The sequence below is a fragment of the Drosophila kikkawai genome, chromosome 3R, assembly GCF_030179895.1.
Source record: "Drosophila kikkawai strain 14028-0561.14 chromosome 3R, DkikHiC1v2, whole genome shotgun sequence".
Lineage (NCBI taxonomy): Eukaryota > Metazoa > Arthropoda > Insecta > Diptera > Drosophilidae > Drosophila > Drosophila kikkawai.
Genome location: NC_091731.1, coordinates 8,229,521 through 8,459,868, shown reverse-complemented (window position 1 = coordinate 8,459,868; position 230,348 = coordinate 8,229,521). Strand labels below are relative to the sequence as shown.

The window sequence follows — 230,348 nt, the reverse complement described above, 5'->3', positions numbered from 1 at the left end:
CCTAATCTAAATGAAATAGGACATAGTTATGGTTAAAATGGGACATATACTTTAAGAAAAATATCCAAGATCATTGTTTTATCTAACAAAAATTCATCGTCACTCGTACCAAGCTTGATGAAATTTTACAAGAAATATCCCTTTCCAGATTATGTAATATAGCTTTTCTTTTCCTCGACACCATGATAATTTCTCCCTCATTCTGTGGACCTTTTTTTCCAACAGAGCTTTACAGATTCTCAACAATTAGCGAATTAACAATTTACAGTTTTCTAATCATCATGGTAATGGCACTTCTGTTGACGTAATTGCAGCTCCAAGTCATCTCATCTCCATCAGAAAGTTACATACATGCCTCGGCTCTCTCACACTTGCGGGGCGATCAACTTTTACAGCTTCCGTCATTGTATTTTGTAGTTGTGGCATCTGGGATTTGTTTTTGCTTTCTTACAGCGTTGGAGAGGGAGAAAATTTTTGCAACTTAATTTTTATGACTGCATAGCTGGCGGTGGAGAGTGTTTGCCTGTGGTTTCTGTCTGCTGTCAACCGCTTGATGATTGTTTTCCTCGAAACAAAACGGAAAGCCACACTAAAAATAAATAGAAGTTTTGTCTTTAAAACGAAACAAGTATTCTTGGGAAGATAACCTGCGAATGTTGAAAATTAAAACCAGAATGAAATAAGAGAGGAAATAATAATAGTATTATTTTATTGGTATAGTAAATCTCAAAACAAATTAAAAGTTATTATTATTATTATTTTTGGTCTACAAATATTTCTTAGAGTGCATCTTGCAGCGATTTACGATGTGGCCACAGCGTAAAGGGGAAAGGGCGCCATTGGGTTATAAAATCTAGTGAAGAAATGTCAAGTGCAACGCGGGATTCCCATCTTGCAGACGTCACTCGAATCGATGATGCATGTCCGCTATTTTTAATTACGCCCCGACAACATTGTCGCCGCTTCCGTAGGATACACACAGCGCACACCCCTATTTGCATATGACATCACTAAAGTTTATGCATTGTCGGCTGACATTTAAGGCTACCGGGTCACCATTAGAGATATTTTATTTGTATTATGTATGCTCGTGGACTTCTCAGGTTTTTCTCCCCGTTTTTCCCCAGCCCAGCTCTTTGTGTGGCGCCCCATTGTTGGCTGAAGTAGCTGCCTCATGTGTCCATATAAATGTCAAGGAGCCGACTTTTGCTGTGGGAAAACACTGCGCTTTGATCTCGTTTTTGGACGGCCATAAATTTTCATTAGAAGCACTTTGAACTTGAATTGGTGGTCGGGAATCCTGAGAGCCATGGCATTTCTCTATCGCGGATTGACCGCCTAACCCGCCGGGGCTTGGGCAATAGCCCCGCCAACTAATATCGCTTTTAATTACTAGGTGTGCGGTGACATAAAAATGCATTTTTATATTTAATTACTGGAAAGCCAGCAAATGAGCTAGGAGTCAGCCGATGGCTCACACTGAAGGGCTGCCATTCAAGAGCCAAGAGTTGAGAGCTGCGAGCTGGGATCCAGTCGCCTGGCAGTGGCAGGTCATAAATGAGTCAACGACTGGGACTGCTCGGGCGGCAACTCAAAACCAAAGCCAAGACAGTCCGAAAAAAGGAAGAAAGCAGGCGCTGAGGAACGAAGTTGAAATACTCTTTTACTCTTTTCTGGAGGCTTAAATGAGCAACCTGAAAGTCTACAGGTATACCTTATAACTTCTAAGCAAATCCTATTATATTTTTACTGCTATTATTGATTATTAGCGCAATGCGGCATTGAGTTCGTTTGTTTAAGATTCTTATATATTGTCAGGAAAGAGCTTTTCCAGACCTAACTGGAAATTCGAATAACCTTAGCCAGGTAACGTAAAGAGAAGCGCCAAAGCAGAACGCCGTGAAACGAGTTAAGCCAACGGTTGGCGATGCCAAAGATTCTGTGGAAATGTTTATTAAACTTGGGGATTTTATGATTATGCCGCCAAGCCCGCGGAAGAGCCTGCCAGTAGCCGAGGCTGAAGCCTCCTCCTGGCAGTTCCCGCTTTGGCTGAAGCCTCCTGCGTTGGCAATTAAACTGCCCGCTCTGTCGGCCGTCGATGAAATGCCATTCATTTGGCCGGCTCGGCCCGACTGCATTTGGCCAGGTCTTCATGAGACCGCCTGCCTCAGCCGGCCTGCCTGCCTAGTCGCCTGTCTGGTTGGCTATTCAAATTGCAGAGCCGGGCTCATTTGGTAATTATGTGAAAAGTGCATTTGGGTGCTGCCAAAAGCGTTTTTCCGAGACCGTCCAGTGTCATTTGGCACAGTTTGCGGACTACCGCCGAGCTGGCCAGGTTTTGGGCATTTTGTGTTTCTTTGCTATTTTTCCAGCTGTCGATGCATGTCAGCTCATTTCATTTGCGGCCAAGAAGGAGTGTTTCCACCTCCTAGAAACAGGCAAAGGAGAAGGAGAAGGAGTTTTTCCCCGGCATCCATGCAAGTGGCATGTGTGTCAGGCTTTGTTGTCATATTTGTCAATAATCTTGCCTTGCGTCTGCGACCGCCGTTAGAATGTTGCTAAACACGTAGATAAGCCTCGGGCGATTTGTCAAGAGATTTCCCCGGGTGCAAATCGGAGGAGAACCACTGCCATGCATTACCATTCCTGGGGTTAATGGAGTGCACAATTTGAATATTTTTCGAATAATTCGGGGTAATGGGTGTCATGCCTGCGGTAGAGCTGAGCAAGCACCGACGTTACTACGTTTATGTAATATATAATTCAATATAATTAATCAAATCGATATAATATTAGAGAAAGGACAAATGCATCAATTAAAAATGTCACTTAAATTCAAAGAAATTAATTAACAAAAAATAGACATATATAAATGAATAAAATGTACAAAAACTGGCAACCAGACAGGCTAAAGCCACCAACAAGTTATGAACCATATATCTGCGCGCAGTGAAAAGTGTAAAAAAAGAAATTGTAAAGCGAGAAAAGTACACATGGCGAACATGAAAATGCGGAGAAATATTTTCCGCAATTTTTGCATATCTTGCCCAGGACGCGAGCGGCAACCACAAATCAAATAAGGAGAAATGTCGCCAAACTTTTCAATTCAACTGTCAATCAGTTTGAGATAGTGTCCGGTCCAGACTCCCGACTCCTGAAACCGAGTCCGCATCCAACTGCCGCTCAGGCGCAGCGGCAACAATAATGACATTTATGCAAAGTAGCCACCGAGGGGCGACTGCGGGAGCGGATCGGAGTGGAGTGGAGGGAACTGAATTGGATCCATCGACTGGGGGTGACCATCGCAGGAGAATCGACGAACCATCGGCGAAAACTGGTCACCTTTTGCCATAATAATTGCACTTGCATTGCATGCAAATCAAATTGTCATCACGCTGCATCTTCTCAGGGCGCAGGATGGGTCTTTGTTGGCCGTTGCACTGAGCAAAAAGATCAGTACAAGGTGGTGCTAAATATTGGTACATCAATAAAAAGGAAGAAGACTCGTCAGTGCTGTAATTCAGAGCACTTTGCTTTGGTTACCAGGTATTGCATGGTTTTTTACTAGTTTTCTTTCAATACCAAATTCTGAAAATACGTTTCTTGAATGTCATGTGAAATAGAACGCTCAATAATTCAAAATCTTTTCCTAAGTATGCAAGTTGCTTTCACAAACTTATTTTTTTCCAGTGTGATTTTGGACTTGGGGTTGGCCCAGGAGCGGCTTTTGCTTTATTGGCCCCAAAGGATAGACTTCTGTCTGTCTGTCAGTCAGTCAGTCAGCGGATCGGATCCAAAGCAAAACGTTGCCGAATGATCGATGACAGAGTTTGTGTTTGATTGAAAGCAATTGGTGGCACCGTCACTTGGTGGTGGCCAGGTTCCAGGTACATTTTCCACAGCACTCGCCTCGTTGTGGGCGCACATCCGGTTTTCAAATAGCTTTTATCCATTTTTTAAATATTTCTTTGGCCACAAAAATTATGGTCGTTCATAATTTATTGCGCTGGCTTCTGCGTTTGCTTGGACGCCAAGCCGGCTAACAGTGCATTTTGCCATAGTTTTGTTTACGATCTTTTTGGCTTAGTTATGGTGACAATTTTTAATTGTTTCGAGACTTATGCTGGCATGCAAGCAGATGGATTGATGGCCTGCTGTACCTCTCCTTAAGAAGAAGAAAGTATCCTTTACTTAGGGTAATCGTAAGAGTAAGCACCAAGTACAGCAAAATTATAAGTGTAGGCACCAAGAAAGCATGAGGAATTAGCCTGGCCCCGGCTAAGATAGCTTAATGCACCCTATCCATATACAGAGCCTAATGCGCAAAACATAGAGGTGCAAGGCAAATCTGGCTAACAAATTAATTTGTCATATTAACAACCGCATAAAGTCACACGCTCACCACTACCACCTACCGGCCGTCATCATCATCGCCAGCAGCAGGAGAGGATTAGGAGTAGCAGGCAGCGGGATAGGGAGCATTTGGTCTCTAGGGCTCGTTGACTAAACAAGTGAAGGCTTACGGCCACAGACTTGGAATCGGAATCGGGCCGGAGCAACAAGTAATGAGCCTCCAGCGGGTAGAGCTTGTTGGACTGCGGGTATACTGCGAGGCATTTCGTAGATTTTTTAATTGAAAAAACATGTTTTACGAGCGTCGCTAACCACGACAACGAAACGATGACTACAATACTACAACTTTGCCACCAGAAACAACTGAAGGCGCAGCAGATGACGCTGTCGTTTGCCGAGATCTGCGCACTTTTTCATCCTGAGCAGTGCAGTCTCCATTCGCCGGCTAACAAGTTGCATTTAAGTACCTGGTTCTCTGAACATGGCTCAGAACAAACGGCTCACGAAATGAGTGCTCAGGGCAGGGGCAAAGCTCTTCTATTCTCGAATGCGTTATACATTAGTCGCTGCATTAAACGATTGTATTAATAGAACTCTGAATAGGGAGAATGGAATATCTTAATATAATATATTGGGAGTCTCCGATATTTTATATAGTATTATTATTAAACTCTTGTAAAACTGGTAATATTAAAGAAATAAGCATTCTCTTTTGACTTTTGATGATAAGACCCATAAGGCCTTAGCCATAAATATATTCCCCTGTCCCAGGCCTATCGGCAACAGTTTAACCTCAAGCGTAACTTGACTTCCTAAGAGACTTATCAAACCTCCAAGTTAATTGCCAATTCTTAATTAAAGGCCTTTAAGCAGCGACGTTGCATAATCTGCAGAATGTAATTGCAACTAAGTGCAAGGCAACAAGCGGAAAATTGAACTTCGGCGAGAGCATGGTGAAGACAGAGCAAATCCGCCAAAGAATTAAATAAAAGTGCGGCAATTAAACGCAACTCGGACGGCGTTAATCGGCGCGCAGTTGCTGTGAGAAATGCCAGGTGAAAAACGGCACACGCATCTCCATCTCTCTCGAGATGGAGCCACCAGATGGAGACGGAGGCTGCGGCGGTGACACTTGGCTGGCCAGAGAATGGCGGAAGATGAGGCGGCTGGGCTTAGGTTTTGCACGGAGAAAAATCTGCCGAATTTCTCATTACTTACTATAAGATAGGTATTTACTAAACTATGATCTTTGGCTCAGAATAGACTATCGTAAGTCGTTTAAAGTCACTATACGTATATTATATTCTATAGAAGCCTAAGCTACCTCGATTTTTATCACAGTGCAAAGTTAAAGTTGATGGGGAATCAGGAAAGAAAGAAAGTTTGGCTGTGTGACCCGGCTACTGAGCCGTTGAAAAATGCACGCAACGGCGAGAGGAACGCAGAGAGATTTGCGGGGAGAATGTGGCAATGCAAAGTAAGAGCCATAACTGAATGCAAAAATCTGGCAAATGGTAATAAAAATTAAAAATGCCGAGAGTGGAAAGCTGTTTGCGTCTGTGCCCCTGGCTGCCCCTGCCCCTGACTCTGCCTCGGCTTCTGTGCCTGTGCCTGTGTGTGTAACTAACGGATAAGCCTTGCAAAATTGACGCTGACAAGGCTTGGCCAAAGTGGCCAACGTTGCGTATGCTTAATCTGCCTATTTACATCGTTGCCCCCTCGTTCATTTCTCGTGTGCGTGCAACCATTGCCATGCTGTGACTATCATTAATTTTTCATACTCATAATCATCATCTAGTCAGCGCTGAGCCGCGCACTGGGATTTCCTCTTATTTTTTGGTGTCAAAATGTTGTTTCTTCTTTCACATTTTTCACGCGATTTATGCACATTCTGCCGGTCTATCTTTCTCTTTCGCCTCGAAACCCATTTAGTGGCCATCTCCTGGACCCCTGTTATTTACTGTCGAATTTCTTACAAGCGGCCAACATTTGGAATGGCTCCTTTTTTGGTGGGGTGTTGATTTTTTTTATAAAAAAATTTATCGAAACTCCAGGATTCTAAATGGATTCAAATTGGCTTATTTCACGAAAGATTAAAAAACTACTGTGCATGTAATCCATCGATATTTTCCGATCTTGTAAACGATGTAAATTCTTGATCAGCATCAAAAACAGAGTCTATATATTTACCCACTTTTAAAAATAATAGGGCTGTATTTGTATATTTTTAAATTTTAAACTTAATATACTGATTTAATACCCTAAAATAAAAACAACACCAAAATCTCTCCTAATTGAATCGAATGCAATTTCGGCCAAGTCATGATCGATTTTAAGTTTAACCCCATGATCCGACTGCCAACTAAAGGTTAGACAAACTTCGGAGCTAACTTCCTCTCTTGTTTAAAAATATATCAAGCTCAAAACATTTTGTCATATACAACTGGCGGAAAAATCTCTCATGTGCCAATTTCCATTGTGTGTTGACCGGCAGCAAACACTTGGAGTTTTTACACAAGTAAATAAATGGCCAAGAGTGGCGGCAATGGCACCGGCGGAATGGCGCGGAATGTCCTAAAAGTGCGGCAATAAAAGAGCGTAGGTCTGGACCGATTCGACGAGTAGAGTCAAACGAAATCGTTAAATTAGTAGAAAATAGTGTGAAAAGCGACGGAGGGCGGGCGGCGGAATCTGTTAAGTAAGAGAAACTTTAAATGGCAATGGATGGATGGATGGATTGTGGACGGCTGAATGCTTGAGCGCTTGTACTACACAACCGAAGACAGTTTAATTACGGCGTGAAGTTGCGCACCGAGTCCGTTGTTTCGACCCGACCCTCCCTGGGCCCTCGTGCTGCTTCCCTTCCCCGCACCGAGATGGGATTTTAATGCAAGCGTGAATCATAAAACGCTTACTTGATGTGTTGGTGTCACTTCGGGGCGAGTCTTCAAAGCCTTGAAACCGAACCCGAACCCAAACCAGAGCCCGAATGCGAGAATCCGACCTAACCTAGGCCCAAACCAGGTGTACCCGAGTGGGTGCCGGTGCCCATATAATAATCCGTTGCGAATCTGGCCCAAGAACTGTGGGTCACTGAGAAAGAGCTCTCGTGTTGGGCTGCTCATGGGGCTTGGTATCAGCGAGTGGGTTGGGTCGTCTCAGGTGAGCGATTGCATTAGATGAAACCTATTTATTTCAATTGCCAGTTCTTTGTGTCCATTGACAAATGGCTTTTGAGTATAATAGAGATAATTAAATAATTAATTTATTATTTGTATTGTTAAGTGTATGTATAAGTTTTTAAGCAATATAAAAGGAGCTAGAAAACTTGCAAATAACCCCATATTAAAACTCATTGATTAATTACCAAAGGCTTCAGATCGATCCTGTCTTTCTTTTGAAGCACTGCTGTCACAAAATGCGAAAATGTTAACCTTTGGCCGACAGAATCCTGATTAATATGCCATTAATTTGGCAATGACTAATTACTTTGAGCTACGACCTGGCTGGCAAGAGCTTGCTATCGATTAAAATTGGCTCTGAACACAGGACCTCATGCTGTTTACATATCCATTAAAGCCGAGCTCCATCGGGTCGAATGATCAACTGTCCGGCTGCTCATTAAATTAATAGCAGACGCAAACAAAAAAGACTTGGCTCATTAGATAGACTCCCAGCGATAAGGCGGGGGCCCCTCCGTTTGATCGCTTTATTCCAGACATCGGCGCATGCCGGCTGCATTGCTCCTGCGCCATTAGCGAACTCAAGCGGTGGTCCACCAAGCAAGCCATTTAATAAAGTTAGCATTTGTATAATGTCTTGTCAAAAATTTATTGGCATTTTTGCCAATATTTTGTCGGTTCAATCTCCCGATCTTCGCGGTGTCCCACTCTCCGCATTGATCTGTTCCGCGATGGCAATGTTGATTTCGATTGTGATTGCGATCTCAGGCACGCTAACCGAATGCCGCGAATGGAGTGGCCTGTGGTTGCTGGTGTCCACTTGGATCTCTTGTACAGGGTACACTTGTAAAGTATACTTGACCAAGTAACAGGAAGACTTTGGCACTTCCTCCTCATTACTGATACATTCTAGTTATTTCTGTTTGAATACTGAAATTGACTGAAATTGATTCACAGATTTAGAATTTTATTTTATAACCTACTTTTCCTATTTTTCATTATTCTATTATTGACTGGGTATTCTTTTGTTAGGCTATTTTCTTCTTCTGTGAATTTTCCAGGCGATCGTTCGGGTACAATTAAAACACCTTTTTGCCATATCTTTAACTGGTAATATTTGGCAATCGTTCAGGATTTATGAGCTAAAGACTCTGTCCAACTTTCGACTCATTCCGAATTGATTAAATTATGCAAATCTGGCGGTGTGCTCACAAGGCAAAAATTGCAACTGTGACAAAAGGCGTTGCCATGCACGCTCGCCTGCATTTCCCTGTGATTCCCACACCCCCAAATAAACCAAAAAGCCCTGAAAAAGACCCAGACACGGCCAAAAGCAAAGCAAACCAAACCTCAAAAATGAATTTCAGTTCCCTAATTTCCATCAAACGGCGCTTTGGTTTTTGGCTTTTTTGTTTCTTTAGTTTTTGCCATGGCAAAAAAGATTCTCATGTTGTCTTTTAGTGGATGTCGTCTTGGTTGTCGACGTCCTCGTCTCTTAGTCACAGTCATCCAAATCCACATCTACATCGTCATCGTCATAGTCATTGCGATTTCTTGTGAGCTGTTGTTGGCGGCGTCGGTGGATTTTCAATTTCTAATGTAGTGCACGTTACGCCCTGAAGGGATTTTTATTTTATACCATTTTTTTCGTGTCTCTTGCGGTTTTTATTTATTTATGCCAGCGTTGCTGGGGCCGAAAAGGCACAGTGGGTTGCAGATAGCTTATTAAGTGGCTGATCATTGAGTATATTATCCTGGGTCACATTGAAGAGTAGATATAGTGCATTTTTGTGGAATAAAGTTGGAATGGTAAAGAATACTTTGGTGAAAAGTACAAGTCTTTATGAATTAAGCGGTCTTTACAAATAGAACAGCCTACAAATTCACCACTTGTTTTAAAAATAACAGTTTTCTGTTCTCTTATTTGGATTTAAAGTAAATTTCTTCATATTTAGTCTGATGTACAGTCATTAAAATAGTACAAAACAAGAATGCAATACAATAAGTGCTTTATTCATAATAATATTTATTGATATTACTGATAATTTCTCTTTGTTTCTTAGCCGATAGTCTGAAACAGAAAATGATAATACTGGCGAGGTTTAGTTTTCTCCTTTTTTAATATTGCGGAATACATAATTGATCCTTTTTCTATAAAATCTTCTTTTTGTAAGCTAATGTTTACTCCTTCATCATTTAAGCCTTCACCACTGTGCCACATGAAGCTTACCGCGGAGTCCCAAAAACGTCATTTGATGACAAACTTCAAAACTTGTGCATGCAATATGCCATTTTTCGCCCTCTTCTTCTTTCCGATTTCTATTGTTGGTCGCGAGGTGGGTTCGTTGGAGTTTTCATGATTGCTTTGGTCTAGTTGCTGGTGGTGGTGGTGCCTTTGCATTGGGCTTCGTCTGGTGCTCTGGTGGCGCTGGTGCACACTTTTAGTCATCACCATGTCAGCGACAACGGCATCAGGCATCAAGAGTTCAGCCCGAATCCAAACAATCAAAATGATATGCAAATATATGTAAGAGTACCGCTACGAAAAAGGCGTGGGTTAATTGTGACTTTATCATGCGGCAAACGGGGCAGCAAACGGAGGAGAATCGCAATCGAAAGGAAAAAATCAAATTTATTACAAATTTAAGCATAGAGACCGCGAACAGCAATGGCGACGGCGATGGCGATGGTGATGGCGATGCGGCGAGTTATAGATTTCGTCATACCCGTAGTAGTAACTTTTGCCAAGGCGAGACGTGAAAATTTGAAATAAACCTGTCAACGAACACCAACGCCGATCGACATGGTCCCCTGTATGTATGTTGTGTGAACTACGAACCCGGGGACCAGAGACCGCCTAGTCGGTGGGTGGGCGGCGCCAAAACTAAGCCACCAAATCGCTTGGAATCACATAAAACACATTAACACGGGGGCAGCCCTGGGAACGGAACTGTGACGCGACGTTCCTCGCCGCTCATTCCCATAAAGGCGCCTCGCAGTCCCATAGTGGGTTCCCAACTCCGATGCCCTGCAGTTTACCAAACCGTGCGGAATTCAATGCATGTACTGGGAAAAAAATTTTGAAATCGGGCAATGGATCGACCTTCTAATTCCATATTTTATATTATTATATTGTTTTTTCAAAATTGTTACAAGTGCTAATTCCGTCACTTTCTCTTAGGTACTCTTTACACAAACCCAAAATATTGCTAATAAATGATTATTAATAACGGAATAACATTTTATTAGACATTTCTCCACAGTGTACAGTCTAGCGGAACATATGTACTGATGGACCAGTGATCTCCATGTCGATCAGACACACAGTTCCTGTCTGTAGAGCAGCCGAAAGCCGCGACCCACATACTCCGAGTCGGTTCGGAAGGGCAGAATGATGGGTCCTGCGGCGGTGTCCCTCACGGTGGCGTGCACGGTGTAATCGTCGCTTTCCCGGCCATCGTTGAACCGCTCGCCACACAAAGGCACCGAGTTGATGGCTATAAAGTCATCCGGGCAGTTGAAGATCCCAGCGCCCGCCTGGCCATCGGAGATCAGATCGTTCTCGGCTTTAAAATAAACAAAATTCAAGGCAAGTAGCTGTGGCTAATAAAGCTACTAACCTTCGTCTTTATTGACGATTTGAAAATCGGGCTGATCGCCACCCAATTGCTCGGTGTTATAACTCACACTGCACACGTTCTTTAACCTCGCCAGGCAGATGGCATAGTTGAGATTGTTCTTTAAGGGGAATCACCTTTGATAGTATGTTATAATTACTGTTTCAGACAATCTTACGAAATATGTGGCTTCCCGGTTGTCCACAATGGACCCATCTGAGTCGTAATTGAAGGACTTAATGAGTCCCTCTCCCTCCGTGAAATATTGAAGGCAGTTATTTGGGGCCAGGTCGTCGTCCACCTGGGTTACCTTTATGTTGAACGAACGCCCACCGCCGGAGACTTTTAGGAATACCGATAGATACACCTTGCTCTCATTTGAGTCGCCGACATGTATATAAACTGTAAATTCTATATAATATTTTCCGATGTTTAATATCTTTCTTTACTTACTGTGTTGGCCCGTGTTAATGCCACAGAGAACGGGTATCTGGAAGTTCGTGTTGTGGCCCGACACTATAAACTGATCGTCCAGGCAATCCCCATTGGTTGGACGACTTAGCTGTATTCCAGAGAGTTTTAGTGGAGACTTTTGCTATTGCAAAAAGGGCACACCCACCTCAAACATCTGGAAGTCCAGCCGCAGCTGCTGGACCCCCTTCTTCACGTTTATTATCAGCACGCATATCATCATTTCGCGCACTGCATTCGGGTAGTTGGGGCTCTCGAAGTAGAGAATCTGCTGGCTGGTCACATCTCCGCACCCGTTGACGACTGGAAGTGAAAGATGCCGGATGTTAGATCTAATCCGAATCGATCTGATCCTGGACTTTCACTCACACACACAGCATACGCCCACGCCCTCGGCACAGCTCTCGGTGGGAATCCCCCCGAGGCTCTTGCACTCAAACTCGTGATAGCAGACGCCCTCCATGCTCCGGATGTCGCCCATGGACACACTGCACCGCGTGTTGGGGAACTTTATCACCTCGAACAGGCTGAGGAAGCCCTTGCCCTTGGAGCGAGGTGCATTGGGCTTTTTCAGTATCAAATTTGCCTCGATGGGCGAGCCGAAGAGGAGGTTCTTCAGCGTCTGATGGGGCTGCATGATGGACGATTTGGTGCTGGTCGGTGGCAATGGAGGCACTGGCGGTCGCATCGAAGGCTTCGGACTGGGGCGAGGACCAGAACTGGGACTGGGCTTAGTCGGCATGGGCATCATGGAATCCGTTGCTGGAGGTGGAGGGGGTTCCTAGAATAAGTCGAATATTTGATGCTTAAGATTGGTCTATATCCTAACAGGACACTCCGCCTCGTTACATACCTCTGTGGGTGCGGATGTGGGACGCACGGGAATCGTGGGCTCCGGCTCCTCAGCTTCCGTGGGAGCTGGTTGGGGCGGCGGTGTAGCGGGCGTTGGAATGGGCATGGGCAGGGGTGCCTCCGTCGCAGCCGGGGGCTCTTCCTCCTGCTGGGCCAGCTTGAGCAAATGGAAGCCCGGCTGATAGCGCATTGTGTACTGGTAACCAATGCCTTCCATTATCAGGCCCCCAGGGCGGGATAGCGAGTGGCCACGCCTGGTTCTGCGCAGATCGGCCATGGTCACAAAGTCGGACGCGTTTCCAGCGGCCACGCCCACATAATAGAGCGTCAAAACGAAAGCGCTTATCAAGGCATCGGAGTGTTTTAACAACATTATTAACGGAACTTCACGCGGCGACTGTGGCAGATGTTGCAGTGGCAACTGCAAATTGCCGCCATCGCATGTTGCTGCTGCTGCAGCAGCATCTGCAGCACAGAAAGAAAAATTGTATTAATCGTGAATGGAGTGCATCGAATTATTTCCCCTTTTAATACCGTTTACACTCATATTTTGAGATCTATTTATGGAACAAACTGTGTATTTGTGGTCAGAAAACGCGACATATTTGAAATATATATATTTTCAATGGATATAAATTCGGTTTAGTGTACTGCTGCTCGAGTGGCATCTTTCTTTGGCTTTATTAGAGCATTAATTGTCGCCTTTCGAGCATTTTTCAACCTTCACTTTTGCAGCCACAATCAAACGACAAAGTCACGCTACTCTGATTGCACTTGTGATGCTGCTGCTGCTGTTGCTGCTGTGAGTGGAGTTGCCGTGGGTAACAGGGCAACAGGTAAATGTTATGCCAGCTATTTCTGCAAGCTCTTTGGGAATTTGTGTTAATTTTAAATGAGAAATTAAAAGGCCTGAGTGCTGCCGGCCATAGCTAGAGCCATAAAAAACAGGAGGGAATGGAACACACTCCGACGACTTGTGAAAATGTTAGACTTCATTAGCAGGAAGCCACGTTAAATGCTAACGAGAATATCAAACCCATCAGAGTCGGGCTTTACTTTCGTTATTAATAATCCCCAACGACAGCAATCACCCATCGATTATGCAAATGCGGTCGATGATGTCTCATATTTGCCAATACGGATCGCATTTGCAGTACTCGCTCTTTCAAAACAAAATCGTTTTAATTGCAAAATCGGAGAGCACTCGACGTGAGGCTGAAATCGAAATCATTTAGTAACTCTTTATGCACACACGATTAAGTGCATCAGCATCAGCATCGGCGTCAGCGTCATCTCGGCGCAATGATCATCACAGCCACATGCATCATGCACAACAAGGTTAAAATTGTTAATTGCCGGCACCAGAAATTGGTATTATTATGCATCGCAGCGGCAGCAGCAAGTAACTGGCAACTGGCAGCCACAGCCTCCCAGCTGCAGTCACCAGGCGTAGGCGCCTCCAACAGTTGGCTAAAAGTGACTATAAATAATTGCGCACTTGACAAATAAATGTGGAGAATATGATGAGACAGACGGAGAATATAGTAAAGATTCATTTTTTGCGAGGCGACAATGCGGGCGTTTAGTTTTAAAGATTATCATTATGAGTGGTTACTCGTAATGGGCGACTGGGGGCTGGTCGGGGGGCGTATTTGGAATTTCGTGATTGATGCTCAGCGTCTTCCAACCGAATTCGCCAGTGCAATTAATCATGATCGGGTCTAGAGTCTCCATATACTTAGCATACAAGCACAATCAATTATTGCAATGCAGTTGCATTGTCTTGAAATCACAGATTAATTATGCCCCGGTGAACTGGAAAGGTGATTAATGGGAAACCAATGGTAGAAAGAATTAGTTTCTAGACTAAATATTGTGCAGATATTCTTAGGTAGCTCAAGATACCTACATTCCCTTGAATAAAGCTTTAGCTTGAGGTATTACAATAGCACATTTTTTATTGTAAACAAATATTTGCAACGCAGAACCTAGTAGTGGCTCAAGCCTCTTCTGCGAATGGCTCCACTTGCCAACTCGCTTCACCAGTACTTTATATGTTTACAAAGCACTCCAGCTTCTGCTACATCTCCAAGTCCATAAACGCAGCCGCGTCAGGTGAGTCTGCCTCGCAGTCTGCCTGGACCACAAACCAATACCGAATCTATAACCAAACAAAAATCAACCCAACCCAATCCCACCACACGTAGGGACCATTCCCGTCCATTAATTGAATCAAATCGAACGTTACGCATGCGTCACGGCGGAATGATAAAGGGAGCCGCCGCCACCGCATCCACCACATCGCCACGCCATCGGATGGACTGGGAAACCGACTGGGAAAGCCACTGGAGGAGCCGCCGGGCGATCCTCACACATGCAGATGATGATAACAACGATGAGGCAGACAGCATCTCCAAGTTTCCTCCCCAGACCTCGCCCCGGTCCCTGTGTACACAATATTGTTATAGCTATTACTTCACTTTATATGTTATGTTATGCATTTGTTCGGGGCAAAGTGAAAATCGCAGTTGGAGCGCAGGAAACTTCTGAGTAAGGGGAGCGGGAAGGGTCAAGAGGAGGCGGAGTGGCGACCAAATCAAACTGCCTGACCATCGCGAGTAGTGGCTAAAGCCCACTTAATTGACGTTTAGTGGACACTCGAATGCAAATGCCACAGCGGCTAAAAAGTTCCAAGCCGTACACTAAAAAAAATTCACTACTAAGAAAACCCAGAAATTGAAATCAGACAACGAAACCTAACTTCGGAAAACCAATTTTTATATACCCTTAAATAATAAAAATTAAGCATAACTTAGGCAAAACATTAAATTTAATTTGGAAAACTAGGGAAAACATTTTTGTGCCTGAAATGGATTGGTTGATAATCATAACGTCTAGTAAACTGACCTTGAGAAATATTTAGTTTTCCTAGAGTGACCTTTGACATTGACATTTTTCGTTTTAGTATATCAAACCAAATGAAGACCAAATATGCTTCTATGTGCTTACGTAAAGTTTAACTGGTCTTCATTTTTTTGGGACGGACAGCTATATCTGTCTGCATTAACCGATCACATTTTTTTTCTGAGTGCACCAAGCGAGTGTCGGCGTGGTGGAAGCTGCGTGGATTTGGCAAACGCGATTCTCATCAGCGCTACAAGTAGTCTTCCTTTCCGAATCCGAATGCTCTGGGACTGGGACGTTTGGCCACATTCTAATGCCCCTCGTCCTCCTTCCAATGGCTGGCCAACGATGACGTTGATAATGAGCACGTTGCCCAGTTGCCATTCCTGCCCATGATTTCTGAAGATGCGACTGCAGCAGCTGAAGCAGCGGCAGCCAGACATCATTACAATATAATTGATGGGTTATAGCCGACTAACGGTAAAGCCAAAATGTTTCCTTTTTTACTCATTGGACTTGGAGAGCCGTGGAAGCCAGTTTTCGGCTTGGAAATAATCATTGTTCCGCTTGACAGCTGGGAAGTATGCGTATGGTCTTAGCGTATGAATATGGAAAATGGTTATAATGCTACCAAATCGGGTGGTTAATGTGACATAGAAAACTACTTGGGATTGGACGGCGCTGCTTGTGTCTGAGAAGGACTTCTTAGTCTTACTTGGTGAATAATTTAATGGTAAATAACATTTTCAATTGATGAAGATTTGTCAATATTTTATAGTTTTTAGAAAATAAAAATCCAAACCCCAAAAATCTCAATATTGTTGTCTGTCTATCAACCATTCCCATGGCAAGTTAAGGTCGAAAAACGTAGCAAAAACTTTCCAGAACAGCCTCCTATAAGCCAACTCAACCGATACGGCAACCGTTTTTTTCAATAATCACGAAAAACCCTATTCATTTCAATGTCATTGAGCGCTCGAACAAAAAAAAAGCAAAAGGCCAAGAGCACTGAAATGGTATCTCAAAATTATATCTGAGTCGGAGTCTGCATCTGTAGCATATCGAATGCAAATTGAAGCGTTTAAGCAAAAACACCAGAAATTACACCAAAACATTTGCGGTAACCGCATTTTTTGTGTTTATATTTTTTTGCGGCCTTAGCCATAATGCCGCCTAAACCGCAGCTGTGTCGGTTTTTTTACCCTTCTTGTCTTCCGATAGGCTGCACGCACCACAATGGAGATATGAATGAGGATGTGGATTCGCGGGGACACGGAAGGAGCGAGTGGAGGCCAAAAAGGCTGCATTCGTTTTGCCATAAATGGTGCGTTAATTAAATGTTTTATTAAATAACATAAAGCATCAAGGTTCAGCTTAGAAGGTACATCAAAATCCTTTAATATATAACAACTATATTATATCATAACTTTTATAAATATTTTATATTCAGTTTTAGTATATTTTTAACATTTGCAGAGTTTTGTAGAGTATTTTGGATTTATTAACCCAGATATAATTAAAGAGTTCTATTAAATGAGACTTAAAATAATTATTTTAATTAAACTCTATCTATCAAACGATTTACTTAAATATTACCATATGTCCATGAATAACTACTTTACCATACTGCTCAAAGAATGCATTTTTTAAGTTATAAAATAAACTGATTAATGCAAAAATTAAGGGAGAAAAGATTAATCAATTTAAGGCTATTATTCGGCTATTAAATTTTATTAAAGACAATTTCCCCAAATTGTAGAGCAGAGTTCCCAAACATAAGTTTTGAAACTTAAAGTAGGGCCTTACGCAGTGCTTCTTGGCCACTACCGATATTTTGGGCTAATCTTCAACGGTTATTTAGCCTTGGGTCTTTGATTTTTTCGCCTGTGCTGAGTTTTTCGGAGCCAGGCATGCAAAATTAGGACCGAAAAAGGGTGCCAGGCGGAAGCCGTTGCAGCTCTTGGCCAGATTGTTACCGTTCCGCTGTGGCCGTTGGCCGTTGCCTTATTGGCCATTTCTTTTAGCCGCATTTCGTACACTTGTTGGCCTGACCTGGAGCCTTTGTTTCGGGGACTCCAGAGTGCGTTTATCTTGCGGCTGGACTCCTTTTTTCGGGGGTCTCACACACTCCGGCCATTGATCAAGCCCCATAATGAGCGATAGCTGCAGTGGGGCCTTTTTTCGGCTTGGGCTTTTGTTTGGTCCTGAGATTGAGAGCGGTATTTTATGCAGTAATCTATTTTTTCGGGTTTCTATGTTACGTATCTGGCGGAGGCATTAAGCATCCGCGTATCGCTCGCTGGCTGCAGCTTGTAGCGGCATTTTTTGTTTGTCTCCTGGTAAATTAAACTGTTAACTTGCCATGTTTAGCTGCCATTGTTCGACTGCAGGCTGCAGCGGCGGGCAGACATTGTTTTGGCCGCCGCGGCGCTCGTGGGTTACATATGTCGAGCGAGGATCGAGCGAGTATCCGTATCTGTATCTGCATCTATATCGCTATCTAATCGCTTTCTAATGGTCTCCGTCGACCATGGCGATCTATGTTAGCTGTCAAGCGGCTCGCTTGTTGGCTAAATAGATTTTTTTTCCCCCTGAAACATATTAATAAATTAGAAAATGTTTTTCCCGCTCCGCTTGCGTTTTTTATATTTTTTTTTCAGCTGGCCTTTAAACTTTAATGCATGGAGAATTGCATGTTGATCGCTCGATTCGGCCAACCTTCAAAATTAAGTTGTCTTGGCCGTTTGTGTTTAATTACTAGCTTCTGGCTTCTATCTGCGGGTGAGTTTTTAGCCAGCTTAAGTAATTAATTGCCCTCAGAAGTGTGATGAACTTTAAGCGCACTTTGATAGCGAACGGATCGATTTACGGATTGGAATTATGCAGACGAATTTCCACTCGATGGACGCGCCATAAATCACCTGATCGTGAGAAAATCGTAAATTTCCCGATAATTGAATGTTTCCTTCTGGGAGTCCAGAAAACTCATGCATGGCTAATAAACTCATCTGCATCTGGCTGTTTTACCCTCGAACTTGCTCCGTCTCCGGCGGAGAAATATTACCTCCAATATGTTAGAGTCGTACATCAAGTATTTAGCAACTTTCTAACCATCCGCATAATAAATTGAATACATCAAAAACTATAAATAATGACCAACAACTGCGAGAGCCGAAAGTTCGTTCGCCGAAATGAAGAAATTTTGCCAGAATTTCGGCATTTGTGCGTGCGGCTAACCCGAAAACGAAGCCTCAGCCGAAGGCGAAGGCTAATGGCCCCCAAACGACCGCAACGACAGGCATTTACAAACTTGGCCAACTGCGTGCGACAAGTGCAGGTAAATGGCGATGGCTCCACCCAGGCAATCCCCTACAGCCTGCCTTAATCCTGTGAATAGGAACTGTTCCCTATTCAGATTTTTGGCTTATATTATTAACTAAAATTTATAATTTGTATTATTCTAGACAGAGAGAAACCTAAAAGCTTGTTTAGTAATTCTTAAAAAAATAAATGTTCTCAAACTTTTATCCAATTCTCCTTTAGCTGCAGGTGTAGAGCATCCAGTCGACTTACCAGACCGCATCAGTCAGTGGATGAGCCACAACCCAGGAGATGACCGCGACCAAGACGATGGCGACGCATGACAACAACAACAACAACAACAACAGCCACGGCAGCAGCTACATCAGCAGCAACATGAGCAAGCTCAAGAGCAATATCAAGGCAGCAGGGACATCAGGGACACGAGGAGGAGGTGGGATGGGGATGGGAGTCGGGACAGGGCAATCGGCCAAACTGTTAGACATGGTGCGTTGTGTGCCAAGAGCTACAGCTACAGCAACAGACAGCCAACAGACATCGGACAGGCAGCAGGCAACAGGCAACAGGCAGCAGGCAACAGGCGCAAGTCAAGTGAATGGCCAATGACCACCAAATTGGCAGTAAAGCATACAAAAATAACTTGAAATGGTCAAAAGGTTAACAAAATCAGGCAGAGAACAAGAGGAGACGGCAGACAGTGAGCCAGCCAGGATGCTGCAGCTGCAAGCTCAACATGTTGCCAGCATTCCGTCAGGGGCAGCAACTGTTGCCAATGCGCCACTACATACAGCGATGCCAATGGCAGCGGCAACGGCAACATAATCCCCCAGCCAGTGCGCAACGAAAAAATGATTAATGAGTTGCCTCATTACTTGGCGAAAATCAATGTCTGCGCATATTCTGTGAGCCAAGAACCCGAAGCTGGGGCCAAAACCTGTCGCAGCCACTTGGCCATGTTTCTGTTGCCGTTGCCGCTGCCGCTTGTGTTGCCGTCGTTCGTTGTCGCATAATAAATCGATCATAATTCTCAGCCGAGGCTCAAATATCGCATGTGTCGACGCTGATTTCGATGCCGCTGTTGATTCTGATCTGCGACCAGCGACAATCAGCTCCTGTCGCACACGACGACAGCGGAGACGGAATCAGCAGCATCGTAGCCCCTGGCGCACAGAGAGAAATAATCATAGACTTTTTGTCTTTGTAAATAAATATAATAAGAAAATGAACAGAAATAGAGATATAATAATATCCCGCTTTAATAACCTCAAACTAAGAACATTTTAGTGTTTTTAAAATTCTATTTAAATTCGAATCCAAGAAGCAGGAATCTGATTTTAACAATTTTTAAAAGCTTAGAATAATAGCTGTAAGGTTAAGTACAATCTAAATTCACTATTTATTAACTGTTCTATGGTAGTCTAGTTACTTTTTTTTTAGACTTTTTCCCAAAAACCCCCTCAAGAATTCTCGCTGTGCATCTGGGAATGATCCCCGTCGATCTAAGCTTCGACGTGCCCCTTTGCAATGCCTTTTTTGCTTTTAATTGCAGTCGCGCGCCTGGGCAACTGGCATCGCATCTGGCTCTGGCAAGCCGACTGATTTTATTTATTAAACTGTTGACATTCTGGTTGGCCGACGCTGGCGCCTTTGATAGCCATCAGTCGATATCTGGCCGATATCCAGCGAGAGAGGAGTGGCGCCTGCGACAGTTCCGATTTATGGAGACCTGCATGTTTAACGGACTCCACGGCCATGTTGTGTCTTATTGGTGGAAGATTCTCTGGCCCAAGGACCCCGTACAAGTAATGTACATCTATCTCAGGTTCGTTGAAAAGTGAAAGTGAGAAATCGTAAAACTATTTAAACAATGATAGCACACACACAGAGCACACTCAACCCCGCTCAGGCCTGGATTATTATTATCATTACACAATACTATTTGTTCACAGGCGGAGAGACAAACGTGGTGCCTGGCCAATAAACCGATGCGATTGAACTCTTTATCGCTGAGCTATCAGTTATCTGCGGCAACTATGTAAATATTGTAAATCTATAAAACCGAACGGCAGTGCCAAATTGAACTTGTGGAAGGGAGAGCTCTAGAATTTATGGCTCCTTTATCGGATTCCCCCGAGTGACTGGTTAAGGTTTACCTTTCCCACATAGAACGCGTATTTCCCGGTATCTATGACGTTTTTCCTAAGGGGGGGATTGTAATAAACGGAGACCGAAATATTAAAGTCAACAGCAGGGAATTGTTTGCGGTTGCCCTTGCACATTGCTCTTGCTGTTGCTGTTGGTGTTGCGTGCTGCTATTGTTGGTAAACAAGTTGAATGGCATTGCAAATGCGCGACAAGAGATGAAAGAGTCTACTACACGGAAAATGAACTGACTTAAAAACTCAATTTTAACTGGTATCCAAAATATAGTAAGTCAATTTTAAAGTCAATTACCAAGACACTATATCCAAGCCTTTATCAGCAAGCGACTTAAAAAATATAAAAACAATTATAGTAAATTTCAATTTGGTTTGTTTTTGTTGCACCAATCTGGACTAAAACCCACAAACGTCTGAGTCGAGTGCACGCGAGATAGTTCGTTGATTTCCTCTTAACTTCCTTGCTGATCGATCATTCAATAGTACTTAAACTTTATATAATCTAGCTTGGATCGGAGATGCTTACAACTATTTGTTACAATTTCGATTTAAATACATGGTTACAAGATAAACAACAGTTTAACAACTTCAAACTAGCTAAATAGATTACTTTAAATAAGAAGACATTTACAGCATCAAAATTTAATTCACTTAATCTTCATAATGCACATTTTTATGTTCTGTGTACTGCTACTGCCAACGGCAGTTTGATTGTTATTACCAATGAATGAATGCAGTGGCCCCGAAGATTTGTCTGCCAGACCGACTTATGAGTTTCCCTCGGCAGCTCCCGACTCCGGCTCCAACTCGAGCTGCAGTCGCAGACCCTGCTGCTCCTGCTCCAGCTTCAGCTCCTGATTCACTGCCCCGAGGGTTGTGGCAACACATTTTGCGGCTGGAGCTGCAGCTTCTGCTGATTCCGCCGATGCCATTGTTCCCACTGCCCCACCACCATTCTGTGAGTGTGTGTGCCTACAGGGGGTGTTTATGTTGTGTGTTGGCCATGAATTGGCTGCGAACAACATTTCCGTTTTGGCCATTATGTGGCGCCCACCCCGCAGATGGGCGAGAATAATGACTGGCGGAGACAACTCCCCGTTGACGTTAACAATTTCACACTTTTCGAAGGAGTGAGGGTGGAGCAGCTGTTGGCTGGCAAAAGGATTGCCCTTGCAATATCCTTGTTCATTTCCCTTATGGTTTTATTGTTGATGATTTATTGATGTTCCTTTGTAATCCGCGCGAGGGAGACTTTCCATAAGCTTTTTCCGAAACACCAGAGGGGAACAGGAGGTAGAATTTAAAGGGGTCTGATGACAGTATTACATTACAACTTTAACAAGGAATTTTTTGATACATTTTTAAAAACAATGTATGATGAGAAATTTAAGAAGCAATATCGACAATCGATGTCTAAACATCTATGTATCTGCACTTAGGAGGACTAACTAAGCTTTTAAAAACCTCCTCGAACCTTTCGGAATACGTTTCACATATGTACATATATGTACGTTACCTGTATATAGTTCTCTGAAAAATAAAAGTCGAAATTTTTAACTTTTGACTCGAAGTATGGTTGCTCTTGAGTTTAGCACTCTGTACTCTTCACAATTTCAACACCTTCAACACCGGACAAAGCTGCTGCAGTGCTGCTACTGCTCCAGCAATTGTGCATTGTTTCGGGTATCCTGGCAACGGGCAATACATAACTACATAAATTAACGGACCACTGTGCTCGGGAATGGGATGGCGCAGTGTCGACAGCAGGAATCGCTACCAGTTCCTCAATTGATTTTCAAAACCACTTTGTTGGTGGGCCCCGAGCTCAGAGGCAAACGGACTGCCGCACTACTGGACAACCGACAACGGATATCGAACATTTGAAACAATGGACAGCAGGCAGCATAACAAGGGGTATTGTGTTGTGTGCACATATTGAATGAATTGCCTTTGGCTTCAGCTTTTTCAGTTTTTTCTGGGACTGCAGCAGGCTTCGATTGGCTTTGTCCTGACCGAGGAAGCAGTTTGAGTGCAGGGACAGGGGGAGGGAGCTCTGGAGCAGGCGGGAGCCAGTGAAATCAGAATCGTATCAATTGAAACCTGTTTCGATGTCGCTGTTAACACATGTTAACAGAACGTCGCCAAATTGCCACACACAACTTACACACAGAAAGAGATGCACACACGGTTCAGTTTATTAAAAACAGAAAATAAAACGCGTATTGAAATCAAAATTAGAAAGAAAGATTGAAATACATATAAGAGATGCAATCAAAGATCGAGATCTGATCGCCTGTAGTAGGCTATGGTTTTACCCGCCACAGCATTTTATAACTCGGCTAAACATCAAAGGCATATTATATAATATTCAAAATTTAGTTTGAAAGATCCAAACACATTTATGTGGGCATAGTAAAGGAACATGCCCAATCTGCAGAATACAGCACTTGCCCAACTGCAGGGTGTACCAGTGGAAACTCAGCGGAATGAATCGCATCTCACCAATTCGTCGGCCGAGTCCAGGCTTAGTTTTCTGAAGCGCTTCTTTAAGATCGGCAAAAAGCCGCTTATGCTTCCCTACAAGAAAAAAGGGAGCGCAGTTTCCTTCGATGGCGAGAATGAGGCCAACACATTACCTAATATATTTTCACGAAAGAAAGCGCCTGCGCCTCTCACGGGTAAGAGATTCTTCGGTTGACCGGATTCGGGTGACCGCTTTAATCCTAAACCATGGGGCATTCTTGGAACTACTAAGTGTTGATCATTGAACATTTGACTTTTACAGATAGAACATTGTCCTTTATAAATAATCGCGATCAGTCAACCTCCATGGCAAATCCGGTCCCGCAGAACATGCCGTTGCGCATCACAAAGACCAAAATGAGCTTCTGGAAACGGTTGTTCCCCCGTCAGAAGAGCCAGCCCAATGACGAAACCCCTAACAAGGAGACGTGTGCCGGAAACGAGCCTGAGGAACTGCAGCAGGTGCAAATCGATCCGGAGAACCAGTCGGCAAAGGACTTAGAAGAACCACCTCTTGGTGAAAGCCAGGAGCAAAACCTGCCTGAGCCAGAGCGTGTGACTGCTAACACGTCCATGAAAAGTGGATATCTTTCGTTTGGGGCTAAGCCGGAGGATCCAGAACCCAATCCGCAAACATCCGAAGAAGTTAATCTGCCAATCGACCTGAAGCCAGAGCGTTTGAAGCCCAAGACGCCCATGAAGAGTGCCTATCTTTCGTTTGCGACTGAGCCGGAGGATTCGGAACCCAGTCAGCCAGCAACCGATGAAGTCATTCTGCCAATTGACACGGAACCAGACCGCTCGAAGCCCAAGACGCCCAAGAAGAAAAACGCCAGGGATATGTCCGAGGAACAGATTCTAAGCACATACAAACGTGACATTCATCCCGCTGCGGCTGAGCCACAGGATGCGACACCCAATCAGCCAGTTTCCGATAAAATCGATCCATAGGACATTGAAGGACTTGTTTTAGCATATGCAGTTCACTGCCTAAAAACCGAAAAAAAAGCTTTTAAGAATTTCGGACGACAATTGACGACCAAATCACATGAGTCCCTTAAATTTTAGTGGCAAGCCTTAATTCATTTATCCTGATAAGTAAACCAATCCTTTTTTGCCGTCTGTGGGTTCACAGAGTTCAGTTAAATCGGTTGTTAAAATATGGACACCGGGGGCTTCGAGTTCCAGAACGAGTTTTGTGTCCTCAGTTACAAGCAGTGGGGTTAAAGGGTTCCGCATAAGCCAGACAAGCACAGGACAACCCCAAGCAATCCTCGAGGTTTTCACTTTCCAGGGAAGCCCTATAGTGAGACACCCCAAATCTGCTAAATGCTGTAATGAGAATTTTATTGTGGGTAGGTTTACCTTGAAAGGGTGATAATTATTTATTTTATTTTTGGGTTTTTAGCTTCTTAAATCGTAATCGTAAGAATTCCTTTTGCTTAAATTCCAAAGCTTCATCAGTACTCATTGGCTGACAATCTATCTCAAAATTTAAGCTCTTATAAATGGTTTCCAGATCTTGAGACTCGGCATTTTAAGTATAGTATTTTGTCTACACTATTGGCACGGTTCTACTTTACAGTAACACAATAGAATATTACTTTACATTAACAAAACAAAAAACATTTAACTTTATTAAAAAAAGGAAGACTATATAAGAGCAAAGATCTTTAATATACACTTTAACTTTCCTTGGGTATGAAAACATTTTATCAAGTGGTGGTTTCTATATACATGTTTATGTACCTCTGAAACCGGGAAATATTATTCAACAGATATTCAACAGTTGCTTGCGAGTAACCGGGATAAACAGCTGTGGTCTGTTTACAAACACCGAGCACAATCTGCGCATACTCCGGAACAGGCTTCAGATGGTAAATATTTACGTCGGTCAGACGAAAACAAACACTTGTTGGAAACCGCCCGGTAAGTGCGGAAAATTTGAGATAAACACGCGATATGCGCATGTCCTACTTCGAAGCAGCTGTTCTCCGAAGCTGCTGCCCAGGGTGGGTGGCAAAAGTGGGTCAAGTGCCCAACCCCCCACTTTAATTTTCGCAGATTCCCATACATTTATCAAAAATTTCGATACACCACCACTAAATTGAACTAAAATAATATACTTAAAACATTGTGTGCACATAACCGCTCTATAAAGTTCGGTAAATACTTAATAAATAATTGTATTTGCGGTGGTTTGGTCCAAATGCAGCCAACAGATAGCTGAACTTTTGCACAGATACACACCATAAACTCAGTTTAGTTATAGAGATTTTTCTTCGTGGACGTGGCTTGCTGTATAACCCGTAAAAAATTGCAAATCTTTTGAAAAAACTAACAAATTTCGAGGTAAATTCATTACGAATACTATTTATAGTTGCCTAAGCATCCATGGTATATGAAACTTCTCAGTTACCTATGAAGTAGCACTTGTTTTCAAGTGTTTAAGTTGGGATGGCACACCCAAGGGAATGTGTTACGTCATTCTTAGTGTAAATTTTTACAAATTTGCTAAAAATATTTAATTGCAGAATGCGAAGTCCCTCGGCAGCAGTTTGGGCAATGCGAAGGATTTGTCTGATATAATGACTGGCAGCTTCAAGGTGCAACTCATCAACATGGGCACTCGTGCTGCCGCCTGTGAGTGGTCCCCAGAAGTCTCAACTTGTCAGCGAGCCTGATTCGATTTTTCTCCCTTACAGTTCAGGCAAAATTGAGAGCCCTTCATGAATACCATGTACGTCTATTGCACAACGTCTTACCCGCGCCCTCTGGCGTAGATATTGCTAACAATATCAAATACTTTTCTCAAACTCTACTAAGTAAGTATATAGTCGAGTTAAAGTATATATAGTCGATTTTAACCATAATCGTCCTATATTTTCACAGCTGTCCTCAAAGATGTGCGCACCTCGCCGCACGAGCTTATACGCGATCCCCTCGAAGATCCCACTCGCATGTCTGCCTATCCCAATCTCGAATATGGCAACCTATACAACGCTCTTACCATGCTCATAGATGTGGCACCTTGCATCCAGTACGGGCAAATCGGTGAGATTACAATACCCTACACCAGTTAGCCCTTTGCTATATTTAATCGGCACGTTTGTATAGTTTTCGGAAAAGCTCTCTTGCAATGCCTAAGCTGCATCCTCCCATTTCTCGACAAGGATCTCATCGATAATCTACCCTACCTGGTCAGCTCTACTATATCTGTTCTACCGCCAGCTTTGCACCAAGATATTGTCAACGCTCTTTGCTACTATATCCTGCCCTTTACTATAAGTAAGTTGTCTTATCGGGAAAGGAATTAAGTGTTTTTATTTTGAACGTGTATCTAAATTTATCGAGACTTTCGTATACACTTATCGATAAACATCGATTTATACGATTTTAATTCTAAACCTAAACAGCCCGTCGCAGCTCCGATGAGCAGGAATGTCAAGCCTGCCAGTCCGTGTCCTCGGTGATCATGATGGTGCTGCAGTACTCCAACAACCCGGCCCACCACTGCCAGTTGCTGGAGTGCCTGATGACCCTCAAGCACAACGTGGTCAAGGACATCCTCTGCGTGGTGGCCTACGGCACCGCTGTCTCCCGATCCTCGGCCGCCAAACTGCTCTTCTACTACTGGCCCGCCTTCGACGCCAATCTCTTTGACCGGAAAGTCCTGCTTTCGAAACTAACTAGTGAGTAGATACCTCTAATAAGTCTTTTGATATAACGATAAATTAAAAGACATTTTCCAGGGAACATTTCCCTTTAGATTTCACTTTAAAATTTCCATTATATATATATGTACATAAAAATGTTATCTTTATATTGATTTTTCAACCTTATACTCTATAAAATTAATTCTCAGACGACCTGGTGCCCTTCACCTGTCAGCGGGAGCACTGTCCGAACGCCGGGAACGCGGAGGCAGCCAAGGTGTGCTACGACCACAGCATCAGCATCACCTATGCACCGGACTGCCCGCCGCCTCTCTACCTGTGCATCGAGTGCGCCAACGAGATCCACCGCGAGCACGGCAGCCTCGAGTTCGGCGACATTCTCCATCCCATGCAGCAAGTGTCCATGGTCTGTGAGAACAAGAATTGTCGCTCCAACGAGAAGTCCGCCTTCTCCATTTGCTTCTCCACGGAATGCGCCAGCTTCAACGGCAACCATCCCATCCGCTACTGCAGCCAGTGCCACAGCAACAGGCACAACTCCCGCCGTGGCGGGGACCACGTGGTGCACCGCAGCCTACAGCCCGCGTGGCAGATGGACCCCGAGATGCAGATGCACATGGTCGAGTCGGTGGTGAGTCTGCTGCGCGAGGCTAAGCCGCTGAACTTCGAGCCGGGCAAGGAGTCCTCGTCGTCCGATGCCAAGAAGAACGGCTCCGCGCTCACCGCCGACAACATTTCTCTCGAGGAACGGCAGCGGTTGGGCCGCTATGGCATCTGGCTGCTGGTGGGCCGTTGCACTCCCACCGCCGACACTCCCGTCGAGGTGCTGGGCAGGATCCTGAGCATGCTCTTCCACTGGTTCCATGTCACCGCCTATTCGTACGACGGTAAGTACCAGGCCGAGCCCAATTGGCCTTTACTAATGATTTCTTTCAGCTGCCGGTCAGGTGGAGAGTACTATTGAGAAGCTGAAGGTCGATCACGTGTGCAACTGGCTGAAGGAGATCTGTCGCATCCACTACAACGTCTTCATCTCCTGCCTCCTGCCCCATCCGCCCGAGTACGCTCGCGTCGGTGGCCACTGGGAGACCTTGGCGTCGCGTACCAGCCACCTGAAGGAGGGACTTCAGCGGCTGATCTGCCTGGTGCCGTACGAGGTGATCACCTCCGAGATCTGGGACTACGTCATGCCGCACTGGATGGAGGCCATCACCAACGACGTAGCCGAGAAGGAGCTCAACGAGCTGAAGATTGTGCTGAGCAAGATCCTCGATCCGGAGATGTCGCCGCTGGGCTTTGACGCGAAGACCATGTACAACTTTGTGGCCATACGATTCGAGAAGACCACGGCCAAGGTGCAGCAGCAGGCCCTCCACTGGCTGCAGATCCTCACGAAGCTGGAGATTCTCATCCCCCTGGTGCAGCTCTTCGCCATGTTCGGGGACGGAGTGCGCATCATGAAGTACGGCATCCAGCACGAGTTGATGCGCGAGAAGGACGCCCAGTCTCAGGCCAAGGCCCCCAAGACTCCATGCAAGGAGAGCAAAGAGACCAAGGCGGACATGGCCAATCCCCCCAGGCGCAGTTCCATTTGTGAGCCAGTCAAGGGCGATGTGGGGCCTCCAGTCAACTAATAGATTTTCTTCTTTCACAGCTCCTGTCGTGGAGGATGACTCCGGCAACACATCTGCCATTTCGGATGACGAGGCGCCCACTAATCGCCACACGGAATTCTCCACGGACGCCGAGCACAACCTCACCTGCTGCATCCTCATGCTGGACATTCTGCTGAAGCAGATGGAGCTGCAGGACGTGGAGCAGCACATGGGCATCCACACGAGCGTCTGCGAGAACGTCTCGCGGCTGATCAAGTGCATGGTTACAGCTGCTCGTGTGGGCCTCAGCAGCCATGTCTGCGCCCTGAAGGTTTTTTGGAATTTAAATTATGAATAATATGAATATATTAAATGCGTAAATCTTTCTAAAACAATTTGCAGGTCGCGGAGTGTGCCTACTGCGAGGCCTCGATCATGTGGCACCAGCTCTCCACTAAGTTGGTCCAGTTCATGGCTCCCCTGAACCCTGTCAGGCCACCAGATGTACGTCAAAGCTCTAGACTTCTGGATTTGTCTTCATATTAACGTTGTTATAGGTTCCCATCGAGGACATCATCGAGGAGGAGAAGTCTTCCCGCAAGTCTCCGCCCGAATCCGACAAGGAAAAGACCCGTGATCGAGATGTTTCCCTCTCGATGGCACCGCTTCCGATCCCACTGGGACCCCTCGGAGGATTTGCAGGTAAATCCAAGACTTTCTGAAGCCCACTGTCTTATCTAAAGCCCCCGATACGAATCCCGGTTGTAACATATAAACCGTCTGCAAAGACCCGCCAAAGTTTCTATCCCAAAACCCACAAAAATCCACCTATAAATAAAGTTCCCACCGTAACAGTAAAGCAGTGAAACGTCACAAAAAGTAGCTAATTGTAGACAGTACTTCAGAATGGAGCATACATTTATAAAATATAATACATAATTCGGGCGGATGGTATGGAGTGACGGCTCGCCCCGTCGAGCCGTCCAGCGTCCTGTCCCTATAAACAGCCCGATTTAGCCTAAAACCCACGTTAAGGTGCAAACCGAACTTTGTTACAACCTACAACTAGTAACCTGCACTGCTATGCCTTGTAAACTTCTTACTTGACCCAGCTAAACAATCCCCAGACTAAAACGAACCCAGAAGTATGAATTAACAACCATCTAAAAGATCATCATCGTGAGGCAACCATCAAACCCACCATCCCATCACCTGTATTTATCTGTTTCAACCATAACTATTTGTCTATCTTGCTATCTCTCTCTACATAAATATGTATATCTGTTTCTCTCTCTCTATCTCTAACATATTCTACTGCGCGTCTGCCTGTACTGTACAAAAATAACATAACTAACGCTGTCTCTCTCTTTCGCTCGCTCGCTCGCACCCTATTCCGCGCGTACGAAACTGTCTGTCTCTGTCACACTATCGAAAACTTCTCGTCTATGCCCAATATATAATGCCTACAAACCAATGTCGACTCATGAAAAACTGCAAAACTAATACCAAACTAAATTTAAACTCTATCAATCATTATCAGATATCTTTAAGCTAGATCAATTCTTTTCAGACGATGGAAAAATTATTATAATGGCAGGTGATGCACCAACAGCAAATTTTTCATTCGTTACAAAACCAAAACAAAAAAATAAAAAAACCAAAAATCAAGAATACAATTACAAATTAACATTACATTATGAAGCATTTGTTGCAACATTTCGATTTCGTTACTCAACTCAAACCAACAATCTTTTATTAACCTAACATTACGACACAAACAGAAACGTCACACAGAAAAAGACAACAATAGTTTCGCTCGATCACTCAACTCTATCTCACACACACAACTCTCCAGGAGCTGTTCATATATTACGTAATCGCTAGCCCTATGTAATAAAGTATCATAGTGAACAATATAATAACCCAACGACAAGGATTCTTTAGTATTACCTAAAAGATCGCGTAACAAATGAACAGCTCTCTCTATCACTGTTTAGCATTCCTAGATTATTTGATTTAGAATAACCAAGCTTATATCCAGTAGACCTCTGTAGCTTGACCGTACCGTCCCTAGTGAGTTAAGTTCCGTTTTGCCAAAGATCGATCTTCCCTCGGCTCGGTTGAACTCCCTTCCCGACACACAGAACTGCGAGTTTAAGTCGTAACACTAAAAGCACAGAATACAACATTACACTGTCTGATTTCTTTAAGCGAAGTATGATTTCTCGGTAGGCGGTACTTAGTTCAAATTGTTGAAAATCCTTAACGTTAATATACGATCCGCGTAGATCCCCCCATTGGCAGTAAATGAAACCACTTGTTGGAAAGTTGTGCATGAGATACTTTCGGAGAAATTCGTTTGTTCCACACAGGATTTCTATGTGTATGTACTTGGATGCATGACCTATTTGTGAATGCCAATCAGTTCTATGTTGACCACTAAGCCAACTTCATTTTTAGCTGGACTCGCCTCCCGATCAGCCCGGTTCCGACTCTAATCCCGTTCTCTACTTTTCTTTACAAAGGTCCTGTGCCGGTGGCCGTTCCGCAGCCAGAACCCCACTCCGTAGGCGGAGTGCTCGTCCACATGCCCCACGTCTGTTCAGTATGTATTTCGCTCATAAGTAATCCTTAGACACATTATGTTCTTTAGTTGTCACTCTTTTATTGACGACCATAATCGAATTTAAAAGTTCTTTACACACAACATACAAAAATATAAGAAAAAAAAAAGAAATTTAACTCAAATATTATGCGTTGACTGTAGGTATATTGAAACACTCTACACCTAAACATATCTACTCTATATATTTGCTATAAATATTCAAATTAATTGCAGCAACAAAGCAATACTAAGTTGAAGTGAGCATTCCAGTTGTTTTATTTCCTCGACACACAGTCTGTTTCATTTGATCTTGTGTTGTTCCGTAACACAAATTCCAATTCAGCGTTTTCATTTCCCAACAATTGACCATCGATAATTGTCCAACGATTTTACAAACGTTTTCATTTCTTCACATATTTTTTATAGAATAACGAATATGGGCATTCAGTTGATAGTAATGAATTGAGAAAAGTTCACGCCACAGACGAGGTACTTTGTGCATTCTTAAAAAGAAATACCCAACAAAAAGACAAACAATTCAACCAACAAAAGCTATACAACTTTGTTTTGATCTTGAGTTTCCTCATTTGCCCAATTATGAACCCTCCTCCGATTCGATAATTGTATAATTCTTTTTTCAATATATATACTTGTTTATGTCCAGTCAAAATTGTAATCTTCGTGTTAAGTGTAAATAAATGTACAGAGTATTTTCCTGCTATTGATTAAGTTTTATTTATCGTTTAACTTGATAGCCATGATATTTTTATTGAAGTTTATTTTAAATGCAGCCTTAGCGGAATCGTTAAAGCACTCTAGTGGAGTTTCTAAATTTTAGTTAGCCTTAGAGGCATTTAGCTGAAATCTAGGCCAAGGAATTACCAATCTAGAAAGCAGTAAAGTGTCCTTGATTTCTGAACGTATAATCTTTTATTTTTGTGGCTACGTGTAATCGTTAGTAGAGGAGAAGACTAGGCCGAAAGACATCTTACATGGCATCGGAAAGGCATTTTCTTTTGAGAAAGCCTCCACTGACGAGCTTTTTACCAGAATAATAGATTCTTTACTCATCGTTTTTATTACTAGTTTTGTTAATTCAACTACTGTGTCTCAAAGTATCTTGTATGTGTGTGAAAATAAATTACAAGTTATCGCAAAGCGAACAAAATCGAAAAACTAATTTCTTAAATGTACCTTTTATTTGTCAGTCTCAATTTGACATCCCTTTGTTAACATGTAAATATTGCGTTCCGTGCTAATTTGTTCACATACTTCTCCTAATTTGTTCATTGTTGGAAAGCATGCTCAATGTACAGCACTGTCACCCCTGCCCCAGCCACCACCAGAGACATAAAAGATATTATAAATATTATTCACAGCAATGCACCGAAAATGTATCGAGTTTTTTGCAATTTTAAGTGTGTTCTGTACAAATTTTGATGTAAACCTTTTTGTTACCTAACCGAGACTCGTCTTGAGACGGCCCGAGGAGTGTAAATGAAATGTCGAAGCTCCCCGAACATTGCATTTATCTTAATGTGTTGTTTATAAGGAATGTAACGTACCGCACACACCACGTATACCCGTGTATATATACGATGTAAACCTGTGTAGAGCCACGGCCCGAGTCCCCGAGAGCTAATCCCGTGCCCCTTGTCTCGTGCAGATCATGACGGCCACGGTAGAGACAGTTTCAGAGCAGCTCGACCTGGCCTCCATCCTGCCCACCGACCGGGCCATAGCCCGCATCCTCTCGGACGCGGACGTGGTCAGCGCCAATGTCAGCGTGACCCGGGCCTCGGTCATGGGCGAAAACGGTGCCAATGGCGGCGCAGCATGCGGCGGTGGCGAAAATGGCAGCGGCTCTGAGGAGGACGAGGAGGAGGAGGACAGCGACGACTTCTGGCACACCTCCGTCGGCAAGTTCAAGTTCACGCTGGACACGCTGCCCCAGCCCTTGCAGTATATTCATCAGCTCCTGACGGTATGGACATTATTGTTTGATATTGTTATAAACCCTTAATCGTTATGAGATATACCTCAATCGGGAGATCAAGAAAGAGTTTCGCCCTTACTGGAACCAATAGCGAGATCTCTCCTTACATGGCTCTCATCCACAGGAAATCCCTACCATCAAGAAGCCGGAGATCCTGTACTACGTGCTGCAGTGCCTCAACACGATGGCCCTTCATGGCGATGCCCTGGCCAAGGCTGCTCGGGAGCAGCGAGGCTTCTTCATCTGGTGCCAGGAGAATCTGCTGATCAAGAAGTGAGTGAAAACCCGACCCCAAGGAAAACTATTTACTGAGAAATTCCCCCAGCCTGTGGGAGCTGTGCAACGCGGAGCACTCGCACATCTGTCAGGTGGGCGTGCCCCTGCTGCTGCACTGCATCACGCTGCCACTGGGCTCCGATGTCTTCTGGCGCGTGGTGCAGGAGGCCTTCCACGACACGGACTGGCGTGTCCGATTCACGGCAGTGGAACGCGTTACCGTGATTACCCGGTTCATGGACTCGACGCCCCTGCGCTCCGAGGTGGGTCTGCAGACGGCGCTGGCCACCGCCTTCTGCCACCTGATCGCCAGCATGGACGACATCAATGTGTATGTGGCGCAGCGGGCGACCCTGTACATCGGGACCATCCATGACACGGCAATACGGTCGCTGCTCTTCTGCCTGGAGTCGCAGTTCGATCTCTTCATCGTGGACCGGCCGGTGGTACTCCAGTCGGTCTACCAGCTACACAACTCGCTTTCCGACCGCAAGATGCTCGGCTGGGAGTTCTTCCTCAACCGCTTCGACACGCTCTTCGTGGAGGCGCAGATCAGCCTGGAGAAATGCGGCGACATCTCGTACCTGCGGGACCTGCGCAACTCGGACAATGGCAGCGAGGCGCTCTCGGCCAAGATCCAGAAGGCCCGGGAGGCGCTGAACCAGTCGGACACCAGCGGCAGCATGGCCAAGACGCTGAGCGCCTCCTTCGGCACAAAGTGGCCCTACAAGCGGACCATGTCCGCTCCCGCTAGCATGGCGCCTCGTCAGGACAGCAAGTTTGGTAAGCTCATCTTAGCGGATGGAAGGGAATCCAACAATAATAGAGATACTCCCTCTCACCTTGCAGTGCCCGAGAAAGAGAAGATCTACAGCCGGCAGGTGTCTGCGCCGATCCTCAAGCGGAAGACCTCGCGCTTCGGACTGGGTCAGTTCCTGGGCAGTAGTAGTGGGGGTGCCTCTGGCAGCAGCCAGGCGGCGAATCCAGCAGCAACGGCAGCGGGCGCCACACGACCCAAACCGCCGCCTTGTCCCGTCCACCACACGGCCTTTCCCTACCACCATCACCACCCGCACCCTCACGCCCACCCACACCCACACCACTCCTACCCTCAGAACCACCACCACCTGTCTCATCATCATGCCGGTAGTAATGCACACGTAGCCACCAGTTCCTCCTCCGCCGGCATGGTCTCGGCGCACAGCCAGAGCCACCAGTACCTAGTCCACTGCGTGCCGCCCAGTCACCACAGTCCGATGCCCACGCTGCAGGAGGCGGAGACGCTGCTGCGCTCCCAGGCGGCCGCCGATGCAGCCGCAGCCAGCGGATCATCCGCCCAGGAGGCAGCGGAAGCGGCAGGAACGGGAGCAGCTGCGGGAGTCAGCAGCAGCACTGGGAATCCCAATACCCCCCACTCCTTCCACTCCCACTTCCAAAAGCATCCGTCGGCCCCCAATTTGCTGCCCCCGCAGCCAGCCATCGTGCCGGCCCCCAGTCCCAGCCCCTCGACTCTGGCCTTCCCCCTGCACTGCACCTGCGATGCCGCACCCCACTCGCATCCCCAGCTCTCGGGTGCGGCGGCCACCGGCGGCACGGCGAACCCAGGTAGGTGCTAGAGCATGTGTGTCCACCGTGTCTCTGTGTTTGCTCTGTGTGACCCCTTCCCTCAGTGATGTCTGATGATCGGTGTCTTAGCGGAGAAAATAATGTGTGGTGTGCCACTCACAAGGGATCTGGGATCTTGACTGGAGTTTGTAAAAGATATTTTATATAGAAAGTAGTGTTTGTGAGGTCCTAATAGTCAAAGAATCGAACCTTTTCAATTGTACAATTTATTCATTCTTTGATTTGTAGTTTTTATTTGTATAATGGAACTTTAGGACTCGTTACAAAAAAAAAATTTTAAATATTATATTGAAACGGAATTTATCTTAGAGGTTTCCTAAATTTATCTTATTGCAATATATGTAGTTTTCATTAAATGTTCCTTGTGGGTGGCATATCCTCTAATTGTCGGTGTTCATTTGGCTTGTTCAGTGTATAAAAATCAATCGAATTCTTATAACGATCAAATCAGAATGAGAGATTTAGTTAAAATAAATTTATTTACCAACAAATTCATTATTTTTTTCGTTTGCCTTTTGAAATTAACATTATTTTGCACTATTATATTATAATATATTGAGCTTGACATTAGTATTAAACATTATAACACTTTTACGTGGTTACAGAATTCAGACTTGAGAATTTCTAGCTCTCGAGTTATCATTATTCTTTTGAACTAATTATACTATATAAAACTACTTATTTGATTATTTCTATAAGACAATCTTACTTATTTTTAAATGCAGACTGAAGTGCATGAAAAACAAACATACAAAATACTAGTATATATTATATAAACATACCAACAGGACATTATTAACCATCTAATTGCTGATCTATACCATATATATTTATTATCTGTGTATAATATGTATTCGTTCACATATAGTTGTGTGTGTAACTCTGCTTTTATCCAAAATGTCATTTTAAGTGTGTTCCCCCCTCGAACTGGTACGTATGCTCAACATCTCTATCGCGGACCTCTCTCTCTACCAAAGAACAATGTGTTTCTTCCATCCTCCACCTCTCTTTCTGTCTCCTCTCTCTCCCCACCAAAATTTTAAATTAATTCCTATTGGCCTTTGCTCAACAGAGACTTCACTGTACATTATACAAGACTCGTACAAATTTTTGAATCTACAAATAAGAAAATCAATCTAATTGTGAAATTGGCATGTGGCTGTAAATGAAAACCAAAAAAAAAAGAAAAAACAAAAAGATATTGGTGTTTTTCCCTTCTCCTTCCTAAGCAGATGTACATTTTTCGCAATATAATTTCGATTCTAACAAGATCATATTCTTCAAATTCCAAATAGATGGTCACATCCACTCGCTGGGCGGCTTAAACGATGACAACCTCATCGGCTTGCTGTCGAGGATCACGGAGCTGGAGGAGTCCGACCGGGAAACCATTCATCTTCTGGTCTTTATGCTCATGCAGTTTATGTCTCGCACGGATCAGGCATTCCCTTCGGAGGATAAGCCCGTGACCAAGACCCAAAATATTGTCCTGAAGCATCTTTTTCTGTTGCTCGGCCACAACCAGATCGACAAGTCCTTCCACACAACACCGGAGTCTTTAAGGTGGGAGTCGGAAGAAGTTAAACTATGAAACTAACATTTCATTTCTCAGGGTCTCGGCCGTGTTCAACGCCTTTTTGGCCAACCTGCCGCAGGTTCTGGACCAGAACCACCTGATTGGTGGCCTCATCCTTCCCTCGGTTATGCAGATCATTCTCTATGCCCCCAATCCGACCAGCACCACTGGAGAGTACCAGAACATCGTCTTCAACTATTCGCTGTGGCACCTGGAGCAGTACCCGCGCCGCAACTGGCTCTTCACCTTGTTGGTGGTGCTCTACAAGTACTCCTACACCCAGCCGCCTCTCAGTGGCTACGTTATCTCGGCCATCCGCATGATCATGAACAGCCTGCGCGGCCACTTCCACCAGTGCCGCCGGATCCCCACTACCACAATCCTGGACATACAGGGCGTGGGCGGAGCCGCTCGCTCACGGGACGTCAGCCAGCCCTCGCTGGGCACCGATCCGGACGACAAGGAGGCCAGTCCGCCGGCCAGCCCCATGTTCCCCTCGGAGGGCACTAGTGCCGCCTCCAAGAGCAAAGGCCAGAACGTGGCATTCACACCCAAGCTGCAGCACGCTTTCCGAAAGTACAATGACTCCAGCCTGGATGCGGACGAGACGGAGTCGGAGCTAGTGGCCATACCCGAGAGCGATCTCTCCGACAGCACTCTACATGGCAGCAGTGCCCCGGTAGCTGTCCAGTTCTCATAACTAAAAATTTTAAAATTTTATGATCAATTTCCTTACATTTCAGGGATCCTTTGACGACACCATTCATTTCGAGGATGTAATGCCGCGCAATCGCCGAACCCTTGAGTACACCGAGGAGGTAAGCCCGAAGTCTGACTCTATGTATACTATATATAAACACAATTGCAATCCTTTCAGAAATCCACCAAGTCTCACAAGTCGATGATCACCACCAAGGTGGGCGATACGTATACAACCAAGATCAAGGCCACCACCACCAGCGAGACCCTGGTTACGACCCACACGAGGCACAGCCTGCAGGAGGGCGTACGCATGATCGTGACCCCTCTGGTGGGAGCAGAGACCACGGAGACGGCCATTGTGAGTCCTCCGGTTGACGTCCATCGGGCGGTGACCGTGCGCAACAAATCACTCGAGAACGCCGCCGCCTCCACCTCTAAGATGTTCGCCGCCATTGCCACAAATCATCTCAAGGCCCTGGGCGCCCTTCAAGATGTGCCGACAGCGGCGACGGTAGACAGGAAGGCAGGATCCAGTAGCGGCAGTGGCAGCCGTTCGGCCAACGGCAATGGCAGTGGAGGCAGTGCTCCGGCTGCCGTCCAGGCATCATCCTCGGCCACAGCTCCTACTGTGACTGCCAAACCAATTGGACGGCACAAGACAATAGTGGAGTGCAGTGCCGGGAACTCGAGCTCCTCGGCGGATGACTCGCGGCAAAAGAAGTCGCAAACCAAGTCGCTAAAGCGCACAGACAAGAACTACGGCTCGCCGGAGTCGCCGCTGTCCAAGATGAGCGTGATGCCGAACCCAAGGGACGAGGTGGACGAGGGAATGCAGAGCCTGCCCCCACCCAAGAGCATTGCCGCCCTGGAGATACCCACTCCGGAGCGTTTGCTGCCCATTGGTACCCAGGACTCGGTGGCAACGCTGGTGGAGCGGGTAAGGGATGGCCTCAACATCCCGGATATCAGTCATCTCAAACAGGACAGTCTGGATGTGTCGGAGAGCACCAAGGACGACGTGACGCCCAGCAGCCGTACAAACTCCCCCCGACGCCTCATCAAGCAGGTGGCCCTGGAGTCACCACCAAACCCGAATGCCCAGCTGCCCTCTCAGCCCTCGGCAGATCTGCACACCTCCATCTTGAAGAACGTTCAGCAGGAGCTCAAGCAGAATGCGGGAGCCAACGGCGGCGGAGGCCTGACCACCAGCAACAGTATCAAGCGACCCCGCCAGAAGCTGGCGCCCTTCAATGTGGACACCAACGCCATTCCGGACATACGTTCTCGCTACGCGGGCTCCTGGCCTCCGCCACCCTTTCAACCCGTGGACCCCGAGCCCGATGACGATGGGGATGAGATCGGGGCCGAAACCACAAATGGGCATGGAGCGCAGTCCACTTCGCATGCCGCACGTGGGGTAAGTCTCTCCCACATTGGAATTCTGATATAACTAGAAATAACCAAGAAACGTATTCCGTAAATCCGCCAACCAGCAAAGTTCCCGCCGGGTGGGCGACTACACCATCGTAGAGCGCTGCTCGGACTGTGGTGCCCACATTGAGGAGTACACGGACGAGGAGATCGGCATTTTCATCGTGATCCTGGGCACATTTATCCACCGTGAACCCGCTATGGCAGCACCGTTCCTGCCCGAAATTCTGACCATGACTTCGCGGTAAGTGGAGGCCACATCAGATTTTGACTTCCTTCTTAAACTTGGAACTCCACCCTACCGTCCAGCATCTGTCTGAGCTGCACGCATGCCTGGCAGGGCGAGAATGGCCCACCCTTGGCCAGCAGTGCCCAAGCGGTGGCCCTCCAATTCTTCCGTTGCATTCTCCACCAGCTGGCCCCCAACGGCATCTTCCTGCAGGTGTTCCAGACCCAAATGAAGAGTGAGTAATAACCGAGAGCCTAGTGCATGGTTTGAACCTCTCCTACTTCCTAATTCCAGTGAAAATACGCCACAATCACTTCCGGAGCATTGCCAAGGCGCTGCAGGATTTCCAGGATCTGAATGCCACCAGCCCCATTTACATGGTGTGCGAATCACTGACCTCCAAGAAGGCGCTGCCCGTCGACCAGCTGCCCGTGATCTTCCGCAACATGGCCGAGTACCTCAACCTGCAGTGCGTGCCGGCCGAGGCAGGCGTGGGCTTGGCGGTCTGGTCGCAAGCAATGCAGGCAATGGAGTCGCTGCTGCGCCAAGTGATCGTGATCATGCCCAGCCTGAGCAATGCCGAGTACATGCTGGACATAATCGCGGCCACGTTGAGGCTAAACTGTGTGCCGAAGACGCTGCTAGATCCGTACTCCAAGATCATGGCCTACTGCGTCCAGCACACGAACCTCGAGTACCAGACCCTCTACGAGCTGTGCACCCTGAACACCCGCTCCTTCAGCAAGGACCGCGACAAGAACCTCCTGTGCCGCCAGATGATCTTCGAGTTTGTCCAGGCCCTCAAGTTCAAGTCGAACATCCCGGACCATAATCTCCTCACGATCGTCGGGTTCGTGCTGCTCGATGCCGGCGGCACGTTACCACCGGGATCTGCTCCTGGCCTGCCCGATGCGGCTCCCATGCTGACCACCAATGCAGCCGATTGCTTGAGGCAGTACATCAACGACGTGATTGACTTTCTGGCCGACTTCCACACGCTGAGCAAGATCAAGGTTAGAGCCCTCTGGCAACTAAATTCCAATTGTCGAAAATCTATCGCCACAATTTCAGAACTTTAAGAATGGCCAGGCGAGCAATGGACTCGGTGAGGACACCCTGGGTGGGGTCCTTAAGGGAGCGGTGGCCCAATACCTGGCCCTAGAGATGTCGCGGGGCAACTCCCGGGACAACAAGGCGGTCTCCCGTTATCTGCCCTGGCTGAACAATGCTCCGTCCTCCCTGCAGCAGGGGTAAGTCCACACTCAGGGTGCCACCTTCGGAATTATCCTTGATTTGATCCTCTCTCAGGCCCAAGGAGTTCACCGAGTGCGTGGGCCACATGCGCCTGCTATCTTGGCTCTTACTCGGCTCCCTTACCCACATGGCACTGATGCAGCGTCGCCAAGAGACACACACCATACCCACGCCCCTGCCCCCCAACTTGGCGCCCGGCCAGGGATCGGCTGGTGTCCACTATCAGCACCAAGGAGTAACATACTCGCAGCCAGTGCCGCAGGAGGCCTCCTGCCACATCGCAGATCACATTCAGGTGATCTTCGCCGGATTCGCGGAGCAGTCGAAGACCTCGGTGCTGCACATGTCCTCGCTTTTCCATGCCTTCACCCTGTGCCAGCTGTGGACGGTCTACCTGGAGCAGATGGCCCATAACACCAACAGCAATGCGGAGGGCAGCACGCTGGGAGTGCTTTTCGAGTTCTGGGCAAAGGTTACGCCCTGCATCCTGCAGCTGGTTTCCCACGCCAAGCCGACCGTCAACAAGGATCAGCAGCCTACCACCATGGACTTCCAGACGCAGAGCGCCAACTCCAAGTTGTCCGAGATGGTCAACCTGCACTTCCTCAGCCTGCTGGAGGCCCTGAAGGACACCAACTCAACGGTGCTGGGCAAGCTGCTGCCCATGTGGAGTCCCGTGCTCTCCTCGCAGACCCAACTCTCGGACACGCTGCACGTCCGTCTGCAGAACGTGCGGGACTATGCTCCGGACTACGAGGAGCAGCAGGCCCTCAAGTCAGAGGCACTGCTGAAGTGGCTGCAGCGCCTCCAGTTTAAGATGGGGCAAATCGAGCTACAGGCCTCCACGGCCACCCAGTTCTATTCGATTTAAAGAGCACATGCACCTAGTGAGTTTTGCTGGTAGTTTTAGTCTTAATTAGTAATTGTTGCCTACGCCAAATAAATAGTTCACAACGTTTGTTTAATGGAAAAAACACAGAACGCGCTTACTCGAAAACTGTGTAGTGAATGCCGCCGCCAGTGGCTGTTGCCTTATCCTGGATCGTCGGATCCTGCACTTCATGGGACTCGTTGGCCCCTGGCCTGCCCTCGATGAGAAAGTGTGGCTGGGGGTTGCGATAGTGGCGGAAGGATTCCTTTGTCTTGATGACGCCTTCATCGGGATAGTTCCTTGACTCAGTCTGTTTGGCCAGCCGCTGCTCGGCCTGCTGCATGCGAAACTCCTGCGAATTAGTGTTTAATAAAGGTATTTCGAGGAAAATTGCCTACAAGCCCACCTTGATCTTTTGCATAAAGTCCAGCTGGAGCGCGGCAGACTCCGCCAAGGGCACCAGCTGCACCTCCTTGTGCTGAATTAGCGGGGGAGTGGCCGCCGTCACCTCCCAGTGCTTGCCCTTCTTGCGCACCCGCTCCTTGTCGGGATCGTGGACATTGGATGTCGTGGTGCGAAAGGGTCTAAACTTCTCCCTGGCCGGCGGATTGGCGCTCCCCTCTGTTTTGTCGATAAGATAAAGGGCGTGCTGGTCGACGCGCTGCTCCTTGGGCAGTCCTTGCTCTATGATCTCAGCCGGCTGTGAACTAGTGTCGCTGTGACCGGCAAGGGCGGAATCCGGGGAGTGTGCAGGCTTCTTGAGCTCCTCGATGTCTGCCAGATCCGCAGCCGTAATGAGGCTCTCGGGCGGGGGCAGCACTTTCACTCGCTTTTCATGCATGGTGCCTTGGGCGATGATTCGCAGGGGATCCATCTCTTCCTCGTCGTCGCTGTCCAGTATGTCGTCCACATGGGCACCCTCATCCAGGGTCCTGCCGTTCCACTCCAGATTGTTTAGGGCCACTTTTCCCTTCGCCGCAATGTTGAGACCGCTGAGGAGCCGGGTGGCCTCCTCCACTTCATCCCGACGCCTGATCTCGTCCAGGAGGCCGGCGTACGAGTCCAGCAGACGCTTGCCCTTGTCCGGCAACTGCTGGAGGCGCTTACTGGCTCGGAAAAAGCGGGAAAGTAAGTGTAAGCTCCACAGGTGGACAGGGAACTCACGTGGACGAGATGTAGTGCCCCTGCCTGTCCCTCATCTCCAGCAACTGCACGCGGGTGAGGCTCTTCAAGTCCTTGCAGTGCTGCTCCTTCACCTGGCTGGTGCCCGGGATGCGGTTCAGCGGGGCCGCAATGTGGTGTTCGTTCATATTCGCTGTATTTTGTTTGTTTTTGTTTACGGTTGTCGATAACATATCGAAGTATCGGTTTATCGATATTTATTCTAAAAACGATAGAATTTTTATTGCTCACGACGATCTGGTACTTTTGGTCGCTCGTTCACGCGAAGTCTGGTAACGCTGAACGAGCGACCAAAAATACCAGACTTTTCGAACCAGGGCTACTCGAACTTATATATTGATTTCTCGATAATATTTTAGCGCCTTTTATCAAATTTGAACACGTCTTGGAAAAGTTTCATTCTTCTTTTATAATATCAGCTACTTTAATATCGACAAAAAATCGAACCCAGCAGGTTTTTCTACAAACCTCTAGCTTCCCATATATACATTCTCAGCACACACACATGCCGAATTCAGCCGTAGTGTACTCTGGTGTCTACGAGGTTGATCGCCTTCGACGCCGTCGCGATCGGCGGGTGCAGGAGTACATTCAGCGCCGTTCCCGTCGATTCTACCGGCCGCCGCCTCCAATTACCATGTGTCGCATCACAAAATTCGTGGTCTACCTCATAATCTTTGTTGGGCTGCTGGCAGTGGTTACGGGTATAATGGTGGTTTTGGTGATGCACTTCCGCATTCCGCCTGACAGGCCGGCAGTGACCAAGGTACCCGGACTCTGCACAGTGCCCGGAACGCTCGTGGGCGGCGAGAAACGTATTGAGTGGGGCGTCAGCCTCCTCAAGGAGATTGGCGCTTTTCGACGGGAGATAGAGCGTCATTTGGACCCATTCGGTGTCATCGGAGAAATCCGTATGACGGGCTGTAACACGGACCTCTTCTGGGGCTATGCCACCGGTAGGCCTTGCATTTTACTGAAACTCACCAATACGCTGGGCTTCAAACCAATAACCTACGACTCTGCTTTGGAACTGCCGGAACATGCCCCGGATGATCTGTTTTACTACGTGATATCGCGGCCTAGAGATCTGCGAACTAACCGCATCTGGGTGTCTTGCAGTGTTCGTGATAGCGATATAAAAGTCAACATCAACTATATTCCGCACCGTTTCTTCAAAATAAATGAATTGTCCACGCAAACAGCCTCCTTCAGCAACCACGATCATGGTGAGGAAGACCATCCTGCCCTAAGCCGCTTCATCGGTGTCCAAGTCTCTGAGATTCCGCCCAACCACGACGTATTTTTCCATTGTCAAGTTTGGGCAAAGAACATCCCCCTGGACATGGCGTCCGCCAAGTTCAGAATGCGCTTAATGGCGCCTGTTTCGAAGAAAGTTCAAATATTAGATGAGTGGGAAGGTTAAGGGGCTTTCGCATTGAAGTTCAAGATATTACTACATAACTCTTATCCTTGACCTGAATAAAGGGGACGAACATTTGTGAGGAGAAATGCTGTTTGCCGTTTTTAGAATCAATTGAGTTTAAATAAATGAAAAAAATGTTTCTTTGATAATACTAATCTCATACGGCCTTTAAGAAATGTGTACATACATACAGCTGCGGCAAAAAAAATAGCACTATGACATATATTTTTCTTCATTGATTATTTGTTTTATAACTATTCATATATTTAACTTGTTTAAGGCTTTTATTTTTACTTTAGGCTCTAATTTATCGAAATACACTGCAAGTGTCGTCGATAATAACATGAAATTGAAATATTTACATTAAGAATGTGAACGTTGAACATTTTAGGCGGCAACAAAAATAGCACTATTTCAAAAATAACTTAAGAAAACGAAAAAAAACGAAAAAAAATACTGGAAGTTCTGGAATATTTGTATTCATTTGTATTCCTTATCGATATAGTGTATTAATATTTCGTTGTAAAAGCTTTGGCAGCAATGACAGCAGCACAACGTCTCGGCATAGAATTGACCAAGTTTTGACACCTTTCCCGTGGAATACTGCTCCATGATTCTTGAATGGTGGCCCAGAGCTCCTGATTAATCCTTGGTTTTGCATTGGAAACATATTTTTTTACATCAGACCAAAGATTCTCTATCGGGTTTAAGTCTGGAGACTGAGCAGGCCAATCCATTAGGTGAAGGGATCTGTCTTGAAACCACTTAGGAGCTTTCTTGCTGGTATGTTTAGGGTCGTTATCCTGTTGGAAGACCCACAACAACGGTATTTCGTATTCTGCATAAGACAGCATCACTGTTAGCAAAATATCGCAATAGACATGTTGATCCATAATACCTTTTATCCAATGTATTGGACCCACTCCGTAATAAGAAAAGCATGCCCAAACCATGATACTCGTTCCACCGTGTTTTATGGTCTTGCAGGTGAAACTTGGGCGGTATTCCGAATTGGGGGGTCGCCGTACATAGGATCGAGATCCTCTTCCTCCAAATAGCACGATTTTGCTTTCATCCGACCATAGGATGTTTGGGCATGCTTTTCTTATTACGGAGTGGGTCCAATACATTGGATAAAAGGTATTATGGATCAACATGTCTATTGCGATATTTTGCTAACAGTGATGCTGTCTTATGCAGAATACGAAATACCGTTGTTGTGGGTCTTCCAACAGGATAACGACCCTAAACATACCAGCAAGAAAGCTCCTAAGTGGTTTCAAGACAGATCCCTTCACCTAATGGATTGGCCTGCTCAGTCTCCAGACTTAAACCCGATAGAGAATCTTTGGTCTGATGTAAAAAAATATGTTTCCAATGCAAAACCAAGGATTAATCAGGAGCTCTGGGCCACCATTCAAGAATCATGGAGCAGTATTCCACGGGAAAGGTGTCAAAACTTGGTCAATTCTATGCCGAGACGTTGTGCTGCTGTCATTGCTGCCAAAGCTTTTACAACGAAATATTAATACACTATATCGATAAGGAATACAAATGAATACAAATATTCCAGAACTTCCCGTATTTTTTTTCGTTTTTTTTCGTTTTCTTAAGTTATTTTTGAAATAGTGCTATTTTTGTTGCCGCCTAAAATGTTCAACGTTCACATTCTTAATGTAAATATTTCAATTTCATGTTATTATCGACGACACTTGCAGTGTATTTCGATAAATTAGAGCCTAAAGTAAAAATAAAAGCCTTAAACAAGTTAAATATATGAATAGTTATAAAACAATTAATCAATAATGAAAAATATATGTCATGGTGCTATTTTTTTTGCCGCAACTGTACATATATAACTTAATTTAAGCTTGTCCTGCAAAAATGGTGACAAATAAATTTAGGGACTTCCCCTAATAAGCCAAATTTAGTGTACCCAAAAGCCGAGAAAGTGGGAATTTCTTCGGAAATTTAAACTATTTGAGATTTTTAAGGGGAAGGCCCCTGGCCACACCAATTTTACATAGTTTTACTTACCGATTGGGAATTCGACCCCTTTTTACGTACCGATTGCGAATTCGACCTCGTTTTACATGCCTTCTACCCCATTGCTACATTTGACACCGCTTGTGACATTTGACACGCCAAGTTAACCGCATAGCCGAATTGCGCCTGGCCACACTGTTTGCACTAACAAAACAAAAAACTTAACAAAAGTCATTTACTAATATTACTGCCGTCGATTTAGTTAGCGCGAACCGACACCGAGCTCAGGCAAACAGCGCTACCGTTGTACGTCAGCATTTCAGTAATAACCATATCAAATAGTGGCGATTCCGCTTGGAAGTGTGTGAGTGGGTGTGTGTGTGTGTGCGTGCGTATGACTCGTGTTTTTTAGCCGACAATTGGAGAAAAAAGCAAGAGAACTAAAGTTTCCAACTAAAAGCCGCTACAAAAAGGTAGCGCGAAAAGTTATAAACATAAACAACGGTGCGAGCAGAGTTCTGGCACTTGGCATCGGATCGAACGGGTCTTGCAGATATATGAATTAAATATAGCAAGTGCGTGCGAAGGTTACGCGTCGAGTGCATTTGCATATGTTTGGAACTCGTAGAGAAAAGTTAAAACCCAAAATATAAAGGTGCTACTAATTTAAATAAAGTCTAATTCTCGCTCTTGCCCTTTCTGTCTCCGTATCACCCCCTACATCATCCGCCCGCAGCGATTCAAGGGAAAGAACAACTTGTAATACTTGGAAAAGATGCAGATCAAAGAATTGTGAGTATTGATATCTTATCTGGTTTACCTGTGATTATTAAATTTCCCTAAAAACCGTTCAAGCCGCCAACGGCTTGTGACAAATCGATTTTCCGCTCTCTTCGAGACTCCCGCCCTCTCTTAGCTTGCGTCTCTGGCGTGAGTCGCCTCTCTCTTAAGAACTCTGGCGTCGTGTTGGCTGTTTGTTGCTTTTGTTTCTTTTGCAATTAAGCTTGCGGGCATTTTCCACAAAAACACCAACAAAATAATGTTTTCTTATCAGCCCGCTCACTTTCCCTCCGCCCCCCCGTTCGCGTTCGATTTCGCTCTCGCACTCACACTCTCTTTATCGCCCGTTGCAGCTGTTTGTGATGACGTAATGAGTTTCAAGTTGGAATTAAAGCTACGTAAGCCAGTTCTACGTAAGCCGTCGTAAGAATCTCATCAGTTACTTGATTCACAATGGCTTTCATGACTTTCCTTTTTTTTTTTTTAGCGGCGCCACGTTGTCGCTTTTGTGTGACTCACATCGCTCTCTTTTGCGCCTCTCTTTGGGTTTCGGCCTAGCTTTCGGCGAAATTTAATCAAACAAGTTGTTAAAGTGCGATAAGGTCGTTGCGTAAACGAGTCCGATAACCCCCACCCCGTTAGTCACTCTTGTCTAAGATCCTTTACTATATCCAAATAGTGCTTCCACCTATCAAAAAACTCAATCCAATAAAATGAGGTTCTTTAATTTAACAATTGAAATGATAAATTTGTTGTGTTTGTGTTTATTTTTCTGTTTATCTGGGTTGTACAGAAAACCAAATAATTTAGTAAACTGGTATTCAATGAGACCCTTACCCTTTGCCCGCATTGAAGTTTATCTTTTTTATTTACATTTTATTGACTCTTATTTGCAAAAAGCTCACACACGTTCCTAAGTATGTATGTATTGCCTTTTAAGGGGGAGTGCTTTCGTATTCATATCCATCCTCACACTACGGAAACGTTACTTTTTATTCATTAACAAAAATGAAAAAAAATATATATGTATTCATACATACATATGTATGTATATGGCAAAACTAAATTGCTTGGTTTATAATTGATTTTGACTTTGGCAGCTGCTGGAAAAGCAAGGTCAAACAAAACAGATTCCACATGGAAAAGTCGTACTGTAATCTCACAATTCTTATCGCTTTTTATAGCCGGCGTTTCCCTTATCGTACAAATCAATCTGTTTATAAGCTATGATCGACTATTTAAAGAGTTTGTTGCAGATATTTTATTGACATGTCCAGTTTTTTTTTTTTTTTTCTAAAGACACAGGTGGCAAAGAGCGGGATACCTTCTCGTAAAAGTAAATCGTTATTGTTTTTGCGCCTGTAATTTATCTGGACGAGAAAGAGTCACTTAGTGCTGTCAAATTCGTCAAATTCAGAAATGTATTGCAAGGCGCAGGCATAAAACCGTTGATGCTTTTTTTTTGAAATTAAATGGGATTTTGCGGAGCCGAAATAGACTTGACAGGCATACTCATACAGTGACGCGTGAGAAAATTAAATTAAATTAATTTATTTTATTATTTATTAAGAATTTGGGTTTTAAAATCGCATAATATAACTATGTACATACATACATATTTCTTAGGTTAAAATAGTTTATTTCCGAAAAATCCCCACGGATTCGTATTTCCCTCTGCTAAATCTCTGTTAACTTCCAGCCATTTTACTGGCGGATTCAGATCCGCAAGATCAAAGATTAGTTATTTTAAAATACCAGGGATCGTAACAGTTATAATTTTTATAATAAAAATTATGAAATAAGAGTTATTTTACAATTATATAGAAAAAATAGGAAATTAATTCTTATTATTCAAGTTTTATAAAAAAGTTGTAGAATAATTATTATTTTTCAATTTCTATATAAAAATTGAGTTATAACAATTATTTTCAATTTTTAAAATAATAATTGAAAATTAAAATTATTCTCCAATTTTTTATTTTAAAAATTGAAAATAATAATTATTTTCCAATTTTTATTTTAAAAATTGAAAATAAAAATTGAATCGCAATAACTTTCCAACGGAGCGGTATATCTTAAAGATTGGCATATATAATGATTCTACGCTTCAATACCTTTCGTTTGATGTATATATTGTGGTTATTGCATGTACACAAATATGTACATGAACATAAGTGCATATAATAAAAAATTCACCGTTTCACAAACAAACGTGAATACTGAGATAATTACCCAGCTACAGGTAATAATATTTAAATATAAAGGTGACAATTTATTATATATATTTTTGTTATCTGCATTTTGGACTTTCCATTTGTAAAAGGTATTTTAGTATCCTTGTTTGTTTGGGGAATGTAATAAGCAGTACGTATACGCATATTTTTATGCATAAGCAATAACCACAATATATACATCAAACGAAAGGTATTGAAGCGTAGATTAATTACATATATAAATCTTTAAGATATACCGCTCCGTTGGAAAGTTATTGCGATTCAATTTTTATTTTCAATTTTTAAAATAAAAATTGACACGTAACTGTTATTTTCAATTTTTAAAATAAAAAATTGGAGAATAATTTTAATTTTCAATTATTATTTTAAAAATTGCAAATAATTGTTATAACTCAATTTTTATATAGAAATTGAAAAATAATAATTATTCTACAACTTTTTTATTAAAATTTAAAAATAAGAGTTAAAGCGCAATTAAAAAATAAAAATTGGTTATAAAAGTTTATTTTATTTTTGAACTCTCCTTAAAAAATTATGGGATACCTAAATTTTTTATCTTTCCAGCTCAATTTTTTGGTAGTAACTTTTATTTTACTCATAACTCTTATTTGCAATCCCTGTAAAATACAATGCGATTATGTAAAATGCAAATGATAATTTTATTTCATTCTTTGATGGTTTAGAAACAATATTGCATAGCTAAAGCTAACATACTTGATTTATAAATACTTATTTGGTTGTTGCAACCAACATTATTGCAAATCCGAAGGCCCTGTACTAGATTCTGAATTAGCCTTTATACCCTACTTAGAAATCCATTTTCAAAAGAGAGTTTATATAAATAAATATGTGACAAATATCGCAGAGATGCACTTATTTCGAAAAACGTTTTATATCATCTTGTATCGAAAAACAAACAATCACATAAAAAGGCTGTTTAGTATTAGATCGTAATCAAATGATCACTACAATTAATTATTACAATAATTTAACACTCCACAGTGGTGTAAGTGAGTCCGAAACTTGTCTCTAAGTCACCGATTACATCAAGTGCTAATTAGAGTAGTTACAAAATTCTCCGTGTACGCCGGAGATGTGTGTACTTAGCTTTAAGTGCCATTACGTGCCCATCTGACTGGAGGTATAATCCAGCCTTGTGAAAGCCTTTATTGAAATTCCTGGTACTATAGTCCCCATAAGTTGACAGAAGTAATCTTCGTGTGTGCCATCAATGTTTAATTGTTATTGATGTCGTAATTTCCATGCCGAGAGCCTTTTGCCTTTGCATTTTAAAATGCTTTTCCCTGCCAGATTTTGCATTTCCCCTCGGTCTGCTGTGGGAGTATGAACCATTTGGCACTGAGCATTTCAACGCTTTCATTAAATAAAAAGAAAAAAAAAATGTGGGAATAAAAGCAACGTGTGCCGGGGTGGTGATGGCACATCGCCTCAGGCGGATAAACAATTTTAAATGGCCACGGGGCAGTGTGGGAGCATGAATCAAAGCGATAGGCTGCACTTTGTGTGTTTCATCTGATACTGTGTGCGGTCGGTCAACACTTTATTGTTTACTATGAAAAACGTTCTGAGTGTCGTACTCCATTTGTTTTCATAGTAATGTGAGCATCAGTTCATGAATGCCAACAAAATAAGTGGAATTGGAATCATAAGGCATTGACCACATTTTGAAGGCTCTAACAGGAGCAGTTGTATTTAAACTCTTTAACCAGCTAATGTTGTCCATCCTTTATCATAAAACATTCAATTTGCCCACCTCTTCATTTTGAAGTATAACTTTTTTAACATTCAACCCCCTCAACTTTGATCTGTGAAAGGAAAAGCTTGTTTTCAATGTCAGTTCCCTCGGCACGGCACTCGTCATAAAGTAGCTCTAGCGTGACTTTTACTGACCCAACTGATTGGCGCACTTTGTATCCCCTACACATATCTGTCGGATACCCTCCCCTCTGGTCTTCTCGTCCATTCCGCAATCAATTCGAAAATGGCACGAGCTCCAATTTAGTTCCGCCATTTGTGTTTTTTTATGTTCCGCGATAAGATAACAGACAGCGTTTGGTTTTCGGTTTGTGTCTGTGGTGAGAGAGTGTGTGTTTAGTTTCAGTTATTTCGTTTCGAAATTTTCTGACGGTTTACTGTTGGTTAGCGCCAGCCGAAATGTGCTTAAAAAGGGGTCTGGAAAGAGTTGGCCAATACATATCATATTATTATTTACTAGTTAATGGCTCTGAAATTTTAAAATAATTACAACAAATTACTGGATTGCTGATGGGTTTTTTTTCACAACCTACACCGTTTTTTTTCCAGTGTTTAAATTAATGATAAGCGACTTTGAGTTGCTATAAAACTCAATAGGGTCTAGGTACAACCTAAGAGTCTGTCTACAACGAACCAAATGAAATGGGGTGGCTCTATTGTAAAACAGCTGTCTACTGATTGTTTTTGACCTTGATCCCTATTCCATAAGGGATATTGTGTAGTTGTCTTACATATACGTATAATAACCCGAAATATTACGCAAAAGACTTGCGTTAAAAGCTGTAGTTTTATGTGGATTTGCTTGAATGAGTCACTGCCAAGGCATTATTAAGCACACTGGCAATCTCTTTGTGACATCTTTATTGCGGGGTAAATCAATTATTACTGGCCTTTCTGTTTTGGCAGTGGTCGGTCTGCAATGGTGGCCGACCGCCGCCACAAGAGCCTTGGCCGAGAGCTTTCTACTTGACCGCCACGACAGCCCACACACACAGGGTCCCTGAACACAATCACTTTCCATTTTCAATTATGCCAACAAAAACCCAAACAATTTCCCTTGCTTACGGCCGCCAGAAAGGGGGCCGAAAGTGGTCAGTGGGGGACCCTTGAGTGTGTTTCTTTCGGCCACATAGGTCTCATTAAGGGTTCTTCAATATTCCGCCGCTGCTGCTGTTATTGTTTTGCGCCAAGCCAACCTTCCCTCTTAACCTCTCCATCATATGTGGCAATTTCTTTTATGTTTCTGTTTTTCTTTTTGCATAATTTTTGTATTGCTCCCATTGTGCTCTGGTTCATGAAAACCCTCGCCACAAAACACACGATTATATCGTTTGATCTTTCGAAATTTGGGATATTTTGACCCAGTTTGATGTTGTTATTTCCATCCAACCCTTTGATGGGAACTTATTTTCTTGCTTATTTGTTTTTTGCGAATGACTTTTTTTTTTTTTTGTCAGAAACTCATTTTGTGTCGCCTCTGTTCTTAGGTGTCTGTGTAATTCATTTTCATTTTATGAGTTTCCTTAAGGGGGTCTTCTCATTGGGCAACTTTTTTTATTCGATTTTTTTTTTGCATTTATTTATAGCTTGGGATGTTGTGTATATGTACCCAAAAGAATATTTAGAAATTCGAAATACTTTAGAAGATACAGCCATTTTTGGGAAGCATGGTCTATGCAAAATGGGCTTTTTTCAAACTTTAAACGCGTTTATCTCGAAACCACGTTTTTCGAACTGGCGGCCATGATATCTCCAGTTCAACTGAACCGATTTTCATGAAACAAAGTGGAATCGACGCAGAATTGTCACCATTCTCGGGCGACGGAACAGATTTTTTTTTATATTTTTTTTTTACACTAAACTACAAAAAAAAGCCCGAAATCGAAATTTTTTTTTTGAATGGCCGCCATTTTGTTTAAAAAAAATTTAAAAAAAAATCTGTTCCGTCACCCGAAAATGACATCTATTCTGATTATAACTCCGTTTTTTTTTTTCATTTCGGACGCTCTGGAGACCCTGAATCGTGGCCGCCAGGACGACACCTTTTTTTTCGACCACCAAGTTTGAAATCTCATTACTCTTTGAACAACCCTCGTATCGAGGCAAGAACAACTTTTTTAGTTACTTTGAACATTTTTGAATACAATAAATAAAAAAAGTTTTCAATTATTCTTTGCGTTTTCAAATAAGAATTTTTTTAAAAAGGGTCCAAAAAACGGCTTTTGAATGAGAAGACCCCCTTAACATTTTCTTTAAAAAATTTTCACTTATAATGAACTTTTACAATTTTAAAAATGTAATAATTTTGATGAGATAGTTATAAGCAAGCTGGGATACTTAACTAAATTTATTTTATCCAAAATGGACTGTAAAATGTTTTACTATCCAATGATGACAGATATCTGAATTCTTACATTCTTACATTTAATTCATGCATTAAATTAAACAAAAGTATTACTTACGCTCGCTTGAACTTAAAATGCATGAAGCATATGATTAAGTAAAGTTTCACATAACTTCATTAATAATTAAACCCCGCAACACAGTGTTTAAGCTTGCCCCGAGCCCCTTTATAGTTCCAACTTTGCGGCTCCCCTTCCCCACCCAGCTGAAACATTCATCTTGTTTTCGGGGAAATTCCCCGATGAACTCGGGGCGAAAGTTAAATCCCCCCTCATCTCCAGCGTTGCTCACCGAACTTTAACCTTTTTAAGGGCGTTGCACAGTTGGCCAACTTGGCAGAAGTCGCAGTACTTTAAAGCCACGCCTACCAGTTGCTCGAGTCGGCTGGCAATTAGGAAGCACATCATTATTAGTGTCAACAGAGGGCCAAAAGGTTAATTGCGCCTGCAAGACGCGTTGCTAACAAAAGCAGGAAGGAGACCCCTTTTCAGGATCCGTTCCCTCACCTACGACACGTTTTCAACTGCTGTGTCGCATTGTTTTGGTGTTTGTGTATATATTATATATGGTGTAAAGGGTATACGGATTGCATCTCATAAAGCCCAACCAGCACGGGGCTTGCCTGTTTTATGGCCAAGGAGTTTCCGTTCGCACCTTGCGAATGTCGTGGGGCCATCTCCAAATGCATGCCAAGAATCTCCGCCCCATAGGGACAATTTATCCTTTAACTCGCAGGGAAATATTTTATTTGTAAACCCGTCGACTTTTGGCTTTGCTTGGATTACAGTTTGTCGTTTATATTCTTTAGAAGAAGATTAGTTTCTCAGTTGCAAATCGTTTTAATCAACCTTTTTTTTAGGACTCTGCTGGGAGTCGTTATAAAGTGAACATTCACAAGGAGTGTTGTGAGAATAAGTGACCCGAATCAGAATACTCTTTAGTAGTATTTGAATTAATTTGCATACTACTTAAAACATTTTGTTAGTTGGTTAGTTTTCGATTCTAGATATTGCATTATCGGGGTAGGTTAACTGCTTAACAGGAAGAATAAAGTTGATACACGGGAAAAGTAAATACTCTTTAACTAACAATTTAAAACGGCCTTATTTTAACAAGTTTAAAGAGCACTCTCTTAACTTGACTGCTACAATTTTAGCAAATAAAATGTCGCTACCAAAACAGCGACAAATGTCAAGCGATGTGAACGCGTTTCAAGGCTGTCATAATTATATGGGGGCTCCCAAAACATTTCCTACAGCTTCCGTTGCTTGCGACCATTTTTATTTTGGTAATAAGAGGATGAGTGTTTTTGGGCCGGAAGTGGGTGGCTAGCGCAGGTTGAAGGCCGTGTATATTTATGCATGCAAATAAAATTAGAAACGACTGGCAAAACTTTTATTTGCAGCATTTCAGGAATGCCTATTCGCAGCTTTCTGCAAGGCAACGTCCTCTTATGTTGGCTTTAAATTAAAAATAAATCATTTAAATGGTTCAGGAGTATTGCTTGCACACAATCAGGTATATTCTTTTTCATACGTTTTGCCATCGAGGAAGTCCACTAATTCTAATCTAATTTCACAAGTATCAATCGACTTCAATTGGTTGTGGTTAGACAGATGGTCATTCTGGCAGGTGGCCGAGGATAGTTTGTTTCATTTAGCGCTGCATACTTTGGGGCTCGAGTTGAGTGCACAGAATGTGTACAATTAGTGTAGTGCTTGTAATTATGCAAATTTTGAAGGCAAAGGTGTTCATGACACAATTAGGCTTTGTATGTTTAGCTGATTTATCTTTGAACATGAAAGCATTGAAATAATAACATAACAGGTGAGTCAACTACGATGTTGAAAGAACAAAGCACGCGAGTTGGAAATCTTAAGTCAAAAGCGGTTTAAATGGCAAGAGATTTTAATTGTTATTAAGCAAATATTTAAGACTCAACGCCATTTTTCATTTTCATATTTAATGCTCTGGCTGAAGCCCACATACCCCCATACTATCACGGGAAACCGCTGGTTTTTGTACACAGGCCTGATATTTAATTAAAACTGTTATATTAAACTTTATTAAAAACGTGTATCGCTTCCACTGACACTGTCGTTCTTTGTCCTTTTTCTCGTTGCAGCCGTGTGACCTTGCCATTAACTGTGGAAGAGGTGAGTTCTGGTGGAAATTGCTGATGAAAGCCCAGAGAATAACTTTCCACTTATTGTTTCTTTTGTCTTATCCCCATCCACAGTATCAAGTAGCACAATTATTCTCGGTGGCCGAGGCATCAAAAGAGAATACGGGCGGCGGTGAGGGCATCGAGGTGTTAAAGAACGAACCTTTCAACGATGTTCCCCTGCTGGGTAAACCATTACGCAAATTCATAATTGAGGACCTACAACTGACACACACTTTTCCTTGTTTCCTGCAGGCGGAAAATACAATTCCGGACAATACACATATAAGATCTACCATCTGCAATCAAAAGTTCCAGCTTATATAAGACTCTTGGCGCCCAAGGGCTCGCTGGAGATCCACGAGGAGGCATGGAATGCATATCCCTATTGTCGAACGATTATTACGGTAATTATGGGGTTTAATGGGAAAACTGGGGGCTACTTTTTTTGTAAGCTAGCGGCAAGGTTGCGTCGTGGATGAGTGCACGCCAATCTGATTACACTCTGATTACATTGCATTTCTAGAACCCCAAATTTATGAAAGATGCGTTCAAAATAATCATCGACACGCTGCACGTCGGCGATGGGGGCGACTCGGAAAATGTAAGTCAAGGATCCATTGCCAGACGTTACTAACCCCGTGTTCTTTTCTTTTCTCTCCACAAAACGTCACCTCATCTCGTCATGCATTGTGAATACTAATCACGACTAACTAACCACTAACAACATTTGATCGCCATTTGAGTTCGTTTTCCTTTGGTTTGGCTTGTTTTGGTTTCGGTTTCCGTTCTTGGACACTTTCTGTTATCGATTATCGGTTAAGAATCCCGGTTATATGAATAAAAACTTTAGAGTAGATGTCTATTCGCAACACATTGATAATGACACTGGCGAAGTCGAGAACGTGAGTGTCGTTGAGTTATCATTTGATTTGCTGTCTGCTCTGTTCGGCTTTGTAGCTCTTAAACGCCATAAATCGATCCCTGTGCATGCCTGTCTGTAGAAAATCGCTTTGAATGTTACCTGTAGTCATAAGTCTGAGTAGTTTTAAAATGGTTTTCGCCCGGAATCCGCCTTTGCAGGTGCACGAGCTGACGCCGGATAAGCTGAAAATACGCGAGGTGGTGTACATTGACATTGCTAATGATCCGGTCCTGCCAGCGGACTACAAGCCCGATGAGGATCCAACCACGTAGGTGAAAGTCAGAAGATGCCCCCAAACGGGTTAATATATGGAATGTTTTCCCTTTCAGCTACCAGTCAAAGAAGACGGGCCGCGGTCCCCTGGTGGGAGCCGATTGGAAAAAGCACGTGAAACCCGTAATGACCTGCTACAAGCTGGTGACGTGCGAGTTCAAATGGTTCGGCCTGCAAACTAGAGTAGAAAATTTCATACAAAAGTCGGAGCGACGCCTCTTCACAAACTTCCATCGGTAAATGGCGTGGAAAAACAGACCCAAATCTAAACACTTACGAGACCACAAATGTCATAAATATATCTTTCTTCTCTTCCATTGCAGCCAAGTTTTCTGTTCAACTGATCGCTGGTACGGTCTGACAATGGACGACATCCGCGCCATCGAGGAACAGACCAAAGAGGACCTGGACAAGGCGCGGCAGGTGGGCGAGGTGCGGGGCATGCGCGCGGACGCCGACTAAGTCTAGTTACAAAATTCTAAACCAACAATATATGTGTATGTAAAGATCAGGCGAAACAAAACTGAAACTAGATGCGATGGGAAGGAAAGCGAGCGATAATGAAATTGAGATAAAATTGCATAAATAAATTTACAATACCAAACAAACACCAAGCAAGCAAAACTGAAACGAAATGAAAGCAATTCAAAGCAAACAGTAGCAGCAGAAACTAAAACAAAGCAAAACACCAAGTGTACTGTAACCGCAGCAACCGGGCTGAGTTCTAGTGTAGCCCCCAAAACACCAACAAATTAGAGAGAGCCCGAGAAGCCGAGTTGCAACCACAGTAAGTTAGTTAAGTTCCTGCTCCTTCCCCTGCACTGTATGTTACAGGAGCGAACACACACAGGACGGGACAGGACAGCCTGTGCCCGTGAAATCCAATTGTTTAAGTTGCAGTTTTAAAAAGTGTGAAATAAACCAGATAAAAGTTAATGTAAAAAGTTAAACGCAAACATCCTGCACGGTAACCAAATTGAGAATCGAGAAAGAGCGGCGGGCGGCGGGTGGCGAGTTCAGAGCATTTTGAATATGTGATGTGCGGAGACATCTGAGGATATGTACATAGAAGCCTATACAAAGGCACGTCTATTTGCATTCATTGGTTATGCAGCTGTGGCCTGCATTTGATTTGCATTTCAAAAAGTCAGCAGTCAGTCAATACAACAAACGCAATCCCAAGATGCCGCTAGTGCGGGAACGGAGTCTGGGATTGACTGGGCAAACAGTTTCCTTTCATGGGCTTGAGTTTGAATGATTTGCATATGTATGTATGACGAACCGCCTGCGAGTGGAGTTAGCCTCTGGCTATGTAAGTTTGCGCAGACGGGCATTATAGTGTATCTGTATCATTTTAGGATTGAAAGAAATGTACAATTTCATTCTCACAACTTTTCAAGCAGGAGTCGTCACTAGGAAACTGCCAATATCTGATGAAATCTTTAAAGTAAACCACCTTAGACACATCTCACCCTTTCAAGATCGCCTCGAGCACTTTTCCAATTACCGCTAACTTCTGCTCAGACCTAGAAGTAACACTTGAGAGATACCCCAATATGTATAACTTAATCTATATCTATGAAACGTCCATTTTAACTCTAAATAACACCTGTCAAACCAAAAAGTATGAAAGCTTTTAACAGAATCATTACAAATTTACACGCATATATTTCCATGACCCTGAAACACACACACACGCGGCGACACCTAGAGACCCAAAGGATAATGGAGGAATTCAAAGGCAAATGAATTTAATTAAACCTCATAGGCTTAAAGCACCCAACTAGCGGCAAACGGAAGGGGAGAATGGAATGGTCAAGAGAAAGTTCAAGGGGATTTTTAGTATACTGCCTGCACAAAATGGGGGACAAGCTGCTTTTATTTTTATAGCCAATCGGTTCGAACACACAGACATCCACTTGACACGCAGAGAATGCATCAGCTTAGAAGGATACTATACATTTGTACATACATACATACAGAGAGGACACTTGGAAGTACTTTTAAAAAACATACCATGTAATAATTATAAAAGGCGAAATGCTGCGTTGCGACATATTCCATAATGTATAAACTGCGCCAAGTTGTTAATAGCTGTGTGCGTTCTTGTTTGTTCACGTTCGTTGGTTGATTGAAAATTGGTTGGTTCGATTGTTTATTTACTTAGCTATCGTATACTAAACATATGTGTGTGTGTGTGAAATCTACCTTAATGTGTACCAGAAATCTAAATTTTGGCCAAGCGTCATCGCTCTAAATGCTTACTTTAGCTAATTCAAAGAATGCGCAAGACGAAGAGATAAAACCGTGGGTTCCCTACCCTGGAACATGACCCTACATTTTCTAGATTTCAATTCGATTTCCCAATTGCTGCATTTCATGGCGATTCAGAGTGTACAAATGCCCTATACTTGTAGGGGGCGCAAGCCAAGGCCTCGGTCTGCTCCGAGGATAATTTTCTCCATTTTTATTTGTAGCAAACTGTCGAGGGACTCAAACTTCAACAATAACTCCTTATAGGTCCTATCAATCCGCAAAATAACCTAATTTTATGGCGCACATCTAGAGGAAATACCAGAATTTAGGCATTAAAATAAAATATACACAAACTAATAAGATACAAGCCAGCGGCAGTCTCAATTAACGAAAGGAAAACGAAGGAGATCAGTAGATCGACATAAAATTACATTTCAATATTTGAAATAAATTCGCGTTCAATTTTTCTCGTAATAAAATAAAAGCAAGAAAAACCAACTACTTAATTAATGCTGTTGATTAACGTATAATTTGATAACGTAATACAAATGATAATAATAATTATATATATATACACCATAAACGATTTTTACAGTAAGCTGAATACAATTGATATATGAGTAACACGTTACGAGCTGTTAAAAATAAATCGAAACCAAATGAAAACAAACACTAATTGTATTGTAGTAATTATTTTAATTGAAGAAATAAAGCATTATTAATGATATATAATATACGAGCGGCCTCGAAAAGTCCCTTTATTTGTGTGTGTGCAGAAAGGGTATTAAGGGGACAAGGTCTGCTCCGCCCTACACCGTCTGGTCGGCCAGCCAGAAGAACTGACGCACTTCCTCCTCGTTGGAGGGCCGGCAATGCGGTGGCGGCGTTATCAGCGAGTTGCGGAGCGCCGTCATGGCCAGCATGTTGCGCTTTACTGCCTTGGAGAGATCGATGATGCGCTCCGGATAGTGGACGCCGATCAGGCACTCGTACTGTTCCTGCTGCTCCGCAGTCATTCGCCACGGTTCGTGCCTACGGAAGAGGGTTTTGAGACTGGGTTTTTGCGAAGAAAACTTAAGATCTATCCACTCCCAAGACTTACACAAATTCCTTGGGCACGCCCAGCAACTCAGGCACGTACTGCTTGATGTAGGCCCCCTCCGGGTCAAGACGCTTGGCCAGGGCCACGGGACAGGTGACCAGCGAGGAATCCAGTAGCCTCTCAAAGGCCGAGCTGGACACCCACATCCAGTTGCCGGCACAGACCGACCAGTCGGCGTCCAGCAGATACTTGAGGAAGTGCTGCAGGCCGTGCTCCCAGCTCTGCCACAAGCCGCCGCGGGTCAGGAAGGTGGCCACCGTGTTGCGTAGCGTGTGATGCAGCCATCCCTCCGCCAAGAGCTGCCGCATTGCGGCATCGATCAGCGGGAAGCCAGTCTGGCCCAGGCGCCAGCGCTGGAGGAGATCCTCGTCCGGCTTGGCCCACGGGATGCTCAGGCAGATCTCGTTGCCCTCCATGCGGTCGTAGTTCGGGTTGTTCACCGACATCGTGTAGAAGTACTCCCGCCAGATCAGTTGTCCCGTAATGTGAGCCCCGCCGGTCATTTGCACGCCGCGCACACAGGCTCGCAACTGGACGTTCTTGAAGAGATCATGAACGCTCCAATAGAAGCGACGCACAGACAGACAGCCGAAGCGCAAGTGGGCGCTCATCGACTTTGGTGTGTCATGGATGTTAGGCAGAGCCTGGTTGGGCAGGTAAAAGCCACGCTCGAACGCGTGCTGCTCCACCTTTAGCCGCTCCTCCAGCAGCAGGAGGGCCTGTGTTTCGCCGCCGCGCCAGTTGATTTTGGCCAGGAAACCCATGTTATCGCCGTAAACGTTAAAGTGCTCCGGATTGGGCATCTGCTCGAAGTAGCCCAGATTGCGGCGCATTTCTGGGGCCAGCTCGACGAAGCTGACATCTTCGAGGTGGACATCGGCAGCAGGACGCGGCGGTAGGCCAATTATCTGGACCGTGTGCTGGTAGAAAAAAATGTTATTGCTTTAATTTGACTTGGAAAACTCTGCCAATATATTTTATGATTACAAATTGGAATGTCTTCGAGTACTTACAAGGAACATTTGGTACGTAAGGGGTGGAATACCTCCATTCGTGTCAATCACCGTGCGCGGATCCCACAGGGTGTGCGAAACCTTCTCCACGAAGTCAATGCCCAGCTCACGGCACAGCGACCGGACGGAGTCGTCTCTATCGCTCCATATCGGCTCGCAGTCCTGCTCAATGCAAATCCTGTGCAGACGCACCTGTTCGTTCAGCCGACGGAATATATTCACCGGTTCGCCCTCGAAGACATGGAGGCGTCCCCTTCCCTCGGTTGCTGCCTGAATCTGATCATCAATGTCCTGCAGGGAGTCCAGCAGGAAGCGCATACGGTTGTAGCCAACGCACTTTGTGCCTGAAATTAAATGGTGAGTAACATTATCTACTTGTAGAATTAAAAGGATAACTAAAAACAAAAATAAAACTAAAAACTATTCGATACAATAATTCGGTTTTGATTCAAAACATAAACAAACAAGAAAGGAAGTTAACTTCGGCACGCCGAAGTTTGTATACCCTTGCAGATATTATTTCATTGCATTTTACCTATACTTATTATGTTGACAGTGTGACAGTTACAGTTTTACATTCCCCGTTTTACATTTTCCCTACACCTACCGATCGGTATATATGGCAGCTATATGATATAGTTGTCCGATTTTCATAAAATTTATACCAAAATTCTAAACTAATAAAATAAGCTTATATCTCAGAGTAGATGAAAATAGTTTGAAAAACAACGAAGTTATAATTTTATTCTATAAATTTCCTGATCCTTCCTATGGCAGCTATATGATATAGCCGTCCGATTTTCATAAAATTTTTACCAAAATTCAGAAATAATATAAAATGGTCATATGTAAAAAATAGTGCACATATGTTGAAAAACAGCCAAGTTACAATTATTTTTTCTAAAAATTTATCGAACATTTGTATGGCAGCTATATGATACAGTCGTCCGATCCGGCCCGTTCCGACATATATAGCAGTGAGAGTATATAGAAGACTATATGCAAAGTTTCATTCAGATAGCTTTAAAACTGAGGGACTAGTTTGCGTAGAAACAGACAGACGGACAGACGGACAGACGGACAGATGGACAGACGGACATGGCTAGATCGACTCGGCTGATCAAGAATATATATACTTTATAGGGTCGGAAACGTCTCCTTCACTGCGTTGCAAACTTCTGACTGAAATTATAATACCCTGCAAGGGTATAATATTACGATTGTAATGAATGGAATGAAGAATATTAAAATATGTTTAAAAACGGCTAAGTTATAATTTATTTTGGTTAATTTCTAATTGCTTCTATGGCAGCTTTATGATATAGTCGTAATATTTAAAATTTAAACCAAACTAAATTATAAAAAAGGAAGAAAGCTAACTTCGGTTCGCCGGAGATTGTATATCCTTGCAATCGATTCATTTTAATCATTTTAAAGAAAAAACAACCAGAGATGCAAAAATATTAAACCAATTTCAAACAAATTTATAGAAGCATATAACAATTTGTTTTTGAACAAAAACAAAGTAATAGCAACTTTCATACATTTACCCTAAACATTATGGTATATCATATTTACAGATTTAGAGTTACAGATTTACATTCTCAGCTTTTCAGTTTTCCCTACATTTACTGAACGCCCATATTGGATATATGATATAATCGTCCAATTTTCATAAAATAGAAACCAAAATTCTAAAATAATACAAAATTCTGTCACATCAGAGAAAGATGTTAAAAAAAGGCGATAATATACTTTTTATATTAATTTCCGGATCGTTCCTAAGGCAGATATATGAAATAGTCGTCCGATTTTCATAAAACTAAAACCAAAATTCTCAAATAATATATAATAATTAATAAATAAATAATATAGTCGTCCGATCCTGCATCTTCTTGTTATATAGCAATGAGAGTAGTCAGAAGACTATCTGCAATGTTTCATTCAAAATTTGAATTTCTTAAAACTTCTTTAAAACTGAGGTGCTAGGTTGCGTAGAAACGGAAAGACGGACATGGCTAAATCGACTCCTCTGTTAATGTTGATCAAAAATTTACATATATACTTTATAGGGTCGGAAATGTCTTTTTTTATAAGACCATGAAAGGGTATAAAAGAATAACATGTGTCAGAGTATTAAATCAGCGAAATTTGATTTCTTTTTCTTTTGCTTTTCTTATTTAGCTATATGATACAGTGTTTGGCCGGACTTATATAATATATTAGTTGAAAACTATCTGAAAAGTTTTATTCAGATATCTCTAAACCTAAGAGAATAAATTGCCAAGAAAACGGACAGATGGATAAACGGACATGATTAAATTAACCGGTTGTCCGATGCTGATCGCAAATATATACTATATATGGTCAGAATTGACTCGTTCACTGCATTGCCAACTCCTGACTATAATTATTATACTCTTCTCGGGTAAATAGTATGAAAATATATAAAAGTTCAATATATTTGAATTACTTATTTATTAGACATTATGCATGCAAGCTCCCAGTTCTTGGCATTACAAAAGGAACCCAGTTTTTATAAATTCAATCTAGTTAGCATGTTTGTCAGCTTTCAGTTATCGCTAAGCTTTTGCTCAGACAGAGCATTGAGTTTAGCTGGCGTTCCGCTTTTAGCCGCAAAACGACGCTTATCGGTCAAGTTATGGGTTGCATTTGAATTCTCTCTTAACATAGAAGACATTATACTCGCATTCAGGTTTGTTCTCAGTGTCCCTCCCCTCCCCTCCCCAATTTTGCATTGTCTTTCTGTACTCTATGGCGCACTCGTGCATTCATACAACCGCCAGCCGCAAATCGCATTATAGCGCATCGTTTGTTTTGCTCCGCCAAACTAAAGTGCATTAGGTTTTTCCTCCCCCCTTTCCTACAGCTTTTCGCGGCCATCCGATTTCCCCGAGCCCCTCTGGAGTGCACAGCTGCGAAAACGCTGAATTTGCGGAGGTCGGGGAAAGGGAAAATATTTGATAACACTGGCAAGTCGCAAAAAAAATGATATTAGCTCATACGTAAACAGAGTGTGTAATTGCAATCGAGCTTTTTGCATTTTCATTTATTCTTTGGCCCACTACTTTACATTGTTCGGAATAATTACTAAACATTTAAGTGGAAAATTTAAATTGAAAACTAAAGGCTGTTGTGAAAATTAATTTAATTTAATTAAGTTTGTTTGCCTGGAAGGATAAAAATGGACCAGGGGAAAGAAACTCGTTCGAATCACATTTATTTAAGCTATTCGAAAGTTCGATTTTAAGTCGTAAAAAGCGACTATATTCCGAGACACAAGCAACTATCTTTTATAAAAAACAAAGAAATTCGGATATCCTTTGATTATTCCAATGACAGCTGCACATTAGATTCCATATGAATATAGTTTCATTGAACTCAATTTCAAATGCAAGTGTGAGAAATGAGAATTGTTCAGAAATCCAAAGACACGTGCTGCGCTCACCTGCGCTCTCCCCATCAAAGATGAAGACGGGAATCAGGGCTATGCCCTGATCCTTGTCCCCGAGGGCGGCCACCAAGGCGGGATTGTCGTGCAGGCGCAGTCCGTGCCGGAACCAGATCACATTCGCTCCGCGCGTAGCCATCTTGGAAGGACGAAGAAGTAAGCTTGGAATTCAATAATCAAGTGAGCGCGATCACTTCGATCTGTGAGAATGTTTTTCCCGCTCGGAAAAATACCGGAATCTCGAATTTATTCTCCGTACACGCGACACGCTCGCGCCGGCCACTAATTGGCGAATGGGAATGCGAAATGCTAGAGCTGAGAGTGGCTTCGCTGACGGCAGCAGCTCAGCATTTCCCACCCGACGCTGAACCGAACGGGTAGCGGGTGGCACAGCCAGTGGCAGAGCGAGAGAGCCAGAGACCTGTGGGAACTGCACAGAGAAATAAATTACACACAATAAATTTATTTTTCAGAAGCAGGTTTAAGATTATATACAATTTTGTAAGATGCTCAAGAGTTGAGCAAAATTTGCAAGAAAAGTTTAAATTTATAAATGTAAAACTTAAAGTGCTGATAACTTTAAATAATACAAACTAGCACAGAGTACCTTTGAGAGTTACATAGTAGTGATTAGCTTAATAGTGATATTTTAAAAATATTTCTTGTTAAAAAAATTATAATAAAAATTATAATATATAAAAAATTGATTCAAAGTCTTTATTATGCATCAATAATATGTATATAAATATAAAAAAAAATATATAATATAATATATACTATACAAATATATACTATACAAATAATATAAATTGTTTTAATTGTTCTCTGGTTTATTAATCCTATGAAAACCAACACTGAAAACCTTTACGAACCCGTATCCAATGATTGGTTTTTAAATTCTATAGTTATATTAAATTTCTAAGAGGTTTCGTTCAGTGTTGAAGCGGGAACTGTGCACCCTGAACCGGTAACTCGAACCCTCCCGTTCGTTCTAGTGCGTCAACACAAAAGCTGGGGACGTGCATCTGTGTGTGTGCGAGAGCGAGAATGTGTGCGAGCATAAGTGAGGCTCTCAGCCCACGGTTGCTTGCACTTGGAGTACTTGGAGCACTGCCCCGCTGGGCCCCCAAACCCTCTCCCACCAACAGCCCCGATATCTAGCTTTTGGGAAAAAGTTCCCTTGTCTTTCGCTCTCGTAGACTTAGGAAGAGTTTGGCAAAACACAACTGTTGCTACTTTTTAGTTAGCGAGCTTTTTGTAACCGGTACACCTAAAGGGTATTACATAGTGCCAACGAGCAGAGAAAGGTATTAATAGGAGGAGATATACATATATAACTATATATACTAAGCCTTAACAGGCGAGCCTACATAAACAGAATTGCAGAATTATCTTTAAAGTAAAATATTCAATTTCAACCATCCTTCTATTTTGATTCGTAGCTTTCTTAGTTTAAGTTGTGGGTTGAATATGCTTAGAATATACCCTTTGTCTGGACACTCAGTTACTAGATTCCTTCTGTTGTTATTGTTTAGTTTTCGAACTACAACACACTATTCCCTTCTAGGGAAAACGATTACAAATTTTAACTATTAACCCCTTGTCATAGCTTTGAATTGTCTTAGGTTGACCCCCCCCTTTTCAGACCCCTGGGCGACCTCGGTAACCCAGGCAAACTACGCAGTTGCATCAGAAAACTTTAGCGTTGCATGTTGCGCAGACAACGACAGCAGCCACATTCACAGCAGAAGGAGAAGCAGGAGCAGTAGCTAGGACGAAGAGCAGCAACGTGCGTAACGGAATGTCAACTGCAAAGCTCGGCCATGCACGTGTCCTGGCAACAACAGGAACAACAACAAAAATGTAAGCAAGTCGAAGTTTGAATATCCTTGCAACTAAACCCAGGCGCTGTATAAACGATATTTGTAAGGCTGATGCTAACACTCGAAGATATGTTCTACAGTCTGAGAGAATAATCCTGCTAATTGCCGCGTTGCAAACTGCTTATCAAAACTGAAATACCCATAAAGGGTATTAATGGGGCAGCAGCAACAACATTAGCAGGATGAGCTTCTAGTTGCAACAACCAGGCGGGAATTCAAATGATGACGATGATGAGCGTTCAGTGGTGGTACCCTGGCCAAATCCAGGATACCGGGGGAGAGTGGAAGGGCAGGCAAGGATGGAATGAATCAGGGGAAAAATGAACAATAGAGCGAAGCCCCAAACCAGAGCACAAAAGAATTTTAGCTTGCCTTGTTAGCTTTTACGAAACTAATTTACGTTCGTTGGTATAGCTTGAAAAAAGTACTAAAAAGGCGAAAAATTGCTGATTGCATCGGAAATTACTCATACGCCAGGTGATCCCAATTTCTTCTTGCGTTGCCATGGGTTTCCTTTATTCCCAAAGGGCTTTTATTTATTCTCAGGGTTATTATCCCTAGATCGAAATATCTGGTAACAGTATTTTAAGTTAACTTTTGTAATCTGAGGCTCTATTTTCCTGGAATAAACTTTTCTCATTTGCCGAGTACATTTACGAAGGAACATGTGGAAAAGTACTGAAATGCTGACTGAGAAATTGAAATTGTTGCGAAATATCCTTTTTTGTCATACGCCAGCTGGGGACAGGACAAGACCATCAATGGGACTTCTTTTAACATGTGCAGCTGCCCTGGTATGGCTTCATCCTCCCCGACGGATAAACTGTTCATTGTCGGTACGGGCAGGTTACCTCGCACCACAATTTATCATCCACCATTTGCAGGCTCCCAGGTCGGTTGCAGTGGCTCTTTCACCGAACTGCCGGGCGCAGGTTTCATTCTTTCGTTCAACACGTCACCAAGGACTTGAGGGGCATCCTTTGTGCAATCAGCAGCAGTTCCACCACCCCCACTATCTCTCGCCGTTGTGTTTGTGTTGATGCCTCGCTACATTACACGATTGCCGGGCCGTGAATTGCAGCTTGTTAGGGAAGATTGCGAAAAGAATGTTATTCTGTATGATTTTCCCTTGGAGTATTTTTAGACAAGTTACATGGACGCCAGACAACATGTAACAGCTCAATTTTCCAGAGAAAGGCATCCCTTCGGCCCCTCTGCATGATGACAATTGGAGCAATCCATCAGACTCCTATTTCTGACAACTGGCTATGAAATCGATTTACTTGGCGAGTGATTCAGACAGGCCGACAGAGGTCGGACTGGAGCTGCTGATGGCTGCATGTGTATACATTTAAATGAATAATCATTGCACACATTAAGCTTGACATAAATCTGATAAATACCAAAATGCTCACATACATACACTCGAGGCTAGAGACAGACCCTCTTTTGCATTCATAGAATGTGCAACAACTGAGCTTTTTCCCCGGCTCCTGTAAGGAGATTACGCTGCCCAAGCCACAGTCAGCCCACAAAGCAAATCTCTGGCGAATAGAGTGTGTCACAGATTTCCCAGTCCTCTGCCCAATCACCAAGATCATACGATGCAATCACAGACATTTAGTTGTGCAAATAGATGGACATTTTTCGAAATAATTAAACTAATGAAGGAGTTTGATACTCCCAAATTTGATTTTCCATTTTCTCGGCAAACGTAAGTATAAATGTTTCTTGATTTATTATTAGATATAGTTAAAATAATTTAATTACCAACGGCTGCCGACGAATATCATAGAATATTTACTTTAAAGCTTTGCTTACCCTTTTTACCCACTCCATATAATGCCCAACTCGAAGGGTTAACGTCCAGTATATGTACATTAAGTGTGTTGCTTTAGGATAGCCTGCGTGTGCCCCTTACATCCGACCCCTTCACCCTATTTTCTTTCCCTTTGTGATTTGATTGCCCCTGTTCGTGGACTTTACTGACTTTACTAATACAAGTTAAACAAATATGTCAATCACACGGACCGTTGGATCCTTTTGGCCGCCAATCCCAAACACACACTCAACGAATTGCATGACCGTTAAGGAAATAATATTTAATATAATTTAAAGTGCATTCAATACACAGGCAGGGGCTTAAGTACTCTTAGAGGAAAATGTACAAATACTATTGATTGATTTGAGAATGCCAAGGTCTTTTTACTTGGAGTGTGAATTATTTAGTGTTTTTATAGTTTTGTTTATATATTATATGAATGAAAATTATATAAATATTACAAAATTTCAGCTATATCATTCGTCTGCATTTCCCTATGACCATTGTAAGAGTACTAGAGCCCCGTTGTATCCAGACCAGACAGAAACTTACTTACTTACTTTTATGTCCACTTGCTATACCCTTGCAGGTTATTATTATTTTAAAGTTTATATATTCTTCTCGGGATTAACAGCCGCGTCGATATATTCCATCATCTGGATGAAACTATTAAAATAGACTGGTAATAATAGACTGGTTACAGATAGTAGGGGAGAGTTGGGATAGGTGAACCACTTTTTTTATTAACATTATTATGTCTAAACAATTCGACGTAAGGGTCTGCTGTATATAGAAATCTAAAAGAGCCCACATTCCTTGGAATATTAAGTATTATGCAAAAATACTATCTTTTGTTTTGTAAAGTTTATTTGCTTTCCAAATTTAGTGTAGTGGTTAATCTATCCCCTATCCCCACTCTCCCCTATATATGTCGGAAAGGTTTCGATCGAACCACTATATTAGGAAAATGAATACGAAAATAGTGATATAAATCTTATTTTTGAAAACTCCTTCAAAGAATATGATATAACATAGTTCTTTATACACATACACCACTTTTCTGCAAAGGTATACAAACTTCGGCTTAGCCAAACTTCCTTTATTGTTTTTTGTAATTTGTTGCTGCTTTTGACTATTGTTTATTTTTAGTCAGAATGGCGGGCACACGCATACTTATGCCGACATGTAAGTGACGGGTTTCGTGCCTATCAGAGCGTCCGAGTGAGTGAGTGTGTATACGGCGGCTGTCAACGACAGGACGGAATGGTGCCAAGAGGGGGGAGAACGACAGCAGTTCGAAGGACCTCGTCCTTATTTGTTTGTTTACCTGCGGGTATCACGGACAGACGCGGGGACCCCTCAGCTGCACAGCCTGACGTCAACCGAGTCGTATTAATTCCTTTCATACGTAGCTTTCAAATTGTAAATATTGCCTTTTGTCTGATTGATTGCACCCAACTGACCTCTTGCCTCCCGTCCCGTCTGCCCCTTAACCAGGGCCCTTCGACCACCCCTGGCATATATGCCGACAAATTAACTCGCATAAATATTTATGTAAAGCAGGAGGAACCTTTGAAGTCAACCGGCGGGAGAATCGGCTGTGAAAGTGCTGGCCTCAGCACACGGACCCTCCCCAACGCAACAGGGCGGGCAGTTCAGGTAGAGGGCCAGAATACACAATGAGAACGATTATTTTTAATATGTATAGAAAAATGTTTATGACAATATCGATATTGTAGAGAATATTTATATTATTATACATTTTGGGACTATATTTTAAGGAGCCAAATTTATTTCATTTTATTATCATTTACACAGAAATAACCATCCCTTTAAAGGTGTCCACAAATATGCCTCACAATGTAATCGAAATTGATCCGAGTTCAAACCTTCTAGTGAACGGCTAAATTTGTATTTGTTTTTCTGAACTAGCCACAGAGTAACAGAGCTCCATGACGATTAAGAAATACCCATTAAACTGCAAAATTTCTTAAGTGTACTCGGGAACTGTTCCGCTTTATCGAACCGTGGGGCGGGCACTGCAGCTGTAGGCTTAATTAAATGGGGACTGGCGTTGGCGCAGGCAGGCAAAGAGCGAGTGCTTTGAGCAACCTGATTCCAGGACTCCAGGATCTCACCCAATATGCCGTCATAAACAAGTTGAACCACTCCATACGATGGCGGAGCCTTAGCCACATTTATGGCTGCCATAACATTCACCTCGTTAGGGCCAGGAATTAAGCTCCGGTCGGGACTCATTTGTCCGGCGACTTAGGAGCAAAAACCCCTTTTGGCTTGGCAGCAAAAATTGACTAATATTCCTGATATATTTCAAGCCGTAAATCCCCAAGAAGAGAGCTAGCGGCGAATGTCACATTCGAGATAGAGATTCTCTTTTGGGAAACCATTTAATTTATGTTCCTTTCGCCGCAGCAAGAGCTGCTGGCGGAGGGGAAATGGCAAACAGAGTAACGTAAACAAATATTAATCACTCTTAATGAATTTGATGTCAGGCATGAATATTATTATACAACTTTAGCGCGCAAAGTACGAACGCTGACAGATAGCGGGCGCAATCCGCTCTGATTAAAACTGCCGCCAGTCTCAGTCGCTGACTCAGTCCGGGACACAATAATGAGAATATATATATATAAATGGATCCTGGCGCAAAGTCGGCTTCACTGGCTCCCTCGGCATTCATAAAAGTAAATTGTAAATTATGTAAGCGAAACTTTCTTTCTCCGGTTTTTACGCCGCGCTCCGCAATAAAAGTTCCACTTTCATCAGGCTTCATTTACGTCTTTCAGAGTCTCCTAGAATTCCAATTCGCAAAGTTGGAATAATTGTTTTGAACTGAACTTAAGTGAACTGGACTAATTTTCAAGCGAGAAATTAAACTTTTTCTTTCGCCATTCTCCTTTTTTTCCTCGGCTCTGCCGTGAAGTGCTGCAATTTGTGCCAGGTGAATCTGACCAGGTGCAAGAGCAGACTGGACAATGGGATAGAACAGAAATCGATAAACAGTTCATTGGTAGTATAGAAATTCATTTGTTTCAAGCCGAATATAGTAGGAAATATAATACATGAGTTTATCAGTGGGCTAATTATTACGTAAATGACATCGAAAAGTGCCTTCTTGGTATTTTGGTACCTCGTTTAATATATTGCATTCTTTTAGACGCCTGTTTTAGGGTCCTTAAATTAGGAGTGACTTTTATTTAAAGCCCCAGACCCCTAACTTATAACATTCAATGCAATCTTGCAAAGAGTGCACATTATTACATAGAGGAACAGGAAATTAGTGTGATTTATTCCCGAACCGCTGTCCCATTGTCCACAGTCCTTGCCACTAGCCCGACTAAAGGACTCCGGCTGTGTTACGACTTAGAGACAACTTAATCTTTGCGCCCAGATCGGGATTGAAAAATGGCTTGATGCGGCGTTAAAAAGATTTGGTCGCATTAAGCATGGTCGTTTATCTGCCACTTGCCTCACACCGACAGGAGGAGTCACTCGCACCCTCACACACACACCACACACTCCACACACTCAAGCATTCTGAAAGCCAACACGTGTGTGTTAGTGTGTTTGTGCCAGTGCCTGAGGCTTGTGTTTGCCTAATACGCTTCAACTTCTTTGCCCGAAAGCCAAAACACTGGCAAACACTGCCAGTCGGCGCACAGAGGAGACCAGGAGCCATAAATAGGCACGGGGACCAGGCAGGGATCGGCATGTCAAAGGCACGTGCAACGCAACATAAACAATTCCACACATGCACGCACAGAAAAATGTCAATACAAATTGAATTTTCAAATCAAAAGTATCACAACCTTGGGAACCCTACTCTGTATTACAAATCAAATAATAATAGCAGTAAAAAGAATCATTTCTATTGTAGTAAATATAAATATTTGTATATATAAATATATTATTGAAAATTATAAATTGCTCCTAACATCTGTGATTCTCCTGAATACGTTCTTTTTCGTTGTATCAAAATCCTTATCAGAATGACCTCTAATTTTCCCATGTGCATCCCCCACACATATACCGTTGCGAATGGCTCTGTTGAACTAACCGGCGGCTTTCCATTTTTTTTCCCAACCGCTCACCAACACACAGAAATTTCTTTGCCATTGGCCAGGTTCAGCTCCTTGTGGTGCTCACCAATGTGGCCATGTTCGCAATATTTTCCCACTTTTATCCTTCGAATTTTTTCGCTTTTAACGTTGTTCCGTCGTGGTCTGGCCCATTTTGCCCCGCTGCCACCGAGTAGAGCCGCAGGGGGTGCCACAGTGGCAGTAACACACGACCCTCGCTGCGTATACGTAATGTCAAAACTATCGATGGCGAATTTACACCACGTTGTGAACACATTTTTTGCCGCAGTCCCAGTCGCGTTCGCAATTGCTGTTCTTGTTGTCCCGTTAGTTGTTGCATCTGTTGGTCATATTTGTAGATAGGTCCCACTGCATACCCTGTAATGTGTCACTAGTCGTTGGTAAAGGCAATAATAGTAAAACTGTTAAATATTGAATTTAAAAGTAAAAAGTTTTAAGACGTTATTCGCTGAGAATATCAAAAGGATGTTTAAAAAATATATGAATTTGGGTAATAAACCTCAACAACTCTTACCTTAATATATTCTTTTAATAAGGACACTGAAGAATAAATTCGCTTTCTTAGTTTAAAAACAGTTTCCCTAGAATGAGAAAATTAAATTTTAACATTTAATTTAAAATTTATAAATATCAAAGGAAATTCTTATAAATATTTCTTATAATAATAATATGTAGCTTATTCACTTAGATATTACAAATTGTAATATTAGGTCTATAGGGAATTTCTATCGTCCATTAAGTCTTCATTCTAGAAGCGAGGAGACCTCTTTCCTTCCATCGCATATTTCACTATATTTTCATTTTAGCGCTTTCACACATTCTCACACAGAGCGTAAGTATGCACACACACATACAATAACAAATACACTCGCGCCCGAACAATGGTCGCACTTCCTGTTTCCGCTTTGTTGGCGGAGGGCTATGGACGGGGCGCGTAAAGTGAGGGCACGGACGACACTGTGGGGGTCAAGGGATAAATTTGCATAAATTTTCCGTACATTTCGCACAGAAGGCAAATTGCATTTTCAGCATAACACGTACTCCATTCTACTTACACCAACACTCGCACGCACAACCTCGAACTGAACCCCATTTCCTCACACTCACCTCCCCCCTTGAACCAAGAGGTAGGCCGTGTTTTCCCAGCGCCATCGCCATCGTCATCGCCATCCTCCTCGCATCGTCAGGAGCTTCATCCTTATCCTGGCGGCGCTCTATTCGCCTGTGTTAGTTTAAGGCATGCAAATGTTACGAAAATTGCTTTTTACTTCCCATCATGCAGGTGAATGAGTTCACCTTCCCCCGATTCCCTTCCCCTCCGCAGCCGCAGGTAAGTTAAGTGTTTGCCTCGAAGTTGTTACTGCAAAATTACCTTTTGTTGTAATTTCTGGGCTCGGCCGCACTATGGACACAGCTTTTCAAAAACTTACAATCAATGATGGATTTATTCATATTCACAAAGAACCAATGTCCAGATATGTAACAGCTTTTGTGCTGCAAATCAAGTTTGTTTATTACTGGAATTTTTCTAGGCTTTATTTTATTTTCAATCGCTAAAAATTAATAATAATTGAGAGAAAAATAGCTGCTCTGGGATATACATAATTAATTACTCATCAATTTTGCAATTCAAAGACTTGCTTAATTAATGGTAATTGTAGTTAAGTGGTTAGCTCAATAAACTATAAAGCCAATTAAATGTTAAATAATTATTCAATGATCCAATATGCTGAAATAAATTCCTCCCCCTCTGGTTGGAAATATTTCTTTTTTGAAAGCTAACTAATAAAATATTGACCAACGTTTTTAATATACCACTGTGTAGTTATTTATTTGTAAGGAATCCACCTCAAGTAAGAATTTACTATCAACTGAAATGCCTTTCCTTTATGCTTTCGGAATCGTTTTCAGCAATAACAAATTGAGGCTCGAAAAGCAAGTATTTTTGCCATTGTCCTGAGGTGGTCTTTTCGGCTCGAAGGGAGAGTGCTGTTAAATGATGTGTTGTGGACCAATTTAAGACCAACTCTGTGTCTCCGAAATTTTCTCTCGGTTGCAGGACATGCTCTTATTTGGTTTATTTGCTCTAAAACATTTAAAACAGATTTATGCAGCAAATTGAAGGAAAAACATTTAATTCCTCGGACCTCAGACCTCAGACCACTCTTGCCACTGTCCTTTTACAAAGTGTTTTCGGGTTGTGCTGCCAAAAAATATTAAATGCAATGTCAAGCAAAACACGAGAAGAAAAAACAAGAAACGAGTTGCGAGAACTCGAATAATATTATGCATACAAAATAACTTGGTTTCTCTAATGGCTGAATTTTAAAATGCATGGGCGACCCAACCCCTTCCCTGTTGCGACTGGCGGCTCCTGCGAGCATGTTTGTGTTATGGGCGGTGCTTTGTGAACTGTTGAAGTTTATTTTGCCAGATTTAAATATGTATGAGTTGAAGATGAAGCATTTATGGCAACACAACGCAACACAACACGGCACACAGTGGCAGATAGAATGCTCGGTATGTGTCTGGAATATTTATGCGGGTTCCGGGCGGGCAAGCCGGCCCTTTGCCTTTCTCTATAAACAATTTCCTCCGAAGCCTGCAAGTATTTTCGGCACTCTCAGCAATTTTCCCACTGGCAAGTGACTGACTAATGTAACTTACGTGTACCCTCCTCCTCTCGTTTCCAGACCTTTCGGCCCTCCCATGCGTTCGCCAAGATGCCCCAATAATGCAAAGCATTTGTACCAGACAAGGCCGTTCCATTAGCTGGCCGGGATTCGTGGCGGCGTTGCCGGGTATCTCCGCCATCAAGTGGGGAGGAAGGTGGCATTTTTTGCGGCTCGCTGAGTTAGCCTAGCTCTGTGCCATTTGTTTTATGTTGCTAACTCAATTTATGAATACCACTCATGAATCATGGGGATTTTGAACCGTTCTTGTGGGCTTCTCCAAGAGCGGGTAAATGTGAAAGAAAGGTTATTAAGATAAAAGAGAATTTTGTAAATGCCTTTTTGGGCTTATAGCACTGCAGAGTTATGGCCCATTTCGAGTTGGTTGAGTCGAATTAAATCATAAAGTACCTATGCTTTTTTGGAAAGGAAAAAAAATCATATTATTTATAAAATTAAATATATATAAACATATCCTTTTCAACGTTAAAAGTGTATTATATTAAATCTCATCCGTCAATTTGTCTTTTCAACAGGAGAGCTAATCTTAAACCCAGTTTGATCGATCTAAGCCATATCCAGTTCCATGCCCACTTCGCACCGAACTCAAATATTCGAAAAGGAGCACGCTTACCCAGGTCTGTCCCGACCTCATCTCGTATGCATCGTCCTGTTGGCTTGTCCTTCGCATGTATCTTATTAACAGAATTGATGTGTTTGCTTATTTACTTAATGTCGGAGGGTATATGTTTCTCCTCCAGGCCCCCATTCAGCCAGTTGATTTTCCCTGCAAGGACTCACTTGCCGGCAACGTGTCCTTGCCATTTTACGTGCTCATTATCTGCGCTTCCGAACAATTAGATTCAATTACCCACCACCGCCCGCTTATTGTTGGGTTCGGGTAGAGCAAGCCCCTTGATTCTTCTATCCGCAGTGTCTGGCGTGTCTGCCTTTGATTAGATACGACTTGGACTGGGGATTATCATGCCCCTAACGCTATCCACCCTGGCTTCCTTGCCTGCACACACACATGTCACGTAGCTAAGTACATCCTGCCTCGGCTCCTGCTCCTCTGTATCGTGTACACAACAAATCCATCACTATTTACCGTACTTTTTAAATGATTTTCTTAGCTAACAGACTGGAAGATACTCCTTAACACCCCTCATACAGTCAATTACTTGTAAAATGCCCTACCAAGAGATTCCCTAAGTTTCGTCAGGATGGAAAAAACGGAGAGATATGTATAATGTATTTTGGAATAAAAAGAGCGCAAAAGCATCTTAGGGGTTTAGTAACTTAAGCTAGCTCCAGGGAAGAGAAAGATCGATCAGCGGCTAATCCATATCCGAATCCCTTACAAGTAATTAACATCGTAGTTGCGCATCTTCCAATTGAGCCGCCAGTACTTTTTCCAGAAGCCCACGTCGATAACGCGCTCGTGGAAGTTGAGGAAGCCCACCTTGGTGTATTCACAGATGGCCGGATATGTGCAGTCGTCCTCGTCAAACAGATCCACCCAGAGCAGCGTACAGATGCCCAGTGAGAGCAGACGGAGCTTCTTCTGGTTGATGGCTCGCTCCAACATGAGCAGATATTCCGCGGAAACGGGATTCTGCTGATCAGGCGCCACCGTGATCATAAGGTTGGTGTTCCGCCGCAGCTGCGTCATAAAGTACTCCTCGCCGGGATTGTTGACCACGGTCTGGTAGAGCAGAGCCAGTCCAGTGCCATAGGCCAGCGCCCACTTGGGATGGGCGTAGGACTCGCGCACTGCTCCAACCGCCACCTCAGTGTAGTCGCGCACCAGGCCGCTCCAGCACTTTATCCACTTCTCCACGAGCGTGTCCTTCAGCCGCTCCGGCATCACCAGCTTGTCAGCCAGACGCTGGCGAAGCGCCATGATGCGTACCAGTCGCATCTCGCTCCGTGTTTTCTGTGACAAAAGTCAATTTTGAGCAGTTTCGTCGATTCCTGGGAAATTATTGCAAGTGACACTTATTTATCATTCGTGCCGTGCCTTATTTATCATTGTGTTTCGTTTACCGGGGCAGAGACGGCAAGGGACACACAAATTGAACAAGGACTTAGCCTTAATGTGCAGTGATTTGTCAGCTCGGCGGGAGGATGTCCTTAGGGAGATTTCGAGGGCGGCTACAATTTAATTTCATACTTTGTTAAGGGGCAAATCATTTGTAATCTGAGATAAGCGAGGCCAGATGAGTTCAGATGAGTTGGGAAATGAATGGCGAATGGCGACATGTCTGCCCTGTCGCGCCCAAAAAAAGACACAATTAGGGTTACATAAAATTACGTATATTTAGTTGGTGTATGTGTGTGCCAATTTATGCTTGCTTAGCATGCTTACGATTAGTTATTGAAAGATCACACGAGAAATGATTTCCTTTCATGGTTACATCTGATCCTACTTGTTCTAGAGTACAAAGGTGAACACAAAATGCCTTTCGTCTAACTAAATTGTAGTTTTAGGTGCACAAACTTACAAATTAATATCACTATAAATGCTCAAAGGGGAAGGTGTGGTAAAGGCAACGCAACCAATAATTAGAATTCTGTGTGAAAACTGTTTGCCGTGTCTATCATCTTGGATTGCAGAAAGATCTCGGCATTGTCAGTCATCTGCAAGGATAGAAATCAAGTTGTATTTAATTAGTAACTTATACAAACACAGGAATATCCTTTAACTATTAATGAGCTTGATATCTACAGCTCTCCTGGCAATCTCACCTCTTTAAGGGTCAGCAGCTCGTCCTTGTTCTCATCGCACAGACTGAACAAGGTGGCCGCCTCCTGAAGGGCGTATCGCGGTGTCTTCGGGTTCACGTAGTTTAAGAGCTCGCCACGATCGGCTTTGCCGTCGTGGTTCTTGTCGATGATCCGCTTGAACTCCTCGCGACGCTCCACCAACGTCTTGGAGATCAACGACTTCCGCAGCAGGTCATCATCGTCGTCCACGTTCAGGTCGGAGAACTCCTCCAGCGTCAGCTGGTCGTCGCCATCCTGGTCGAACTGGCGCAGCAGGTCGTCCACCAGCTCTAGTAGATTGGACACGCTGGACTCGGGGTGCCGGAAGCTCAAGTACTCGTCGATGGTCAACGTGAACAGATCGGTGCGAGCGGCCTCCGACCAGCGGGCCTTGTCCCGCATCATGTCCTCCCTGGCCCGTCGATTCAGCGCCGTGTGCCGAATCTCATCGTGCTCATCGATGTCTGCCTCCGTCATGCCGTGCTCTCGCAGGAAGAAGCGATGGTATTCATCCCAGGTGATCAGCCCGTCCGCTGGTCCAATATCCACGCGCCGGAACTCGCGGGCATTGTTTAGGATCGCCTCGTCGATGTGCTCCACGATCCGACGGTTGATGTACTGGCCCATCTCCTGGATGGACAGTTTTCCATCGCGATTTCGATCGGCACTGAAACGAATTAATAGTTAAGGGTTAACATAATGTGAAAAATCAAAGGTTTAAAGTGCACAGTAATAATGTTATCCCAACCTCATAAATATTTTAAGTTACCCAGCAATTATGTTTAACTCTTTGAAAGTTAATGAACGCTATGTGTTTTAATGGCAATAATAAATCGTTTCTTCTTTTCAGATTTAATATATTTGGTGCATTATGAAAAAGGCTGATAATATTAAACTTGATGTATTACGGCAGCCTAATCAAATGTTTATTATACAATATAACCTACTGTCTGACTGGATCCACTGTCAGATGTTGCCTACTTCTCTGTTAGTGGTCCTTGCAGGCACTCCTTCCTCGTGCTTCCCAACTGCCTACCTCACCACAGAGAAGCGGTGACACCGAATGCTGCATATGACAGCTGTCTAATGATTTCTTAAGTCCTTGGGATTTGCACTTGGAAAAATTTATTAGTAAATATATATGAATTGGAAACAAAATACAGACAGGCAAAGCGTTAGGGTGTGGTCTGGTCAAGGTAAATACATAGTTTTGAAACAAGTAGGGCCACCAGCAGACAATCAAAAATATAATATTTATTAATAACATGTTGCTTATGCTTTAAAGAAAATATAAACATTATTTCAGTGGACCCTCGACTTTCCTTTCTCCAAGTGAGCCTGTGGGCGGTATACCGCCCCCGGCAATGAAGTGCGAATGCCCAAAACAGGTGTCAGACATTAAAGCTCCTTACTGGGGACTAGGAAACCACTGGAATAATCAGCGGATGCCAGCCGAGACCAATTGTTTGTGCCAGCGATTGTGTCTGTTTGTGTGTTTGTATATGGATGAGGTCTGTCGGTGTGTGCGAGAGTGTGGGAACCGGCAGGAACGGAACTCGCATCCGCAGGAGAAGCCGGGACACTGGCAGGAGACGGAAGCCCCGCCGCACTGTGGTTTCATTAGCATATAGTTGATAAATAAATAAAGTTGCAGCTAAAACGGTTTCAAGTTGCGCTTCCTTTGGCGAGAGAAAGTTTGCGCTTCGCCCGGCCCACCTAATTCCTCGCTTCGGTCACGTCCCTGCTCCAGCTCCAGCTGAAATGTATATGAGAAACGTTTGCGGTCTTTTCGAGTGGGATCAAAACGGAAAGGAGGGTAAATCCTCGAATATAAAAAGAAAGTTTTTGCTCTTTGCGTTTCTTCCTTTGGCATCTTTGGTACGTGCAAGAAGTGACTCGCAAAAATGTGAATGGGAACAACTTTTGCATTCGTTTTCAGGGGGAGAGACCCCCTGCAATTGAGGCTTTCGCAAAAGGGTTGGGGATAGAGTCGCCCCTTGGCCTAAGTTTCGGGGATTTGTTACAAAGCGCCAAGTGCATTTTGCATAAGCCTGCGGTTCCACCGAAGTTGGCCAATTGCTTCTGCCACAGACGATGCTCCTGCACGGCTCCTCGCTTTCTGCTTGTTTTATTTTTTGTGGCTCTGTCTAAGGATTTGTTAGACAGGATGCAATGCATAGAAGGGCTTTTGAGTGGTGCATAAAACTATTATTTGATTGCATATACACAGGGCTCCAGTGAACTTGTGTTCGCATTCATCTGCTCAACTCTTCTAGTCCCTCTACCTATCTCGCTCTGCGTCTCTCCGTCCTGCTCTGCCTCTCTCTTTTAGGACCGATGGCAGAGTTAGGTTCAACTGCTGAAAATTTAATGGGATTACCGAAACTTTATTTCGACTGTTTGGCCTAGGCCTCTCGACTTAAATTTCAAGTCTTCTTACTTTGGACAGTTGGTAAATTAGCTTTGCTTTTCGATCAAAAGTGTGTAAATAAAACATTTGTTAGCCGTAATTTTAAATTCAAAAGAAAAATCATATTCAAAAAGAAGCATCTTTGGCACTTAAAGAAGTAATTTTCCGTATGCAGTTGATAGAATGTTGTTAGAGTAAAGAGTAGCTAATAATAATCACTCACACAATTATATTTTACTTATGTACTTATATTTTGCTTACCTTTTTAGAAATTTATTTTCATTGTATTGTTACATTTAATATTCAATTTAACATAATTTAAGCCATAAGTAAAACAGCAAGTAGCTTCTGTAAGTAAGCATAAGTCTTTGGGTGTTAACTTCTCAAAAAATACATAAATCACATTAGCAACGCCGAACCATACACCACCACACACAGTTGGTAAGTGCACTAAAAACAATAGCAAAAATAGCGGCGAAAAACTTTTCCACGTTTTGCGCTCAAACTTGCCACCAAAGTTTATAGCATACTTTCGTGCGCTGCTGGAGGGAGACACCTTCTGCAGAAGGAAGTGTGCAATTTTAGCACAACGCCCAATCAAAGCAGAGCCGGCGGGGCGGACGGTGTTGGATGGGCGGGTGTCACGGCCGCCGCAGGCAGGACTAATTGGATGCAAAAGTCACCCTGGACACGGGCCCGGGACATTGTACATTGGACGGGGGACACGGAACAGTGGACATTAGCCCGCCTCACCGGTCGCGTCGGTCATGCATGGGGAATGAGATTGGAACTGCAAAACACAACTGTCGATGCCATGTGGCTGCCCATAAGAGGGGAACGGAGGAGGCTGGCGCCCAATTAAAATGTATGACAATGTCCCTATCAGCGGGCAGCGGAGACAGTGGCAGATACCATTTAATTGTTCCTAAAAATTGGACACCCACGCCCATGCCTAGCGATGACCGCATTATTAAAATGAAATTTAAATTCAGAAAGGGAGGGCTCGGCCGGGAATTGGGTTCACCAAATGACGGCTATTAATTTCAGCCACGCAATTATCACAACATTTTCTGGTCGGTTTAATTGCAGTTTAATTCGAAGGAGACAAGTGGAAATCTCCACATAACTCACACAACCCCCGAGGGGCCTTAAATATCCGAAAATTCGCAAAACAATGGGCATTTAAAGCGTTTGGTGCCCCCTTTACGCTTTAATTGCTTTCCAGTGTTTTAATTTGATTTGAATTTCGATTGCCCGAGAATTTCAAATTTAATAAATGTAACATTTTTTCCCCAACCGGGCTGGCATAAATTTTCAAATATATTGGGGCAATAAATGCTATGCAAATAATTTTAATTTCGTCAGAATAGAAATTCGACTGAACTCGGTCTCGGGTCCTTTGGGCTTCAATGGTTTTAAATGTTATCCTTCATCAAATATTAATAAAGCCTCTGCAAATGTGTGCCCCGAACACATGCACGCAGCAATGAATGTATATATTTGCAAACAAATACGGACACCAAATGCTTTCCCGGTATCCCCGCCAAAGCGAGATCCTCTGGAGTTGGCTGGACTTTGGTGGCGGGCATTCATAGTCGTATTTACTTAAAGCCCTCCCGTGTTTATATTTACAGAAAACTACAGCCATAGCTCCGCTGACGGACAGCTTCCTGGGGGGCTACCTTCGGGGGTTTGAACTGGTTATCAAAAGTGGCGAAAATCGGGTAAGAAAGAGCTAAAAAGGACTATGGAGGTGAACGAAGCCAATGAAAATGGCCAGGGTTGAGGCTGACCATGAAATTAGGTGACATTCATGTTAAAAAAAAAAAGGTTAGGAAACAAATGGAATGAGGTTAATTTAAGGGGGGGGTAAGGTATTTAATTTTTTTTTTCGTAAATTTTTTTTATTTTTTATTTTAAAAGTTCAATATCTTAAGAATATTGTGTCCAAGTTTTACATCAATCAAAGTAAAATTGACGAAGTTATGCGGAGTTGAACGAAGGTCGTCTGGTGTTCAATGCATGAGAATCACAAAGTTTAAAGCGCTCTCCTGAAAAATGCCATTTTGAAAATCGGTGTACACGATAACTAAAAATATACTGAACCAATCGGTTTGAAATTTGGAACATAACTTCTTTAGATAATTCTACAGGTATTCTCGTCGAGCTTTTTTTAATTTTTAATTTTCTTATATTTTTTATTTAACAAATTAACTTAATTTTTTAGTCAAAAATCGGGGTTTTGACTTCAAATTTTGATAAAAAATAGGGAAAAAATTTTAAAAATAAAAACGCTTCGAGAATACCTCGGGACACTTATCCTTTAACGAATGAGGTATAATTTTTGTAGATCGGATGATTCTGTGGACAGTTAGGATGTACACCGCAAACCAACTTTTTTTGGAGGCGACTCGGGAGATTCCCTATAACTCCTCTACCTCTAAATATTTTTCAATACAAAATTTATCACAAACTGTTCAAATGTTGTGTTATTATATGGTATTTAATTCGTTAAGCTAGCTTTAGCCGTTTCGCCACAACATTTTTTTGAAAAGTGGGCATTTTTGCACCGAATTAACCTTACCCCCCCCTTAAGTAACGCATCTGCAAATGATTAATATATATTTACTCTTTATAAAACTGAAGATTTAATTAATTTACAACAAATAAAGCCACAAGTCAGAGAGTTATTTTCTCACTGCTCAATTTGTATAAAATCTGTCATTTAATATGCATCTTTCCTAATGAAAATGACACAAATTCTTATGCACACCAAAGAAAATATCAAATCTCTACTGGTAATTAAAATCCTGACTGGTTTAATCGCCTGAAGCGAACGTAATTTATCTTAATATTAGTGGGAAACCCAACAAGTAGACGGAAGCCTTTCCACTCTATTGTTTATTGAATCGAAATGAGTTTTAGCAAAAAGTTTCAAGTTTAGCAACCACAACTTTGACTGCTTTTAACGGATAAGAGATGGGAAAACTTTTGGTTAAGGGCAAGGAAGCAAGTCGAATAAATATGAAAATGCTGTGACAGTTTGATTTCCCTCTCTCTTATTTATTTGGCCCAAAATTTATTTCCTTGCAAATCCTTTTCGACACCTCAAGTTTTATTTTCCTGTTGCCATCTCGGTTTTTGGTTAAGAAATTCCTGGCATTTTGACTGCTTGATTACCCCGAAGCCCTACAGCATCGGATGCACTTTCCCCCTAGGAACATGACTGAAACTTTTCAGTTTACGTCTGACCACCTCGGTGCTCTCCCCACTACTAATCCATTACGGACTTTAGTAGATTCAAGCATTTGGCCAATTGCCTAATCGCTTGTGCAGAAACTGAGAAGGTATTATGAAGCTACTTAAAATAATTAGGGGGTCTACATGCTTTTCGTTTATAGTAAATAAGTATGAGTCTTTAAATGATATTACATATACATTTAACTATGTAAATAAAAAAATTCCAATATATATATTTATATTTTTAAAGACTTTCTTAAGCCTTATCTAACATTCTTCCCTGGCAGCCCTAATTTAATATGTCTTTTTTCAACAACAAAACTGTTCAATCAAAGTTTATTATCTTCGCATGGCGGCCAGCTTGTAATTCGATTATCCTGATTGCTCGGAACGAGTCAAGAGCGTAGTAGAAAACAAATCTCGGTCCGTGTCCCTATTGATCCGATTTTGCCCCCTGACGTTGCTCACCCTCCTTGCTGCTACAGGACATCCATCAATTTTAGCTGCCTTGGCTGCATTGCCACTAATTTTTACAATTTGTCGTACACAGAGTTATGGCGGTCACTTTCAGAGCTCCACTGAGTGGGGAAACGGGAACGGGAACGGATGAGTGTTGGGGCGATGAAAGCCGCAGCAACATCGTTATCCGCAACAATAAAGAAGCCACCGAACTAGTGCCAAATTATCAACAGAACAAACCGAGGAGGGCCCGGGCTCAAGGCCATAACTCAGGCACCCTTACAGGCGCAACTTACCGTTTGAATGCTTTTGCCAGTATTTGCTTCTCGTTCACATTGCTGGCCGCCAAAATAACTGTTTCGGGCTGGTTAGGGGATTGGCTGGCATTGCCCGCCTTCTCCTGTCCCTTTCGGCGGTGGGGATTCTGATGCTCACTCCCCAGATCAAAACTGTTCGCCACGGGCTGGGTCTTTAGTCTGTTCTGGTGTTTTTGTTGCTGCTGCTCTAGTTCCTGCAGCGCATTCAGCTGGCTTCGGCCGACTGTCCCACGTTGGGCGCCACTCTGGCCCGCATTGGGCGCCATTTTCGGCTCGGCCTGAGTGCTGCTGCTGCTGCTACTACTGCTGCTCTGCTCCTTGAGCTGCTGCTGCAGCTTGTGGCTAGTGCTGTGCAGGATCAGGCCAATGAAAAACATATAAAACAAAATTGCACACAATGTCGAGCAGCGCAGCCAGCGAAAGCTTTTGCTCAGCTTGTTAACGAAAGTCATTTTGTTGCCGCCGCCTTCGTCGACGTCCTCGTCGTCGTCGTCCTTTTGGCTCTCGCTTCCGTCGTTCTTGGTGCTGCCCCTGCCACCGCTGGACAATGGATGGCAGTGGTGTGGCTGATGGTGATGCCGATGATGCTGATGGCGACGGGGAGGCGCTGGTGGCGATGATGGGACCAGCTCTAGGTTCTGGTACACCGACTCCTCCTCCTCGGTCCACTCCGTTTCCGGGTCCTGCTCCAACTTGGACCGCAGCTTTTAGGACTCGTTGCGTGTAATTTGCTGTAATTTCGCTCCTCTCTCTTGCCTTGCCTTTTGGAGCCAGAAGCACCTTTGGTTGTTGGCGCTGCTCCTGTTGCCGTCGTTGTTGTAATTGTACATTAATTGACTTTTATGTTGCAACCAGCGACAGGCAGACAACGAAGTCGTTCTCGTTCTTGTTCCAATTTGCTTCACAGCGGCCACGCCCGGCTTCCGCCCCTTCTTTTATATAGTTAGGACGGGGCGCCAAAGTAACAAGTTCTAATACCAATTTGATGTGTTATTGCCTTTCGCACGATTCCCATTTCCTTTATGCCGGGGCTCCATCTTGTCTGCATTTTACACCAATTTCACATGATTGTTCGGGGCGCCATTTCCATTACGCGCGCTGATAATGTTGATGATGGTGGGGCCTGTCGAGCACAGGAGAAGAAGAAGGAAATGGATTTTGCATGAGTAAAATAAAGTTAAGGAAATCGTTCTACATTGCGAATTCGGTTCAGTGGATAACGATGACAAAAGCGGGATGCAAATTCCAGATGCTGCACTGTCATCTTGTTTAAATGTAAAAATGGATAAGATATATAAATTTGGGATGACTTCGCCTCAGAAATGCAAAGTTTATGTTAATGTTTATAATTAAAAGTTTGTATACTGTGTTTGTATATTATATTTAGCATGTTCTCCTACTGGTTGCTTATACTTAATATATGATACGTATACGTAATATGTATATAATACCTGGTAATACTGAGCATGTAAATATTCGCCTGGTAATGCTGATTTAACATATTTTAAGGCATTTCAAGCTTTCGATATAAATATGAATAAGGAATTGAAAACGAAGGAAATAATAAAAAATAAAAAGTTTATACTCAACATTTTGCTCCTTTAAGAGCTCGTACTTCACTTAAGCATTTCTCTCCCTTTCCAGCAACCAAACTTTTACCACAAAGTTATTAATTAGCCATTGCTGAATCTCTTTGCTTCTCAATGAGGGCGAAATCAAATAAATAAGGTCAAAAGGTGGAAGGGAATGCAGTCATTAAGCAGCCAACGAGCGCATTAAAAACACCCATAAATTTCACTTCTGTGTTATTATGGAGGAAGAGCGCTTCAGGTAGGGATGGGTACCAACGTTCTGCTATAAAAGGGGGCCATCCTAATGACTTGCATAATAAAAAGTACTAAGACAGAAGTCGTAAATGAGACAAGATTAGATGAGAGCTCAGATGAGATGAGCTTGTGGCACCCTATGTCAGGGTATTGACATTTATAGGCTTCCATGCACGGATCCAGGTTGTTCGCCATTAAACAGATATAAATTGTAAGAGCAGTAATATAATCTGCACTAGTGCCGGATTTCATGACCTATTGAGTTTCCTATGAAACGATTTCTCCACTGCGTACATTGATATAATTATATTTATTCAGACTGTTGAGTTATTGGAAATTTCTGTTGAACTGTAAACAGTTGGATGCGGAATTGCTTTTCCAACATTTGCCTACCGATTTCCCGTTTAAAGTCCAAATAATTATGTTTATACCCCTTTGAGTAAATATTTTATGCAATCTGGCTCTTATTCAGCGATGCTCACTTGTGTATCGCGAGCAGTTTCCAAACTCGTCGATGGCAACTCGCACGGTTCCGCGATTCATGTTCAATTCGATTTGACTTACTGACTCAATTTGCTCTTCTGAATATGCTGCACATGTGTCCATATGTGCTCATACGTACGCGTATCTGTTCGTTTTATGATCTCACTGGCTGTTGCCGGTGCCTGGGATGTGTTGGTCTGTTGCCACACTTTTTAACGCCATTGTCTCGCGTGGCTTGCTTTTGCTTTCGTTTCGCTGGCTGCGCTTGTCGTTGGTGTGCTCTTGTTTTTGTCTTTTATTGGCCAACAGAAAACCAGTTGAGCGTCTTTTTAAATCCATCGTACACTGGGGAAAAGGTTTGTTGGCCAAGTCACTCGGAAATATAGGTCTACTACTGCTACTATACTTGCTACCCTTAACCTGTCAAAATTTTATTATTATCCTTAAATAGCAACCTAAATTATTTTAACAAGTCAAACTAAACTTCTTTGTAAGCTTTTAAGATTAAACTGGTTTGTGGCTTTCTTAGTTTACATTTCTATGTGTCGAAGGGAGCATCTAAAGTCTTTCCTATTGTAAGTCTACTGGGGAGCTATTCAGACACTCAGAAACTCATAAGCGAGTCGCAGATGTTTCATTCATAGTCGGTCGGGTATTGTGTTTTGTTGGCCAACAACATTTACCCATTTCCATTCGTTGTTGCCACTTATACTGTTTGTCAGTTTTTTCGCTTTCTGCTTTTATGCCCTGGTTGGTTATACTCACATTTATCAGAAATTTGTAACGCCTTAGAGTCTAAACTACTGAACTTATACCAGTTGGCGAGCTAATAATCCTCAGACCAAAGGGTACATTTTTAGTTGATTATAATGTACTCCTATTTGTACATTACACTCCATTATCTTTAAATGCTAAATCACTTTAGGGTATCCCAACTTCGAATTGGGAGTGTAAGCTGCCTTTTCTAGTTATTAACTGCTTCTCTTTCGCATTGGCTCTTTGTTTCTCTCCCTTTTGGCTGCAACCTTGTTTTATGTCTCTGTGAACTCTTGTTGGTTATTAGCTTGTCCGCACTCCCAAACAGATGGCATCGGAGCAGTCCGGTGTGGGAATTGGGTGGCAGGGAGCGGACCCAGAAGGGAGGAACAAAAAAAAAGTTGGTAATAAATTTTTAATGAAATTTCTGTGCAACCTTAATGAAAATCGGGCGAATCGTTGGCAGGGACAAAGACAAATGGAGGAGCAGCAGAACCGGAGATAGAAGATTTTTTAATCAAATTTATTTCATATCGGGAAATCAAATCCAATTAGCAACTTTTTAAGAACTTTCCTCTTGACTGCCTGTTTTCCATTTCGCATTTCCCATTTTCCTCTTGCATTTGCCAGCCCGCCAGAAGAGCCAAAGTGGATGTGCTCCAGTAACTGCTCATTAAAAGTGTCCCTCGCAATGAGATTGTTATAGGGATCCATGTTGGACGCCCACTTAAAGGCGTCCCTCAGATAGTGTCAATTTCAATAAAAATCGATGACGTGGCAAAAAGTGCAGGGGCATAAAGGGAAGGGAAGCGCAATGAGGGAAGGAGGTTAAAAAAAATGCGTTAAACTTTATTGCACAACTATTGCCAGACAAGTGGAGTGGTGGTGGGGAATGGGAGCTGCCTGCCTGGAACAGCGATAATCTCTGGATGGTTGCACAAGTTTAAAGATTTGATTTGGCAAGCGCCGTGATGGGGGAATTCTCCGCTTCCGCCCCGAGCATTACAAATCGATGATAACGATGACGATGATGAAATGTTGGTTCAGTCACTGACGGATCTATCCTGTATGAAGGATGTGCGGGGCAGCACTGGGGGGTGGGTAAGGAGCGGATGATTGGCCAGTTGAGATGAGAAATATCGCACAGTTGAGGGATAACAGTTTGATTGTTTGCTCCCAGAGAAATTCACTTCAGAGCGGCACAGAGACAAGCTAAATACTGGCAGTTCAAGAATGTTTGTGCGGTATAGAAATGCGGAGAAACTATGTGGGGGAGAGGCTAATCGGAGATGGAAAATGCTACGATTAAAGGCTCCCAATGCAGTTCAAATCCTTAAAGACTTTTAACTATTTGCCAAAAGTTGTTTATGCTTATAATGGAAATTCATTTTTGAATAAGACTTGTCCTGTATTAAATCCAATTTTAATAACTGTTCAATATTTGATTTTGGTAAAGTTAATAAGTGCCAAGAAATTAAGTTAACTTACTTTATCTCGCCCTCTTTACTGCCTTCAGAATCTAGACTAATAATTAAATTTGTATGGCATCACCTGCAGCAATCGCATAACTTAATTTGTATTTAAACAAGAAATTAATACAAATTGTACAACTCTTCTATCACTGATTTTAATACGAGCCAAAGAATTTCAATATGCTTACAGGAGCACAAAGCTCTTGGATATTCATTCATTGTATAAACGCATTCATAAATTTGTACATTTCCCCCCTTTATTCATTTTCAATTTGTGCAGAAATAAGTAATCCAAAACGGAGACAAATCAATAGTATTAATTATGAAAAACTCGCACACAACTAGCCAACTATTTCTGTCCAACTATCTGACCATTCATCGTCTCGTTTCTATCTCTATTCCTAATTGAACATCAACAAAATCACCAAAAACCACGCAAAAACCCCGCTGGGCACTATATAGCAGCTACCATGGAAACGGAAAGAACAACAACGCAACATGCCAACATTCCATTAAATATGCATAGGAAAATCCATTTCAATTTTTTGCTCATAACAATTTTCGAGACTCTGACATTTCAATTAAAACGAAAAACGATTTGTTGAGCTTTTGAGCAGCACCACCGATGGTCATGGCGATGACGATGGTAATGATGTTGATGTTGAGAAGGATTATCATAAACAAACACCCAAGGGGGTGGATAGCTAAGTGGGCGATTATAGATTTAATTTAACTTTTTAATGAACCAAAGTTCATGCAGCAGGCACCCATTTGAGCCCATCATTTAGCCCAATTAGCAAATGTTTTTCCTTGGGATAATCCTGTGCTTAAAACCCAGTTCATGAATGTGGGTTTAAACTTAAATCTCCGAGGCTCGCAATACTGGCTACATCTCCTTTCTTGGTTGAAATATATATGTATTTTTTTTTTTGCGGCCATAATCAACTCTTCTTCTGGGCAAAGTCAAAGCTGGCCCATCTGCGTGTGTGCATGTGCGAAAACTGCACTCAATCAGTGCCAAGCAAACAACCTGCAACACCAACAACCAACAGCCAAATGGGAAGCGAATGGAAAAGAGCAGGAAACAGACAAATAAGTTGATTTGTTTGTTGTTTGTAGAGAATGAAAATGCCGAAAAAGCGCACTGCAAATGCAAATATCCACTGGAGAGAACGGAGGTTAATGAAAGAAAACCACGTTGCACCCTGAATACCCTTTATAGAAATTTCATCGGAAATTACTTCAGATATTACTATATAATTTAACTTAAAAATGTCTTAATTTTATTTTGACACAAATTTCCCATATTAAATCATTTTCACATAAGCTTGCCCGCTTACGTGTCGTATACGCAATGTGGTCGCTGCTGGAACATTGCTAGCAGAGCATTGCTCTGACACTACATCAGGTGGCAGGCATGGAGAAGGAGGTCGCAATTCTGGGAGAAGTCCCCACACCCGGTAAAGTGAACAACAAAACTTGGGATGCACTTTAATGCAAAAGCCCCGACCCCGAGCACAAACAGATGCACACGCGCACAGCTGCCTTCGGGGCCACGACATTGGCACTCATCGTCCTGCAGTCAGATGCCAGGTGATGGGTTCGCCACCAGTCTCAGTGTCAGCCGCGCGACCCGAGCTGAGTTCATTTCGCATTTTTGAACAATTTACACATTGGATTCCGACAAGGCATTCATATGCAAATGATCTTTTATTAGGTGTTCCATGACCGGAGAACGGATGAAACTTGGAATCGATTGGGGGGAGAATCGACTCCCAGTGAACCGGAGCGAATGGCAACAGACTTGAGGGCAATACGAAATGGAAATTGGAGTCTCGACTTGGGAGTGGATTGCTGTTTGGATTATTGAATTGATTGTCCCTTTCTTTCCTTTTCTCTGTTCGGTTACTTGCTTACTATTTTGCATTTTGTGGCAGTAGTTGGAAATGGTAGTTGGGCTTGTCAGCTCTTTTTAGATTAACAACCAGAAAGTACCTTAGTTTCGCTAAAATATATATCTTTTATAATTAACCAAAATAAAATACACTCCTTCATTCCGTGTTATCAGAAGCCCCGAAAAAGTACTGACATTGATGGATGGACCCCGCTGCATAGCTCAGAAGATAAGTTTCCCCAGCTCAGCCAAATCAATCAACCCGGACACTTGGCGGAAAATATAGGGAGGACATTGGAGAACAGATTGCCTTAGTTCCGAGATAATTACTGCAAAGTGGATTAACTAAGCTAATCTAGGCTAGCCACCGCCACGTGCCTGCCTCACTGAGCAAACCAACAAGATTATCGTCCAACAATTTATTATTTTATTTTTGTTTAATTGCAATTTGATTAGGCTTAATTTGGGTTGCCACAAAACCGACAATGGGGCATGAATAACACGTTGTTCCCCAGGCTTAGACAGAACTCATAAAGGTCTAACTTGGTACACCACGACGTATGTGTAATATGGTTGGCTTTGTCATATTCCAAACCGTATTAATCGTAACCAAATACGTTTCTAATTATAATGTATTTAGGTGCCAAATTGCCGGTTGGGTGATTGTGTTACGTTACCAGGAATTGGAATGGAAGCTGGGCTTTGTATAAATTTACATTACGGTTACATTAAGCTAAGCAAAAGACTTGAAGAGTCAGGGATATATATTAAGGAAAAAACATTTAATATCTGAATATGAATAATAACATGTCTAGATTACTCTTTCACTGCGTTGCAAACTGCTAATTAAAATTATTATACCCTATATAATTCATCAATAAATATTGATTATAAAACTTTAAAATGTATCCATAAATAAACGTAATGCAAGAAAAAGACTGACAGATATAGAAAGAAAACAAAGACAAAACTCAGGGGGGGTCACGACTGTCGTTTTGCCAGTTTTTGTCTTTGGTCGTATAAAAGTGAAAGTTTGCTTTAAGCCAACAAACCCGCACCCACACACACAGACCCGCTAATGCATATATATACACCAAATGCCACTTGTTAGCACACACGTGTGCGTTTGTAATTTTAACTGCAACTGTAGCTGTGACTGTGAGCCGACATTTAAACGTAACAGACACTTGAGTCGAGCATAGAAATGTCAGGCGTCGGACGCGTGGCGAAAAAGGGGCTCGCAGTGGAAGGGTTGGGGAAACCCCTTACGAACGAATATGCACCAGTGTGGGTGTGGGTGTGCAGGGTGTTGGGTGGTGTTGGGGCAACAATAAACCGTTGGGGAGTGCAACAAATGCATGAATAAACAACAACTCAATTTGAATAAAGCAACAGCAGCGCGGTCGACGTCGCTGGCTGATGACGGGAGGTGTGAAGTGTAAACTGTGAAGCTCAGCTTTAAAGTCAACTAAGCTTCTGGTAGCTGCTTTGGAGAAAAACCTTATTGCAGAAAAATGTAAGCCAACGCTCGCCTTTCCGGGTTAAACTTTAAGATTAAACCGATGTATGTACATATGTCAGAGTATATAGCAAAGTGCATATATTTTTTACCACCCTTGAGTATAAACACAAAAATTTCATTAGATTCTTTTGTTTTTAATTTCTGAAATCTAGAAAATTTTAATTTTTATTACCCAATAACACGATATTTTGAAGCGTCAGTTACTTAATTAAATACATACAAATGGTTTAAATCAAATATATTTAATTACTTTATAAATTATACACAAAGTTGACCACAAAGTGACAAACGGGCATAATAAAAACAGTTTCCAGAATATTTTCAATTATTAATTACAAAATAAAGGGGAAAAACAAACTGAAATTATTTGTATAAAATTTGATAAACTTGTTTTTCATCCAACAAACACTCGGGTGTTTATGTAAGCCGACAAAAAAAAACATTTTGGCTCCGCTACAAAAACTGGTTCGCAGCGCTTGGCTTGTCTTGCGTTTATTGCATATAACAATTGATTTTCGCTGCGAGACGGGGAAAATGCAAATGAAAATGGAAAAGGGTCTTGCGCCAGAGCGGGACAGGAGGAGCGGAAAATGTAGTTTCAAACAAACTTCCAATTGGCGAACACACAAAAGCAACTCTCAGCCAAACACGCACACACACTGGCACACTCAGTACATAGCCCGACGAGTGAAGGGGTGGCAGGGGTTGGCGCCACCTGCTAGCTGGGGCCACTGCAACAAAAATGACAAACGTGCTTTTGATAGACTTGTTGACGACAAGCTCCTGGCTGGCACTTGGCAGCTGTCAGCTACAGCCACATACGCCTCACACACGTATGCACTGCGAGAAACGAGGTGAGAGCTGTTAAAAGGGCTTCGCGAGAGTAAAGGCCTTGCGACTAATGCCTAATAGCCAAAAATAAATATATGTATATTAAAGGTTACTCTTAAGGCTTTTTTTATTTATTTTTATTACAGCGATATAATTTCTTGGCTTGACAAGATATTTATCTCTTATATGAACGTTTAGTTAAGTCGGCAGTTTTTAGTCCCAAAAAGACTTTTGTCAGAAGACAAGTGCAGTAGGTTTAACTTTCACGACAAAAACTCGATCTATGTATGATCTGGCATGTAGTCGAATATGTTGATTGTCTCAAGCCGAATATAAATTTTTTTATTATTTAATTATTTATAATATTAAAGGAAGTAATGTAAATTGAGTTATGCTGTTGAAACTATTTAAAATGTCAACAAAATCATATTTTATTTACTAATTATCGTTTTAGCGATTCGGAAAAGTTGTCTCTGTGTACTTTTGGGTTATTTTGGGTGTCTGGGCGTGCTGGTTAGCACAAGCGTAAGCGTGGTAGTGGCTGGTTAGCTGGTTGGCTGACGAAGGAGTTGCGAATTTTGTAAGCAGTTTTATTGTCGGGGTCCATTAATAAATAATGCCGAAAATCAATAGAATGACCCCTTGCGATTGCCATTTTTACGGCTGCCACCGCGCATTTCATACTGCAGTCGGCTGGAACTGTGCTTGTGTGCGTTTAATACATTTAAACGTATTTTGTGGTCCAATCCTGGTAATTTCAATTACAATCCACTTTGGCCAGTCGCGCTCATTGCAATCAATTTTCTGTGTTTATTACGGCCCGTTCACGGTTACTGCAGCAACAGTACCCGACTTGGCCAAAACTATCCCCCACTGCACTCACTTTTGCTTTTGGCTGGCTGCTTGTTTTGTTTCTCTGTTGACTTGGTTTACGCGCGCGGGCCAGAACGAGATGACGACGATGGCGTCGTGAGTTTCGTAAACGTGTTTTTGTTACGGCCCAGACGACGGATGACGCGAACTGGGTTAGCCGAACACGTCCGATTCGCAGCAGCAGCGATTACGTACTGACTTGGTCTTTTGGTCAGCTCAGAGCCAATCGGAGCCGAAGTAACAACAAGCCCGAAGTAGAAAGCGGAGCCGACGGTTAGTTGTGTGCGGTGGGTCAGTTACTTTTTAATATAGGCTATGATATATGCACTTTTATTTTTTATTAAAATTACTTCACGAACAACAAAGAATAATTAAATACGTTTCTTTTACAAACCAAACCGGAAACGAGTTTTCGGTAGGAAAAGCAAATCAATTTTGAATGTCGATGAATTAAATACAAGTACAATCAGTGTTGGTAAGTGTTATCGATAGACAGATAATAACGGTATCGACTTGAAAATCGTTGTTGTCGTTTCGGTTGCACATTAAGCATATTCACCAACCTTTTTGCTTGGCTGCTAAGGCTTGTAATTTTAATGAGTAATATTCAAATCGTGTTTTCTTAAAATTGTAGGAAAGGGAAAACACCTTAAGAATCTGAGGAATACTTTCTTAATCCTATTTTTATATTGAAACAACACTCCCATATTTAGATTAAGATTTTAAAGTACTTTACTACCTGCAACTGCCGAAAATTAAAGAATCTCGTATTCCAAAAGGTATACATTTATTGTGTCTAAATTCTTGGGTATTAGGTAATTCTCTAGAGGAAGGCTCTGTCCACGCTGCATAAGTCATCGCCACTGTCGTGAGTCGGGGTCTCCGTGACCTGTTCCCGAGGCCTCCGTCCGGACCGCTTGCTCCTTTGCGATTGTCTCGAGCAAGACTTCTCAGAGCCATAGATCTTGCGGAGTTGATCCAGCTTGGTCTCTCCATCAGCCACAGCGCATTCGGACTTCTTCTTCCTCCGCTGCCTATTACCCTCGCAGGAGTGACGCATACCCTCACTCCGGCAGCTGTGGCTGAGCTTTCCCACCTCCGGACCCCAAAATGTGGGTCCTTCGAGGAGCAGGGGAGCGGACTTCACCCGGTTCCGCATCATCTCCATATGGAGTTCATATTGTCGCTCCTGCAGTGCCTGCTCCGCTTTTCGAGTGGCCAAGCGGATGGATAAGAGAGCCTTGTGGGATTCGCTGAAAGGAGAGAATCAAGCGGAAATGTTATGAAGTTAGAATCTGGCTAGTGTTACTGTACTCACTTCAAGGACAACGACTTCCAGGCCGGCGTCTTTCGCACCTCCCAATCGAATTGCGGGCGTGGATCGTGAAAAGTGCAATTGTTCTTCAATTCCTTTACCTTCTTCCGCGAGACTTCAGCCCTCAAGGTGGCCGCCAGATTGGGACGCGCTACCGGATGTAAAGGAGATACACTGGGCGATCGTCTTTGGAGCGGCTCCTCGATCAAATCAAACATGCTCATCGCTGGCAGTGGTTTCTGCTCCACTTTTGTTGATACTGTGTTGGGCTTCCTACCCCGACCGCGTCTTCCTCTGCTCCTACCCACTGTGGATGCACTACTGCTCCTCTTCGAGGAGGCGGTGGGTGATTGTATTTGAATCTTGGGCACATGCTCCTCCTTGCTCGCAGGAAAGTAGTTGCTGAGTTTGGGCTTAGAGGATTTTAGAACCGAATTCAGAGGTTGCGATTCCGTGACAGTTCCTCCGATATCATTGACACTGAAGCACCTACGCAGCATCTCCCTGCGGCACTTGGCCCGTTCCGCCGTGTGTTGACCCGGATTAGCAGGGATCTGACAACGGGCAGGGGGCTGGCTATGAGTCTGCGTCTGAGTCGCATTACTGCAGATGGGCTTGGATCTTCGAAACTCCGCCTCAAAGCTCTTGAGAGATCTCTTGAAGTCGGCCACTTCCACAGCATAATCCTCTTTAAAACTCTTCAGCCGGCTCAAATCCCTTAGGCATTTGTCGTACTCCTCGCTCAGACAACTGGAACTAGGGGTATGCAATATGGCAGGTGTCACACAGCGATCTTGGGGGTCTGGGGTCTCGGCGATTACAGGTGGTGGAAGGACTGGACCCAGCACCAGCGGAGGCTTTTTCGTCTTCTTGCCCTTGGCTGATCGCTTTTTCGACTTCCCATGTCCTAAGATGCTGCTGCTGGCACTGGAACATCGATCTCGAGTGGGAGCGGGAGCTGATCCTGAATTAGTTGGTCGTGATGCTGAAGCTGCAGCTGGCTGAGATCGCAGCTCACGACTGGTGCTGCGCAAACTCTCCAACGTGGAGTAGAACTCGGCCTGGTGCAGGTGCCTTACATCACAGTAGTCTGAAAGGAATGAATTTATTGTGAGTTCCTTGAAACATTTGTGTTGTCATTAGGAAGATACATATCTATTCTTAAAACTTGTTAGTCCAATTACTATTTTTTGTGTTTAAAGATTTGTAAAGAGGTAAAAAGAACCCATACAAAGGTTAAACCAAAAATTCTAAGCTGTGTACTTCGAACATTTATATTCCCTATCATATTTTTCTTTTCCTTTAGAAAAGTTATCCACATCTGACCAGTTTTCCCATAATGGAAACTCACCAGGTATACTGTCGTAAAACTTGGCCAGAGATCTAATACCCATCTGGCTGCTCCAGGCAGGCGTCTCCGGTGGCACAGTGGGGGCGATATCTGAAGGCTTCTTTCCCCCCAGTGAACAGAGCTTGGGACGATTGTAGGTGGGAGCTGGACAGTTGTTGCACGGATCGATGGGCACCTTCACACAGGAGTTGAGATAGTGCGAGCTCATACTGCCACAGGCGGAAGTGCGGAAAACCCGAATACTGGCCTGTTGGAAAATTGTTGCAAACGAGCGCTTTATCAATACCGAGCACTATTTTGAGTTGTTGCCAGCGGTTACCTGGCACTGTTTGTTTTTGTACACTTCCGTTTTGGGCACACCATTCGTCAGGTCACACACCGATTAGCAAACTAGATGTCCTGGTTTCGGATGAACCTCGTCCGCGCAGCCGCAGGGTTCGGTCTGGATGAGAGTGTATTTGATTATGTTTACCTTTCCAAGCATGAGCTACTACTTATAATAAAGGAAACTGTTTCGAACTAAAGATAGCATAAAGTTAAATAAAATGTTGTAAAAGATCATTAAGTACTAATTTCGTTTTCATATGTTTACTTACATTTATTTCATATTTATTGGGCATGAGAGTGAACATAAAATAACTCACAAAGTAGCTGTAGCTTTGAAATAACTCACAACGTAGCTGTAGCTTTGAATTTATCTATTTAAATGATTTATTTTACAAAGTACATTTTTGTACTTCATGTCTCTATATACAGATTTTTTGAATCTGTAGCCGTTAGGCACAATCACAGACACTCTCATATACAAAAACAACCCCTATACATCAATGCTCTCAGTTTCCCACCTGTAAGCAAAAATGGGTCATTGTAAATTAGGTGAGCTTTCCACCAATGTAAACTCTAAACATATAAAAGGTTTATAACATGGTTAAGACAAAAAATAATAAGAGGTATGTAAATCCATAGACCGTTAGAACCAGGAAATGTAAAAATCCAAACTAAGACCAAACTCAAAATTTATTGAATTAAACTAATTTCATTTTTAACAAGAAAGGAAGCTAACTTCGGCACGCCGAAGTTTGTATATCCTTGCAGATTGCAATTGGATCATTAAGAATCGGGCCATTCTGGTTAAATAATTACAAAAAAATTAAACGAAAATACATAAAAGTTGTATATAGCATAAATAAAATGCTGAAAACACACACAATAAAAAGTTTCATAACATTTTACCTATACTTATAATGTTTACAGTTTGACAATTACAGTTTCACATTCCTAGCTTTATATTTTCTCTACATTTACCGATCGCTTCTATGGCAGCTAAATGATATAGTTGTCCGATTTTCATAAAATGTATACCAAAATTCTGAAATAATACCAAAAGCTCATGTCTCAAAGTAGATGAAAATACGTTGAAAAACAACGAAGTTATAATTTCTATTAATTTCCCGATCGTTCCTATGGCAGCTGTAAGATATAGTCGTCCGATTTTCATAAAATGTATACCAAAATTCTAAAATAATAACATAAGCTCATATCTCAAAGTAGATTAAAATACGTTGAAAAACAACGAAGTTATAATTTTTTCTATTAATTTCCCGATCGCCCCTATGGCAGCTATAAGATATAGTCGTCCGATTTTCATGAAATTTTTATTGAAAATCTGAAATAATATAGAATGGCCATATCTAAAATATGCAAAAATGTTGAAAAACAGCCAAGTTATAATTTTTTTCTTAAAATTTATGGCAGCTATATGATATAGGCGTCCGATCCGACATATATACCAGTGAGAGTATATAGAAGAATATATGCAAAGTTTCATTCAGATAGCTTTTAAACTGAGGGACTAGTTTGCGTAGAAACGGACAGACGGACGGACATACGGACATGGCTAGATCGACTCGGCTGTTGATGCTGATCAAGAATATATTTACTTTATAGGGTCGGAAACGTCTCATTCACTGCGTTACAAACTTCTGACTGAAATTATAATTCCCTGCAAGGGTATAAAAATTGGTAAACAACAGAAGTTTATAGTTAGTTAAATATTTTAATGTAGGCAGCGAGAAAACCGCGGAAGACGCAGACGCTGTTTGTGGGTTAAATTCCATATTATGGGCTTCGTCTTGACAGCCCCTATCAATGCCACTTTTTTCCTCCAACTTTCCCTCCATTGGAGGTATCTAAATAAATCAAATGAATTATTTAGACAGCGCGATATCAGCTGTTTACTATCTTGATCTGGCAACGCCATTCAATTTTCTCAGGCTTCATTTTAATCGTCAGAGTACCGAAAAAAACGACGTGTCTAAAAGTTCTTCTTTTTTTTCGACACCGTCTAAATTTATACAGCGGTTTTTTCTCGTCAGAGTACTAGGCTTAAAAGTTCTTCTTCTTCCTTTTTAGACACCGTTTTTTATACCCTTGCAGGGTATTATAAGCAGTGATGCCAATTTGTCCTTTTTTAACGCTTCATCCGGAAAAAATTGAAAATCATCCGCATACCGGAAATCTGTCCTTTTTTTAGATTTTTCATCTGGAAATCTGTCATTTTTTTGTAAATCTAATATTAATTCTTTTTTTCTAAAATACTTGCTTCGCGATCCAATTTTAATGTATTATTAGCTGCAAAATATAAAACAGGTGGCAGCTTCCATACTTATATCGATAGTTTGGTAAAAAAAATCATCGAAAAGAAACTCTATTTACGGTTTACTTGCACTCTCTATTTCTCAATATTCCAATATTCACCTAATAAATTGGGAAAATATTGAAAATACTTCAACATTTTGGTCAGAAGTGAAGAGGTATCGGGATTCTGCAGGCAACAACCCCTTTGAAGACCTGGTGAATTTTGCTCTCAGCCTGCTTTCATTGCCATGGTCAAATGCTGACGTAGAGAGAGTTTTTAGCCAAGTAAACTTGGTGAAAACCAAAATTAGGAACCGATTAGAGGTGGATACATTAAATGCCATTTTGGCAATCAGGTAAATATATATACATTTTCAAAAATTTACCACTTATAAATTCATGTATGTACATGTATTCTTTCTTCGGATTGCGTCGCCATAAGTTATGCTGTCATAATTATAACTTACCTAAGAAGTACCTCCAATTAATTGGCTCCATAGCTGCATATGAGGACAGCCAATGATGATGACGGGAAAATAATAGAAGATGCCTTTAAACTATTATCTTAATAATAAAAAATAATAATAGTGAAAACAAACTTTTTTTCTATCCTTTTTAAAATATTTTCATCCTTTTTTTCCTGTTTTTTTTTTCTCAATCTGTCCTTTTTTTCGAAAACATTTTGGCATCACTGATTATAAGTTCAGTCAGAAGTTTGCAACGCAGTGAAGGAGACGTTTCCGACCCTATAAAGTATATATATTCTTGATCAGCATCAACAGCCGAGTCGATCTAGCCATGTCCGTCTGTCCGTCTGTCCGTTTCTACGCAAACTAGTCCCTCAGTTTAAAAGCTATCTGAATGAAACTTTGCATATAGTCTTCTATATACTCTCACTGCTATATATGTCGGAACGGGCCGGATCGGACGACTATATCATATAGCTGCCAATAAAATGTTCGATACATTTTTAGAAAAAAAAATTATAACTTGGCAGTTTTTCAATATTTTTGCATTATTTTTTAGATATAGCCATTTTATATTATTCTAAAATTTTGGTAAAAAATATATAATAATCGGTCCACTATATCTTATAGCTGCCATAGGAACGATCGGGAAATTAATCGAAAAATATTCAGGCCTGCTCCGGTCATAGAAAACGGCAAGATTTTTTCGTTTTGAAAAACGGGCACCTTTTTCTGGCCGGAATGAAAACTAAATGGCTTTTCTTATATGAAATCAGATCTTATTTACAAAAGGAAAAAAATAGTTTACTCAGTGGTCTATTGATGTTTATTCCACACCACCATAAGATCATTCTTTCAGGTAGTTATTTTATAAATAATTTATTCCTAACCCCACCTCAGATTTGACAACAAAATTTTTGCCGTGTTCAGCCAGTTTTCTCGTTTTGGCGGTAGGTCGATGAGTTCACCGCAAAAAGTTATCGCCAAGGTTGCCATACTATTGGTAGAACGAAACAGCCAACTAAAAATACTTATAAAATATAAATGAATAATTAATAACTTTAAAGGACAGCCAAAATGGTTGTTTATAAATAATGCTATTTAATGTGATTACTTAAATGGTCCAAATTAACCAAATAATTATTTGAGACCACCGGAATTAAAACTTTGAAAAGTGTGGCAGCATCTTTGATGCCTAGATTTGGTTAACTCTAGCTTATTTTCTGGCTTAGAAAAAGGGCAATTGTAAATATAAAAGGCAGTACTTTACTTTGTTTGCTTATTACCAAAAACACAAGTTAGCTGTTTGAGCAGTGAGAAACGATGAGAAAAAGAAACATTCCGATAGCAGAAATTTGCCGAAAACCGGAGCAGCTAAAAACGAAAACGGTTCGTTTTCGCCCAAAACGAAATCGAAAAAATTTTACGATTACCGGAGCAGGCCTGATTATAACTTCGTTGTTTTTCAACGTATTTTAATCTACTTTGAGACATGAGCTTTTAGCATTATTTCAGAATTTTGGTAACAATATTATGAAAATCGGACAACTACATCATATAGCTGCCATACAAGCGATCCGCAGATGTAGAGAAAATGTAAACCTGGGAATGTATAACCAAAGACAATAGAGCTATAAGATAAGTAACGCCATACGATTTTTTAAATCTATTGTCTTTGGTATAACTCTAACTGTCAAACTGTAAACATAATAACTAAAGGTAAAAGGTTATGAAACTCTGTTTAGTGTCTGTTTTCGGCATTATAATTTATGATATAAATATGAAAACCAATCTGTAAGGGTATACAAACTTCGGCGTGCCGAAGTTAGCTTCCTTTCTTGTTTTTATTACCACTATTATGTCTGAACAATTCGACGTAAAGGTATGCTGTATATAGAAATCTAAAAGCCCACATTCCTTGGAATATTAAGTATTATGCAAAAATTTATTTATTTATTTATTTAATGCTAACTAATAGTTATAAACTAAAAAGTTAACAAAGGTTAAAGAGCAATGGCTACCGAGGCCTTCCGCTCTACAGTGTATTAACAAAGATATGTGTGTGGAATATGTTATAATTAGATTTTATGTATGAGATTCATTTTGTGTAGAAAGTATATAATTTTATTTGAGTTTGCTGCTGTTGGATTCGCAAGGAGATGGATTGGGTTATCATTGGAAAAGCAAATTGTTCTAACATGTGAAAGTGCAGTGCAGTCTGTTAAAATGTGTTGGATGTCTATCGCTGAGGTGTTGCAAAAGGGACAGATACTTGTTAGGGATCTATTCATATAATGGGCGTTTGTGAGTTGTGTGTGTCCTAGTCGTAGTCTATTTATTATAATTTGTTGTTGTCGGTTGAGGTTTGTGGTTTTGAAAGAGAAGTTTGCTGGGGTGTTTAGTAAGATCTGTTTGTACCATTGGGTAGTTTGTGCTTGAAGACTGTTCAGTTTATCGGTATAGTGTTTTTTAAGGAGTTTTGTGATGTCTTTGGTGTTGAAGTTGTCTGTAAATATTAGAGGGTATTTGTGTGTTTATTTAGCTGCTGTGTCTGCTCTCTCATTGCCTTGTATACCTATGTTTCTAGGGATCCAAATTAGTCTGATTTTGGGAAAGAGTTTGGTAATAAGTGATCTTATTGTATTAGGCTAGTAAGAGTAATTGTTTATGTTTGAAATGGATTTGATTGAGGAAAGGGAGTCCGAGCATATAGCATATTTGCCGGGTGAACCAGAGCAAATTTTTATAGCTTCATGGATTGCAATTAACTCACTAGAGATTACAGAGGAGTATTGGGGAAGGAGGCCATATTTGATTATGTCAGTATTGTTGGTTACACTGTAGCTTACAGTGTCATTTGTTTTTGAGCCGTCTGTGTAAATGAATTTGTGATCGTGTAGGGAGTTTTTAATAGAGTGGAAGAGCTGGTGGTATGTTATAGGTGAAGTTGTGTTTTTGTTGTATAGGGAAAGGGAGGTGTTTGTGGCTTTAAGAATTATTCCCGGATTGTATTTTTTTGACGTGTAGAATTTGGCGGGAGAGAATGGAAGGGAAAATGATTTGCAGGAGTCGATGATTCTGTCTAATGTGCTAGGGTATCTGTAGTTTCTTTTTGTTTTGGCTATGGATTTGGATAGTTTGCCTATTGGGGAGTTATGAGAGAGAATAAGTTTTGTTCCGAGCTTGCTTGTTAAAAGTTTACATCTGTTTTCTAGTGTATTAATTTTAGCTTCAATTAGCAGGTTATAAATAGGAGTTGTTCTAAAGGCCCCGAGGGCTGCTCTTATAGCAGAGTTTTGGGTCGATTTAAGGCAGTTTAAGATGGTGGTGGGAGCTTTCCCGTATATAGGTAGGCAGTAATCAATTTTTGAGATGAGGATAGAGTTTACAATTTGTATGAGGGAGGTTGTGTTGCAGTTGTATTTTCTTGAGGAGAGGTGTTTTATGATATTTAGGGGACGGGAGAGGGATGTTTTCAGGTTAGTAATGTGATGATTCCAACTGTATCGTTTGTTTATCGTGAGCCCTAGGATTTTTGTATGATCAGTGGTTGGGATGTTGATGGAACCAGTGATGATGTTTGCACTGCAACTTCTTTTCCGGCATATGTGGAGTAGTTGACATTTATCAATTGAAAGTGAAGAACCTGAGTAAGAACACCATTCTCCGATTTGATGGAAAAGAGTTGAAAGGTTGCAAAAATACTATCTTTTGTTTTGTAAAGTTATTTGCTTTCCAAATTTAGTCTAGTGGTTCATCTATCCCCGTGGTTCACCTATCCCCACTCTCCCCTACTTTTCTGAAAAAGTGAGAGGTAACTCTAATTTTGTTAAAAAATCCAATTGAATCAGTCAATATATGCAAAATATATAAGCTTAGTCAATATATTGATGATAAATAGTTCCATTATACTGTCTTCCACTCAGCGCATCTATGAGGAACGGTTGGTATTTTTCGCAGATGCGAAACTCGAGTTCCCACAGAGCTGCGTCAAAGTGCATCTGCATCCGATTACAGATCGATCAGCTGTGGCTCATAAAAACGTAAACAAAGATGGCTGAAGCGCCCGATGTGGGAGTAAAATAAATAGTTTGTCAACTTTGTTTAACAACAGCCAAAGGCGAATGGAAGATTTGTGGAAGAGGTCACAACTGTTAAAAATGCGCGACAATGCTCGGTCTGTGGCTTTAATGTAAAGTGATACGTCCAATTCGAAGGACACAAATGCTCAGAGGAAATTTATAAATGCGATTTCAACCTCTGCAATTTTAAAGCACCCATCCATCGTGGTCTTCAAATCCACAAAAACTCGCCTCATCAGAACCCAAATAAACTTCCGGACATAACCCGTAAGTTATTTTAAATTGTAAATGTTTTCATATTTTTGTATTAATTTATGTATTTCTTCATTTAATTTCAGACACATATAACTTTGGCGCCTACATGAGTGGAAAATCCCCACTCCGGAAGAAGACTTTGGAGATGCAAGGCAAGGACAACTGTCGTTGACGACTTTGTGCATCTTCTAGGAGCAAGAAAAAGGTGCTTTATTATGGTATCGCCTAAACGTCGATAAATACACAAAGCCTCCCAGCACCCGCGATCATTCCTATGCCTGCAAGCTTCCAAACGTCGATATGAACCTCGAAGACATTTTGGAGGAAGCCTTGGGGAAAGAGTGCCCAAATAGCCACGCAAGCTACACATCAGAGAGAGTTTACTCCGTATTATTTGATTGTAGATGATGCTTTTCCGCTACACAAGCGGATCATGAAGCCATACTACTCCCGCCACCTTACTAGAGAGGATTTTTTAATTACCGTTTAAGCCATGCGCGACGATGCATTGAAAATGCTTTTGGAATTTTATGTGCGAGATGGGCTGGTGTGCAAAGCACTTTACTATGCCATACTGAGAGAGCCCAAAAAATTATTTGTGCAACTTGTGTGCTGCATAATTATTGTATGACCATCCGGGCCAACTACGAGTTGCCTGTGATTTCGGTGGAGACTACAAATTCAGAAACAAACCGTGGGCGGCCTCACGATTATCCGAAATTTGTGCGAAATAATATTAAAAATTATGTTAATTCGGATATGGGATTTGTACAATGGGAGACGATTATGCAGGCATGTTAAATAATTAAGAAAAATACAGAAATTTTGGCAGATCTTTTATTATATCGCCCCAACGTTTGTGGGTAGGGGCGTGACAGAGGCGGTTCTGAGAACAAATAGTTTGAGTTTTTATAGTCATGCGAATCTGATCACTTATGCTAGTGCTAATAACCCGGACCACACTGCATCTCCTGGTCGACTGTCGATTATTATTATTAACATCCCCGCCTGCCACACCTTCCGCCGGGATTTTTTCCACTCAAATTCAAATTATTTGGCCGCGCCCGCCTATAATTACACTTGCGCTGGCCACTGTCACACCATTATGGTATAATCTAGCACAAAAGTGGCGGTCACACTAAGGCCGCTCTCAATTTCGGAAAATATGTTAATGAGCAGAATGTACGCTCTATTCTGTTAACAAACAGTTCTCTCTCTACATTTTAACATTCTACATGAGAATTCTACCCCAAAAACGAGAATTCGACCCCAAAAAAATGTTAACTAACAAATTTGACACTGTTATTCTGTTAGCGTGTAGGATTGATTTCGACATTTTAACAGGAACGTTTCCTCTTGCTGAATATTAATTAAATAAATACTAATTATAAATAGAAACTAAAAAATATAAAAAAATGTAAGAATTTAAAGAAAATGAATATTGATTTTTTAAAATTAAATGAAATAGTATTTCTTTGTCGATTTTCCCGAAATAAAGAGGAATAGCTTAAGCATTTGAAAAATAGATATTTCAATTTCGAGTCTAGAAAAACTTACTAATCTCTTTCAATTTTTTAACCAGATTACTTAGCAGCCGACTGCGATTGGGTCGAGTTAAACCCCAGTAGTTAGCCCGGGAACCCAGGTTCCTATTAATAAATCGTAGTTAGATTCCCTTTGCTGACTTTCGAGTCCAAATAATGATTCAGTTTTCGGCCAGCGATCGGCCAAGACCTCTAACAGGAGAATGCGCGGCATTCAAGCTATCAAAGAAAAGTGCTGCCTGAAAAGGTAAGAAATGGAAAATTAGATAATTTAAATTAAATTTAAATTAAGTACTACTTACATTTCTGTTATCCATTTTTCAGCTTTCTTCTGTATTCTATCCTTCCGCGTGGTCAGCGTTGCCAGATGAAAATTTGGCTCTCCCCCTAAGAAATTGCAAGAAGTTTAAATTTTCCCCATAAAAAATCCAGTTTTCACCCCAAATTTAAGAAATCAGTTAATTTCATAAATATAAGGAAGAAACATATATGTCGGAGATAAACGTTATTTAAACAGTAATTTTCATTTATTTTTCTCTCTTGTTTCTTTCTTTTGTCTCAACTTAACATTTCATTTTAATTGTTTTATTCATGTCAAATAAGCTTTACTTTTATTTCTTCGCCACTTCATTCTCTTCTCGTACCAAATCTGTATCTTCTTTCTCTACTCGTACCACAACTCTTACTCAACATCTCTTCATCAATTTATACAGGCTCTTGCTGCACACTTTGCAACGCTCACACGCACATCTTGCGTCACGGTCTCTCTGGACCCTCATAGCCTTATAAATGATTCCACCAACGAGTGCCTCAGTCGGCGATCTCTCGCTTACACTTCTAGTGTCTTCAAATGTTAGTTTGGCGGGATAACCTTTCGAAACCATAGAGTACAAGCTCTCTTCCGCACAAACCCAACATCTTCAAATGTTCGTTTTGCAGGATAATCTTTCGAACCTATAGAGTACAAGCTCTCTTCACATTTCAAAAGGCTCCGCTTCACATATTCTGACCATAGGAATAAAGTAGGCCCTGTTTCATGTGATCCGACACGGCCTTCCTGACATATCACACATATTCTCAAATTTCGGTACTCGTTACATGTTATTGTTAACAAACATTTCATCATTTCATTAATTTTCTAAACATAAGTATTGAGACATTTAGACAAAATAAGCATCTTGGTTTCATGATAACATAACAAATTACATCTTCATTTTAATCATAATTTACAATTCAGACTTCTCTAATTACATAGCTTTATCAACTGGTGTATTTCCTTTTACACCCACATACTGACCCCCGCCATAACAATTCCTTCTGTTATGGTGCGGTCATTATATCCCCTCTTGGGATTCCAAGGCATCAACCGTGCCATCCATATCATCATTCCCCACATGGAAATCAGACGCATCTCCACTTGAGTCGTCTAAATCTTTATCAACGTCAATGCTTATTTGTCCATTATGCCCTCAAAAACTCATGCGCTTACTTATAAGTTATTTTGCTTGTTAAGGATTTTAACATGTACCGATCTCCATCTTCATTTCTTTATCTCTTTCTTTCTCTTCTCTCTCATTCGTAACAATTTCAATTTCCAATTTATCCATTTTAAGTTAATCTTGCCTTAACAAAATTTGTGCTCTTCCTTGCATAATTTTACCAAACCGGCAAAACGTAACTTTAAATTTTTCTTTCTCTATACTTTTCTCTGTGTCATATGGTGGTATCAAGCCCAAAGGGTGGGTCCGATTGGCATCTCTTTAGGGCTTGCATTGGTTGCACTACTAACTGTGCAGTTCGCCGCAAGTTGCACCCCGCCAAGAGCATCTTGCCATCACCTCTGCGGTCCTAGTATCCAGCCAGATGACTACTTTAAAACTTTACACATGATACAACCTTCAACAATCTTTAAACTTAGTCATTTCCAACAATATTGATAAATCTTGCTGAGTCTATTTTTTTTTTTCCACCCAAATACATAACGGATTTATAACCTTGATTAATAATCAACCAAATTTAAGGGACACTACTGGCAGATAACATTGCCTCACACCTCTCTGTATACTTCAATACTCCTCTTCGTAACTCAATTTAATTTCAATTATCTTGTTGTTTAAAAAGTTGTTTAAAAACTATATCAATAAATTCTAAATCCTGATGTTGATCAGTCATTCATTTGAGATTTCTATTCTAAGTTCACACGTTTTTCCGTCACACAAAAAGAATTCTACATTTGCCTTGCGCTTTCTCTTCCTCTACTCTATTTTAAAATCATACGATTTCAAGTATGTCCATCAATGTTCAGATAATTTTTTTTTTTAATTATTACATTTGCAATAAGTATAGACTAAAAACTCTCATCTGAATGAAATAATGCCAAAAATATCAGAATAATTGCACGCCAACCAATATTTCCAATTCATATAGAGATAGATATCAAGACACATAATTCTACCAATATATCCACAAGAGCTTATATCTGTTTCAAATTTTATCGGATGTTGCGAACCAACAAATAACGATTACAGGCTCACTTGTAATAATATTAAAAACGTTCGTTCCAATTTCTGAATATCGTCATTTCACTTAAAGATACTTGAAGCCGAAGAATATGTCTCATGATCTGAGAAAATCGAGGCACACGTTTTTGAAAATAAGGCACCAATTCAATAAATGGTCTTACGACGGAATCTTAATTGCTCCGATTAAAAGGACGGACCTTTAACGTAAGGATTTTCTAGGAACTGGGTCTGATTTCTCCACCGCACACCTCATAGCTCAGATACTGCGTAGTAGGTTCAAGAAACCCACATTTGGTAATGTTAAATGACAACCCTGGTACCGTCAACACATTTAATACAACCTTCAGCCTTCGGACAGCCTTTTCTTCCGAGTTTGCCATGATTAACACGTCATCTATGTAAACTATCGCAAATAATCATGATAAATTCCAAACGCCTTAACAATTGCATGATGAAGGTAGAAGATGCACGCTTCAAACCAAACGGCACGGCAGACCAAACAGACGGCAACTCGTAATGGCCCTCCAAGATAGCACAAATTATTATTTTTTAACAGAAACATTTTCCTTCACAGGGTCTGACATAAGCGGCAAAGGCCACTGTCCGAAACCATTTTCGAATATTGCTCCCGATAGTCTAAGCACAACCTATCGTAGCACAGGGCTCGCCAATGGGAAGGCAGATGGGCAAACAACATTGCAATCAAACACATCTCTATTCCCATCTTTAACCAACAACTTTACGTCCACACCATGTGTGTAGGGACACCTCTGCACCATTCATGTCCACTAGGCGAACTTCCAAAGCACCAGTATATTAGCACGCTAAATTTTGGAATTCGACACATGAAGCCATCCACAAAACTGTTTAAGGGGTTATATACAGTTGTGATAGTCGAAAAAATCGATTTTTTTTTTATTGCATATTCTTAAAGTATATACTGTTGAGAATACTCTCACAAAAATGCATAACGATCGGCCGCGTTATTCTTATTCTGCGAACTGCGAACTGTGAAAAACGTCATGGATAAAGGAGATTTATTCGAATTGCAAGCTGGCGAGGATATCAAGATCCGCATGGATGAGGACCAAAACTTGCCGATCTACGCCAAGCGCGAGGAGATAATGGCGGCCATCAATGCTAATCCGGTGGTCATTCTGACGGGCGAGACGGGCTGCGGTAAGACGACGCAGGTAAGTTAATGGGAACCCCATTTATGTGTGTACTTGAAGTTGTACTGGAAGTCCTGCAGTACCATTCATCAACATTTCATCAACGTTTCATCAGTAGCCGAAGCGTGTTGTTGATGAATTGCCATACAAACTGTTGATGAATTTAAAATGGGCATGTCATAGGCATTCATCATCAACAATTCATCAACTATTCATCATCATTTTATCAATTTGATGAATTGTTGATGAATCATTAATAGAAACGAAGCCCATGCAAATGAAATGAAATGTTGATGAAAAGGCCTATTGATGAAATGTGATACTTATTTATATTGACATACATATGTTCATATGTACATATGAACGGCTCCCGATGAAGATCTACAAAAATAGACACGATACATTTAATTAAAAATTATTTTTTAAATGCGCCCCTACCCTACCTATTTATGTACATATGTATTTATGAATGTTCTAATGCCGATAAATCGAAAAGAAAAGCAGATGTACTATCTAAGTATTTGTTTTGTCAAAGGCTAAGAAGTATTCGGCTGATCGGTATTGGCAAATTTTGATTTAATTTATCTTTTTTGATTTTAGGTCCCGCAATACATTCTTGACGAGAGCTTCAGGACCGGCGAGTACTGCAAAATTGCGGTGACCCAGCCGCGTCGCATAGCCGCCATCTCCATTGCAAACAGGGTTTGCGAGGAGCGCCAATGGCAACCGGGCACCGTGACTCAGTATACCCACATCGTGCTGGATGAGGTGCACGAACGCGATCAGGATATGGATTTCCTGCTCATTGTGGTGCGTCGCCTGCTGGCACACGGTATAATTATAGTTACGGCATATTCCTTGGCGTTCTACTCTGGGACCGCCATCTCTTTCAGCAACCACCTCAGACAACAAATAAATTTCTGAGACGAACCCTGGCCATCTTTGAGCCATAGGAATGACTAACCGTCACAATCTCTAAAAAAAAAAAGGGAAAAAGTTTCCATTTCCGCACCAATTGGCGGGGAAACTAAAGCACCTGGCCGACCGCTGTCGATCTATGTGTGCCCGACACTTTTGTACGAGATTGTAAGGATGCTATGGCCAGGATTATAACTCAGTCGGCCCAGGAGTCCTCTACAGAAATATTTATAATTTTACGGAGACAGGCAGGAGAAAGGACGGGCCCGAAGGCCGGTATGTTTATTAGGGTGCGAAAAGGGGCAGGCGATGGTCAGGAAAACTCCCGAAATCCGGGCAACCGGCTCCGCAAGCCGTAGTCCGATTGCCAGATCCGGGACGAGGGCGCATCTTCCGAAGTCGGACCGATCCCGCAAAGCCGGGGTACCGGTGTTCCCTGATCTTCGAATGAGCGGCCCGAAATGAGAGCTGCCGGCCACGCATGCCATGTGCCGGCCGCCCTGGGTCTTCGAGAAGGGATACCGAAACGGCGAGTCGATCCCGCAGGCCGAGTACCGTCCCGCCGCCTCTGGGTGAGATGGGGCCGCCCGGAATCGGAGGAGACCGGTCCCGCAAGCCGAGATCCAGTTTCCCCGATATGTCCGAACAAACGGGGTCCTAGTGGGGTGGGGAATCGTCCGGGAATCGGAGGAGACTGGTCCCGCAAGCCGAGATCCAGTTCCCCGATATGCCCGAACGAACGGGATCCGGGTGAGGGCCACCAGCCATGCAAAACCATGTGCCAGTCGCCCTGGGTGTCGGGGAAAAGGGCTCCAAAACGGAGAGGCGGTCCCGCAGGCCGAGTACCGCTTCGCCGCCTTGGCAGAGAGAATGTGGATGCCTAACCAGGAAGAAAACCGATCCCGCATGCCGGGGTACCGGCCCCTCCTCTAAGAGAAGGAGAAGCGAAGGGTTGCCGGCCACGCTGGCCATGTGCCGGTGGCCCTTGCTCTCCAGAAGTAATGGGGCGCCGAGAGGGTAAATAATTTTCCGCGATTGAGTTCTATTATATGTCCAGAGTTTATTTTTACAAATGTCGGTAAACCTAGCTGTTCCCTACATCTAGCTGTTCCCTAGCGCACTCCGAGTTTTTCCCCCCGCGGGGGTGGCCCTTGGCCAGCTCACCGATAATTTACTCCAACTCCATTTTTGGGGCACGTTGCCGGCGGCGTGGTTTTATTCCGATGTAATCCTGTAGCTCCGTGGCACGTCTGGTCCGTTGCTGGTGTTCTGAGAGAAGAGGCCGGGCTCGGCTTGCCGAGGCCCTTTTATAGGCCTCCGGCGATCGGTAGCGTCGTTTTACTTCGGGAAACTTCGGGTGAGCTTCGGGTGAACTTCGGCTGGCGTCATGGTCGCCGATCTGCTACTCGGGCCCTGTCGTGTCTGCCGACGCCATGCTTCGGCTGATCGGGCTTTGTCGTATGCGCCGACGGCATGCTTCGGCTGATCGGGCCTTGTCGTCGGGTGTTTGCCGAAGACGGTTCGGCTGGCCGTCCTTCGGCTCGGTCGGCTGCCGGCTGCTCGTAAGTTCGGCCGCTCTCGGCCGCTCGTTTCCTTCGGCTGTTCGTGGCCGCTCGTGTGTGTGTTCGGCTGCTCTCGGCCGCTCGTTGTCTCGTCGTTGTTTTTCTCTTAGATCTCGAGCGCGTTTTTTTCTTAACGCTAGTCCCTACCACTAAATCCCTAACTAGTGTGCCCTTCGTGGGTCTTAGTATTTAACACTTATGTCCTAATGCTTAATACTAAGTATAGATGTTCTTACGTACTAGGAAAAATGGACTTAAATACTAAGAAAATGAGCTTAAATATTATAAAAATGGAAATGATCTTACATACTACATAACATGGTTGTGAGGCTTCCTCACAAGATTATTCCGTCTTGGGGTGACCATCTCCAGCTTGAGCAAGTAAGATCGTAGCCGGGCGCGCCAAAATCAAAAAATCTGTAGGATAGAATTCAATAATAAGATTTAATTCGAAAAATTTGACATTTTTTTTTTAAGTTGGCGCCGAATTTAGATGGTTTTAGTTACCAGGGGTGCATAGTAATACCGTCGAGGTAATTACAACAATAATTAAAAATGCGAGAAATAGCTAATTTCTCCCAAAAGACTGGACGGATTCTGATGAATACCTTCCAAATTTAGTTAATTATTTTAATTTTAAGTTCCATAAATTGCTAATGTTTTTAAATCTAGTATTTCTTTAACATGGTTCCGTTGTCTGGCTTGGCAACTGGTTCTCTGCAGGTTCACAGCTGGTTCCATTTTCAAAGTTAGCGCCTCTGTTATTAGCCCACCTACACCACCCACTGCTACGCGATTTTCTAAAAAACTGACGGATACAAACTTATGAAATTTTAACCAAATATTCTTTAAATTTCCCTTAGTAAGCCAGTACTATGTATGTAGCAGAACCCGTGGTTAGTTTATTGTTATGCAATTTTCTCAAAAAAACGGACGGACAGAATTTAATGAAACATTGCATTAAACTACAATAAATGTCCTTTATCCTGGCATATCTGCACAAATTCGTTGAGCCGAGATATACAGGCCTGTTCTAGTTTCCACTTCCGAAAAATTCTTACGGATTCGTATTTCCCTTTGTTAAGTCTCTGTTAAATTGCAGGCGAAACGTTCAGAAACTATCCGTGTGCCATTGGGCTGGCGGATTCAAATCCGCAAAATCAGAAATTAATTATTTTAAAATAATGAAAATTACAAATGTTAATTGTATTTTATTCCTTGAAGTTTTGGGAACATTATTGCATAATTGAATTAATTAATACTAACATACTTGATTTATAAATAATTATCTTGTGGGTGCACCTTAAAATCGGTTCGATTCTAACCTTCAACAATATTGCAAATCCGCCGCCGCTGTTTCGTATTTGAGAGGGACTATTTAAGGGTTGTCAGCGTACAAAAAAATAAGCGGTGAAATATGTTTCATGTTAATTTTAAACAATCGTTGTACTATTTGATCTTTTATTATAAGAACTATTATTAACCTATGCTAAAAAAATAGTTTTGTTCAAAATATCTCCAAAGTTATTGTACAAACTGTGCGTAATGTGAAGGGTATTTTTTTCCTTGACCTCTTTTATGAGCTGCATTTCACAGCACTATTTGTAAAAAATTTTACAACACTGCCTAAGAACACCTGACTAACACACGCAATTTAATTTCAATCATTTAAGTAAAAATAACGCTCTAAAGTTTATTTAATTGACAATTTCTATTAGGAGAATGTATAAAAATCAAGCGCAGGTTGAGATTTTCATCTTATTTATGGAAAAAATGATATTGCCAGAGGCAACACAAAGGCTGAATTGGGACGGGCAAAACAGCTGACAGCCGCATAAGTTTTTCAATACTTCTTATCGAACTTTTCCAGTACTACGCCGAAAACAGATGACTGAAATTTGAAATATTTCAAATTAACATTTTACGGCCAAGAATGCTTGTACCTTTAATTTTATGTAATGAACTAGTAACCCACTAACGTACTTAGGTTGGCCGCCAGTGCGGGCCAAAATCTTATTAGCCCCATATTGACAAAACTCAGGCAAAATAAACGCGTTTGTCTATACCGGCCAGCTGATATTCCTTGGGAACAAAAGGCACCAAGGGGAAATTTTACAAAAGGTTCCTAAATCATCAAGGGAAATTCGCTTATGTTAAAGGGAAATCCTCAAATAAAGAAAATTGCGGAAGCTTTGTTGCTTTGTTTTGACCCAAAGGTAAATTCCCTGAAACCCAGTAAAAATCAATAGTAAATTATTTTTTTAGCATTTATAAACTTTATTTTGTTCAAATTAGTGCCTTATTTACGAAATAAATTAAAAATAAAAAATCCCTCAGTGTTCCATTTCGACGCTAACTCACCGACGCTAATTTGACGGACATAAAATAATAAGCCTTCTCCATATTCCTTTTCCCACCGTTCCATTTCGACGCTTATACTGTCTTCCCACACAGCGCATCTGTGAGAGGAAAGGATGGGGTTTTTCGCAGATGCGAAACTCGTGTTCCCACAGAGCTGCGTCAAAGTGCATCTGCATCCGAACAGCTGATCCAAAACGTAAACAAAGGCTGTCGAATCGGCTTCTGCAAAACTGAAATGGAGCATTTACCAACTATTTTGGCTGTTGTACAACAGTAAAAGCACAGATTGCGTCAGATTTTATCAGCACTAACTTAAAATGAATTAGATGACGAGGAACTTGAGTTTCTCTAATGATTTTTCTCTAACAAAGAACAAATTCCCCGATGAGTGTGTGTGTATAGGTGGTATAGGCTTCCCAAATCTATAAAATAAAGTAGAGATAGGCGTTTTATATTATATATTAGCAATTGGGGACACTTTAGGGCAAGAATATACAAAAAAAAAAAAAAACTCCAACAACTATTTTGGGCATGCTTGCAGCTTTGGGGCCCCATTTTTAATTCCATATTTCATTTGTTCCTCGCCAAGTTTGTTTACATTTTCGTAGTGTTGGTCAAATTTTCACTGTTAAGAAGAAGAAATCAGAGTTGCACCGAACAACTATCGCCAAACAAACGGTCGTTCGATTACAATGCGCTTTGATGCCGGTCCATTTGAGAAAATTCGAAACGGCAAACCTTCTAAACCGTTTGTTCAACTGACGGTGGATGCGCTTTGACGGTGTGTGAGAACCCTTATTAAGCAGTCATATGAAGCAATTATGGAAAATTTTAAAATTTACAAAAAAAAGCGATGTTTTCAGCGATATATCGATGTTGAAAACATCGATGTACTCTATGTTTTTGGATCACGGCATCCCGTTGCTTACACCATCAGTTTAATAAGTAAAAACTTTAAATACAATTATTAATTCAGCTTATAAATATATTTAATTGATGTGTCGAAAATATCGATAGTCACGAACCAAAATCGATGTGTCTCCACCTCTAGCCCCATTGTGAAGTTTGCCATCTCCAACTCGCCAAAGACCAACAAACATTCGGGCGGCGTAATTCGTCAGCGCACCGAAAATTTTAAGAAAAAAGAAACAATCGAGTTTCACCTGTGCGCGACTTGTGCAAACGTCATTGCGAGCCGTTGAAAAGTCGGGGAACAGTACGTCGGCGGAGAAGAGCAGAGGAAACAGATAGTAACTGGCAAACATGAGGCTGTTCGCGGCAGCAACAGTTGCGCTTGTACTGCTTTTGGGGGGCCAAGCAGCTGGCGAGGAGCTGACGGAGGAGCGAGAGGTGAGTGCGCTGTTTTGTTTTGTTATGATTCAGCAACGACACTTTCGACATCTAACGCTTGTGCGGAAGCTAACGAAATCCCCTTGAAGTCACTAAAGCTTGATAGGAGGGATGTGCGGTTGGGATAACGGCTCACCATTAGGCGATAAATATGCAATTTTACAGTTAACTATCTCCTCACCCTGCTTGCCACACACACGAACACTCATGTACTTACACGGATGATTACACCCACAGCTACACCTTCCCATATCACCTATACTCACACACGTACGCCATATTGGCTGGCGGGCCATTGTTTGTTCTCGTTTTTAGTAGCTTTGATTAGGTTTATTGTGCCTGTCTCTGGAGCTGGCGATGGCGCCTTTGTTTATTCAGTTGCTTGCGTATCGCCGTGACCGAGGGAACCCATTGATGATATGATCCTCCTCGTACCCTAATGCTATTTTTGCAACTGTTTCTTATCTGCGTTTTTAATGGGTTCTCACTTGCTCGCCAGGCGGTTTACAGTTCCTTTGTGTGCGCTGAAATTGCGTTTCAATTTGCGACTTTCATGTGCTGCCTTTTCATAACACACCGGACCTGGAAATTTCAATTTGTCGTGAGAGAATTTTTCGCTGCTTCTGTCGCGGGTTGTTTAACCCTATAGAATCCCCTGCACTTGGACTTTAAATCAATTTTATTTAACCAGGTTGATACGGAGAAATAATGTAGCGATACAAAGAAATTCCTCGCCGAGGGTGGCTTCATCCCCTTCGTGGAAATACCACCCTCAATATTAACTTTAACTCCTCCTGATTCAAGCAATAATTCTTGGCAAAATCAGCAAAATTGCTTATAAAGTATTTCCAATTTGGGTTACTTTATGGCTCTTTTCTTTTAACCATATTACGATGGCCATAAATTTCGTAAAGATATTTTAATTGTCAGTTTGCATTTGAATTTATTATTTTTAGGTCAGGTTTTGTTCAAGTGCTGATTTTTAGGAAATTGCCTTACGAATTCATCTGTAAAACTTATTGTTCTTATATGGCAGTCTTAAGTGATTCTTTACTATATTATACTGTTGCTCACAGCTTATTTCGTGCAGACGTAAACATGAAATTCTAACTTGTATAGCTGACGAACTATACGAGATATGAAAAAATTTGAATGCAGTTATGAAAGGTAGGATTTAAATCATTTTATTAATTTTTGATTCCCCAAGATAAAAAACTATAAATATTTGTTATTTTCATGCCACAGCTTATTTCGAGCAAGGACGTCTTAAATATTTATGTTTTTTTAAACTTATATACTGTTGACGGGTATAAAGAGTATATGCATATGGGCAGATTAAAATTAAGTTTTCTGACAGCTTTTGTTATCTTTCTTCATTGTAATCTGTTTCCTATTCGTTTAAATATATCTTGCCATATGGAATTTATCATAGATAATTACTTATTTAATTTACTTATATAACAGATGAAAAGAGATTTATCATTTATATATACTAATTCAACGAAATCTCCACGATAAATATGACAAAATCGGTCAGCGAAGAGGAGGGCCAATAATTGATGATATCAACATAAATAAATAATTCCGAGAAATCGTCGCTAATTTATGAGCACACACTACGGCGAGAACCTGAACACAGATTCCAAATTGTGATTAACTGTTCAATAATTCAGAAGGGGAACAGATTTCAATTTAAATAAATTAAACTTTCTGTTTGTGATGCTCCTCTAGTACCCTGTCACCCCTTGGACCGACCACCGAAACCCCTGCATGCCACAAAGTAATGTGCCAGATTAATGACTGAAGAGCACCGCCTGCTGCCCCCCGTTACTCCCATTAAGAGAACTCGGCTAGCCTTTGGGCTGATGCCATTTGGAGCAGCGTCATCAATATCAATTAAATTGCCAGCAGAGGCGGCAGAAGGGCAAAAACGAAACAAGAAAAAAATCGCACCGTATTCATCATACTCCCGCAAACAAAAATATTTGTATATGCAAATAATTAAATATTACGTAAAAAGGGTTCAACGAGTTGAAGCCACAGCCACAGCCGCGTTTCTGTGTGAGGGGGCTAAAGTGCAGGGCATTTTGAATTATTTACCGACTCGCATTCCAAATGTTGAATTTTAATTTGACGCATGCCGCGTGCCATCGAAATGAAAATAACTTTAAATAAATCGAGCTAAAATGAAAACTTTGCACGCTTTGTATGAAGGATACCCAAAGATTAGCCACCGAAGAGAATACTACTTACTACTACATAGTTACTTAAGGTGATCCCAAAAAGTCTTCAGAGATACTAAATATTGAAAAGGGGCGTTGAATGAGCAACATACTTAAGAACTTTATCTTTAATTTCTATAATATTTACTATTTACTTTACTTTTTTAAAACCGTACAACTTAATGAGTAAACCATGAGTGTTAAATATTTGCTGGAATATATGTATATAGCACACAAAATTATTTCAATTGAGAGTTGCACAAAAAGGGGAAAAGCAACGTCGAAACACACATAAAGACTAGGAAGAACACATGGGAAAAAAATTTGCATAAATGAATATTATTGCGGAACTATGTATGTGCGCGGATATAGCCACACACCCTCGAATAAATTCTCGAAAATATTTATGTGTACATACTTAGCAGTATAATATTCGTATTCATTCAGTCAAGTCGGCGGCTAGATTGGCAGAAAACTTGCTGCCAGATTATGGCCACTATTGTCCCACAAGTATCTGTCAGCGCGATGGCTGTAGTAGAGTGGTTTGAGGGGTTTTTGCTGTCATTTAGGAAATCAAATCGGATGATTCACAACTCACATAAACAAAAGGAGAGAAAAAACAAGGGGAGAGGGTTGGCACAAATGTGAATCTGTCGATGTCTCCGCAAGCCAATAGCGTGGGGCTGTCTCAAACGAAATCTCCTTTCTCGTATTTAGCTTTTGACTTTATGCAAATCAGCCACTGAATTTGCTGAGTCTGCCAGCCCATCGATCCATTCATTTGTCTGCCGCGTCCTTTGTATAATTTTGAGCATGATTTGCCGTCTATTAGAAATGCCAAAGGAAATTACGCCATTGAACCCACTAAATAGTTTGGCCAGCCCAAGACAACGAGATCCAATCACTCCCACTCCCACTTCACGCCCCCAATCTGAGTTCAAATCCCGATCCCAATACCCCTATTCGACGACGAAGAAGGCGCAAATTAGCACCCAGGGGAGCTGTGAAGGCAAAGTTTATAATGAGCTTGGCCAAATGGGTGGCCAATCTGAGGATAGATGCGACGTGAGGGACGTGTGTGTCGTTGCTATTGTCTGATTGGAAATTTAAGCAGGCAGGCCTAGTGCTGTCATGTTAGCTACTTATGTCCATGTATTAGTAAAAACCATATAAAATAACAACTATTCTGTTGAAATTATCTAAAAATGTTTTCTATTTTGTGGAAATTGAGTCACCTTTTATAGCTTTCGTTTCATAATTTAATAAATTTTTATATTATAAATAATTTAGTACATATATATTGTTAAATAATTCATTAATTATTAAAAATAATACACGGTCAAGCACATGTGACACATTGCTGAAAATCGATGAAAATTACACATTATCATAATATTTTGGAGTCCCAAATTTCGTTGACAAATGTCCTTACCCTTTGACGAAATAATTATTCAACAAGTTTAAGATCTCAACACTCGGTTAAAGTCGTTAAATATGAGCTTGCCTAAGTTTTTAGCTAATGTAGTCAGCTTAGAGTCCGCATCCAAATCCCACTGAAAATCTATGTATGTGTTCTGCTAAAGAAACAGCTAGTAAAGTGCTATGGGTCAGGGTACAAACGGAGTGATAAGAAATATTCTATAAGAAATGATGTAGAATTTAATTGATAATATGCCTAGACGCACTAAAATCATTATTAAAGCTAAGGGAATTTGGACCAAAGTAAAAAAAAAAAAAAATTGAAATTAAGGCGATTATTAAATTGTGCTCGCCTTTTGAAGATTTGATCCACATTATTTAAAACACGCCTGCAAAATTAAAGAAAAGTTCTTGTCCGAAAAGAAACAGGCTTTTTAGTATTAATATCTAATGTAATACTTTTTTTTACATATTTTGTTTAGAAGTTTGTTTTTAAAAACTTTAAGAGTTCTATGCATAATCCCAGTACTTGTGGAAACGTATTTTTGATATTATCTCATTTCACTGTGTAATTTACTCGTTTCCAATATTACATAATATTTCCACATAAAACTTGTTTTCCTTTTTTTTTTTTTTTTTTTTTTTTTTTTTTTTTTTCTTGTGAATATTTATGTTAATTCCGGTTATATTTAAAAGGCCAAATTTTCATCAATTCTTTATTTTATAATAAAAATGTTCGCAAAATGTTTACATGCTATATTTCGTTTGATTTAAAACATATTTCTGCTAATTTTGTTCACCTCTCTTTTTTTTTAAAAACTTCTGCCAACACTGAGCAATTGTGCGGGTGTGAGGCAACTCGGATTGCGATGGTTAATGCATAAGCTTAAAACTATGAGTAGTCTGGTTGGGGGTCGAAGGTTAGGGGACTATCTATTGACTGCGTGGGTTGGAACTTCATGCCAGCATCACGTCGAGTTTGCTGACACGCAGGGGCGAGAGCTGCAGGTGTATTGATAGCAGATACCACTGAACAAATCTAATATCATTCCAAAGGTTCTTGCAAGAATCGTGGTCGGAATTTAAAATTTAAGCGTCGATTATTAGTTAGTGCAAGTTGTGGAGTTTTGCTTATATTGCAAACGATTGAAGCCGCAGACATATTTTGAAACATGGCGGTTATCGGGGCAGACCAATGGAATTTAAACCACAAGGAATAGATAAATTGAAGAAGAACCTTTTGTAACATTTGGAAGTCACAAATCAATCGATTTATTTTTAATTTTTTGTACACAGAACTTTAAAAAACACACATATGCAAATATGATATTGTTCACTCTTTATTGGTGTTACATATCTGACGATGAATAAATGAAAACAAAATACCACAACAAAAGTTTGTAAAGCATCACAAAACAAAGTAAATATTAGAAAAAATGGTTATATTGTTACAAACAAAAATACGAAAAACTTTAGCTAGGTGGAATCGGGATTGTCTGTTATTGTTTTATTGTATTTTCGTTTTTTACATCCTCAATTTTACGTCATAGTCTAAACTAGAAAAGGGGTGATAAGTGTTATACTTTAGTAAATGTCTTTTAATATGTGCTAACCCAGAAAGCGTCTTCAAATGAGATTCAGTTGGCACAGCAGGCGTCTGTGGAAAGCCCCCTGCCAAGGTTAATGTCTTTATTAACACAAAAACACGCGCAAAACGTGCGCATCTTAAAGCTCAAAAGTACGGCGACTTGACATTGGAGACAAGTGTGTTACACAACACTGAGAGCGACTTAAACTTAGATTCGGATCCAAGAAACTATATCCGAACGGTTTTCAACAATACCGGTTTGCGGATTTTAGGGTGGGGACGGGATCATCGACGGTTTCACCGAGAGCAGGTCGTGCGTAAGTGGATTTCAAAATGCTAATGGGCTGCGTGGAAAAATTAAGTTGCCAATGACAAAATCGGGCCGCAGCGCCGCTGTGGCTGTCGTTGCATTTATTTGTACGCCTAGCGAGCCAATCACTTTAATTAAACTTTAATTAAAAACAACACAAGCCAAATTGGCAATTTGCAGCGACTGCACTGCTACTGCGACGTCACGCTTGCTCGTTGATGTTTCCGATGAACCAATTAAAATTTTTTAACACTGCTTAATGCGCAACACGCGACTCTTTTCAAAAGCGCTCTGCTTTTAATATTTCCCCAACTGTTTACACTGGCAAATTTTGTGTTTACCCAAGAGTTCAGTAAGCCACGGACTGCAACACGAGGGCTTATGGTGTTGCAGTGTTGTGTTTACGCTGATCAGAGTATTACGTGATTGATAGGAAGTGTGCCGGCAAATACACTTACTTAAATACACACATTAAGAGTTTGGTCCAATTTAATTAATGCTCCCTTGGTCCACTGAAACTAATCCTATTATGTGATTACCGCAACCAAGACAATTTTCAATTAAGAACTTTGAATGTTATATGATGCCTTCTAACGGTGGTAAGCTCCTCCATCTTGGTTAATACCGGAAAATGCCGAAAGGCAGTGTCGGTTACTAATAACCTCTCCAATGCGCTCAGTGCAAGCAAGTGTATTAAGAGATGGCAACAGGCTTACGAACAACTGAGTATTGCATAAATTGGATGCTCTTTTGCCAAGGAGTTGCCAGGACAACCACTGGAATGGCGGAGCAGAACAACTTGCCAGGCAGGGATGATGGGGGACGCGAAGAACTTAAAAACCCATCATCGTGTTTTGGTATGGCTTGCGATGTTGTTTAAAATGCCATAAAGTTTAATTGAAAAACAAGCCCCGGCTGCTCCGAGTTCTGGTGCCTCCTCCAATCTCCTAGACTCCTCGCCAAACCACCCACTCAACATAATCAGCTTGAGCATCAACGTCCCCTGCAGTGACGCAACCGCTGTCAAAAGTTTTTATGCATTTTTCGGCTTTTTGTCACGACGTCAGCGGCAATGAGGATGAACGACCAAAACGTCAACAAGACGCTAAGTATTCCATTCCGTCAAGGCCCGCCATTCTCCCCGTTTTCCCCGCCTACTCTGGCAGCCATCTGCTGTCTGCTGTTGCTGTCAACTGCAATGCATCAGCGGCAATACCAGTAATACACTCGAAAAAGATAACCCACTTCTGCTCGGATCAAATGGAACTTAAAATTCAAAAATCAATTATAAAGCAAATTAAGTCTATGAAGTGGAATTAAACCTGATTAAATGAGATTTTTAAAACACTAAAAAATGTATATAAAAATAACCTATATTTTTTGCTAAAAAATTAATGTTAATGTCTAATCTATTTTATAGGTTTAAATCTTTTAGCATCTAAGTTCTGTTTTTTTATAAAACAATATAAGCATTCGGACTTTAGCACTAGGGAACAATACTCCTACCAAAGTTAATAAAACAATATGCCCAAGCTCATTTGAAACCAAAGAATCGTATGACGTTCCGCATGTTATTATTATATTGTCTTTGCTTTTACCCGTTGAGCACCAAGTATAACAGCACTTGTTTGCAGTGTATCGCCAGAAGCAGCGCTGGATGCAACCAGAGCTAGCTTTGGCTGTCTTTTTGTGATTTCAATTTTTTAAATTATTCAGCCAAATCTGTCTGTGGTCATCTGTCGATTCATCGCTCCGTTCGACCCAACTGACTGCCTGCCCGACTGTCATCGGTTTTTTGCTAGTGTCTGGGTCTGGAGTGTCATCATTTATCGATGGATTTGGCTGCAATGCTCCACACTCGTAAACCGGTTTGCATCGTGTCGCTTCAGTTTCGTTACGGCGGTTAATTAGTTTTTGCGGCCTGGAAAAGCCCAGCGATACGTTGGCCAGTGATTGACTTGGTTGGTCATGTGATGTCCCGTTCCGCTGCCACAGTTTCACCGCAATCACAGTTGCAATTATGCCGGGGTCATTAGGCTTAAGGCGGGGTCAGCTGGTGGCAGGTGACTGCAGGGTCACAGGGTGGCAGGATGGCAGGGTTTGGCCTTTGAGGGATATAATGCCCAGGCAATGCAGTGCGGTGCATTCATTTATAATTAACCCCAAATCCCCTCTACCGTTATGCTTTTCTGAAGCAAATCATGGGGATTTGCTTCCATGGTTTTACACCCCCACCCCCCCATTATGGGGCACTTAATTACACATCAAGTAAACAAGGGACTATGCTTGAATTGAAAAATACAAAATATTTGTTATAAATTGTTTAAGCATTTAATGTTGAATATTAATCCGTGGGTTTGAGTCCTGACACATTTAACCATGGCCTTCATACTTAGTTTTAATTAAATTACTCATTTAGTTATGATGGATTTATTTATTTTCGTGCTTTAATTACCGAAAGCTTAATATAAAAATCTGACCTAGAATCCTTTGAGTGATTAACCATATTGGTCAACTGGCTTAATATAATATATTGTAGGTCGCTGTACATCGCACAATCACCACCACAAGGACTTGCTTGGCCCACTGAAACACATCGCACATTGCCATTTCAATATGCTTTAACCATTACCCTCTATCCATGATCACCACAATTCAGACCAAAAAATCTATGTGTGTATCCTTATATGTGTTTTGCTTTCTGTTTTGTCTTTCCCACAATACACGAATCCCCAAACACCAAACAAACCCTTCAACATAAAAAAACTCCCCGAATCCCCGATAAATAGAGCTTGGAGACGGCTGAGACAACTACGGAGCAGCAGGCGGTGAGCGAGCCACCGATCAAGCTGGTCCATGTCCTCAATCCTGGAGAGCGAGAGTATCTGTCGCCCAATCTGATTGGGGTTCAGAACATCGCCATGACCTTCCTGCCCCTCTCGATGAACTTTGTAAATATTATTGACGCCTTTCGGGAGATCACCAGCGGCGTGCGCTACGAAATCCTGCTTAATGCAGAGAACACGAAAGTGAAGCCACCCGCGGAAGCGGACACCATCTGCCGGCTGGTCATTCTGGAGAAGCCCTGGTTGCGCACCCAATGGGGTGACAAGCACCGTGAGCTGGTCACTTCCAACTGCACTGATTCAGCGGAGAATTCGGTTGGTGGAGAACCGGAGGATAAGGCACGGCTGCTCAACGAGAAATACGTGAGTAACAGCATTTTCAATGGCGGTCAACGAAACGAGCTGACCGATGCGGAAATGGCTAATCTAGAATCCCAGATTCTGACTAACCTGGGCCCCATGAAACGGAAGGTCAGCCTGACTAAATCCGCTCCTGCTGCTCCTTCTGCTGCTGCTGGGGCTTCTCCTTCCGCTGATTCCGACGCTCCTATATCAACGTCCATAACAGTCACCAAATGGACTCCGCCAGCACCTGAATCGACTAATGAGGCCACCACGGTATTAAGCATTGATGAGGCGGAAAAAAATGAGGAGAAGGCAAAGGCCGAGCAAAGGTCCGAAGAAGAGGAGGGTGTTACCTCCACTACAATTGCCACAGAGCTCAACGATAATGAGAAGCGGTGGCTCGATGATTTCCTATCGGTGGGTGCGTATAATTTCGAAAAGAACCATCAGGGGCCGAAGGAGAAGCTGCAGCGGGAGGTGGAGGAGGAGGCGGAGGAGCAGCGGCGGCAGGAGGAGACCACTCCGGAGGAAAATGACCCAGAGGTGGAGGCTACTACTACTACTACACCAACAGCATCGTCATGAATATCGTTATTATCATCCTCATCACACACACACATACCAACACCCTCACCAACCCTTATCCACCGTTGAGTCTGTCTTACACACACATAAATACTCTTTATACATACTCTCCTAAATGCGAACAATAAAAAAGGAAAATGTTATTTAATTGAATTTATTTAAGCTTGCCTTTTCACCTGCTGCTGATGATGACGACGATAAGGGGTGGCTGAAGGGGCAGATAGGGCTGGGGGATTCCTCGTTATGGCGCCCCGTCAAACACTTATTTCACCTTAATAATCAAATGAGTTTCCGCTCTCAAATTACGGCCGCAATCTGTTTAACCCGGCCGTATCTTAGGCCGAGCACGGACCCACCCGAGGAGGGGCCATCTGCACCTGTCTATACGTCTTGAGGGGCTGCCTTCCCCTAGCGTTAAGTGTATGTGTGAGAGGTTAAGTGGGTGGGTGTGGTGAGGTGTGGATTCCCCTACTGCTACTACCCTGCGTGGTGTCGACAGAGCAGAGCGGCAGCAGCACACAAAGTGCGAACGAAGTGTTCTCATTATCCTTGTGCTCTACTTTTTACAGCGGTTGACTCTGGTGGGTTGACTCACACACAGTGGGTCCAAACTGATTTGTCATTGGGGGGACTGGGCACTTTCCACTTGAGTTGCTCCACAGAACGTAAGGGGTTAAATAAATAAATAATAAAGTACAGAATCTACAACTTTAATGGCTTGGCTGGGAGACTACTTAAGAGATTTGTGTTTTAGTATGCAAGTCGCACAAGCTATTTAAATTAGTTTATAGTTTATAATGAATTGAAACTTCTGCCATTTATCATAAAAGGCGGCTTCAGAAGGTTTTACTGGAATCGTGTTATACTTGAATTGCTATTGAAAACCATGTTAAACTCGCAGTTATTGGTCCAAGAAAAAGTAAACCCCAAGCGAATCGTTACAGCAAATCGGGTTTCTAGACACCTATGTATAATTCATTCCAACGAGAAAGAATAACAGCGTGCTGTTAGGCACCAAATTAACTTTGCCATTTTTCGAGGCGACAGGGACTGGGAGTTCGAGTCCGTATAAGCGTTAGCCCCCACATTGACGCTTGTATCTTTTCAGCATAGAGTTTATCTGTCCGAGAAAGTTTAAAAGTTAGGCAAAAAACCGGTCAGGAGAAAAGTAATAGTAATATTATATTATCAGGAATTCACTATGATAACCATTTTCTTATGCGAACTACTGTTCTCATACCCTTTCTTCGCAGAAAATGTTTAAACACGTTTTAGTTCAATTCCAAAGCTCATATGCTTCGAACAGATAATGAAAAATATAATTCTGTAACTCATTACGGTAAAAGCTCTTCAATTCGCAATCTGTTCAGCACCTATTGAACTATGTGAAATCTCTATCCTAACGATTCCAATACACATGATTCTCCTAATGAGCTTTTCGAAAAATCATCGCAGAAATCGCAGAATAAATTAATTAAGTTCTTTGAAAATGAGAGCCATTCAGATGCACTGCTGATTTACGAAAACTGTCAGCATTCAACGAGCTCGCGTTCAGCACTTAACTGTCAATATATCCGAATGGATTTCACGGACCATTGCGCACCACACACACACACCTCACACCCATTAAGCCCGACCACCTTGGCTTCAGTACCACTGTGCCCCTAGGGTCGTTGAAACATCATTTACGTTATAATTCTTATTGAAATACACATTTGAATTAACAGCTCTCGGTTGGGTATTGTGGGATTGGATGGATGCAGGGTGGAGCCAGGACACGGAAAATGGAAGTCGGGGGAGGCAGCTGGCTTAATGAATTCATGTTTGGACACAGGCTGCACACACATCGAAAAGGATGGCCTGGGAATCGCATCGGAGCACGGCTCGCTTGCTCTTTCCTTTTTTTCGGTTTTTTGTTCCTGTACTTTTAATTATACACACGTCGTAACCATTACATTTCATTCGGTATTGTTGTCGCAGCTAGATGACCTGCACTCAAACAGATTTTTGACCGCGGCATTTTCTGATGGACTAAGCCTCGCTTTCCAAATAAAATATAGTAAATATATATACCTTTTATTTATTTTTTGTTTAATTAATTGGTTGATGTATATATATGTATGTATGTAAAACAGGATCATTTGCAGATCGTGAAATATATTCTTGTTTTTTGAAGACAGAATTGGAATAAATACACGTTTCTTGTCCTTTAATGCAAAGATCGATTTTAAATCGATTTATATCGATATTTCTCCTAATGTAGTTTCTGGTATTGCTTCAGTTGGACTGTTTTAAGGGTTCGTTTCTCTCTTTAAGTTACAACTTCTGTTGTTCACTTTTTAAATAAAAACCTTAAAGTAAATCTAAATTAATATAAAAATAGGGAATATATGTAAAGTAATGAATCGCAACAGCAAATTGTGTCCGTTATAGGTTAAATTCTACATATTCCGAAATTGCCACATTCTGGGGACATTTTATTAAAATTGATTTGCTTCCTTTGTGGGCCATAAAATATTTTGAGTGTGACTCCACCTGCAGTCCGCATTCGCAACCACTCTGCTGTCAGACTTGCGACATCGTCAGCCTGCGCAGACATTTGACATTCCGGGTCCCAGTGGCGGCATGTCCGGATGCGGCTCCAAAGAAACCAAGTTCCACCAATGGCATCAACATATCGCCCATCATCGATGCCAGCCGGCAAACGAATTTCAAGACAGAATGTTTGGTTTAATTGGTTTTGTGTTGTTGAATGGGTCGCATGTGACTGCCGGTGCTATTGTTGGCCTATTCCTATGTCACAACTGCCAGGAGGCTGCCTTGTGGGGCTTTATGTTTCCTTACCGCAACTCTTCGATCCACCTTTCCTCTGGCGTTCTGGTATGTGTCGTTCCGTCAATTTTGGTAATGTAAATTCAGACCTGTCCTTGTTTCATTTGCATGTGAATTCGGCTGAAATTTATGTGTGACTTTCGCAGCATCCGCTCATGTCACTACTCTTTCTGGTGACATCTGGGGTGTCTGTCTGTTTGTAATGGATGAGTATAATCGTGTTGCATAATTATAACAATATTCGAGAAGTCTTCGATGGAAGACAAAGCCGGATTTTCCTAAAATTAATTGCTCATGGCAAGGTAAACAGCAGAGCAAAAGAGTTCTACTGAAACGAGAAACCTTTTTAAGCTATTAGACAATTAAAAAAATTTGTCATATAGGGGATTTGTATCCGACAAGCACTCAGGGAAATGAGCATTTTTTTTTAAGATTAGAAAATATATTCTCTTTCACTTCTTGCAGGTCCTTCGTAGCCGCCGCAGTTTTAATGACATACCCGTGGGTGAAGCTAAGCCTTACGATGAAGAGTCGGCAAAGGCGCAACTACAGGGCTCCCTGGACAAACTGACTGAAGGCGAGGGTCCCCACTACAAGTAAGACAAACATTTTATTTTTTGTCGCACATTTTAAATAATTTAGGTTTCAACAAGAAATGAAGCTAACTTCGGCACTCTGAATGTTATACACCCTTGCAGTCTGCTATTGGATCATTGTTAATCGATTTCAATTCTAAACAAAACAAGAAAGGAAGCTAACTTCGGCACGCCGAAGTTTGTATACCCTTGCAGATTGGTTTTCATATTTATATTATAAATTATAATGCCGAAAACAGACACTAAACAGAGTTTCATTACATTTTACCTATACTTATTATGTTTACAGTTTGACAGTTACAGTTTTACATTCCCAGCTTTACATTTTCTCTACATTTACCGATCGTTTATATGACAGCTGTATGATATAGTTGTCCGATTTTCATAAAATTTTTTACCAAAATTCTGGAATAATATAAAATATATACCAAAAATGATGCAAAAATTTTGAAAAACAGCCAAGTTATAAAAAATGTATCGAACATTTGTATGGCAGCTATATGATATAGTCGTCCGATCCGGCCCGTTCCGACATATAGCATATAGCATATAGAAGACTATATGCAAGGTTTCATTCAGATAGCTTTAAAACTGAGGGACTAGTTTGCGTAGAAACGGACAGACGGACGGACGGACGGACGGACAGACGGACATGGCTAGATCGACTCGGCTGTTGATGCTGATCAAGAATATATATACTTTATAGGGTCGGAAAGCTCTCCTTCACTGCGTTGCAAACTTCTGACTGAAATTATAATACCCTGCAAGGCTATAAAACTAAAATGAGATGTATAAAAACTCAAGTGGTTTTTGAGATTAATTTTCATTCAATTTGTAGTAGATTTCCACGGTACATAAAAGAAAGCGGCAAAATATTACCGCCATAGGTAATCGAGTTTCTTTAGCATTTATTTTCGAGTCGTTGCATCTTTTGAGTAATGTTAGAAAGGCAAAGTGAAAGCGTAATACTTTTGGTTTAAAAGCTGTTATCAAAACATAACATGTCCTTTTGTTGAGATGTTTTTCATTAAAATAATAGTCCTTGAGTAGTAATTTTAAACGGAAACAATTTTTTTAACTTAAGGGGGGACATCTGAGTAACTTTTTTTAAAAATCGAAAATTTTTTTTTTGCTTAAAAAATACTTTAGGGTCTTCAAAATAACATATCAAAAGATAGAGTCCTAAAAAAGTTTCTAAGTGTCGAAATTTTCTATTCTGCGGCGATGCCTCACATGTAATCATATACGATTTTAAAACTTTAAACGCGTTTTTCTCAAAAACACTTTTTTGAGTTGGCCGAAAACATAACTCGAGCAAATCTTAACCGATCGATCTGAAATTTTGACAGTATATTTAGGTAGGCTATCGACACACGTAGGATTTTTTTTTTTTTTTGCTTACTTTTTTTTATCAACAATTTTGTGACGTTTTTTTTTTCATGAAAATTTAATATTTTTTTTAACCACTCACCAATTTGCAAAAAAATCAAAATATCGAAAAAATCCTACGTACGTCGATAGCGGTTGAGATATAGAAACTAACAAAATTTGATTTTTTGTTCTAAATCAAAAATTAAGGACATTAGGGTTTCGGCCATGAACCCCCTTTAAAAAAAAGGGCCAACGAAGAAATGCTGCACAGCCGCCATTTTGTTTTCGATTTATTCAAAAAAAATATATTTTGTACTTCACATATAACATTATAAAACCTACTTTAAAATTTTTCGATTGGGATTTTTCATTTGGCCAAAAAAAATTGCAGAAGAACGGCTTTTTTTCAGTTTTTTTCAGTTACTCAGATGTCCCCCCTTAAAACCAAACCTATTTTTATTTTGAAATTTGTCGTACCTTTGTATGTACAATATATTCCAGAATCGTGAAAGTTTACTCAGCCTCACGTCAGGTGGTGTCGGGCACCTTGACTCGCATTGACGCGGACCTAATCGACGGTTCTGGAGCTCAGCACCGGTGCATCGTGGAGATCTGGTCGCAAGTATGGACAAAAACCCCCACCCACGAAATCACTTTCAAGTGCCGAAACCAGCCCGTGGTCCAGGCCCGTCACAGTCGATCCGTGGAGTGGGCCGAGAAGAAAACTCACAAGAAGCACAGCCACCGGGCGTTGGACAAGGTGGAGCACCTGTTCCACAAGTTCCAGGTGCGATTCGGCCGGCGCTACGTGAGCACTGCCGAGCGCCAGATGCGACTGCGTATCTTCCGCCAGAATCTGAAGACAATTGAGGAACTAAACGCCAACGAAATGGGCAGTGCTAAGTACGGCATCACCGAGTTTGCGGACATGACTAGCTCGGAGTACAAGGAGCGCACGGGATTGTGGCAGCGGGATGAGGCGAAAGCCACTGGCGGAGCGCAGGCTACAGTGCCTTCCTACTCCGGCGAACTGCCCAAAGAGTTCGATTGGCGCCAAAAGAACGCCGTCACCCAGGTCAAGAACCAAGGATCCTGCGGTTCTTGCTGGGCCTTTAGTGTAACGGGCAACATCGAGGGCCTTTACGCCCTAAAATACGGCGAGCTGAAGGAATTCTCAGAGCAGGAGCTCCTCGACTGTGATACCACCGATAGTGCCTGCAACGGTGGTCTTATGGATAATGCCTACAAGTAAGTAGAGCACAGCTAGGATCTCCCTCCCAGTTTCAAATACATGTATCGATTTTCCGCCCTCAGAGCCATTAAGGATATCGGCGGACTGGAGTACGAGGCCGAGTATCCCTACAAGGCCAAAAAGAATCAGTGCCACTTCAACAAGACCCTGTCCCATGTTCAGGTCTCTGGCTTTGTGGACTTGCCCGCGGGCAACGAAACCGCCATGCAGGAATGGCTGGTGACCAACGGACCCATTTCGATTGGTAAGTGGATTCAAGTGGACTCACCTTCTAGAAACTTAGGATCATTATTTTCCCTGCACAGGTCTCAACGCCAATGCAATGCAGTTCTATCGCGGCGGTGTCTCTCACCCCTGGAAAGCCCTCTGCTCTAAGAAAAACCTGGACCACGGTGTGCTGATTGTCGGCTACGGCGTCTCCGACTATCCCAACTTCCACAAGACCCTGCCCTACTGGATCATCAAGAACTCCTGGGGTCCGCGCTGGGGAGAGCAGGGATATTATCGCGTCTATCGCGGCGACAACACCTGCGGCGTCGCCGAGATGGCCACATCGGCTGTGCTTGCCTAGACTTGATTTGCCACCATCTTATATATATATATATACACACTTGCGACTATATCTAGGTTAATGTTTGAGTAACAAGTAACTTTGTGTACAATCTCCCTTCCAAGGTTCTCCAAACGACGCAACGAGGAAATCGTTAAGTTCTACAGATTCGCATAAACAGTATAATCATTTTGGCCATCTGTAATCTCACACAATAAATCTGCATCCCTCATACTCCGCTAATAAATTTAATGAAAATAAATTGTACAAGAATTAAATAATAACTGATTCGTACATATATCGGATGTGTGTTTTTGTCGTTGACCACAAGGTCATGAATCAGGGGACAGAAACTGATTTCACTGCACAACTTACTGTATTTAAATATTTTCCAAGTCAAAAATTTTAAATTATTTAAATTTCTAAGTATTTTACAGTAGTATCATCTACAAAATTTAAAACGAAAAAGGGATATCTCAAAATTTGTATATATGTTTTGATATTTTTACGATTTTCGATATTTAAAATGTCAATAACGATATATCAAACATTTTCGATATTACTGAGCGCGATATTTTTGTCGATATATTATCTTAATTTTCCCATTTCCTTTTTATATACGGTAAATTCTTAACTAGAACTTTTTTTTACGGAACTATAAAAGATCTATCCATAAATGATGTTCACTTGCCTTTATTTTCTTTGATATATGTACATTTGTTTCCATGTTATAGTCACTCTCAATGCACAGAATTGCAATATGCTAATTAGATTTAGACCAGGGACGTCGCCCTATTGGAAGCCAAACAACGTATGGTTTCTGGCGCGGAACAAACTAAGCTCAGTAGCAGCTTGATTCGCTTCGGGGACGGTGAACGGAGCAATGGCTATGGACGACTACGATGATGACAGTAAGTAGGACTCCCAGGGCGAAAGGACTACCTCCGTAAACTTTATATCCAATCACCATATACCAGTGAGCAGCGTGGGAGTGACTACGGCACGGATCGAAAACCAGCACCACCAACAGGGTCAGCATGGGCAGCAACACCATCACCAGCAGGGTCACGGTGGCCAGAGCCAGTACAGCGCCGGGGCGGTCAAGGTGGGCGGATGGCGCTACGAGGACGCTAGTCGGTACATCGGCGAGTGGAACCAGCGGGGCCAGAAGCATGGCATTGGACACTTGCAGTTCGCCGATGGCACCCGCTACGATGGCCAGTTCCAGGAGGGTCTCAGCCAGGGAGTGGGTTGCCTCTGGTTCCCGGATGGAGCAAAGTCAGTGCCCACCAGAAAAACGGGAACACAGACCGATCGAAAAATAAGAATTAAGATACAATTAATGTTATTCATTCGATCGGAGTTGCATTCCCTTATTGTACAATCTGTATATGGCTTTACAGTCCATCTTTTTTGATGCAGATATGAAGGCGAGTTTCATCAGGGCTGGTTTCATGGCAATGGAATCTTTTGGCGCGCCGATGGCATGAAGTACGAGGGTGAGTTTCGCGGCGGAAAGATCTGGGGGCTCGGCCTGCTGACGTTCCAGGACCTTACGCACGGATTCCCCAGAAACGAGGGCTTCTTCCAAGACTGCCGCTTCATGCGAAGACGTCGCTGTCCGGAGGTTGTGCAGCGAGCCCAGAAATGTGCCCTGATGGCCCGATCCCAATGCGATCATCCCTACTGAAAAAAAGCGTTCCCACTCCCTGATATCCAAAATAAAATAGAAAAGGAAGACAAATGTTGTGTCTTGTTCCGAAATATATGGAAAAACTTAAAGATTATACAAAGGTTTATTTGTGTAGACCTTTGATTTTGTGCGTTCGTTTATCGACTTTAAAATAATAACAAAAATTTACTTGTTCAGTGGCTAATTCCCGCTAGCCGCCCCGACCATGAACCATGCATTCCTGGCCTTCACCGCCGTGTTACGCACCAGGCGCTTGGGGTCGTCCAAGGCGGCGGCCAGGGCCAGCGTCACATCCACTTTGTGGGGCAGCAGTACGAAGGTGGGGTACTTTGTAATGTCGTAGAGCAGCTCCAACGCCGCAATGCGAACTTGCTGTGGGGATTTTGGTTTAAATGGGAATCGCCAGACCTCTATAAAACCACTCACCATAGTGTGTTGGGCCTTGTACTTGGACAGCTCCAAACAGCTGGGTATGAGATGAGCCAAGTGCCCCTGGAAGTAGGGGTCCTGTTGCTGCACAAACCTCTCGCAGATGCCTAGGGCAATGCACAGCGACTGCGCCTCGTTGTGCTCCTCCAGACTCCTAAAAAGCAGCGGGCCAAGTTGCTCGATATTCAGCTTAATTACCGCCTGCGGCGTGGCCTTCAGAACATAAACGAAGGCCTTCAGGTGGTGGACACAGTAGTTTGCCAGCTTGCTGCCCATCTTGCCCATGATGGTGTGGAAGAGCTTCTGCTTGTATAGGAACTTGACCACGGGCAGGTCTAGTTCGGGATACTCGGCCGCAATAATGTCGAAGCCCAAGGCGGCCGCCGTGCTTAAGCTGGGATGCTTCAACAGGTCTGATAGCTAAAAGCAAAGGATGGATTGTCTTCAAGTGTTGACTTAGTCAGCATAATTTAATGATTACTTACATCGCCCACGATATCGGCCGCTTCATCAAATCCAGCCACCACCAGTCCCTTTGCCACCCACGCCAGAATCTCCACCGCCCGCACATCGCCCTTTTTTATAGCCACCTTCAGCTCGTCCGTGATCTTCTTGACCTTGCCCCGATTGGCCGGATTGCTCTCCATCTTGTTGACCAAGCTGCAGAGCAAGTGGTGAGCGATCACGCGCAGCTGCTCGTTGTCGGTGCTGAGCGAGAGCTGGGTGAGATCGCTCAGCAGTCGCTCAAAGTGATCGTCCAGGCTGATGTCCTTGTGAAGATAGCCAAGAAGGCCCTTGGTAATGTACAGATCAGCGGATAGGTTTAGCCTCAGCCCCGGTAGGTACTCGCTGACGATGGCACTCTGCTCGGAGAGGGGCAGTTGCTGGGTTATGCGACTTAGGGCGCCGGCAATTTGCTCTAGTGACTGCAGGGACAGGTTCTCCGTGCTCTGGCCCAGTTCTATGAGCTTGTGCAGCAAATTAGATTCCTGCTGCAGATCCACGATGAAGCGCTGGTCCTCCTGGGCCAGCACTTGGTTCAGCGCTTCCAGAGCCAGAAGACGCACTGGATCCGGTGTCGTCTCCTTAAACGATTGCGTCATAATCAGGTCCAAAATGCGTTGGGTAAATGCCATCTGGGGTAAGAGAGGCAACAAGTTGGCGTAAATCTTCCGCTTGACAAAGTTGGAAAAGATCTCGAAGTTGCGCACGGAGACGTCGATGAAGTTCGACTGCAGCTCCACGGGCTGCAGGGCGCCCAAGCTGGCTGTGAGTGTGGTAAAATCCAGATCGATGGACGGATGGCTGACCAGCTGAACCAGGGCTTTATAGACCAGGGCACGCTGCTTCTCGCTGAGAATCGGAGCGCTCTCGTTGAGCACTGAAATCGCTGCCCTTTGCAGCTCCAGAGTCTCCTGCTTGGCATCGAAGTCCTCCCTTTCGATCAGCCGCAACGAGGCGATCACATCGTCCTGCAGCGACTCACGTATCGTGGCGTCCAGCTTCTGCAGCGCGTCCCGCAGTCCACACAGCTTATATACCTGGCTAATGATGCCATAAATCTTTATCCGCTGCTCGGAGCTCACATCTCCGACCTGCTGCAGCTTAAGCAGGAAGCTATTGAGAATCTTATCCGCTGCATAGGGGGCATCGCCCGCGACACAAACCAAGGCTATGCCAGTGGCCGGATGGAAAAGGCGCTGGTTGACGTCGCTCAGGTGGGGCAGAACGACGCCCAGGATTGAGCTCTGGTAGCTGTGGCTGATATCGGGCAGATGGGAAGCGCGCTCTAGGAGCGCGGACAAGGCCTTCAGAGAGGCCTTCAGGATCTCCTCGTTGTCGTTGCCGGGAAACGTCTCCGCCTTCAGCGCCTGCCAAATCTGGTCGAAGTGCGGCTCCAAAACGGAGGGAGGAAACTTCACAGCTGCTTGGTGCTACATAAAAAGAAACTCTGTTACTTCAGGATCTGATTTTGTGATCAAAGCGTTCTTGCCAGCAACATTATAGAGTCCAGCTTGGCCACCAGCAGCTCGCTCTCCAGCTTCTCCACGGCCAGAACCACCGTTGCCTCGGCGAACTCATTGTTCGCCACCAGGCAATTGGTCAACTTCGAGGCCAATTCATCTCGCGTTATGGCTGTCGGATCCTGTTTGCTCGGATTAAAGTCGATGGGAAAGTAGCAGGCGAAGATCTCAAACATCTCCTCGGCCAAATGCAGCAACGGATACGTCGACAGGAACTCGGGCATGAAGCTGAATATAATGTCCAGGTTGCGAGGGTCTCGCTCGCCGTCAATAGAGTTGATCAGACCGTAGACAAAGTCACCGGCCATCGACTGCAGCTCTGTTAAAAGGGAATATTACTATTTCACGATATTTTTCAATTTTAATTTGTTTATAATTTATGACCGTTCTTGAGAACGTTTAATGGCTTTCAAGGTGGTTGACAGAAGCTCACCCGTTTTGAAGTTGAGCGTCAGGTACTTGAAGATATCGAACAGCTTGGCGCGGTCGCCACGGGTCTGCGACTGGCAGGTGGTGTGCTCGAAGAAGGCCTGTAGGATCAGGGGAACGTGAGAAGGCGGCAGAGCCTTCATGTGGACCAAAGCATCTATACCGTCGATGATGGCCGGCATCACGTTGTGGTGATCGCGCAGCCTGTCCATATAGAAGGTGCTCAGGAACTCCAGCTGCCGCGCCTCGAGCAGGTCCTCCGGCAGGGCGACGAGCACTGCGGACAGTAGATTTGTGCCGGCCACCCGCTGCTCCATGTCAGGTGAGGACAGTGCAAAGCCCAGCTCCTCGGCCAGCACGGATATGTCGTAGACCTTGGCCGTCAGATCTGGAGGAAACAGGGGAAGTGTTAGCAGCCGAGATTTGTACAAAACAAAACTTGCCCTTGGCGATCTGGATGGAAGCCTTAAGGAGCTTCGCGTCGCTCTTCAGAGCCTTCTCGAGGGTGGCACGCGTGGGCGTTGTCATTTCGGTCGCCGTCGCTGGGGAGTTGTCTAAATTTAATAAATGTTTTAATGCACGTTAAGCCGAAATGTTAAGAACCGATACCGATGACTGGCCGTGCGGCCTTATCTATAGCTTAGGGTTGCCTTCGTTGTCTCTAGAACCGAGCGGAGCTGTGCTGCCAGCCTGGACTTGGCTGGTTAATTTGAAATCTAGCTAGCTTTTAATTACGTTTTGCTGTTTCAAAAGTAGTTTATTTTTGATAATTTTGTTGTAATCCTAATGAAATATAATGCGAAATGCTATGCCCAACCCAGTGGAAACGTGCATTTTGAAGCGATAGTTGAATCAGTCATCGATTGACCCGCGCAACTCCCATCACTTGCCCACGTACATCACTATTATTACAAACAGGCAGCAGCAGTTTTTTTTAGCTTGCGCAGCGCCCAAAACTTTAAACTAAATAAGTTTCGCATTAACTTTGAGCTTGGAACGCCGCGTAACACAGCTAGTACACTAATGTCCATAACCGTAAGTGCATCGTCGCGATACGTGCCGAATTTTTCGCATCAGCCTCGGCTGCAGCGAATGACTGCTTTGTTGTTGTCGTTCTGCAGACGCCCCCACGTAGCTTCGAATAAATTGGAATGAAAATGGTTAAAAAGTGAAGCTTCCAAAGGCTCGCAGATAACTCGAAATCTATTTAAATCGCTCTATTCCGCCAGTGTTTGTGTATGTTCTGTGCCGCTGAAACCTGAGCTCTACATGTGTGTGTGTTTGCGTGAGTGTGTGCAAGCGGTAATTTTGTCGTATTTTTTCTTTTTCTTTTTTGCATACGACGTTTCGAGTTGAAAGAATTGTTGAAAGCCAACAAGGTCAGGCGAGCGCCTTATTTGGACGACTGCTTGTCTGTGAGCTTCCAATGCGGGCTCATAATAATTTTATTACATTTTCCAATCGGCATTTTGGCCACGGCCCGCGCCTTGGATGTGATGTGGGAAATGGGAACTCGTTGCGTTTAAAGTTGGTGTGTGTGCTTTATAATTAGCACCGCACATCGGTCGTTGCCACTGCTATCTTCTATTATTTGCAATTGTCGCCTTATTTTCCGCTTTTATTGCTCCGGCGAGGCTCACTTTCCATTTTTACCTGCGAGGCGCACTCTCGCGACAGTGCCTTGTGTGAGTGAGCAAGCGACGCAGTCGCTTCCGTTCTATTGTTCCCGTCCCACTTGCCGCACACACACACTCACACCAAGCGACAACGAACAGAGAAACTTACGCACTTCAAACGCTTAAATTGGAACTAATCTTTGTTTCGTTTTTGGTTACAATCACAACAACCTGTTCCGATCCGCGATCTGCGTTCTCCGATCTCCGGTCCGATTCTCCCCATCGATCAGTTACTGCGAGGTGGCAAGCAAAAGACAACCACTTGCGTAGGAATGACCGTAATGGCCAAGACTACGATCGAAGAAATATGCGAGAATGCCAAATTAGCGAGGGACATGGCTCTGACGGGCAACTACGACTCTGCCTGCATCTACTACGAGGGTCTCCAGGGACTGCTTGCCCGCCAGCTCAAGGCCACCGCGGATCCCATGCGAAAGGGCAAGTGGAACATGGTAAAGAAATCCCCATATTGTCCCCTCCTGAATGCAACGTCTTAGTCTCGTACTACACCCATCACATCTTTCCAGATCAACCAGCAGATCAGTCAGGAGCACGCCAAAATCAAGGCCATCCAGCGAACTCTGCAGGATATCTCGCTCGACCTGCAGACCACCAAGTTCGCCCACAAGCTGCGACACCAGCTCAGCGAGGAGAGCACCAGCAACAAAGATCCCTCCTCTTGGTTTAAGCCAGACCCCGACATATGGACGCCACCGCCCAAGGATCCCGACGTGTGGGGTCCCCCGAAACCACCTGCACCCGCCGCCACCACACAGGCCGTGGGCCGACGAGCAGCACCGAACAATCGCCGCACCACCACGGCAGCGCAGAGCAGCCGGCCCAGCAGCACAACCCCTCAGACCACGACCCGGAATGGTGTCTCCGCGGGCCGGAACTCACGCCACTCTACGGCAACGGCAACAGCACCGACCAGTGGAGCTCGCTCGGTTAACGGGCGGGCTGGCGGACGCAAGCTGTCGACATCGAACAACAACAACAACAACAACGAAGCCAAGGACGAAGAAGCCACTGCTGCCGGCAGCAATGGTGGTGCAGGCGGCGAGGGAGAGAACGGTGATCACCAGGCCAGCGGCCAGGAAGAAGAGCGCAAGTTCCAGCCCAACAATCACATCGAAGCTGAGCTGGTCGACATTCTAGGTAAGTGGCCCCGATAATCTAGATTTAATAAGACATAATGATCGCTATCAGCATAACCAGTATATGTACATATATTCCACCGTAATTGTTTTAAGTATATGAGCTAATTGGTTTACTTTCCTAATTGTTTCCAGAACGTGATATTTTGCAAAAGGATCCCAAAGTAAGATGGAGCGACATTGCCGACCTCCATGACGCTAAGCGGCTACTGGAGGAGGCCGTTGTGCTGCCCATGCTCATGCCGGACTACTTTAAGGTGAGTGAGTTGCCGTCAGAGTCGTCGGCGTGAATCACGCATGTATCATAGGGCTTATCTACGCTTGGTGTTGGTCAACAAACGATCTCTGTTTGCCAAGGCCCAAAACTATATGTATATAACAACAATCACTGTTTGACTAGCCCAACAAGATGCAATAATTTAAAAGTTTGTAGAACTTCTGTTGATGTGTTTATTAAGTGTTTGTATAATCTACATATTTAAATATAACTTTATTATTATTATCAGTCAGCCATTCTTATGGTGTATACCGATGGGAAGTAAATTAAGTTTGCCATGTTGCTCGAACAGTTCATGCAAAATGTTCGATTTGTATTACTACTACTCAGAATGTTGGGTTTGAATCCATTTCTATGTTTACTTATCTTATCTGCCAGTCTTACCATTTTCTACTGCGATCTATAAAAGACTGTCACAAACATATACAACCGTGTATATTTGAATTGATTGATTATGTTTCTTGTAAGAGACCAAGGAAAGCTGATTAAGTATTTTTCCTTTAACTATTTAATAATAACATACGGTTTTGTATTCATTAACTTTAAATGGTAAACAACGTAAATTACCATATACGTTAGCTACAACTTCATTAATTTCTCACTAAAAGTTCATCAAAGTAACTTTTCTCTTTTCCCATCTTTACCAAAACAGGGCATCCGGCGACCCTGGAAGGGAGTGTTGATGGTGGGCCCTCCTGGCACCGGCAAAACCATGCTCGCCAAGGCGGTGGCCACCGAATGTGGAACGACCTTCTTCAACGTGAGCTCCGCCACACTGACCTCCAAATACCGCGGCGAATCGGAAAAAATGGTGCGCCTGCTCTTCGAGATGGCGCGTTTCTATGCGCCCAGCACAATTTTCATCGACGAGATCGACTCGCTGTGCTCGCGCCGTGGTTCGGAGTCGGAACACGAGGCCTCGCGCCGCGTCAAGTCAGAGCTATTAGTCCAGATGGACGGCGTGGGCGGTGGCGAGGAGCAGGCGAAGGTGGTAATGGTGCTGGCCGCCACTAACTTCCCCTGGGACATCGACGAGGCACTGCGTCGCCGATTGGAGAAGCGCATATATATCCCACTGCCGTCGGACGAAGGCCGCGAGGCGCTGCTTAAGATCAATCTGCGCGAAGTGAAAGTAGACGAGACCGTCGATCTCACCTATGTGGCTAACGAGCTGAAGGGCTATTCTGGCGCGGACATCACTAATGTGTGCAGGTGGGTCGGCTGATCATAAAGAATGGGAAACTAGTCGCGGAAACTTAAAAGTCAGTCGGTAAATAATTTCCTTTGTGTTGCAGAGAGGCCAGCATGATGTCGATGCGGCGGAAGATTGCTGGCCTCACCCCCGAGCAGATCCGACAACTGGCCACTGAGGAGGTGGACCTGCCCGTCTCCAACAAGGACTTTAACGAGGCCATGAGCCGCTGCAACAAGAGCGTGTCCCGGGCGGACCTGGACAAATACGAGAAGTGGATGAAGGAGTTCGGCTCCTCATGATGCCACTGCGCCCGCAAGTCTGGCTAGCAATCGTAGGAATATATATTTTTGAATACCCTTAAATACGCGTTTAAGTCTCTAGGCTTTTAAAGTGGAAACCGTAACCGATCTAAACTGGCCGGAAGAAGAGTTGAACATATTTTATATATAACATTTTGCATATACACACGGTACAATCTATATATTTACATATATAAATTGGGGCGCGGACGCCTTTGGAATAATAAAAGACTAACCGTTCTCTAAGAGGAAAAACAAATGCGAAACTGAAATTGAGTAGAAGTCGAGACACTCCACGAAGCACAATCCTTCCTTCCAACTAATAGTTAACCAACAATCGCACCCTATAAGCAATAAGGAATCGCTTTAAACGCCGCCAAGCCTTGGCCATGGCCCCCACACACCCACGATACACACACGCACTCCACATCATTTCATTTTATGCAAATATGTATTTTTAACCAGCACTTTTCACTGTCTTATTATATTAATGTTAATTTTCGCTTAACTTATAGACACACAATATATATCATAGTTTAAAGCAGGCAACGATATGCCTCCGAGCAACGCAAATGTTAATTTTAAAACAGGGCAGAAAGTTCCATCCGATTTGCAATAAACCATTGTCTTCAGTAGGAGAACCTGAAGCAATATGTACTTAAAGTGAAGATTCTGTAATTTTAAACAATAAACACAGTTTTTAACTCGATTTGGATTTTGGTTTGACGGGTGTGGGTGCATTCTGATGGTGGGATCCCTGCTACTTTATCTGACTGTCTGAACTCAGGGGCTATCAAAGCAAGTATGATGGCTTTGAATGTTTTAAATGATTCATTTATTATATATGTTTGTTATTTGTACATAAATATGTGTATGTATAATATTTAAACTTTGGACACCATAAGAATTTTTATTCATTTCTCGTTAGATTACGTTTTTACAGAACAAGAAAACAGTACACTAATCCTATTGAAATGACTATGTTGCGTATGTAAGAAATTCTGAATTCACTTCATAATACTTCGCAAATTTTATTATGACATAATCGTCTGCTTTTGACTTTGAACTTGAATGATCTTATTAAATAAGATCACAATTTTCAATTAAAAAAACAAAAGATAACTGTCATAAGCTATAAGAAGTGATGGTCCATTTCGTAGCGTTATCATAGTAAACTATTAATATTTTACTTATTTATTATTTTGACCAAAAAGTGCTGGCATAAAAACAAGGCGACACTTCAGAAAGTTCTTATAAATAATGCAAAGAAAAGAACAAAGAAATGGGCCTAGATCGACTTGTCTGCTGATCTATAATATAAACTTTACTGTATCATCATTAATTAAGAATTTTACTGTGTAATATTTGATAATACCCTCCTCCAAGGGTATAACAAAGGGAGATCCCAGATTATGACTCATTTCAAAGGTTTTACTTGTTTTATTTTTCTTTTTGTTTACTCGTAGGTTTCTATATGTGCATATGTATGTATGTACTAATACGCTCTGCAGTAGCATTTAGAAATTATACATACATATGTACATACATACATGTTGCGTTTATTTAATACAACAAAATATTGTTTAAAGTCATGCAAAATAACATTATCTCAAGATAAAAACTTCTTGTCTTTAAAGTTAAACAAATAACGTTAATTTGAAATGTATAATTTGCGGGAATCCCCTAAATCAGACAGCGAATGCACCCATTTTTTTTACTCGCCTGCAGCAGGTCCGAACACCGGGGCAGTTGCTAAAGCTCACTTCTCAATAGGGTCTGGAGGGTGGCGGCATGGGCATTAGGGGACCCATCATGGGGTACGGAGCGGAGCCACCGGCAGAGGGATAGAATCCGCCGGAAGCCACGTTTCCATACGCGGGCAGTGATGCAGCTGGCAGCGGACCCTGTCGCTGCTTCCTCATGAGATCCTGCATCTTCTCCGCCTTCAGGCGGCGCAAATGCATTGTGCGACGGATGGCGAGGAACTCCTCGAGGAAGGCCTCCACCCCGAGATCGCTGTCGTTGAACTTCTTGACCATCTCCTCGGTCTGCTCCTCGCTCTCGGAGGCGGCAGTTTGCAGCAGTGCGAGCGCCGTCTCGGGACCCGTTCCGCCCGTTTTCTCCTTGAGCTGGGACAGCTTCTCCTGGACAGATGAGCACCTGGTGCGTCCCTCCTCCGAAATTTCGGCCACCCGGCCCCGGAGCTCGATGATCTGCGGCTCCTTTTCAATATTACGCTCTGCGCGACTCCGATTGTCCTCAAAAACGCTGGTCTTCTGCGTTCGCAGCACTTGCAAAACTTCGTCCACTTTCTCGTCCAGTTTGGTGTCGTCGTTCAGCAGCGCCTTCAGCTCATCTGAGCCCATGGGGGCAATGGTAGCCTGCAGTTGGTTCAGGTATTCCTGATACATTTTCGTTTCGTGAATTTTGCGACTCAAATATTTCAATGACTCTATTTTATAAAGATGGGAAAAACCTCAATGCTATCGATTACACCGATTACTTTTTATGTTATCAAGCATCGACACCAACTGTCATCTCTAGAACCTGAAAGGAAAACCGTTCTCAAAATTGTATAAAAGGTAATACTAATTTTGTCTGATTTTATTTGTTAAACAACAATTAAATAATAAATTATTAATAAAATAGCTATGTACGATATGCTATTTCCATTTATTTTCTGTAATTTATACACTGTACTGTTCAACTGTCCAGGACGAATAGGAGATTGACAAGCCTTATAATTTCTAAATTGCAACTGGAATGTGCTTGGCAATCACTTGATGAGAAGACTGAACGTCTGGTTGGGCGCGTATATCTGCAGAGGATTGGCCGCATAGATGGTAACAGGAAGATTCCAAACCATGGTCTCCACGGGCAACTCTGATGGGGCCTTTAGCTCGCCGGACTCCGGATTGGGGCTGCCAAAGTCCATCAACGTGGTAGTGACGAACTCAAAGTGCAACCGCCACCGCACGTCCACGAGATCCGTGCGGAAAGTGGGTGTCACGTGGAGTGGGATGGGCACCACTACCTGGGTTTGGAGCGTGGCATAGCACACTTGGTGGGTTGTTGAGATGGTCATCAGTTTGCCCGTTGGCGCCGACGCCTCCTTATCCCGAGCGCTACCCGATGTGGCCGACTTGTGCAGATTATCAGCTACCACTCCGCTGGCTATGCTGGCCATGTCAAAGGAGTTAATCGAGGAGACATCGTCGCCGACAGATGATTGGGAATGCAGCTGGTGGCTCTGACTCTGAACTGGCTGCGGTCGTAGGGGCAGTTCCTGCTGCTGCAGCTTGACCGAGAACTGGACGCAGCGCACCTGGCACTGGCTGAAGTCCAGACTGCCCACAATGTCCTCTCCCAGTTTGTAGGCTTGCTTAAATAAACAGAAACGGCCCACGAATCCGCGCTTGTTGGAAATGCGATAGAACTTGGGCGCCCGCCGGGCGGTTACATTCTGAAAATGTTTGAGTGATCAGCGTTAAGGCGTTGAAGCCAGAAGATAATCAACTCACCTTCAGATGGTGCCAGGAGATCTCCAGCTCGCTGATTTCCCGTTTGTCCAGGAAGGGATTTGTGGGTGCCAGCTCTTCATTAGTTTCGACCGTCACGGGCAGCTCATCCGGCCGGGCGATGACTGGAATCGGCAGGACTCGTATGGGCACAGTCAGCGTCTGCACCTTGGACTTGACACGCTGTGTAGCTATGGTGATCTTGTAGAAATAGCGAATGTCGTGACCTCTGTAAGTTGGTGGACCATCGCGGGGCACAAATTCGTTGAAAAAATCTGAAATTCTGCATTTAATCAGAAGAATCAGAAAATAAAACGTATGCTACTAACAAATTTTTGTCTCTCTGGGCTGTAGGCGTAAATCGCAGAAGAGGATCTTCGGCTTCGTGGCCACTATGACTTCCCCGGGCGCTTGGGTTACTGCATCCAAGGCGGTGCGCCCGATCATCTCCGTAAGTTCGGCGGTTCTGTCCGTCGAGGAGTTGGAGTAGCTTGTCTTCCGGTAGCAATGCAGCTGCGCCGAGGCCCAAGCCAGATTTTCCTGGCTTTTAGAAGAGATTGTTTTTAATGATTTGCCAATTAAAAAATTTGTTTTGATTACCTTGCTTCGTTGGCATTTCTGTTTTTTGTTGATCCCTGCTCATCCGGAAATACCTTGTGGGTAAACTCGATCAGGCATTCAACTCTTTCCCCGGTTGCATAAATGGCCGAGTCGGCACGCAACAATTTGGCTTTGATTTCAATCATTTATTTACTTTTAAGTCTATAAAATGTTTCCATAACTCCTATCGACTGTTCGATAACCCAGCTATAAAATATAGAACACTCGATTACAAGAGCCGTAATCGATAAGTGTGACCGTACCCAGGGCGCCAGTACCCGAGGGTTTAAAAATAATGTTGGGCGATGATAAGTTATTACCTGAAGACAATTTGCTTTGTTATACCCTTGCAGGGTATTATAATTTCAGTCAGAAGTTTGCAACGCAGTGAAGGAGACCTTTCCGACCCTATAAAGTATATATATTCTTGATCAGCATCAACAGCCGAGTCGATCTAGCCATGTCCGTCTGTCTGTCTGTTCGTCTGTCTGTTTCTACGCAAACTAGTCCCTCAGTTTTAAAGCTATCTGAATGAAACTTTGCATATAGTCTTCTATATACTCTCACTGCCATATATGTCGGAACAAAATTTATGAAAATCGGACGACTGATATAGCTGTCATAGGAACAGTCGGGAAATTAATAGGAAAAAATTATAGCTTCGTTGTTTTTCAACGTATTTTTATCTACTTTGAGATAAAAGCTTATTTTGTTATTCTAGAATTTTGGTATAAATTTTATAAAAATCGGACAATTATATCATATAGCAGCCATAGAAGCGATCGGTAGATGTAGAGAAAATGTAAATGTGTGAATGTAAAACTGTAACTGTCAAACTGTTAACATAATAAGTATAGGTAATATGTAATGAAACTCTGTTTTATGAGTGTTTTCAGCATTTAAATCTATAATATAAACATCAAAACCAATCTGCAAGGATATACAAACTTCGGCGTGGCAAAGTTAGCTTCCTTTTTTGTTTTTATTTAACAAATTAACTAATTTTTTGAGTCAAAAATCGGGGTTTTGACTTCAAATTTTGATAAAAAATCGGGAAAAATTTTTTTAAATAAAAACGCTTCGTGAATACCTCGGGACACTTATCCTTTACTGAATGAGGTATAATTTTTTTTGGAGGCGACTCGGGAGGTTCCCTATAACTCCTATACTTCTAAATATTTTTCAATACAAAATTTATCAAAAACTTTTCAAATGTTGTGTTATTATGTGGTTTTTTAATTCATTAACCAAACTTTAGCCGTTTCGCCATAATACCACCGAATTAACCTTACCCCCACACCCCCCAACCCCCCAGAAGATCCAGGAAACAATAATAGCCCTAGTAAATAGATTTTCATTTTCTGTTTATTTAATTTTTGTTAATAAAATATTTTGTATAACTTTGATCGTGCACCCAAAGAAAAAGGGCACGCATCCTAGCGCTATCATCTAGCCTTACTCCATAGATTTTATAAGCGTTATCAACGATAAAGCAGTCCTGCAAATCTGTAAATAAAAAACATTTAAATATTAAATAATTATTGAACGTCGCCAACATTACAGCAACAAAATTTGCCAAGTTCGCATCATAGAATCCGGCTCTAATTAGTACTTCCCGCTGGGACCGCATTATGATCATGGATAAAGATCTTCGTAAGTTCGGAGAAGCTAAATACCAGTTTGAGACCCTGACAGCGACATCAACCTGCAGACTCTGCAATAAACTAAATATAATATAACGGATATTTACTTTCAATTTCACAGACCTACCTCAACTTTAATGATTTCACCACCGTAACAATAAATAAATAATTGCAACATGATAGAAGCGAAAAAGGTGACGTACAATAACAGATCCATAACTGAGTCCATATGCTAAAAATATATATAATTTAATTATATTAAAAATGACTCTGAGTGTATGTTCATATACCAACCGTCACGAGTTGATAGATTATCACTCCCACTTGCAAGGATGTTATGACAAACTGTCCGAATACTGTGGGCATGTAGATCGAGCGTAATTTCCTGGACAGGGAGAGCAGTTCCTCGTGATAATCCACCATTGATTTCAGACCAGCGTTAGTCTCCCTTTCGGATAACGCCAAGTCGAAGTGCTCGATTTCCTGCTGCAAGGTTTGAAAATGTCCTCGCAGATTAATGGCAAACGAAATGAACAGACCGTCGACAGCCGATGCGTAGGCCACAACGACGACAGTAACGAGTACGGTATAGAGAAACCCAAATTCGTAGCCGGGACTGTCCACGTCGTTGAAGGGGAACCTGAAAGAAAGAAGCAAATCCGCAAATCGTACCCTGATCAGGGGACTGGTCTAGCTTACTTCATGGGCATTGGTAGTTCCCTGACATATATTGTGCCTCGCCAGTTGCTAGTGATAATTTGTACTATGGGTCCCAGCATAAAATATACTCCCGTTAGACCGCAGGAGATGCAATACGCTCTTCCCAGTAGGGAAGCCTGCTTGTTGGCATCCTCCACATAGCTGTATCCATCTCCTCCGCCTGCTCTCTGTCCCGCTGTGAAAAGTTTCAATAGGAGTCAGTTTATGCGTACATTATCAGAAGATCACTTACATTGCCGATGCATTTGTCTGAAGCGGTGAATCATTTCCCAAAAGTTCTGCTTAAACACAAGAAAGGTTGTAATCTTGATGACTGTTAGCAGGTTGGTGAACACGACACTCAGACAGGCTGTGATTTCCTCCATGTCATTTCGCTTATAGAAGATATAGGAGATAAGAGGATACTGCGCCGATACAACGAATAACAGTGAGATAACGTGATTCAAGCTCAGAGACCCCTTTTCGGTACTATCAGTGCCGGGGGGACTGTGTCCCATCGCTCGCAGGCAGTTTTCCTGCAGTTTAAAAAGTCGACCCATGACTTTGCCTTCACTAAGTGGAATATCAGAGGGTTCCGCTAGCAATGCCTGTTATATAAGCCTTCCAATGTTCTAATTATCCTATTGATTAATTAATTATTTGTTTTGCCAACGTCTCTTGACAAACATACTACTAATTACTGTGCTGATGTGTTTAGAAGGCTCTGACATGATAATGGCGGCATTATTTGTTTTAATTGATAATTGTTATTACCGTCTTACCGTGACATTTGATGAAAACTGCATTTATAACCCCCATATGATTATATGGGGGTGTCGTCTATATACCTAAAAAAATTACTTGAAATTGTTGTTTTATCTATCTCGATTTTTTGACTACGTTTCAAAATGTTTATATTTATCGTATAACTATTTTTTTGGGGTTTTTAATCTCTTTATTTGTTTTGGGCTATGACTTTGGATAACTATCATAGAAGACTTGTATTACTTATGAAACGAGTGAAATTGGTAGAGGCAGGGCTATTTTTACGAAAAACAGCTGTATATATTTTTACAGGGTCGTTGTCTAGTTAATCGTTTTAAGACCAAGTGCATCGCCCAGATTCTTGAGCCGATTTGTAATCTGTTATTCGTATGCAAAAATCAAATCAATTTATTAAAAAATCCAGAGGCATTCTTATCAATAAAGCTAAAGTTCGGCAAGACTTCAATCGCTGAATGCATACTTACATAAGTATGTATGTGCAGTCAATGCAATCTGATTAAGCGGTTCCGAAGCAGCTGCTCGTTCAGAGCCAACAATTAAGGCTCAACCAGCAAGGAAGTATTTAAAAATGAGCAACAGTAAGTCGACAAATATCACTTGAACGCGTAAATATTTATAGATTAGTTTCAAATTCATTAATTTTAATTTTAATTACCTAATTAAAAATTAATCCCAGAGTTGACGCTGGCAATGCTGCAGCTGCCCGTGGGCAGGGATGTGTCCGCGAACGTTCTACGGGCTGTTCGGAGCGTTAAGAAGCTGAAGGCGGATAACCCCAAACTGCAACTGGCCATCCTGCCGGAAAGCTTTAACGCTCCCTATTCGCAGGAGGACTTTCCAAAATTCGCCGAACCCGTTCCCGAAGGTCCCACGTGCCAGGCTCTGTCCAAGCTGGCCCGCGAACTGAAGATCTATATAATAGGAGGCAGCATCGTGGAGCGCGAGGGCGATAAGTTGTACAACACTTGCACCGTGTGGGCGGCCGACGGAAGTCTTATTGGTCGGCATCGGAAGGTAAGGTGTCGCAGCTGCCGGTCATTAATAACCCTACTTCTGGCAGATTCATCTCTTCACCATGAGCATTGACCCAGAAAATGCTGGTGGCGTGGAGTTCGATGAAGCGGCGGTGCTGACAGCGGGTTCGGAGGTGACGGTTGTCCAGATTGGACAGCAGAAGGTAGGCATTGGCATCTGCCATGACAAGCGATTCGATGAACTGGCGCGCATCTACCGTACTATGGGTGAGAAACTCAGCCGCCGGCTGTCAGTTAGTTTCTGATAAATAAATAAACCTTCAACAGGCTGCTCCATGCTGGTTTACCCGTCCGCCTTCTGCATTTGCCAGGGACCCATGCACTGGGAGCTCCTGCAAAGAGCTCGCGCCACTGACAACCAGCTTTTCGTAGTCACCTGCTCGCCTGCCAGAGACAACATGTCGGGCTATGTGGCATACGGACACTCGATGATCGTGAATCCCTGGGCTCAGGTGCAGCGTGAGGCAGGCGAGGGATGCGAGTTCATTGTTGAGGAGATTGGTAAGTTGGCCACTGCCGTTGTAGTAAAAGTTGTTCCACAGACTATACTGCTTCCCCTCGCACAGATTTCAATATGGTCGAGGAAGTACGGCGGCAAATTCCCATCTACAAGCAGAGGCGCACCGACGTCTACTCTAAGGTCAGGTCTGATTTGTAAAGCTGGGGGGAAGGGGCTTGGAAGAAACCTTCGTATCAAGCGAATAAAGCATTATTAAGAACAGCGGGAGAGAAATTTACTGATACTGCTTGACATGCTTATCGCAAAGGAAGTATACAAACAAGCTAAGCAAAGCCGACCCTCGAGAGAATGAGCTTGAGTTGAGCAATGGCAGCGGATGTCGATAGGGCTGGAGGAGCCGGAGCTCGGCTCTCAGTGTTGTAGAGCAAGCCGAATCAATGGCAGGCACAAATCTCGCGCTCGGCGCATCGCTCGCCCTGGTCCTCTGCGTGTGGGCAGGTGCAGCGCAGGGTCAGGTGGCATACATACGGAACCTCTCGGAGCTGCGGATCAAGGAGTTGGAAAGCCTGGCAGTGCGCTTACAGCAGACCATCAACCATGAGAAGTATGCCTGCGAGAGTTACTTTGACTACGTCTGCAGTAGCAACCGAACGCTCTTCTCTATTATGGGTAGATTTATATGACATGGGGCTTTATTGAAACACTAACTCAGGTATATAATAAATCGCAGGCCACATGCCGAAGCTGAGCGAGCTCATCCAACTCTTGACGGAGCTCCAGAACGACCCAGAGCAGTTCCAGGCAAAGCAGAAGCTAATAGACTTCTTCATCTCCTGCAACACACATCACGGCGTGGAGGATTGCTATAGGCAGACCTTCGAGTACTTCAAGCCCCTTTTCGGTTACATTATAACCAAAAACCAACTGGAGCCCAGTTCCCACGAGCTTTCCGATTTCCTGTACATTCTGAACAACTTCGTTCTGAAGACAAAGGAAGAATTCGGCTCTCATCCCATCTACAGCAAGCTGGCCACGTACAAGGAGAAGTTTCGAACGCCGCGCATATACTTTCACTCCGGAGACCTCAATCGTGAGTACCAGGACCTGCGGATCTACCGGGAGAGCTACGAGCACAACGTCAGAAACCTAGAGCTCCACCGCAAGCGGAATTCCACCTACGAGCTGGGCGTTCAACGGACCATGCTGGACTGGAGCCTGTACCTCTTCCAAAGCCAGAACAAGCCCATGTCCTACTACTACTCCACGTTCGCCGTGCACCTGTATATGACGCTCTACAACAGTACGGAGCGTCAGAGGGACTTTACGCGTTTCCGGGAGGACGTCGAGTGCCTGAAGCTGCCGCAATTCGTCAACGTTTTGGATGAAGCCCGAATGCTGGCCGTGATCTACCTTAAGAGCTTTCGCGCCGTGTGGGAAGATTATAGAACCTGGATCGCTATAAAGCCGCAGAACCAAGAAATATACGACCAGGAAGACGGTATACTCCACAAATATCATCTCAACAATAAGCGCATCTTCTTCACGCTATACGCCCAGAACTTCTGTGAGTTCGGCAAGGATCTGGCCGAACACGTGTTCTACCTGGGCCTCAAGCAGAATCCTGATTTCGTCAACATTTACTCGTGTGGCTTTCAGACGGAAAACTCTATAAGGTGTATTTAAATCTGAAAAACTGTATTGCAAATCGCCTAACTTAGAACTTAAGGAATCACATAATCAGTCAATCTATAAAAGAATCACAGTAACCCACAACCAAAAGTATTTATTTTAGTTTTGCAATAATTTTAAGATTTATAATTATTTGAGAATTTTTATTGTTGAACTTCAGCTTCAGCCCCGTTAGCGGGAATCACGCTTTTACTTGACCTACACTTGAGCACATTTTCAAAGTAGTCCGCCACCTGCTGCCTTCGATAAAGCTTTGCCAATTCGCTGCAGGATTTCCCAACGCCATCCACAGCCGTCAGGTCTGCCCCGTGGGTAACCAGTATTTTTATAATCTCCAGGCTTGAGTCCATAACCACTGAAAGCAAAACACCTATAACCGCCTCCTGGTTCACTCTTCCGAGTCTTACCTCCGTGCATGAGAACGGTCCAGCCACAGGCATCCCTGGCCTCCAGATTGGCGCCCGACTCCAGGGCGAACTTCACCATTTCGAGCTGATTTGCGTCGACGGCGCAGTGCGTGGGCGTCATTCCATTGCAGTCCGTCGCCTCCAGCTGAGCCTTCTTATTCAGTAGGATACGCGCCGATGGCAGGTGGCCGAAGTAGAAAGCCAACTAAATACATATACATACATATATGTATATGTATAATCAACGACGGCCTCTCTTACCCACATGTAATGGTGTCCTCCCGCTGCCAGAATTTCCCAGGTGGACGCTGCAGCCAGCCGATAGCAAGACGTCTATAATGCACATTTCGCCCTGAATAATCGCATTGGCCAGTGGCATGTATCCATTGGGATCTGGGTATTCTATGAGGCTCGGTCGCCGGCGCAGCATACGTTTCACCAAAAATTGCTGACCTTTTCTAATGGCTCGGTTAAGGCAATTGGTTGTTGGCAGTGCAGCCTCCGTGCAAGCCTGAAAAGTAAGTCAAAAAGGAAATTTGTGATGTTTAAGTTCACTCAATTACAATCAGAAATGCCAAAAGTTTTTTTTTCAATTAGAGATAACTCTCTCGGTCTTTAAGTGTTATACATATTTACTATTATGTCCGGAGAAATGGCCAAAGCCACGTAACGACTGCCGTTTTCAGCAATCTGAAGCGCTTTGATGCGCAACCGATACCCGAAGTTCTCCTCCAGATTGGTGACATCTACGGGAGAGCTGCTGGTCCACTCCGCCTGCTGCCAGCCATGTCGATTATGGTATTGCTCCACGCTGTAGACCAGTGCATCATCCAGCAATGAAAACTCAAGGCTGACGCTGTTAACGGTTGGATTGAAAATTCGTGCCTTAAAGTCCGGCCATGCTGGTCCAGGTGACTCCAGTTCTTGGTTGCACTGACTCTCTTCGGACATGCTGCTACAGTTTAATCACACTTTACTCCCAAATACCAACATTCTCAACAGAGACCATGGCAACAGAGGTCCATTTCGCTTTTCTGTTAAATCAATAACGAACAAGAAAGGAAAGCAAATGGATTACGGTTGAAGTTGGTAAAAGAAACGCAGGCTTGGCATGTTGAAAATTGTGAGTCTAACTGAAGAAGTTCCCCTACTTCGGGCCCATTCATGTAAACGGATCATTACACAAACCGCAAGGGCTCAAGGGGCATTTAGCGCAGCAGATACACCGCCAGTGCACAAATGTTAACAAAACGTTTCAAACATAATCGAAATGTTATTTATTCCCCAGAAAAGATTTTACCAACCAACCAGCAACCAGACATGATAAATGAACTGCATTGCGAACGGTGGAGAAACGATCGGTTTGCGAAGCTCGGCCAACTATTGCGCTCGACGGGTCATTAATTAAGCCTGACAACGCACATCAGCGGTGGCCGAGGTTGTGCGCTTCTACGGGCTCCAAGCTGCAGACTAGGTGCGACACGACTTGATCATCCAGAGTCCGGGCAGACTTCAGACTCCAATTGACTCATCGCAAAGTGAACGCTTCAATTCCTAGCCCCATGGCACTGTGGGTCACACTGCGTGATCGATGATAGAAAACTTTTTTATGAAGTGGTCTTTAAGATCATTGACAACCCAAAGCGCAAGTAACAGGCAGAAAAAAGCATCCGGACCCTACAGGGTTAAACTTTTGACCAACGTCCCCAACAGAAAACGGAATTTATAAATTGTAGAATATCAGGTCTCTCTCTTTAATGCTGTGATATCTCTCAATTCCTTTATATGAGCGGCATGATTTGTTCTATATAAATAGAAATTCAATTATGTGACAGATCACGAACAAATTGTTTATCAGTAAAGAGCAGTTGTTGTTCATAGAAGGGTTTCGCTTTCATCACAAAAAATTTTAAGTAATCTTTCCTAGGCATCGAACTTTAAAAATAGTTAGGTTATGTGTCTAGTACTTGGGAATTTCTAGTAATAGGCGAGGGACTCCCTCACGTATTTCCTTTCTCTGGATTTCCATGCCTTTTTAAGGATACAGTTATCAGACGTTCAGCTGGGATCTGTTTCCATCGCTGCAAGGATATATAGCACCCTAGGTTAGGTGTACTCCCTTTTTCAACAATCCCACTTATTAATTTTGGACAAGAAATGTAGTCGCTAGCTCCATAGTACATAGTATTGGGTCCACACTGAACTAAAATTGATTAAACTCTTATGCAATTTCACTTTTAATAACATTTAATCGACTCGCCGTGTAGCAGTAGCCACCGGCTAGAGGGCAAAAGCAGACTCGCAACGTAATGACAGCACCGGGGTGTCGCTGACTCGGTGTATCGAGGCATCGGAGGGAACAATTAAGCGGTACCACAAAGACCTGGCCGGGGGAACCACGCTAATTGACCATGTATTGCCAGCAACTACGAGCAAGTCTCGCCATTTAATGAGGGATGCGAAGAGCCGCAAAGGTAAATGGCGAAGAAGAGCTGCGCTACGCAGAAGACGAGCTAAAACAAATACAATGAACATGCAACAAATGGAGGCTGTGCGCTCTTTTTTGGCAGTTTTGCCTGGGACCGTGACTCTTTCTGGGGCTCCGTCGCGGATCATTGTTGAACTTCACCTATTAACTTTCGAGTATCGTTGGCGTTGGAGTTGGGAGTTTAGGCTATGTATAAAAGCGATCCGAGCAGCCGAACAATCATACAGTTCACTGCGAACCACTAAGAAAGCCAAATCACCGGTCCTACCCCGTCCAACCAACTCAACCAAGCCTTGAAATGCGTGGATTCATTGTAAGGACAACAGGCGACAGCCAGCAGGGAAGGCGGCTTGTTAAAGGACTAACCCCCAACTCTATTTCTCTTAATCTTTAGGTATTGTGCCTTTCCGCCGTGGCGCTGGCTGCGCCCCAGGGCTACAACTACAATCCTGGCCCGTCCGGCTTTGGTGCCATTACTACGGCCACTGGTGGAGCCACTTTCTTCCAGGGCGGCGCCCAAACGGCTCCAGCCCAACAGCAGGCCTTCTACCAGCAGCCGGCGGTGCAGTCTCACCAACACCACCAGCACGTCCAGCAGGTTCAGCAGGTGCAGCAGCAGCAGCAGCAGGCCATCGTGTCAAAGCGCTTCTTCATCCACTCCGCCCCGGAGGAGGCCGAGGACTACAAAGAGCGTCATATCACCGTCGGCGTGCCCAAGAGGAACTACAACGTGGTCTTCATCAAGTCTCCCCAGCGCAACAACAAGAAGACCATCAAGATCAGCCCCGCCGCCAACGAGGAGAAGACCGTCATCTACGTCCTGAGCAAGAAGGGCGAGAGCGATGTGCAGGCCGAGGTCGTTGAGCAGGCCAGCTCCACCAGCAAGCCCGAGGTCTTCTTCATCAAGTACAAGACCAGCGAAGAGGCCGCCCACGCCCAACAACAGATCCAGGCTCAGTACGACGCCCTTGGAGGCAGCAGCCAGCTTACCGACGAGGGTGTGGCCCCAGTTACCTCCGTGATCGGAGCTCTGGGAAATACCGACGGACATGCCGATGCTGGATCAGCGGTGGGCGTTTCTGGAGCTAACCAGATCATTTCCACTGGCTCCGCCGGTTCGCACACGGGCAATGCATACCTTCCACCCAATTTCTAAGCCTTTGAGTTGTTAAAAATGGATCGCTTAATCCAACGTCACTGTGACGAATGTTAATAATAAACTTTACTTGTTGAATTTAATACACTACGATATGTCCTTCTTTTGGGGAAGGGATAACTGGATATACATACATATTTTTATTGTTGCAGGACAATTGGTCTTGTACAAAATTCCTTCACCTTCTAAATATCTGCAACACTTTTAGAAACACAGAAAAACAACAAACAAAACAACAACCAAATTTTGGGTACCTTAGCAGTTTGGCCTTAATATGTACTTTTTCTACTGAACATGGCTAGATTGGCTAGGCTGGCGATGCTAAATATGAAGATATGGTATGTATGTGTATGGTATGATCTATTGGGTCTGAAACTTGCACACTAAAATTAAAATTCCTTGCAAGGGTATCATAATAAGCATTAAGGAAGGACAACAAAACATGGAAATTAAAAAAGCTAATTAAACAAATTTAAATTTACAGTTACAAATTAAATGCACCATTTGACTATATTTGACTAATATATAATTTTCAATTAAGAATCATTATTACAAGGTTTAAATTTAATAATTTATAATTTTTGCTCTTTTTGTATAAATATTATTCCTCGCCAAATTTGAGTTTTAGGTGGGGTTGTTCCCCCATAAGAGGAGTTTTAAATTAATTTTTGTATTCCCATCTTAAAGTTATCGCTACTAAATAAAAAAAGTTCCCATTTATATATATACTTATTTATTTTTTTTTAGGACAAGTGGTTTTAGTATTGCATAGTAAAACTAATTGTTTCATAACAACCAAGAAAGGAAGCAAACTTTGGCCGAAGAAACCAGTTTGTAATTTGGATTTCAAATGAAAAGAAAAACTAACTGGATATATAGTTAGCATTTAGCATTTAACAATTAGTTTTTGATAAAGTTCAAAAACAGTATTTTTATTTGTATACCCTTGCAGGGTATAATAATTTCAGTCAGAAGTTTGGAACGCAGTGAAGGAGACGTTTCCGACCCTATAAAGTATGTATATTCTTTATCAGGAACAACAGCCGAGTCGATCTCGCCATGTCCGTCTGACCGTTTCTACACAAACTAGTCCTTCAGTTTTAAAGCTATCTGAATAAAACTTTGCAAAAAGTCTTTTATATCCCTCACTGCTATATATGTCGGAACGGGTCGGATCGGACGACTACATCATATAGGTAATTTTTAGAAAAAAATTAGAACTTGACAGTTTTGCAACATATTTTCATTATTTTTCACATATGGCCATTTTTTTATTATTTCATAATTTCTGTTTTAATTTTATGAGAATCGGAAGACTATATCATATAGCTACCATAGAAACGATCGGAATATGAACAGAAAAATGTAATGTAAATGTATCAAAATCAAATTATTATTTGCTATGTATAACATACAACTTTTATATATTTTCTTGTATTTCTTTTTATTAATGTGACCAGAATGAATTGAATTGATTCTTAATGATCCAATTGCAAACTTCAAGTAAAGTATATATTCTTGATCAGCATCAACAGCCGAGTCGATCTAGCCATGTCCGTCTGTCCGTCTGTCCGTCCGTCCGTCTGTCCGTTTCTACGCAAACTATTCCCTCAGTTTTAAAGCTATCTGAATGAAACTTTGCATATAGTCTTCTATATACTCTCACTGCTATATATGTCGGAACGGGCCGGATCGGACGACTATATCATATAGCTGCCATACAAATGTTCGATAAATTTTTAGAAAAAAAATTATAACTTGTCTGTTTTTCAAAATATTTGCATAATTTTTGGGATATGACCATTTTATATTATTCCAAAATTTTGGTAAAAATTTTATGAAAATCGGAGAACTATATATTATAGCTGCCATAGGAACGATCGGAAAATGAATAGGAAAAAAATTATAACTTCGTTATTTTTCAACATATTCTTATCTACTTTTAGATATGAGCTTCTTTTATTATTTCAGAATTTTGGTATAAATTTTATAAAAATCGGACAACTATATCATACAGCTTCCATATAAACGATCGGTAAATGTAGGGAAATATAAAGCTGGGAATGTAAAACTGTAACTGCTAAACTGTAAACATAATAAGAATAGATAAAATGTAATGAAAATCTGTTTTGTGTGTGTTTTCAGCATTTAAATCTATAACATAAACATCAAAACCAATCTATAAGGGTATACAAACATTTTGCTTCCTCTCGGAAAAAGGATATGTATGACTATCTTTGCATCATTAAACCGTCCACTTCTTATTTCCGTATTTTTTCTCCTTTCGGACACCAACGACACTAGTAAAATAATGATTCAATACTATATAGTTTTCAATTGAAACCATCGTGAGTTTGTTTGTTGATGTTTCTCATAATATTTTTTTTCTAGGAATCGCATTAGCCAGAGTTTTTTTCTGTAAGCCTACCTTTATTTTGGTGGCATATCCTTATAGCAACTGCAGATCCAAATTCAAGTCGAGAGGCAGAGACATCATCGTCATAGGCTCCCCGTAAAATTACGATAATCGATGTAAATCGAAAAATGAACATTAAAACTTCATGTTGTTTAAGAAATCAATTAAGAGTATGAAATGTACAATATTTATTTGAATTTAGGCTGCTGTCGCTATGAACTTTTGGCTATAAAGCCATATAAAATTCCTAAACACAAATTAGTGATTATAAAAAACGGATTGGCATATCGACTGGATACCCTCTCTCCAGCCTCTTTCTAGCTGTAATTCCTAGTTCTCTGCAGCCTTTGCGCCAAATGGTTCGGGTGACCTGCGGGCTAAATGCTTTTTAACGCGTTTTTTGGAAAATATGTAACATACGAAATAAACAAGAAAGGAAGCTAACTTCGGCACGCCGAAGTTTGTATACCCTTGCAGATATTATTTCATTACATTTTACCTATACTTATTACGTTTACAGTTTGACAGTTACAGTTTTACATTCACACCTTTACATTTTCTCTACATCTACCGATCGCTCCTATGGCAGCTATATGATATAGTTGTCCGATTTTCATGAAATTTATACCAAAATTCTAGAATAATAAAATAAGCTATATCTCAGAGTAGATGAAAATACGTTGAAAAACAACGATGTTATACTTTGTTTTCTATTAATTTCCCGATCGTTTCTATGGCAGCTATACGATATAGTCGTCCGATTTTCATAAAATTTTCACCAAAATTCAGAAGTAATATAAAATGGCCATATCTAAAAAATTGTGCAAAAATGTAAAAAAACAGCAAAGTTATAATTTTTTTTCTAAAAATTTTTCGAACATTTGTATGGCAGCTATATGATATAGTCGTCCGATCCGGCTTGTTCCGACATATATAGCAGTGAGAGTATATAAAAGACTATATGCAAAGTTTCATTCAGATAGCTTTAAGACTGAGGGACTAGTTTTCGTAGAAACGGACAGACGGACGGACAGACGGACATGGCTATATCGACTCGGCTGTTGATGCTGATCAAGAATATATATATTTTATAGGGTCGGAAACGTCTCCTTCACTGCGTTGCAAACTTCTGACTGAAATTATAATACCCTGCAAGGGTATAAAAATATCTGAAAATTAGTAATCCTTTGGGATGATTCCATTAATTGGCCATAGATATTATAATCGGGAAGAATGGTTTCATGTGGAATTGCAGTCTTTATCGAGGAACCTATAATTAATGACATACTCAATTCCCCTGTCAGGTATCAACTCAAAATAATTGTAATATTATATTATGCACTCGAAAACAGCAAAGTAAAGGAAAAATGTGTAAAACTGCGGTGATATTAAAAGGTAGCATTGAATATATTACATTATATTTTTATAAACAACATTTCAAAAAGAGCGCACTTATGGTGGCGAAGAGCCTCGATCTTTGGGTTTTCGGTTATGGAGAGAACTAAGCTCGTAACTTTATTTGAATCTGAAAACAGCAAATGAAATGCAGCAAAAGAATTAAATACAGTTTTGACCAAAAAATTTAATTTTCATCAATTATAGTTTTAGATTCACTCCTATGTGTTGTATAATTTGTTGTAACATAAATAAAAACGCAATAATTAAAAGTGGAAAACTATTAGTTAAAGTTAGTTAAACTTATATACCGCGTTTAATGCTGGGACACTTATCCTTAAACAAATGCAATCTAATATTTTGATATCGGATGTTTTTGTAGACAGTTAGGAAAACTAAATTTTTGTTGAGGGAACCAGGAGATTCCCTATTACTCGGAGACCCGTACATTTTTATTATTACAAAAATTAAAAAAAATATATAAATATATAAATACTATATAAATTACTTAACCCTCTGGGCCCCAAAGAGACTTGAGCCACTTATTACATTATTCACAATTCCAGAAATAATAAATGCTCTTTCTACGTTTAACTATTTTTTAGCAGTTAAGAATAGATGGATAGATAGATATGCAGGTGCCTATCACTACTTCACTGCTACAACGCATGCCTATTACATTTTTGCATATCTCTCATTTTGTTTTAATTCTAAATTAACTTACATTTCAGTACAAACCAAATCATGTTTAGTTTTGTTTAATTATTTATCACAGTACAAGTAATCGAAAGGTTCTACGTTCTTTTTAATATCATATTTGAGTTTAGAAGGCACAAATCACTGTAGAAAAATGATTTCAATTAATTTCCTCCATTATTGTGGAAGGTGCCAATAGAGGGTTAAGCTACGGAAACTTGCCATTTTTATTTTATTTTAAGCCGATATTCTGTATTTTTATATGGAAAATGTGCTAAATAAAATGTTCATTTGCCCAATTTTCTGAGTACAATTTTTTTTTTACACATATTATTCTCTCCGTGTAGGCTAAAGTTTCGTTGACCAATATATCACACCGCTGGAAACCAATTATTAAAAAATCGACTGTCATTTTCAATAAAATTGCTATGCAAATGTATTTCTATTTTACTTTGAAATTTTTGAATTCATTTAATTATTTAATTTAATTTGTTGATGTTTATGTTAGCGCCGTATGCCTTGACCATGTTAATTTTCCGCGCACGAAGGTGCGTGAAAGAGAAATTGGAAATGTGGTGTCTGGTAAAAAAGTCACTGGCATACTATATACTATGATGCTTTAACGCGATTACCTAACTCAGAAAGACAATGACGCGCATGCATATCTATAGGGAACTAATTTGGATAAGAGTAAAGCGCCAGGAGACGGGGATTCCCGCCGTCGCGACGGCGTACTACGTATTGCGTATACGCCCCCACAGCTCGCACACGAACGGATGAGAGGTTGCATAAGCCGCATGTCATAAATGTGATTCCGCACTATTGGCGTACTTGTAACACATCCATCGGCAAGCAACGCACGCCACGCTGTCATTTGAAGGGATTGCGTTTCATCTTGACCCCCGAGATAGCATTTGTGTTTTGATAAATCTTCAATAAGGCATAAAATCATCATCATCATCATTCATCTCTCGTGGGGCACTACTGGCAATGATGGACATTAATACAAAGTTGTCTGACTTTAGAGGCTGCTCGCCAAAAAATACCTTAATTAATCTGCCAAAAAAGGCCCCGAGCCCATATCATAATCCATATAAATAATACAACCAAGCTTGGAACAACATACATAGAGCCCCGCAAAATGATCCAAACTCTTCGACAATAAGGTCATCGGAAATCAATGCAATTTATACATTTTTTAAAATCATCGTTAAACAAAACACAGCTTTTCAAGTTGACGCAATTGCTAATGCGATTATTATGTGATTTATGCAAGTTACGATTAGGGGCTGTTAATCCCAACGGTTCGTCAATTAGGCCGGGCCATCATAAATATACATATATGTACATATTCGTCTGGAAGTCAGGAACTGAATGAAAGCAAGCGAAATGGTCGGCAGAGACAAAGCTTGCGATGTGTGTATATTATGTGCATATACAATATACCCATACAGCCATCACATAGGTCTTCCAGCCAAATGGCTTTTTCTTCAACTTGAGGTCCACAATATGACGCAGGGCTTTGCGAAGTGGCCAGAGCCGGAGAGCGTTAGGGTTTTTCGGTAACTGGACACAATAGTCACCGCTACCTCAAGGTTTCTTCAAAACGCAAGCTAGTTTTTGTAAAAAGCAGTGGCTCTTTGGCCGCTCTTCGTTCACCTCTTCGTGCGGTTTAAGCCGTGGTCTCGGTTTCAGTTTCATTTAAACTTTTCGTCTCATCACCACGGGTTTTTCGTGAGCGACATTTTGGTGGCAGCAGCGCCTTATAAGTCTGGGCGGCCAGTGATTAGCATTTAGTTGAATAGTGATTGCCAAAGCTCCAGGTATCTTCATCTGAGACGGAAATGCGTGTCTTCATTGTAAGCTCTCGGATTGCTACGCCCCCAGTCGCTGCATACCTTAGTAATGTCACTGGTTTTATTAGGTTTCGTGCCTCCTAGGCCTGGCCGTGGCCGCGCCCCAAGGATACAACTACCAAGCCCAGCTGCAGCAGCAGTTACCGGCGCTGCAGGCTCCCGCTGTGCAGCAGATTTTGCCTGGAGGAGGCCTTTCCTTCTCCACGTCGTCGTCACAGCAAAGCCAGGTCTATCAACAGCAGGTGCCACTTGGCGGAAACATTGCCTACAATGTGCAGCCTCAGATATATCAGCAGCAGCCGCAGCCCCAGCACCAGCGGCAGCAGCAGCAACACCTAGTCTCAAAGGATATCTATGTCCATGTCCCACCCGTCGATGTGGCAGAGGAAGCGTATCCCCAGCCTGCCCTTCCGCCGCCACCGCCCCGCAAGCATTACCGCATCGTGTTCATTAAGGCGCCCACTCCTAGTGTCAGCAAGGCGGCGCTGCGCGTCAAGCAAGCACCTGTGGAGGAAAAGACCATCATTTACGTGCTGACCAAGAAGCCAGATCCCCTGGACCTGCAGGCGGCCTTTGAGGAAGCCGCACCAAAGCAGCCCAGCAAGCCGGAGGTCTTCTTCATCAAGTATAAGACCCAAGAGGAAGCTGCGCATGCACAGCGCACCATTCAAGGTAAGCAGCACCCACCACAAAGACCTCATGGTCTGAGCCACTCTTGAATACCTAATCTGATGGATATGCAAAAATCATAGCATTGGGGAACTTTTATTGCTGGTTTTCTGCCAGTTGACAAACATGGCTTTCATGACTGTTACTAACATAACTGCGTCTTCGTTTCCCTGCAGCTCAATACGACCAGCTTGGCGGCACCTCACAGGTTTCGGATGAGGGCGTCGCACCAGTCACCTCGGTTATCGGGGTTCTGGACAACCAGCAGCAGACACAGGGAGGTGCTCTAACGAGAGCCGTGCCAAATAATTACCTACCCGCCCTGACAGGTTAATTATTGCCAATTGCAAAGAACTGTTGTACCTTTAAGTATCCAACTATTGTATATATTCTTAGCTAAATAAACAAGACCACTTGCCAAAACCTCAGACTATTATTATCCCAATCAGTGGCAGTTTTATGCATTAGATGATGCCGAAACTGGTTTTGCTCCAAAGACTCCCAAAAATGTGTCAAACTGTATTTTCTATGGCCCATATTACCACATCCACATCCATTAGTGGTCCAGTGATCAATAAGCAAAAGCCAAGAGTTTCGGGGAAACCGGTCGCATTAATTAGCATATGATTCGTCTTACGTAACTATGATTAGACAACACGAAAACTTGATTTCAAAGGGAGCTGATAATTGATCCTACGGCCGACGAAATTTTCGTAGCATAGCATATTGCACAAGCCCAGTAGTAACATTTAAATCAAAGTAAAACCGCAATAATTAAAGCTCTAAAAATATACGTTTAAGAATTCTGATTAAAGCATTTCTTTATTTTGCCTCGACTTTTTCATTTACAATAAATTAAAATAGGCTACAATGGGGCGATTGACATAAGTAGAATGGAAGCGATAGTGCGGACACAGTCCCGTACTTATTTGAAGGTCTTGGCTGGCACATAGTTCCTGGACGGCACAAAGGAGGAGGTGGCCTGCTGCACAAAGGAGCTCTGCTGCTGGCTCACAACTGGCGACTGGACAATGGTCTGCACCTGAGGCTGCTGGACGATTGTCTGGATGTGCGGCTGCTGTTGGATAATAGCTGGGCCCTGAGTCTTCTGGGACACGAAGCTACCCAGGTTCAGGGATCCACCCGAAACGCTGGTAATGGGGGCAACGCCCTCGTCCGAGATGTGAGTGGCGCCTCCCAGGGCATCGTATTGGGCCTGGATCTCCTGCTGGGCACGCTGAGCCTCCTCCTGTGTCTTGTACTTGATGAAGTACACCTCGGGCTTGTGCACCTTGGCCTCGGTCTGAGTGACTTGCAGCTGCTGCTGAATCTCCGTGAGGTCGGGCTTCTTGGACAGCACGTAGATGACGGTCTTCTCCTCGTTGCTGGACTGAGCCCGCTTCAGTGCGGCGGCGGTGTACTTCAGGTTCTGGGACGGCGCCTTGATGAACACGATGCGGTAGTTCTTGCGGATGGGCAAGTTCTCCAGTTGAGGCTCGTCCTGGCGCACCTCCTCAGTATCCTCGGGCGCAGAGTGGATGTAGATATCCTTGGTGACTATGGCTGGCCGTTGCACATACTGAGTCTGAACGATCTGCTGGGGCTGCTGCTGCTGCTGCTGGTAGACGATCTGTTGTTGCTGAGGCTGCTGCACGGTGCTGATAAAGTTCTGCTGAGGCTGAGCGATGGGCAGAGGTGCGGAAACGGGAATGGAAACGGGAGCAGGAGCGGGAATTGACTGGACTGTCTGAATGGCTGGCTGTTGTGCCTGAACACTGATCTGAGTCAGGGCTGGGGCTGAGTAGATTCCGCTGGGCGAGACGGGCGTCTGCGGGCGAAGGTTGCCAATGGGCAGGGCGGGACCCTGGGCCTGGTACTTGTATCCCTGGGGAGCGGCTGCGGCGATAGCTGCCAGACACTGTAAGGACAACAACAGCCGGAATTAGATGCTGCAAGATGAATGCTGGAGGAGTGATCCAATCGCTTACCACTAGAACGACAACCTGCTTCATTTTCACTTCGTACTCTCTGAGCTGCAAAGGTCGACTGATGCCCTGGCCATCCGATATCAGTGTTTTTATAATGCAGCCACTTTTGCTGGTTGGTGCTACCAACGCATTAGAAATGATATTTAATTTCCAAGAGAAAGAAAGAAATATTTAGGCGCAGCCATAAAATGGCCGAATCTATTGTCGCCCGAACCACTCCGTATATGTAACTGGCTTCGTTAGGCGATTACCAAATCACGGATCCATCCGTATTCCCAGACTCAATGTGTTGAAAGGCACGGGCTGGCTGTTATCTAACGCAGAGTCTGGCTCTGGCTCGGACACCAACGTCGAGCTCACATTTGAATAATTGTCTAATATTCCCCCATTGTCATCTCTGAATCTATATAAATGCAAAATATTAATCGTTAGGGCGCCACTTCGATTGACAAAACGGGGCTGAAAGAAAGAAAGTAATTTCCAACCCACCTACCCAAAGGCACGCTCATTGGCAGTGTGGGGAACGATCTGCATTCATTATCGGAAGATGCGAGCAGTGGCCACCAGATGTGGCTGGCGGTGCGACAGCGGCGTCTATAAACAGGTATGAGGCATAAATTAACCTATAGTTCATTTCGTCCAACCGGAAAACAAACCATGAATTTGTAATATTCTCTTTGACACTTGCCAAGAGTTTAATTGAATGCCAAGCTTGTTGGTGGGAATAATATAAAGTCCACACATGGAGGGAAAATTAAAATATCTCTGGATCAGAAATATCTTGTTTGTTTCATGCAATTTGATGGAGTACAATAAAGTTAATGCGATTGAAGACAGAAAGATAAAAAGGATGTATTTGCGATTAAAAATCAATAATAATAATTCTTAGATAAAAACTACTTAGTGATTATTTGCTTACTGCTTGCTATCGTCCTCCCTGTTTATTACTATATTTTATACCTTTACTCGATTATTAGTTGGGCCATATTTGGGTATATGAAAGAAATATCTGCATAGAAATACTTAAATTACTTAAATTACATATATTCGACACTTAGATATCCAAAATCCCAAGGCGTTGTTTGCTAAATAAATAGTATTTATTTAATAATGACAAATATCCGCCAATTAAAGCCAACCCTTACCTCCAACCAAATACGTAAAGTTTTTTATTGAAATGTCTGATAGTCCTCTAACCTTGAAAGAAATGTTACATTACAGAACATAAAGGAAAAAAATATATAAGAACAGATTGCTAGGCAAATGTAGGAAAGGACTTGTTGTGAAACATCCTTTGCCTTGCTGAGTTTTAAGAGGTTCAACAGTCAAAAAAGCTTCATTGTTTGACAGCAGTGGACAATAACGCACGATCCTGCTGGGAACTGTGTCGTATACGTAATGTGGCTGTCAATGTGCAGCTAAACAAAAACTAGTTAATGTTTTAAATTGAAGTTTTATTCATGAAGAATGTATGAACACCCCGAACATTTTACTTTCGACAATAGTAGGAACATTGGGAAGCCAATTAGAACAAAATCAAGAATGAAGCTAAATGAATTCTGCTTAAAATCTGATTTCCTTTAAATAGAGGTAGAACAAGCACAAAAGCCTGATTTTTGGCATGCCAAAAACTGTATCAAAACTATACGACACATGTCAATTTGTTCGATTCACTTAAAATTTTATTCTTGTAATATAATGGAAAAGTATATACAAAATATAGAAGTATATACAATTATATACAAATTTGATTAATGATTAATGTATCCACGTTGAGCTTTTGAAACCTTAAAAAGTACCTTAGGCAGTCTCTTAGTCTTTTAAAAAGGCTCTTAAAATTGTAGATAAATATTTAAATACTTTCTTGTATTCTCCTCCACTGTTCATATGGGAGCTATGAAGCACATATCAAGCGTTCTAGACTGAAAAGCTCCCCAAAACATTGCGTATACGCCTCCAACACTGCGTTTTGGCTCCCGATAGAGCCAAACACATCTTAGCCGTCAATATTAAAGATTTTTTATCGTAAAAAATATGCAATTGAAAAATATTAAGAAAAGCTGTATTATCAAAATAAAGGTAAAATTTCAGACCCAGGTTCTCCCCAAGTTTTTTCTTAAAATTTAAGTCGTTCTGTTTTGTGGCGTGGCTTTAAGAACGGAGCCTTCTTTAATTCTGTTCTTACAATGCACTTCGTTGATTTTAGTGCTATTAGACGTTTACAGCGGTCAGTAAAATTGGGTTTCTACCAGAGCTATCCTTTACACCATATTCATCTTGGCATCGTTTTAATCCTTTATTCTTCACTCCTTTCCTTCAGATAACAAACATCGTGGCAATTTATTTCAAATTATTTATATTTTTACCAGAAATATAAAAAAATTATTGAAACCAAATCTTGCTATAGCCGCAATAATTGAAACATGTCATATACCAAAGTAGTTTTGATACAGTTTTTGGCATGGCAAAAAACAGAGTTTTGTGATTTTTATCGCTACTTAAAAACGCGAGATCCAATCAGAGATAAGCAAATCAGATTTTAAACAGAGTTGTAACGGGGCTCCCGATTTTTTACGAGGGTCGAAAGTTAAATTATCGGGGTCTCGAATAATTGTGGGCAGGAGTGTATATTTTACTAATATTTAATTTAGTTTAATTCAATATAGTTTAGGAGGTTGGTAGCAGGAAAGTATTTACTGACCAGATGATAAGTTGGAAAATCATTGAAACGCAGTGCCTGGGCAATTCCTGCTGATGGTATATAAAATCCAATCGACCAAACCTTGAGTTTGCTGAAGCTTTTTACAATATTTGTTACAAATACTTTATCTGTTTAAATGGATTTCAATATATTATTTTAAAATCATCTGTATGATGTATTTTATTATTTTGTTAAACCATAAAAACAAGTCAAAATATTTTTCGTCCTAGTCGTCGCTCCACGTGGTCTGCTCTATCCAATCCAAGTAGGACGACACTCGTGTGTAAACGGATGGATAATTACTGCGGCAAAAAACGCCGTAGGAGGTGATGCCGATTAGGTGATAGTGGATTCTTTCCCGTCGTCGGCGACCGGGAAGATTAAGCTGCAAGGGGCCGCCAGAATCGCCCTGGCAGGTGTCCCTGTTGAGGTTGTAGTCCTGACCGCAGATCTGGCTATCAAGGACACCATTGGGAGTCTCCGCGAGGGCCGGCAGCTCCTGGTTGCACTCTGCATTCGGCACAATGGTCAGGTTGAGGTTCGTGAGACGGTTGGTCATGGGCTTGGCGAAGGCCGTTGCTCCATATCCCATTGCAAACGCAATCGTCGTTGGCAGTTCCGAGAAGATCCAAAGACGTATGGGCCTGACGTACACCGTCAATCTTTCAAAAACAACCAAATAAACATGTACATATAGAGGGGCAAAACCAGACTGCTTTTGGGATTACTCACTTAACCTTGTTTTCAAGCTTCAGCAGGGCTATATCGTCGTAGTAGAAGTCTTTGTTGTAAGCGGGATGCGTGATGATTTCCTGTATCCTCATAAGTTGGGGCTCCACCGTCCGCTCTTCGGCGACCAAATTTAGGTCCCCGATGCGCACCCACTTGGGGGCCAGGCTTAAGGAAAAATAGTGGTACTCACGGAAGATTGGATTGGATTGGATTTTTTAAATGCTCACTCGTATATGGAAGTACAATGGGCGGCGGTGAGCACAAAATTTTCGCTTATCAGGCTCCCACCGCACTTGTACTCGATTTTGCCTCCGTCAGCCTCGAAGCCCACGGCTGCCTGTGAAATCAGATTTGACGGGCTTAGGTTAAGCAGTACAGCGGCACCAGCAGCTCGGTCCTCTTTACCATATGGGGGTATTCACCAGGCCTGACCAGTATACGCCCATCAAAGTCCGCGTCATTTGCGTCGGCCGCCACAGCCGTGTCGTTGGGGAAGATGCGCTCTACGTACTGTGAGTATTCTTGGGATGTGACCAAGCATATGACTCTGGAGCCGAACAGAGCGAAACTTGAAACTACTTACTCTCCTCACATATGCGGCGGCGCTGGTTCTTCTTCTTTTTGAAGCCCCCGGGTGGCGGGGGAAAGGGCTGCCCCGGCTTCGGTGGCGGTGGGTGGTGCTTGCGCTTGGGCTTGGGCCGATTCTCCTCTCCACCGTACCTAAAGTCATTTATGTGGTACCACATCTTCTCCGCCGACTCGTTAGACCCACCATCGGAGTCGGGAAAGAGTATGTCACTCTCCACCGGAAAGTGGATCGCCGATCTTTCGGGGGGCCCCGGTTGACCCCTAGGCGGTGGTGGGTGTGCAGCTTCAAAAACGGTCAGATAGCATAGCCCGAAAAATATAAGCAACGGCAAAGGCAGAGCCATCTCGGAGGCTCTGCGAACGCGACGAGAGTCGGGAGCAGACTAAATCCCCTACTGGTCGGTAAATCCCCAGCAGCCGAAGACGCACAGCCTTATCAACACAGGGCTTTAAATGTTTTAAAACACACAAAATTTATAACATTTATTTCCAGCAGGCGCATTACAAGTTGACTCTAAAATTTGATGGGTTTATAACGTTAGCCTTGAGCGGAGCGTGCACTTGAGTGGTTCCTCCGATCTGGTTGTACTGCGCAATGATAGCTTGCTGAATGGCCTCCAGATCCTGGTCATTACGATACCGCAGCACGGATACGGTGGGAGCGTTATCTGCGGGCTTACAGACAACTAAGGAAGCCATCACGGCGAGCACGGCACACAATAGGATAATCTGCAGGTGGGTCAATTAGGAACACTTCCGACCATGTAACATTTTAAAGCTTACACTTATCGCCTTCATTCTGTCGCAAATCTCAGTCTAGACTAAAAAGCGCTCCCAGAGCCTCTGGCGTTTTTATACCAAAAATTAAATCTCGACTTATTCATAATTTGCAGCGATGAACTCGAACAACTTGTACTAAACCCGTTTTCGAATTTATTCGCTACTAACTGGTAGCTAGGTTCGGCTGGCGTTTGATCAAAGAGCTGTGAATACATGTATGTATTCGTGGTTATATTAAGTTCAAAACTAGATGGGCATATTTTCCTTCGTCAGGTCACTTTGCACAGAATGTGAGAGATGACTTTATTTAATAATATTATTTCATTTGCTTGTTTTTCAGTTATACATATTACTTGAGTATCCACCAAAGCTTTTTTCTGACTGATCACCCCGTAAATCACATCTTTAAGTACCTCGAGCCGAAAGATGAATTTGAGAACTTCAAGCTATCAACTATAAGATACTCTGTACAAAAAGCCCTGTTCTTTAAATTAAAAGAAATTTGCCTTTTCAGCAATGTAATAAGCTTCAATGTTCATACAAGCGTACATGGCTAGATCGACTCGGCTTTTGGAGCCGATGTCTTCGTCACTATTTCTTCAAGGGCATATATTAAATACTCAGTCGTGTTTATTGAGATAGGCCTCTCCAGAAAGCTTTAAATTGTAAAGAAAAGTGACTCTCAAATAAAAACTTGAATCACAGTAATTACATTGCAAAGTTGTTTGCTTTATTATAAACGTATATTATATGGATTTTAGTAAGGCAAAAACAAACAATTTTTTGGTAGATTTTGCTGAGAATTAAAGTGGTACACCTAGACCTCATTGTTGGCATCCAAAACCTTCTGTTTGACGTCTTCGTAGGATTGCAGTGTCTGTAGATGGTCGAAAAAGATGGTCAAAGTTAAAGCAATTTTAAACATTTGTTTTTGCAGAACGATTTGACGTAATAAAGCATGATGCAAATGTATTAGTAGTCTACTTACGTATCGGAATGTCGATAGTTCTAAACATGCATAGTGACGTTACTGAGTTCTGATAATGTTAAGTACTTGGACGAACACCAACGAGTATTTAAGAATGGGAAAAATGGGTTAAGGCAATCCTCCGCACACTAACCTGCCAGTATGTGTCGTCCCATTCGGGGAACATGCGCTTGAAGACTCGCGGCTCTTGTCCCTGAGGAACACGGATTATGCTCACAGTGGCCATGGAGCGATCAGTAGGCTCCAATCTGATGTAACGCTGTGGGAAAAATAATCGTATATGTTTATAAATATTAATAGAACAAGTTGAAGATCGCACTGTATTCACCTTAGCCATGTCCAGAATCTTGGCGTTTTCCTCCTCTGAGGCGCCAGAGCCAACCCACAGGTAGATCTCGTCACCGGCATCCAGCAACATGACGTCATCGGAGTCCAAATCCTCTTGTTCGTACTTAGCCACTTCCTCGACCTTAACCAGTCCATTCGGTGTCAGGCGGCAGTGGAAGAGGCGCGGCTCCAGAAGCGGGCGACCGTGATCGACCAAGCTGCGATCATACTGACCCTCGCCGTTCAACTCCTCCCAGAAGTCATCGGGCTCGGCTCCCTCCTCCACCTGCTCCACCTCGGCATCATCCCAGTAGTGAGCGAAGCGCTCCAGTGCTGCATTTTTCTCGAAAGTGGATGCACCCAAACCATTCCAAACGTAGATCTTGTGCGACTTTGCGGACACCAGGGCAAAGGCATCTCCAGAGGCCAAAGAAGAACTGTCGGCGGGCACCTCGCTTGCGTGAATGTCGCTCTCAACGGTTCCGCGGATGCGGAACAGCTGTGCCGTCACAGGCAGAGCGGTGTAAGAGGCTAGGAGCTTTCCCTTGAAGATCTTATAGAAGTGACGCGGCTCGTGGCCCTGAGTAGTCAACACAAGAAGAGCGTTCTTCTCCACGGCAAGGGCCAGTCCGTCCTGGAAAGCACGGTCCTTGACACCGGCAGTGGTTTTCGCTCCCTGCCACACGTAGACAATGGAACCCTGCTCCCCGTTGTTGGCCTCGTAGTTGTAAGTAAGAACGTAGGAGCCGAAGCCCAGAAGAGGAAGGTTATCCTCGAAGGGAACGGTGTTGACCAGGATCTCACTGGAGCCTGGCTTCGCCACGTACTGCGTGATGGAATCAATGGCGTTTTGGCCATGATCCGGCATAAATCCAATGGCGCGACCGCCGCTCTTCTTCAGCTGCGTAACCACAGCATCAATCTCGTCGACATCAATGGAGTCATCGGATCCCATGGCCAAGGCCGACCGGATAAGACGAGTGTGCGCCATGCCAGCATCACGCCAGGTGGCAAAGTACTGCTTGAACGGAGCTGACTCGGCGCCCTCAACAATTCTGTGGATTTGGGTCCAGGCCGGATACTTCTTGGTGCGCAAGAACTCCTGGGCCTTAGCCATGGCGTCGGTCTTCTCCTTCTGCGTAGCACCCTTTCCAACCCACACAAAGATGCCGGAGCCGGTGTCCAGGATGAAACAGTCGCGCGTGTCGAGCATGGCCTGGGTCAGCGGCTTCTGGCCAATAGTGTCGACCACCAGTTTGCCACTAGCGTCGCTGATCTTGTAGAGAGTGACGGCGGCAGCGTCGGTCCTCTCAAAGGCTCCGTCCTCCTCGGCCGTCGACTCCTCGGGCACCTGGTCGGCAGAGCCGGATCCGAGCACGTCAAAGAACTGCTGCTTGTCGGCGTCAGTGCTGAAGTCATCGATGATCTGGACACGAGCACGGCCGTTGTGATCCTGGTCCCTGATCTGGTTAGCAGCACTGATCGCCTTCAGCTTCTCAACGCGCTTGGCCTGGGCACCCACGTAGACATAGATATCGTTGCCAGCATCCAAAATGAAGCAGTCACCCTTGTTCATGGAGGATACGGACAGATTCACCTGTCGCACGCGGACGTTGCGCTTGCCCTTGACCTGGAAGAGACGCTTCTGTCCCTGGGCGTTGATTTCCACGTGCTTGAACCCAGTTCCAACACCGCCCTGCTCGTAGCGAACGCCTGAGGGGATGAACAGATGTCTTGGTTAATTATTTGTCTGAAGAGTCTACGACAGGTCTTACCATTCTTAAAGTAGCCAAGGAACAACTGCGATTCGTGGTCTTGCACTTCTCGATGCTGAACAGGAGCTCCGTTCAACAAGTCATCCAACTGAACGGTGAGGATAGCGGCAGCTCCAGCCTCATCCGTAGAGGTCTCTGAGCCCAGCCAGAAATGTACGTCCCAGGAAAGTTTCTTGTCCTTTTTGTTTTCAATTGTCTGAAAAAATGTATAATTTATTTTAGGTTTTCTTCATGTATACGAAAAATATATTAGAATCGATTAGATGAAAGTTAGGAATCTTTTTATTTAAAATTTGAGTAAATTTAATCGTAGGTCTTTAGTACTTTGGTAAAATATGTATAAGAAGAAAGGAAGCTAACTTCGGAAGAATTAAGAATCGATCCTTTCCTGGTCAAATTAATAGGAAAAACAACAGGAATTATATTAAAAAATAATACCATGCAAGGGTATAAAAAGTATTGTAGTGTCAAAGTATAAAGAATTGATCACAGAAAATCCTATTCTCAGATAAAGGCATTGAAGTCACAGTTATTTAGACAACTGGATGAAACCTTTGTTAATCAGAACAATTACTCTTTCGTCTTGGTTAACACGTATCACATTTTAATGTCATTTTATAATGACTAGCTCTTGTGTGATTAATGTGTATTTCCGTTGAAATAAGCAGATATTATCTCAGATTAACAGGCTGTTGACATTGTATTCGTAAAACAGCATATCCGACCCTACAGAGTATTTGTGTGTCGCTAAAGTGTCAACAACCTCCGTTGGGACAATTCAAACTTCTAGCCCAATTTAGCTTGCTCTCCAGCGTTAAACAATTACACACGTGAATATATGTATCAAAATTTACTTACATTTAGAATTATAAACGAGTCTCCAGTGTAGAACTTGCCATAATTATTTTTCGGATAGGCAACGGGTTCGAAGTTCTGGAAAAAGTCAAATAAATTATGTGAGAAATATAGGAATGAATGTTTATGAAATGAGTGTTTGGAAATTCTGTAAAACTCGTTGTTCTATTAATATGCACAGTCAAAATATTTATTCTAGGAAGCGCCTCATGCGCCTCGCATTTAAAAGTGAAAGCATCCGATTCCGTGAGGTTCATAAATTTCGATAATGTCCGAGTTAATTAACCCGAGATGCGATATATACATGACGATATATGTATATAGTACACTTTCCAATTACGAACATGTGGCAGCCACCCTGCGTGAATTTAGCATAGAAAATGGGAAATCAGCAACTCTGATGGCACGAGCCACGAATAGGGAGCATGCTCCACCCGCTTTTTGCGCCGCTGGACGACTGCATGAGCTCCCCTGCAGAAGCAACGCATTCGTGCGTGGGCGATGAAGTCTAGCGAAGCGATGTAAACAAGCGCCAGCTATTTATAAACACTCTTCTTTGAACTCGCACCAAAGTGAAATTAAAGCCGAAAATACACTTAATTTACCTCGATCCGCCAGATCTCCATGCCGGGAGTGCGGCCAGCATTGGCGAAAGCCGGATGCATGATGCGTCTGCCGGGCTGCTTGCTGTTCTGACCGGAGGGCTGGATCTGGCCGGTTTGAACGGGGAACGCGGGACGAGCGTTGAGGGTGCCGGCTGAGGAAAGACTGGCCGATAGGGCAACCAGTACCAGCAGGCTGAAAGTAGGAAAGCAGATAGATAAGCCTTATCCGAGTACCATTATTTGTTTTCGTAATTCGCCAATCGAACTTTACACAGTTGTAACCGGTTCCGATACCGGGGTGAAGGTTTTTTCGCTATAACTCAACCTTGCATCCTTTGAGCTTTCGAGATAAAATATCATTTATGGGGTCAGAAATAACCATAGAACCCTATGGCTTCAAGCATTGATTTGGATAACAACCGATTTATTAAACATATAGACTTTCATCTCGATTTCTCAAGCGACAAGCACATCCATATATCTGTGCAGTTGAAATACGACCAAAAAAGGTCATAAAAAATAGACACACCAAAAATGTCACATGCTTTGAAGGAGAGCCCCGACAATGAGTAACAATTGTACAGTATGTGCAAACACATGTCTGAATACGATGTCTATTCTGGAGCTCTCCAAATTATTCCGCTTCCAACACGCCTTTTGACAGACTCATTAGCGGTTTTAATTGCCCTCCGCAGGGTAACTCCTACCAACGCACTTACATTTCAAACGAGATATTTTACTGACGGTTGGCGTGCGTCAGCTCTACTATTGTTTACACTTTTGAAACCGACTCGGAGCAGGTCTTGGGAACTCTAATGAAGCTTCTGGACAGCGAACTGCTCGCTTGCATTACCTTATGATGACTGCCATGGTGGCGTCGCCTGGCGCTGCCTTTTCGCGATTCTCTTTCTCGTGTCGTCGGCGGCGGCGCGGTGGTGTCGGAGGCGGGGAGATCCCCGAGAGCTTTGTTTATTGTTGCGATAAATATAAATGTGCGTATATAGTGCGCGCTTTCATATACACTATATGAATGTAGGTTTGTATTCAGCTTTGTTTTTATCGCAGTGTTTGCTGTTCAGGCCAAACAGAGATGATTGTTCCCAGCGTCGAGTGTTTGAACTGTAATTTTTAGTTAGTTTTATTAGTTAAATAGTTTAAATAAGGTTATAAAATTTTATAGATACCTACAAAAAGAAACACTATTTATGATCTTGTGGCTAACGGAAAAAACGAAGTACAAAAGATACCTGACAGTGTGCTTGACTATGAGAAACCCGGAACATAAAGCATTGTACATTTATTAAAAAAGAAAACAAACACTTACATATTTAGTAACAAGGTTTAAGACGCAGCTAACCGTTTGAGCCATGTGTGAGCGAGATAGAAAGATGGTTACAGCTTGGTTATCTTATATTTCCCATGCTAACCATACAATTGTGATTAAATTTGTAAGAAAACGATCATTAGAGTATTTATTATCCACATAAACTCGATGATCAATAATAAATACTCTATGGAGTCTGAGGTTCCATTTTCAGCCTATAGGCTGTATGTTATAATGCCCTTGTGCACGGTGGCTACTGAATAAAAAACTTGTGTGAGTTACATGCTTATGTAAAATCAGTAAGTATAAACTTATGTACCTTGTAACATTAGAATATTCTAAATCATTGCAAGCTAAAACATATATTTGAGTTTACGAACGCTTTTACATTTGATACAACACAACTTAATAAAAAAAGACAGTTTCCTTTGTTTTATTACCAATAAAAAAAATACATTTTCATATTGTTAAAACAATGCATGTTAAGAAGTTGTCATCCTATCAGATATGATATCATTGTTATATCTACAATGTACATCTGATTTTGGGATAGAGTAAGGCCAGCTGCCGAAGCTGTGAACCAAATGTCAGCACGCATGCTTTTACAAACTGCTTTTCAGATAATTAGTTTTGCGACATTGCGGCTTGACTCATCTGGGATGATATCATGATTGCCAAGGCCAAATGGAAAGTTCGTGCAGGCCTTTCTTGCAACAGGGTAACATATAACCCAAAAAATATAGGCCTTGTTCCCGTTACCTTAGCACTATAAAAAAAACTTGTATTCCTCAAAAGAGCAACTGGGTTTAAATTTGGAAGTATGTTCACAATCCAAATTTAATTATTTTTAAAAATAAGGAAAGCTATTCCCAACATATCAAAACTTGATCGTTTAAAAAGAATAGTTCTCTAGATGTACATATCTGAAGACGAGAGTTCTAAGTTAATAGCTTGTAAACTTTTCGAGAAAATCTCTTAGAAAGTGTGTCATGCTGAAGTCGATACATTATCTACATATAGTGCGTTACAAAACTTTGATTGAAATTTGAATACCCTGCAACCATGTAGAAAGTATTTGCAAACGGGAACAGGGCTGTTTATTTTATTTCAGCCGAACGTGTACATATGTTCAGTGTTCGTATTTGCCTTTTTTAAGATCACGATTCTCCCGAGGCAGCACTCATAAATATTATCAACGGGTTTCGAATATCAATTATGCTTATTTATGTGTACCTTTGTATGCTTTTGTGTATTTATGCCCAAACAAATATTGTAGTTTACTCAAACCAGCTCATCAGGCTCATCAATCACAATTAATAGGAAGTTAGACGTGTCACAAAAAGTTAAGTCGTTTAGAACCACATTTTTTCAAAAGGTAAAAATTAGAGAAGAATTGCCTACAAATTCCGTATATTTAATTTATTTTCTTGTTCAAAATAACGAAAAAATATATAATTTAAAGGCTCTAGCTGTGACTGGAAAGCAGCCAGAAAGTACGCAATGATTTGAGAATCTGTTTTTATATATTTCCTTTACATACACAAGTCATTCCTAATCATACGTTTTAACCTTAGTTCAGTGATTACTTAAGCATCAGCTCCTGATAAGATGAGCTCAATAATCTGTGTATGTTTCGGCTGACAATCAACAGTAGCGATTTGTAAATACTTGCATTTTCATTATGGCAATCAGCCTAATTCTGTACATAGTCTGCTTTGTTTTTTTAAATCCCCTTTACTCGACCATTTGCCCCAACATACATCAACTTTAGCTAACCTGATCGGAGACAATTAAACAAATTAGCCCCTCGGGGAAGACAATTGAACACTTACCGTAGAATAGATAAATACGATCGGCGCAGTATCAAACAATCGGAATGGGAACTGAGAGCGAGGTGTGAACCACTGGTATCGACTCGAGACACTGAAGGAAAGGCAAAGCTCGTCTTCGCTTTTATAAAAGTCCGCTCAGAGGCAAGCCGCGCTCACGGCGTAAGACGGCCCGCTCTCCGGGGTCGTATGTAGATGATTGATAAGCCAAAAGCTCGGGGTGATAAGCAACACAACCTCAAACCGTAAACAAAGTGAAAACAATTTTTTAGAAAATTCCCAGAATTCAGGTTGAAAGTCTCCTTTTGTTTTACTTATGTATGTAAACATATATGTAAGAAATCTATTTAATCCCTTTGTCAACTAATGTACAATTTTCTTATAATTATGCAATCGGTGGCCACAGATTAGTAATCCGCCGCAGTGTTCGACAGATAGTCCCGGCGTCCGATGTTCGAAGCCTGTTTGTTTTGCACGGCCTCCAGCTTGGGGCACTCTGTGATCCGATGGCCCAGGCCGCCGCAGTAGGTGCAGCCATGTGAGTCGCCCAGGTCCAGGTGCTGGTGCTCCGCCTCTGGCGCCAATTCGTCCAAGAAGTCGGGCACTTGCTGTTTGGCCTCGATAAGCAAGTGCTTTAGGTCCAGAAGAACGGACTGTTCGGTGATCTTGTTAATCAGCGTGGTAGCCAATCCCTTAGTGTTGGACCGACCTGTGCGACCAATTCGATGCACATAGTTTTCGATATCGTCCGGCATGTCGTAGTTGATAACGTGCTGCACGTTGGGAAAGTCCAGGCCCTTTGAGGCCACATCCGTGGCCACCAGAACGTCCTTTTTGCCCACGCGATAAGCGTCAACGGCTCGCGACCGTTCCTCCTGGTCCTTTCCGCCGTGAATGGCGACCGCTTCCACGCCCTTCAGAAGGAGGTATTCATGTATGCAGTCCACGTCCTGCTTTTTCTCGGCAAATATCAGCACGGGCGGCGCAGTCTTCTGTAGACAGTCCAGCAGATATACCACTTTAGCCTCCTGTTTCACGTACTCAACCTCCTGGGTGACGTTCATAGACGCTGCTCCGGCGCGACCAACATTTATGGTAACTGGCTTCACGAGCGCCGAACGAGCAAAGTTTTGGATCTTCTTTGGCATAGTCGCAGAGAAGAGAAGCGTCTGGCGTTGGCCCTTGAAAAATGAGAATATCGTGCGCACGTCCTCCTCGAACCCCATGTCAATCATCCTGTCAGCCTCATCCATGCACAGGTAGCGGCACATGTCCAGCGTCAGAATCTTCTTGTCTAACATGTCCATAAGACGTCCTGGCGTCGCCACAATAATGTGCACTCCTTTGGATATCACGTCCAAGGCCTCGCTTACTGGTAATCCGCCCATGGCCAAACAGGAGCGCACCTCAGGCATGCCGCAGGCCTGCAAGTGCTTGCTGTAGTGCTGAATAATCTCGTGCGTCTGCTTGGCAAGCTCCCGAGACGGGCAAATAATTAGTCCGTAGGGGCCCTCGTTGCGTTCAAAGGGCAAGCTGTACTCTTGCTCCAGAGCAAACATCACCACAGGCAGCACAAAGACTAGTGTTTTTCCGGAGCCGGTAAAGGCAATGCCAATTAGATCGCGACCCGCCAGTACAGTGGGCAATCCTTGAATCTGAATAGGTGTTGGAGTCTTGATTCCCTTGGCCGCGAGGCCGTTTAGAATGCCTTTGGGAAACTTCATCTCTCGGAAACTGCGGATTGGTGGACTAGGATTCTCTCCCTCGACAAGGATTCTCAGCTGCTGGCGGATCTGTTGCCGCTCCTCTTCTGGCATGGCTTCAATGTATCTGGGCGGTCGCCAGGAAGTCTTAATGGGTTCCTCGTACTGAATACCTTTCGCTAACTCTGCCACGCCCATCAGGGCCTTTTGTTGGGCAATGCTTTCCATGATCTTCTCTTCCTCGCGGAGCTGCTTTTCCACGGCGCTCAGTTTCTTGGCCTCGGCAATTTTCTTGAGCTCTGTATGTTGATCCAGCAGACTGATGTTATATTTCCGGCCATAGGTCTCCGCGTCGTGGGCTCCCTGGTAGTCATCATCGTTTTCATTTTCGCTGGATGACTTGGGCTGCGCCGTCTCTGAAGCTAGTTGTACGATACGGCCCAGTTTTACCATGTGCTGCTTTTTTCGTTCCTTCACCGGAACGTACGGCACGTAGTCCTCGTTGTCCTGCTCCCCGTCATCGGAGGACTTTGAGGATCTGCGGTATCGCTTTACTTGGGACATATCAGCGAATTGATTCTATGGTTTTTAATTTCATGCGATTGTAAACAAAACATATGAATATAAATTTGACATTCGCGTTGCAACGGCTTTATTAGTGTTACCAGGTTTATCAGAGTATCCATTTCAGGAGGATTAATATAGGTGTTTCCACTAGACAGGATTTCGAACATTGTTTGGTGATTTTAAAAATGTATTCAGAAATTTCGTATGGGTACAAATTATTTGTGTATTTGTTCTTAAAAAATATTCCTTCTCCATGCAAGAATATTAACTGTTTTATTGAAACTGATAATTAGATAACGATGACCCTGGAAGGAAAGAGTGAAACTTGTTACAATGTTATGAACCATTTTTGTTTTATAGATTGCATAATGTAATAATTTTCAAGAAATAACTACTTTAGTCAGTAATTAGGTTTAGAATCTCTATAGTAAGATCATTAAATTTATATGTGATTGTAAAAACGGTATTAAAATTGTATTTCTTGAAACTAGTATTCAATTTTAGACCGTATGGTATTTTAAGGCGATTTCGGCGCGGTCACACTCCTTTTCACTTTAGCGAGGCGAAATCTGTCACATTTTTGACAAAATTGTAAGTTTTAATAAATTCTTGTGCCAAATTCGCCCGTAACAACGCTTTACTCCCTCTCCAGTCGGTGATTAACTGTTTAATACTGCACTTGAGCATCGGTGAAACCCCGCAGACAGCAGACAGCTAAAACAACAGCACCAAGATGCCCAAGAATAAAGGAAAAGGTGGCAAGAACCGTCGTCGTGGTAAGAACGAGAACGAGTTCGAGAAGCGTGAGCTGATCTTCAAGGAGGACCAACAGGAGTACGCACAGGTGACCAAGATGCTGGGCAACGGTCGGCTGGAGGCAATGTGCTTTGATGGCGTCAAACGCCTGTGTCACATTCGGGGGAAACTTCGCAAGAAGGTGAGTGTGTGGAGCTCTGCTCTCTTTACATTTCGCCACTCTCTCTTTTAGCTCGCGTTCTCTTCGGCGGCTCTCTTGGGGTGTTTGCTCTGGCATTGATTGCCACCGAATGCGACGTATTTATATTTATTTATTTGTTGTGAACAAAATGCAAGTACATACAATGACAGGCTGTGGCTGTGTGTACCTTTGTTTTTGGGGGTCTTTTGCCAGTGCTCAACTAATTCGCAATTTTGTTGCTTCAACTTTTAGTAGTGCCTCGTCATTCGATTTACCTTCCCATCGTTGGCTTTCCATTGGTCCATTGTGCGTAGGAGTCACCGTCCTTGCTCCAGTAGATAAACAAAGGAGCGCTCGGGTCGTTATTCCCCTCTTAATACATAATACACATGTGCTTATGCATGTAAATGCCCTTCAAATAACGAGCATTGCGAATCAAACAATTTATTCATGGCAAATTTAATTTTCCTTAAATGTGTGATTTTTGTAATAGTATTAAAGATCTATAAGCGATTCCCTGGGGTTACTGAAAACTGATTTCATTCACACGGTTTTATTTACCTCGGAATTCCTTAAAACAGAATGACCACCATTATTTTGTTTATTACAGTTTACAATTTATAATTTTAGATTGAATACTTCCATTGTATCATACCGATTCCCGATGATAACTTTCAAATTATAAATTCATTTATAGTAAACACTAATGCTAAGCATGTAGTTATATATAATATGTTTTAAGTGAAACTCATTAGTATTCAAGGACAATGTTTATTTGATCACTTTTCTACGAAAGAATATGTTCATGTAGCCCATGTCTTCTCTGCATACACACTATTTATTGTATGTATTCGCCTGCATTTTAATGGCAACTTCAGTTACCTGATAACTACTGCGAAAATCCCCTGGGCAAGTTAATAAAAGTAGGTCTGCAGTTGCAGTTCTGTCCCCTTATCGCGCCTACCTGCGTCGGCCTTGTTCGTGGTCGAGGTAATGGTTCTATCCGAATAGCGATTAGATCGTGCTTCCTTTGAAAGGCATGAGCGCACGTCAGATTTTGGATGGTGCTTCACCACCCCGCAGGAGACGCGCGTCATAAATGCGATTTTCGATCGGCAACGTCAAGATTCCTAGCGTAACTAGTGACGTCTTCAGCGGCTGGCTGTCAAGTAAATGTACAAGACCAGAAGTGGAGTCCAATCAAAGATAAAGGAAATTAAAACAAGATGCTATAAATAAGGGAACGTAACCGAAAACTGAACGGGGAAGAACATGTTTCAGGTTAATTGGTAGACGCAGTCGAGCCGTAAATGCAAATAAGCGAATCGAAATCATTAATGGAGATAGCAATCATTGTTTGCCCTTCAAATTCCAATGATACTGGAGTTCTGTTTGCAACTTCCAACAATCACAACGATGAAATTCTCTTGGAACTCACTTTTAAAAAAGATTACCTTTTGAAATTTGTACTTCGAACAAATCCAGGTGAAAGAGTTTTAGTGCCACGTGAGTTGGAATAAAAAGAAAGAAAAACTCATTCAACATTCTGACTTGACAAATAATTCTTGGATCGAATTTCGGACATAGGGCTGAGTATCAGCATTTATCTAATCTCTTGCTGAAAGTCAAGCCGAAGACATTGCTACGAACATGTTTTATACCGCGACGCAATTTTTCGATTTCTAATTTGCGATTTAAATCTCCATGAAAGGGAATGTTAATCCTGCTTGATACCACCACCTCGGCCGAGAATTGGCTTATGTAAAATTTCGTTGTTGTTAGGAAGGTAGGGGATGCGCTCTGTGCAGGTGCCGTAATTAACATTCAATTAGCCCCCTTATCTCTCAAGTAGTTGGCGTCAGGAATTTATTACTAGATTTATGGGAGGTTCTTCAGTAGATGTACGACAGCTAAAACTTTTTCAGTTCGAATTTCCCCGAAAATAAGTGTTCTTTACCTTGAATTTATCTGTAGAATTTAATACACTTGCTAGTATAGCTAGGAAACCAGGAAACAAAAGTAAATTCCATACAGTTTAATAAATAATATTACATAAATATAAATAATGTTGACATAATACGCATTAAACAGTGGTTATTGATTATTCTCTGTTCCTGTGTATATATTTTTTATTTAATTTCTTTTATTCGTTATCTTTAGCCAAGAAAATCCATAATAATTGATGTGATCATTGCACACTATTTGAATACCTCATGGCCTCCTTGTGTGGGGCTTCACCTGCGCTATCTTCGGGTCATCTGTCAAATTGAATAATTAATAATTCCGAGAATCGCGGAATTACAACTTTCTGCCAGCCCAATTACTCAGTCTTTCCGAGGGCTCAAAGTGCAACAGTTGGACGACTCCAAGGTTCAACGAGCTCGCCGCGAGATGTCTAGACCCAATTTTCGGTGGCAGTAAACAATAGAAGTGCCATACTTTCCCCTCGAATGTCAGTCAATCATCCAGAAGCCAGCTGATGGCCCCAATTTAGCGCGCTTTACGAGCTTCCTGCTAATCTACTAACAGATCCTAATCTTCTGACATGCTCTGCATGCGCTCTCTCCATTCCCTTTTTCGGCCCGACGTGCTGCTCGTCGGGAGCATGACTAATGCATGGCGAGGCGCTAGCGGATTGTGTATGCTTGCCACCCCTCTGAACTCCGCCAGTTCCGCCCTCAGCAACAGGCAACCAACTGGAATCTTATCTTCGTTGGCTTATTTCACAATTAGCTCCCACTTGGGCCAGAAGGAATGCCTTCTCCGCCTTCTCCTTTCAATTAAATCTGCGCAATTTGCTTAGGTCCGCACTGTAAGTGGAGCATTCCCCAATGGAGCGATTATAATTAGATAAAAAGAAAAGGTTGACTTTCTTTTTTCGTGATCCCTTTGCTATTGCTCTATTTTCGTACATATTTGCTTAGCTAGATAGCTAAAAATAAGAAGGGGTTTTCTCTTTAAGTATTCACAATTTTATTCATGTTTTTGTTTGCTTAAACTACAACTTAAGTTACTAGAATCAGAGGCAGTATACAATTCTATATTTGTTCGTCTTAATCGCCTAGTGAGATTAGCTAGAGAATCTACATATTTTTCTTTGGGATTTTTGCATCTTTTGTATTTTTTTTTCAGTTTTCAGTTTTACTTTTTCGATATCTTCACATTCGAGCTCATTTTCGTGGGTTCATCCATCCCTCCTTCCGCCCATCACCTTACATGATCTGGGTGGCTGTGCTGATGACTTGGTTGATCCAGTCCGTAAAGGCGGAGACTCGGACAAAGACCGAGGGAGCGTTCTTCTGGCCGCAGGGCATCTTGCCCCAGGACACGATGCCGATGACAATGTTGGCCTGCTCGAAGCGCTCCTCGCAGCACTGCTGTATGAGCGGTCCACCGGAGTCGGCGGTGCAGATACTAACGCCGCCGGTCAGGGGACCAGTGCACAGGTTCGTCTCGTGCAGTTGGAGTCCGGAGCGGGCGAGGATCTGCTCGCACAGCTCCATGTCTAGGATGGGCATGTTGGCCTCCTGCAGTCGGTGCGGATAATTGGGAACGGCCGTCATGGAGACATTGCCCCAGCCGTACAGGGTTCCGTAGCCATCGGGCTGGGCATCCTGCTCCGGCAGTGTCGCTGGCTGGACGTAGTTGTCGAAGACGAGCGGCTCCTTGGTGTAGATCAGGGCGATGTCGTAGGGATTCACTCCGCCCAGGTAGAGCTCGTGGCGCACGTAGTAGTCGATGTGTCGCATTTGGATGTTGGCTGCCTCTCCCCTCTGGTCGTGGATATCGTGGCTGCCCGCCACAATCACCGAGTTCTCCACGGTCTGGGGTGAACTGAGGCAGTGGGCCGCCGTCAGGATCCAGTGCTCATTGATGACAGTGCCGGCACAGTAGTGAACCAAGCCCTGGTCGGGTGTCATCATCTGGATGCTGACCACGTAGGGCGCCGAGTGGGGAGTCGCCTCCCGCTTGGCCAGGAACTTCTTGCTCCAGTGCGTCTGTCGCGGTGCTTCCAGAGTGCTAATCCGGTTCTCCAGCAGCCCGTAGGCAGCTAGGTTCATGGCCATGGTGTGGGCTGCTCCAGTGCCGCTGCCGCCGCACTTGCGGACGGTGGGCAGCTGCATGGAGCCGGATGAGGCTGAGCTGAGCACCACCATAATGCTGGCTATGGTGGTCAGCAGGACCGAGTAGATGCATCGGTAGGATAAGAGCATGATGTCCTCGCTCTGGTAGCACGCGCCGCACGAACCAGTTGAGTAGTAGTAAGTAATTTTGACGGATTTGGGGTTTGGTGGGCGCGATTCGTTGGGGATTCGATCGCGACTGTGTTTAGCTTTTCGCCCTTGCTTTGGCGTGTCGATAGCACTTCACTTGTATTCCGCTTCGCTTTGGCATGGAATTCACTTTTTGCGGCCCGATTTTGCCGTTTTTCTTGTTTGAGGTGTCTCTTGCTTGGTGCCGGTTTTCAATTTGCCCGACGCCAACGAGTGGGCCTGTATTTATAGGGAGGTCTCTCCGCAGAGAGGTCCCCACCATTGGTGGCTCCTTATCGCCAAGAAAGCGGTAGGGAGGTGGGTTCTCTCTCGCCCATTATCGTTCGCTATCAGTGACGAGCGGCAAGATAGCGAAAATTCGGCGAGTGCCAATCGTTTTTCTGAGGTTCTGCCTTGCCCGCGAATTGTCCTACCTCTGTGAGAGATGGCCCTCTAATCGGTCGTAATCTCCACTAGCTTGGCTCTCGATTATGTAAGACCAGTGCGTACCCTTAGATAAGAAAAGCGTGGCAAGCAAACACTAACTTTGTCCTGCATTGGAAATTCATGCTGGACACAATAACATAATTATGCGAAATCATATTAAAACATTTTATAAAATTCTCCATTTCTGGAACATATGACCGTTATAGAACCGTTTATGACGCACTGAATTCCAACCGAATTGGGCCGAATTATGGTTTAGCCCACTGAAAACAATATCTGTTGTGAATCAGCGTATAAATGTTTATAGCTTTACAACTTGAAGGCTCAGAGTGAATCGGATTTAATGGAATGTTTCGATATATTCATGAGCGATTAGGGAACGGCGTTCAAATTGCCTTTTCCTTACCCTAATGCCAAGGCCAAGATTTCTCAAAAAAAAACCAGTGCAAACCTGTGCACAGACTGGCCGATAAGAATCGGAAGTTCAATGATGTCTATGGCTATATATAGTATAATATCGAGACCTGCTGCCTCGAATACCAAACCCCTGACGGGGCAAACACACACTCGATCACTTACTCATTGGCACACCACATTGCAATCAATCGAGGAACTGGGGCTTCCCGGCCAGCTGCCTTCGCTGGGGATTGTGTGTGCCCATCTAGCCAATTGCTTCGCTTATCTCCTGGGGATCGTAATAGGGCAATTTCGATTCAATTTAGTCACGCCTTTCGCATTGGCATGATCTATCGTGTTTGGTTTTCCGCGACCAAGGGAATACTCTGGGAAACAGATAGTGATGGCGCGACGCCATCTACTTGGTTATAGTGGATGATAAATACTCCAAAGTTCGTTTATTGGTTTATTTCTAGCGGGCGTACGTAATGAGGGAATTATTCGCGCGCGGCTACTGTCGTCGCTCCGATTCCGTTTAATTTATTTTAAAGCCCACCCTTCTCGGGCTCGTATCGTCGCTTATCGATCCATACGTGGTCAGAGGAGCCTATCTATGTGTCATCCTTGGCTTTTGGAATTTATATTGCAGTATTGGCGGTAGAACTCACTACCGACAGGAAGTATTAGAGGAGAGGAAGTGAATTTATGAATGAATTGGAATGTATTGAATCACTCCACGAATGCAGCTTGTCGCAGGTCGTTGACTTCGTCGACGTTTGCGTTGAGTTCACCAGTCCGTAGGATCTTCCCTTGACGTCACAAATGGGAAAATCTCAATCCTCCTGCGTAATTCGCATCTGATTAGGGGAATGTTTGCTCAAGAGGCTTTTGCTGCTTGTGATCTAGGCTGAGATATAACGCAGCACCGAATTTCGGTCAGCTCGTGATTGGCTTTGAGATATGTCAGGGAACGGGTTATCTCTTCGGTAGCGAAATTCTCCGTCTTTCGTGGAATTAGCCACTGCCATTCAAGTCACAAGCTATCTGTGCTATGTGACTCCTAACGCATTTTGGGGCGTGTTCTGGTCTAATCTGAGTTCCTGCACCGCACCCTCTTGTTTTATCACTGATCGAGTTCCACTTGAAGCGTGCTGATTGCGATCCACGAGGAGTTAATTATTTCAAAAGTCTCGTGAGCTCCTCCCTCTCAGCCTTGTGAAATTGCCCCCAAAACAATGTCCACCGATTCGCTCTTTTTATTGAATATTTATTTTCGTATTGAGTAGAACCTTCTTCTTTGCCAAGGTCAGTTTGCGAGCATGCCACAATCGTTGCGCACGTTTGTGAAATTCCCAAGAACCGAGGGGTCTTTGCTCTACGCCATAGATCAGTTATCTTTTATCTACTATCTGTGTTACACGGAATTCGAGCTGCAGAATTGTTGTTTGCTTTTCCCCAAGAGGAATTACTCACAACGCAAAAATACGTGGTCTTTCCCAAAAAAAAAAGTTCAAGATAACAGTGTTTTTAAGAAGCATTCCCTCTTTACTCTCGTTTCAGGTGTGGATTAACCAGGGCGACATTATATTGGTCGGATTACGAGACTACCAGGACTCGAAGGCGGACGTCATCCTGAAGTACACTCCGGACGAGGCCAGGAACTTAAAGACGTACGGCGAGTTCCCCGAGTCGGTGCGCATCAACGAGACAGTCACATTCGTGGAGGACGGCTTCGACGAGGACATTGAGTTCGGCGACGAAATCAGCTCGGAGGACGATGCCGATTCCGTTGACAACATCTGATTAACAAGAAACAAGGTGACGTCGGCAGGGACGGCGGCAGGGGCAGCACCAGTAGCAGAGTCACTTCGAGAATAGGGAATTTAACAAATTGTAAAAAGCAGAAGCAGCGAGTAGACCGAATCCTGTTCGAGAGATCCAAGCAGACCATCCAACCAATCAATCCAATATCCACAGTGGCGGCGGCGGAGAGAGAAGCAACAGAAACCAAAACGGACGGCGATCAAACTTTCTTTATTCAGTTAGTTAGTGTAAAGCCAAGGTCGATATTCTATAAAATTTCTCGAAGCTTTTATTATTCAAGTAAAGTAAGTTCAAAAATTCAAACGATTCAAATTATTTACGGCCGCCGTTAAGCAACAAAGAAGAACAACAAAGTGTGTAAAACAAATAGTGAAACTGTTAAGCAGAGCAAAACAATGCAGCTTTCCCTTAACATTATTTGAATTAAAAAAAAGGAAAAACAAACGGATATAGTTATTATTTTACCCAAATGAAAAAATTAATCAACAATGAAAAATGCAGTAATTAAGTAAACTTACAACTCATACAAATATGTATAGGAGTTTAGAGCAAACAATAACACTAATGTCTAAGGCAGGAAGGTGATCGTGCGTATGAACAAGAAGGAGCAGGTTAGGGAGTTTCAATTGTAGCTAGCGAGTAAGCAAAATCAATCCATGAGTTCTCTCCAGATGAATCTGGTCTCCATCCACCACCCCTGAAGTGTTCCTTCCCAGCATTTCGTCTCACGTTTTGTTTACCCTTAAACATAAACTTTTTTTATATTTGAATGGTTGGTTCTTTATAGCGACATCTCATATTCCGAAACCCCCTTTTGTTTTTGCTGTCCGTGCATTCAGTGTCCTCTCTATTTTAGTTGTAATCGAATTCGAAACGAGCGGGATGAATGTGTAAGGAGTACCCAGACTATTATTGATTTTTGTAATGAGTTGAACTCCAAATAAATGGCGTTGATTAACCCGAATGCAAAACAGCAAAGAGCCCCAGTCGTTTTCACTTCTGCTCAAGTTCAAAGGGCGCTTAGTTACAATTCAAGCTACAGTTTATTTGTTAAATGCAGGTTAATTCGAACATTTCAAGTGATAAACCTATCCCGACTCATTTGGCACTGCCGCGACACACCTCTTACAGCTCCTCGTGCCGCGAGGGGAACTTCTTGAGGATTGCATGGTAAAGGTTGTAGAAGGCGTACACTGAGACCGTGATGATCACCAGCAGAGCTCCCCCAAAGGCAATGCTCAGGAAGTTGCCATCGATGATGCCCGCCGATCTGTGCCGCTTGGTGGAAAATATCTCCTCCGTGGTGGCGGGATTGTTCTGCTGCTGGGCCGTCCGCTCCGCCATTAGCCGCTTCATGGTGCTCAGGCGTTCCCGCAGCACCTCCACGGATTCCGAGTCCAGGTCTGATGTTCCTGCGGAAAGTTGCAGAGTCGTGTGGCATGGTCAAGGAAATAGAATAACAATAAAGGTGTGTGGTTACCAGTTGACTGGGAGGCGGAAGCACTGGGATATGCAGACATTATCAACTCCTTATTAACTATTCTATTTTATTTGTGCAAATGTTGCAGATGAAGCTGGTCAGAGTCTTTTCTGAGGTTTTGGGGTGGGTTCTCATACTTGCTAAGAACTATAAATGCGACGCAGGCGCGATACGAAAGCAAGATATTAGGGGTATTCACTCAAGAAATCAATTATTTTTCAAGATAAACTTTTGTTCGCCAACCTTTAAACTGAAAAATAAAAAAAAAATATTTTATTTTAATACTTAGTAATGGATTGCACTCAACCAAAAATATGACCGAGGTTTCTTTTATTTTATAGTAATTCCAAAATTTAAAAAAAAAATTAAAATTATTGCTTAAACGGGGTTTAATCTTCTCAAACTTTATTATCCGTTTTAACAACTTTTTATTGAGAAACAAAAGTTGAAGCGCTATCCTAGCCTCCAACAGCCGATGGCCATACATTTCAAAGGATATTCGGGGATATTCCTATGCCTGGTGAATTTGCTAACCGAATCACGTCCGTAAATACTCTTCTATCGTATCAATTCAGAATTGAATGATCGGTCACCCTGCCATGGCGCCGCACTGGCTGTCCATCCAAGACTGCCGACAATGACCACCAGGCAGCTGGGGAGAAAGGGCTTCTGGATGGGACATTCGACTATAAAATCTTCCTAGCTTACCTCAAGTATGCAGGGGGATTCATCTTGTTACTGAAGTTCTAGATTTGATTAAAAGTCAAGACTGATGGCTGATCCAACAAATGGTCCTGTTTTATAGGACCTCTTATCTTTCAAAAGAGATGTAATACCACACACTTTAATATTAATTAAAATTAAAAGTCGAATTCCATGTAAGAATTCTTGGAACACTTCATTTGTACATTACTTTTTATATTTATTTACTTATTTATTACCTTGAAACTGTACCTGCAACTGGCGTTTTTAAATTGCATTTTTTTATAATGTAATATATTAGGTGCTAATAATGAAAACAATTACAAACAAAATAATGAGATGGTAAGGGGCTCTGGCTCGTATATTACTACAGGGGTCAGAGGTAATTCAACGCAGTTAAATATTTTTCCAGACTTTCCAAAGAAATCAACTCAATGGAATGCAAGAATTCTAGGAACTAAAACTTGGCCATATTAGCCAAAAAATAAGAATACATCAAAGTTTTAAAGTTTAAAATTTAAACTCTTTTAAAAGGAAAGCTACCTTCGGCAAGCTAAAAACTTGCAGTTTGCACCTGAATCAGGGTGCCACGTTTTAAATCGACCATAACTAAGCAAAAAAAACATTATTTTTAAGACAGTAAGGTTTTTTGTTTGTCTACATTACGTTAATAAATCTAAACCGTGATGCCATACACTTAATAAATGTTGACTGCCAAAAGTCAAGTTTGTGAAAGTGCGCCTATCTACAAATACATATAATATAATAAATAGATTTTAATCAAAATTAAGAATATGTTAAAAACAATGAATTTATATTAATATTCATTGCATTTGCATCATTACAGTCATACATAAACAAATCGTTCCTATGACAGCTTTATGATATAGTTGTCCAGCTAAAATAATTACTATATATATATATATATAGTTGTCCGATTTTTAGAATAGTAAAAGCAAAATTCTTAAACTAAAAAAAGTAACAATATCTTTGAGCGAGCAAATAACAATAAATGAGAATCGGCGAAACTAAATTTTTCCTTGTTCAATTTCGAGCGATTGCTTGGCATGTATTTGATACATATATTACAATAGTAATTTGATTTGAATCTTCTGTACCCCTGACTAAAATTATAATAATCTGCAATGGTATAAAGACAAAAACATGTAATACAAATTTTACGAAAAGGTTGACATTTGTATGACACTTTATATTCTTTGATTCGCACAATTTCGTCATCTATTTTGGCGGTTTTGAGTTTGGGTAACACTCAGTGATGCGACTTAAGCCGTTTTTAGCTACTTTTCTGTCCGAAAATGATGGCAGCACTGCTGAAGTGGGGCGGTCACACTACGTAAACACGTGAAACGCGCTCTGTTTATTTCGGTTTGATTTGTTATTTAGATGCTGCAAAATGGGCTTAACTAAACAATATTTGGCGTACAGAGCTATAGATAGCTTTAATATCATCTCATCCGGACGCGCCAATGTGAACTTTGCCGTTGTCGACAAGACGGAGGGTCGGTATGTGGCCGCTCCAGCCGCCGAGAATGTAATTCTGTGGGACCTGCGGTGAGTTTTGAGCACTTGTCCTTTAAAAACCAATTCCTATTAAGCAGTGACTTATTCGTAGAATGGGGGACCGCAAGCTGACGCTGCGCCGCGAGAAGGTTGAGGTCACCTGCCTGCGTGTGTCGCCGGATCATCTGCACATTGCCGTGGGCTATGCGGACGGCATGGTTCAGATCTTCGACATTAGTTCGGAGCGTTACTTCGATCCCATCTGCTCGCTGGCGCTGCACAAGAACGCGGTAAGCGTCCTGCGGTACGATATGCAGGGCATGCGATTAGTTAGCGGTGGGCTGGACACCGAACTTCTGGTCGTTGACGTCGTGGAGCAGGCGGGCAGGGCGAGACTAAGCGGCCACAATGCCGCCATTACGGACGCTCACTTCCTGCAGCGCCTGGTGGAGGAGAGCGTCGTGGTGAGCTGCTCGAAGGACACACAGATTAAGTTTTGGAATTTGGAGACGCAGTTTTGCTTCAAGACCATCGTGGATAACCGCACGGAGGTATGGGCTCTGGCCTTTATCGGCGATTTAATGGTGGCGGGAGCCGGCGAGAGCGGCATGAACGTGTACCGCCTGAGGAAGCAGGAGGGAGCAACAATAGCCGAGACCCTGGAATCGGCCGTAGAGGGCCTGTCTATAGACGACGAGGACACGATAAGTCCCATCAGCGTGAGCAACTGCGGTACCATTCAGCGGGCAGGCAAGGGACGCACCGTTAACTTGGTGACCGACCCCAGCGAGCGGGTGCTAAGCTGCCACGGCACCAACGACCTAATCGAAAACTTCTACATCTGCACGCCGGAAGAGGTAAAAAAGCGGCTCAGCAAGCGCCTGAAAAAGGAGAAGAAGGCCGCCGAGGAGGACGCATCTGGTGATGGTGCCAAACTCTGCACTGAGCAGTCGCTGAGCGACGAGATCAAGCGGTTGGAAAGCGTGCGAGCCAAGCAGAAGATCAAGTCCATCGATGTGGTCTTGGGACAGAACCAAGAGCTTCGTGTTCTGGTCAGTCTGGCCAACAACAGTCTGGTGCTATACTCCCTGGAAGCTTCTATTAAGACGCGCAAGGCAGCCGATCCCAGCGTGAAACTGCTGCGGTCACTCACCCGTCTTGGCCACCAGTCCGAGGTGCGAACCGTGTGCTTTAGCAACGATTCCCTGGCCATTGGCTCGGGAGCCGGGGAATCCTTCAAGTTCTGGGACCGCGATGCCATGCAGTGTCTGCGCACAGTACCGACGGACTACATCCTCTGCTCAAGGTTCGTGCCGGGCGACCACTACGTGCTGCTGGGCATGAAAAGCGGCAAACTGCTCATTGTTGATGTGGCAGCAGCCGATGTCGTGGAGGAGATCCCAGCGCACGACAGCGAGTTGTGGTCCATTGCCCTGCTACCCGATCAAAAGGGATGCGTCACCGGAAGCGGAGATACCACAGTGAAGATCTGGACATTCGAACTGATCGACTCGGGCGAGGACGCCGCGCAGACCAAGGTGCTGTCCCTTCTGCACAAGAACACACTCAAGCTAGAGGAGACCGTGCTCTGTGTGGGCGTCAGTCCGGATATGAAGTATCTGGCCGTGGGCCTGCTCGATGCCACCGTCAAGGTGTTCTTCCTGGACACCTTCAAATTTTACCTGTCTCTGTACGGCCACAAGCTGCCCGTTCTCTGCCTGGACATATCCTATGACTCTAATCTAATCGTGACCGGATCGGCGGACCGCAACGTGAAGGTGTGGGGCCTCAACTTCGGCGACTGTCATCGCTCCATCTTCGCCCATGATGACTCCGTGATGAGCGTGCAGTTTATACCGAGGACCCATATGTTCTTCACCTGCGGCAAGGACGGCAAAGTAAAGCAGTGGGATGGCGACTCCTTTGAGAAGATTCTCACCCTGCCCGGCCACATAGGTGAGGCGTATTGCCTGTCTGTGTCGCCCAACGGCCGGTACCTAGTCACCTGCGGCTCCGATCGGACACTCCGGATGTACGAGCGCACGGACGAGACGATTGTGTTGAAGGATGTTCAGGAGGAGGAGCGCGAGCAGCTGGAGAACGAGCAACTGGCCACGGGCGAGGACAATGCCGTGCCCTTGCTTCCTGGTCTCAAGATGCCATCCCGCAAGACGGTGGGCTCGGAGCAGTCCGCCGAGTCCGTTCTAGAGTGCCTGGAAATTTGCAAGCAGTTCGAGCTTGAGTCTGAAGAGAAGCCGGAACTGCATCCCCTCATGCAAGCTCTGCAGGCGAAGAACCCCGTCGACTTCCTGGTCAGCACACTCGTGCGGATACGAGCCTCCGATCTGGAGGAGGCGCTCTTGTTGCTCCCCTTTTCCAACGTGTGCGAGGTGCTGGAGCGCCTGCCCACCCTGCTGGCCCAGCGACCCGATCAACTGGAGCTGCTCTGTCGCGTCACCATCTTCCTGTTCAAGGTGCATATGAAGCCCATTGCGGCGGCCAAGACCATGAAGCCGCTGCTGGTCAAGCTGCTCTCCATGCTGAAGCGAGATGTCGGTCAACTTAGGGACATCTTGGGCTGGAACTTGCACGGCCTGGCCCTGCTCCAGACCGAGGTGGAGCAGCGCGAGGGCGTCCAGCTCTTCCGAGAGGCGACGCAGGCGCGCAAGAAGCGCGACAAAAGGCGCAGGGAAGCCGGCAAGCGGCGCCTGCAGATCCAAATGCTCTGAGGCAGAATCCTCTTGTATATTGTATTTGTAATAACGTAATAAAAAGGCTAGTTAGTGTATGGTACAAGATAATTTGTGGATTTACTGGATCTACATATATATTCTGTGAACATCATCAATTTTTTGGGAGTACTGCGCCACAATTCGTTAGCGAATCGATCGCTGGAAGACTTTCAATTTTCTATGGACACAGAGACATGGCAATCGGGTGGCGGTAGTAATTCAGGTGCAAAGAGTTCAGATTGCCAAGCGAGGAGCGCCGATCCCCAGATATTTAAAAGCAACACAAACGTCGACTGGAAGATTTTGGACTAAACACGTAACATAAAACGAGGGATTCGCCTGCCACTCCGAGTGAACTGCGAGCTTAACAAATGCCTGCTTTGGGGAAACCATCGCCGCCGCCAGTTCCACAAGGACCTGTGTGCGATCATTAAAGGTTACTGGAAAAACGGAAAAAGTTTAAGTATGAAAGGTTACCGCCACAACGTTGGAAGGCACCGGGCGGCCCGTAGCTGAGCTTCTGAATCGTGCACTTCTCAATGGGACCAGATGGCCGGCAGTAGGAGGTGTATCTGGCCCAGGGCAGCGGCTCCTTGGGCGGAATGCAGTTGGGCAAGTAGCTGAGCTTGTACGTGGTGCACTTCTCCATCGGGCCCTCGTTGCGGCAGAAGCCCTGGCGCGGCCGGACGGACTCGGCCCGTGGGAAGCAGGTGACATCCACCGGCATGTACGACAGCTTGTTCACAGTGCACCGCTCCATGGCACCGGTGGGTCGACAGAAGGCGGTGCGCGGCATGATCGGTGCCCGTCGCACATGAGGCTTGGCTACAAAGTCGTGCTTCTGGGTGGTCATCGCATACATGGGTCCGTCGAAGCGCAGCCCGTTCTCCATCGGGCGGATGGGCGGAGTCCGCTCTGTACAATTTGGCTGGTAGGAGAGCTGACAAGCAAAGGTATTCGGTTAGTTTTCCTGTCTAATGAAGCTATAGCTATGGGTGTGCACTACCTTCTGAATGGTGCACTTCTCCAGCGGGCCTGTGGGCCGGCAGAAGGTGTCTCTGGGCAGCACGGGCTCCGGCTTGGTTCGCGAAGCATCCACCGGCATGTAGCTCAGCTTATAAACCGTACTGGCGGTACCGGAATCGTTGCCGCAGAAGCGGAGCGTCGTCAGCGGCATCACCGGAGCAGTGCGCGCCTCATTGCAGTTGGGCATGTAGCTCAGGTTGTAGGTGGTGCACACATTCGAGTAGCGCGGCGGCACACATCGGATCTTGTCGGCCCAGGGAGTGGGCTCCTTGGCCGGCAGACAGACCGGCATGTAGGACAGCTTCTGGATGGTGCAGCGCTCCATGGGTCCCGCTGGCTTGCAGTAGTGGGAGCCCTGGGTCATGGGCTTGGGCGGCGGATTCTGGCACACGTCAATTGGCATGTAGCTCAGCTTCTGGATGGTGCAGCGCTCCATGGGGGCGTTTGAAGTGCAGATGGCCACCCGCGGCATTATAGGATCCCGCTTGACTATTCCCTTGGGCACGTAGTCGTGCTTCTGCGAGGTCATCGCATAGATGGGACCCTCAAAGCGTAGCCCACTCTCCATGGGAATGATGGGCGGTGTCCGCTTCACCGGACAAGGCGGCATGTATGACAGCTTCTGGATGGTGCACTTCTCCAGCGGCGCGGTGGAGGCGCGGATCTGGGAACACGGCATCACGGGACGGGCCCTGAAGTTGTCGCCACAGTTGGCGTAGTAAGAACGCCGGTAAATCGTGTCCGTGTCCAGTGGCGCCGTGGAGCGCATAAAGTGCGACTTGGGCACAATGGGCATCGTGCGAGCCGGCTGCTGATAGCAGCAGCCTGCGTAGTCACCGCAATCGCACGGCGGACATGTCGACCCCGGCGGGCACGGGGAGAAGTCGGTCGGAGCCTGGCAGGGATCGCCAGCATTGGCGCAGTCGCCCGACATGGCAATAAACAGTGGTAACTTACGGTCGGGGGAAGGGAACAGAACGCCGAATGGTTGTGGAACTCAACGGAAACTGCGCAACTGCCGAGGAAAATAATTTTGGCTTTGCTCGGATGGAATCGGAGAACGGAGACACTTCCAACACGACGAAAGGTAATTTGGCTTGGACAGACAGAACGGTGACGACGAAAGGTTTCCCGATGTGTTCTATGTATTTAGAGAATATCCAATGAGTTGGGAACATGCTCCTCCCTCCAATGAGTGAAGTTGAAAGCCCAGCCCACCCAGGCAAACTGGATACGAAACATTTAGTTATTTGTTTATCATCTTCATATATTTCTGGCTTGCATTCTCCATTTCTAGGCGGATATCCTGATACTCTGATAGGTTTCGACAAGATGGGTCCTACAAGGGCTTGTGGGGCACATGGAACACGCGGGAACTTCAACAAATAATATAAATACACTGAATATTCATCAAACGGGTTTGCATAATTAATTGGAATCTGGTAAATGTGCCTAACTAGCGCGTCTAACTAACTCGATTTTAATAATTAAACATTTATAGAAATCACGTAAAATATAACTTATTTACAATGGTTTTGCCTGCTGCTCGCCTATACATATATGTATATTGGGGGCTTAGGCGAATACTTAAGGGATCAGCAAACAATATCGAATAAATACAAACAGTTCCTTTTGCGGCTTCAACATAAAATCATCCAATTGAATCCCGTGTATAAGCGGGGTGGGTATAGGAAGGGGGAAGGACATCTATCAATTGGCTTACAAATTATTTTGGTATAGGGCGAGTCTTAGACTACATATTCTCGTGATATTTCGTCGCACAGGATATAGCAAAAATACAATATTATGTGTGGTGTATATAAGTTTCAGTTCGCTTGACATCTCTTCTCGCTTTTCGACACTAACTATCGCTAATCGCTAATGATCGCAGACTGCGCTCGCGGTTGTGGGTGGCTACAACGTGGGCAGAGTGCTAGGCACCTGGTCGATGAAATTGGCCGGAAACTGGCCCTGACGACCCGCCACCTCGCCATACAGCCAGTCCTCGTTTATTCTATAAAGCACGGTAACCCTTTCATTTTCCTGCAGGCAGACAAATGTTTCGTTAAGTTTTCAGAAAAGAACTGGGCTCAGAAGAAATGTATTACCTGCAGGGCTAGATCTCCTTCGACACCGCCGGGAAAGTGGTACAAACAAATGGCTGTGGATGAAGACGAGGTTGCAGCAGGAGCAGGAGCAGCAGCTCCACCACCACCAACGTTACCAGTGGCTCCCAATGGCACTTTTATGTCCACATAGTTGATCGGAAAGATACCCACGCAACCGGAACGCGTGCGTCCCCGCATCCACTCCGCCGTTGGCTGGTCCAGCAAATAGATCTTTTCGCTTTCCTGCAAGCAGACAACAGAGTTAGGAGACACTTATTTGGAAACTCCCTTCGTATGCGTTACGACTTACCCTGAAGCTGAGGTCCCCCTCCTCAACGCCATCGAAATCGTACAGAGCGATGGCGTAGGGAATGACCTCCTCCTCGATGTAGCCCTGGCATCCGTTGCTTAGCGCAATGGCATCTACTTTGCCTGCGATCACGTCCAGCATCGATATGCCACCGGTGGCCGACGACGTTGGCGGCGGCGGTGGTGGTCCCTTGGGCATGGGTGGCGATGGTGGGGTCTCCGAGCCACCGTAGCCTGACGGCAACACATAGCCTGGTGGAATGCCTCCAACGAACGGTGGTGGCTTTGGTGCCTTTGGTTTCTGAGATATTTTCGGCTTGATGATGGTGGGCATGGTCAGAGACTGTGTCGGCGGCAACAGGCTCTTGCCATTGCACAGCGGGTTGTCCGAGCTGCGGCTCTGCAGCTGGTACGTCTGGCGCACTGGGGCAGAGCCGAAACTGTCCACTGCGCCGTGCCCAGCACTGTCTACCGCCTCCCAAGGATCCAACGGGCTCTGTGTGGATGGCCGCGAGCGGTGGTAGTCGTCCTCGAACCCGCTCTCTGGCTGCGAAACGCTTCCGTTGTTGGGAGAACTGAAGTTGCTGTCGGAGCTGAAGCTATCCACGCTCACGCAGTCGCTGTTGGACTTCTGGGTGAAGGTCGGCGACGAGGGAGGCGAGTCGAAGCTGATAAGTTGCCCCTCACTCACGCTCGCACCGATGGTCTGCTGGGAGGAGTAATGAGCGCTGCTACTGTGGCTGCTCGCGGTGGTGGTGGTAGTGTTCCAGGCGTCATTCCAATCTACATTGCTAAACGCCGCGCTGGCTGCCGCTGAGGAGGCACTGGTGGTGGTGTTACTGCTGGATGTCCGGGCATGACCGCTGCTCAGGCCGTAGACGCGACTCTGCGCTGCGGCCTTAGAAGCAGCGGTGGGTGCCGTGGACATGGACTTCTTCCGATGAAAGATGTTCGAGATTAGACTGCTCCCGCCGGCGGCCGCCGCTGGCTGCGAGGAGGTGGATGTTTTCTGTCCGTTAACAAGTACCCTCGGCGGCGGCGGTCGCGGCGGGGGCATCTTCTTGAATCGATCATTCCCGTTGGTCCCGAATGGATCGTCATCCCAGTTGGTGGCCGGCGTGTAGCGCGCCTGCGGAAACTTTCTTGTGATGCTCGATCCTCCCGTTCCAGTCTGCTCATCGAACAGGCTGCTATTGTTGTTGTTGTGGGTGGGGCGCTTGTGGAGGGAGTTCTGCGTCTGCAGTGGCCCCTTTGGTGGCGGCGGCAGCTTGATGGTCAACTTCTGGAGTCCACCGCCACCCGCCTGCTGTTGCTGCAAGTGCTGCTGCTGGAGCTGGAGGCGCAGCTGCTCCAAGCCGGCGTTAGCTCCAGCCGCGGCCGTCTGGCCACGAGAACCGGGCGGAGCTGGCGCTGGTCTCGATGGAATGGTCATGCTGCCTGCGAGTAAGAAATAGCAAAAACGAGTTAATTAGCTGCAGAGCATGGCAGACTGATAAGTAGCGTCTCTAATTAAACATGCAAAAATGGTTTTCTTATCGCGGACATTCGGGTTTGATAAGGCCGCTGTCGTGCAGGGCCCAGAGAAGAACTGCTGATGACTCACATTTGTGTCAATAATATTTTTGTAAGACTTTTCTACTCGAAATTTCAAAGACCCATGAATTTTTGAAACTTCAAAGAGTTTACTGAGCTTCTGTGCCCCAACAATCACATTTACCTGGAAAGCAGAAACTTGCTATCTTATCGCAAGTCGTGTGGCAAACCAAAAACAGAGATTGGGGGACAATAAGTTAACTGTCGATGGGAAATTCTATACAACAAAATAACGTTACCAATGTCCAAAAAATAGATTAGAAGCTCTTTTTTAGTCACAGTAAAATTTTCAATATCAACCTACACATTTTTTATCTGTTATAAGTTTATCTTTTAAGTAGTAAAAGGTTTAAGATACTTTAACCGAATCAAGGGAACAACAAGAAAATATATTTAAAATTCCGATTAGATTTTGGCAAAAGACACTAGAATTTTATTAAAGTAAAAAATAAAATAATTGTGAAAGGCCTCAGGACTCTTGCCTACTAATTTTATTGATAACTAAAGTGGCTTTTCCGACAGGGAATACAATCGGGGACTCATGTAAGGCAACTACTTAGAAGACCTTACTTAGATAACACGAACGAAGAGATTTTCAACTCCCAACACCTTCTCATTATGTCCATAATCACATAATAAAAAGCCTGCAAAGCAAAATAATCAATCGACAGATCAGAAAAATACTCTTTTATTGTTTTGTGTTTACGATGCAATTGGCAAATACAAAAACTAAATAAAAGACTTGTTGTTTTTCTTGGGGTTTTTTGAACCATTTACGTCACCTTCCCATGGGCGCTGGTCCCGCCCACAAAAGGCTCTTCTGCTAATTACGGAGGTCGTTCTATTTCTGTTTTACTCATTTTTTACACAGCACACACCCTGCGAATAGTGAAAGCATGATTATGATGATATCAGCAAAAGCGGCGTAGTTTCCAAATTAATGCCGAACCACAAAACAAGTAGGTGGAATCTGGAGTGTGCACCAGTTACGACGACTGGGTTGCAGCTGCCCCAGTTGCCGGACAGTCGGTGCCCGGCACATGGCGGAACCAATCCCAGCCGATCAACAGATGAACAGAACTGCAAGTGGCACAAGCGGGAGATTCCCGACACCGAAACAGACGTAGTTTTGCAATGGGCAATGATAAGAGAGCTAAGCCAATGTCGTATGCTCGCGAGAACAACAAAATGGTTTGCGTATCAAGTAAACAAAACAAAAAAAGAATTTTAAGTCGCAAAAAAATTATTGGGAAGCGGCAGCGGGGACATAGGGATTTAGGGGGATCCGTTGAAGCAGGGGCTATTCATTAGAATTGTGTTTTAATTAACGACATCATAATTCAGCGAACTGCTATGATGAAGGGGGAGTACTTTACGTTTTAGTATATAAATATTATCAGCTGCCGTCTGGTCTGGTCTTGGATATTAAAGTGCGTCACAGCGTAAATTCCCCAAAGGTCATTTTGCGGGAAAATAATATTGACTCTATAGAAAGGTGGGTGGAGGAGATGGCGTAGCCAACAGCTCTACGCCTCTTTTAGTGGTCAAAACAAGATAGCATATGGCAGGCAGAACGCAATGTTTGCTTACATAAACCACTAACAAATACTTGAACCTACTTCCGTTTATCTGGATTCAATTAATAAGGGAATTCCAAGCATTAATACTTAATTAAGCTTCAAAGGAGCCTATTTAAATATACTTAAATATACTTTTATTTTATAGAAAAAATATTCCATGTGAAGAATATCTTTTTCCTTTCTTAAAAGGCTTAATACAATAGGAAAGCTTCAAAGATACTTTCTAAAATATTGATATTCATTGGCAGTTTTGAATGGAAACTTCCCGCACAATCTTCTTTAAACAGATTCGCTTCCAATTTAAATTTAAATTAAACATAATTCCATTCAAAGAAACTCAATGGTCAATCTATGATTGATCAAATGAGCACAACAATCGTATATTTAGCGGATCGTTTGCACAATTGTGAATCAGCTAGGTTAATCATAGAACAAAGATGGGTATTGAATGCCAACTTTCAAAGGTTTCAGCTGGATCCACAAATAAATAATGTATGCATGCGAATTTCATGTAAATATCCCATTCCTTTTATAAGAGACCTCCTCTGCAAACGATAAATAAACAACAAAGGCACGAGAACGAATATCAAGCTAAATTTGTAAATTTGTTTGACTGTTTATTTTGCCCCTTATTGGGTAACTGGCTGACTGAATGACTGGCGGTGACGCTAATCGCGGACACGTTTTCCCTGGTTAAAGCCACAACAGACTAGAGCGCACATTGCAGTTTCAATCTAATTAAAATCACCTTCAGAAGGTGATGATGGGAGCAAGAGAAAGGGAGGACCACCCACCACAGCAATGGACATTGGAATCGTCGGGCTTCTGAATGCCAATTTAATCATTTTCAGCCTCTGCCGGCTCGCTTTTACTATTCGCTTGGTGTGGGGGTCTGTGTGCAGATATTCAAGAGCAAGAGCAGTATCTAGATAAGCATTCAGATAGATGGGTATATAACACAATTACCCACATGCTTTCCTTTTTCCACATTCCCCCTTTTTGCGTCCAAAGAGCTGATAATATAATCACTCTAATCGGCGTGTGTAGCAAAATCAGAATAATGAGAGGAAATTAGATTGAACAAGTAACATATTCACATACTGGCGTCATTATTAGACTATTAAAATAAATCTAACCTAAATTAACAGATGATGTGGATCTCGATTATTGAGTGCCAACTAAATCGGGCTAAAAGCGGGCACCATTTGTGGACTTAATATAAATATTACGAGGCAAACGCTAAATGAATTTGACGTTGGCTTCCCATACCGATTTTTATAAAAATACTTTTAGCTTTTTTGCTGCTATTAGATGTATGAAGGAGAGGTAGGAAAGCCTCAAATATATATATAGTATTTATTTATTAAATTACATATTTGACACAAACATACTATTTATTAAAGGTATAAATGAATAATCGATGTTATTTGAAGGTTTTCAAGTGTCTGCTCATTCTTAAAACGTGTTTCCCTCTGACAATTCTTAGTTTGTAGCCAAAACTCTTCTTTACAACTCACAACGAATACACTCAAACATATCTTGAAATCTGTTGTTAAGGCCTTGCTAGGGCTACCTGTATTTTCAATGGTTTAAGCTTAAGTGATAACGTTTGACTCAATGCTAACTAACCGGTTTTCACATGAGGCTCCCTTGAGTTGAACACAACGGAGAGAATTAGGGCTGTGAAAATATCAGCTAATTGTTTGTTATTTACAAATGTTTACGTGTAACTGTCTGATTTCTGTTAGAAAGGTCTTAAAACCTCGCGAGATGGAACACCGGTGACTCACAACGTTGACAGAGTATTGTGTGGGCCCAGCCAAACTGCTCGTGAGGCGGGGCACTTGGGTTTGGGACAACTTTTACTTTGGACCAACCATCGTGGTATGGCCCATGCTCAAGCTTGACCGCACGTTCCGAGTAAGCTCTCACGAACAATGGAAGCCGGAGGAAAGCAGAACAAAAGAAAGTGACAAACAACACAGATCGATCTCGTCTGTTTGTTCGAGGAGGAGCCAAAGCAAGAGCCGCAGCTTAAAAGCAAAGTGAGAGCGAACGATATTACTAATCGAATGGACTCGCTGTTAGCTAGGATTGCATTTAAAAGAGCAATTTCCATGCTCCGTATTTAATAGATTGTGCCCGCCAAACGTGCGATCTTTCTCTTTCCCCGGTCTCATTTGCTTTGGCACGGCAAGCAGCCGCCGCCGCTACCGTCGCTGATACTTCAACATTTTCATACAAAACAGCCACAAAGCGGGCCTGATGACCTTGAAGGCTTCTATATTTTTTCCATATTCACTGGCAAAATAAAAAACTAGACCACAATTATATTACAAAGGTCTATGAGTGTCCATCAGTCTTTAACTTTAACGATTCTTCAGCAGAGCATTGACTTGCGCATGAAACTACACCGGAAACAAACTAACAAACATAAATAAATACTTTTATGTTCAATAGATAGATGTTGACTTTGTAATTATAAGACTGAAAAAAAACATTTGATTTCCTTTAAATTTCAGAAAGGTTGAAGTATCTTTTAAATCCAATCTACTAAGAATCCCCTATTTGTTTATTGTCTGTTATGGTTTATTTACTTTCAGTATATCACTTTTGACAAATAATTTAAATAAAAAGATAGATAACTTCTAAATTTGCGTAACCTTAACTAACTTAACTCTACTTTACAAGTTGTTGAATGACTAAAAAGTAACATTACCAACGAAAAATTTAAAAACAAATTTGGACTCAAATCAACAAGAATGTATTATGAAATACCATTTTTGTTTTGTGTGTAGCGTAAAAATAGCAAACGGGAGCAGCAGCAACAAAAGCGTCCATATCACATCAATACGAAACGAAGGCGACGCACTGCGTAGCGCCGAAGTCAATTGAATTTAATGCCAGGCATGAAAAGTTAAATGAACCTAAATAAAAACACGCCTCAATTTTTCGTTTTTGTATTGTTTTTCCTTATAAAAAAAAACTTTTCTTTTTTAACCTGCCCAATACAACGTAACGTAATGTGGACAAGAATCGTGGAAAACGTGCCCGCAATGCGTTCATGCAATTAAAGCAAATTACAAAGAGAACAAAGCCCAAAAGTCATTCATTTTACATCAAGACAGTGGACTGAAGCGAGATAAAGAGTGATGGAGATGAGAACGGAACAGAGCCACGCTTTGTGCGAGTCTTTGAGGTTAAGGTTTAATCGAAATGGAAGAGCTTCGGCTTCGGCAAATAAGAGCTCTTTATCATCAGAGGGTTAAAGATTAATGTGATTCTCCGGCGGTTAATGAGCGTTTATGGACACAGCTTGAATGTGGTGCGACAACAATCTAGATTCTAGTCAAATAAACATACGTACATACATGAGCAGACCCACACATGTGGAGGAGAATGAGCAAAAAACAGCTTCCCAACGATTAAACAGCCGAAACTCTACCAAATCAACGCACAGGGGAGACGGGACAAAGACAGAGATAAGAATATAATTAAATTGGAAACGTTCAAAACTGGTTTTTGGTTTTTTTTCTTTGATTTTAAGTAGTTTTATCCAGCTTTTGAATTGTCTGACTACAGGGTTTTCTTTCCGTTTTCTGTAAAACGAAAAACAAGAAGTGTACTGGGGATAGGTGAAATAAAAATTGGCAAAATCAACCGTATATTCCACGATGTCAGCACGTTTTCCTGTTTTGTTTTTCCACACACCCAACACATCTCTATATTGTATTCCAGAGCGCGTGCAGCTCATTTTAAAAGCGTATTTGCACACACTCAGCGATTCATAGAGACGGGACTTCGCATATATGTAAGTACATACATACTTATGTACATATATACATTAAAAATGTACATGCAATGTACTTTTGTTGCGCCGACATATTCTAGCCAAACAATGCTGGCTAAAAATTGCACGTTCGAACATAAAATAACATAAACACATACATAGATATGCAGCGCGGCCTGCACTGTTGACAGCCATCACGGGGATGCCTCCCCCTCCTCCTCCATCCTATCCAATCCACTCAAGCGTTCCATTGCGAGACGACACTTGCCAAATGTGGGTCAAAGTTGAATACAATCTGAGCTGGAATGGTACACACCCACACGTTTAAGTGCACTCAGATGTGTGTATCGAGTGCGTGCGGCACTTCGAAATTCTCGCAGTGCATAACCATGTTCTTTTTGAATGTGTTCATTTATATGCCTCAAAAAAGCACCTTTTGTTCCTGCAGAAAGTGGCACAGAACGTACCACTTTGCGCTAGGATAGATTTGCTATTTTTGTAGGTCCTAAAAATGGTTCTGATAACAGATTCACCAAAATAAGTACTGATGAGGTTTATACATTTTTCATTTAGTTGATTTTAATTGAAATTAATTTACTTTTATGGGAGAACTGATCTATATTTTATGCAAATTAATGTATGAGTTAAATTTTTATTACGGCTTAGTTCATTCTTCTCCTTGTGTTTCAGCGATAAATACTTCCTGTTTTCCAAGCCCTGATGATTATTCTGAGAAGTCTTATCAAATGTGAGCGAGGGATGATGAGAGGAGCGAATGGAAAATGGATGCTTGCTGCCGCTCTGCCAAATGGCGCCAGGAGAGAGCCATGTGAGGATCGGCTGGAAGTCAGTCAGCTGGAAAGTGAGGTAAGCGCAAATGCAACTGCCACTGCAACTGCTACACCTGCTGCACCCGAAAGTGACAAAACGAAAACGAAATGCCCCGAGTTTGAATTATATTTTGCGGGAAAAGAAGCTTAAGTAATGCATTTTCGGGGTATGTTATTGGACATGTAACCCAATTTCTACGCTGTGGAAAAGGGTGCAAATTAAATACTGTGGGTTCTGCCTTCTCATCCATAAATGTCACAGAGCTCCCCTTATCGCTATAAGCTGCATAACATAAGTAAACCGTCGGAACTAACGTAGCATGTCGCGTTTATGCAATATTTTCGTGTTGTACAATAACTTCAATGTTTTTTCTCTGGCAATACTAACAAACCGCACAGACAAACAGTTAATTAATTAACAAATACGACCTTGAGGCGAATTTCAATCGAGTAAATATGTATGAGCTTGTGCAAACTTCAATGAAAACGAAAAATAATAATAATGCAAAAAGTCGGCACGGGCGAACTGATGGGTGTAGCAAACGGGCAAATACAAATAAATGTCAATTGCGGGTAACTAACCTTTTCGATCCGATCCGATCTCCGTCTCTCTTGTTACTTTTTAAGACCCTCTTTGGCGATGCGCTCCAAAAGCGGACAAAAAGTTAAAAGCCAAGACCAAAAGTGACTAATGCCGCCACACACACAAGCACACTCGCAGTTAATTCGTATTTGTTGTTGTCGACACTATCGAACGCTTAGTTGAACGGCATCAACTTTGCACTCTTTGCCTTGCTCTCGCCTCCCTCTTTCTCTCCTCTTTCAAGGTAGTAGTTAACGAGCGGTGAAACAACAACACGAAACACACACACACAGGCACTGAACGGCAGGCAGCTGCTGCGAATATATGAAATCCGTGTCCGAAACAAAAACAAGAGGAAGTGCCTGCAACGCAGCAGCTGCGACACTTATCACACTCTTTTTACTTTCGCAGCGAGCGTATTTCAAAATATACGACTTTGCTAATACTTTTGTTTAATTATACGCACGCACACTCACACAGTGCCAGTCAAGGCACTTTTCCGTAACGAAGGCAACAAATTAATTTTTCCTTCAACGACGTTCTGCCAGAGGCACCACCTTGCCTTTTACATACGTTGCACGTTGCTTTCTGGGCTTAGATTATTTTTTGTTAGACGGAAACGTACGGAATTTAATTTTATTATAATTATTGCGCCGCAAACGCGTCGTTACGAGTGTTGCCAATTCAGCTACTTTCCCACTATATCTGGCGTGTTTCAAAACCTAAATATAACGATATTTTTTGCCCAAATATCGCCATATTTTTGTTTGATATTTTTCGGTATTTTCCCCTTGGTCACTCTTGATTACAGAATTTGGCTCGTTAACAGACTTTGCTTATAGACTTCCCAAATTGAGCGGGCGTTTAACAGAATTTGCTTATGGAATTCCCAAATTGAGAGCGGCTCTCTGGCTAGCGACAGCGTTGCCAATTTAGCTATTTCCCATTATATCTGTTTTAAAACCTAAATGCGGGATATTTTGTGAACTAGCGGCTAGCGGGAATTATAGCTATTTTCCAAGCAACATTGGCGTAATTTTAGCTTTTTCTATTATTATCTTTCAAGTATTATTATGTTTTATGATGCCTCCATTCAGCTGCAGAAAAGGTGATGATAGAGGAACTTGACCATTTTTCAAAAATTCTTCAACAATAATACAAAAAAAAATAATGTTTTCTTACCCCTAGCGTTATTTTTTAGCTATCATCAAAATTTGCTGGCTATTTCTAGCTTTTTTCGAAGTTGGGTTTAGCTTTTTCAAGCCCTGAAGAGTTGCCAACACTGGTCGTTACTTTGACAGTTTAGGACCAGTGATGTCACTCCCGCTTTTTTCCCATCAAATTCAGCTTTTTGAAAGTGTGATGGCGTGAAAAATTTCAAGACAGCGGGCAGCGGGAATTCCAGCTGTTTTTAAAAAATTAAAGCCGACTTCTTTTAATTTTAAGTTTACTACATTTTAAGTGCTATTTTAATTGTGTTTCACGGGTAAAATGTTAAACGTGTATTTAGATCAGAACAGTATAGATTTTTACGTATAGCGAATAACTCCCTTACATAGTCCACACCTAAATGTGTGGCATCTTCCGTCGCTTATATTAGTTTGTTTGTCAAGTTCGGTTGTGAATTCGATTAGAATAAATGGTAATAAATGGTAATGGTAATATCTTAATCATTTTTAGCAAATATGCAAATTCAAAGAAGCTATGTACATTTAACGACAGGTATTGAAAAATAGATTTATTATATATGCCAATCTTTAAAATAAGCCGCTCAATTTATAAGTTATTTGTCTATTTTTATTTTACTCATAACTCTTTATTTGTGATTCCTGCCCAGTCATTGCAAATGCAGCATAACTGCTTAGATTTAATATTTCATATTTAAAATTTAAAAATAAACAAACCACAAATTTATTTCTAAAAATCAGCTTTATTTTTTGCTTTTTTCCATTTTGGCTAAAACAAAATGGCATCACTGACGTTATGTTGTACTTTGACAGTTTTCGATACTATCGAAACCTTATTATTATATCGAGATTGGTTCAAAATAATAACATCGAAGCAAAAAAATCATCGACGATACATAGATTTTTTACTTTAAAACATCGATGTTTCTCAATCTCTACAAAATTCAATGAAAATCAAATTTCCAATAAACGGATAATTTATATTTTTTGGATTTTGTGAATAATAATATTATTTAAATGTGATTCCCGAGAAACAGACGATCTTAACATTTTAATTATTTTCTAATCAATAATATTATTTGATTGTATTTTCCGAGAAACTGAATGTCTCACAAAAATTACTGTTTTATTTTGACTCCTAAAGTTAATAAACGTTTATGAGAGCTTTCAGAGCTTCTATAAGTATCTATTCCTACCGAATAAAAAATATTTAAACATAGAAAGACCATTTATTATTTTTGGAATTGTGAATAATGTGCCTGAACTTATTTTCGGGGCCTACAGGGTTAACTGTTATAAAATACCATAAAAAGGTGGGAAACATTGGAAGGTGGTGGACTCTGCTAGTTTAAGCCAAGATTCAAATAAATTTCTGTTAATAATACAAAAAGCAATTTAAAAATTGAACATTTCCATTCTTCTAAATACAACACATTTCCGGAAGAGAGTTCAGCAGGTACTGACGCTACTTCCTAAGTACGAAGAATTGATATAAAGGCCACCGTTCGGGCCGTTGCAGACGATCATGGCCCTGATCTTGACCCAAATTTATTTTTTTAAACGCCTACCAACACTTGTGGCTTTCACCTTTCTCTCCCCCAATCATAATTTCTCCGTAGCCAAATAGTCAATTCGGCCATTAAGATGAAAAATAAGACAAAGAATGGAAACCTTCGCTGCATTGTTCCGAATTGTGCCGAAAGTGGCCACCAGGACAAGCGCTCCATGTACAAGTTTCCGGTTAATCCGGTTATCCGAACCAAGTGGACGGAGAACATTGGCCTCGCGAAGCATCAGAACCTCTACAATCAGCGGGTGTGCCGTCGTCACTTCGAGACGCAGTGCTTCGGCAAGGCCAAGGTGTTCTCCTGGGCAGTTCCCACACTGTTTTTGGGTGAGCCACCAACCGAAGGATCCTCTTGAACTTTTGTCTCACCTTCCCCGCCTTCCAGGTAAAAACGAGGTGCGGCATCACAGCGTTCCCACGACAAGGAAGTCCTTTGTGCGCAAGTGCAGCGTCAAGAACTGTCCGTCTCGCTCCCCGCCAGACAGGTTGCACTTCTTTCCCTCGGATCCGCGGCTCAGGCAGGAGTGGCTCGACACATGTCGTCTCACGGGCGACAACAAGTGGCTGTTTATTTGCGGCCGGCACTTCCGCCGGAGCTTGCTGCCCAACAGAAATAGCAACCTGCCTAAGGACTGCAAGCCCGAGTTCTTTTTGGGCCTGGAAGAAGAAGATCCTCTGGAAGAGCACGTCAAAAGTGAGTTTGAACCCTTAAAGAAGCTGAACTTTAAGAGCGAGGACGAGGGCATCGACGAGGAATACTCCAAGGAGAGTAACCCACCCAAATCTTGTGGAAACTGCAGTGATCTGGAACAGCAGCTGGCAGCTGCCCTCCTTCGTATCAAGGAGCTGGAGAAACAGCAAAAGGATCTCCCTCACAGTGAGGAGGAAGAGGAAGACGAGTACATCATAGTGCTAATGAAATGAGCGGCCACCGGGGTTCTTTTCAGAGCTTAAGAGACCTTTATTCAGTACATTACTAGTTCCAGCTGCATCAGCCGCCGATTAATGTCGTAGGGCAGGCGATACGGCATGGTTGCAGCCATGTTGGACAGCGCCTTTGCCCGCTCCCTCAGTGAGTGCATCTGGCTCTGGTCCAGCGCGCCGGCGTTACCGTCTGCTTTCAGTTTCTTGTACTGGTTGTGGGTAATCTCCATAGCTGCCACAATTACGTCGGGCACCACCTTGATCACCTCCCCGCTGAGCCTCTTCACATTGGCCAGACAGAACTCCACATCGTCGGTTGTACTAGGCATCAGTCGCGTGTGCTGCAGCTGCTCCAGGGCAGCACTGAGTTTACCATCGTGAAAATAGTTAAAGAACAAGAGCAGGTCGTGCAGCAGCACGAAGCTGCACCTCATCTTGGGCTCCACTTCGATGCTATCGCTGGCCAGAAGCCGGCTAAAGCGCTGCGCCTCCGGTCCCAGGCGGGCCCGTAACGAGCCCTCAAGCGTGGGCAACTGCACCACTTGGGCCAGCAAAATGGACAAGTGCTTCAGGGCAAGATTGTACCTGCCAGCCATTTCGTAGAGACGCACCGCCATCTCAAAGTTTCCGCGCGAAGCCAGCTCATCGGCAACCAGGCCGGCCATGGTTCGGGTGTCGAACTCCGGACAATTGAACTGATGGAAGAGGCCACTGAAAACAAATTACAGATGATTAGAATAAATATATACAAATCAGTCGTTGTTTCTAACAACAAGAAAGGAAGCTAGCTTCGGCACGCCGAAGTTTGTTTACCCTTGCATCTGAAATTATAATACCCTGCAATGGTAAAATCTTCTACAATCAACATCATGACTCTCTATAAGCGACAAGAACTAGAAAAAAAAACAAAGCGCTTTGTTCATATACGTTTTTTTAGCCCTAATAAACCAAGAGTCTAAACTATGCTTTATATAAGTCTACTGAACTTACCCTGTAACCTCATCCTGGTCACCCCCAACCTGGCGCGAGCCGAATATCAAGTCGAATCTGGAGGTGTCCAGGACACCACTGTCCACCACCAGATCGCAAACGCAAGAGAGGAACATGTTGCGGCCTTTGGGATCTCTCAGGCAACGCAGCGTGTAGTAATAGTGCAGGGCCTCCGTGGTATCCGTGCGCTCGAATCGCTGCACATAATGCCGGATGAGACGGGCCAGGTTCAGGCGTCGCAGTGGCTGGGGATCGACGATGTCGATGGAGAGCAGTGGCTGCGAAACGCTGCGAGCTCCGCCCAGCAGGCCCAACTCGTGCAAGGCAATGGCCATGTGTACAGCATGGACACGAGTGGAGTCCCGCCGAGCCATGAACTCGATGGAGGCCTCGAACTGCCCCGTGAGGGCCAAGGTTTGGAAGTAGAGGTATGGCTGCTGGCTGGCATTAAAGTACTTCTCGCCATATTTCTCCAGAATCAGCGCCTGCAGATGGCCGTAGCCGACGGCGTCACCCGGACGGAGCATTGACAGTCGGATCCACAGGAAGTCGTCAATAGTCTTGGCCACCTCGCCGTGCACCTCGTTGACGTCGCAGCCCAAGAGAATGCAGTAAACGGCCTTCTTGTAGGCGTCCGTGGAGTTGCGAATCTTGTTGGCGTATTGCAGCCTCAGCTGGCTCTCGATTCGGGAATTACTCTCACCCGCATTCCTGTCCTCAATCAGCTGCGCAAAGTCGTCGTGACTGGCTCCCGCCTCCCGCAGGAACTTAACCGCCGTCTCGGTGGATCCGCATCGCAGGCCGTAGTAGACTAGCGGCCACAGGGGCTTGCCGCCTACCGTATCCACGAGGCCAATGGTTTGCTGTGTACTGAAGCGGTGGCTTACGTAGGCAAGCGCCAGTTGGGAGCTGGAGGAGCAGCCACCCGCCTGCGACGACATGTATAGCTTGTAGCGGCGCTCCAAGTAGGATTTGGCATAGGCCACGAACTCCGGTCGTTGTTGACGGCTCTTGACGGGATCGGAATTCAGCGGCTCACCCACTTGCGTCACGCAGGCCAGAAGAGTCCACATGTCTGTGAGCTGCGGATCCCGGAAACTGCTGGCCAACTGGGCGAACTTTTGCACGAGATTTGGACGGTTGCTGCCCTTCAGCAACAACTCGTTGTACTGCCGAATCTCCTGGGCGTACAGTAGTTCCATGCTGTCGAGGCAGGATCGTGGCTGGCAGTACTGATTCAAGATGGTGGGCTCGGGCAGGCGCTGGAGGTCGATAAAGTTCTGGGAGGGGGCCACCAAGGCGTCCAGCAGCCGGGTTTTCTCCTCATTCCACACACTGTTCATCGTGGCCCACTTCTGCTTGCTCACAGAGTCGCTGATCTGCGAAAGCGGCGGAAAAGTGTGTCAGCGAAGAAAAACCACCGCGAAACCTTACCCACATTCTTGTTGGTATCCTCGATCACCGAAAGAATGGCATTCTCGCGCTCGCTCTTCAGGAAGGTGCACACATCCGTGTCGGCCTTAACAACGTCCAGTGGCTCAAAGGTTTTGCGTGCACTCAGGGCCTCCAACTTCTGGTTCAACTTGGGCAGGTCCACGCCCTTGGAGCCCAGCAAGATGTGCCTGTTCCAGAGACATCGCGGTATTAGCCGATATTGGCAGACATTGGTTTGTTTACTCACGCCTGGATCTCTTTCCCGCCGGTCTGTGTGACGCGCGCGTGCAGCTCATTGGTGGCCTGGAGGACCTGTTGGAGCGTCCTCTCCACCGGCGGCAGTTCGCAATCTGCCCTCGCCTCATTGGTAAGGTTCTGGGCACGTTGCAGGAGCGTGTGTAGGTCCATTTAAGCAAATAAATAAATTAATCCGGGCCAAAATGCAATATTACAAAAAATCAATGTGACCGGTTTCAGTTTATTTTTTAAACACAAACCACTAGAGTGGTTTGGTTTAATAATCGATTCTGTAGTAGATTAATCGAATTTTTTAATTATGCGATACATCGATATGCATTTTCAGAATCGACTTTATACTGTCACATCTGTGAGGAACGGTTGGGATTTTTCGCAGATGCGAGACTCGTGTTCCCACAGAGCTGCGTCAAAGTGCATCTGCATCCGAACAGCTGATCGATCAGCTGTGGCTCATGAAAACGTAAACAAAGGCTGTCGAATCGGCTTTTGCCGATGGAGCATTTACCAACTATTTTGGCTGTTGTACAACAGCAAAAGCACAGATTGCGTAAGATTTTATCCGCACTAACTTCAAATGAATTAGATGACGAGGAATTTGAGTTTCTCTAATGATTTTTCTCTAACAAAGAGAAAAATCCCCGAAGAGTGTGTGTAGGTAGTATAGGCTTCCCAAATCTATAAAATAAGTAGAGGTAGGCGTTTTATATTGAATAATAGCAATTGGGAACACTTTGGGGCAAGAATATACAAAAACAACGCGAACAACTATTTTGGGCATGCTTGTAGCTGTAACATTTTAAATTCCATATTTCATTTGTTCCTCGCCAACTTTGATTACATTTTCGTAGTGTTGGTCAAATTTGCGTTGCACCGAAAAACTATCGCCTAACTATCGCCAAACAAACGGTCGTTAGATTTAGATGCGCTTTGATGCCGGTCCATTTGAGAAAATTCGGAACGGCAAAACCTTTGACGGCGTGTGGGAAGACCCTATTAAGCGCCAAACCTACCTTATATTATATATATATCATGATTTTGTGTTTGTATTATGGCTCCAACTGTCACATGTTTGCAGTAAGGTATTAAAAAATCCCGCACATTTCTCGTTGCTTCGCGTTAGTACTTCAGCTATGTCATTGGGCAACGCAGGGCGAATTGCTGCTTGTTGGTTCGTATTAAAAAACAGTAAAGCCGGCGAACCTGTGAAAATAAATTGACCTATTTGACCAGGACTGTTCTGACTGTTGGTGGCGTCTACGCTTTTGTGTTGTCGAAGCGATCCGTTGAGAGTCGGCGATACGAAAGCCTGAAAGTACGCGAGCGCATGCGAAAGGCTAACCACGGCGATTACGACTCATCTGCAGCGGACAGGCGGTTTGACTATTAGGAGGAGCAGCACATTGTCGGTATCCCCCACATAGTATCCACAGAAGCATCCCCAACAACACCATGGCAATGCCCCAGATCAGTAACGCCGACCAGGCCAAGCTGCAGCTGATGCAGGAGATGGAGATCGAGATGATGTCCGATTTATATAACCGCATGACGAACGCTTGCCACAAGAAGTGTATACCTCCCCGCTACTTCGAAGCGGAGTTAGGTAAGAGATTCATAAATTGTTAGCTTAATGGGGATGTATGTACATGTAAACCAAAATTTGATGATAATTGTTTAGTCTTTCTTTCCGGAGATAGGAAAGGATGTGGTTCATCAACACGGTTATGGGAACCAAGAACCAGTCGTCTAGTTGCACAGCATATCCACAGCGTGACAAAGCCTTCTCAATGGTTTACTTTTTGACCCTTTTGTGGCCTTTGTGCTTTAAAAATAATATAAAGACTTTGTTTTTGACGAGTTGTATTTGTTCATAAGTCACCTCTCCAAAACTTGTTCTGCTTTTAAACTTATTGGCCTTTGGAATCATTGGCTCTTAGTGTCTGAAGGTCCTGTTCCCTTATTCGACGACGGACTCTGCTCCCACTTAGTGTTTTTCACGCACTTTTAGAATCATATGCGGTGTGGTTCCACTAATTTGCAGCGGAATTAGACTTTCTTTAATTCCCGTAGAGAAATTCTGTCTTCATTGAGCGTTGTTTTCAAGTTCTTTACGTCATTATGTTTTTTGAGCTTGTTTATAAGATAATGAACAGTTTGACGCAACTCATTGAAAACGTTTGTAAGTTCTTAACTTAATAACCAAACTGATTTCGCCGTTTCTACACATCATTTAGATAAAATTTAGCTAATCTTAATTTTTTTTAAATTTATTTTTTAATTGAATGTAATATTTAAATAAATTAGATGACTTTTTTTTAATAATTTTTTTTTTCTGGTTTAGCAGCCAATTAAATTTTTGTTTTAATTTTGTACACATTGTTAGAGTTCAAAGTACTTGAGTCCTCGGAGTTAAATAGAAACTATTTCGAAAAAAGCACTTAAATTATTTATTTATTTTTTTTGTTAAATAAATGTAAGCATGTTTTTTGGAAAGGCCTGTCACCAGGACACCTCAGGATGCAGTGGAAAATATGTTTTGCTTCTATTAGAGTTACAAACAGTTAAATGATTTATTAAAGGAAAATATCGTATAAAGTTATTGGTGGCAAAAAGAGGTAAAAAATCATGTAGGTAAAATAATTTATTTAATTTAAAAAAACGAAAAAAGGGATATATCTTGTAAATATATCCTCGATTTTTGCTTTCCAAAACTTTTTTTTTTTTAATTTGGGAGACTATAAGAGCCGACATATTTAATTTAAAAAACGAAAAAAGAGATTTATCTTGTAAATATATCCTCGATTTTTGCTTTCCAAAATTTTTTTTTTTATTTTGGGAGACTAAGAGTCAACATATTTAATAACCATTTCATGCCTATTTACTGTACTCTTATTATTTGATTTAGTTGATATTCAATCGCTAATCGTTTTCCCGATTTTCAGGCAAGGGCGAGATGGTCTGCATCGATCGATGCGTCGCCAAGTACCTGGACATTCACGAGAAGATCGGCAAAAAGCTCACGGCTATGTCCATGCAAGATGAGGAGCTAATGAAGAAGATGTCCAGTTAACCAGGCACCCAATAGTCAGCCATCAGTGCATTTTCAAAGCTTTGATTGTTAGAGATACATGTACAAATCATCCAGTTGTAGAGAATAAACCACGGACGTATGAGTGCCACATAACAATTTTTGATTTTAAATCCAAATGCTGTCATCGCTGAGATTATTCCTCCGGTTGATCACAACCAGAATGATGTTCCTTAAGTATCAATAAAGATACAATTTCGCTAGTAGGCAATTTGTAAACTAAACAAACTAATCAGGTTAATAAGGTGCCACATTAAACTTGTTCGTGAAGGGTGAATCCCTTACATTGAATTTTATGTGCAATATAATCACATATATGTCGATGCTAGGGCCCAGTTTATTAGAGGTCCCAGACGCGCCACATCCTCTTCGATCTCCGTGTCTTTTAGAATTAGAGGATTGTAGAAGAGTTGATCTTTAGATGGCTCAATCGCTAATTCAGTTTCACGTTTTATAGCCAAAGGGAAGATTGCTAGACTCTCAGTATGACATCCTTATTGAAACGTTCGAACGTAACTATATGTATACAAAAATTTGAACAGGAATAAAAAATACACAGTCCCTCTTCGGGACCGTTCGACTACGTTATATGTTTGATTGTTTATGCTGAACACATTTCGATCCTTCGAAACCGGATCTTCCAAACTACCCAGTCTACAACTTGGAAAAGAGATAATTTGCTTTATTTTTAAGTGATCGTTGGAGATCGAAGGTGTAGGCTTCGTAGATCCAGATATTGAAAAAGCCAGACGTGTTTTTTCGACTCTGTGATCCCTATAGCAGGCACGGGACAACAACAAAGCACGCTATTTTTAAATTATGTTATTTTGAAATAAATAAACATTTAAAACGAAAATACGTTATATACGAACACTGATTTAAGCCATGGAAGCGATCTGTATTCACTATATGATTTGATTTTGATTTTAAGCTAAATCTGGATTAAACTGCCTTTTGAGTTATGTTTACCCGCATCAATTGGCATCTAGTTTGGACCTCAATGCTTTGTTGTTTGGAACTAAAAGGTGAAGACTGAAACACTAACAAGGAACCTAAAGATGAACAAATCGAGACACCAGATCATGAATTTGAAGAATCTTTTCAAGGAGCTCAAAAACGCGAATTTATGCTTGGATAGGATAAACCATCCACAACTCGGCTTTTCCATTTCAGATAAACGCATTTAAGATAAATCAAAACCATATAGTGGTCTTTAATAAAAATGGCATCCATCAACAGCTCTACCATTTCTACCGTCCCGTAGTCCTCTTCCCAAGCGTCCTTTACAGAATAATTGCAAAAAGCTTACAACTAATTAAGGACAATTAATGCGTTTTTAAAAGCGGCAATTCAGTACAATACGTAACCCACCAACTGCCAGAATTCGCAGAAAAATCGACCTATTAATAAATAATAGGGGAGAATGGGGATAGGTGAACCACGGGAATAGATGAACCACTACACTAAATTTGGAAAGCAAATAAACTTTACAAAACAAAAGTATTTTTGCATAATACTTAATATTCCAAGGAATGTGGGCTCTTTTAGATTTCTATATACAGCAGACCCTTACGTCGAATTGTTCAGACATAATAATGTTAATAGAAAAAATTGGTTCACCTATCCCCACTCTCCCCTATACGACGATTCCTCTAATTCTTTACATCTTCCTAACACACGTGTCAGCTCTCACACATATGCCAATAAAGGAGTTTTAGGGCAAACATAATAACCACTCCAGTTACTGGCAGAACTTAAATTATGGGTTTCAGCATAAAATATACAAAAGGAACTCCCACATCAACAACCTACCTGTCTCTATGGACCTTTTAGAATCTACTTGCGGTAATATAACTGCTATACAAATTCTTGCATACATATAGTAAAAACTCCATTTTAATGTCGAAAATACCCTGGCCCAATAGAAGTCAGTGGGATTTCTAGATTTCTTTAAATTTAACACTATGGCTAGTCTTAAGTGACAGAAAAACTGCGCAAGGCAACTACTATCGATATACTGAGCTGCATAGAAACTATTTGTAGTTTACTTCTGTTTTGGTTATTGTTTAAAAATGTTAGGACTTTTATGTTGTTAGCTAACTAGCTTTTGCATAAACAAATCGTATTTTTCATAGATTAAATTGGCCATTGATGATTACTATACTCTGTGGTTTATCATTGTGTAAATTCCAGTTCGCAGGCAACCAAATCAGACACCCTCCAAGACGAAGTTTGTTTTTTAAACTAGATGTTGTTTTATTCTCTTTTAAAAAACTGCTGCTACGCATCTGAACGTATGTAATAGTGTCCATCTTGTTTGTTGTCCTTAAACCTCGTAGCCGTAGGATTTGATGATCTTGTTGAAGGGCTCGGCAGCCTTGGCGATGTTCTCACGCGCCTTGACAGTCAGCTTCTTCAGCTCGCGGTTGTGCTTAAGGGTGACGCGCAGCTTGGCCTTGCGCTTGCGCTCCAAGCTCTTAATCACATCCTGGTAGTGCCATCCCACTTCGTGCGACAGGCGGCCGACCTGGCAGTACTTGCGGTCGGAGCGCAGGGTCAGCACACGCATAGCGATGGGCACAACGACGCGACGGCGCTTGTCGTAGGGCGACGGAATGCCATCAAAGACACGCAGACGAGCGAGGGCAGCCTGGCCACGCTTGGTCTTGTGTGGGATCATGCCTGGAAAACAGATGAGACAGCACGTAAATAAAGGCACATAAGTTCTCATAAATTTAAGGGGGTAAGGTGATTCAGTTTCGAGTTGGTTACACGGTTTCTCGTTCAAATAATGTAGGTAAGATTGAAATAATCATCACGATGTATAGGGGAGGCTGGCTATACCAAAATCCAGATGCTTACCTGAAAGAAAGAAAAGCGGATATTAATAGGGTCTTAGGTTAGTAAATTACAAAATATAATCCTCTAAGAGCATCAGTCTAGAGTTGGTTACACGGTTTCTCTTTCAAATAATGTAGGTAAGATAAGATAATCATCATTGCTGTAGTGGATTTCGCCCAGGAAAGTATGCTTACCTAAAAGAAGGGAATACGAAATAAGTAAGCATTGGTAATAATGGAAATTTCAAGGAAAGGAAAGTTTATTATAAAAACTACATACCTCGGACAGCCTTGTAGAAGATCCTGGATGGGGCACGGAAGTGGAAGGGACCACGAGCCGGGTTGACGTTGCACCGCTTGCGCAGATACGCCAGGAACTTGATCTTGTTCCTGTAAAAGTGTCCGGAGAGGTTCAGCTCCTCGCAGCGCACCACCGCGACCTTGCCGCCCTGCAACAGGTACTTGGCCACAACAGAGGCCAGGCGACCCAGCAAATGGCCGCGACCATCAATAACAACGGTCTGGAAACAGAAAAAGTAGAAATCACAGTCAATACAAAAAATAACAATCTAAGCGCGACCTGTGTGAGGTTATGTATGTTTGGCGGTAGGCGAATAAACAAATGTGTTTAGCACTTTTTCTCACAAGCACGTTGTGTCGTTGGGATTAATGGATCAATTCCACAGTTCTTCGGTTCTTTAATTTGCACCCACTCCATATTTTTACAAATGCTGCTTGCATTGTTGCCGTTTTTCGGCACGTGTAAGCGAAACAACTATTGAACACTCCAAACACGACTTTCCCTTGCTTTCATCGCACATATTTTTGCACGCACTGCTGGGGCATGTCGTACAGCACACTATCCACACATTTGCCAGCAGCTTGGGCCGCTGTTTTGCCATTTTACGACACTTACCCTGTTCGTTAAACCAGTCATGTTTAAGAACCGCACGAAAAGAAGGCGGAAGTTGCGATGACAGCAGACAGTTGACAAGGCAGGGTTGCTCTGAGCCGGAACCAGTTCAGAGCTGGGTGGCCATGCTTGCCAGACCGGACGGAAAAGTTGGCAACGCGAACTCGCAAGAGTTAAATAGCGTTGTTTTTACAGATTTTAAGAGCTCTTTTGTGTCCTTACCATGGATTCATAGTTAAATCAGGTGTTTTCCACCATGAAAACGACTGCAGGCTCAGGAAAAGCGGCAATTTTAAGCTAAATACTACCATTATCGTTGCCAGACCGAGCATTCATTAGGGTTTCGGGGTCTTAGTGTGCCCAGAAGTGGCGAAGCCGACATTTTCTGGTGTTTTTAGATTTTTGACCGGAAAGCCAAACTTTCATCTGGCAACACTGAATCAAACACTAAATGATAAGGTGATTCGAATGCCAATTAAAAGGCGCTTTTCATGACGACTGCGAACTTCGGGCAAGTGCTATACGCGTGTTTCGTTCACAAAAATGTGCTGACACGAGAAAAGTGATGAGACAAGTTCGACAAATCAAGTTCTGAAAAGTGTGTGGGTACTCTCCCGAGAATTAAGCCAATTGGTAAACAAATTACCGCTGCTCGCAGTTCCTTCATACGTGAATAAAAGGCAAGTTTTTGCATGTGGCCCGTTAATGAAATTGGTTTCATCCAAAGGATACGTTTAAAACCCTTGAGTTCCTGCCAATGGGGATGTAGTTTTCCCCTTTTCTTTTTCGCTAATTTCGAAATTGGGTCAATGTGTGTGCGAGGCCTGTTTTTGTATGTGTTTGTGCATATAGTATATATTTTCGGCTGCTGGCGAACCAGTTTGTTGACCTTGTTTTTCGGCTCTCCAAGTGCAAATGGGGCATGACTTTTTGACAATGTGTGGTGTGTACCGCTTTTCTTTTTATGGGGATCAAACGAACGGGAGTTACAATTAGTGGACATGCAATACATGATTCCAGCGAACACTGGTATTTATCACCACCTAGCAACGCAATACACACACTCCTCCTTCTTGGGGACGTTTCCGCTTTTCACAATAACAAAAACAGAGGTTCGTCTGTCAACTACGTGACTGTGCGGGTGTGTTTGTGTGTATGTATTTTATTTTATTTATTAACTGTTATTTATTCCTCTTTGTAAACAACAATCAGCTGATTTCTTGCATTAGAACGTTAAGTGTTGGGAAACGGTTCTCCTTAGAACGAAGATCACACGCACATTTTCGGTAAAATAAAGCAAATTAAACTATTTTCACGGTTTTAAGTTACGTTTTTGCAACGAACTGCTTCGTATCATGGAGTTTGTCATTAATTTATGGCAAATTGAATCTAAATAAGCATAAAGTCGAACTACCAATGCACTAAATTGTAAACTTTTTTCGAAAATCTTGGAAAAGTGTATCATACTACGTCAAATATACATATATTATTTTATTAAAACTAATTAACTGTGTACAGTGATGATTCTTCGCTGAAAATAGTAATATAAAGCAAAAAGTGATATTTTAAAATCAGTCAGTCCTTAAAATTAAAAGTAAGTAAAGTAGAAATTTGTAATTTCCCTAAATGTGCATCACTGATTTCCCTCCTTGCAGATGCCCGACGACTTCTATGAGCTTTTGAATGTGAGTTCCACCGCCAGCTTTGAGGAGATCAAGTGCAGCTACAAACAATTGATTCTACAATGTCATCCCGACAAATTACGACAGCTCCATGACCCAAATCTGGGATCGATATCGGAGCCCAAGAACAGCAGCGACTTTAATGCGATAAACGCTGCGTGGAACACACTGAAAGATCCCATCAAGCGTAAGCACTACGATGCCGAATTGCTGCAGTCCAAATTTCAAGCGCACAGCAATATATACGCCAGCATTACGCTCCCCGAAATGCAGCGGATACAAGTGGAAATCGATGAAGATGGCGATGATGATGAGGGGGTTTCTCCCTCCCAAGAACCACAGGCAGACAAAGGGCCAGCGGCGACAATGTGGAGCTACGCATACGATTGCCGCTGCGGCGGTCAGTATCTGTTCGACGGTGGACCCGGAGACGATGAATCATCATCCGAAGTGATTGTGGAGTGCAGCGAGTGTTCCTTAGTGATTATTGTGAAACAGCCCGCAAAGTAATATTGAAATAAAGAGAACGGGGCAATAATAATGGAAATGCTGCCCAGAACAATGCTTGTGATTTAAACAATTCGATTTAAATGAACTTGAACACTCTGTTTATTGGTTTCTTGAACCCCGACTGCGTGCCGGACCATCTCTTCTTATGCAAAGCATGTTGTCGTCATCGTCGTTGTTGTTGCCGTCGTCACCGTCGTCGTGCATTCAACGACATCCAATCCAGGGGCCATGCCCAGCCCCTTCTTTGTCGCTCGCTGTGCCCAAAAAGTGATGTAACCAGACGGTACATCATTTCGTTTCGGGCTCTCCACTACGGCAGTTTGTGAATTCACTTTGCATACACTTCATTTCCGCTGTGCGAAAAGAAATATCAACGGGCTTTTAATGTCTTTTTGGCGCGTGTGAATTGTCGGAGATTTGGCAAATTACGAGCACTCTGGCTGTTTATTTACTTATTTTGGGGAGTTTTTGGGTCAAGTTTTGGAGAGACGCAGACAGCTTTAATGGCTTTGGTAATCCGCGATTACGAGACAATATCCGATGGAATTGCCTAATATGAGACTTGGATAAAATATTATCATATGGCTAAATTTAATATATGCGCATTTCTATTGTCGAACTTGGCATTTGTACGCATTAAAAGCAAAAAAAAAAAAATGTTACACTTCTTTTTTTAAAATGCTGACTAATAGCACTTGCCTAGGTCCATAATAGGTGCAAGTGTTGATTTTTAACATTTGTTCGGATTCAAGAAATTTAAAAAAAAGTACAGCGAGCTGATTAAACACTGATTTCAGAGGAATCATTTTAGAGAGGAATTATTTTAATTACCCAAATTTTGAATTTTCATGCGTTAATTTCCCATTTGTGTGCTTTTAATTTCAATCAGAAAATAAAATAGCTTATTTCATATTTAATTTTAATCAGAACCACCATACTTTACATATTGTTTTTTTTTACTTATTAAGTTAACTTGAAGAGCATACACACATATTTCCGTTTTCTTTCGACTGTTTGCATTTTCCTAGTTATGTTAGGAACAAAAGTCGAAGCATAATGCCTCTGGTTTAGAAGTTGTTATCAAAACTAACGAGATTTCTATGATGTTTCTCCCAAAAATAATGAAAAATCGCGTTTTTCGAATTCTTATTTGTTGTTGTTGTTGAAAATCGGTAGTTGCCTTTAGAATCTTTCTATATTTTTCTGCTCCAGAATTCAAATCCTGTAACTGTTGAAAATTAAAGTATATTTTTTTTCGAGATCGTTGTATGCCGTTAGGTTTTCACAAAAACAACGTCTTTAAGCGGTTTAAATGGAATTATAATTACTCGAGCTCTCGCCCATTTTTCGCTTTTTGTTATAATTCAATAACCCCGCCCGATCGACGACGATGATGTCAGCAGCCCAAAGAGCTGAAAATGTTTATAAGTGACTCGGCGAGCGAAAACGAAGAAACTCGAGTACGCACTGCGAATCCATTTGTTTATGATTATTGCAAAGTAATTTGCAGTCGACTCGGTAAATTACGCGCATCGAACGCGAGAGCCTTGTGTGCTTTATTTTTTTATTTTATCAATCTCCCCCCGAAACATCTCTAGCTCCGCCGGATAAGTACGTCACTCGATTGATAATTAACGGTTGTCTAGCTTTCGTTTTCTAAACATGCACATACTATAAATGTGTGTATGTATGTAGGTGTTTAAATGTTTTTTCTTTTGTCTGTTTGTCTTCGCATAAATGTTATTTACATAAACCGGCAGACAAGCTAGAAATACATAAACACTTGATTTCCAGCCCCAGTTCGAGTTAAATGAGAAAACAAAAGTCGGTGGAAAACGTGCGTACCTTTCGAATGAATATACAGCTATGTACATACATAAAAAAAAAAGATTGCACTGAAAGAAACCTAATATTTTTATATTAAGAAAATGTGATATTACAAGAGTCGCAGAGGAATCTATGGACTCCAAACAATACAAACTGTGTATTCAAACGAAACGGACATGTTAAATTTTAATTATTAATACAATACAACTTATTGTGTTACAATTTTCCGAATGCTTGTAGATTTTGTAAATACATTCAAGGTACACTAGTGAAATGGAAAGCGATCTTCTTAAATGAGATCCAGGTTCCGAGAAAATTTCACAGTTTTCTCAGTGTATACACATTTCCCTGCTGGGCATCTCTCACTTTAATAACCTTTTGACACACAAAATTGAAACGCTTTAGCGCATTTGCCGCTAGGCAGTCGTTCATTTCATTCGTTCAGTTTCTCAGTCTGTCAATTACTCTTGGCTTGGCTTGTATGCGTTGTAGTTGCTATTGTTGCTAAAGTTGTTGGTAGCATGACACGCGTCGCAGCGCGATTTCGAGATAAAAACGTTAACGTTAACGTTCGCTCTCGGAAAGTGCAGATACTGCTGGCAAAACAATAAGCCGGCTCGGCTCGCACAGCTCCCGCTCAGCAACGTCAACCGTCATCTCCATGTTCCAACCAGCAGCCCGTGCTCCTCATCCACATCTCTGCCCTGCCGCCTGGCACTTTCATTTTGTTTTCACTGGCGCATTAAAGACGCTTGAGCAGCTTTAATTGCCCAATGGCCAGGTCAGGCTCTGACTTGGCACTTGTAGAAAGCTCAAGAATACAATACTTCATTCTGACAACGGCGGGAACTGAGCTTAAGATGTTTTATTGCCATGATAGTCGTTTCGATCTAATGAAAATGGTGACACATATTAGTGTTGCATTTCTTTAAGAAAATGGATAAGAACGGAACATACCTTCCAAGTAAAAATCTTCGCATTATAAAATAATTCAATAGTTTGGTTTATTAAATAAGTGATTCTCTTTCAGTGTGCGTCCACTCAGTGACGCAAAGAACAACTGAAGACACTTACAGAAATCCATGCAGAATTGGAAATCATGATGATCGTTAAAACAAAAATACTAATCAAAATATATCGGTTTGTGAAAAGATTTTATTATATATACAACTGCTATTCCTGTTATTTTTGGAGCAAGATGCCATCATCTTTTCTATCTTTCATGGTTAAGAGGTGTTTTCGTTTGATTTCCTCTACAAGGGCACTTTAATTACTATTCAAGTCTGCAAATACCAAGTAATTAATAATTAGTTTGACTTTGTTTTTGTAAGCTATGGATCCAGGCGTTTTGGTTCAGTTGCTAATATATCTCTGAAATGAATTGGCTTATGGTTTACCATTGTTCCCCCAAAACAGCTGATCGATAACTTGAGTACATTTCCGAATAGATGTTTTGCCAGACAAATGTAAGGTAGAAGATATTGCTCAGAACTAGTCGGAGCTGCGAACCACGAAGATCACGAGTGATAGCTTCGCTACGAATACTGGTAGTACCGCTGTTGCTTCTTCGTTCTGGTGCTTTCGTTAGTGTCTTTCGTGTTTTTCTCTCAATCTTAATTACTCAAAAGTGCCAATTAATTGTTGATTTTTTTTATTCTGTCTCACAACTCTGCGGCTCCCCAAGCAACACCTCGAGCCACATACATACATACTTCTGTTTTTGTTCTGTTCCGTTCCTCTTTCGGATCTGTGGATGCTCTCGTCCCCCAAGGTGTCCGCATCTGTATCTTCATTTGTATCCGCATCTGTAAATCTGCGTGTGTGTAGCCAAGTGAGAAGCAAGGTAACAGCAAGTGGGGCAGCAACTAGAGCAGACAAACAGCAGGCAGATATGTGCACATACTATATGTTCGAATGAATGTCCTCCCACACAAATTGACCAAATTCAAGCTTGAAAAGTGTAGAGTATTAAAGCTATCATTCGGCGGTCTAAAGCATACTTTAATCCATTATGACCATTATTAGTATACGAAAATTGCCTAATCAAAGCAAATCCCTCTCCCTAGATCATTCCAGTTTCCTCAGGCGCGTAATTAACGCTGCAGAGAGAGTCGTCAACCTGGCTAGGAGCAACAGCAGCCTCACGATTGATCACCAGCATAGTCGCCACAACCAACAGACTGAAACGCCGTCCAGAAAGCGAACTGAGGGGAAGATGGCCAGCACCGGCGAAATCTGGCTGCAGTGGTTCTCGTGCTGCTTCCAGCAGCAACGCTCCCCGTCACGCCGCCCACACCAACGCCTGCGCATCGACCGGTCCATGATCGGCAATCCCACGAACTTTGTCCACACGGGCCACATCGGTTCGGCAGACGTGGAATTGTCGGCTAACCGCCTGAACGCGATCTCTGCCTCGATGCAGAGCAAGGGCGGCTACGAGACGAGTTCGATTCATGTGAGTTGTCGGACTTTCCTTCCATTCGATCTATTACAATTTCAGGCTTGAATCATTAATCCGGACTTGGCTCTATTCCATTGGCTCAAAAAAACTGTATAGATAGGATTTAGGTACCGAGGTTTCACTGAGTACCCTAGGAATGGTTAAAAATGTCGAGGCCAATATTTGACGGAAATAATATAGAATTTAGAAATCAATATCTATTAATTTATAATTGAAAAAAATGATCAATCTATGCATAATGTACTAAAACTAATTGTACTAAAATCTTGCATCACCTTTTACTAATATCAGTGCTTGAACTGATTTTTCGAAAAAAAGATTTCTGAACGTTCGAGTACGAATTTTTGTAATTAATTATCTTGAAAGCCTTCGATCTTTGCACCAAATAACCAAGACCTATAAGTTTTAAATGTTCTGAAATAGAGATGTTTTTCTGCAGTTTGAATATCTACAAATGTCGCATTCGACATCAGAGAATTACCCACATTCAATAATATAATATTCGAACCTTTTAAATATAATCAATTTTAATATATCTAACATACAAACGTTCTAACGTACACGATATTTTGTCAATATATCCTGTCAAACATTTCCTTTCGATTGCAAATTGCTGAAGTTAACTTTCTTTCTGGTTATACCCTTGCACAGTATTATAATTTTAGTCAGTGAAGGAAACGTTTCCGACCTTATAAAGTTTACGTATTTTTTATCAACATCAACAGCCGAGTCGATCTAGCCATGTCCGTCTGTCCGTTTCTACGCAAACTGGTCTCTCAGTTTTGCAGCTTTCTGAATGAAACTTTGCAGATGGTCTGACTACTCTCACTGCTATATATAAGTCAGAAAAGCCCGGATCAGACGACTATATAGCTGCCATAGAAACGGTTGGAAAATATCGCAACCGAGAGTTACGCAAAACTTAAATGTGTAACGACTGTCGTTTGCGATCAACAAACAATTCAAAAATAATCACCTGTCGCACATTACTAATAACTGTAATTAAATTATAAATAATAAAGTATCACGAAAGGTCTTAAAGCTTGACATAAAGGAAATATATTTAAGTATATGTTTTTGACCACTTAATGCTCTTTTCCGATTCCGTTTGTGTGCTTTTAGCTAAATATCAATCATAGCCAGCGACTTAATTTTAATTCGAAGTGTTTTTATTTTTAATATTTTGCAAAGTCTCGTAATACCTTCGTTTTTTGGTCCATTTGAATGGCTGATAACGCCGTCCACTTGTATCGCCCCTGTCGCCGATATCCATGTACTTATTCATACAGTAGTTAATTGAAACAACGGAGCTGCCGAGCAGCAGTGCAGTGCTGGCCACGGTCTAGTACTAGACATATACGCCGCCGCGCCACGCCGCCGCCGCCGCCGATTTTTGCCTTATTTGACGCGCCGCCGCCGAATTATGAAAAAAACGGCGCGCCGCGGCGCGCCGCTGGTGCGGCACCGGCGTAGCACCGGCGCGGCCTTCGGTGATATTATTCTTAATATAACTTAAAAACAAAAATAAATAAATCATACAAATGGCCAAATACTCGATATAAATAATCGATTAATCGTTAGGATTGTCTCATCTCCCATCTCCCTATGTCCCATCTCTAGAACAGCTATTTGGTGTGGTTTACTTTCTAAAGCTGTGTTTTTTGTGCGTAAATATGCAAAGTAAGTTTTAAAATACTATTACTAGTGTTAGGAACATATGTATTAATTAAATATTCTCTAAACAAATAGATGGATCAGCCATTGAGTATGTACTCAATTAAACACAACCATTACTCAAATCGAAAGAGCAAAGTGTGGGAGTTTTTCGGCGCATTGCAATTAGAGAACAACTGCATTGAAGTGGACAAGGTGTTCTGCCGATTATGTTTGGATGTTCAGAAAAAAGACGACGAAAGAACAATCTTTTCATGGTAATAATTAAGTTCCTTTTTTTAAGATTCAAGTAAGATTTTGTAAATTGTTTCAGTGCTAAAATTCAGTCGTATTCCACGAACTGTTCCACAGGGAATTTAAGTCGACACCTCAAAAATGAACACAACATTCGAGATATCGACAGTCCGAGTACTTCATTGGCTACACGTGGATCAATATCAAATTTTTTCAAAAAATCGACGCCAATTATATCTCCAAAAGATAGTAAGTGGGCGCTGGGACGAGAGCTAGCTTTGTGGATGGCTAGAGATTTGCTACCATTTCATATAATTTGTCACAGTGGACTTAAAGACTTTTTAAAAAAATATAGAGTTGTGGCAACTGATGCTGACATTCCACACTACAAAACGCTGTCAACAACTGCACTAGACGATGTGTATGAATGCATTTTACGAGCAGTTACACGGATAGTATCTGGACAAAAACATTTTGCCTTAACTTTCGACTTGTGGACAGATAACTATAGAAGAAGAAGTTATATAACGTTCACCTTCCATTTTCTGTCAGCGAATTTTGAGATGAAGCATTTAACGCTGGAAACAAAATATTTGTCAAAATCGCACACGGCAAGTAACATTTTAACAGAGGTGGAAGAAGTTACTCAAATGTATAATTTGCAAATGGGATCTAATTATGTCGTAACCGACCAAGGCAGCAATATCAAAAAAGCTATTAATTTGGGGTGTATAAAAAACCACTTCTGCCTTGGACATGGACTACATAATTTGCTAAATGTTGATGGTTACAATTCAGAGCCGGAAATTAAAAATTTGATTGTGAAGTGCAAAAATATTGTGAGTGCCTTACGATTCAAGACACATGTTTTGAGATGTCAAGCTGACGAACTTCAAAAGGAAGTTTTGTCAAATATCGACAATTTAGAAGAACTGCTGGCATCCGAAGATAATGAATGGGTCGACTACGATGATGATTTTGGCCCGTTAGATGATGTTCCCTTGCAAACTTACAAGAATATTAACAACCCTAATGACTTACAAAGTAGTTTGGTGGACAAGAGAAATGTTTCACTTAAGAACTCGGTCCCAACAAGGTGGCACAGCGTGTTAACAATGTTAGACAGTCTTGGGTGCCAAAGAGCCGCATTAAATAAGTTGCTCACAAGCAGCAATAAGACTCATTTAATATTATTAGAAAATGAAGCACAGCTTTTATATAAATTATGCGACTTCTTAAAAAAATTTAAAGATGCAGTTACCGTTTTGTCTGGAGATTTGTATCCATCAATAAGTCTTGCGTTAGTGATAAGAACTGAAATCGTCTCAATATTGGAAGAACCTGAGAACAATGAGCCGCTTGCTTTGACTCTCATGAAAAGCCATATAAAAAATAGATTTGATTCAAGGTTCCCGATATCGGATATACTAGTCTGCGCATCCCTATTAGATCCGCGATTCAACTCACTTGATTGTGTGTTGGAGTATTGCGAGAAACAAAGTTTAAAAAGAAACGATTTTTTGTTAAAAATGTTTAAAGAGCTGATTGGAGATGTTGAACAAGATAGCGATCAGCAGCAAGAGTCTCATTCTGCAAGCAAAATCTTAAAGCTTGCTCAACGGCATTCGACCAATACCAAAGATAACAATTTGGAAGCTGAATGCCATCTACTCCTAAGCTTATCTTCATGTCAAGACGTATTGACATTTTGGAAGGAAAAGGCACCTGCAATGCCCTTACTTTCGATGCTGGCACAAAAAGTGTTGTGTATTCCTGCAACGAGCACTCCAAGTGAGCGAGTTTTTTCTATTGCTGGTCTTACAATTACGCAGAAACGGTCGCAGCTCAGTCCTCACAACGTAAATAAAGTAATTTTTATACATGACAATTACGACACTTGCAAAGAAAGTTTAACTTAAATTTACAAATTGAAGAGATAAAAATGAACTGAATTGAAAACTGAACATTAATTATGTGAATTATGAATGAAACTTATTCAAGTCAAGGAAAAAGACTGCTATTTTTATGTTTATTTTTATTTGTTACTTAATTTTTATTTATTTTCATTTCATTTACCCAATTAATTTACTCACTTATGTTCATTTTATTGTTATTGTTAATAAAGGCGTTATAAACTGATATAATACAATAATACTAATTTTATTTAATTTGAAAAAAATCTGTACGCCGCCGCCGCCGATTCTTTCTGACTACTACGCCGCCGCCGCCGAGTCATTTTGACCTCTACGCCGCCGCCGAAGTCTTTAACCATCGGCGTAAACCTCTATCTAGTACATCGCTTAAACTGTTGACAAGCCCAATCCCCGCCACTGACTCATGTTTCTTTTGCCTTCTATTCACAGGCCTGCTGATGGAAACCACCTTCCGATGTGTGTACCCTCAATAAAGTGCATTTCGTGCAACATTTTATTTTACAAAAAGGAGAGAGGAGCAGCAGCAAAACAGATATACTTTATAAAATTCTTTGTTGTGGCGTGTTAACAGGCAAAGAGCGCGAAAGAGATACACGGACAAAATGTGAGGTTTACAGATACACCTCTTTCCCCGACAACGGCATTCAACTGTCAACTGCATTCTATAAGAGCTTTTTGCTGATTTTGGCTATTTTTGCGAGTATTATCTAAATGAAAAATCGCAAGTGTGCCAAGCAGCTGAAATCAACAAATAATTGAGCCTGGAACTCGATATGTTTATAGTTATTCGGTAATTCGGTTCCCGGATGGCCTCTGAGGAGGAACCTCAATGACGAAGACTTTAATGAGCCCAGAAAACATTACGTATAACACCACGTAGTATGTGTTTCTATGAAAACTGCCTTATAATCCGCACACACAAACCAAGAACCACAGTCTGACCCATGATATTTGGCTGAAAAGGTGCAACTAGCGAATCTTTTTTATACAAAAGCTGACTTAGCATTTAAAAACACACACCGTTATTAACTATACATTCAAACGGAAAAACTGTCGCACAATCATATATTTAACACACAAAGAAACTCGGTTTAAGCATATTTATAATATTCTTTCCAAGTCGAACACTTATACATGTTTGTGGACCCTAAAGAAGGAGGGGGTCCTAATCAGACTGGAATATTTCGTTTTAGGCAAGGCGGCAAGTACCTTTGTAGAATCCCACATCAAAAACTAATCTATCTATATATATTTGTAAAATCAAATGCAGTTGTAGATAACAGAGGAAGACTTTAATAAACACGCATTCTGGTTCTAAGCATATATTTATTTATGTACGTAGACTAATTGTATAAACAAAATATTTAAGCAATAATTTATGAAAATATATGTTTAAAAATGTGCGTATTTATCGATATTATGTCTCTCAAGGTTTATGGGCTGGGTTAAGTCCTCCTTTTTTGAGCTAAGGATTTCCAGAGACGGATTCCGATCAGCAAGGTAGTCTATATCCATACGTCTTAAATCTTTACGTTATTGCTTGTTTCAATGCAAATGTTTCCAAAGTCGCGCACAGGACATTCGGAGGCATTCAATGAAAAAACAAGAAAGGAAGCTAACTTCGGCACGCCGAAGTTTGTATACCCTTGCAGATATTATTTCATTACATTTTACCTATATTATTATGTTTACAGTTTGACAGTTACAGTTTTGCATTCCCAGCTTTACATTTTTTCTACATCTACCGATCGGTTTATATGGCAGCTATATGATATAGTTGTCCGATTTTTATGAAATTTATACCAAAATTCTAGAATAATAAAATAAGCTTATATCCTGGAGTAGATGAAAAAACGTTGAAAAATAACGAAGTTATAGTTTTTTTCCTATTAATTTCCCGATCGTTCCTATGGCAGCTATATGATATAGTCGTCCGATTTTCAAAAAATTAAAACCGAAATTCTGAAATAATATAAAATGGCCATATCTGCAATTATGCAAAAATGTTGAAAAACAGCTAATTTATAATTTTTTTTCTAAAAATTTATCCAACATTTGTATGGCAGCTATATGATATAGTCGTCCGATCCGGCCCGTTCCGACATATATAGCAGTGAGAGTATATAGAAGACTATATGCAAAGTTTCATTTAGATAGCTTTAAAACTGAGGGACTAGTTTGCGTAGAAACGGACAGACGGACAGACGGACGGACAGACGGACAGACGGACGGACAGACGGACATGGCTAGATCGAC

At 42.7% G+C, this 230,348-nt stretch overlaps 41 protein-coding genes across 66 annotated transcripts; 19 read left to right on the top strand and 22 right to left on the bottom strand.

The window, feature by feature from the left end:
* Positions 1 to 10,850: 10,850 nt before the first annotated feature.
* LOC108084321 (uncharacterized) lies at positions 10,851 to 12,848 on the bottom strand. Its single transcript, XM_017180483.1, has 7 exons — positions 12,477 to 12,848; positions 11,993 to 12,404; positions 11,772 to 11,926; positions 11,606 to 11,714; positions 11,331 to 11,554; positions 11,156 to 11,273; positions 10,851 to 11,101 (listed from the first exon to the last, which is right to left on the bottom strand). The coding sequence occupies exons 1-7, from the start codon at positions 12,846 to 12,848 to the stop codon at positions 10,851 to 10,853; spliced, it is 1,641 nt and encodes a 546-aa protein (XP_017035972.1).
* A 10,325-nt stretch (positions 12,849 to 23,173) lies between these two features.
* Positions 23,174 to 24,529, top strand: LOC108084331 (probable serine/threonine-protein kinase samkC). Its single transcript, XM_017180492.3, has 2 exons — positions 23,174 to 23,537; positions 23,645 to 24,529. The coding sequence occupies exons 1-2, from the start codon at positions 23,282 to 23,284 to the stop codon at positions 24,331 to 24,333; spliced, it is 945 nt and encodes a 314-aa protein (XP_017035981.1). The 5' UTR covers positions 23,174 to 23,281; the 3' UTR covers positions 24,334 to 24,529.
* Positions 24,530 to 25,656: 1,127 nt separating this feature from the next.
* Positions 25,657 to 41,306, top strand: unc79 (UNC-79 domain-containing protein). 6 transcript variants are annotated; one of them, XM_017180545.2, is made up of 27 exons: positions 25,657 to 25,734; positions 25,917 to 26,025; positions 26,088 to 26,207; positions 26,275 to 26,436; positions 26,500 to 26,670; positions 26,799 to 27,074; positions 27,248 to 27,946; positions 27,996 to 28,652; positions 28,714 to 28,985; positions 29,057 to 29,158; positions 29,212 to 29,356; positions 30,195 to 30,251; positions 31,180 to 31,259; positions 31,686 to 31,748; positions 32,926 to 33,243; positions 33,380 to 33,528; positions 33,581 to 34,314; positions 34,381 to 34,458; positions 36,453 to 36,720; positions 36,770 to 37,412; positions 37,477 to 37,551; positions 37,611 to 38,852; positions 38,929 to 39,110; positions 39,176 to 39,330; positions 39,390 to 40,108; positions 40,167 to 40,345; positions 40,404 to 41,306. In XM_017180545.2, exons 2-27 carry the CDS (start codon positions 25,971 to 25,973, stop codon positions 41,218 to 41,220), a joined length of 8,418 nt encoding a protein of 2,805 aa, XP_017036034.1. In that variant the 5' UTR covers positions 25,657 to 25,734; positions 25,917 to 25,970; the 3' UTR covers positions 41,221 to 41,306. The 6 variants fall into 6 exon arrangements, with proteins under 6 accessions (XP_017036034.1, XP_070143123.1, XP_070143120.1 ...); XM_070287022.1 differs by lacking the exon at positions 25,657 to 25,734 and having other exon boundaries at positions 34,381 to 35,136; XM_070287019.1 differs by lacking the exons at positions 25,657 to 25,734; positions 30,195 to 30,251.
* Positions 41,290 to 42,732, bottom strand: Polr2M (RNA polymerase II subunit M). The gene is made up of 3 exons (XM_017180550.2): positions 42,385 to 42,732; positions 41,627 to 42,326; positions 41,290 to 41,572 (listed from the first exon to the last, which is right to left on the bottom strand). Exons 1-3 carry the CDS (start codon positions 42,573 to 42,575, stop codon positions 41,336 to 41,338), a joined length of 1,128 nt encoding a protein of 375 aa, XP_017036039.1. The 5' UTR covers positions 42,576 to 42,732; the 3' UTR covers positions 41,290 to 41,335.
* Positions 42,733 to 42,839: 107 nt separating this feature from the next.
* On the top strand, positions 42,840 to 43,948 carry LOC108084332 (uncharacterized). Its single transcript, XM_017180493.3, has one exon. The coding sequence runs from the start codon at positions 42,908 to 42,910 to the stop codon at positions 43,823 to 43,825; it is 918 nt and encodes a 305-aa protein (XP_017035982.1). The 5' UTR covers positions 42,840 to 42,907; the 3' UTR covers positions 43,826 to 43,948.
* A 2,029-nt stretch (positions 43,949 to 45,977) lies between these two features.
* vib (phosphatidylinositol transfer protein vib) lies at positions 45,978 to 59,358 on the top strand. Of its 4 annotated transcripts, none has more exons than XM_017180541.3 (9): positions 45,978 to 46,117; positions 46,548 to 46,603; positions 55,130 to 55,160; positions 55,244 to 55,355; positions 55,424 to 55,575; positions 55,993 to 56,073; positions 56,252 to 56,361; positions 56,423 to 56,602; positions 56,690 to 59,358. In XM_017180541.3, the coding sequence occupies exons 2-9, from the start codon at positions 46,587 to 46,589 to the stop codon at positions 56,826 to 56,828; spliced, it is 822 nt and encodes a 273-aa protein (XP_017036030.1). In that variant the 5' UTR covers positions 45,978 to 46,117; positions 46,548 to 46,586; the 3' UTR covers positions 56,829 to 59,358. The 4 variants fall into 4 exon arrangements, with proteins under 4 accessions (XP_017036030.1, XP_017036033.1, XP_070143124.1 ...); XM_017180544.3 differs by lacking the exon at positions 55,993 to 56,073 and adding an exon at positions 55,695 to 55,772; XM_017180542.3 differs by lacking the exon at positions 45,978 to 46,117 and adding an exon at positions 46,157 to 46,175.
* Positions 59,299 to 64,513, bottom strand: cry (circadian regulator cryptochrome). Its single transcript, XM_017180540.3, has 4 exons — positions 64,207 to 64,513; positions 60,738 to 61,081; positions 59,725 to 60,644; positions 59,299 to 59,654 (listed from the first exon to the last, which is right to left on the bottom strand). The coding sequence occupies exons 1-4, from the start codon at positions 64,346 to 64,348 to the stop codon at positions 59,432 to 59,434; spliced, it is 1,629 nt and encodes a 542-aa protein (XP_017036029.1). The 5' UTR covers positions 64,349 to 64,513; the 3' UTR covers positions 59,299 to 59,431.
* Positions 64,514 to 75,938: 11,425 nt separating this feature from the next.
* On the bottom strand, positions 75,939 to 76,711 carry LOC108084335 (mitochondrial import inner membrane translocase subunit Tim29-like). Its single transcript, XM_017180496.2, has one exon. It carries the CDS (start codon positions 76,626 to 76,628, stop codon positions 76,065 to 76,067), a length of 564 nt encoding a protein of 187 aa, XP_017035985.1. The 5' UTR covers positions 76,629 to 76,711; the 3' UTR covers positions 75,939 to 76,064.
* Positions 76,712 to 77,014: 303 nt separating this feature from the next.
* Positions 77,015 to 93,760, bottom strand: myd (stromal cell derived factor mayday). 2 transcript variants are annotated; one of them, XM_017180487.3, is made up of 4 exons: positions 93,567 to 93,760; positions 83,879 to 85,022; positions 77,456 to 78,140; positions 77,015 to 77,347 (listed from the first exon to the last, which is right to left on the bottom strand). In XM_017180487.3, the coding sequence occupies exons 2-4, from the start codon at positions 84,349 to 84,351 to the stop codon at positions 77,273 to 77,275; spliced, it is 1,233 nt and encodes a 410-aa protein (XP_017035976.1). In that variant the 5' UTR covers positions 84,352 to 85,022; positions 93,567 to 93,760; the 3' UTR covers positions 77,015 to 77,272. The 2 variants fall into 2 exon arrangements, with proteins under 2 accessions (XP_017035976.1, XP_070143398.1); XM_070287297.1 differs by lacking the exon at positions 93,567 to 93,760 and adding an exon at positions 86,974 to 87,035.
* Positions 93,761 to 94,344: 584 nt separating this feature from the next.
* On the bottom strand, positions 94,345 to 111,126 carry LOC108084382 (uncharacterized). Of its 4 annotated transcripts, XM_041774382.2 has the most exons (7): positions 110,984 to 111,126; positions 105,510 to 105,594; positions 105,221 to 105,446; positions 96,542 to 96,664; positions 96,223 to 96,469; positions 94,875 to 95,961; positions 94,345 to 94,809 (listed from the first exon to the last, which is right to left on the bottom strand). In XM_041774382.2, exons 5-7 carry the CDS (start codon positions 96,428 to 96,430, stop codon positions 94,380 to 94,382), a joined length of 1,725 nt encoding a protein of 574 aa, XP_041630316.1. In that variant the 5' UTR covers positions 96,431 to 96,469; positions 96,542 to 96,664; positions 105,221 to 105,446; positions 105,510 to 105,594; positions 110,984 to 111,126; the 3' UTR covers positions 94,345 to 94,379. The 4 variants fall into 4 exon arrangements, with proteins under 4 accessions (XP_041630316.1, XP_070143363.1, XP_041630317.1 ...); XM_070287262.1 differs by lacking the exons at positions 105,221 to 105,446; positions 105,510 to 105,594; XM_041774383.2 differs by lacking the exons at positions 105,221 to 105,446; positions 105,510 to 105,594; positions 110,984 to 111,126 and adding an exon at positions 96,819 to 96,944 and having other exon boundaries at positions 96,542 to 96,741.
* On the top strand, positions 108,633 to 109,854 carry LOC138928714 (probable ATP-dependent RNA helicase spindle-E). Its single transcript, XM_070286225.1, has 3 exons — positions 108,633 to 108,922; positions 109,502 to 109,711; positions 109,795 to 109,854. The coding sequence occupies exons 1-3, from the start codon at positions 108,752 to 108,754 to the stop codon at positions 109,852 to 109,854; spliced, it is 441 nt and encodes a 146-aa protein (XP_070142326.1). The 5' UTR covers positions 108,633 to 108,751.
* Positions 111,127 to 114,809: 3,683 nt separating the features above from the next.
* CtsF (Cathepsin F) lies at positions 114,810 to 131,308 on the top strand. Of its 2 annotated transcripts, XM_017180503.3 has the most exons (6): positions 114,810 to 115,092; positions 123,421 to 123,840; positions 127,705 to 127,835; positions 129,708 to 130,454; positions 130,521 to 130,702; positions 130,764 to 131,308. In XM_017180503.3, exons 1-6 carry the CDS (start codon positions 115,006 to 115,008, stop codon positions 131,027 to 131,029), a joined length of 1,833 nt encoding a protein of 610 aa, XP_017035992.1. In that variant the 5' UTR covers positions 114,810 to 115,005; the 3' UTR covers positions 131,030 to 131,308. The 2 variants fall into 2 exon arrangements, with proteins under 2 accessions (XP_017035992.1, XP_017035993.1); XM_017180504.3 differs by lacking the exon at positions 123,421 to 123,840 and having other exon boundaries at positions 114,812 to 115,092.
* Positions 131,309 to 131,740: 432 nt separating this feature from the next.
* Positions 131,741 to 132,792, top strand: rtp (MORN repeat-containing protein retinophilin). The gene is made up of 3 exons (XM_017180508.3): positions 131,741 to 131,919; positions 131,986 to 132,286; positions 132,431 to 132,792. The coding sequence occupies exons 1-3, from the start codon at positions 131,892 to 131,894 to the stop codon at positions 132,696 to 132,698; spliced, it is 597 nt and encodes a 198-aa protein (XP_017035997.1). The 5' UTR covers positions 131,741 to 131,891; the 3' UTR covers positions 132,699 to 132,792.
* Positions 132,755 to 136,374, bottom strand: Mms19 (MMS19 nucleotide excision repair protein). 3 transcript variants are annotated; one of them, XM_070286675.1, is made up of 7 exons: positions 136,193 to 136,374; positions 136,027 to 136,137; positions 135,588 to 135,971; positions 135,124 to 135,473; positions 133,616 to 135,064; positions 133,128 to 133,550; positions 132,755 to 133,073 (listed from the first exon to the last, which is right to left on the bottom strand). In XM_070286675.1, exons 2-7 carry the CDS (start codon positions 136,109 to 136,111, stop codon positions 132,882 to 132,884), a joined length of 2,883 nt encoding a protein of 960 aa, XP_070142776.1. In that variant the 5' UTR covers positions 136,112 to 136,137; positions 136,193 to 136,374; the 3' UTR covers positions 132,755 to 132,881. The 3 variants fall into 3 exon arrangements, with proteins under 3 accessions (XP_070142776.1, XP_070142777.1, XP_017035991.1); XM_070286676.1 differs by having other exon boundaries at positions 136,027 to 136,125; XM_017180502.3 differs by having other exon boundaries at positions 136,027 to 136,373.
* Positions 136,375 to 136,458: 84 nt separating this feature from the next.
* On the top strand, positions 136,459 to 140,896 carry Kat60 (Katanin 60). Its single transcript, XM_017180505.3, has 6 exons — positions 136,459 to 136,618; positions 137,490 to 137,711; positions 137,787 to 138,417; positions 138,552 to 138,673; positions 139,346 to 139,905; positions 139,989 to 140,896. Exons 1-6 carry the CDS (start codon positions 136,607 to 136,609, stop codon positions 140,185 to 140,187), a joined length of 1,746 nt encoding a protein of 581 aa, XP_017035994.1. The 5' UTR covers positions 136,459 to 136,606; the 3' UTR covers positions 140,188 to 140,896.
* On the bottom strand, positions 140,620 to 142,670 carry Vps37B (vacuolar protein sorting 37B). The gene is made up of 2 exons (XM_017180507.3): positions 141,910 to 142,670; positions 140,620 to 140,859 (listed from the first exon to the last, which is right to left on the bottom strand). The coding sequence occupies exon 1, from the start codon at positions 142,596 to 142,598 to the stop codon at positions 141,954 to 141,956; it is 645 nt and encodes a 214-aa protein (XP_017035996.1). The 5' UTR covers positions 142,599 to 142,670; the 3' UTR covers positions 140,620 to 140,859; positions 141,910 to 141,953.
* A 171-nt stretch (positions 142,671 to 142,841) lies between these two features.
* LOC108084344 (RAB6A-GEF complex partner protein 2) lies at positions 142,842 to 144,511 on the bottom strand. Its single transcript, XM_017180506.3, has 4 exons — positions 144,306 to 144,511; positions 144,035 to 144,249; positions 143,709 to 143,980; positions 142,842 to 143,650 (listed from the first exon to the last, which is right to left on the bottom strand). The coding sequence occupies exons 1-4, from the start codon at positions 144,449 to 144,451 to the stop codon at positions 142,964 to 142,966; spliced, it is 1,320 nt and encodes a 439-aa protein (XP_017035995.1). The 5' UTR covers positions 144,452 to 144,511; the 3' UTR covers positions 142,842 to 142,963.
* Positions 144,512 to 145,709: 1,198 nt separating this feature from the next.
* Or82a (Odorant receptor 82a) lies at positions 145,710 to 147,961 on the bottom strand. Of its 3 annotated transcripts, none has more exons than XM_017180488.3 (7): positions 147,898 to 147,961; positions 146,901 to 147,042; positions 146,648 to 146,843; positions 146,243 to 146,588; positions 146,076 to 146,180; positions 145,867 to 146,019; positions 145,710 to 145,811 (listed from the first exon to the last, which is right to left on the bottom strand). In XM_017180488.3, exons 2-7 carry the CDS (start codon positions 147,031 to 147,033, stop codon positions 145,761 to 145,763), a joined length of 984 nt encoding a protein of 327 aa, XP_017035977.1. In that variant the 5' UTR covers positions 147,034 to 147,042; positions 147,898 to 147,961; the 3' UTR covers positions 145,710 to 145,760. The 3 variants fall into 3 exon arrangements, with proteins under 3 accessions (XP_017035977.1, XP_070143259.1, XP_041630388.1); XM_070287158.1 differs by having other exon boundaries at positions 146,901 to 147,072; positions 147,898 to 147,936; XM_041774454.2 differs by lacking the exon at positions 147,898 to 147,961 and having other exon boundaries at positions 146,901 to 147,846.
* On the top strand, positions 147,938 to 149,205 carry LOC108084328 (omega-amidase NIT2-like). Its single transcript, XM_017180489.3, has 5 exons — positions 147,938 to 148,011; positions 148,110 to 148,447; positions 148,494 to 148,674; positions 148,735 to 148,968; positions 149,034 to 149,205. The coding sequence occupies exons 1-5, from the start codon at positions 148,002 to 148,004 to the stop codon at positions 149,123 to 149,125; spliced, it is 855 nt and encodes a 284-aa protein (XP_017035978.1). The 5' UTR covers positions 147,938 to 148,001; the 3' UTR covers positions 149,126 to 149,205.
* Positions 149,206 to 149,337: 132 nt separating this feature from the next.
* On the top strand, positions 149,338 to 150,703 carry LOC108084324 (uncharacterized). The gene is made up of 2 exons (XM_017180486.3): positions 149,338 to 149,596; positions 149,658 to 150,703. The coding sequence occupies exons 1-2, from the start codon at positions 149,365 to 149,367 to the stop codon at positions 150,608 to 150,610; spliced, it is 1,185 nt and encodes a 394-aa protein (XP_017035975.1). The 5' UTR covers positions 149,338 to 149,364; the 3' UTR covers positions 150,611 to 150,703.
* Positions 150,704 to 150,727: 24 nt separating this feature from the next.
* flip (ankyrin repeat and SAM domain-containing protein flippy) lies at positions 150,728 to 151,974 on the bottom strand. The gene is made up of 4 exons (XM_017180482.2): positions 151,660 to 151,974; positions 151,289 to 151,534; positions 151,024 to 151,228; positions 150,728 to 150,971 (listed from the first exon to the last, which is right to left on the bottom strand). The coding sequence occupies exons 1-4, from the start codon at positions 151,972 to 151,974 to the stop codon at positions 150,760 to 150,762; spliced, it is 978 nt and encodes a 325-aa protein (XP_017035971.1). The 3' UTR covers positions 150,728 to 150,759.
* Positions 151,975 to 153,704: 1,730 nt separating this feature from the next.
* On the top strand, positions 153,705 to 154,667 carry TwdlV (TweedleV). Its single transcript, XM_017180495.2, has 2 exons — positions 153,705 to 153,824; positions 153,906 to 154,667. The coding sequence occupies exons 1-2, from the start codon at positions 153,810 to 153,812 to the stop codon at positions 154,665 to 154,667; spliced, it is 777 nt and encodes a 258-aa protein (XP_017035984.1). The 5' UTR covers positions 153,705 to 153,809.
* A 6,250-nt stretch (positions 154,668 to 160,917) lies between these two features.
* Positions 160,918 to 162,106, top strand: TwdlG (TweedleG). Its single transcript, XM_017180494.2, has 3 exons — positions 160,918 to 161,033; positions 161,099 to 161,702; positions 161,876 to 162,106. The coding sequence occupies exons 1-3, from the start codon at positions 161,019 to 161,021 to the stop codon at positions 162,031 to 162,033; spliced, it is 777 nt and encodes a 258-aa protein (XP_017035983.1). The 5' UTR covers positions 160,918 to 161,018; the 3' UTR covers positions 162,034 to 162,106.
* A 439-nt stretch (positions 162,107 to 162,545) lies between these two features.
* On the bottom strand, positions 162,546 to 163,787 carry TwdlF (TweedleF). Its single transcript, XM_017180490.3, has 2 exons — positions 163,688 to 163,787; positions 162,546 to 163,617 (listed from the first exon to the last, which is right to left on the bottom strand). The coding sequence occupies exons 1-2, from the start codon at positions 163,709 to 163,711 to the stop codon at positions 162,625 to 162,627; spliced, it is 1,017 nt and encodes a 338-aa protein (XP_017035979.1). The 5' UTR covers positions 163,712 to 163,787; the 3' UTR covers positions 162,546 to 162,624.
* A 2,797-nt stretch (positions 163,788 to 166,584) lies between these two features.
* Positions 166,585 to 168,056, bottom strand: LOC108084330 (venom protease). Its single transcript, XM_017180491.3, has 5 exons — positions 167,704 to 168,056; positions 167,526 to 167,641; positions 167,348 to 167,457; positions 167,121 to 167,285; positions 166,585 to 167,050 (listed from the first exon to the last, which is right to left on the bottom strand). Exons 1-5 carry the CDS (start codon positions 168,050 to 168,052, stop codon positions 166,615 to 166,617), a joined length of 1,176 nt encoding a protein of 391 aa, XP_017035980.1. The 5' UTR covers positions 168,053 to 168,056; the 3' UTR covers positions 166,585 to 166,614.
* A 153-nt stretch (positions 168,057 to 168,209) lies between these two features.
* On the bottom strand, positions 168,210 to 168,826 carry LOC108084338 (uncharacterized). Its single transcript, XM_017180498.2, has 2 exons — positions 168,492 to 168,826; positions 168,210 to 168,437 (listed from the first exon to the last, which is right to left on the bottom strand). The coding sequence occupies exons 1-2, from the start codon at positions 168,504 to 168,506 to the stop codon at positions 168,210 to 168,212; spliced, it is 243 nt and encodes an 80-aa protein (XP_017035987.1). The 5' UTR covers positions 168,507 to 168,826.
* Positions 168,827 to 169,196: 370 nt separating this feature from the next.
* Gel (Gelsolin) lies at positions 169,197 to 176,320 on the bottom strand. 2 transcript variants are annotated; one of them, XM_017180551.2, is made up of 8 exons: positions 176,195 to 176,320; positions 173,892 to 174,157; positions 173,039 to 173,231; positions 172,437 to 172,511; positions 171,579 to 171,774; positions 169,805 to 171,516; positions 169,610 to 169,735; positions 169,197 to 169,365 (listed from the first exon to the last, which is right to left on the bottom strand). In XM_017180551.2, exons 2-8 carry the CDS (start codon positions 173,906 to 173,908, stop codon positions 169,306 to 169,308), a joined length of 2,379 nt encoding a protein of 792 aa, XP_017036040.1. In that variant the 5' UTR covers positions 173,909 to 174,157; positions 176,195 to 176,320; the 3' UTR covers positions 169,197 to 169,305. The 2 variants fall into 2 exon arrangements, with proteins under 2 accessions (XP_017036040.1, XP_017036043.1); XM_017180554.2 differs by lacking the exon at positions 176,195 to 176,320 and having other exon boundaries at positions 173,758 to 173,898.
* A 174-nt stretch (positions 176,321 to 176,494) lies between these two features.
* abs (ATP-dependent RNA helicase abstrakt) lies at positions 176,495 to 178,707 on the bottom strand. Its single transcript, XM_017180535.3, has 2 exons — positions 178,560 to 178,707; positions 176,495 to 178,473 (listed from the first exon to the last, which is right to left on the bottom strand). Exons 1-2 carry the CDS (start codon positions 178,626 to 178,628, stop codon positions 176,599 to 176,601), a joined length of 1,944 nt encoding a protein of 647 aa, XP_017036024.2. The 5' UTR covers positions 178,629 to 178,707; the 3' UTR covers positions 176,495 to 176,598.
* Positions 178,708 to 178,941: 234 nt separating this feature from the next.
* Positions 178,942 to 186,762, top strand: eIF1A (eukaryotic translation initiation factor 1A). Its single transcript, XM_017180537.3, has 3 exons — positions 178,942 to 179,052; positions 179,114 to 179,398; positions 186,055 to 186,762. Exons 2-3 carry the CDS (start codon positions 179,195 to 179,197, stop codon positions 186,295 to 186,297), a joined length of 447 nt encoding a protein of 148 aa, XP_017036026.1. The 5' UTR covers positions 178,942 to 179,052; positions 179,114 to 179,194; the 3' UTR covers positions 186,298 to 186,762.
* On the bottom strand, positions 182,348 to 183,854 carry LOC108084363 (anionic trypsin). Its single transcript, XM_017180536.3, has one exon. It carries the CDS (start codon positions 183,610 to 183,612, stop codon positions 182,611 to 182,613), a length of 1,002 nt encoding a protein of 333 aa, XP_017036025.1. The 5' UTR covers positions 183,613 to 183,854; the 3' UTR covers positions 182,348 to 182,610.
* Positions 186,763 to 187,342: 580 nt separating the features above from the next.
* LOC108084365 (uncharacterized) lies at positions 187,343 to 187,982 on the bottom strand. 2 transcript variants are annotated; one of them, XM_070287403.1, is made up of 2 exons: positions 187,799 to 187,982; positions 187,343 to 187,721 (listed from the first exon to the last, which is right to left on the bottom strand). In XM_070287403.1, the coding sequence occupies exons 1-2, from the start codon at positions 187,836 to 187,838 to the stop codon at positions 187,444 to 187,446; spliced, it is 318 nt and encodes a 105-aa protein (XP_070143504.1). In that variant the 5' UTR covers positions 187,839 to 187,982; the 3' UTR covers positions 187,343 to 187,443. The 2 variants fall into 2 exon arrangements, with proteins under 2 accessions (XP_070143504.1, XP_017036028.1); XM_017180539.3 differs by having other exon boundaries at positions 187,343 to 187,730; positions 187,799 to 187,962.
* A 1,854-nt stretch (positions 187,983 to 189,836) lies between these two features.
* On the top strand, positions 189,837 to 192,816 carry LOC108084356 (WD repeat-containing protein 3). The gene is made up of 2 exons (XM_017180521.3): positions 189,837 to 190,072; positions 190,134 to 192,816. Exons 1-2 carry the CDS (start codon positions 189,915 to 189,917, stop codon positions 192,748 to 192,750), a joined length of 2,775 nt encoding a protein of 924 aa, XP_017036010.1. The 5' UTR covers positions 189,837 to 189,914; the 3' UTR covers positions 192,751 to 192,816.
* On the bottom strand, positions 192,808 to 194,959 carry LOC108084358 (stabilizer of axonemal microtubules 1). Its single transcript, XM_017180524.3, has 3 exons — positions 193,760 to 194,959; positions 193,231 to 193,693; positions 192,808 to 193,170 (listed from the first exon to the last, which is right to left on the bottom strand). Exons 1-3 carry the CDS (start codon positions 194,711 to 194,713, stop codon positions 193,118 to 193,120), a joined length of 1,470 nt encoding a protein of 489 aa, XP_017036013.1. The 5' UTR covers positions 194,714 to 194,959; the 3' UTR covers positions 192,808 to 193,117.
* Positions 194,960 to 195,185: 226 nt separating this feature from the next.
* On the bottom strand, positions 195,186 to 205,254 carry l(3)05822 (lethal (3) 05822). Of its 2 annotated transcripts, none has more exons than XM_017180522.3 (4): positions 204,572 to 205,254; positions 196,198 to 197,633; positions 195,888 to 196,130; positions 195,186 to 195,822 (listed from the first exon to the last, which is right to left on the bottom strand). In XM_017180522.3, exons 2-4 carry the CDS (start codon positions 197,626 to 197,628, stop codon positions 195,694 to 195,696), a joined length of 1,803 nt encoding a protein of 600 aa, XP_017036011.1. In that variant the 5' UTR covers positions 197,629 to 197,633; positions 204,572 to 205,254; the 3' UTR covers positions 195,186 to 195,693. The 2 variants fall into 2 exon arrangements, with proteins under 2 accessions (XP_017036011.1, XP_017036012.1); XM_017180523.3 differs by lacking the exon at positions 204,572 to 205,254 and adding an exon at positions 197,800 to 197,903.
* Positions 203,115 to 208,270, top strand: LOC108084379 (uncharacterized). 2 transcript variants are annotated; one of them, XM_070287058.1, is made up of 4 exons: positions 203,115 to 203,180; positions 203,850 to 204,026; positions 207,379 to 207,653; positions 207,712 to 208,270. In XM_070287058.1, exons 2-4 carry the CDS (start codon positions 203,935 to 203,937, stop codon positions 208,248 to 208,250), a joined length of 906 nt encoding a protein of 301 aa, XP_070143159.1. In that variant the 5' UTR covers positions 203,115 to 203,180; positions 203,850 to 203,934; the 3' UTR covers positions 208,251 to 208,270. The 2 variants fall into 2 exon arrangements, with proteins under 2 accessions (XP_070143159.1, XP_017036057.1); XM_017180568.3 differs by lacking the exons at positions 203,115 to 203,180; positions 203,850 to 204,026 and adding an exon at positions 207,194 to 207,215.
* On the bottom strand, positions 208,264 to 211,163 carry Nup93-2 (Nucleoporin 93kD-2). The gene is made up of 4 exons (XM_017180565.3): positions 210,922 to 211,163; positions 210,679 to 210,862; positions 209,241 to 210,619; positions 208,264 to 208,961 (listed from the first exon to the last, which is right to left on the bottom strand). The coding sequence occupies exons 1-4, from the start codon at positions 211,080 to 211,082 to the stop codon at positions 208,292 to 208,294; spliced, it is 2,394 nt and encodes a 797-aa protein (XP_017036054.1). The 5' UTR covers positions 211,083 to 211,163; the 3' UTR covers positions 208,264 to 208,291.
* Positions 211,164 to 211,966: 803 nt separating this feature from the next.
* Positions 211,967 to 212,319, top strand: LOC108084323 (uncharacterized). Its single transcript, XM_017180485.3, has 2 exons — positions 211,967 to 212,100; positions 212,163 to 212,319. The coding sequence occupies exons 1-2, from the start codon at positions 212,063 to 212,065 to the stop codon at positions 212,317 to 212,319; spliced, it is 195 nt and encodes a 64-aa protein (XP_017035974.1). The 5' UTR covers positions 211,967 to 212,062.
* Positions 212,320 to 212,381: 62 nt separating this feature from the next.
* Positions 212,382 to 214,116, top strand: LOC108084322 (mitochondrial import inner membrane translocase subunit Tim10). The gene is made up of 2 exons (XM_017180484.2): positions 212,382 to 212,532; positions 213,872 to 214,116. Exons 1-2 carry the CDS (start codon positions 212,382 to 212,384, stop codon positions 213,997 to 213,999), a joined length of 279 nt encoding a protein of 92 aa, XP_017035973.1. The 3' UTR covers positions 214,000 to 214,116.
* A 2,132-nt stretch (positions 214,117 to 216,248) lies between these two features.
* On the bottom strand, positions 216,249 to 217,872 carry RpL13A (ribosomal protein L13A). The gene is made up of 3 exons (XM_017180573.3): positions 217,774 to 217,872; positions 217,138 to 217,378; positions 216,249 to 216,699 (listed from the first exon to the last, which is right to left on the bottom strand). Exons 1-3 carry the CDS (start codon positions 217,792 to 217,794, stop codon positions 216,344 to 216,346), a joined length of 618 nt encoding a protein of 205 aa, XP_017036062.1. The 5' UTR covers positions 217,795 to 217,872; the 3' UTR covers positions 216,249 to 216,343.
* A 436-nt stretch (positions 217,873 to 218,308) lies between these two features.
* On the top strand, positions 218,309 to 223,994 carry Dph4 (Diphthamide biosynthesis 4). Of its 2 annotated transcripts, none has more exons than XM_017180555.3 (3): positions 218,309 to 218,450; positions 219,426 to 219,958; positions 223,856 to 223,994. In XM_017180555.3, the coding sequence occupies exons 2-3, from the start codon at positions 219,426 to 219,428 to the stop codon at positions 223,884 to 223,886; spliced, it is 564 nt and encodes a 187-aa protein (XP_017036044.1). In that variant the 5' UTR covers positions 218,309 to 218,450; the 3' UTR covers positions 223,887 to 223,994. The 2 variants fall into 2 exon arrangements, with proteins under 2 accessions (XP_017036044.1, XP_017036045.1); XM_017180556.3 differs by lacking the exon at positions 218,309 to 218,450 and adding an exon at positions 218,971 to 219,364.
* A 10-nt stretch (positions 223,995 to 224,004) lies between these two features.
* Positions 224,005 to 229,497, top strand: Spec2 (CDC42 small effector protein Spec2). 4 transcript variants are annotated; one of them, XR_005990964.2, is made up of 4 exons: positions 224,005 to 224,244; positions 225,876 to 225,930; positions 226,000 to 226,181; positions 228,522 to 229,497. XR_005990964.2 is itself a non-coding variant. In XM_017180560.3 (2 exons), exons 1-2 carry the CDS (start codon positions 224,005 to 224,007, stop codon positions 228,528 to 228,530), a joined length of 249 nt encoding a protein of 82 aa, XP_017036049.1. In that variant the 3' UTR covers positions 228,531 to 229,497. The 4 variants fall into 4 exon arrangements, 1 of the variants encoding a protein (XP_017036049.1); XR_005990963.2 differs by lacking the exon at positions 228,522 to 229,497 and adding an exon at positions 226,238 to 228,494; XR_005990966.2 differs by lacking the exon at positions 228,522 to 229,497 and adding an exon at positions 226,238 to 228,494 and having other exon boundaries at positions 225,871 to 225,930.
* The last annotated feature ends 851 nt before the right edge of the window (positions 229,498 to 230,348 follow it).

Bases quoted from the DNA above. Each gene is read 5' to 3' on its own strand.
- Gel (XM_017180551.2), bottom strand. The intron at 171,775-172,436 runs GTAAGTAAATTT...ACATTTTTTCAG, and splicing joins ACTCGTTTATAATTCTAAAT to ACAATTGAAAACAAAAAGGA. The intron at 171,517-171,578 runs GTAAGACCTGTC...TCATCCCCTCAG, and splicing joins CCTTGGCTACTTTAAGAATG to GCGTTCGCTACGAGCAGGGC.
- LOC108084344 (XM_017180506.3), bottom strand. From the start codon at position 144,451: ATGATTGAAATCAAAGCCAAATTGTTGCGTGCCGACTCGGCCATTTAT. The intron at 144,250-144,305 runs GTAATCAAAACA...CTCTTCTAAAAG, and splicing joins AGAAATGCCAACGAAGCAAG to CCAGGAAAATCTGGCTTGGG. The intron at 143,981-144,034 runs GTTAGTAGCATA...GCAGAATTTCAG, and splicing joins GCCCAGAGAGACAAAAATTT to ATTTTTTCAACGAATTTGTG.
- LOC108084323 (XM_017180485.3), top strand. From the start codon at position 212,063: ATGTCATTGGGCAACGCAGGGCGAATTGCTGCTTGTTG. The intron at 212,101-212,162 runs GTTCGTATTAAA...CTATTTGACCAG, and splicing joins GGGCGAATTGCTGCTTGTTG to GACTGTTCTGACTGTTGGTG.
- LOC108084322 (XM_017180484.2), top strand. From the start codon at position 212,382: ATGGCAATGCCCCAGATCAGTAACGCCGACCAGGCCAAGCTGCAGCTG. The intron at 212,533-213,871 runs GTAAGAGATTCA...CCCGATTTTCAG, and splicing joins CTACTTCGAAGCGGAGTTAG to GCAAGGGCGAGATGGTCTGC.
- flip (XM_017180482.2), bottom strand. From the start codon at position 151,974: ATGTCCGAAGAGAGTCAGTGCAACCAAGAACTGGAGTCACCTGGACCA. The intron at 151,535-151,659 runs GTAAATATGTAT...CTTACTTTTCAG, and splicing joins CCATTTCTCCGGACATAATA to GCTTGCACGGAGGCTGCACT. The intron at 150,972-151,023 runs GTAAGACTCGGA...TTTTGCTTTCAG, and splicing joins GACCGTTCTCATGCACGGAG to TGGTTATGGACTCAAGCCTG.
- LOC108084379 (XM_070287058.1), top strand. From the start codon at position 203,935: ATGGAAAATGGATGCTTGCTGCCGCTCTGCCAAATGGCGCCAGGAGAG. The intron at 204,027-207,378 runs GTAAGCGCAAAT...ATTTCTCCGTAG, and splicing joins TCAGTCAGCTGGAAAGTGAG to CCAAATAGTCAATTCGGCCA. The intron at 207,654-207,711 runs GTGAGCCACCAA...CCCGCCTTCCAG, and splicing joins AGTTCCCACACTGTTTTTGG to GTAAAAACGAGGTGCGGCAT.
- LOC108084382 (XM_041774382.2), bottom strand. From the start codon at position 96,430: ATGAGCTCGCACTATCTCAACTCCTGTGTGAAGGTGCCCATCGATCCG. The intron at 95,962-96,222 runs GTGAGTTTCCAT...CATTCCTTTCAG, and splicing joins GTTTTACGACAGTATACCTG to ACTACTGTGATGTAAGGCAC. The intron at 94,810-94,874 runs GTGAGTACAGTA...CTCTCCTTTCAG, and splicing joins TGGAAGTCGTTGTCCTTGAA to CGAATCCCACAAGGCTCTCT.
- LOC108084335 (XM_017180496.2), bottom strand. From the start codon at position 76,628: ATGCGACTGGTACGCATCATGGCGCTTCGCCAGCGTCTGGCTGACAAG.
- LOC108084358 (XM_017180524.3), bottom strand. From the start codon at position 194,713: ATGTCGGGCGACTGCGCCAATGCTGGCGATCCCTGCCAGGCTCCGACC. The intron at 193,694-193,759 runs GTAGTGCACACC...TTTGCTTGTCAG, and splicing joins AGAAGTGCACCATTCAGAAG to CTCTCCTACCAGCCAAATTG. The intron at 193,171-193,230 runs GTAACCTTTCAT...GATCGCACACAG, and splicing joins TGCCTTCCAACGTTGTGGCG to GTCCTTGTGGAACTGGCGGC.
- LOC108084363 (XM_017180536.3), bottom strand. From the start codon at position 183,612: ATGCTCTTATCCTACCGATGCATCTACTCGGTCCTGCTGACCACCATA.
- RpL13A (XM_017180573.3), bottom strand. From the start codon at position 217,794: ATGACTGGTTTAACGAACAGG. The intron at 217,379-217,773 runs GTAAGTGTCGTA...TTCTGTTTCCAG, and splicing joins TGACTGGTTTAACGAACAGG to ACCGTTGTTATTGATGGTCG. The intron at 216,700-217,137 runs GTATGTAGTTTT...TCTGTTTTCCAG, and splicing joins CTTCTACAAGGCTGTCCGAG to GCATGATCCCACACAAGACC.
- Vps37B (XM_017180507.3), bottom strand. From the start codon at position 142,598: ATGTATCAGGAATACCTGAACCAACTGCAGGCTACCATTGCCCCCATG.
- Dph4 (XM_017180555.3), top strand. From the start codon at position 219,426: ATGCCCGACGACTTCTATGAGCTTTTGAATGTGAGTTCCACCGCCAGC. The intron at 219,959-223,855 runs GTAATATTGAAA...CCCTCTCCCTAG, and splicing joins ATTGTGAAACAGCCCGCAAA to ATCATTCCAGTTTCCTCAGG.
- Spec2 (XM_017180560.3), top strand. From the start codon at position 224,005: ATGGCCAGCACCGGCGAAATCTGGCTGCAGTGGTTCTCGTGCTGCTTC.
- LOC108084321 (XM_017180483.1), bottom strand. From the start codon at position 12,848: ATGTTGTTAAAACACTCCGATGCCTTGATAAGCGCTTTCGTTTTGACG. The intron at 12,405-12,476 runs GTATGTAACGAG...GACTTATTCTAG, and splicing joins CCACATCCGCACCCACAGAG to GAACCCCCTCCACCTCCAGC. The intron at 11,274-11,330 runs GTAAGATTGTCT...TTCCCCTTAAAG, and splicing joins ACCGGGAAGCCACATATTTC to AACAATCTCAACTATGCCAT.
- vib (XM_017180541.3), top strand. The intron at 56,362-56,422 runs GTAGGTGAAAGT...TTTCCCTTTCAG, and splicing joins CCCGATGAGGATCCAACCAC to CTACCAGTCAAAGAAGACGG. The intron at 56,603-56,689 runs GTAAATGGCGTG...CTTCCATTGCAG, and splicing joins CTCTTCACAAACTTCCATCG to CCAAGTTTTCTGTTCAACTG.
- Or82a (XM_041774454.2), bottom strand. From the start codon at position 147,207: ATGGGTCGACTTTTTAAACTGCAGGAAAACTGCCTGCGAGCGATGGGA. The intron at 146,589-146,647 runs GTAAGCTAGACC...TCTTTCTTTCAG, and splicing joins GAACTACCAATGCCCATGAA to GTTCCCCTTCAACGACGTGG. The intron at 146,181-146,242 runs GTTGGTATATGA...ATATATTTTTAG, and splicing joins TAATCTATCAACTCGTGACG to CATATGGACTCAGTTATGGA.
- Kat60 (XM_017180505.3), top strand. The intron at 137,712-137,786 runs GTAAAGAAATCC...ACATCTTTCCAG, and splicing joins GAAAGGGCAAGTGGAACATG to ATCAACCAGCAGATCAGTCA. The intron at 139,906-139,988 runs GTGGGTCGGCTG...TTTGTGTTGCAG, and splicing joins GACATCACTAATGTGTGCAG to AGAGGCCAGCATGATGTCGA.
- myd (XM_017180487.3), bottom strand. From the start codon at position 84,351: ATGACTTTCGTTAACAAGCTGAGCAAAAGCTTTCGCTGGCTGCGCTGC. The intron at 78,141-83,878 runs GTAAGTTGCGCC...AATTCGTTTCAG, and splicing joins CTGGCAAAAGCATTCAAACG to TGCCGATCGAAATCGCGATG. The intron at 77,348-77,455 runs GTGAGATTGCCA...CTATCCTTGCAG, and splicing joins AGCTGCTGACCCTTAAAGAG to ATGACTGACAATGCCGAGAT.
- LOC108084328 (XM_017180489.3), top strand. The intron at 148,675-148,734 runs GTGAGAAACTCA...AACCTTCAACAG, and splicing joins GCGCATCTACCGTACTATGG to GCTGCTCCATGCTGGTTTAC. The intron at 148,969-149,033 runs GTAAGTTGGCCA...CCCCTCGCACAG, and splicing joins GTTCATTGTTGAGGAGATTG to ATTTCAATATGGTCGAGGAA.
- abs (XM_017180535.3), bottom strand. From the start codon at position 178,628: ATGTTCGAAATCCTGTCTAGTGGAAACACCTATATTAATCCTCCTGAA. The intron at 178,474-178,559 runs GTAACACTAATA...TAAAAACCATAG, and splicing joins TGGATACTCTGATAAACCTG to AATCAATTCGCTGATATGTC.
- cry (XM_017180540.3), bottom strand. From the start codon at position 64,348: ATGGCTACGCGCGGAGCGAATGTGATCTGGTTCCGGCACGGACTGCGC. The intron at 61,082-64,206 runs GTGAGCGCAGCA...ATTTAATTTCAG, and splicing joins CTTTGATGGGGAGAGCGCAG to GCACAAAGTGCGTTGGCTAC. The intron at 59,655-59,724 runs GTAAGTCTTGGG...CCTCTTCCGTAG, and splicing joins GGCGTGCCCAAGGAATTTGT to GCACGAACCGTGGCGAATGA.
- Nup93-2 (XM_017180565.3), bottom strand. From the start codon at position 211,082: ATGGACCTACACACGCTCCTGCAACGTGCCCAGAACCTTACCAATGAG. The intron at 210,620-210,678 runs GTGGGTAAGGTT...CCGCTTTCGCAG, and splicing joins TCGAGGATACCAACAAGAAT to ATCAGCGACTCTGTGAGCAA. The intron at 208,962-209,240 runs GTAAGTTCAGTA...ATTTGTTTTCAG, and splicing joins GACCAGGATGAGGTTACAGG to TGGCCTCTTCCATCAGTTCA.
- LOC108084365 (XM_017180539.3), bottom strand. From the start codon at position 187,838: ATGTCTGCATATCCCAGTGCTTCCGCCTCCCAGTCAACTG. The intron at 187,731-187,798 runs GTAACCACACAC...AACTTTCCGCAG, and splicing joins TTCCGCCTCCCAGTCAACTG to GAACATCAGACCTGGACTCG.
- LOC138928714 (XM_070286225.1), top strand. From the start codon at position 108,752: ATGGATAAAGGAGATTTATTCGAATTGCAAGCTGGCGAGGATATCAAG. The intron at 108,923-109,501 runs GTAAGTTAATGG...TTTTGATTTTAG, and splicing joins GCTGCGGTAAGACGACGCAG to GTCCCGCAATACATTCTTGA. The intron at 109,712-109,794 runs GTGCGTCGCCTG...CATCTCTTTCAG, and splicing joins TGGATTTCCTGCTCATTGTG to CAACCACCTCAGACAACAAA.
- LOC108084332 (XM_017180493.3), top strand. From the start codon at position 42,908: ATGCCGAATTCAGCCGTAGTGTACTCTGGTGTCTACGAGGTTGATCGC.
- LOC108084330 (XM_017180491.3), bottom strand. From the start codon at position 168,052: ATGGCTCTGCCTTTGCCGTTGCTTATATTTTTCGGGCTATGCTATCTG. The intron at 167,458-167,525 runs GTAAAGAGGACC...CTGATTTCACAG, and splicing joins CTGGTGAATACCCCCATATG to GCAGCCGTGGGCTTCGAGGC. The intron at 167,286-167,347 runs GTGAGCATTTAA...TTTTTCCTTAAG, and splicing joins CATTGTACTTCCATATACGA to CCTGGCCCCCAAGTGGGTGC.
- Mms19 (XM_070286675.1), bottom strand. From the start codon at position 136,111: ATGACAACGCCCACGCGTGCCACCCTCGAGAAGGCTCTGAAGAGCGAC. The intron at 133,551-133,615 runs GTAAGTAATCAT...CTTTGCTTTTAG, and splicing joins CGGCCGATATCGTGGGCGAT to CTATCAGACCTGTTGAAGCA. The intron at 133,074-133,127 runs GTGAGTGGTTTT...AAATCCCCACAG, and splicing joins ACAAGGCCCAACACACTATG to CAAGTTCGCATTGCGGCGTT.
- unc79 (XM_070287022.1), top strand. From the start codon at position 25,971: ATGACTGGCAGCTTCAAGGTGCAACTCATCAACATGGGCACTCGTGCT. The intron at 27,947-27,995 runs GTAAGTACCAGG...GATTTCTTTCAG, and splicing joins CACCGCCTATTCGTACGACG to CTGCCGGTCAGGTGGAGAGT. The intron at 30,252-31,179 runs GTGATGCACCAA...TTCTTTACAAAG, and splicing joins AAAAATTATTATAATGGCAG to GTCCTGTGCCGGTGGCCGTT.
- TwdlF (XM_017180490.3), bottom strand. From the start codon at position 163,711: ATGAAGCAGGTTGTCGTTCTAGTG. The intron at 163,618-163,687 runs GTAAGCGATTGG...TTGTCCTTACAG, and splicing joins AGCAGGTTGTCGTTCTAGTG to TGTCTGGCAGCTATCGCCGC.
- Polr2M (XM_017180550.2), bottom strand. From the start codon at position 42,575: ATGTTATCGACAACCGTAAACAAAAACAAACAAAATACAGCGAATATG. The intron at 42,327-42,384 runs GTGAGTTCCCTG...TTTCCGAGCCAG, and splicing joins GGGCACTACATCTCGTCCAC to TAAGCGCCTCCAGCAGTTGC. The intron at 41,573-41,626 runs GTGGGCTTGTAG...ACTAATTCGCAG, and splicing joins ACTTTATGCAAAAGATCAAG to GAGTTTCGCATGCAGCAGGC.
- CtsF (XM_017180503.3), top strand. From the start codon at position 115,006: ATGAGGCTGTTCGCGGCAGCAACAGTTGCGCTTGTACTGCTTTTGGGG. The intron at 127,836-129,707 runs GTAAGACAAACA...AATATATTCCAG, and splicing joins GGCGAGGGTCCCCACTACAA to AATCGTGAAAGTTTACTCAG. The intron at 130,455-130,520 runs GTAAGTAGAGCA...TTCCGCCCTCAG, and splicing joins CTTATGGATAATGCCTACAA to AGCCATTAAGGATATCGGCG.
- LOC108084356 (XM_017180521.3), top strand. From the start codon at position 189,915: ATGGGCTTAACTAAACAATATTTGGCGTACAGAGCTATAGATAGCTTT. The intron at 190,073-190,133 runs GTGAGTTTTGAG...ACTTATTCGTAG, and splicing joins GTAATTCTGTGGGACCTGCG to AATGGGGGACCGCAAGCTGA.
- rtp (XM_017180508.3), top strand. From the start codon at position 131,892: ATGGCTATGGACGACTACGATGATGACA. The intron at 131,920-131,985 runs GTAAGTAGGACT...ACCATATACCAG, and splicing joins GGACGACTACGATGATGACA to TGAGCAGCGTGGGAGTGACT. The intron at 132,287-132,430 runs GTCAGTGCCCAC...TTTTTGATGCAG, and splicing joins TGGTTCCCGGATGGAGCAAA to ATATGAAGGCGAGTTTCATC.
- LOC108084324 (XM_017180486.3), top strand. From the start codon at position 149,365: ATGGCAGGCACAAATCTCGCGCTCGGCGCATCGCTCGCCCTGGTCCTC. The intron at 149,597-149,657 runs GTAGATTTATAT...AATAAATCGCAG, and splicing joins AACGCTCTTCTCTATTATGG to GCCACATGCCGAAGCTGAGC.
- eIF1A (XM_017180537.3), top strand. From the start codon at position 179,195: ATGCCCAAGAATAAAGGAAAAGGTGGCAAGAACCGTCGTCGTGGTAAG. The intron at 179,399-186,054 runs GTGAGTGTGTGG...CTCTCGTTTCAG, and splicing joins GGGGGAAACTTCGCAAGAAG to GTGTGGATTAACCAGGGCGA.
- LOC108084331 (XM_017180492.3), top strand. From the start codon at position 23,282: ATGCCCAATCTGCAGAATACAGCACTTGCCCAACTGCAGGGTGTACCA. The intron at 23,538-23,644 runs GTAAGAGATTCT...TGACTTTTACAG, and splicing joins AGCGCCTGCGCCTCTCACGG to ATAGAACATTGTCCTTTATA.
- TwdlG (XM_017180494.2), top strand. The intron at 161,703-161,875 runs GTAAGCAGCACC...GTTTCCCTGCAG, and splicing joins TGCACAGCGCACCATTCAAG to CTCAATACGACCAGCTTGGC.